Below are 288,358 nucleotides of genomic sequence, written 5' to 3'. Positions count from 1 at the left end.
TTTTCTATTTGATTCTTCAGTCAAAAAATTATACTCAGCTGCTGCTTTTATTCCCAGTCCACAGAGTCAATATAACTGCTATCTTTTAAAAGCAAATATTGTACCTTTCCAGTTACATGCATTTTTCATTTAGTAAATTAAATCAATTGAAACTTGTAACCAATTAAACATATTATGATAACTTTGCCATTTTCTGATGTCTTCCATGGGAGATACTTTAACAATGTCTGACAGAAACATGCTTATTTATTAAAGGCAAAATGTAAAGCTGCCTTCTGGAGCAGTTAAGTGGAGTTGTTAAAAGGACGTAAGTGGGATTTGAGACCTGAAAAAGAGTCTGGCTAAATATACCCTTTCCATAGGTTTCAATGGTTTGTGATTGCATAATCCCACCAATCCTCAAGTCCTTTACAGGTTTTCTTTTAAAGATTCAGGACCTGAAATTTCTCATTTTAAAAAACCTGAATGCTTCTCAGGCTTCTTTTATATGCTGTTTATAAACCTTTTTTTCTTTGCAGAGCTCATCTGAGATACGTTGTACTCGTTCATTCTAAATACAGCAAATCAAACAAATAAATCCAGGCCTCACCTCAAACATGTGAATATCTATCGTTACTTTAAAGAACATTTTAAAACATGCTGCAGCACTACCAAAGGTAAAGGCATAGAGTATTGCCAAATACATATATCAAATATTGTCTTTGCTCTCAAAGCAATGTTTTATTATTTTACAACATGGAGAAAATGTTGCCTTTCATGGTGAAGTTTGAATTGAAAAGGGAATAATTTGTCCTCCCTCCATCCCTGGGAAATATTGCATGTTATTGTGCTCCATGCAAAGGACAATTCAAGCATCTTTAGGACTGTGCTTTGCATTTTAACCTACTCTACAATTAATTATGGAAATTAAATAAAATCAAAATGATTCTGTCAGGAAAAGATCAGCCTGGAGGTATCACACATGGGATCAAATATACAAGTGGTTTTTTGTTTTGGAAATGCAGCTTGATCTCCTTCACCCCACCAGCACCAGGTTTACGCTGCCAGCTAGCATATGGCAGCAGAGGTGGTAGGGAGAGGGAAGTAGCCCTATTCCTGGACTGGATGGAGTATCTCACATTTTAGTGCTTTCTGTGCCACTCCCAATCAGAAGCTCTTGTCTTCTGATCTGGGATAAAATGGAAATGCTCCCTTTGATTTTAGTGGATTTTGAGTAAGGTCCTGGAGAAACTGTGACATGATGCGATCTAAGTGTTCTAGACCTCTATGGTTCAGGCTTGGTAAAGGCAGGCGATCTGAGATTGGAATCCTCCAGGAGCATAGGGCCATACAATTGCAGAAGTATCCCAAAATAGCTACCCCGCATCAACACAAGCCGCTCATTATTTTGAAATTTTTTTCAAAATAACAGGCCCGATATTTCGGCATTCCAGTAAACCACATTGAACGAGGGACAGGGATGAATCAAAATAGCATGTTATTTTGAAATTTGGTGCTGCATAAGCTATTTCAAAATCATATTTCAAGATTAGGGTGCTGTGTAGATGCACCCTCAGAGAAAAACACATGAGAAATAGATTTTTAAGCTAAGTCTTATTAATGCTTTATTTTAAAGGGACATTTCAGGGAAACAATTTCCCTTAGAATATCCTATCTTTTTTTTTTCTCAAGTGTACAAGCATACAGTTCTACTGTCCTTATGGATACAATGCAATTATCATCTGCTTCAATTTAATGTTTAAAATGGTACTTATAAACAGTTTTAATACATCTTAAAATAAGAGGTAAATCAATGAAGTAAGGGGCAGTTCCTTAAAACTAGGGACCGGTGGTCATCCTACCATAAACACACACTTCAAATAGTGAAAGGATTTCTTTGCTATGGATGCCAGGAACAGTGCAAATGGCATAGGCACAATTTCTGTAAGTTATAAAGGTCAATACAGAGGTCCCCTTAAAAGCAGGCCAGTATAGACGTATGATGGATAAGAATCCCTCTCCATGCCCATGCTCCTGCCTGCTGCTCTGTCTCCTCGGCTGATGCTGATGTCTTCCAGCAATGGCATGTGAGTCAATGCTTTCCAAAAACAGCTGTAGAAATAATACCACCACCATGTCTGAAGTTTCAGTTCTCACCTACAGGATGCTACTACACTGGAGAAAGACGAGGACAAAACCAGGAGTTACTCATGGAGCTGCCAATGGTGGATGAAGAGAAATTTCCTGGTGAGCAGGAAAGAAGAGAATCAGAGCAGCTAACCACTAGCCAGCATTTCCTGATGAACAGAACAGAAAAGAAATATGCAGCCAAGGAGCAAGTGCAGGGACCAAGTGGCAAGGAAATATGTAGTAGAAAGGAAGCAGCAGCAGCAGCTGGAGGATAGGAGGATGGGGAGGCAGGTGGCAGAGAAAAATGTGATGAAGATCAGGGGGACAGAGACTAGAACAGGACAGACGGGAGGGGGAGATGAAAGGAAGAGCTACATGAGACATGATTGGCTCCCCTCCCCCCTCCACCAGTAGAAAACACTCCACTGAAGACAGCTTAAAATACAAATAGTGGATTCATTCCCCTACTTAAAATCCATAATACTCCTACAACCAGAATGAACTATTTAAGGGCACTCACTGTACTTTTCATGTAAACAGCTACTGCAGTTGCTATGGGGATAATGTGCTGTCATTAATGGGACAAGCTCACTCATGGGAAAGACTCACAGAATGTTTAAAAAGTGAGACTCTTTAAATCCCTTTTAAACTATCTTGCAAAATTTAATAGAAAAAGATCATAACTGAATCTAGAATTCTAGAGGATAGTTTAAAAAGTCATAGAAAGAAGGAGAAATACAACCTAGATGGAGCTTCTACAAGGTGGTACTAGCTGAATAACCATTCTCAGAGGGTAGTTATTAATGGTTCACAGTCATGCTGGACGGGCATAACAAGGGGTCTGTTTTGGGACTGGTTCTGTTCAATATCTTTATTAATTATTTAGATAATGGCATCGAGAGTATACTTATTAAGTTTTCAGAAGATACGTAACTGGTAGGAGTCGTAATGCTTGGGGGTATGTCTACACTACAAAGTTAGTTCGAACTAACGGACGTTAGTTCGAACTAACTTTAATAGGCGCTACACTAGCGCTCCGCTAGTTCGAATTTGAATCGAACTAGCGGAGCGCTTAGTTCGAACTAGGAAAACCTCATTTTACGAGGACTAACGCCTAGTTCGAACTAGCTAGTTCGAACTAAGGGCTGTGTAGCCCTTTAGTTCGAACTAGTGGGAGGCTAGCCCTCCCCAGGTTTCCCTGGTGGCCACTCTGGCCAACACCAGGGAAACTCTATGCCCCCCTCCCGGCCCCGGACCCCTTAAAGGGGCACGGGCTGGCTACGGTGCCCGTGCCAGGTGCAAGCCTGCCAGCACCCAGCCAGCAGACCCTGCACCTGGCACGGCACAGAGCCACCCACCCGATGCCCCCCAGCCCACCCCCTCTTGCCGGGACCAGGCTGGCGGCTCCCGGGAGTTTGCCCTGGACCGCAAGAGGCGGGCACCTTCCTGGGCTAGTGCGGACATCGTGGACCTCGTCCACGATCTCCGCACTAGGCACAGGAAAGTGGCCGTCTAGGGCAGGAGAGCTGCCAGCCTGGCCACCCAGGACCAGGTGTGCATGAAAATCAGGGGGGTCCACTGAGACCCCCGACACTGAGCCCTGAGCTTACAATGGCCGTCCTGGGTCAGACCAAAGGTCCATCTAGCCCAGTAGCCTGTCTGCCAACAGCGGCCAACCCTAGGGACCCTGGAGGGGATGGACCGAAGACAATGACCAAGCCATTTGTCTCGTGCCATCCCTCTCCAGCCTTCCACAAACTTTGGGCAGGGACACCACTCCTACCCTCTGGCTAATAGCACTCCATGGACCCAACCTCCATCACTTTATCTCACTTCCCTTTAAACTCTGTTCTAGTTCTAGCCTTCACAGCCTCCTGCAGCAAGGAGTTCCACAGGTTAACTATTTGCTTTGGCAAGAAGAACAACTTTCTCTTACTAGTTTCAAGCCTGCTACCCATTCCTTTCCTTTGGTGTCCTCTAGTCCTTCTTTATGGGAACTCAGGAAGAACTTTTCTGAATGCACCCTCTCCACCCAACCCCTGCTTTTAGAGACCTCTATCCTGTCCCTCCTCCGTCTCCTCTTTTCTAAGCTGAACAGTCCCAGTCTCTGTAGCCTTTCTTCATCTGGGACCTGTTCCCAACCCCTGATCATATTAGTTGCCCTCCCCTCTCCCAGCCTTTCTCTTCCCCTCTCCCACCTCCTTTTCCCAGTCTCCCCCAGTTTTGTTCAATAAAGACAGAGTCAATGTTGGAAGAAACGTTATCTTTATTTTGTACATCAATAAGAAGGGGGGCTAGGGAAGTGTAAGTGGAAGGAGGTGAGGGAGGAATGGGGCACGAGCCCCCGATGGGGAGGACTGGGCTGGCTCTGCGGGCTTCTGGGGCTGGAAGCTCTCCTGCAGCCCCCCAATTACTCCCTCTCCCCAGATGGCAGCCTGCGGCAAGTGCAGCCGGGCTGATGGCCGAGTGGTGTGATGTGCCCAGTGTGGGCACTCAGGGCACTCCAAGCCAGAACTTCTTTGCAAGCGGGGCACCCCTTAGAACTGTGTGTCCGGGGTGGGGGTCGGGACCCTTTAAGCGCAGCCCTCGGCTAGCCTGAGACAGTATCTCCATGCTCTAAGTCCTCCTTTTATGCCCTGCCGGCACTGCTTCCGGCCAGCCTTAAGCCCTGTTCAGAGTCCACTCAATGTGGACTTGCTAGTTCGAACTAGCAAAACGCTAATTCGAACTAGTTTTTAGTTCTAGATGCGTTAGTTCGAACTAGCTTAGTTCGAATTAACTAATTCGAACTAAGTTAGTTCGAACTAGCGCTGTAGTGTAGACGTACCCTTGGAGTTTAGGGTCATAATTCAAAATGATCTGGACAAACTAGAGAAATTGTCTGAGGTAAATAGGATGAAGTTTAATAAAGACAAATGCAAAGTACTCCACTTAGGAAGGAATAATTGATACCACACATGGGTTGTGTCTACATTGGCCCCTATTCCGTAATAGGGATGCAAATGTAGAACTTTGGAATAGGCAAATCCGCGGGGGATTTAAATATCCCCCGCGGCATTTGCATTTTCATGGCTGCCGCTTTTTTCCGGCTTGTAGATAAGCCGGAGAAAAGCGCCAGTCTGGACGCGATCCTCCAGAAAATAAGCTCTTTTCCGGAAGATCTCTTATTTCTACTTTCAAGAGATCCTCCGGAAAAGAGCTTATTTTCCAGAGGATCGCGTCCAGACTGGCGCTTTTCTCCGGCTTATCTACAAGCCGAAAAAAGCGGCAGCCATGAAAATGCAAATGCCGCGGGGGATATTTAAATCCCCCGCGGATTTGCCTATTCCAAAGTTCTACATTTGCATTCCTATTACCGAATAGGGGCCAATGTAGACACAGCCATATAGAATGGGAAGTGACTGTCTAGGAAAGAGTACTGAAGAAAGGGATTTAGAGTTCATAGTGGCCCATAAGCTAAATATGAGTCAACAGTGTAACACTGTTGTGAAAAAAGCGTACATGATTCTGGGATGCATTGTGAGCAAGACAAGAGAAGTGATTCTTCTGCTCTACTCTGCGCTGATTTGGCCTCAGTTGGAAAATTGTGTCCAGTTCTGGGAACCACATTTCAAGAAAGATGTGGAGAAATTGGAGAAGGTCCAGCAAAGAGCAACAAAAATGATTAAAGGTCTAGAGAACATGACCTATGGAAGAAGGCTGAAAGAATTGGGCTTGTTTAGTTTAGAAAAGAGAAGACTGAGAGGGGACATGATAGCACTTTTCAGGTACCTAAAAGACAGAAACATTGTTCTCCTTGGCTTCTGATGATAGGACAAGAAGCAATGGGCTTAAATTGCAGCAAGGGAGGCTTAGATTAGACAGTAGGAAAAACTTCCTGTCATGGTGGTTAAAAACTGGAATAAATTGCCTAGCGGAGTTGTGGAATCTCCATTATTGGAGATATTTAAGAGCACATTAGATAGGCATCTGTCAGGGATGATCTAGACCAGAGGTCACCAACAAGTAGATCAGGATTTACTGGTAGATTTTGGAGCCGTTGGCAGGTGATCCTTTTCAGTCTGGCCAGGAAGCTATCAAGCGCTGGCTCTTAAGTTGCCCCTCCTTCCACTGTCATGCTGCTCCTGCCTTCTACCTTGGAGCCTCCCCACCACGGAGCCTCTTGCTTGCTGTGCAGGGTGTGGAAAGAAGAAGGGGGTGTGCTGATGTCAGGGTATCCCTCCTCCTCCCAATTCTGTACTCTATCTCCACACAAAAAGAAGGGTACAGAGGGAGCTTGGCAATGCAAATTTCTGTCAATCACACACTGTGTGTGTCTGTCATTCTCACAAACACACACTGTGCTTCACTCTCATCTCCCGACCCAACACATACGGGGGCTGTTGTTGTTTATTTCTTGTACTGCTTGCAAAGTGAGTTATTTTTGGTTTTTGACTGGTTTGTGCATTTCATAATTTTCATTTCTCTCTTACACTTAAATTTAATTCTTTGAGTAGTGAGTTCTAAAATGCCTAACCTGTCATGGCTGGAGCAATTTTCTCTGTGGTAATTGCTGCTCCTGGAAGTGTCTGGCATATCCCTGCAGCACCTGAGAAAGACAGAGCAGGGGGTCTCCCCATGCTGTCCTTGCCTGCAGACACCACTCCTGCAGCTCCCATTGATCAAAAATGGGGAACTGTGGCCAGTAGAAGTTGTAGGCTCAGTGTTTGTAGATGAGGGGCACCATGGAGCCATTGCTGTACATGCCAGCTGCTTTCAGGAGTGCTGCAGGGCCAGGGCAGGAGTAAGCCTGCCTTAATCCCACTGCTCCCCCACCTGGAAGCCATCTCAGTTAAATGGTCCCCAGCCACAGCCTGCTTCCTGAATCCATCCCAGCCCTGAACCTACTCCTGCACCCAACCTCCTGCCCCAGATGTGAGTCCCCCTGCACTCAATCTCCTTTCCAGAGCTTGCATCCTAAACCCCCTCCTGTATCCCAGTCCACCACCCCGGGCTAAGCTGGGAGCCCCTCCCACATTCCAAACCCTTTGGCCCAAGACTGGAGTCTGCACCCCAAACTTCTACCCAGCCTGGTGAAAATGAGTGAGGATGGGTGGGAAGTGGGATGGAGTGAGCGGGCTTAGGCCTTGGAGAAGGGCTAGAGCAGGGGCAGGGCCTCAAAGAAGGGGCAGGAAGGAAGTGGGGCAAGGGTATCTGGATTTGAGGTAGATCTTACATTGCACTTATATTGAAAAAAGTGATCTTGTGGTTAAAAAGGTTGGAGACCACTGATCTAGACAGTGCTTGGTCCTACCATGAGGGCAGAGGACTGGACTTGATGGCCTCTTGAGGTCCCTTATAGGTCTAGTATTCTAGGATTTCAGAATATTTTCCATAGATCCCATTGCTTTCACTTGGACTTTTCTATAAAGGGGCAGATACATGAAATGGTCCCTCTATTAATTTTGAAATTCACTGACTTAGTGCTGTATATCTGTTAAAGCACTATAATAGAAATACACAAATGAATGAGTCAGTGTGACCCTTTTGGAGTTATGTATATGGCCTTTGCATGCTTGTTTTTGTTCTATGTAGTTTTGCTAGTTTCATTGATGACAGGTTTTTTTTAGATTGAGAGTTCATTCAACTTGAAGAGAGAAAAGTGGGCCAATATGTAGAGATATGATATCTCCTTCCTCACTTCTTCAACCTTTTGGAGGTCAATGAATGGGGCACTGCCCAATGGAATACATTCTAGGACACAATATGTCTCAGGATGGTATGGATTTTGAATGCCAAGACAGCAGTGGATGAAGGAACCAAGAACAGGATAGCGAAGCAGAAAAATTGTAGGATCAAAGTACAGGTTGAACCTCTCTAGTCTGGCACCCTTGGGACCTGATCAGTGCCAAACCAGAGAATTTGCCAAACCATAGGAGGTTAATTTTGTCTAGCAGCATTACCAACACTTCAATTGCCTACTGGACTCTTAGAAGACATTTAGGGGTAAATTAGAGCAAAATGTCAGCACAGAACACTGAGATCCAGGACTGCTGGCTGTAAACAAACTTTATGGGACTGTGGGAAACTTGGCTACACCCGTGATAAGTGAGGCTAACTAAAATCATTCCAGAGCTCAGATGTTGCTGGACCAGAGAGTGCCAGACTAGAGAGGTTTAACCTGTAGAACATTGTATTTGATAATATCAAGATCAATATGGTTTGAAAGGGCTTTCGGCTTACCTCCTGAAGCACACCATGCGTCACTGCATAGGTTAGAACTAGAAATATTGCAATTATATCATGCATAATGGATTAGCATTTGGTTCTTGAAATCAAAAGACCATATTGTAGACTGTTTAACGTAAGAGATGTTAAGAAATTCAAAAGATATCTGAACGCATGAGTCATAGCTGATATTTAGCCATTTTCACTTCAAGTCTCACTAATATCTATGGAAGATATTTTGCTTGTAGCTACACCAGTCTGCACTCAGAACCACTGCAGTTAGATCAAGTACATCTGTCCCGCCATGTTAATGCATAGATTGACAGATTTTCTGAGGTCAAAAGAGAGCATTTGATCTTCTGTTCTGACCTGTGCTACACAGGCCATAGAAGGTCATTGTTATTCCTGTGCTGAGCCTAGGGATGCAAGCAACTATTCGAGTAGTTGACTACCCAATAAGCTTAGACTTATCAGGTAGTCAGTCACTACTTAACTACTTGCTTTTCCCGCTTACTGCCTCTGCATCAGAGGCAGCAAGGGGGGGAAGCAGGAGCTGGTGCTGGGAGGAGCCAGCTTAAAAGCTGATTCCTCCTAGCACTGTCTTTGAGGTGTACTGCGGCGGCGGAGGGAGTCCGGGGGGAGGGAAGGGAGGACGAGTGGGAAGGCAGAGTCCCAGCTCGCACCACTCCTGGGAGCTACTCCTGCTGCAGCCCTGCAGTTTAAATGTAATAAGAGCCCACCAGACTCTAAGGCTGTGTCTACACTGGGCCACTTATTCTGAAAAATCAGCCGCTTTTCCGGAATAAGCTGCGAGCTGTCTACACTGGCCCTTGAATTTCCGGAAAAGCAACGACGCTCTACTGTACAAAATCAGCCACTATTCCGGAAAAACTATTCTGCTCCCGCTCGGGCATAAGTCCTTATTCCAGAACACTGTTCTGGAAAAGGGCCAGTGTAGACAGCCCAGTAGTCTTTTCTGGAAAAAAAGCCCCGATTGCGAAAATGGCGATCAGGGCTCTTTTCCAGAAAAGCGCGTCTACATTGGCCACAGACGCTTTTCCGGAAAAAGGGCTTTTCCGGAAAAGCAGCCTGCCAATGTAGACATTCCTTTTCCGGAAAAACTGAAAACGGAATAGTATTCCGTTTTAAGCAGTTCCAGAAATTCATGCCAGTGTAGACACAGCCTAACTATATTTAAACTGCAGAGCTGCAGCAAGGGTAGTGAGTACCTGCCCCCCTTATCGACTTATCGAGTAGTTGATGGAAATTCCATTACTACTCGATTAGCTAATTAATCACTACTTAACATTCCTAGCTGAGCCCAGTAACTTGCATCTGACTGGAAGCCAGGATTGATCTGAAGACTTCAAGTAAAGGAAAATCCACTACTTCCTTTGTTAGCTTGTTCAGTGTTTAGAAATCCTCCTCAATTTTGCTTGCTCTTGACTGTTACATTTGTTTTTCGGTGGAGCAAGGAATTCATTTTCACTAGGAATATTGTGTAGATTTCTCCAAGTTAAATACTTTTTATTTGTGTATTGACAGTTTTCTGAAACTTGATCTATATCTTTGGTTCTGGTTTGTTTTTTGACTTCAAAACATTTTTAAGATGCAGGTCTGTGGGAACAAAGCATTAGAAGAAAGACATTCTGATTTGTACAAAATATTTCACAACATCTAGGGATGTTCTGGTTGCTTCACAGAAGAGAGGGGAAAAAAATAGTCTCTTCCCTGAAAAGCACACAGTGTAAGTATTACCTGAGGTGTGAGGATGAACACTAGAAAGATGGAGGGAGACAGGCTAACAGCAGGATTCTTCACTTAGAAAACACCTGTAAAATCAGAGAATTTAAGCTTTGTCATTTGGAAATTTTCAGTGCGGTTACTTGGCAAGGTAGCCTCTTAATTGTCTATGCTCAATTCAACTCTGACCCCTTTATGCACTATTCAGGAGTTTGTAAAGCCTGCTGGTTTATGCTACCCCGCCCCCATGGACTATTGAGAAGGGTGTGTGTTTGGGTTGGGCCAAAGGAAGGCATAGAATCATAAAATCATAGAATAATAGGACTGGAAGGGACCTCAAGAGGTCATCGAGTCCAGCCCCCCGCCCTCAAGGCAGGACCAAGCTCCACCTACACCATCCCTGACAGATGTCTATCTAACCTGTTCTTAAATATCTCCAGTGCATAGGTTGGTGCTAAGCTCTAGCTATGATTGGCTACAAGAAGAGCTTACAGCAGGGGTCCTGCAGGTCCCAGGCCACTGCACAAGAAAACATAAAGATGGCCTCTGTGTTCCTCTGCTGATCTGATCTGGCCCTACTGATTGAAAGTTCTCTCAGTCTACGATATGATAGTCGGGTATGATATTTAGGTCAAACGTCTGGTGATCAGGACTACACACCATATAAGGTCTAACCAGGCTCTCATTTCACATGATTTAAGTTTTTATATGCAAAGACTCCAGGCTAAATGTTGAATCCTTAACCACTTTGGGTATGTCTACACTACCACCCTAGTTCGAACTAGGGTGGTAATGTAGGCATACCGCACTTGCAAATGAAGCCCGGGATTTGAATTTCCCGGGCTTCATTTGCATAAGCCGGCTGGCGCCATTTTTAAATGCTGGCTCGTTCGAACCCCATGCCGCGCGGCTACACGGGCTAGCAAGCCATTCCGCACTATCTGTACACCTCGTTCCGAAAATTTTTTTTGGAAAAGCAGATATGTTTTTTCAGCATTACTGTTAGCCTCATTCTACAAGGAAGAAGGGATGTTCTGAAAGAAGCTTTTTTCCGACATTTGGCCCAGTGTAGACGGTTAGTAATTTGCATATATTTTTCCGATAGCACTTGTAGTCTAGACACAGCCTCTGTGATAGAGTTCTCTTGCTCTAGCCTTTGGACCAAATTCTGTCTCTAGCAGGCACCACCCTCTCAACTAGAAGGGATGGTCCTGCCCATCAAACCTCGGTGCATGTGCAGGTAGGAGCATGCTGCACATTCCTGGGGGGGAGGGGAATTGTAGCAGGTGTGCCCACCTTAACCTTTTAGGATTTCTGATAAGTATTGTGCCAAGGATCTATTCTACCCCACCCCAGCTCAGTACCTATGCAGAACAATCTGTCCCTAGGTGCATTTCAGCTGCAGAGACAGTAATGTGCTGCTCATAGTGATGTATTCCCAGCCTTCTTGTCCAAGCCATTTGGAGTCTTCACTTTTTAAAATGATAGTCCTGGGGGAATTCTGCAATTATTTGCTAAGGCTCCAAATGCAACAGTTGCAGAATTCCCCCCAGATTATAATAAGCAGCTGTTGCACTGAAAGAGCACTAGCTCCTTGATACACAACTCACTACTGAAACCCCCTTTTTATTCTGTTCTAGTCATTTCCTTGCTGTCAGTTTAAAATTCTCTGTGCTATTATAAGATTACTAAGGGGCTGCACCCACTACTCGCTGTGCTTGCCAACCCCCCTCTCTCTGGCCACTTTTGCGGCCAGAGAGCCTGATGACATCATTCTGTCATGCAGCAAGAAAAATTTTGTTACATACATGCACCTGATGAAGTGGGTCTTTGCCCACAAAAGCTTATGCTCCAATAAATCTGTTAGTCTATAAGGTGCCACAGAACTACTTGTCACTTTTGCAGATCTGGACTAACACAACTACCCCTCTGATATTTGTTATATAGAGAGACTATGTTGGTGAATTGCAGTTCTCAAATGAAAAATATCAGCATAGTGCAACAGCCCCTTAATTTACTAACCAGCCACTATTACCGCCACTGCTAACTGGGTTTGGATTACAACTTTGACCTAGTTTCATCCAGAAGTCACTGCTATTTCATTCACTGTAATTAATTGGCTGCCCTTATCTTAACAGTTTTCTCTGCTGTGTATTTCAGTTTTTCCACCTTCAAATTAGTTCTGTTGGCAATGAGTGAGCTAGTTCTGCTCAGATGATGAAGAGAGCTAACTTCAGATGAAAGTGGACATAACATTTTGGCTGAAGAAACCCCACTGCAGCACACAGATTAAAATAAGAAACCTACCTTTTTTAGTGCAAATATGCCTCACATGTTCTTTTGATCCTTCCCTTGCCAATGTGCATACATTTCCACATTGCTAAGCTGTGGCATATCCCCTCCTGTCTGTAGTGTATTACATGCAATAAATATTAAACACCATGGCCAGTTTCTTTATTGCCATGCATCTGTTAATAATTTTACACTTTTTTTTTGCACAAGTAATACAGAAGGCATAAAATGCAAAGCAATGAGGGAGGAAGCAGACCTTCCATACTCTAGAAAAGCAACAATAGAATGTTGTAAACTGGCAGAGTGCTGGCAGACTCATGGAAACTCGATCCTACTTCTTGCAAGTCTTCATAAGATGCACAAGGTGGCTGTGCTCCAGCATGTGTTGCCAGAGAATATACATGGCCCTACGTAAGACTCGCCCTTTGGCATCATGGATGATATGTACTAGAAGACAGAAGAGGCTGAGCCTTTGCAAACCTTATGCTGCTGGAGCAGGGACAGTGGCAGTGGCAGATAATCCCACAGGGCCCATGTCCAGGCCCTACAGCCAATTTGGGAGACCCAGAAAAATCCCCCCGTACCATGGCCTCAGGGCTAGAGAAGCTCCCACTCCCAGCTGCAGAACATTTCTGGTCTCAGGGCTGCAGTGTGGGCAAAAAGAGTAAGAAAGGGACAGGGCTAGCCTCCCTAAGGGGAAGTTTCACTTGCCTCCAAATACCTGGTTGTGTCCACCCTGCTAAGAGAAACTAGTCTCAAACTCCTTGATTTTCTCTTTGACTCAGTGTTGCAGAATTTAAAAAGGGGGGAGGGGTCAACAAGGGTTAGGCAGAGAATATCTGAACATGCAGGACCTTCTATTGTAAGTGGGAGGGAGAGAAGGGGAACCCCAATCTGCATTTGCACATGGAGCACTGTGAGGCTCTTTGTCCTCATTCTTGCTGCTACGCAGGAGTACTTGGGAGTCTTCCAGTACTGTGCACCTAGTCATTTTGAAATGCCCAGAAAACTTTCAAAAACACTTTCTCCTAAACAACATAATGAAATAATTAATCTAATACTCACCTGACGTGGATCGGTTTTATACCAGTGCAATGCTGGAGACTTCAATGCAGTCAGGGGAGCAGATAGCCTCCGTGGGCCCTGGACAAGGGAGGGGAGGGGCAAGGGGACAGCTCCATGCTCACAGAAGGGGCAGGGTCTTGGGTGGAAGGGATGGGATGAGGGGCAGCAAGCATTCAGCACCATCCAGAGCATGGCACCTTCCCCCCCATCCCAGCCCTCAGAGCCACTCAGTGCAGTGCTCTGGCGGTGATTTCAAGGGGGTGGGGCTCCGGCTGCTGCCACAGTAGCAACAGCAGCAGTGGCCATGAACCCATGCCTCTTTGAATTGCCAAGCCCGAGGGGAATTTCGCCTTTTGCCCCCTCTTGTCAGTGAGCCTGAGTGTAGTTAGTTACTATTTACACTGATGTCACCAAGATGAGTATCTGGCCCAATGTTCCCAGACTAATAGAAGTTCAGAGCAAATCCTCAGGCTGCAAATCGCTGTAGCTCCATTTGTTTCAATGAAGTGATGCTGATTTACACCAGAGATTAATCCAGCCCTTAAAACATATTGCTGCTGTTATAAAACTGATTTAGGCATAATCTCCTGTCGCATCACATTTCAGACATTTTAAATATATAGTGCTAATTATAAAATGTTTTAGTTTGTGAACAGTTGCTTCTGAACCATAAGATTAGGACATCAACAGTACATGCGTAGGCATGATTGGTAGCATCTGTCAGCACCTCATTCCGAGAGTTTAGAGGCAGAGCGGACCATTAAAACACCTAGTCTATCTTCCTGAATATCATTTGCTATTAAATGTCACAAGAAATCAAGAGATGGAAAACCCACAATGGCCAGTGGTCATTTGTTCCAAAGTTAAATCACCTTCCTTATTCACGTGAGCCTTATTTCCGATTTCAGTTGGTATTGCTTCAGCTTCCAGCCATTGGCTCTTTTTCATCCTTTCTCCACTAGATTAAAAAGCTCTTTAGTCCCCAGTATTTTCTCCCCATGAAAGTACTCATACATTATAGTCAAGTATCCTCCTAACCTTCTTTTTGTTGAGATAGAAATTGAGCTCTTTTACCAAGGAATCCAGATTGCTGTGTGTTACTATCGTGGCCTCCTCATTGTTTACCACTTTGTCAATTGTACTTTTTATAAACAATGATTTTATATTTACCCCCTAATTACTGATGAAAATGTTTAAAAGCACCAAGCCATGTACCAATCCCAGCAGAAACCCATTAGAAACACCTATTAGATGAGACCACATTCCATCCTGGGTGGTTCTACCCCAGATATCAGATGTAGATAACTAGGGAACAACTGTTGTGATCTCCCCAGGATTTGCTATGTTTTCCTTTTTATTTGAAGAGAGTGGAGGTGATTTCTAATATATGAAACAGACTCTTTTATGGTCATTGATCATTTAATCTTGAATGTATATTTTACAGAGAGCAGGAGTTATTTATGTCCTAAGAACTTGTCTCAGTAATGTGTAGAAAGAAATATTGTACAGTTCTGGGGCACTTTAGTTTAGGAGACATAATCTGGAGGTCTCATGGAGTCAGTAGTAAAACATCATTAAGATTTTAAAAATTAGAGTTCATTTTCTAACACAAAAAGATATTGCACCAAACACAAATTGGTTGCCTAGGGATCAGTAATCATGATCTAATTACATTCACTATGAGAAAAGGGGATAGTCCCAGCCATTTTATATACACATGCACAAACACACACTTGATCCTTCAAAAAGGCTAGTTTCTCAAAAAGAAGGAAAATTAGAGAAATTGATTGGGAGGAAAAATTTAGACAGAAGAATTTGAACAGTTTATTATACTGTCAAAAAGCCCTGATTCCAAACTCAAAAAAGAGGACAACTTAGGCTAAAAGCCCATTTTTGTTCAGTGGAGATGTAAAGGCAGCAGTGAGAAATAAAAAAGAAAATATATAACAAATGAAAAAGGAAAAATAGATAGTAATCAATATAAATTAGAAGATGTGAAGCCTAGAAAATTGGTAAGGGATAAGGGCTGCCAAATCCATCTGAGGAAAGTCCATAGCTAACAAAACTAAAGACAATAAGGAGTTTTTAAAGTATTAAAAACCAAAAGACACTACTAGATAGTGATGATAAAATTGTTGATACAGGAAAAAAAGCATAAGGGTTCCATCAATATTTCCATTCTGTCCTATATTTAGAAAGAAGTAGGATGATACAAATATATCAGCTGAGAATGATGCAGAAGTACTTTTCACTCCATTAGTAACTAAGGATGGTATTAAAAACCATCATTCATTGGAGAGTCACATTTTTGAATCAGCAGACCCAGCTTACTTTTATGCACAAGTTCTAAAAGAGTTGGCAAAGGAGATCACTGGCCCTGATCTAAACTGTTAAGTTTTTTAATAAATCTTGAAATTCCAAGGAAATTCCAGAAGACTGGAAGAGCATTAATATTGTGCAAATATTCAAAAAGGGCTCGTGAAAATATACGGATGACTATAATCCGGTTAGTCTGACATCAGTCCTAAGCAAAATAATTGTTTGGTTTCACTCACCTGATAGTTGTTGGGGCATTTGATGCATAATGTGACGTACACACCACGTTGTGACAGACATGTGTAAAACTCATTAACCTTAAAAGGGGCACTCTGGGAGATACTGGTGGTCAGAAAAATGGAGCTACGTCTGCAGATCTTGCATTTGTTATAGGAGGGTGTGGCACAACTTAGAATTGGTGTCTCCTGGTCTGTGGAGACCTTGTTTCCGATAAAGAGTTTCGCAATGTAAGCGTGTTGTTTGAAAGCCAGGAAAGTATGTTTGGGAAGGATTTCTTGTAGGATGCAGCCCCGTCAAATATGGGTTGTAACTGTTTGATTATGCTCCTATCTGGGTTCCACTGTAGGGTGGTAGAGGCAAACAGCTATACATATACATAGTACTGAAGGGCATGGATTTTTTTTACATGAACACTCTATAGTATCAATAAAGCACATGCTAAATGGGTCTCAAAATTACCGGTCTATGAAAATTATCATAGAATGGGAAAAGTTTCTAGTAGAGGTGTTTCAGGGATCACTTTGGGTCAGATGCTTGATTCTCACTGGAGATACAGCCACAGGAGTCAAATTATAGTGGGAAAAAGAGATGGTATTATCCTTTATTTCATCCACAATACCAAACTCCATCACAATACCTAAGCAGCAGAACATTTCTGCTAATGCAAAGAGCAGTGAAAGTTACTCTAAACATTGCAAATGCAACATCAACTATGGCTCTCAGAGAGCCTGTGCACATCAAATTGCTCAAAACCTCAACAATCAGCTCAGATGAGAAAAGAATTCCATTATGAATAGAACCAAGATAGTGGCAGCTGATGACATCAGCAGAAGCAGGTATACAGACATTATGCATATGGGAGAGTAACAGAGAGCAGAATTGCATTGCAGAGTTCTCAGAGAGATAACCAAAAAAATCTGAGCTGTTTCTGACACATGAAAAAATGCTCACTTGACTCAGCTGCAAATATGAATATAAATGCTGTAAGTGAATCAGTTTTGCATATTCAATATCAATTCTGTTGTACCTATGCATGCCAATCAACTCTCAGATATTACTCAAGTTGAAACACCTGAATACAAGAGAGAGACTTGTTGGATAAATACAACTGTATAAGAAAACAGCAATGGTATTTTTAAAAAGACTGACCAGCTACAAACAAGACAAGAAGCTGTTCTTACCTCTTAAATTATAGGAGAAATCTAATTTTTACACTCCAATAAAACACATGATGACTTGTCTCTATTTTAGATGAATAAATATGAAGGAAAGGTATTTGAGTCTGAATCTACATCTCTGAATGGGAGTCTTGCTACTGATCTCAAATGGGAGCAAGACCAAGTTGGAAAATCCAGCTCTTGGAGAACACTTTTTTCATATATAGTTCATGATACTGTTGATCACATAGCTTATTTAATGCATTCAGTTATCATACTGATAGGCTTGAGTGAATGCATTCCCAGATTGTGGACTCTAAAAGGATTCTAAAGAGAGAAAGTAAATTTAATATTACAAACTAGCCATGGATTAAATGATTCCTTTAAAATCTTATATTTACATCTGATGCCGCTGTCCTGTTCACATTCAAATAGATATTCTGGACAAGGGATATTGAAATTGTAAGTAAGTCTCGAAATAGCCTCTTCTCAGATAAAAGACAGTAAAGAACCCACACTCCACTCTGAATGGAGGGTTTCCATGTACTTGTTATATGACTTTGACTTTGGGTTAAAATCGATGAGCTCAATACCAGCACCACTGAGCTCAGTATCAGCACCCAAACCTGTACTCAGCCTGAGGAAAAATGAAAGGCAAATAATGGCTGTTAATTAATTATGCAAATGAAGCACGAGGATATTCTACTCTGTGCTTCTTTTGCATAAGCTTTTGCGGAAAAAGGCTGCAGTCTAGACGTAGCTTTACAGAGAGACGAATGAGTCTGCTCTATAACCTTAGCTAAGAGCTGGCTGGCTTTTAGCTCATGCAGGAGAGAGTCTCGTGCATGAAGCCCCAGAGGTCCCAGGTTTGATTTCACCTGTTGGCGTTACACGAAGCTCATTCATAAAAATATTAAATGACATTGGTCCCAAGACAAATCCCTAAGGAATTTCACTAGCAACCTTCCTCTAGTCTGACAGTTCACCTTTCAGTGTGACTTGCTGCTGTCTCCTCTTTAAGCAGTTCCTTATCTGCCTTTTAGTTCTAATATTAATCCCCATCTTCTCCAATTTAAATAATTTCCCATATGGAACTATATTGAATGCCTCACTGAAACCCAGATAAAAGAAATGTAGCAGATCTAATTTATCTTTAAAAAATAGTTATTTTCTCAGAGAAAGAGATCAGGTTGGTTTGACAGGATCTACCTTTGCAAGCCATGTTGTATTTTACCCCGATTACCTTCTGAAGTTTACAGTTTCAGAAAAAACACTTTAAATCTTCTCTTATGTGGGATAGAAATATTATAAATGAAATTAATACTTGCAGCAACACACAAACATAGAGTCTAAATACTAAGTAAATCGTTATAAGACTATTACTTCTTGTAACATAATGGTGACCTGGTCTGGTCTCCACTATAAGGTTATTAGTTCTTAGCTGATGCCTGAACATAGGGCAAGAGCTAGCATCTGGCCTGCCAGCATCACAATAGATATACCCAATGGCTACGTCTACACTGGCCCCTTTTCCGGAAGGGGCATGTAAATTTCACTAGTCGTCGTAGGGAAATCCGCGGAAGATTTAAATATCCCCCGCGGCATTTAAATAAAAATGTCCGCCGCTTTTTTCCGGCTTTTAAAAAAGCCGGAAAAGAGCGTCTAGACTGGCCCCGATCCTCCGGAAAAAGTGCCCTTTTCCGGAGGCTCTTATTCCTACTTCAAAGTAAGAATAAGAGCCTCCGGAAAAGGGCACTTTTTCCGGAGGATCGGGGCCAGTCTAGACGCTCTTTTCCGGCTTTTTTAAAAGCCGGAAAAAAGCGGCGGACATTTTTATTTAAATGCCGCGGGGGATATTTAAATCCCCCGCGGATTTCCCTACGACGACTAGTGAAATTTACATGCCCCTTCCGGAAAAGGGGCCAGTGTAGACGTAGCCAATATGTTCATGCTATCGCAGCATTTTGTCAGTCAGATCATTTTCCATGACACGGGAAAGTGTCTGAGAGGTGCATCATTAAAATTACATCTCAGCTAAAAAATTTCTGGCATGGATTGGATAGGAAGAAAAAAAAGTTAAACATTCCCCGTATTCAAGTGGCACTGCCAAGGCTGGTAGGCATAAAATTAGACCTAGCAGCTTTGTTTTGGTTCACAGTTATCTGTGTGCAGCCTGACGCAGCGGCCCTTGGCTTGGTTTCCCTTTTTCATTCCTATGAATAGGCAAGGGCTGTGTGGGAAAGACCCCCCTCAAAGTTGTATTCTTGTACATTTCAAGTGCAGTCACAGTAGATGGCTAGAAGGGACCACCAGAAAATCTCTTTGGATTCTCATAGGCCATCAACACCATCCAGCACCATTACAATGAATTCCCAAGCGAAGTATTCCACAAGAGCCTAGACCAGGGGTGGGGAACCTTGTCTGGGTCAGGGGTCACTGAGCCACAGAAAAAAAATCAGTCAGATACTGGGGGCTGCAGGGAGATGGCAGCAGGAACTGGAGTGCTAGCGTGGGCTCCCCTAAGCTGGGGGAGGCCCTAAGTCTCAGGGGCCAGATCCAAGCAACCTGGGAGCTTCACCCTTAGGTTCCCCACCCCTGACCTAGACTATTATGTGCCCCTGGCAATTGTGCCACAAATGCTGCCTGTTCTGAAGAACTGAGCAGTGGAGGAAGATACATTGAGCGTAAGTGCCCTTGCTCTACCTCGGGCTGCTTCTTCCCAAATTAGACCTCCAGCTCAAAGGATGCAACAGGCCAGCTTTCTCCTGCTGATGTCTATCTTGTTATGAGGGAGGAGAAAGCATATTTGCTGGTCCGCTTTCCCAAAGTTCATCCTAATTAGCTGAGAGTCAGGAGCCTTGTCCCATTCATCCTGTAAGGCTCCAGGTCCAGGGCCCCTAAAAGCTACAGTAACCAATTTTTCCCTCAAACACTATTTAATTCTGGGACTGGGTTTTCCTCCCCTCATATATCTCCTTGGCCTCTGTAGATCAGATTGCCCCAACTTTGTCTCTGGAGGCAGCCAGCACCCTAAACCCCTCATCCTTGGCCCCACACCAGAGACTACACCTCCAGCCAGAGCCCTCACATCCCAACCCTCTGCCCCAGCTCTGAGCTCCTAATTCCTGCCCCCACCCCCAGAGTCCACACCCTGAAAAGACATGTGCCCAGTCAATATGGGGATACTTTAAATCCCCCATTATTATTGAGTTTATTTTTACAGTCTCTTTAATCTCTCTGAGCATTTCAGTCACTATCTCCATCCTGGTCAGTAGTATATCCCTATTGCAATAGTTTTTTGTTCAAGCATGGAATTATCATCCTTAGAGATGCAATGGCACTCTTTGGATCATTTAAGAATCATGGCTAGCTACAGCAGGGCAGACCCAGTGCTAATAATCTTTCCCCTTCTCCCCGTTCCAAAACCAGTGCTAATACTCTTTTCTCTTGTACCCCATCCAAACCTCTCCTGCCTCCCCCTGACCTCCCATTTCATCTTTTTCTTTTTTGGAATCACTTTTGTTTTAAGACAGAACAGATAATACTTTTATTCTACAATCTTTTGTGGCTGCAGATTTTGTGTTCCATGTCTGCAAATTAAATGCAGCATGACATTTACTTTTCACCCAGACATTAAACTGGATCAGATAGAAAAAGGTTTTTTCATTGAGAGCAGGACTCTATTTAGTTTAAGAAAAATCACAGCTGCACTTGTCCCAAAGATTTTGTTTCCAGCTGATATAATGCAGATAAAGGATTTCCATATCAGAAATAAACATTCTGCATTTTTTATTCCACTAATGTATTGCTTAAATCCTGCCTCTGACTCAAAGAAACTGGGTCTGTGCAGCAGCTGTTTGACTAAGACATTGACTATATTTACAAGAAGCGCAACAGAGGTTTTATTTTGTTTTCAAGAACAGTGATCAGAAGGTCACACAAACAAGAAGCCTTATTTTTCTTAAGTCATTTTTTCCCCTTAAAAGCATTTCATCCCTAAAATATGCCAGGAAGGGACTAGAAAGGACTGGGAGGAAATAGGAAGAGAGAGATTGATTCTGAACTCACAATAGTGTAAATCAGGGTAACTTTGTTGACGTCAATGGAGTTGGTATGTGAACATAACCTGGCCCCGCTGGGAGGCAGAGAAGTTAGGATTTGATGTGCTGAGAAGAACTTTCCGGTAGTCCACATACAACATCAGGCAGTGCTGAGACAACCAAAAATAGCATTAGGCAAGTTTAATGGGAGAGTAGCCTACTGAAATAAGGCCCAGAGGATATTGGATCTCTAAGTACTTACGGGCACCATGGAGAGAATACTGTGACTGTTATTTAACATGTTTGTAAGTAAGCCATCTACTATGTAACCCTTCTGCCAGGTAGGCCTGGCAGTAACCAGGGCTGGGTTCAATATCTTGGGGCCATCACACATAGAACCGGCTCGAGCCCCCACCCAGTAATCTGGGAAATTCACGCACCCCTGGGCGTCTCTGAGAGGCAATGCTTCCCCACTCGCAAGCACTGAGTCTGAGTGTAGGAAAGAAACATTTAATGAAACAGAAAGAGAAGTCATATGGCATTAACTTGGGGGAAAACACCGCAGAGTTCATAACCCCAAACATGAGCCAAGCCCCCACCCCAGCCAAGAATCGCCCGAAGTCCAAAGAGTCCGACATCCCAAAAGTCTCTGTCCCTGGTCCGTGCCACCCAGAGTCCCAAAGTTCACCCGCAGGGTTTCACCTCCCAACCTGGGTAGAAATGGGGGTCGGGGGATAGATAGGGGGCACCTTATACAAAACTCTGCCACGCTCCACCAGCTGTCTCGTTCCACACCTCTGGACACTCCACTGGGCACCTGCCGCCGTTCTACACCATGCCGCTGATGGCCACTCCTCGCCTGCCGTTGCTCCACGCCACACCACTGGTGGCTGCTCCTCGCCTGCCGCCGCTCCACACCACACCGCCGGTTGTCGCTCCTCACCTGCTGCTGCTCCACACCACGCCACCGCGCCACGCGTCACCGCTCTTCACCTCCCACCGCTCCACGCCACGCCGCTGGTCACCACTACTTCACTGGTGTAACAGGTCTGGCACTCAGCCAAACCAGTGATTTCAGCTCTCAGTGATTTCAACTCTTTAGCCACGAGCTGGACTGGCAAATGAATCCAGCTTTCACTGGACTAGCAAAAGAAAAGACTCCTCAGAGAGTCTGCTTGAGGTCTGTCCTTAAAACAAAGGGGGAAAGGTACAGGCTGGGCCAGTTTTATAGCTCACACCTGGCAGGTGTGAAGCAGGCTGACACAAACCTTTTAACCCTTTCCCCCAGCTCTGTTCACTCAACTCTGGAAGGGGGGAGGCTTGTTCTTCCGAGGCCTCTTACCATGATGGTGGTGTCTCTCCTGCAAGCACTGGTGGCATGTTTTACAGTTCCCACATTTAGGGGTAGCATGATTAGTTACCTCCACAACAGTCCCAAATTATATACACTTCTCCACATTACATTCCAACACTGACCTTCCATCAGCCCTGGCTGAATGGGATTTACATAGCCACACCTCTGATTCTCTTCTGAGCAGTATTTACATGTCAACAGTTAACACTTAATTACCTTGCAGAGCTAAACAACTGTAGTGGGCACACCCACCCCTCCTTTTAGCTGGCTGACAGCAAGCAGCAGTTCAGCCCCTGCTTACAATACTACCAGGAGACATAATCTCATTGCAATCAAAAACCTCTGAACAGGGCAGTAGAGGAGTGAGAGGGAAGAACCATACCCAGATCTGACCAAAGTTCTCATCGCACTTGCTGTCCTACATGACATAAGGTCCCATGTCAGCATGGTTCAAGAACAGGTATCCATGGCGCAGAAGATCATGTTCATAGTAGACAACAATTGGCACCAACACACAAGTGTCAGCCTGCACAGAGATTACTGTCCTGTTACAAACTAGTGGTCCTTCCTTGGTAAGGTAGAATATTAATAGAGATGTAGCCATGTTAGTCTAGTCTAGCTGAAACAAAAAACAGGACTATGTAGCACTTTAAAGACAAACAAGATGGTTTATTAGGTGATGAGCTTTCGTGGGCCAGACCCACTTCCTCAGATCAAATTGTGGAAGAAAACTGGCATAACCATATATACCAAACGGATACAATCAAAAAAAGTGAACACATATAAAAAGGACATTGGTAAGGTACATTGCCTGACAGATGTTGTGGGGAAGCCAGCACTGCTGTCTGCATGTACCAGCAGAAATACCTTGGTTTCTAATGCTGGTGCATATTAAACTACTCACGTAAAACAAATCCAAATTCCAAGACACAGTGTCAGACTGTCACAATTCTAGTAAATAAAGTAAATAAATGGCTGATTTGTAATTAGCAGAAAGATAAAACAATGAAAAATGACGCCTTCCATAAAGTACAATGAATTACTTCTGATTCAGTGCTACAGAAAGTATAAACATTTGGCTGCATGCCAGAGTAATTCAAGTATGACTTGAACAGCAAGTGCACGAGTTTTGTTATGAAGATAAATCTACATTTTAATTTAAAAGATTCCTATAGAAAATGATAGAAAAATAAAGATTTAGGCTGACATTTTTTTTCCAACCGTGTTTTCTGAACCCACACAATCTGAGAGCAGTCCTGGAAACATTTATAATTTGTGTGCTTCACTTTTCACGTGTGAGCAGTCCTATTGAAGTCAATGGAATGATTCACATGTACCAAGTTACACATGTGGGTGATTCTCTGCAGGATCAGAGCCAGAATGAGTAATGCTGCTATTATTTGGATGAAAGCTGAATAAAATTGTCAATTGAATATTTTTGCAGAAATTAGAACCACAAGAATAATACTGCTTCCTTTGTAACAAAAACAATTAAATGTTATGCACCAACAAGTGATAGAAACAGTCTGATCTGTTTGTTACTCTGAAACATTGTAGAGTACCCGTAGCAAGATCAGTAAATATATGATATTATCCTCAAGGGAGATCTAGATGAACAGGCTGGTGATAATGCTGAACATGAAAAAACGGATGTATCCAGGGATAGATTAACAATGGAAAATACTGAACTCTGCAGCCTATGCAAACCAAAACAGTCTTCACATGAAGGTACAATATTTCTCTTCAAGGAAAGAAACTGACATGGAGATCAAATGATGGCTTCACCCAGAAACAGCTGAACCTTATTCCCAATTAATGGAACTACAGAAATTCACTGGTGGATGCCAGGGAGTAGATAGTGACATTGGACATAGCCATTATTTTGTTCTTGGGACAATCAAGTTAAACAAAAGAAAGTAACAGAATGCAAGGCCAGGGTATGAATGACACTAGAAAGTAAAAGTCCAGCAATGAAGGCATAGTTTAAGCTGAAAGTTAGCAACAGTTTTGAGAAGTTAAAGACAGCCATCGATGGATACTAGAAGAACCATGCCAGTTTTTTTCAACAAAGCAAGTGTGGATACAGCCAAGTCTACCATGAAGGTCAAGAGGATTTAGAAAGAATGGCTCTAACCAAATACATGGAGGCTTGTTGAAGAGAGAAAATAATTAAAGAGGAAAATTCAGTAACAGCAGTCAGAGTTATGCAGCAACAAGAATGAGGACAAAGCAAGGAAATGTGTAGATCAGCAAGATGAGAAGCAAGAATGGATAGAAAACAAAGCAAGAGAAATGGAGGCGGCACACAAGAGGAGATTCTAAAACACTTTTTCCTCTAGTTTCTAAACAAGTCATAATGGCTGAAGAGTTGTGATGTTAAGGGCTGAAATGGGACACTTTTAACAGACAAAGAACAAAGCGCCTATTAGAACATTGCCAGGCTGTGCTTAGCCAGCCAGAACCATTAGCACATTGAGAATTGTGAAAAAATAGTGGACTTACCTATATCACCAGAATTAAATCACCTGTGAGGAAGTAACTAAGGCTATAATGCAGCTGAAGAATGGTAAAGCACCAAGTAATGATAAAATAATTGCTGAAGTGTTAGAACCTGGAGAGGAAGTAATGCTGAATTAGGGTATATATAGAATGGTTTGAGAAAAGGAAATTTTTGAAAGATTGGTGAAGAGATGTTGCCTGCAAAGTCCCTAAAGCAGAAAGCCAGCTTATTGTCAGAATTCAAGAGGGTATCTGGAAAAAAAATGTGCAGTACCATTTGGAAGAGGACGAACACTGATATTGATAAGGTACTCAAGGAAGAACAGGCTGAATTCCACAAAGTGTTGGTCATGTTGAGGCCAGGTTTTCACTTTGAGAAGATCTATTCAGAAAGCAGGGCCGGTTCAAGCCATATCTGCGCCCCAGGCAGTAGGCGCACGATTCATGCACAGTTCCACCCCCGGGCGCAGGGTGCATGTGCGGCCCCGCCCCACCAGCATGCTGCACACCTTACAGCTGCAATCAGGCACGGGGCACCTGATTGCAGCTGTAAGGGGTGCCGCGTGGCCCCTGGACCCGGGTGTCCCTTACAGCTGCAATCAGGCGCCCCCTCTCCCCCCACATAGGTTGGCGCCCTGGGCAGCTGCCTGGCTAGCCCCTCCCTTAATGCAGCCCTGTCAGAAAGGTTTAGAATACCAGCAGAAGATGGTTTGTAAACTTGATTTTACAGAAGCATTTGATATTATCCACAGAGAAGCCCTGTGATCCTGAAACACTATGGAATTCCAGAACAGAATGTTACTTTGATAAAAGCAGGGTACAACCCATCTGAGAGCTGCGTCAGGAGTAGAGAACAGAGAGGTAAGGTTGCACACTATTTCTTGTCTTCTACAAACTCATAGATTTTGTGATGAGATAAGAGTCATGACTACTGCAAATGACACTAATATTGTTTGGGCAAGAGGCAGGGTATGTCTACACTACAGCACTAATTCAAACTAACTTAATCCAAATTAGTTAATTCGAACTAAGATAATTCGAACTAGTGCATCTAGACCTAAAAACTAATTCGAATTAGCATTTTGCTAATTCGAACTAGCATGTCCACATTGAGCGGACCCTGAACCAAAGTTAAGGCTGGCTAGCAGGGCATCAGGTTAGGACTTAGAGTGTGAAGCTGCTGCCGAGGGCTAGCCGAGGGCTGTGCTTAAAGGGACCCGACTCTCACCCCGGACAGACAGTTCTCAGGCTTCCCCCCTTGCTTGTCTACCTCAATGAGGGACAGCAAAGCAGTCCTGTCTTGGAGTGCCCTGAGTGCCCTCACTCGGCACATCACAGCACTTGGCCATCAGCCCGGCTGCACTTGCCACAGGCTGCCATCCGGGGGGGCCAACCAGGGGGCTGTCAGGATCCAGGAGGCCCTGCAGGAGAGCTTCCACCCCGAGGAGCCCACAGAAACATCCCAGTCCTCCCCATCGGGGGCTCGTGCCCCTTTCCTCCCTCACCTCCTTCCACTTACCCCTCCCTAACCCCCCTTCCTGATGTAAAAAATAAAGGACACGTGTGTTCAAAAATAGAAACTCTCTTTATTTAACAAAACTTGGGTGGGGATTAACCTCTGAGGAGACTGGGAAAAGGAGGTGGGAGAGGGGAAGAGAGAGGGTGGAAGAGGGGAGGGGGAAATCTGGGAGGAGGGAGCTGGAAGGGGGAAGCCAGGGGAAGAAGGGGGAGGGGAAGTATAAAACTATGCTACGCCAAATCTTCAGGACTGTGTACGGATGTGGTCTCCTCACCTCAAAAAAGATATTTTGGTCTTGGAAAGGGTTCAGAAAAGGGCAACTAAAATGATTAGGGGTTTGGAACAGGTCCCATATGAAGAGAGGCTAAAGAGACTGGGACTTTTCAGCTTAGAAAAGAAGAGACTGAGAGGGGATATGATAGAGGTCTATAAAAGCATGAGTGGTGTGGAGAGGGTGAATAAAGTTCTTCATTAGTTCCCATAATATAAGGACTAGAGGACACCAAATGAAATGAATGGGAAGCAGGTTTAAAACTAATAAGCGAAAGTTCATCACACAGCACATAGTCAACCTGTGGAACTCCTTGCCACAGGAGGCTGTGAAGGCTAGAACTATAACAGAGTTTAAAGAGAAGTTAGATAAATTCATGGAGATTGGGTCCATGGAGTGCTATCAGCCAAGGGGTAGGAACAGTGTCCCTGGCCTCTGTATGTGGAAGGCTGGAGATGGATGGTCATTGTCTTCAGTCCATCCCCTCCGGGGTACCTGGTGTTGGCCACTGTCGGCAGACAGGCTACTGAGCTAGATGGACCTTTGGTCTGACCCAGTACGGCCATTCTTATGTTCTAAGCTCAGGGCTCAGGGTCGCGGGTCTCACTGGACCAACTTGATTTTCATGCAAACCTGCTCCTGGGTTCACATGTGGCCTTTGGTGGCCAGGTTGGCAGCTATCCTGCCCGAGACAGCCGCATTCCTGTGCCTAGTGCCGAGGTTTTGGACGTTGGAGGCCTCCCCCCAAACCTGGATGATGTACACGATCTCCGCACTAGACCAGGCGGGCACCCGCCTCTTGTGGCCCTGGGCAGGCTCCTGTGAGCCGCCAGCGTGGTCCTGGGAAGAGGCGGAGGGCTGGGTGGCAGAGGGTGGCTGGCTCATGCCGTGCCAGGTGCAGGGTCTGCTGGGTGGATGCTGGCAGGCTTGCAACTGGCACGAGCACTGTAGCCAGACCGTGACCCTTTAAGGGCTCCGGGGCCGGGAGGGGGGCAGATGAGTTTTCCTGGTTTGGTCCAGAGTGGCCACCAGGGCAACCTGGGGAGGGCTAGCCTCCAACTAGTTCGAATTAAGTGGCTACACAGCCCTTAATTCAAACTACTTAATTCGAACTAGGCGTTGGTCCTCATAGAATGAGGTTTACCTAGTTCTTATTAAGCGCTCCGCTAGTTCGATTTAAACTGAACTAGCGGTTTGTATGTATAGCCGCTATTAAAGTTAATTCGAACCAATGGCTGTTAGTTTGAATTAACTTTGTAGTGTAGACATACCCTCAGGGACTTAAATTTTGCAGATTATAGTCATACTGGAGACCAAGTTGGATGGAATGAAAAGTGTGTCTGAAGGGGACCTTGTATCAGTATGCAAAAGAGCAAGACAAATAGGAAATAGGAGAGAATGCTGTTAATATTTTTTGGTCATACAGCCCTGCTGGAGGTGCAGCCTGAGGGCAGTACAGGTGCATGGCTGAAAGGAGCAGCTGGCATGGGGCACTGACTCCAGAGAGCAGTGGTACCTTGTTCATCTCCTTTGGCTGCAGTGTCTTCTGGGAGTAGAATCCTGCAGATCAGCAAATACCAATTCCTATCCATGGGTAGAAATTTGTATCCACGCAGATCATTGAACATAAGTACATCAACCCTCTCCTTTGTTCTTCAAACTGACTACCCACAGAACATCAAACCAAGTTTACTTTCTCGGGCCTTAACTTTGAGGAGTCCCATGACCTCAGTGCAGTATATCTGGAAGATTCCCTAACACTCTAAGATGAAGACGGTGATTCACTACTTTGATATGCTAAGGGCAAACCTAGCCTAGGCAGGAATCAATAGCAGTTACACTGTGGCTGTGTCTACACTGGGCCACTTATTCCGGAAAATCAGCCACTTTTCCGGAATAAGCTGGGAGCTGTCTACACTGGCCCTTGAATTTCCGGAAAAGCAACGATGCTCTACTGTACAAAATCAGCCGCTATTCCGGAAAAACTATTCTGCTCCCGCTCGGGCATAAGTCCTTATTCCGGAACACTGTTCCGGAAAAGGGCCAGTGTAGACAGCCCAGTAGTCTTTTCCGGAAAAAAGCCCCGATCGCGAAAATGGCGATCGGGGCTCTTTTCCGGAAAAGCGCATCTACATTGGCCACAGACGCTTTTCCAGAAAAAGGGCTTTTCCGGAAAAGCAGCCTGCCAATGTAGACGCTCCTTTTCCGGAAAAACTGAAAATGGAATAGTATTCTGTTTTAAGCATTTCCGGAAATTCATGCCAGTGTAGACACAGCCTATGGGTATGTCTACACTACCACCCTAGTTTGAACTAGGGTGGTTAATGTAGGCAACGGAAGTTGCAAATGAAGCCCGGGATTTAAATATCCTGGGCTTCATTTGCATCTTGCCGGGCGCCACCATTTTTAAAGCCCCGGTAGTTGGGACTCCGTGCCCGCGGCTACATGCGGCACGGAGTAGGTAGTTCGAATTATGCTTTCTAATCCGAACTACTGTTACTCCTCGTGGAATAAGGTGTACCGATAGTTCGAATTAGAAAGCCTAATTCGAACTACCTACTCCGTGTCGCGTGTAGCCGCGGGCACGGAGTCCGAACTACCGGGGTTTTAAAAATGGCGGCGCCCGGCAAGATGCAAATGAAGCCCGGGATATTTAAATCCCGGGCTTCATTTGCAACTTCTCTTGCCTACATTAAGCACCCTAGTTCGAACTAGGGTGGTAGTGTAGACATACCCTATGAAACTAACTACCCAAGAACTAAGGACCATGCCAAACCTCACAACCCTGTGCTCTAAGTGGAAACTATTTCTCTGACTTTGCACCATGTTCATTTAAAAAAGACCCAACACATAATACTGCAAACATAATTCTTGCTGTAGAGGGAGGATAAGAGAATAAACCACACATGTCAGATGTTAGTCACAGTTGTTAATGCACTACTGGAAGGCAGTCCAGAACTATGGTGATGAGGATAGTGTAAACCTAGATCCACCAGCATATTTGTGCAAAGAAGAGGGAGATGATAAATTTAAAGGCCTTTAAGCCTCTGAAGAGGCTCACTTTAGATTGGTTCTTATATTACCCCCAAACTCACTCAGCACTAGCCAATACCTGTAAAATAAACAATCCCTGTTTTAAACACTACATAATTGTCATAATATTATAAGGTACAGCCCCTTTTTGTCTAATTTTAAATGCAGTCAAACAATGGGAGTTCAAAGGTTTGGCTCAGATTGTAACATTGATGGATTCACATCCTTCTGAGGAGAGAACACAGGCCCATTAGAGTACTCTTCTGCGGGCTTGATCTTATATAGTGGAGGTGTGGTATGTTATGGTATGTGCACAAATGCAAATTGAAACAATGTGCAGGTCAGAATACAATAGAATCCAATAAAAGCTACAAACACTATTAATGTGAGTGCTACTACATGACCCTGAAATTACACCTGCTTAATACCAATAAGAGCTAAATAAGGAGCAAATATCTAAATATAATCACTTACATGTTAAGGATAGTATGAGGAAACACAATCACAAAGAAACAAGAGAGAAGTTTAGAGGGCATTCAGCTACTCTAACTTCCAACTTCTGCCTGAAGTATACAGAGAAGTCATTACTCTGAGCTAACATCACAGCTTTTTGATAATCAGCATTGTGTGACCTTTTTGATAATCAGCATCCATGACCAAGCATTAGTCTTACACTGTAAGAGGAAATATTAAATATGGGTAATAAGCATCTTAGTTCACCCACTATGAACATCTTAGTTTTCCTGTCTAAAGGACGTGAATATCATCTTATGAAGACAAATATTTAATAGTCCTATGTGCAGGGGATGCTAAGGAATACTATGTCAGTCTATAAAAAACTGTATAAAGAACAGGCAGTAGGCTCTCATATTACTAAATATATGACACTGTTAACTGAACATTGGTTTGTTTGTTTATAAAGTGACTAATTCGATCTTTATGGAAAACCAACATTACTGAACCATCTGATTGGAAAAACTAACCTGAAGGGCAATTTCTGTTGTTCACATCAGTGCAACTATTCAAGTTAATGGGGATGCATTGGTACATGATGAATGTATGTGATTTGGTATGGCATGACATGCCAAGAAGTGGATTTCAAGCCAATATATTAACATACAAAAATCCCCAAAGATGCACATCTTTGATATTCTGATGATGCAAACATTTTTAAAACAATAATTTATACATATAATTTTAATCTTTAAGATGCTACTAGACTATTTGTTTTTTTAAAGTTTTTCCAGTTGCACACTAACTTGGCTAGCTCTCTGAAGTTTTTGAACATATAACGTTGCCAGGCTCTAGCTTTTAGGCATGAAGGATGTGTATTTAAAAGTCTTTATCATTTTTAATAATCAAAATGTATATTTCTCATTAGAATTATATTCTAAATTATAATCTAAACTAAGTGGATTTAAAGGCTTTGCACACTTTACATTAATATTTGATTTGTACAAAATTTAGAAAACAATAAAGAGGCGTTGTAATAGCATGTTACAGATATGCATAGTTTGTGTTACAGATAGTCATTATATATAGAAAAGGTGATCGATCATTAGAAGTCATGGCTATAAACACTATATTGGCATATCGGACTAACAATTAACCCCCTATTAAAACATCTACTAATCATGTATAAATATAAGGTGTCACCAAATCATTTTCAGCTGTACTTATCCCGTTAAAAATCCTTCTCTGTAGGACAATTAAGGCATCAGTAGAAAACAATATTCCAAACAAGTTGCCTCTATTATTCTCCACACGCATTTGATAATGTGTTCCAGGCTTTAGAATAATGGAGCTGCCCAAAGGTTGTAGTTCATGGGTTTGTTTCCTTGATGTGATAGTTATGGTTCCCTTCAGCTCTAGCCCAGCTGGCATTTCCTAAAGGGCTTTGTTGGCAGCAGGACAAATTTGATCTTTCATCATCTATTAAAAAAACATAGATCACTAGTGTTTAAAGCCTTCCAATTGATCTCTTTGAAATACAAGCTGAAAGATCTAAGTGTGCCAGCTGCCAGAGGAGCCATGGTAGCCAGGTTGACTGACTGTTACAATTAGCACTCACAATACCAGGTTTGCTCATAGCCTGGGCATTTTTTATCTTTTTGCTTTGTTAAAAGGAGATTGATTGGGAGTACCCAGAACGCCTGGTACATGATGAAGGATCTAAGTGGGCTGTGTGCCAAAGAAGCCACATTGGAAGGAAGCTTTACATCTTTCTACAGGTGCAAGAAGAGGGTCCCAACGAGAATTCACTGGACACATGAAATGGCAAGGTAAGAGGTAAGAGAAAAAAAACATGCCACTAGATTTAGATTTCTTCACTGTCTTCAAAATGGACTTTGCAAATGGGGCAAGATTTGGGTCAATTACCCTGGTGCAACTGTGGAGTAAGTTCACTGACAACATAAAGATGGAATTTTGAAGCCAAAAAAAAATTTAAAAATTTAAAAAGCTATTTTATCTTGACATGGTACAAGCCAGAATAATGTGCCTTTTTACACTAGGTCACACTTTTGGATCATCTTGCATTCATGTTCTTTCAGGGCCAGATTCTCCACCGATTTGTGTCTTGTGTAGTCAGTTACACTAGAGCAAAATAAATATAAAATGCAACTTCAATCAGATTTATCCACTAATCACAGAATCATCGAATACTAGGACTGGAAGGGTCCTCGAGAGGTCCTTGAATCCAGTCCCCTGCCCTCATGGCAGGACCCACTACTGTCTAGACCATCCCGGATAGACATTTATTTAACCTATTCTTAAATATCTCCAGAGATAGAAATTCTACAACCTCCCTAGGCAATTTATTCCACTGTTTAACCACTCTGACAGTTAGGAACTGTTTCCTAATGTCCAACCTAAACCTCCCTTGCTGCAGTTTAAGCCCATTGCTTCTTGTTCTATCCTCAGAGGCCAGAAAGAAAAAATTTTCTCCCTCCTCCTTGTGACATCCTCTCAGATACCTGAAAACTGCTATCATGTTCCCTCTCAGTCGTCTCTTTTCCAAACTGAATAAGCCCAATTCTTTCAGTCTTCCTTGATAGGTCATATAGACCTTTAATCATTCGTGCTCTTTCAGGGCCAGATTCTCCCTATATTTGAAATATAGTGCCAGGAAGACTTTAGAATTTGGCCTCACGCGCTCCAGTTTTTAAAGAAAGAAACAGAGAAGAACAACTGTAGCACTTTACATCTCCTTTACACTCTATGCCCCCTTTAAAAATACTTGCAATCTCTTACATTGGGCTCCAATATTTAGTGCCACACCGGGTCTGACTCAGCTGACAATATGATTTGCAATGGGAACAGGATTGGTCCCAGGACAATATCTTTCCAAGGTAAGAGAGGCACATTTTTTATGTTCACAAAATGATACAACTAATTTATTTTCAAGCACAGGCCACAATTCCCTCCTGATGAGACATGATTCTTAACTTTCAAGCTCCTAAGTACTGAGCTGAGAGACAAGTGTATGCCATTTTCTTGAAGGATTACTCTGAGTGGGGAAAAAAATCCTCATTTTAATACAATGTTCTTGTGATTTCATAAGGTAGGCTTCAAAATAAACACAGACAAGTCACTGAGGTGCATCTAATCTAGAACCCACTTCATCTAAGACAAGCTAATCCAAGTTTTGTTTTGCAGTGCTTTGCAACCTAAACTAGAATTTGCATACCGGGGAGAGACAGTACTTTCAGCTCAGTGCATAATACACATGGTACATTATGTAGGGATAACATATTAAAGTATTAAAAATGATTCCAAGTGGAAGTGACTCCCCATAATTTGTTCCCCACAACTAAAAGTCTAAGTAGTATAAGTTTAAGTAGAAGAAGCATATAAGTGTTTAGATTTAGTGTTATCAAGCTTGATAAGTGTTTAGATTTATTATTATTATTATTATTATTTGTTAAGATTGTTAAATGTTTAGATTTATAATTATTGCCCCTCATAGGATCCTGCTTGCTTTTATTGGTACAACACATATAGGAGTAGGGATTATCTTTAAATAAATACAAGTACCAGATGTGCTAATGAGAGGAAATATCATTCCGGGAAGACTTTAGAATTTGGCCTCACACTCTCCAGACTTTAAAGAAAGAAACAGAAGAAACACAGCCGATGTGCTATGCTAACAGTGATGAGGCACTTTTTCACTTTTACAAGCATAAATTCTCAGCCTGGAAATATCAAAATGCCATATCTATGAACCTAACCCTTTTCTTCTCTGCTGCAGTTTTCCTGTGGGAGGTTGAGTAGCTCACACAATACTATGGGATGACCCAGTCATTTTCTACATTGTGTAATTAAGATTTCAAATTATTAATCTGTCATTCTTTTCTCTTGGTTTTGAGCAACTTTATCGTGAAATGACTCTGTTTTATTGCCTACAATGCTACTAGGAAGGTTTTTGTTTTGATTTCTTTTTGGTTTTTTTGTTTTTATTTGTTAGTTTGTTTCTCTTAACATCACTGCACAGGGATTAATCTTTAGACATGCAGATATCACAGCGCCTTAATGTGCAACTCCAAAGTTTTCAGGGAAAGCAACCGGGAAACCAGATATAATGCAGACATCTAGGGAAGAGCCCTTTAGGGCAGATGTTTACTCAGCACTGACAAATGGGAAGTATAAAGGTGGCATGAAGCCACCTCCCTCCTGAGTTGAGCAGTGCATCCTTGTGCCACAAATGAGAATTTGGGTCTTAAACTAGAAAATATGTTATCATTAGTATTATGGTAGCACACAGACATCCCATTGTGTTAAGATGACCGTAGACAGATAAAACAAGCAGATGAGAGGAATGCAAGATTCAACTATAAAATTTGCTGTAACAGTTTCTTAATGATGCTTCAAATGAACTAGAAGTAAGTCAAATAATAAGAGCTAAGGTAACAGCAAACAACACACAAAAACCAGTAAGAGAACTCTAATCTCCTTGGGCACTCAGCAACAGATTTTAAAAGTAGCCATCATTTTACAACACACATACCCTTCTAAACAGACTACAAGGAGAAACAGCAGATTCATTAGCAAATTTAACACGATCAAAGTAGGACTGACTAAGGACTTAGAATAGTACTCACTACAAAGGCAATTTCCACTGTCTAGGTATTCATACCTCTATCAGCTCTTGGGAGTAAGCCACATCCACCGTGACTGAATTGGCCTTAACACTGGTCCAAGCTTGATAAGAAACTCCCTTCTTTTGATATGCTAATGTATTATATAAACCGAAGCTCTGTGATTTCCACTCCATGCTTCTCATGAAGTGGATTTTACCCACAATAGCTTATGACCAAATAAATCTGTTAGTCATTAAGATGCCACTGGACTCCTCATTGTTTTGCAGATACAGACTAACATGGCTACTCCTGTGAGAAGAGTTAAGGGGAAAAAACAAACACACCAACTCCACTAGCCTCCCACTCTCTCCAAATTGTGAGGGGAAAAATAAAATTATGATTGTGATTATATACTGCCACTGTCTGGAGTGGCTCACAGCAGTCAGTGCCTTCCTCACAAAACCAGGGCAGAAACCCCAAACTATGTTCTAGCATTAGATTTCACCAAGCCTATGGGGCTGCCTGCTCTCCCAACCAGGTACCATTTGTGGCAATGACATCTAGTCCATGTGTCCTGGACTAGTCCATGTGAATTCATGGATCACTATCACTCTTACCATGGAGTCAGACAGTTCTTAGGCTTTATAGTCTATCTTGCCACCCAGAAAAAAAATGAAAGTTTTCATAAAAAGATCATTTAAACCGAAAGTCGCACCACATCAGGTTTCCCCCAGGCCCAAGAGGTCAGTTACCCCAGATCAATTAGTACTCCACATCTTACATCAGAGACAATGGTGGCAGCCAATTTTATAGTAAACTCTAGGTTTGTTAGCTAAGAAAATGAAATAAGAGTTGTCCCAAGGAAAGGCAATAAGGTCTAAAAGGAAATGAACCTTGGCTTCTGGCTAGAGGGTCTGTAATTCTATGCAGTAAAGTTGGTGAGGGCTGCTCCTCTGTCAACTCTTCTGGTCTTGGTGAAGTACCAGAATTGACAGGAGAGTGTTTGGAGATTGATTTATTGTGTCTAAGCAGACATGATAAAAATCAACCAGTGGATCGATTGCTGCAGTGTTGATCCATCTCTGACAAGCTCTCAGAGAGGTCTGGACTACACATCTAAAGGTCCCAGCTCTGCAGATTACTTATGTGGGGGCCAATTTTTATTAGGTTTTTAGATAACTGAAGAGATCACATTAAAAAATGGTGTTATGTCATGGTCATGAAGTCAAGCACTGAAAAGTTAGGAAATGCCAGAATTGAGGTTGTCTGTTGAAAGGGGCTGAATTAATGCACAGACAACTTTTTATTGCTAAACTTTTCAGTGCTTGACTTTGCAAGCTTAATGTTATTTTAATGTGGATATTTTGTTTGTAATAGAATCACATAAATGTAGAGCTGGGAGGGACTGCAATACGATAGCTAATCCACAAACATACATACAGCAGCTAAATTACAATTGAGCAATTCTCAATGATCATGCTTCTGAACATGAATTCATTAGCTGCTAAATGGAAGATGACATCATTGTAAGTTTTATACAAGCAGAGAGCTTTTCACTATTCTCCAAAGTATCTGGCATTGGCCTCTGTTTGAGACCGGATACTGGACTACTGAGACTACTACTCTGTTTTGCTATGGCAATTCTTGCCTCCTTAATTGTCACCACTGGAAGCTTTAAGAAGCCAGGAGGGAAAGGCAGGGACAGGATGGATATCTCCAAAATGGTTTTGTTCATACACATCCTCTGAAGCTCTAGTACTGACTGCTGTTAGAAACTGCATAATGGGCTAAATGAACCTTTGATCTGACCCAGTGGGAAGTTCTTATGTTCTCATCACTCTGGAATTAAATGAACTCATTGTTATATTAGCACATATTTGAAGGCAGGGACAGGTTTAATTACAACAGATAATGTCACAGGAACAGAATTTTGACATAAGATAATGTCTCTTGGCAGTATACAAATGTCAAGACATTCATAGAAAGTATGCGTTCAAGTGATGCAAATGATAATATTTACATTATACCCAATGATTGGGGTAAATGGAAATGTCACCATTTTTGTAAAGAGTTCTTGTGCAGGTGAGTGGACATTGTTCTCTAGCAATATTCTTAGTGAGCTGCTATGTATGTCTATCACTGCTCTCCACTGAGCAGAATCAAACCTCTCAATCACTGTCATAGGCTTTTAAGGGTGAAGGGCATTCTCCTTTAGATCAATCAGGAGGGGCCTGTCTTTGGGAACAAAAAGATTTAGGTTCTTTCTCCATTGCTGCTGAGAAGTTCCAAGTGATCACTGTATAACAATGTAGTGAGAACCATGAAGATCCAAGATTCTTACAATATTGAATTGTGCAAGGACAAATTCAAGGGCACATTCTGTACATATGGAAAACAGGATTTGACCCTTGTGCTGCATTCCAGCCACTCAAATACCTGCCTGTCCATGAAGCAAGTGAGATGTGGGAAGGTAAGCTTTTGAGGGTAGGGACTCTCTCTCAATTCTGTGACTATACAACTGATGTAATGAGTTGTGAGTATGCCTGTACAAGTTGTGAATTCTCTGTGAGATATCTGTGCCTGTGACAGACTGCAGACTCCAATGTGAATGTGCAGCCTTTTGCCTTCTCTGTGGTCTGATTGAAACTTTCAATGACACAAGGAAGCAAAGTCTGGTGGCAAGACACAAACAAGAGAGGATAGTTGACTCTTAGGGTGTGTCTAGACTACAGGGTTTTGTTGACAAAAGTGGACTTTTGTCAACGAAACTACACTACCGCTGAGTTCTGTCGACATAATGTCGACATAATTTGGCAGTTTTGTTGACAGTAGTAAACCTCATTCTACAAGGAATAACGCCTTTTGTCGACAGAGTTCTGTCAACAGAAGGCATTATTGCATCTACACTGTCCTTTGTGTCTACACTCTCATGTCGACAAAGCAGCTTGCTTTGTCGACAGAACTGGATGTAGTCTAGACACTCTTTGTTGACAGAAGCTTTGTCGATAGTATCTGTCGACAAAGCCTCTGTCGACAAAAGCCTGTAGTCTAGACATACCCTTAGGTTTACAGTCATTGATAGTTTGTTTGCTCTAGACAAAAGACTGGGCCATGCTAAGAAGAACTGATTTTAGCAGGAGTAACGTTGCCTTTGCAACCAAGATACATGGCAGAGGTTTGTGCTCCTGGGGGGAAGCAGGCAAAGATGCCACCTGACATGGGCCTGAAGGGTTTAAGAGGGCAGAATCTGGTTTGCTAAGGGGTCCATTTTCTACATTCATGAGGAAGAGATGACTCAACATATCACTGCCTGTGCCCTACTTCACCCAGATGGTTCCTCAAGAACTCACTGGAAGGGTAAGTTAAAAGTTCGAGATAGTTTCAGATGCTTATTTTATATTGTCCTGCATTCTCTCTAAAGGCATAAGCGAGGGGTGTGTCTGCGAAGGGTGTGAAAGCACTCAGATAGTCCCCCAAGTAAGCATACTTTGGCCAGCCAGGGGAAGGCAGGAGCAGTGCACTGCCTGAGCCTCCCTCCCCTATGCTCTGATAAGCCGGGGGAAGGCTGGGGCTGATTTCCCTGCTTGCTTGGGGGACCCTGGGGTATGCATTCACACCCTTGCAGCCCACATTTCCCAAAAAAGCACACACATCCCCACAGAAATTCCTGCATATGGGCCTGTCTCTATTCAGTAAAGAGCAGCGGGGCTAGAAGTCTGCACAAAGTCTGCCTACCTGTATATGTTAAGCATTCACAGATACCACACATCACACCTTTGGGGTGGAGTTCTGGGAGGAGGTGTTTTTAAGCGTGAGAGAATCAGAAGGCCCAGTGCTGCCCCAAGAGTGACAAGTTAACTTAAGATCAGGTTCCAAGCCTCAGAGTGTTGGGGCAGGGGACATCAGAAGGTCTTCAGCTTGAGAATGAGCCTAGGGACAGAGATTGTAGCTGTGACTTCAGGAGCTTGGAAACACCAGTCCTATGGGGCAGCCAGGAGGAGACAATTGCCCAGCTGTGTGACAGCCTAGCACAATGGTCCATGACTTGGGCTTCATAATACAGATTATAAAACATTTATATTCAAATGTATCTATAAGAAAACAAGAGCACCTCATTCCTCAGATTCAGTTTGGGCGAAAAGCAAACAAGCTACATGAGCATCCAGTTTAAGGGATAATTGAGTGATTAAAAACAGTTTTCATTTGTGAAATGACAGATAAGTCTGGAATACACCTGGTTACTTAGAAATATTAAAACAAACTATGAAAGTTATTAGTCAACCGTTCTCTTTCCTTCTAGACGTTAATGACATTCATTCCTCTAGCAAAACAATATTTCCAGCAGTGCCTCATGCTGTGTGGGGAGTATACAGTGCATCTATTTTAACAAAGGGATTTTACAGAAGCATAAAAGCAAAACATAGCTCAGTTGATAGGCATCTCTGTTCTCTAATGGAGCCAGCAACAATTTGGTATAATGCCAAACTATTATTTTTTAAATACTTGATACAGCACTCTTCAAATAGAAGAGCCTGAATTTAGCGGTTTAATACCCTAAAATAAAACATGTTTTCTGTCCCTTTGCTGTGTATAAATGGATCTCTTAGACATGCTAAATGGCAACAACGCCACCAGTATTATCCCCTCACATGCCATACCTTTTCCGCTTGTGATCGACCTAGGTTCAGCTTTGCTGGGTGTTGTAATGCTGACAATGAACAGGCCTCAGACCTCCCCTAGGAGCTGAGTGAGTGAGAAATGAAAAATCAACAACAAAAAAGGTGAAATCAGCTACACACATAAAACAGACAACCTGGCAAAACAGACAGAAATATTTGTTTCCTGTCTTTCATTCTAGGAAACACAGAAGTTGTACCCAAACTTTAGGTAAAATGTTTTCAGATGGAAATGTGATTTTCTTTCAAGTTGACCAGATCCTTTCAAGCTGAACACAGAAAAACAATCACATAACAGTAAAGCGTATGAAGGCCCATGTTTTCATGATGGGGTCACCAGTGCATCTAGGAACAAGACAGAGCATCCAAAGGATGTGTGAAGAATTGACCCAGGGAACAGTGGGTAAGTTACCTGCATGGGAAAGGCTTGTCTTCCTCTGTAGGAAGAGGATCAATTTGATGGAAGTAAGGCTATGTCTAGACTGCAGGCTTCTTTCAAAAGAGGCTCTTTCGAAAGCATCTTTCGAAAGAGCCTCTTTCAAAAGATCGCGTCTAGACTGCAGGCGGATTTTCGAAAGAGAAATCCGCTTTTTCGAAAGAGAGCACCCAGCGAGTCTGGATGCTCTCTTTCAAAGACGGCCTCTTTACATTGAAGAACGCCTTCTTTCTAAAGAGGAACTTTCGAAAGAAGGCGTTCTTCCTCGTGAAACGAGGTTTACCGCCATCGAAAGAAAAGCCGCGTTCTTTCAAAATAATTTCGAAAAAACGCGGCTTGAGTCTGGACGCAGGGGAAGTTTTTTCGGGAAAAGGCTACTTTTCCCGAAAAAACCCCTGAGTCTGGACACAGCCTAAGAGAACACTTCAAAGAAGAAAAAATCAGGTCAGGGAAGATATGCAAGAGATAAAAAGAAACCTAAGGCTCTTGTAAGACCCCAGAGCTTTTCAGACTTAATTATGGTTGGTTTTCCTAACTTAGGGTATGTCTACACTACCCCGCTAGTTCGAACTAGCGGGGTAATGTAGGCAAACCGCACTTGCAAATGAAGCCCGGGATTTGAATTTCCCGGGCTTCATTTGCATAAGCGAGGTGCTGCCATTTTTAAAACCCCACTCGTTCGAACCCCATGCAGCGCGGCTACACGGGGCACGAACTAGGTAGTTCGAACTAGGAAGTCTAGTTCGAACTACCTAGTTCGTGCCCCGTGTAGCCGCGCTGCACAGGGTTCGAACGAGCGGGGTTTTAAAAATGGCGGCGCCCCGCTTATGCAAATGAAGCCCGGGAAATTCAAATCCCGGGCTTCATTTGCAAGTGTGGTTTGCCTACATTACCCTCCTAGTTCGAACTAGGAGAGTAGTGTAGACATACCCATAAATACTTTGCATATTCTTATATGTCTACATATGGGAAGGTTTACCTGCCTGCTTACCATTGCTTTTACCATTGATTTTAACATTGCTTTTTAAACAATTTAGTAGAAAAGGCTAGGTCTGACAGCTTGATATAGTCTCAGTCAAATATATGTCCTAACTAGAAAGTGAAGAATTAGAAAGGATTTTTCATTACAAGTAATTCCTAATTTCTCCAACATGGAAACCCACAGCCTAGAGTAGGCACTCCTAGCAAGCCGTGTTAGAAATGTACCTTTCTGCTACATCTCTGTGTTTAAATTAAATGTAGGTGTAGCGAACTGTAGCAGTGAGCAGTGTTACTTCCTTACAACAGCTGCTGGTCAGGGATTTGGTGCCAGGGGCTTAATGAATGTCAGGGCCTGCCTGCATCATGGGGGGAGGTGCAAAACTGCCTCCACGATTTTGCTGCACTACAGATAGAAATGGACCCTACTCAGACCTCTGACTGAACTTTGAGAGACTTGGAATCTGGAGTTGAACTTAATGGTTGTCTGCTTTCTTTGTAAGGGTCTAAACTAAAACCCCTTTCCCCAAACAACTCAGTTTTTTGGAATTTAGGCCCACAGCTAATCACAAAATAGGGGCGGCTGGGTGTAACTTGATTTGGGCTCTGCAGTACATTACTCCCTTTTTCTAAATGTCCTTATTTCACATTAAAAGTTCTGGAAAGAAGAGATTCATTACAAAGTAAACAATTCCAACTGGCACATTTTGCACCTATTACCCTTGAGAACGTACTCCTGAGTCCTCTAATAACCATCTTAGCTCAGCTGCATTGTACTGAGTGAGAATGTTCTCATCATCTTTACACAGTCCAATATGATGATCACATTCCAATTTGTCTAGAATAGTAGCCCAATGTCTGAGAGTCTGTAACGCTGAAATGCTGGCTGTTCCCTCTGGGTGGCGCTGTTGCCGAAATGCTGGCTGTTCCCTCTGGGCGGCCCATGCTGCATGGGGGGCCCAAATGGCTGCTTGTGCCGCTTGCACTCCCGTGGCAGCCCAGCTGAGTGGTGCAGAAGTCAGCCAAGCACCACGGTGTGAGGGAAAGGGGGGCGGGGTGGTGACGTACATGCCCAGGGGATGGTGCCTGGCCATGTACTTCACTGCCCCGCCCCCCTTCCCCTCCCGCTGTGGCACTCGGCTGACTTATGCGCTGCTCAGCCAGGCCGCCACGGTTAAGCCCAAATGGCCCCTTGCTCCCCCACGCCGGTCCGTCTGAGCAGCGCAGAAGTCAGCCGAGCGCCATGGCGGGAGGCAAAGGGGGGTGGAGCGGTGATGTGCAGCGTGACAGCAGCTCCATGCCCCGCCCCCTGGCCATGCATCACTTCCCCCCTTTGCTTCCCGCTGTGGCGCTCGGCTGACTTCTGCACCAGTCACCCAGGCCGCCGCATGGGAGCAAATGGCACAAGCGACCATTTGGGCTCTGCAGTCCCCCAAATGATAGGCAGGAGGAGGAGGAGAAGAGACGGAGAGAGAAGCAGGAGGTGGAGGAGAGCTGAGGGGTGGGGGAGTCAGGAGGAGGAGGAGGAGAGAGAGAGACCAAGGCTCAGGAAAGAAAACCGACATGGAGGAGAGACCTGAAAATCCCGTCTTATGACGGGCTAATTGGCTAATTTGTCTAGAATTGCCCTTTGGAGTAAATTTATTATCAATGGCATCATCGCTCTTTACCAAGCATGGAGTATGTATCAACGGGTTCTTTGATGGCTGCTAAGTCCTCTGCACAAAACTTAATCCAATTGTTTCATAATACCCTGCTCCATCTACAAGCTGACACCACCAACCAGAGAGGCATTGTACCCTCCTTTTGCAAGTGTCCTATCATCAGCACTGCTACTTTTTCTAGGCCTTTCATGAGCTTTGGATCTAGCACATTCTTCAAGGTCACATAATGTGGTATTTGCTTGACACAGGCAAGCATACTAAATCTTTTCTTATTAATCAATGTTCCCATGAATGACATATCCATTCAATTAAATGCTTCCAATTTGTAACCCTGTCTTGCCATATTATTAGGAGAATTTTACACATATTAGCATTGGATATGAAAAAACTGCTTGGTCTTTTGGAGTTTGGCAAAAGTAGTCTGTGTTTGAGCTGTTTAGAATAGTGGATAAAACACGAAGTCTCAAATACAGATTTTCACAATTTGTGATTGTTCCAGGCTCCATCTTGCACAAGATCAACAGTTCCTGGCTACTTTGCTGATTCTACCAGTGACCTCATCATCAAGATCTACACTGTTGGTAATAGTTGAGCCAAGGTATCAAAATTGGTCAACAACATTTAGATGAATACCATTGAATGAGATATCTGGAACTGGTTCTGAAGAGCCTTGATGAATGGTAACAGACTTGATGAATGGTAACAAACCTCAAAGATTTGCACGAATCATAAAACTTGCTGTAGCCAGACAGGAACCCCCCTTGTAACATCCATTTTTGCTTGCCTGGATATGCAGGCTCAGTGACCGTGAATGGCTGTAAACAGAGATATGCCAATTGCTGACCAAGAGGCTGCCGAGGAGTGCCCTTGACTAAAACCCATATTGATACGAACACACAGCCATCTGCGGGGGGAAGAATCTCCCACGCAGCAAAGAATATCTGGCACTCCTAATTTAGCTATCTTCCTCTCTTACAAGTGTAAATTATTTGAAACTCCCTTGTAAGAACTGGCACCAGAAAACGGACCAGTACAATTTGGCATCTTAAGATAAGAAAGAAGATACGGGCCCCCAGGGGTATAAAGATGGGTCCAGCAGCACATTTACTCTGAGTGTCAATCTACCATCTATCTGCTGGTCGGGTTAGGTGTTTGACCTCCCGAGGTTCCACGGGGACGCCCACCTCGTATTCGTCTTTCCTAAGAATTGAGGGACCGGCCTTGGCTTGACCCGCTGGAGTTGAGAGGCACAGAAAGGGGAAAAATTGTACCTGGATGAGGTCCTTTGTCTTAAGTGTACACATAGACTTAGAGCTCTTTAAAGATTAAGCTATCACTTGGTACCATTATTTCTATTTTCTATCTTTATTTTCTTTGTAACCATTTTAAAGATCTATATTTGCTAGCAGTTAAGAAATAGAGCAATAGCCATTGTAACCATAAGATCTGTATTTGCTACTAGTTAAGAAAGAGAGCAATAGCCATTGTAACCATATGCTTTTTAAGTCTTTTTAATAAACCTGTAACTGTTTAAGTTTTTAACCTGACTCCTTCAGTTGATGTAACAGAACCAAGCACAATTTAAAAGAACTTCAGCCGGTCATAAGGGACAGGTATAGGAAGAGCTTGGGCATTTTGGATCGTGTCACTCCCAGGTGACAGATCCGTTGGGGCATCTCTCAGTCTCCCCTAGACTGCCCGCTGCGAAGGGATCCTGTATCCTAGCAGCTAAAATCTGAGATGTAATAAGCTCTTCCTATAAACTCGGGGGCTTCTGTCAGCCTATTGGCTGCCCTCCGTGACGGGACCCCTTTTCTCAGTAACACACACACACACACACACACACACACACACTGCCCTGACCGTCGGCTGACACTTGCTAATAAAACTTGTAGGACATCAACTTTTTGTAGGGTTGCATCATCTCCAAACAAGTGCCTTATGATGATCTCCTTCAACTTCGTAAGTTTTAGAGCTAAGACAATATTAAACAAACTGTCATATCTAGTGCTGAAATAGACATCTTCTCAAACATCATGAAATGCATGTTGAAGCAGGAATGAGAAATAAATATTAAACAATGTAGAAACTTGTATGCAACCCTGCTTCACTCCATTGTTGATGTTAAATTAATTGGACTCTTAGTTTTTATACATTACAGGCAATCCCCGGGTTACGTACAAGATAGGGACTGTAGGTTTGTTCTTAAGTTGAATTTGTACGTAAGTCGGAACTGACGTCCAGATTCAGCCGCTGCTGAAACTGACCAGCGGCTGACTACAGGAAGCCCAAGGCAGAGTTGCTCTGCCCCGGGCTTCCTGGAATCAGCCGCTGATCAGTTTCAACAGCAGCTGAATCTGGACGCCTGGGACAGAGCAGCTGGGGCGCTGCCGGGTAGGTCCCCGCAGCACCGCACCTTGGCGCTGCGGGGACCAACCCGGCAGCACCCCAGCTGCTCTACCCCAGGTGTCCCCAAGTCAGCTGCTGCTGAAACTGATCAGCGGCTGATTCCAGGAAGCCCGGGGCAGAGCAACTCTACCTCGGGCTTCCTGTAGTCAGCCGCTGGTCAGTTTCAGCAGCGGCTGACTTGGGGACGCCTGGGGCAGAGCAGCTGGGGTGCTGCTGGGTTGGTCCAGTAGCGCCGCTCCTCAGCGCTACTGGACCAACCCAGCAGCACCCCAGCTGCTCTGCCCCAGGTGTCCTGATTCAGCCACTGCTGAAACTGACCAGCAGCTGAATCAGGATGCCTGGGGCAGAGCAGCTGGGGTGCTGCCGGGTTGGTCCCGTAGCGCCGAGAAGCGGCGCTGCGGGACCAACCGGCAGCGCCCCAGCTGCTCTACCACAGGCGTCCGTGAGAAAAGCCTGGTCTGCTTGGGGGGGGGGGCGCACTAGCTGCCCCCGCCTCCCCCAGCAGACCAGGGAGATGCGGGCGGCAGGACTGAGACGCGCCGCGGTTCCGCCGCCTGCATCCTCCGCGGCTTTGCTCCACGTCTCCCTGGTCTGCTGGGCCCCCCCAGCAGACCAGGGAAACACGGAGCAAAGCTGCGGAGGACCCGGGTGGCGGGACCGCGGCGTTCTCTGCGTCTCCCTGGTCTGCTGGCCCCCCCCCCCCCCCCCCAGCAGACCAGGGAGACGTGGAGCAGCTTTTCTCGCCCCGGGGGATGCGGGCGATGGGACCGCGGCACGTCTGGGTGGTCCCACCACCCGCGTCCTCCGGCGCGAGAAAAGCTCCGTTCATAAGTACGGATCTGACATAAATCAGATCCGTGTAACCCAGGGACTGCCTGTATAGTTCCTTCATAGTATTGTGAAAGAATTTCACAAAGTTTAGCAATAGAGGTGGACAAATAAGCTTCTTAAGAACAATATGAAGCCCTGATCAACTTACTATGTCAAAGGCTTTTGTTAAAAGCCATGCACATTGGAATATTTTCCTCTATTTCCTGCAGTTGTCTTACACAGAGGATCATGTCCATGCTGGACCTTCCTGAGCAGAAATCACTCTGGCTCTGAGTCTTTCAGAGAAAGTTTGAACTTTAGGTAAAATACAGCTCAAGATTTTCTCCACAATGTTAAGAGATATGCTTCTGTGGTTATTACAAATCATTTCTATCTCCTTTGTGTTGATAAGGTTGTATGAAACAGGCATCTTCAGAATCTTGCAGAACAGTTTCTTCCTGCCAAAGGAGTAGCAACACTTCATGCAATTTTTGCAGCAAGCATTTGTTTGCACATTGTGGATTTCAGCAGGTGAATTGTCAGATCTTGAGCCTTTGTTGTTGGGAATCTTTTTGATGCTTTGTGCAAGTTCCTCTAATGTAGGTTTGACATTTAGCAATGTCATAACTTCAGGCTCAAACAATTGGTCTAACACATGTTGGTCTACTACAGACTCCCTTGAGTTTATCATCCCATGGTGCCCAATTCAGCTCTTCAGTTCCTTTCCTTTATCAGAAACTTCAGGGGGCAGCCGAGTTAGTCTGTACAAGACAAATGGTCTGGTAGCACTTTATAGACTAACAAAACATGTAGATGGTATCATGAGTTTTTGTGGGCACAGCCCATTTCTTCAGATGACCAGAGTTTTGAGTTTAGGATTTGCAGACCCAAAATAAATAGGGGAGAAGGGAGAGGGGGGAAGGAAAGAAATGGAAGGGGGTGAGAAACAAGGAGCAGAGGGTATGAAAATATCAAAGGGAAAACCAAATAGGTAGAACTGGTAATCTATAAGCACCTACAGATGGGATAGTTAAAAGAAGCAGATAAGAATCATAGGATAGCAATTAGAAAGGAAGGGTACTAATGCAAGAATCTACACAGACAAAGAGCTGTTGGCATCTTCATTTAATGTTAGGTTGATAATGTCCCAGCCATCTATTATCTCGGTTGAAGAGGCCATCAGTATAAGAATTGAATTTGTGGATAAATTGTAATCTCCCGCAGATTTCCCTATTCTGACTTACCTGCTTTGCATCCCTTTTCCGGAATTTGGGGCCAGTGTAGACGTAGCCTTTATGTATATCTGATTTGTGTCCATTGATACCCACCTGGAGAAGTGAAAAACAGATTGACAGAGCCAAAAAAAGTACCCAGACATGAACTATTTCAAGACAGACCGAAAAAAGAGAAAATAACAGAATTCCACTTGTTCTTACCTACAGTCCACAACTCAGACCCCTCCAACACATTATACACAATCTGCAACCCATCTTGGAAAGTGATCCCTTACTCTCAGAAGCCTTGGGAGAAAAGCCTATTCTCACTTACAGACAATCCCCCAACCCAAAACAAATTCTTTCCGGTAACTATGCTACACAACCACATCAAAAGCATCCAGGAACCCAGCCCTGCAATCAGTCACAGTGCCAACTCTGCCCACGTATCTATACAAGTGAATTCATCACTGGAGCCAACAACATAAGCTACCAAATCAGAAGATCATTTAAGTGCACATCCAGTAATTTGATCTATGACCTTTTATAAATACATTAAAAGCAAGAGGAAGACCAAGGACAGGGTAGGCCCACTGCTTAGTGAGGAGGGAGAAGCAGTAACAGGAAACTTGGAAATGGCAGAGATGCTCAATGACTTCTTTTTTTGGTCATCACCGAGAAGTCTGGAGGTGTGCCTAACGTAGTGAATACAAGCAGAGAGAGAGTAAGTTTAGAAGATAGGATACACAAAGAACAAGTTAAAAATCACTTAGGAAAGTTAGATGTCAGCAAGTCACCAGGTCCTGATGAAATGCATCCCAGGTTACTCAAAGAGCTGATAGAGGAGGTATCTGAGCCTTTAGCTATGATCTTTGAAAAATCATGGCAGACGGGAGATTCCAGAAGACTGGAAAAGGGCAAATATTGTGCCCATCTATAAAATGGGGAATAAGAACAACCCAGGAAACTACAGACCCGTCAGTTTAACGTCTGTCCCAGGGAAGATAATGGAGCAGGTAATTAAGGAAATCATATGCAAACACTTGGAAGGTAATAAAGTGATAGGGAATAGCCAGCATGGGTTTGTGAAGAACAAGTCATGCCAAACTAATCTGATAGCTTTCTTTGATAGGATAACAAGCCTTGTGGATAAGGGAGAAGCGGTGGATGTCATATACCTAGACTTTAGTAAGGCATTTGATACGGTCTCGCATGATATTCTTATTGATAAACTAGGCAAATATAACTTAGATAGGGCCACGATAAGGTGGGTGCATAATTGGCTGGATAACCGTAGTCAGAGAGTTGTTGTTAACGGTACTAAATCCTGCTGGAAAGGGATAACAAGTGGAGTTCCGCAAGGGTCTGTTTTGGGACCCGTACTGTTCAATATCTTCATCAATGATGTAGATATTGGGATAGAGAGTACGCTTATTAAGTTTGCAGATGATACCAAACTGGGTGGGGTTGCAACTTCTTTGGAGGATAGGGACATAATTCAAATGACCTTAGCAAGTTAGAGAAATGGTCAGAGGTAAACAGGATGAGGTTTAATAAAGAGAAATGCAAAGTGCTCCACTTAGGAAGGAACAATCAGTTCCATACATACAAGATGGGAAGCGACTGTCTAGGAAGGAGCATGGCGAAAAGGGATCTAGGGGTCATAGTGGACCACAAGTTGAATATGAGTCAACAGTGTGATGCTGTTGCAAAAAAGCAAATATGATTCTAGGTTGTATCAACAGGTGTGTTGTAAGCAAAACTCGTGAAGTCATTCTGCCGCTCTACTCTGCACTAGTTAGGCCTCAGCTGGAGTACTGTGTCCAGTTCTGGGTGCCACATTTCAAGAAAGATGTGGAGAAATTGGAAAGGGTACAGAGAAGAGCGTCAAGAATGATTAAAGGTTTAGAGAACATGACCTATGAAGCTAGGCTTCATGAACTGGGCTTGTTTAGTTTGAAAAAAAGAAGATTAAGGGGGGACATGATAGCGGTTTTCAAATATCTAAAAGGGTGTCACAAGGAGGAAGGGCTTAAAGTGCAGCAAGGGAGGTTTAGATTGGACATTAGGAAAAAATTCCTAACTGTCAGGGTGGTCAAATATTGGAATAAATTGCCAAGGGAGGTGGTGGAATCTCCCTCTCTGGAGATATTTAAGAACAGGTTAGATAGACATCTGTCAGGGATGGTGTAGACGGAGCTTGGTCCTGCCTTGAGGGCGGGGGGCTGGACTCGATGACCTCTCGAGGTCTCTTCCAGTTCTATTATTCTATGATTCTATGAAATGCCAGCAATGTCCCACAAGAATCAATGGACACAAATCAGATTTCCAAAAATGCAACACACAAAAACCTGTTGGGGAACACTTTAATCTCCTTGGACACTCATTATGGGATCTACAAGTTGCTGTTTTGTTTCAGACCAATTCCACAAGCCAAATACACAGAGAAGGATTGGAATTCCACTTCATTCTCAAGTTAACTATCATGGAAATGGTCTAAATTGTGATATGGGATGGCCCATACATTATCAACCAACCAAACAATGAAGGTGCCAATGGTTTTTCATGTCTGTGTAGAATCTGGTGTTAGTACTCTTCCTTTTCCAGTGCAAACTAATGGTTCTTATCAGCCTCTTTTAACTATTTAGTCTTTGAGGTGCTAATAGATGATTTGTTGTTTTTTAAGTTTTTCCTATTACAGATTGGCTCAGCTACCCCTCTGAAACTTATCTACCCAATGTCCTCTTTTCACCTCCCCTTCAATTCCTCCCCTCCTTCCCTTATTTATTCTTGGTTCTGGACTTCCAACACTCCCATCATCTGAAGAACTGGACTGTGCGCACAAAAGCTATATGTTTTGTTAGTCTTTAAAGTGCTATCAGACTATATGTTGTTTTTTAAGGTTTTTTTTTTAAGTAAATGATGCAGTCATTATCCTTTATGAAACTTGTATCTGAGAACCAAGTTTCCAAAAGAGGTGCAATATCAGTTCTGAAACATGCACGTTTACTACTCAACATTGCTGTTTTCCTCAAATCCAAATTCTGGTCAAAATTGGATCCAGAGATTTAAGTCTGAATATTCCAGAAAGCAGAATATAAGTAGTGAGGTAGGTTTGTTGGACCCATCCCCTGCTTTTCTGTCGCAAAAATAACCCTGACCAATATGCGCAAATGGAAGTCACCTATGGGGAAAAAATTCCCTGCTTTACGTCCTTTTGCTATACATCCACTGATTTTGAATGTATCTTGGATATATAGCTGGGACACTCTGTATCAATAAGCAGCTCAAAATGGTCCCTAACTTGAGACCACTGACCCGTCTCTCAACATATCTATCCATAGCTAGATGATTGTCCATTTATAGAATTAGTTAGCGGTTCATAGGTTTGAACTCAGACAATGACAATTATGTGGGTGAAATATCAAGGTCTTGACTGTCAAAGAAAACGATTAAATATGTAGCTTTCCCTAACACACTGTGGTTTGTTTCTCACCATGGGCAGAATTCAGTAGGGGTGATTGGAAGATAAAACAATTCTCTTTTGGTGAAACTTCTGAAATGTGTTTTCATTCAATATTTTGAATGAAAACAAAATCTTTTATTATTTTCAGAACTCCCAAAGCTATTAGTTCACTTGCAATTAGAATGCATTTTAAGTTCAGAAGCTCACCTACATTATTTAGTGCAATCCCCCATAGCAACCACCTTTCTTTTTAATTTCTAAGGATTATCACTATTGAAAAATGCAAGTGCTTTAGTTGTTTTGTTGCATAAATCATAGGCTAAAACCCCAACCTCATTAAAAATGTGCAGACATTTTAATCTGAATTCATTAGAAATCAAAAGATACTCAATAAAAGCACATTCTGTTTTAATATAGATAATGTGTCCATTCTTGTAGTTTTAGTTTTAAAAAGTCAATACTTTTTAAAAAAACTCCTCCATGAAGCCTCTAGGGGTTTCATTCCAGTCCCAAACCTGGATAAAGGAGGAGGGTTGATCAGACGAATGTCGGTGTGCTGATCGTAAAATAACAATACGAATGAAATATGATGCCAGTATGATCGTGAAGGAGGCATCAGACACCAGTGGGCATGGAGCCCATGGTTGTTGTTGATGATGATGATCAGGGCTTGACAAATCACTGTTTCTACTTGCCCGTGGCTAGTAGATTTCAGCCAGTCACCCTGTTCACCAGCGGCGCGCGCATGCGCAATGCGTGGCTGGCGACTAGATTTCGCCACTGTTTGTCAAGCCCTGATGATGATAATGATGATGATGAATACTTTTAAAGCCCAGCCTATAATTGAGGTTCCAAGTTTTTGACCCTTTTATCAGATAAATGTTTCTTCCCGTATTATGGCTCTAAAACTTTGCTCATAAGAGATTTACATTTTCCAAAGCCTTTTCTGAATTCCTCTTACAGAGCTGACACATTCTTGTATAAAAAAAAAACAAATTCTCAACAGTATGCAATAATAAACCATAAGCATGTTATCCAGTTACTAGTCCTGCCACTTTTTCCAATTGTTTTAATTATTAAGTTGAGTTCTGAATACTTGTGTCCCAGAAATGTAGTGAAGAAATATCAGTCTACTAGCTATGAATGGACTGAGAAATGCAACCCTCTTTTATCTAAAGCTAGCAAAGAACAAAGAAGGAAATTGTTCAAATAGATATCTTTCAGAAAATGGAAGTCCCACCCTAGTAGTGAACCAGCGGAAAGAAACTGCTGAACTGTAAAACAGACATTTCGAGGGGATTTGACTAGCACATAGACAAAAAAGGGGAAAGTGGGGGAAATCGTGCGATAAAAGTTTAATTATATTAGAATCAAGAACTTACAAAAATTTGAGGATCCACAGGATTGTCAGGCAATAAAGGAAGCCAAAGACATTGGATAGAAGTTTGAATGACTTTTCACATGTTTTCATCAGAGAGTATTACTCTGGACCTACTCTTTTCAGCTAGCAAAGTTCAGATAACTGTCAGCTAATGAGGTGCCAAAAAAAAAAAAATTTGCTGGAACAAGCAAATTCATTGCTCTTTATTGTGTCATTAGTAGCAGATGGTAATGCATATAACAGCCGAGTAGTCCTTACTTTAGTACTAGGTAAATGGGTTCAAATGATAACTAAAGAATTGCAAAACTAAAATGATCTGATATGATTAAGACTTTAGTATAGGAAAAATCATTCTTCCCTAATCTATTAGAATTCCTTGAGTGTGGCAACAAAACTATGAGGGAAGAGGCTGAGATAATTTATTTGCACTTTTGAAAAATTCCCTTGGTGTATATTTGAGCTAAGTTACCACCAGAATTTAGGAACTGGCTAAGAAAACAAGAATCAGAACAGAATGGTTAATTATCAATATGACAAACACAGGAAGATGCCCCAAAATTATTTTAGAATGAGTGTTTAATATGGTTATGAAAGATCCAGAGAAAGGGTGAACCAGGTGGTAGAAAAATTTGCAAATGACACAAAATGATTAATGTAATATAAACTGGAGAAGGCTCTGAGGAATATCAGAGGGTATGTCTATACTACCACCCTAGTTCGAACTAGGGTGGTTAATGTAGGCAACCGAAGTTGCAAATGATGCCCGGGATTTAAATATCCCGGGCTTCATTTGCATCTTGCCGGGCGTCGCCATTTTTAAAGCCCCGGTCGTTCGGACTCCGTGCCCACGGCTACACACGGCACGGAGTAGGTAGCTCAAATTAGAAAGCCTAATTTGAACTACCTACTCCGTGCCGCGTGTAGCCGCGGGCACGGAGTCCGAACGACCGGGGCTTTAAAAATGGCGGCGCCCGGCAAGATGCAAATGAAGCCCGGGATATTTAAATCCCGGGCATCATTTGCAACTTCGGTTGCCTACATTAACCACCCTAGTTCGAACTAGGGTGGTAGTGTAGACCTACCCAAGGGTTGTTACAAAGATAGGTGACTAGGCAGCTTGGGGGAGGGGCAGATGAAATTCAGTGGTGACAGATGCAAGGAAGTACACATAAAGAAAGCATAATTTAAAGTACTCCTGTGCATTACCAGGTTCTAAATGAACTGTAACCATTCAGAAAAAAAGCCCTGATCATCCTCATGGGCAGCTCAATGAAAATTTTTGGTCTATCTGTTGCACAGGATAATTTTTAGAAAGGTATATAAAAAAACCTTGCGCTTTAGCTTACAAATAAAAAATTAACTGAATGGGTTAGAAAATAGTTTTCTCTCCAGAGCAGGTTATACCAATTTAAATAAAATTTTAGAACCCAACTTAGTTTCTGAATTTTAGAAATCAAAGTCCCCAGAGTTCACACTTATAATGGAATGAAAGATATCACATTGATTTAACTTAATTTATTTCTTTTCCAAATAACATGTTATGGGCTTTACGCAGGAGTCACTGAAGGAAATTCTATGATCTTTGTTCAAGAAGCCACACTAAATGGCCATAATGGTCCCTTCTAGCTTTAAAATGTGACTCTATTAAGTTGGTATAGGCCACTTGAAAAGGAGTGCCCACATGAGATGTTGAACTTTTAAACAAACCTGTTTAAAAACAAATTAGTAAAATCAGTACAAGTTTATGTGTAGACAAAGCTACAGAATCTTCTGACTTCCCCAAAAGCACCTGGTGCTGGCCACAGTCAGGGACAGGACACTGGATTAGATGAACAATGGGTCCAAGCCAATTTTTCCCAATGACAGAAACAAATGAATGTTTATTTTGATAAGCTTCAGAGGGGTAGCCAAGTTAGTCTGTAACAGGAAAAACTTAAAAAACAACAAATAGTCTAGTAGCACTTTAAAGACTAACAAAACAAAGCTGATGATATCATCTACACGTTTTGTTAGTCTTTAAGGTGCTACTAGACTATTTGTTGTTTTTTATTTTGATAAGAATGTGTGAATACTGTTTTAGAACATTCATCCATTCTAATACAAACTTCAAATAATTTTAAAACAATATTACAACCATTTCACGAGGCTGAAAGTTGGTGATTATTTTGTTACCACAGAAGTGAATCCACTATGCTATCTCATGGATGCACACTCTTTCCTATTTCAGAGTCATTACTCCAAATCACAGAAGCTAAAAATTATGAGGAAAGGAATGTTACTTTTTCAAGTTGCCTGTCAGATGACTCAGAACAACTACTTTATAATCTTTAGAGACATATTATTTTAAGAAATGCACTGAAGTTGCTATTTTCTGATCCTGGTTTCAGAGGATCCGAAATGAGGGGATATTCTGAGCAATGGTTTTATTTTACATTGCCAAACATTTTTTACTCTCTTTTAAAAACCACTAAGATCTTTCAAAGTGTGGGATATTAATCAACTGTGGGGATCCATCTCAATAAAAATGGTGCTATATGAGTGTAATGATTTATTACCCCCTATCATTAGTTAACAATGGTCAAGAACTCTCTGGCCTCTTGTTATCTGAGTGAGTTATCACTTTCTAATCAGTTGGCGACAGTTCCTGCCGACTGTTTTGTAAAGCCCAGCTTTCCCAGGTTATATTATAGACACTAAATAAACAGCTTTTAATTTTACCTTGGAATGTCTTTCAGTTAGAGTTAGCAAATTAACAAACTGATGTCAACTTTTGTGTATCTTTAAAATATTATCCATATAGAATTGCACTTAGTGTACAGTAATCCAGGACTAAATGCTCAATTGGTGTAAATAGGTATTGCTCTATTGACTTGAATATGCTATACAAATTTAAAGAGGCTAAGGATTTAGCTTATAAAAATTAGCTGAAACATGCATTTTTCATGTGCACTGAAAATTTGCCCTCCAATGTACAATAATTAATTTATTATTAATCATTTATATTACATTAGCTCTCAAAGACCCACGTCTTGTTTGGGTTTCCATTATGGTAAGCACTGCACAAACACAAATACAGAGATAAAGCAGTCCAACTAATGCTTTTCTTTAGATTAAGGCCCAGTTCTGTCATTGGCACAGCTTTGTCTTTGACCAAAATTATATCTAGTTTTTTTCTGAAGTCAATTAAGGCTATATCTAGACTGCAGAGCTTTTCTGGGATACCAGATGTATCCCAGAAAAGCTCTGCCACATCCAAGGAATGCATCCGCTTTTCTGAAAAAAATGTCGGAAAAGAGGATGCATTTTTTCGGAATCCCTGTAAACCTCTTTTTATGAGGAAGACAGCATGTTCCAAAAGAGGGTTTTTTCCTGAAATTTGGCCCCATGTAGATGGGCCAAATTTCGGGAAAGCCTCTTTTGGAAGTACTTCGGAAAAAGATACTCAATTTGGGTACCACAAATTGCATTTCTTTTTCCGATTTATCTTTGTAGTGTAGACATAGCCTAAGTTCAGAGAGGATAGGTCCATCAATGACTGTATGCCAAGATGGCCGAGGCTGTCCCACCATGCTCAGGGTGACCCTAAATCTCTGACTGCAAGAAACTGGGAGGGGAATACAGATGTGGATCAGTTCAATTGCACTGTTCTATATGTTCCCCTGAAGGCTTGGTTCTGGCCACTCTGAGAGACATGAAAATGGGCTAGATTCGGGGTCGGCAAACTTTTCAAACCAAAGAGCCAAACTACATCAAAATTCAGAACAAATGATCAACAAAGAAGCATATAAGAATGCCCATTTGCATGATTGAAAATATACAAATTAGTATTATTGATAATTGACATGATGGTTAATAATATCATAAATGAAACATTGTACTCACAGACTTTATTTAATGGGATTTCTGCTGCTGCATCTTGTCATATAAGAACCATATGCAGGGCCTGCAGCTCAGTAGGCTGGGATGGAAATTTACATCCTTGCTGTACACAGCTTAGTACAGCTTGAAGTCTGTAAACACAAACAACAGCTGGCCCTTATCAGCTTTAACCCATGCACTTGAGCTGGGAAACTACTAAGTGGTAAACAAGTTTGACCTCGGTCTCATCTCATAAGAGTGGTAAGAATGGTGTTGAGCCAGTACGCACACACCTGATAAACAACTGTAATATAACTAGTGTAGGGAGTCCCATGCCTGGTGAATTTCACCAGAGATCTAGACCTCGGAGGGATTCCCTCAGCTGGAGCCACATCGACTGCAGCCCTTGAAGCGAGGATCAGGGACAGGACTCCCCACAGTAGAAGGGATGTAAGCATTCCAAGTGCCTTTTACTCTTCTATGAATTGCTCTGTAGTGCTTGCTGGTGTGCACTCTGTCTGTAGTAGCAGTGATGTAATGCGACTAATAAAACAAATGATCTCTAATTAACTCTGTGTTGAAGTGAATCCATAATCCTGTTTGTCCATGGCACATCTGTGAGTTGGCACATCTTTTCGTACATTCCTTTGAAGTTTACATCATAACTGGTCAAATTCAGGTTCATACACACATTCAAGCTACATTCGTAATTACGCATTTTTTAAATTTTGAATTAATTTTTTATTTTAATTTAAAAAGTTGCATGTGTTTTGGGAATGACAAAAGAAGCATATTTGATTCCATACTGAGCCATATTTGGTTTGAGAGCCATAGGTTGCTGAGCCCTGAGCTAGATGTACCATTAGTATGACTGTCAGTTTTTATATTCTTATGAAATTAAGGTTGAGAGAATGATCATTAAATTATTCTGTCAGAAGGAAAATATCTGGCCTAGTCCAGGAAAACACCATACACTTCAGATGATGCTCAGATTTTTTTTAAGCATTTAAAAAAAAATCCATCTCTCGAGATAATCCCACAGACAGACAAGCAACCTTCTCTTTCCAGATTGGGGAATAGTGAATAGATTTGTATACATTAAATATGGATTTTAAAATAAATGCATTCCCATATACTCGTCTTTTTGTGATGGCTTTCCACTACTCCCAAACTCCTCAGTTCTTTCAGCTCCCCTGGAGGCAAAGCAAGACTTATGCAGATCATTTCAGACTTTGATTATTTTATTTAAAAGTTCCTTCACCAAGGGTGTGTCTAGACTACAGGGTTTTGTCGACAAAAGTCCACTTTTGTCGACAAAACTATACCTGCGTCCACACTACCGCTGAGTTCTGTCGACATAACGTCGACAGAACTCAGCAGTTTTGTCGACGCTGGTAAACCTCATTTCACAAGGCATAACGCCTTCTGTCGACAGAGTTCTGTCGACAGAAAGCGTTATTGCATGTAAACTGTCCTTGCGTCTACGCTGCCATGTCGACAAAGCAGCTTGCTTTGTCGACAGAACTGAATGTAGTGTAGACGCTCTTTGTCGACAGAAGCTTTGTCGACAGTATCTGTCGACAAAACTTCTGTCGACAAAACCCTGTAGTCTAGACGTACCCCAAGTGTGAGAGTACAGATTGCAAACGCTTCGCTCTTGCTCCTTTTCCTTATTGACAGCCCAATTGAGTTACTGAGGCTGGGTATTGGTAGAATGATTTAGGGGAAAAGGATACTGAATAAATGAATCAGATAAGGTTGTTCCTAATTGTCCCTTGTTACTTTCCCCCCTTCTCTCAAGAAGTATATTTTCATCCCTAGTACCTGAGAGGAAGAAACTTACATAGATTTTGTTTTCCTAGGAACTGCAGTTAAAAGACTTCATACTGCCCCATCGGTTTTAAAGTTATCTGGATTAGTAATTTTGTACAGACTCTTTACACTCTAAGGTCTGAATAGTAACAGAAAGGTAGCCATGTTAGTCTGATCTTGGTAAAGCAAAAAAAGCAGTCATGTAGCACTTTAAAGACTAACAAGATTGTTTATTTGTTAGTCTTTAAAGTGCTACATGACTGCTTTTTTTGTTTTACTAAGGTCTGAATGTTTGCCTGTAATTATGTGTGTCCTCATTTTAGGTCACAAACATTTAAGTACCTGATTTGCAGACATAAATGTTCATAAATGTCTATGTGACATTAGACACCCTCCTCCCCCTCAAATAAACGATGGTACATAATTACACCCATAATTGGTTTGTGGCTACAAAAATGTAAATATCTGATCACAATTTGATCCCTAGTCTGCTTCTTGGGCAGCACTACTCAAACTCTTATGCAGGGCTTGTGTTAATGCAATGCTCTAGTATAACAGGGTATTAATCACTTAAAAATGACAACATTCCTATTCCCATCTAACATAGCATCACTGTGAGGAATGCGACTGACTGCCATTCCATTTATCTCATACATAGCCCTTATCAGTGTATTGTCTAAATGTCTTGAAAGAAAATACAAGAAAAAATCAACAATCATAGGAGAAAAGTTGAAGAGAGAGTTATTTGTTGTATTTCCTGAGCATGGGTGCAGGATCAAGTATCTGTGCTATGAGCTAGTGAGGGAAAGTTAAGTCAAAACTAAATCCTCACTGCTGGTTTCTAGGATTTTTTTTTTAAATTTGAAACTCTATTCAATCAGTTGGTGTCTTTTATAAAAATATAAAATCCTGTGCTTTGAATAGCATCCCTACCATTCACTTTATGGTTTAAATTCCTTGTATAGGATGACTGATGTTCCATATTTTGCTACACTATCATATGGCTTTAAAAAAAGATCAGTATTTGCTTCAGACATTCTTGTTGTCGTGATGATGAGCACCTTGGTCACTTGGAACTTCACAGCAAAGGGGCAATATAACTCCAGTGCTTGTGTCCTAGAAAGACATAGGCCTTCTACTTGAGCTATACAAATATGTCCATAAGTGACTGGCAGCATGAGGCCCATGGTGTGGTTTGGTTTCTTGAGTATATAGGGCAATGATGCACAAAGTAAAATGATGCAGCATGTAGTGAAAATTTAAAACAACACACATTTATATACATACACTTTCTTCCTACAACTTTGATTAAGTGACGGAGGGGTGGAGTCCAGACTAAGCAGTTAAAATACAGAGGAGTAATGTGACTTATAATGATGTGAGCACATTTTTATATGAGAATCTCCTCAGCAGTTGTAGCTAAGGACTGACAGATCACGAGGATCATCGTAACACGATGATGCTAAAAACTCAAATGCCTTGGTGCAAAACACACTGCAAACATAGGTCCAGTAGAAACATGCCTAACATAGCAAAGGAAATCTGTAACACTCATGTCCCCGAGGAGCTGCTCTGACTTCTTTTAGCCTCCAAAGGGGGTGGCAAACACACCATTTTCACAACCTGTGAAAGATAAAGCATAAGCAAACAGTCTCCTTTCCCAGCTCACAATACTCAAGGGGAGGGGAGGGGAAGAATGGCTTTGTGGCTACTGCCCTAGACTAGGACTCAAGAAATCGGTCACTAACACAGACTCTCAGTGGCTGTATCTGTGCATGAGCCTTCCAGCCTAGGTGACAGACTCATGCTAAGGTGCTAAAAGTAAGTGGAGGCTGTGGCTGAGACTCAAGCTACCTACCCAGGATCAAGCCCTCCCAGCTTCCTAGGCTAGAGGTCAGAGCCACAAGAGCCACATAACTATTTTTAGCGTGCTTGAATGAGTCTGTCCACCTGGGTTTGGGAGATTCACTCCCAGCTGCAGTGCAGACATACCCTGCATCAGCTCAAGTAAGTCACAATCACTTTGCATCTGTTTCCCTTGTTCAAAATTAGCAAGTCACCTTCTCTCCCACCCTCTGTCTTGTCTACTTAGTGTCAATTTGGGGGGAAAAACTGGTCCCTTAACATGTATATGATTGACACAATCATTTGGCTTGTTGAGTAATCAGTTCCAGTATTGTCTACTGTTTACTTAGACTACTAATATTATTATTGTACAATGCTTTGCACAAGGGGTTTGAGTTCACTTGGGCCCACTAGGCTATAAACAGAATGGGTGACCAATACAGATTATTAGAACTGATTTACTCAGCAAACCACGTTATTTTGTAGTTCATCACCTTACAGGCTCAATATGACTAATGAAAATCAAGTGGTATTCGTTTCTGCCTTCTATAGCTTCAAGTGCAGTGAACACTTTGGAATCAGAACTTGTTTTCCATTATCTAGCTGTTGATAATTATGCAGATGAGAGAATGTTACTGTATATGATTTGCTTGAGCGCCATTGAATTCTCAAGCCCTATGAGAAGCTATAAACTGTACTGTATGACTATGTCTACATTGACACAATCTTGCGCAAATACTCTAATGCAAGAGTTCTTGCGTTAAAGTTTTTGCGCAAGAGAGCATCTACACTGGAATGTGCCTTTGTGCAAGAGATGTGCTTTTGCGCAAGTGCATCCGTGCCAGTGTAGACGCTCTCTTGTGCAAGAAAGCTCTGATGGCCATTTTAGCCATAGGGCTTTCTTGCGCAAGAAATTCATGTTGCCTGTCTACACTGGCCTCTTGCGCAAGAACAGTTGCACAAAAGGGCTTATTCCTGAGCAGGAGCATCATAGTTCTTGTGCAAGAAGCACTGATTTCACACATTAGAACGTCAGTGTTCTTGAGCAAGAACTCCCCGCCAGTGTAGACAGGCAGCATGTTTTTGTGCAAAAGCGGCCACTTTGGTGCAAGATTGCGCCAATGTAGACACAGCCTATAAGATACAAAAAGTCAGGGGAAGCCACTTGCTCCTTACGTTTACTAGAATTTCATCACAATTAAATCTAAGTAGCTGGTAATTTTAGTTTTGTTTTAGTACATCCTGTTCCTTCTCATGAACACACAGCATTAGAGACATTTTGCAGGCCCATGTTTAAGTATGTTGATGGTTGTCTAGTATCATATCAATGTATAAATGGTAGGCACAAAATATTCAGAACTGTGTTTCAGCAAAAAGCAGTCTTCTTACTTTTGAGCAAACCCCTCAGCCTTTTCTAATTTAAATTTTTCTTTGATCAGAATCTCTATTTACATCATAAACAAATGCTTGTCATATCCTCCAAACATGTGAAATTCAACCAGTGGCATAGAGAAGTGGGTGGGGTTGGGGGGCAGAGAGGAGGCAGTTGCCCCCGGGCACCACACTAGGGGGGCACCAATTTAGTCCCACTCCACTCCCATATCATCCCTCAGCTCACCTGCTCCTCCGCCACCCGCCGCCATGGGCTGGAGCCTCCTCCCCACCTCTCCGCCCCCAGCCTGACCTTCCTCCATCTCTGCTGGCAGGTTAGTGTGTGAGGAGCTCTGGCCCCAAACTTTGGGGGGGGCAGGAGAAGACGCGGTACAAGCTCCCCCACCCAGGGTTGGGCTGAGCCGTGTGCCAGGTTTGGGGCCACACCGTGCTGTGGCGGCGGGGAGGGAGGAAAGCAAATTTTGCCTTAACACCCTCGCTACACCTCTGAATTCAACATCTTATGGAACTTTAATAAAAAAAATGTAATTGCATGTTGTGAGATGGCCTAAAACAAAACAAAACATTTTTCCTCACAGTTCTACACAGAATCAATGATATGTTGACATGGAGATCTACAACACAGCAACTAGGGCACCTTCAGATTACTGCTTGAAAAAAATGAAGAAGCTGGTCTGTGAGGAATCAGAGTTGCAATCTTCCAAGGCACCCCTTCATTCAAAAGCCTCATTCTTTGTGTTGCCTACACTAGCTGTTTTCCAATCATGGAATCATTTTATCATCTCAGAGCAGGCATTAAAATGAACTGCTGAGCAATTAAAATCCCCATAGAAACAAGCTCTCTGGGTGGTAGTTGATGTCTTCTCAAATTGGTTATTTTGTAAAGAATCAAACAACCTGTTAGCGAAAGGTTTATAAAGCTGATGATACAGATAATTGTTAGAGTCACCACCAGTCTCAATTTTAAAATAAACACATTGACGATCCCCCAAAGCATTTACCCAGCACTGTTTAAGTGAACATATTACAGATAATTGCCAAAATTATCTCCTCCTCAACATGTAAAGATTTTGCCAAATCAGATTATTTTTGCAGCTATCCACCCAAATTAATCTGCAATATTTTCCTTCCAACCTGCTGACTTGCATGTGTGCTGTCATTACTGCTAGGGCAAGTGCGTTGCAAAATTATAAATTGGATTTTGCAAGTCTTAGGGTTTTTTTTTTTTAAATGAATGTGCAACCTCTTTCCCTCTCAACAGCAGTTAATGTGTCCTAACACTGTTGAATGTCCCCTTAATGAGGACTGGGATGTGCCATTGCAGACTAATTTCACAATCTTTCTGTTTCATTGCTAGTGGATTTATGGGGTTGGCTTTTAGTTCCAGACTGTGGGTTGAGGGAGGAGAAGGATCTAAAAATGTCCGAATTAATTGATACTGGAGCAGAGAAATCATCAAATGCCATTCTATAAAAGCTTAGCAAAGTATTGCCTATGTGGGATGTGAAATTTTCTTCACCACAATTTAGATTTACAACTCCAAATGCAGCCATTTTGTGCTTCTGGAATTCTGAGCCAACCAGAAACAAAATCTGATGGGAACACAGTGCAGCTCATGCTGCTTTCTGCAGTAGCCACAGTGCGAGCCCATTTCCTGAACTTGCTGAAGAGCATCCAGGATTTGAGAACCGTGCCCATCTGATGGCCCTGGTCACATACACCAGCAGAGATAATATTCTGCCGTCAGATACCTTGCAGAGTCTGGGCTAGCAGGTCTCCAAGCCTTCCCCATGAGATAAAACCACCTGATAATGGTAGCATTTCCATTTTTCAAACAAGTTCAGCTCCAAAATGACTGATCCCCAATTTGAAATCAAATGTAAAACAGATCAAGAGGGCCACTCAGGGAAGCACCCGCCTTATGTAGCAAAAGAGCTGGACTGTTTGCAGAAGTGGGGCCTTAACACAGAAAGTCCCTCAGTGCTGAAGAATCATTTCTACCCAGGGCTGTAAGAATGGATCTAATACAACATAATAATGGGCCACAGCAAGGATTTAAAGGGCCTAGCCCATACTGTGTAAGAAGATCTCCCTGCAGGTGCTGAGGTACTAGTGGCTGCTTCTTGCGCTATCCCTTAGAGCCGTCATCCTAGGGCACAGACTATTTTCCCCTCCTCTCCGCCCATGTGTTGTGGTAACTCACTGGGCCAGGCAATCAAATATACTCTCACTGACCTTCCTGCCTTTATCTGAACCCAGGGAGGCAAGGGACTGAAGGAGGAGGAGGAGCCTGAAGCCTGATGCATAAGAAGGGGAACTGTCCACATCCCTACTTCCACAGGACGTCAGGCCAGAAGAGGTGCTGCTTCCCTGAGTGGGCAATGGGGGAGAAGAAAACGTACTTGATGGGTTTTGTTCTAAAGAATACAAGAAGATTAATCTAGACAGGAATGAGCGACAAGCTGAACTACTTTGTTTTTACTCTAAAGTTTATATTTTTGATGGATGTTTATTGACTCGCTTGCTGAGCTTCTCATTATTCTTGGACAGATCTGTGAAAATGTGCTAATTGCCCATAATTGAAGATTGCTTTCAGCTTATTCAAGTGTTTCTGCAGCACAAGGACAGCACATAATAAATTCAACTTTTGATTCACTCACCATCTAAATGGTACAGGCACAGTTTGCCCCTGACTGTACAATAATAGATGAATATCCCACTTCCTCCATGTGTGTATTTGTTCCTTCTGTGGTTTGCTCTAACCTAATTGCTTTTACCTGATGGATGGCATCTGATTTTGCTTTGCACGTTATTTATGCTCTTATTTAAATGCGGGATACAAGTCATTAGACATATCTCACTTACCGATTTCCTGCCATTCTAAGCACAACAGGGCATTGCTTGAGTGTGCAGGTGGCTGGGGAGCATTGATGGGCTGTGCCAGACAGGTCACAAACTGAATGATTTGATAGCCCTTTGTGGCTTGAAAATCTATGAAATATTCCCATTGTCCTTTTCATAGTCCAGGGCACCTGCACCTGTAGTCCCCTCTGTGGTCCAAAAAGGGCTCCCACTCAAGGCTCCTGAGCCATTACTTCTTTTGGGTGGAGACCTGTGTCTTAGGCTATGTCCACATGACACAGATAAATTGGTTTACTTCTGAAAGAGGCTTTTCTGAAATTTGGCCCATCTATATCCCTTCTTCCTCGTAAAACAAGGTTTACAGGGATGCCAAAAAAAATGTGTCCGTTTTTCCGACTCATTCCTTGGACGTGCCAGAGCTTTTCCGGGATACCGGAGATATCCTGGTAAAAGCTCTGCAGTCCATACATAGCCTTATTTGCTTCTGACTCAGTTTATTCAAGGCTGTACTGTGAGTTCCACAGCAAGTCAGACTGCCTAAACAGGCCTGCTTTGCTTTCTCCTCAAAGGCTATAAACACCATCTTATAAGTTACTACATAGCTCTTTCTAAGCAAGTACACTTATTTTAAAGGTAAAACATTATGGAATAAACATATTGAAAGCAAAAAACCCTACAGTTATAAGATTAGCAGAGATCTTCTGGATTTCATTCAGAAGGACTGGAGTCAGTCCTCTAACTCTCTAAAGGTATGTCTACACTACCCCCCTAGTTCAAATTAGGGTGGTAATGTAGGCAACCAGAGTTGCAAATGAAGCCCGGGATTTGAATTTCCCGGGCTTCATTTCCATATTGCTGGGCGCAGCAATTTTTAAATGTCCGCTAGTGCAGACTCCGTGCCCTGCGGCTACACACGGCACGGACTAGGTAGTTTGGATTAGGCTTCCTATTCCGAACTACCGTTACTCCTCGTTCCACGGAATAGGAAGCCTAATTCGAACTACATAGTCCGTGCCGCGTGTAGCCGCGGGGCAAGGAGTCCTCACTAGCGGACATTTAAAAATGGTGGCGCCCGGCTATATGCAAATGAAGCCCGGGAAATTCAAATCCCGGGCTTCATTTGCAACTCCGGTTGCCTACATTACCACCCTAGTTCGAACTAGGGTGGTAGTGTAGACATACCCTCAGGGGTTTAACTCTCTAAGGGGTCACAAGTTCACAATAAGTTTTGCTCAGAACAAGAACATCTGTGAAACTTAGAGTCACTTCTTTATACAGCTTGAGTCTTGTATTTGGGACCCTGAGAACAGGTAATCAGCAAACTAAAGTCTTCACTATACATCTGAGTTCTTGCATAACTGAAAGGCAAACATTACGTACCTATTCCCTCCTACAGATTTAATGGGAAACACATCTAACTTTGTTTGTCCCATAAGTTCACCTTTGAAGTTCATAACACTTCCCAGAGTTTAGACTACTTGTCCCTCCCCAAAGTTTCATACAATTCCGTAATACATAAATATTGCATTTTTAATACAATGGACTCCAAAGCTACTTAAAAACTTAATTCAGTCTGATTTATCTAAGGCTATTACATGAGATTGTCATATCTGCCAGATGCCTCTTGCTCTGATGTTTTGTACTTTTTATGGTGGCTTTTGTTTCCTTATAGTCAGATTATGTTTTTTCTTTAAGATTCAACTTTTGATTCACTCACCATCTACATGGTACAGGCACAGTTTGCCCCGACTGTACAATAATAGATGTACATTTTCAGAGCAATATGGCATGCATCCCGGGGGAAGAATGTAATCTGTTACCAAATCTCTCACTAATTTTCCACTGAATAATTCTTCACCAGCTCTGATACCTCATTTCCCATCTTCAATAGGAAAATACATGCAACCAAATTGTCAAAATGAGCCCCCACCCCCTTTGAGCACATGCCATTTTGCAAATATAAGCCCTTGAGTGCACACATACTGAGCATTACTGCTTGCATGCTCAGGGGGATAGTGTTACATGCACATAGATTGAGTTTTGTGCATTTAAATTCTACTATTCACGCACATAAGAGAGCTACCATTTGTAGTTTGGTGCACGTGCTTTCACAATGCTCAGAATGCTCAATAGCTGTATGCATTGGAGGGCCCTTTGAAAGTCTGACCTACTTGGAGCACTGGAGTATGGCTATCCAAACTATACAATCACGTTTTGCTGCTGCATTAGCAAAGCATGTGAGCCAATCTGACATGGTAAACTTCTATGTGACAAAACCCACCACTAAGTCCTGAAGCCTCAGATATTTGACCTGCAAGTATTCAGGAAGGGAGCCTCTCCCACAGGGAGCCCAGCCCATGTATGCTGCTGCAGTCCAGTGGAATGCAATAGTCCATTAGTCTGCTGGTTGAGAATTTGCCTAATAGAGGCAATGCATCAGACTACCACAGCTGCCTTGCATAGGACATAACACAAGCCCAAAGTATGAGGGGAGACCGGGGGCTGGAGAAGCATAGCACTGAGGAATGGGTAGGATTGGAGTTCATAGCACTGAGGAGCTTCTAAGAGGTGGTGTTGCCATAGGAAGTCATATGGCACTTCCCTCAGAGCGGTGTAAGATATGCTGGGGAGTGGGGGGCACAAAAATGCTAGGAATAGCCCAGTATCAGGAAGATTAAAAGGGGAGTTAAAGCCATTTAGCTCTGTGTTCATTTGGCTGAGCCTGTGTGCACAGAACTGCATTTCATAGTCAGTGAAAATGACCTTGTAGGAGAGGTAGATTTTCAGGCTCCATGGTTGTAGTAATCTGAAATATGCAAGCAGGCTAACTTTTACCACAATTCACGAACAGGAAGAAGAAATGCTGGAGCATAGTCATGCACAGAAATGGTCAAGGGCTCTTTCTTCTGATCAAACATCCTTTTTGCTCAAATCTCAGCATTTTTCTTCCTGCTTTTCATCCAGCTTTTTTGTTGTGGTGGTTATGATATTGGAGGTAAAAGGACATGCTGACATGAATGACATTTAAATGTCTATCGTAAACAGGCAGCATTTCCAATACTTCAGCAATCACCAGGATTCATCACCAGGCCAATGCTAGAATTTATGACCCTGAGCCAAAAATGATGCCTTAAAATATTTTCAGGCTGCATATGCACATGAATACCAAAGCTTCAGTCCTTGTTTTGCTAACTATAAAAAGTGTGACTTGCACCTTTGGTGCAAGTCTTTATCTTAGAGCAGGCAATTTTTAAAAGGGGGCCACTTCATCCATTTCTGGTGGCTCCAGGTTGCCCCAGAAGGGGCAGGGCCTCAGGCGGAAGGGGATAGGACAGGAGACTTCTCATGCTCCCCTTCCCACAGACCCTGATTGGCCTGGGGGTGGAGGAGCATGTGATGTCTCCCCCTCCCTACACCCCCAGTGACTAGAGAGAGAGAGAGAATCACCAGCAGTTTTAAACCGCCTGGTGGTTCCCTTTAGGTGCTGCAATGGAAGGAAACTTCATGCACTCCCCCTGCACACAGGCCAATCAGGGCTTGGGGGCAGGGGGAACATGCAAAGTCCTTTGCCCCCCTGATCCTAGCCTGCTAGGGGTACATGGCAGCTAAAGAGAACCTCCATCTGTTTTCAAAAAGCTGGTGATTTTCTCTGGTGCTGCAGGCTCCTGGCAGGGGAGGAGACTTCATGTGCTCCCAGGTCTCGATTGGCCTGGGAGCAGCAGGGAAGCTGCAGGCCAGAGCCAGCCCGCAGAGGCGGTTTTGCCCACATTTGGTTTAGAGAGACAAATGACTCCACTAAGGTGTCCAGGTCATACAAAGTGACTACTGACACATTGTGATGTGTAGGTGTACTCCTCTTCCTCCCTGGTATCTTCTTTTCCTTACACTGACTTTTCACCAGTGTGAACTGCAAGTCACTTGAAAAACATTTACTGTGGATGCTTTTATGAGCTGTCATTCAATATGGCCAAACACACAATGCAATACTAGGAGAGACCATGGAAAGCACTAGGACCAGTTAGTTGACCTCAGTTGTTGCTTTCCAAATTTGCATTCCTCCTATTTATCAAGTTCCTCCAACTCTCATTTCATGACTGTAGTGATGAGGCACATTATAGCACATTCAATATGCCAGCAGAAAGTCTGCTGATTCTTGTATGTTTCTAACAGAACATTCTGAGGATGCTTCATTATAAAGAGCACTAGCAATACACATGACCAGCCCTTTTAAAATCTTTTAATTTTTATTGTCTTGCAAGTACACATAAAGGACTTTGACATTTAGTTTACAGTACAATAGCCATCTATACCACCATTTCACTTTTTTTGCTTCTGCAAAGGACAAAAAAAAGAGAAGTATTGATTTAAACAATTAGAAAGAGAAATCTGTCATAGTGATTTGACAGAATTACCACCTTCTTCAACTGATGGGCATTATGTTATCTCTGTCTTGTGAAATGCTGCTATTCAGCCAATGATCTCATTGATATCCCACTGGACCTTCCTTGTACTTCCTGCCTTCATGTTGTTATGGAGCGGAGAAAGGAGAACCTGTCATCACAGCTAGTACCTAGTTTGTACATTTCAGCTATGAACCAGACTTGCTTGTTCAGTGCTCTTCAATAGGAAAGCTGTCCAACTGACTAACAAGAATGCCTTTGGCTGCTATGAAAATCAAGTGTATACATTGTCACTCATCATGATAATACAAGTCTTGATAAAACAGGACCACAACATTAGGACAGTTGGCTTATGAGGGTTACTTGACAGTTTTATAAGAATACAAATACCCTTCCCATAGGATCAAGTTACTGAGGCAAATACAGATAGGATGGTAGACAGACATTAGCAAAATAGTTGTATGCTGATAAGCCCCGATTCAACTCTTATCTCCACTTGCTAGTGTAACTCTATTGAATTCAATTCTCCTGAGTGATGCTGATACAAAGTGTGAGTAGAATCACATCCAAAACATTCATCATACATGTCAGTCCCCAAATGTTCTTTTATACTCTTGATCAAAGGAGGAAACAATTTATTTGCTGTACAGAGTTTAGCTAATTAACTCCGCACAACTCTCTTTTTTACAGCTGGAGAAACTTAAGTGCATGTGTATGTATATGTGCATGTGTAACTCTTCCAAGGCTACAACTAAAATATCACAAAAGCTAAGATTATAGCTCAAGAGTTAGCTTCTAGTCCTTTGCTTAGGATTTTAAGACCTTCTAACTACTATTAGTTTATTCCTCTCTTTCATCAACATCAATTCTAATGATAATGAGGCATCTATAAGTGCATGTGAATGAGGGATCCTGGGGGAAGAAATAATATATATTTGCTGCTGTACTCTTGCACCTTTAAGATTCCATAACTGTGGTAAACAAACTTGGAGGGAAAACCCTAAGTCTCCTCCAAATTAATTGCTATTGAGCTTAATTTAATATAGTTAATTTCATTAGATAATATTAAATTCTCTAGATAGTCTTAATATTTTCCCTTTCTTATTTAAACATAGTTTTCTTTATAGACAAATGGAAAGTATTAAAGGTGTAGTAAATTCCCTCCTTAGATATGTTTTATGTTTTTTTCTTTGAAAAACATCACCACCACTACCACCACCACCACACACACTGAGTGTTCTTTAGTAAATTTAAGAGTAATTACTAGCAGGAACCCATTTATGATTCCATTCATTGCATCAAAAGTGAGTATTAACTGATCCTTAGATAACAATATGCACTTTTTACTTTACACATCACCAGAACTACTCTCTCAGCAGCAACCAATATAAGCGAGGGGACTTGGTGAATTAGCTCAGGTTACTTAGCTGCTCGATCATCAACCCAGAATTGCTTTATCCAAACCCACAGGACATTATTTTCCATAATAGCAGAGCCATTAGTGAGCAACCCTGGAGAAATCTAGCTATACAAAACCCCCAGGAATAACATCTTAAATCTGATTTTTTGGTTTTACTCCAAATGGGTGGAAACGATCAAATCATTAATAGACATCTTCCCCCGGAGCTTATAATACAGGAATCCTCCTGACCTTAGAGCTAGTTGGAAACTAGGGCCAGTACAGGACTGTTGCTTGCTGTTATTCTGGAGTGGTTTTTCCAGTGTCACTTCAAATCTTTCAAACAAATTAAGTATCAGACAAAACTCTTTTTATATGAAACCTGACCTACCACTTACACAACACCTTTCTTATTCAGATAGTCACTTGGTGGCCTTGGCTACACACCCACGTTTTATAGCAGTATAGAGTTATTACTGGTGTACAGGTGCTTATGTTAGCACACCTTATTTCTGAAAAAAAGGAGATGCTATTTTGGTATGGAATATAGATGTGGGTATAATTGTACCCCCAGTAAGGCTGTACCAGAATAGCAATAAACATTCACACCTCTAATGACATTAGTTATACCAATACAAAGTGTGTGTAGAGCAGGCCTAATTTTGTAAGAACCCTGTAAAGGAGTATTATTCCCCATTAAAGTGAGGGATATGTGGGAGAGAAGCCCAAGGACACTGAGGGAGCTAGGCCATGGGAGGACTATTTCCAGCTCCCAGTGCTATTTTCAGAACATCCCCTGCTCTTCCCACAACACCAAGCAAATAGCACTTTAAGAAGTGGGAGACTCCCTCATCTGTCTCAAGTTTGATTTTTCCTTTCTCACTGCCTGGGTTGCTCATGTTTATTTATTTATTCGTTCATTCATGGCATGGCTTCCTGACACACTGCTGACCCATAATGCTGATGTCACATGTATGACAGGACCTCCTTTAACAATAGCATTTTGGGGACTTCCAAAATATTTAGTAGAATGGGAAGCCACTGTGTCAGGAGCGAGTATTAGGCTTTGGTTAATGTGGACTTTAGTGAATTGGGATTCCAAATACTGGATTTACACGTATTGAACTGTGAAGGAAGGACCTGTGCTGTCAGAATCATACCATATCAAAAAACAATAGTTCTCTTTGTGATTCAGAGTTGGAAAGGGAAAAGCTTTACCAAGTGGGAAGGTGAGAGGGTAGGCAACATCAGGAAAGGAAATTGCATTTCATCTTCACTGTGACTTCTACACCGAGGCATTCTAGTGATCTTATGAGTTTGGGTCCTGAAACACTACTTGCTTCTTGGATCAGCAAGAGCTGGGGAAAGTGCTGAAAACAGGGAGCTTATCACTTTAAACCTTTCCTCAATCTGAATTTGAACAGGAGCTCCTTTATCTGGCTCTTCTAAAGTCACTAGCTCTTTCTCCTCACCACCCAGCATCCCCATCCACTCACAGTTCCTTTTTGTGACCCAGGCCCATATTCATTTGCAAGACCAACTTGCATGGCTTGAGGGAGGAGACCTTTTGTATTTTTCCCTCAAAATACCCCCTTTCTGGGTTATACATTTATGGGTATTATCATTCAAACAGAAGGGGCCAGAGTCATACTCTAGAAGATATACCCTTTCCTTTTCAACCCCAGTACATAGACATAATAGAAAATGAACATACATTCAAGGCTAAGGGCCAAATTGCTCCCATTGATTTCAATGGGAGTTTTGCCACAGGCAGTTGGAACTAGGCGTATGCATTTTCAGTTGGCACAACAGGTATGTCCTTTTTTAAAAAAAAGGTAGTCCTCAGCAGTAAGACTGCTTCTAAAAGGCATTTTCTTGAGCCAGTATACTTATTAACAATCATGGCTGTAATATGTTATCAAAAATCAGGTTTGAAATTCACCTTTTCTTTAAAACTGGACTGTAATGTCATGTGAGAAACAGCTATTCAGAACTATCATAGCTGGAGTTTAACTACCAGGAAACTACTTTAAAAGCCCTTTTAAAAAAAAAAAAGTATAATTGCAAAACATACACTGATTTCCCTTTACTAAGTTCCTGTTTGGAAACAAGTACTCTGGGAAGTACAGACCATCTTGCTTTTCAGGATGAAATCTGCCTCATTGGTGTGAGATTTGGTGAAACCTAGTGAAAAGGAGATAGAAAAAAATAAGTCACCAAAAAAATACAACGTACTGTAGGTTATTATAAGCATGTTCCCCTATCCCTTGATAAGAACATAAGAACAGACGTTCTGGCTCAGATCAAAGGTCCATCTAGCTCAGTAGCCTATCTGCCAACAGTGGCCAGCACCAGGTGCCCCAGAGGGGTGGGCCGAAGACAATGATGAAGCGATTTGTCTCCTGCCATCGTTCTCCAGCCTCTGGCAAACAGAGGCCAGGGACACCATTTCTATCCCCTGGCTAATAGCCTTTTATGGTCCTAATCTCCATTAAATTATCTAGCTTCTCTTTAAACTCTGTTATAGTCCTAGCCTTCACAGCCCTCCTCTGGCAAGGAGTTCCACAGGTTGACTACACGCTGTGTGAAGAACTTTCTTTTATTAGTTTTAAACCAGCTTCCCATTCATTTCATTTGGTGTCCTCTAGTTCTTTTATTATGGGAACTAATAAATAACTTTTCTTTATCCGCCTTCTCCACACCACTCATGATTTTATAGACCTCTATCATATCCCCCCTCAGTCTCCTCTTTTCTAAACTGAAAAGTCCCAGTCGCTTTAACCTCTCTTCATATGAGACCCATTCCAAACCCCTAATCATTTTAGTTGCCCTTTTCTGAACCCTTTCCAAGGCAAAAATATCTTTTTTGAGGTGAGGAGACCACATCTGTATACAGTATTCAAGATGTGGGTGTACCATAGTTTTATACAGGGGCAGTAAGATATTCTGTGTCTTATTTTCTATCCCTTTCTTAATAATTCCTAGCATCCTATTTGCCTTTTTGACCACCGCTGCAACAATAAAGCACTGTAGCAGCAGTAGTCCAATTACCAACTTTAAAACACACACACACACACACACACACACACACACACACACACACACAGTTGAGATCTTCCAAAGATTATTGTGATACCATTACAATTAACACATGACTGCCAAGGAATCCTTAGTTAATAAACCTCATTATCCTAAAATAGCTTTGCTTATCCATCAATCCATCCCAAACACCTGACAAAACGTAAGTTTCCTGTCAACTTACTTGGCTTAACCATGATATCTTACACAATCTAAAAATCAAAAAGGAGTTATAAAAAAAGTTGAAGCTAGGTCTAATTAAAAAAAGTTGAATATAAGCAAATAACTCAAGTATGTAGGGGCAAGATAAGAAAGGTGAAGGCACAAAATGAGCTCAATCTAGCTAGAGACAGAAAGGGTAACAAGAAAACATTCTGTAAAAATATTAGAAGCAAGGAGAAGACCAAGAACAGGGGTAGGCCCATTACTCAGTGAAGAGGGAGAAACAATAACAGGAAACATGGAAATAGCAGAGATGCTTAACAATTTCTTTGTTTTGGTTTTTACAAAAAAGATTGATGGTGAATGGATGCCTAACATAGTGAATGGGAAAGATTTAGAAGTTAAAATTAAAAAAAAGAACAAGTTCAAAATTACTTCAAAAAGTAAGATGTCTTCAAATCACCAGGGCCTGATGAACTGCATTCTAGAATACTCAAGGAGCTGATAGAGGAGATATCTGAGCCATTAGCTATTATCTTTGAAAAGTCATGGAAATTGGGAGAGATTCCAGAAGATTGGAAAAGGGGCAAATATATTGCACATCTATAAAAAGGGAAATAAGAATAACCCAGGAAACTACCGACCAGTCAGCTTAGCTTCTGTCTCAGGAAAGATAATGGAACAAATAATTAAATCATTCATTTGCAAACATCTGAAAGATAATAAGAAGATAGGTAATAGCCAGCATGGATTTGTAAAGAACAAATCATGTCAAATCAATCCAATAACTTTCTTTGATAGGATAACCAGTTTTGTGGATAAGAGGAAGAGATGGACGTGGTAGATCTAGACTTTAGGAAAGCATTTGATATGGTCTCACATGACCTTCTTATCAATAACCTAGGCAAATACAACCTAGATAGGGCTACTATAAGGTGGGTGCATAACTGGCTGGATAACCATTCTCATAGAGTAGTTATTAATGGCTTACAGTCATGCTGGAAGGGTATAACAAGTGGGATTCCGCAGGGTTCTGTTCTGGGACTGGTTCTGTTCAATATCTTCATCAATGATTCAGACATTGGCATAGAGAGTATGCTTATTAAGTCTACAGATGCTACTAAGCTGGGAGGGATTGCATGTACTTTGGAGGATAGGGTCATAATTCAAAACGATCTGGACAAACTGGAGAAATGGTCTGAGGTAAATAGGATGAAATTTAATAAGGACAAATGCAACGTATTCCACTTAGAATCAGTTTCACACATTCAGAATGGGAAGCGATGGTTAGGAAGGAATAGTGCAGAAAGGGATCTAGGGGACAGAGTGGCCCACAAGCCAATTGAGAGTCAACAGTGTGACACTGTTGCAAAAAAAGCAAACATGATTCTGGGATGTATTACCAGGGGTGTTGTGAGCAAGACACGAGAAATAATGCTGCCTCTCTACTCTGCGCTGATTAGGCCGCAGTTGGAGTATTGTGTGCAGTTCCGGGCACCACATTTCAAGAAAGATGTGGAGAAATTGGAGAAGGTCCAGAGAAGAACAACAGAAATAATTAAAGGCCTAGAAAACATAACCTATGGAGGGAAGAGTGACGGAACTGGGTTTCTTTAGTTTAGAAAAGAGAAGACTGAGAGGGGACATGATAGTTGAAAACTGCTATCTAAAAGGATGTTACAAGGAGGAGGGAGAAAAATTGTTCTCCTTCACCTCTGAAAGGACAAGAAACGATGGGCTTAAATTGCAGTAAGGGAAATGTAGGTTGCATATTAGGAAAACTTCCTAACTCTCACAGTGGTTAAACGCTGAAATAAATTGCCTAGGGAGCATTTGGAATTTCCATCTCTGGAGATATTTAAGAGCAGGTTAGATAGACATCTATCAGGGATGATCTAGATCAGTGGTCCCCAACCTTTCATGGCTGCCGGGTGTCCGGGGGCGGGGCTGCTCACATGCTGGGTGTCCGGGGGCGGGGCCACGGATGTGCCATGCGCCCAAGGTAGGGGCTGCCCACGCACCCTGAGCCCAGGGCCAGCACTGTGCATGTGCCATGAGCCAGGGGCGGGGCCAGCTCAGATGTTTTGGCGGGCGCACATAAATGCCCCGGCAGGTGCCATGGCGCACGCAGGCACCGCGTTGGGGACCACTGATCTAGATGGTGCTTGGTCCTGCCGTGAGGGCAGGGGAGTGGACTTGATGACCTCTCAAGGTCCCTAAGGGTATGTCTACACTACCACCCTAGTTCAAACTAGGGTGGTAATGTAGGCAACCGGAGTTGCAAATGAAGCCCGGGATTTGAATTTCCCGAGCTTCATTTGCAACTCCGGTTGCCTACATTACCACCCTAGTTCGAACTAGGGTGGTAGTGTAGACATACCCTAACAGTTCTAGTATTCTATGATTCTATGATGATTCCAATAATTCAAAGATTGGCTTTAAGAAAAATGCTATCCATAGCTGTTCAGCTAGCTTGAAGAGGATGTAGTTAGGAAAGAGTATTTTCAGCTATCATTATTACATTGTAAAGTTATTGGCACTTTCTTAGCTTTCACTTCCCATCTTATTTTATATCAAGGACGTTTTTGTTTGTTTTCTAAATCATTCATTTCAATCATGTATGGAACTGTACAAAAATTAAAAAACCAATTAATTATACAGAGAGAGCGAGCAGCCATGCTAGCAAAAGAGACTTGGCAAAAGAAAAATAACCCAAAAGGGAGAGCTGATGAAAAAAAAAAAAGAGTGCATTTGTGTGTTGAGAAAGGAGCAGGGGATGATGAAATTTTCTGGGGGAGAAGAGCAGAGATGATGTACAAAGGACTCATCCAAATTAGTATGGCTTTGAACTAGACCCTGATTACAGCTGTAATGTGACACTACAGGATAGCCCCAGAAAGGGATCAGCTTTTATATCCACCCCATTTAAATAGAAGCCCAGGATGAATAGAAAGAACAACCTGGATAACCTCAGCAGCCTACAATGAAAGAGAATACCTGAAGTAGCTCAGATGATTAATTAGTCTTCCTAAAACCTCATCCATTGTATTTGCTCTTCTGCCTCCTGATCCCATCCATTTCCTCACATATTACACAACCATTGGAAGTGCAGGTCTGTATGTCCTACAGATCATGCCCAGTGTGATTTCTTGAATTGTTCTTCCTAAAAATTACAATAAATCATCATTTATACCCAGTTTCTTGTGGGAGTAGTGGCTGAGAGGCAAAGTTTGGTTCATGCAGAGTATGTTTATTGTGATGGAATGAGACACTGTACATTGATTTTTTCAAAGCTCCATGTAAAGCAGGATAATACATTGCTACAAGTGTGTGCACTGAGCAGTGGGGGAAATTCCCACAAGGTATGGACACCTGGGATTGGCTCCAGAAGGCTTACATTCCTACAGCTTTCAAAATGCATATGTACTGTACTCAGCATAGGGCAATTCTGCTCTCCTTGAGCAGTGCTTTACTCTGTCAATGTAAAGAACGGGAACAAATAAAAATATTTGAGAAGTAAGGACCTACTGAAGGTGAGAGAGAATGGCAGACACTAGCCCTGTATTTTCTGGCAAGAGTGACAAAATCCAATTACCGTGAGTGGGATATTGTTTGTCTGTTGTCATGGTTTTCAGTACCGGTGTAGCTTGAAGCGCTCTACCTTTGAATGAGCACATTATGTAAGAGCTCATATTTGTCTCATTTGTATTTGCACGTCTGACACTACAGCAGTCCCTTATGTGCTCAGCATCCAAGAGTCTGATCCCAAGGTCCTCACACAGGAAGTTAATTGGGTTGCATATTTTCAGCACTTTTCAGAATCAGCCCTAAATGTAACTGCTTGCTATGAATGAATAAAATTAAAGAAGAAAAATGCTTAAGTAGCTCACAGGATGGTTTATTGTTTAAAATCAGCTAATCATCAAGTTTACAATGCATAAACTCCCCAAGGGTCTAAATCCCAAAAGGATCCACTAATTGCCATACTTCTTCCAGGCAGATAAATACCTATAAGTTACAGAATGTATCTTTCTATCTGTGGTGTGTCTCAAAGGTCTGCTCTGCATGGACATCAAAAATCCCCCGTTTTGGCTGAGGCTCTTGGGATCACAGTCATAAATTTTGCTTTCCCATCTCCAAGGTTGTGACATGAGTTGATTGTGTGGCTGGGCAGCCATTCATTAAATGTCTAAAAAGTCACTATATCATGTGACCTAGAAATTATTTTTACTTGCAGATAAAGGCATTGGTTAAAGAGCATATTTTAGCCTCTTTGTACAAAACTCCCTTTGTCAATGTAAGTTCCATGGTAGGAGAGGAGAGACAAGGACAGAAATCAGGCTTTGCATTTAAAACATATGCCATCATATAAACGATCCATTTGTTTTTAATAAAAAGGAAAAGCATTCCTATAAAAAAGAAGCACGAAGAAGTTGATGATATCCCGTAAGTCATATTTTTTCTCTCACTGGCTTAAAACGTAGACAGTTCAATTTCTTTTTACCCAAACCAATAGCTGCTTGGTATTCAACCATGGGTTGTTTTTCTTGGTCTGAAAAGGCACTTTTTTGAGCTTCATGTTCGCTTTTAATGTCTTTTTGTATTGCTGATATAGAATTGAGCTTTCACAGGAAAAAAACTAGAACCTGAATTTTTATGTAGACAGACTTGCTTTTTATTTTTATAATGAGATACATCTACGAAAGAATATTTTCTTATTCTGTTCTCATGGTCTGATCAAAGCTATAAACTGGTGCAAGCCAAAGGAGATTAACCTGCCAAGCTGATCTACAAGCCAAGCATTAGCAGATCTGATTTAAGTTTACAAGATAAGCCAATAATTTGTCTTCACAGCCTAGCAAAATCCAGGGTGATAGTTTATTTTTGATACAATGCCAGGATCATAAAGATTGGTGACTCTACGTCACTTTTTTCTTAGCATGTAGCTGCTATAGATGTCCTCTGGGAGAGTTTTTTTCAAGCAAGTAAACTGGCTGCAAAAATAACAATGTGCAGCCAAATCTCTCTCCAAAACCCATAATATTTCTAAATGGAATTCCTTGTATATTTATCTTACAAGAAGCAATCTGGATCTAAAAACATCAGTGTTATGGGCAGCACTCTGTATGACTCAGTATAAAATTAACTACAAATTGAACAGTCATCAAAAAAGACATATATTTTAGCCAATGTTTTCTGAAGTCATGGAAAAATACTATCAATTTCAACTCCTTTCTCTATTTTCTTTAATTCTATTCAAACTTGTATTTCTTCATAGCCAAAATATAAGATGAGAGAATTCTGCTTTCATTCCTACTGGCACAATGTCATTAAGATCATTGTTATTGCTGCAGTGTAAACAAAAGCAAAATTTAGCTCACTGAAGAGAAATACTAATATAAGTACAGCAAGGTAGATTGGATCAGCATCTTGGTGTGCGAGGGAAAGTGCTCACAACACACTTCTTTCAGTATTACTCTACCACAGAGTTTAGAGCTAGCGCTCAGTAAACTGTATTTGATGAATAAACAATTTGCTGAAAAATGCAATTTTGGTCCATCAGAAGCTATTGACAAATACATGTAAGGTTCTTCATCTAGCTTTGACTGAACCAAAGAAACTGAAATGTTCCAGTGGCATTGAAATGAAATGCTTCATTTTGTCCTAATCCAATATTTTGCTTCAATACTGGACCTTTTGACAAAAGTGGACTAAATTTACAAAACAATGGGTAAGGAGGAGGGGGCAGGACACTTCCTCTATCCCCTTTAAGTCAGTGGTTAGGGCACTTACCTAGGCTGTGGGAGACCCAAAGTCTCCCCTTTGCCTGATGAGAAGGGTCTCCTAAGTTGAAGACAATGCCTTAACCCACTGGGCTATGGGATATTCTGGGGTGACCCTCTCTCAAACTCTGCTCTTGAAACTGTTCCAGTTTGCATAAATTAATAAACAGGGTGCGTCAACACTCCAGAACAACCATCACTGCTATCCACACCACAGCAGCGAGTCTCTCAGCCAGTCAATTGACTTGGACTCACCCTATAGGACTAAAATAGCAGTGCTGATGTTTCCAACTGGGATGGAGCCCTCCAGCAAAAGAGGAGGCCCTCAGAACCTGGACTCTAGCCTGTGTGGGAACACCTAAGCTGCTATTTTAAGCCCCGTAGCATCATCCCAGTGAGTGCCAATCAGTTGACCCCAGCTCTAAATCTCACTTCTGTGTTTTGGGTTTGGGTTTGTTTTTCCCCCCCAACTTTTACGTATCATAGTCACTGGAGTGGGACTAAAATGTGGGTCTAAATACATGAACACCAGGCTATACAGCCATTTTCACTCTTTCTCCCTGGCCCAATGACTATCAGATGTCTTTATGAATGACTGCCATTAGCTCTTTAAATGACTAGCAGAAATAACCCACAAAAATACATCAAATACTTTGTGGCTTAAACCCCTTTTTAAACTTGCAAGATTAGAGCAGAATGGGTACTGAATGCAATAAAAGACAAATTTAGAAGGTCAATTTTCATAGGCACAGATTTTGCTGTTCGCTTGAGAGGCTCACTGTAATAGGAGAAAAATAAATTGTGACAAAATATGCCAAAAAAATCATCTTCTTTCCTTATATTATTACTGGTAGGATGATCAAAACCAGTTCTTTTGTGTAAAGTACTGCTGAATTTGGAAGGTGATTTCAAAAGAGAAATTGTAAAGCATAAGGTTAATAAGCTTCAGTATGGTGTTACCTGGACAATGAATTATGCAGCCAAGTTGTATTTATAGTAATGTGCTATACTCTGCCAGTTGCAGGCCATTTTAATATCAAAAATAGAATTCCTCCCAATTAACAGAATCTATTTTCAGAAGTGACCCGCCTCCTACCTGCCTTGCATTCATTTAAAAAAAATGCCAAACAATAAAACTAACACACAATACTTTAGTGCTGTTTAGCTAAATGGATTCCTAGAGATGCAGATAAGAACATAAGAAGATAAGAATGGCCACACTTATCCTGTCTTCCAACAGTGGCCAATGCCAGATGAACCAGAGGGAGTAAACAGAACAGGAAATTATCACATGGATCCCTCTCTCGTCATCCATTTCCAGCCTCTTACAAACAGAGGCTAGGGACACCATTCCTATCCATCCTGGCTAATAGCCATTGATGGACCTAACCTCCATGAATTTATCTGGTTCTTTCTTAAACCCGGTTAAAGTCCTGGTCTTCACAGCATCCTACTGAAGATTATGAATTGTCAGCCTCACCTGCCAAGGATTCAGCAAGGATTTTTTGCCATATTAATATATCCCACTGGAGCCCTGGAATAGATTTTTTCATTATTGTGTATTTTGGTGGTATTAAATAAAAAGTGCATTAGGTACCACCCTCACCTGAAGGACAGTACCTGCCCTCAATCTTTCCTGAAATGTTTTACCAAATAAAGAGGACAAGTATCATACTGCTGCTATGGAAGGAGGATTGAGGTGGGGAGCTACCCCAGAGCATCCCTTTGAGGAACAAAATGTCTCACTTTCCTCAGCTCCCTTTAATGAAGTTCAGGAAATCAATCACTTGCCTCCACAGTATAATTTATTTAGCTTACGCAACTTCCCTCAAAGAGGTTCCCTTTAGGTGCAGGAGGCCTTGCCAGCCCTCTTTCTCAGTGTATGTCTACACTACAGCACTAATTCGAACTAACTTAATTCAAATTATTAATTTGAACTAAGCTAATTCGAACTAGTGCACCTAGACCTAAAAACTAATTTGAAATAGCGTTTTGCTAATTCAAACTAGCATGTCCACATTGAGTGGACCCTGAACCAAAGTTAAGGCCGGCCAGAACAGGTGCCGGCAGGACATCAGGTTAGGACTTAGAGCGTGGAGCTGCTGCCTCAGGCTAGCCGAGGGCTGTGCTTAAAGGGACCCTACTCCCACCCCGGACAGACAGTTCTCAGGGTTCCCCGCTTGCTTGCCTACCTCAATGAGGGACAGCAAAGCAGTCCTGTCTTGGAGTGCCCGCACTCGGCACATCACAGCACTCAGCCATCAGCCCGGCTGCACATGCCGCAGGCTGCCATCCGGGGGGGCCAATCAGGGGGCTGTCAGGATCCAGGAGGCCCTGCAGGGGAGCTTCCACTCCGAGGAGCCCACAGAGCCACCCCAGTCCTTCCCATTGGGGGCTCGTGCCCCATTCCTCCCTCACCTCCTTCCACTTACACCTCCCTAGCCCCCCTTCCTGATGTAAAAAGTAAAGGACACGTGTGTTCAAAAATAGAAACTCTCTTTATTTAACAAAACTTGGGTGGGGATTAACCTCTGAGGAGACTGGGAAAAGGAGGTGGAAGAGGGGAGGGGGAAACCTGGGAGGAGGGAGCTGGAAGGGGAAAGCCAGGGGAAGAAGGAGGAGGGGAAGTATCGAACTATGGTACGCCATATCTTCAGGACTGTGTACAGATGTGGTCTCCTCACCTCAAAAAAGATGTTTTGGCCTTGGAAAGGGTTCAGAAAAGGGCAACTAAAATGATTAGGGGTTTGGAATGGGTCCCATATGAAGAGAGGCTAAAGAGACTGGGACTTTTCAGCTTAGAAAAGAGGAGACTGAGGGGGGATATGATAGAGATCTATAAATCATGAGTGATATGGAGAGGGTACATAAAGAAAAGTTCTTCATTAGTTCTCATAATATAAGGACTAGAGGACATCAAAGGAAAGGAATGGGTAGCAGGCTTCAAACTAGTAACAGAAAGTTGTTCTTCACAAGGCAAATAGTCAACCCGTGGAACTCCTTGCTGCAGGAGGCTGTGAAGGCTAGAACTATAACAGAGTTTAAAGAGAAGTTAGATAAAGTCATGGAGATTGGGTCCATGGAGTGCTATTAGCCAGAGGGTAAGAATGGTGTCCCTGGCCTCTGTTTGTGGAAGGCTGGAGATGCACGAGACAAATGGCTTGGTCATTGTCTTCGGTCCATCCCCTCTGGTGTAGCTGGTGTTGGCCGCTGTTGGCAGACAGTCTACTGGGCTAGATGGACTTTTGGTCTGACCCAGTACGGCCATTCTTATGTTCTAAGCTCAGGGCTCAGGGTCGCGGGTCTCACTGGACCAACTTGATTTTCATGCAAACCTGCTCCTGGGTTCACAAGTGGCCTTTGGTGGCCAGGCTGGCAGCTATCCTGCCGTAGACCGCCACTTTCCTGTGCCTAGTGCGGAGATTGTGGACATTGGAGGCCTCCCCCCAAATCTGGATGAGGTCCACAATCTCTGCACTAGACCAGGTTGGTGCCCGCCTCTTGTGGCCCTGGGCAGGCTCCTGGGAGCTGCCAGCCTGGTCCTGAGAAGAGGCAGAGGGCTGGGTGGCAGCGGGTGGCTGGCTCACGCCATGCCAGGTGCAGGGTCTGCTGGCTGGGTGCTGGCAGGCCAGACCGTGGCCCTTTAAGTGCTCCAGGGCCAGGAGGGGGGCAGAAGAGTTTCCCTGGCTTGGCCCAGAGTGGCCATCAGGGCAAGCTGGGAAGAGCTAGCCTCCAACTAGTTCGAATTAAGTGGCTACACAGCCCTTAATTCGAACTACTTAATTCAAACTAGGCGTTACTCCTTGTAGAATGAGGTTTACCTAGTTCGAATTAAGCGCTCCGCTAGTTCGAATTAAGTTCGTACTAGCGGTTTGTATGTGTAGAGCCTATGAAAGTTAATTCGAACTAAGAGCTGTTAGTTCGAATTAACTTTGTAGTGTAGACATACCCTCAGAGACTTGGTTTTTTTTTTAGCCCTGGCCTTGTCTATAGATCGTTATGTTCATGGTCTTCCCAGCCTCTCTCTTTGGGGCTTCTGTCAAATTTCTCCCTTTTTGGCACAGAAGACCCTTATTACATTCTGATTGTTACCTCAGACCAAATGCAGCTTTCAATCAGCTTCGCTGCCAGTAGACCCTTTACCCCACATCCTTTTCTCCCTGAACTGGGAAATGTCAGCAAGTATTAACCTTCCACAGCTGGTGTCTCTAGGCTCTGAAAAAGAGGCAGCATAGATACAGCCTTCTTTCCCAGAGGTGGTAAGGGTTGGTTGGGAGAGAGGGGAACCCTGCTACACATTCTCTACAAAGGTGCTAGTTTTCTCCTTTAATAAAGAACAACATAAGTTATGGGGAGAGAAAAAGTGTCCCAAACAATCTGTTTCCTGGACCACTTTTTCTCTCTCTGTTTATGTCTTTACAGTTTGGTAACCAAGGGTCTAGAGAAATGATAAAGGAGCCTCGGTGTAGTGCAGGGTTGGAAGGCCCCATAGACTTGCACTAATAAGCAGCCAGATTTATCTTTGTCACAAGAATAAATTTAAAATATGGATAATTTTTGTATGCACCATATATGGCATCTGATTTGTTAAATATACAGGCAACCCTTGGACTTACAACACAATTGATTCCTGAAAATTGCATTATAAACTGAAATGCCGTAACTCAAAACCACAATCCACTCTGTTGTGGGACTGAGTGCAGTAAAGCTGAAACCAACATCATAAGTCAGATCAGGCTGTCAATTCAGAAATGTCATAAGTGCCATTGACCAACAAGTCGAATATCCTAAAGTCAAGGACTACTTGTCCCCCACTTTCCTTCAAGCCTTTCCATCATTAATAGGTCAGTTTCATGTATTCATCACTAAAGAAGTAAGACTCTTAAGAAAGGTTGATTGTGTGGCTGGGCAGCCATTCATTAAATGTCTAAAAAGTCACTATATCATGTGACCTAGAAATTATTTTTACTTGCAGATAAAGGCATTGGTTAAAAAGCATACTCTAGCCTCTTTGTTCAAAACTCCCTTTGTCAATGTAAGTTCCATTATTATGAGAGGAGAGACAAGGACACAATATCCACCAACCATCCTAGTGAAGCCTACCTCCTCCTTTCAATGCTCAGTTTCACATCCCAAAATATCCCTGCTATTCCATGCTCCCCTCTCCAGCTCTTCTACTGTTCCCATGCAGTCTCTAATCTCAGGACTAACAGCTTCACTCACTCTGACCTTAGTCCACATACAACTTTCCTCCCCACTCTCATGGCAAGAATCCATGCAATCTAAACCAAAGCACAATCCTCTGCCCAGACACGGAGACAGAAAGACACACACCCACCCACACCAGTTTGAAATGAGTTACTGGATTACAAATAACAATGTTTAGATGCTTTTCTTATTTGTTAAGCGGGCTAGGTCTAGAACAGGATGCCTGCATTTGTTCATATAACGACTTACTGTAAAGTCACAGCCAGTGCAACTCTTGATTTCATCTACTGACAGTCCTTCCCAGATTTCAATCAGAGTCAGTCCCTTTTTCTTGTCGACATCAAAAACAGCCTGTCAGATTCAAATCAAATATGTCATTTTTAGTGTAAGAAGAAATAATGAGGAAATGACTATTCATTTAATAAAAATGGTGAGTTGAAATATGTCCATTTTCTTATATACAACTGTCCAGTAAATACCAGTATAATATTCATTAGTACTTGAAAGAATAAAAATAAAACAGGGGAGTTAATATAGTGAGAGTATGTACCGGTTATTCTTTGTGGCTGTGTCTAAAATACACCCCTCTGTCAGCAGAGGGATGTAAATTAGACTTATCGCAAGTGCAAATTACGACAGGATTTAAATATCCTGTGCTTCATTTGCATAATGGCGCCACCGCTTTTTTTCAAAATGGGGCTTTTCGGAAAACCTCGTCAGTTTCCAGGATCTTTCGAAACAGGGCATTTCTGTCGAAAATGCCCCATTTAAACTGCTGGGTTTTTTTCGAAAAGCCTCGTTTTGAAAAAAAGCGGCAGCCACCATTATGCAAATGAAGCACAGGATATTTAAATCCCAGCTTCATTTGCACTTTCGATACATCTAATTTACATCCCCCTGCCAACAGAGGGGTGTTGTTTAGAGGTAACCTGTATGAATTCAGCTCTCTTAGGCAAATTGGTACAGATGGGACCTATACCTTATTGGGCAATTTTGTTGTCGTGCTTGTTTGGGAGCAGACAACTGGCAGAGGGATTGTTTGCTTGCTTGCTTGCTTTTTAACATTAGGTCAGAAGTGAAAAATCAAATTTCATTGTTTGAAGAGTCCACGGATGATTTTCTCCACTGTCAAATGCACCATCCAATTTTGTTTAACTTTGATTATTTTGGGAGTCCAAGGCTCCCAATGAAGCAGAGTCTGGGTTTGGTTTTGTTCTATATAAAATACCCATGATAAAGTGGCAAAGTTTGTGTAAGGGAGCAAGGACAACGCCTTCTGAAGCATTGTCTGGCACTCTGTGTAGTGGTTGGGTAGTTCTATAGCTCATGGCACCTTGAATGAATGAATGAATGAAGGCTGTTTCTGTATTTCCACAAAAGCAAAAAACAGGATTTAATGGGTGTCTGCCAGAGAGTTACACTAGGTGCACGCTAGTAACCAATAAAACTCACTATATCTAATCATTTTCCCAGAGAAAGGCAGTTAAAGGAAGTTGTTTAATTTGGAATCCAAAGGACGTCACAGGCTGACACAGGAGTGCACTGATGCTCAGAATGAAGGCTTAATTATCCTTCCCTGGGGCATATCAGGCTATACATTCAATTTACAAGATTACAAAGGTATAGCATCCCTAAATCTCAAGACTGGAGGCAAGAAACACTCACTTTAGGATGTTGATTTAGAGATGGTTAAAATTTCCAATTAATGGCATTGATAGTTTAGTGTATACGTAAGAGCCATTTCTTTCAGGAATATGTATATAGGTACACATAGGATCTTTGTCCAGGGCTGGTTATTGTAAAAAATTCTCAATGTTTCTTGTTTTTTCTCAATTTTTGTTTAACTTTCCTTTTCAACTACGCAATTGTGTGTAGCCTATTACTAGAGTCAGAATATAAATATGTTTCACCTTTCATTTGTTTTCCTCAACCTTGTGGAGAAAGATTTAAGATAATAGCAATATACTACTGTGGGAAAATGGCATTTAACATGACTTCCCTTGAAGCACACTACTTAGTATAGTAAGAAGGCCCTCACAGAGACTACCCTTAGCCTTCAAAATGTAAACATTTATAATAAAAGAAATGTGGCTGCAGCAATGACTTAATTTTCTCAGTTTCTATGGAAAAGGTCCACTGAACTACTTTGTGCAGCAAACCATTTGGGTCTCAGTTCATCCTTCCTTATTCACACTGAGTAGTAACTTACTTTGCAAGCAGTCCCATTAAAGGTGGAGAGCAGATGCTACTTGTAATACTATCAGAGGCATTTGAAACCAGACTGTTTGAAGACATAGCCCCGTATGTTTTTATGCTAAATGATTACATTTTTAAAAAGAAAACTGAAACCTAACCTCTTGAGTCCACCTCCAAGGAGGTCTATCCTTTTCATCATTAAGTGATGCTGCATATCACTCATGTGTGCACTAAATGAAAGTTAAATACAATTTGTTGGCACTTTCTAAGGAGAAAAAAAAAGACTGGAAAAGGACAAAGGAAATGTACTTTACCTTCTCTGTAATGATCCGATTTACACATTGTTTCCCAGTGAGTGGCAAATTGCATTTTTCCATAATTTTGTGGACATTGCCCTGCATTTAACAACAGACAAACATTAGCTTTCAAGAACCAATTCCTCTTGTTCAGAAGTCAGAAAAGGTCAAGAAAATGAGTCCCTTAAAGCTTCACTGGTATAAGCACTCTGCATGCGTGAAACACACACTGTAGTCAGACCTCTCATGCCGGAGTCTGTTCCAATGGCAGATTATATCTGATCTCATATACTTTGTGCTTGACTGTCTCTTAGATCACAGACTCATGAGGAGGAGTAAAAGGGAATAACAACCTCTTACATGTATGAAAACCAGGCTGAGCAAGCTTCTTAGCTGTGGGTCTTTATTTCTAGAGTCTCTTTTACAGAAAGGATGAACGTTTGCAAGTATATCCACCAGTTATGGAGAAATTCTTCCTTCCCATCATTCTCCTACTGATACAGGGATCTCTATACTGATATGACCATCCATCCTTATTTGCTGAGGATTTGGCAGCAATCCCCAGACTAAATCTACCAGGAATACATGACGTTTCTTTGTGAAAGTGTTACTCTGTCATGTACTTCTATCTACTGTGGCATTTCTCATCCCAATTCATAATGGCAAACTAGAGAGAAATGCCCATCTCCCTCCCATCCTGTAGGCTTCCAGAATCAGCCCTATCATGGAAAATAATTAAAGAAGGTCACTGGCTGAGGGCATGCTATTTCTGACATACTTATCTATATACAGTAATTACAGAGTCTGATGCACATGTAACCAATTCTAGCCTCTAGGAGGCTGTACCCACAGCCAAGAATAGTTTTTCATATAACCAAGTGCAGTCCCTCTAACCAACAGATTTCATGCTCACCCTTTCCCCAGGGCTATGAATACCAAAGTCCAGAAACAATGGAGGTGAACAACCATTCAAAAGAGTTATCTGGAAACCACATAGTTTCTCTCTTAGAACGTTAGCCTGCAAATATTATCGAAAGGAATCGGTTTAATTTCCTTTGGGGACACTATGTGTTGGCTGAACCATGAGATATCCTATTAAATTAATGTAGGCAGAAACTGCTTTGAATGAACGTAAATGGACAGATCATTGTCCTTGGATTACTAGTTGTAGGTATTTTGCAGAAGTAGCAGTAAGCATATACTCTAGTAATACCACACTCTTGTCACTTGATATCTTATCATTTTTCTTTTTTAAATTTCAAAAGAAGATCTAGAGTGTTGCAAGTCTAAATTAATCAGCTGCACTCAGTGATGAATTTTCTGAGTTCTACAACAGTCAGTTATCCTTAAGTCTAAAATAGATTGAGCAGCCGTACCTCAGCAGAATCAATTCCTGGATGCTGACAAAATGAGCAATCTGTGTGGTTGTGAAGATTTTTTTCCGTAAGGAACTATTGCTTCATGCTGATTTATATCGGCAAGATCCACATCTGACATCAAGGCAACTACTCAGATAAAACTGACTCAGTCTAAATGAAAATAATGAGTTGAGACAGACAGCATTGCTTTCAAATGATCGACTTGTGTCGTCTCTATCTCAAGGACCTTCTGGTATTCTGTTCTCATAACAGCCAAGATTGATCTGCACTACTTTAAAAGTTTTCAGCAACATAGCAAGAACGCCATTAAGGTCATGTAATATCTCCTCTTGGTATCCTATGGAGACTGAAATGTGCAGGCTTGCAGAGATGATAGTTTGAAGAGAGCCTTAGTAACCCTGAGAACAGATGCAGCATTTCAGCTTCTTGAACAGTTCAGATGAAAATGATTTTATTGCTGCTTAGCATTTGAGCTGGTTATTAGCATCCACACACCTCCATCCACACCTGAGGGTCCATACCAGACTGCGAACTCAAATGGGATGATCGGATTTGTTAGTATTTAAAAGGTGTTGATTGTGTAAGAGAGGGGCATGAGAGTGCATAGGACCTCCCCAAATCTGGTCTAACACATGCTAAAACATTGTTTTACGGAGTCACACATTTGTTTTTTGAGAGCAAATAAGTCATGGATCTACCACTATGTATCAAAATAAGAACAGTCCACAGCAGAGGAGTAATGGGATGTAACATAGGGTAATGGGATGTACTTTTCAGCTCTCCGTCACCTGTGTTAGTTTGGCCCCCTGCCAAGGGTGACTGATATCAGTTACAATCTCTTTGTTCAATCGTTTGCACTGGCAGTCTCCATCCAACTCCTGCTTCAGAAAGGCACCACTGCAATGCTGCTATATACAGTTTTTTACTATTCTTAGTGACAAAAAAAGTCTTTATACCCACTCAGTTGTTGACCAAACTTGATTTTTATTATTCCTGGGTGGGGTAATGCATGTTTCCCCAAACTAACATTGCCTCATCTGTGCCTGTTTGGTGGATAAATAAAAGGTCACTCTGGCCTTTACAAGCAAAAAAGTAACTCGGGGGGAAAAAAGATAAAGGAATTGCTGTCAATTACTACTTAAATAACAGTAAAACAGTTTTATCAATTTTCTTAATATATGCCCTGTCAATCAGCACTCAATGGCGAGAAAATACCTAGCATTCAAGTACTTACCAAAGTTTAAAGGAAGATGTATAAATCCACATGGAGATGCTGGTTGCTACTTTATAATGAACACTGAGTTCTATCTTATGCTTAGTTCAGGCATTCAACTTCTTTGTATGTATAAAAAATACAGGAAGTTGTCTTCAAAAGTACAGCACTTACTGTTGAGTACAGAACAAATTTTCTGAGAATTTACAAGTATATCATAACAACCTGGAGGTTTTGTGAGTCATCACTATAGCCGAAGATGTAAAAAAGCAATTTAAACTGGTTATAAAATAAAAAGTTTAAAGACTGAGCTAAATTCGTGGTCTAATGTATCAATCATGGAATATCTACTTGTGGCAGATATTAAGTATAGTTACGATGAGAAAAAACCATCATGCTACGTCTAAATCCCCTTGAATTTTGGGACAGTTCAAATCTACATGTGAACTCTTGGGGTATTCGCCAATATTAAATGTCTGCCACTTCTTCCTTCAAATAGTTTAAGAGAATATAGAATGAAAAAATAATAGCTTCAACTGAAAAATAACTAGATTACCCTGACTCATGCCACAATACAAAATGATGGTTTCCCAAAGCTCCAGAATAAATGATGTAATAGAACCTAGATGATGTCCTTCTATTCATACTAAACTTGTGCTTGCCACAGAGAATGCAAACAGCACATAAGTTATGATATGGGTAAATGTGAAGAAAACTATGCTGATGCTTATTAGAGCTGACAATGCCCAAATTCAATATTCTTTACAGATACTGAAGTTACTTTATCAACTCTTAACACTGCAGCAGTAACCTTGGCTGGTGTCTAGTTCCTTCACCCTCTGGCTTTTCCACACTTAACATTTCTCTTGTTTTCTCCCCCACTACTGACATTCACAGACACCCCTGTAGATTTAGAGGATCTGATGTCAATCATTTATTTTTGCAGAAGCTAGATGTCATTCCTCTCTCCTTTGTAGCCTTTCACTACACTTGTTAGTACTCTTCCTTCCCTAGTGAAGACTAATGGTTCTTATCAGGCTCTTTTAACTGTTTACTCTTTAAGATGCTAATAGACTATTTGTTGTTTTTTAATTTTTTTCTCCGCTATTCCTTTGAAACTTATCTACCCATCTCTCCCCCCCCCCCCCCCCCGCCACTTCCTCCTTCCCTTATTCTTGGTCTGGACTTCCAACACTCCAATCATCTGAAGAAGTGGGTTGTGCCCACAAAGCTCATGACACCATCTACAGGTTTTGTTAGTCTTTAAATGCTACTAGACTATTTGCTGTTTAAGTTTTTCCTTTTACAGACTAACTCGGCTATCCCTCTGAAACCCTGATTTCTGTTAATCTGTTATCAATCCTGTGAATTATCTTATTACTGTTGTTTATCTGCTAAGCAACAAGGTAAAACAAAGATATCTGCTCTGAAGACACTGCAGTCTGAACAGACAACATACAAAAAAGGGATGTCTTCAGCTGGCTCAAAGCCATTGTCTTCTTACCAGTGTGACTCTGTAATAAAATCTTCTTTTCCAAGAGCATGGCTAATGTGTATTTATATATTTATTTCAGTTGGTAGGATTGCTGGGTTCTGAGGGGGATGAAAGAGTGATCCTCTGATGATTCTGAGGTACTACTTCGATGTAGATGAAACAACTGCTTGCTGTCAGAGAGCAACTCTTTAGGGTAAAGGAATAAGTAGGACTGAACAGAAAATCTGCTTTCACAGAAATAGTTATCCCAAGGGAATGTTTCTTGCTTCAGAAGTGGTGGCTCTGGTAAGGGTTCTGCATGTTCTTGGTTTTTGAGAGTATCTAACAATTGTAACAGCAGCTTTCTATTTCTCAGCTTTAGATTTATGTATTTGCAATTTCTTCATTCTTGAAGCAACAGGAGCAAGCAGCATCGAGAACCAAAAGAGAGAGACAAGCTTCTAAAGTAGAAGATCTCCAGGGAGAGCAAAATTCTCAATTTAAAAATAAATGAGTTTGTGCGAATGCTATGATTCCTGCCAGTCTCAGGAATGACAAGTAGATAATCGCACAGTATGTTATATGAGCAGCACATCTACCATACATTCTGATTATATAATGCAATAAACCATTCAAGGAGGAGATGATAATTACAGATAACAATCAATGAAAATAAATGTTTTTGGTTTTGGTGACAGAAGCAAAAGCAAAAGATAGGGTTGTAGCCCACAAGTATCAACTTTTGAGACCAAATGTTTGCTGAAAAATGAAGAACTCACTTTACTTTTGGTAGTACCTTCCCACAGAAAATAGAGACAGAATAAGCAATTCAGGCATTTCCACAACAGGATCACAAAAAGAAATGCACATAAGATATTTCTTGTACTTGAAGCCCCAAATTATATACACCGGTACACGCACCAGGGCTCATCTTAGAAAAAATGGAGTCATGGGTGAAATTGCTATCCCCCCTCCCATAGGGCTCCCAGCATCAGGAATACCCGCATTGGCACTGCAGATGTCATGCTACTGGGAGGTTGAAGAGAGGACTTGTGAGTGTCCAGCTCCTGCCCCGCAGCCCCTTTTATCCTCTCTCTCTCTCTGCATATTTATCATTACCTATGATGGGGTGGAGAGCATTTTTAGGTCAGGGGCTACTGACTCACAGAAGAATCAGTTGGGGGCTGCACACAAGTGAGAAAACTCCCCCAAAAGACACCCCCCTCCCCTATGTGACCTCCGACTGAGATGCAGAAAGACATTCTCCACATTCCCCTGGCACACCAGAGCTTAGGGGGGGCCCTGCCTAGCAAATATTGTGTGCTTCAGACCACAGTGGGGGGGCCGGAGCACCAGGGTGTGCTCCCCAATGATAGAGGGGGCCCTGAGCCTCGGGGGCCAGATCCAGGCAAGCCAAGAGCCACAGCTAGTCCCCGGGCCTAAGGTTCTCCACCCCAACCCAGGAGCTTAGTGCCCTTTTACAGCTTCCTGACCAAAGCACATCCCCTGACTATGATACCCTTGGCAGTCACCCACCCATATGGCCAGCACTCTATGCATCCAAGAATAACTAAATAAAACTCCACAATTCATATGAGCATAATGCTTGTGTTTTCATTCTCCTCAGATTTCAGCACTACCATTGATTAAAATTACAAGCAAGTCAGTCCCAAGATTATAATAAAAAAGGTTCTTGCTTATACCATTTTAAACAGAGAATGGTTGAGTTGTGTATGTAATGTCAGCCCTAAGGCTATGTCTAGACTGCAAGCCTCTTTCGAAAAAGAGCGTCTAGACTGCACGCGGAACTTTCGAAAAAGCAAGCCGCTTTTTGAAAGAAAGCAGCAAGTGAGTCTGGATGCTCTCTTTCTAAAAAGCCCTGTTTGCTTTCAAGAACGCCTTTTTTTGAAAGAGCACTTTCGAAAAAAGGCATTCTTCCTCGTGCAATGAGGTTTACCGCCGTCGAAAGAAAAGCCGCGTTCTTTCGATTTAATTTCGAAAGAACGCAGCTGCAGTCTAGACGCAGGTGAAGTTTTTTCAAAAAAAGGCTACTTTTTTAAAAAAAAACCCTGAGTCTGGACACAGCCTAAGTGAATTACCCAGCTTCTGGAGGTTAAGAGCTATCCAGTATTTGAACATATCTGTTTCAAGGCTGTGCCTGTAGAATATGCACATGCTGCACACACAAATAGTTATTTGCAATCACATTTTTGACATTTGCCTAGGCAAATACATTTGTGTTTATGTACTTGCAAATGCACACACATTATCTGGTCAACTTGGGGCTCCGTTTTTTAATGTTTCCATCTTCAATAGGCTGTTTGTGATAAAACATGAAATTTCCATATTTTTAATGAGAGTCTCATTGAACTGTTATAGTACTGAAAAGAAATCCCTCAAGGAATTTAAAAAAAAATCACTTAATTTGCTTAGCTTTCATATTTACTGTTATACACAGTAAAATTCCTTAAGGTATTCTTAATTTTTATAGACCTAATTATAAAATCCCTAAAAATGGTTTGTACTTTAAAAACATAGGTGAGACAGGCCATAATTAACTTTAGGTTTCTGCTATCCTGGAGATACAAAAGGTTGGCTATAGGTGCAGAAACAGAGGTTTGTTTGTATATTTTTAAAGACTAGTGAGATTATCTGGTCTATTTCAAGGAATTCTTCTTTGAGTATCTGTATATGAGGATCCCACTCTTTTATGCATGCACTAGAGCAGTGTTTCCTCAAACTTTTTAAGACCGAGGAACACTAAACAATTTTTTTAAAATGAGGAACACCAAGTTTTTTTTTCTTTGCTCAACAGAGGTGGGGGAAGGGTTGGCGGGAAAGTTATTGTGCCATGGAACAGTTTGAAAAACACTGCATTAAAGAGTGGAATCTTTTCACCAACTGTGTCCACTGGGATCATATATGCATCTTTCATGCCTTTGAGTTACCCTCCTTCTGAGTGAGGAGTGACCCCAGCAGCCTCTCTGTGAGACAGAGTAACTTCAGGGTTCTTCCCACTATTGTAGTCTCTCCATTGTTACATAGTTGTTCAGTTACTTTGCTTTGTTTTTCTTAATTTTTCCAAATACAGATATTTGTTGTTCGCCCACTAGCAACATAATAAAGAGTTTCACATTTGTTACTTAGCTGCCTCAGAATCCACGGCTATCAAGCCCTAGGACAGAATGAAACTCTCCAGATTGCAAAACCTGCCCATTGTACGATAAAGCTATTTCATGAAGGAAGGACATGTAAGTGCATTTTTTGTCTCTGGTAAGGACATATCTGTGCAGAGTGTGTCATCTTGTAAGGCTTTTTCAAAACACGCCCTAATAGGAAAAATCAGTGAGGGAGTGTTGGATTCTGAAGACCTCTAAAAGAAAATCTTTTGCTTTTCCATTTAGATTTTTAAAAATCTTTTGGCTTACTAATAATAATTGTGTTATGGTGGTTTCCAGAAGGCCGAGCCAAGACTGGGACCCCATTATGCTATGCAATGTACAAACACACAGTAAGAGACAGTCCCTGTTCTGAAGCATTTATAATCTCAGGGCTTGATTCCACAAGTTGCAGAGGGCTCAATTATTTTCAATTAAAAAATGTGGGTAGTCTCATTGACATCAACTGAGTGTAAAGAAAAGTCTTTCATGCAGCCTTAAAGTATCATAAGCAAATGCATGAAAGCAAGTACCAGTCTGAGCCTGACTACTCTGTACTAAGGATCTGTTGTAGTGAAGTGCAGTATTAACAATTTTAAGCTAAACCAAACTTTCTGTTGGTTAACACTTTATATAAGTTTTACTGTGAAACTGAAGTATTCTTTTATACTATAAATAGCTTTTTCCAAAGCTAGCCGGTGCTTATTTTGTTTCAGTTGCTTGATATTTATGCACGACAATTTTCTTCCAAATATGTACCAGACATTTAAATGTGACATTAGCATAATCATAGGTTCCGCCACAATACTAATTTGGTGGTCTCAGATATAGCACTCATTAGCAAGTTTACAGATTACAAACACTGAACCTCTTCACTGGTTGCATGTACTATGTGCCACCTTTACAAAATCTCTCTCCTCCCCCCCCATAAACTGTGCCACCTTTACAAAAATCTCTCCCCTCCCCCCCATAAACTAATATTACAGTTGTTTTAGAAAAAAATTGATAAGAATAAATACATTTTTAAAAATCTTTGCAACACAGGAAGTACTTCAATATGCATGATTACTACCTTATGCAATGCACTTCTTATTATCTTACACAGTGAGAGAGGTAATTTCTGTATTGCAGCTGTTTTGATGGTACAATGAGAAAGAGCAACACCTTAATACGGTGTCAAGAATCTTTTAGAAAGTCTTTCCAAACAAAACATGTAACTGAATTGACAGTGCATTAAAATACAAGAAAAAAACTTGGATTTGGTAAATCAATTTAAGTGTCATCAATCCCCTAACTACATGCTCCTAATTTAAGGTTCAATAGGACAAACACTCCAAGCACAGAACTCTCGTAACAGTGACACTCTCAGAGGTAAAGGCATCAGGGAGAGGCTGGCTCAAATTTCTGCCCACATAAAGTAACACAGCTCTGTTGATTTTATCTCCTGTGACAAACAGAAATAATGATACTATTCAGCTGCGTATTTTATACTGTAATAGCTTTAGAGCTTGTGTACTAACCCTGTAAAGCTTGATACAATTTTCATTTCTTTTAATTAGTGCTGGAGGGTCCAGATTGTCAACTCTATCCTTTATCCAAAAAACAGAGGCAATGTGGGCAATGGCTGTAAATGTCTCCACGGGTGGCTTTAAATTTAATACTATCCTTTGTCATGTATGAATCAGTGAAAGAGTCCATAAACCATTTCCCGGTTCTTTGTTGCTTTTCATTAACTCTCATTGTTACTTTGACTTTAATGCATGAAAGTCATCAAATCTGACCTTCTGTATATCACAGGTTCCCAATACTACCCAGCATCGGCACACTAACTCAAATAACGGCTATTAGACCAAAATAGTGGAGTCCACAGAAATCTAGACTACTGTGTGTCACAGGCAGAGAACAGGAGGGAGCAAGGTGCATCTGTGCTCAAGGCCCCTGCAATGGCAGGGAAATGATTAAGTGAGATATACTCCGATACTCCTGGTAAGTGACTGGCACCCACATGTTGCAAAGGAAGGTGAGTTAGCCAGGCAAACATCTCAGTGACAGAATGCTCAGTGCTACCTCACCACCTTGGCCCACATTGTTCAATGTACCATCTCAGCTGCATTTGATGCTGCAGAGAAACAAGATAAAGAAAATTCTCTCACAATACCAGATTTTCTTTGTTGTCCTTTTTTTCTCCATATTCTACCAGCATCTACAAGTTTTGTTCAACTGGGAAACTAAAAAGTAATATTAAATATTTTAGCAGATTGCATAACTTTCCTATGCAATAAAGTGTCCAGCCAATACTGTAATGTTTCCCAAAGTGCATGGGATGCCAAGATATGGCCCGGGGGCTGGATCTGGCCCGCCAAGCCCTCCAATCCAGCCCACAGCCTATCCCACTGGACCTACAAGCAGGGAGTAGTCCCAGGGCTCAGAGCAGCTGACCACCCCATTTGCCCCTCAGCACCAAGGATAGGAAAGGGGGAAGCTTCATGCACTGCAAACCCCCTCCTTCAGCCAAACTTCCTCTCAGATCCCATACCCTCTCCTGCACCCCAGGTCCCTAACCTTAACCCCAACCTCCCTCCTCCATACAATCTCCATCCCAGACCCCCCACCATAGGAAATGCGGCCCTTGACCAATTACCAAAATTTTGGAGTAGACTCCCCCATCAAAAGTGATTGCCCACCCCTGCTCTAGAGTCCCAGAATTCATTATTTATCAATAATGGAAGTTTCTACCTTTATAAAAGCAATGCAGCAATATAAAGCAGGCTGTCTGAAATAATGCAGATAAATCTTGTTTCATTGAGCTGTCACTAACAATTTGGGCAGCAATTTCAACAGAAATTTCTTTTCCTCACAGTGAAATGAATGTTCATAGAAAACTTCCTTTTCTAGTTGGTTGTAAGCTGAAGAATAAGTACCATTGATAACATCTGCTGTACACCCACCAATTTGAACAAACACTGAAATCACACAAAAACACTCAAAATGTATGTTATTTCAAAATAGAGTACTGAATTAATTTAAAGTCAAAGATTTGTATCTGAGAAACAAATAAGTGTTCTATAACTGACTGCAATACTGCTAAGCATCCCCACAGTGAACATAAAGTAACTTGTTGGTATAATGAAAAATATTGGTTTAGATTTTACCATTGAGAAGGGAGAGAGAAAAGTTTACCTTGGCTGAGTGCTCCATGGTGACAACCACTTTGGTTCGTGCACTAGACACTAAGTCCATAGCACCGCCCATTCCTTTCACCATCTTGCCCTAAAACAAGGTTTTGAAAAGGAGAGTCAAATGCCTTGGCATATTTACTACAACAGGAGACAATTTAACACAAGAGGAACTTTTTCCTGCACAGAGATAGAGTCATCTCAGAAAGATAACGTTTGCCAGTTTTCTATGCAAAAAGCACTATATTCCATGATCACTGCCAATGACATAACAACATTGTAGGGAAACAAGCAGTCAGTTATAATCTCTTGGCCCATTTCAAGAACTGACTGCACTCTCTAATGTGGGTAGACAGAAACAAAACAAATCAAAACACATGGTCGAAGTCATCTTCGGTATAACGCAATTGAAGACAAAGGAGATATATTCTTTTCTGAATTGGAGCCTAAGCACATGATTATTTTAAGTATGTGACTTGCCTCGCTGACTTCTATGGCATGTCCTTACCATTAAACACGAGTAGTCTCATTGACTGTACTGTTTGAGTCCTTTATTGAACTGGAGTCCAGATGTCCCTGAGACATTAATTAGGTTCATGTGGCATAAAAATTTTAGGCCATATTTTAAAAGCACAATGTTAATCCCTGAATTAATTTAAAGTCAAAGATTTGTATCTGAGAAACAAATAAGTGTTCTATAACTGACTGCAATACTGCTAAGCATCCCCACAGTGAACATAAAGTAACTTGTTGGTATAATGAAAAATATTGGTTTAGATTTTACCATTGAGAAGGGAGAGAGAAAAGTTTACCTTGGCTGAGTGCTCCATGGTGACAACCACTTTGGTTCGTGCACTAGACACTAAGTCCATAGCACCGCCCATTCAACAAAGCTGGGTTTAGCAGGCCAATGCTCAAACCACTGAGCTATCCCTTCCCCCATGTGGTGTCCCATATGTCAGTAAGGCAATGTGGTGCATAGCAATGCTCCATGACATAAAGCACACCATGTATTAGATCATACAGAAAAAAGCTGACACCACTGTCAATTTGGCCGACAACACAAGTGGGAATTTCTTTATGGTAGTGAAACAAACATCCACGGGAAATGGCATAGTTCTGTTTTTGCAAGGTAAAAAACTACTATATAGGGATGTTAAGTAGCAATTAACTTGATAGTCGAGTAGTTGGTAAGCACGTCTGCGTTCAGCCTTTGAAATGTACAAGAGCCCCAAGCGGAGGGCTTTTGCGCATTTCAAAGTTGGAATGCTGCATGGAGCCCAGAGCCAGTGGGGGACTCAGAGTCCTGCGCTGACCCCAAGCTTCATGCTGCACTTTCTCTTTGAAATGCACAAGAGACCCCGCTGGGGAATCTTGTACATTTCAAAGCTGGCACAGTGCATGGAAACTGGGGACAGCTGGGAACTCCCCAGCTGATCCTGGGCTCCCTGCAGCATTCAAAGCAGCAGTGACACATGGAGAAGCTGACCCCAGGCTCCGTGCGGTGCTGCTGCTTTTAAGTACCTCCTTTTACTAACCCTCCCTTCCTGCCTCTATGTAATATGTAATAGAGGCAGTGGGGCGGAGGGGGGGGGGGGAGGGAGAGGGGAGTGACTAGTCAACTATCCAATAAGCATTTACTTACTGGATAGTTGACTAGTCCTTTACATCCCTACTACCAACTGTTAAAGCTGCCCAGATCTTTTTACTTACATTAAATCACTTAAAATATGTTTGATGCCCATAATAATTTGCATCAAATCAAGAAATTTTCATTCAAAATGTATTACTAGCACTTGATTACTAAAGATGCTAATCGGAATTATACTAATCTTCAAAATAAAGATAAAAAATAACTTGGGAGAATTTGCTTCAATGATACATAACAAAGCGTTTGTTTGAAACTGCATTCCTAAAAGGACTGTCGACATTTTCCTCGAGTAAGCACTTCTGGCAGGATACATGGCCAGAACAACCTTTGTCTGCTGCAGGTTCCCAGGGCTGGAGCAGCTCCCTGGCCTGTGGGGACTGCTCTAGTCCCAGCATTTTAACCGGAACTGGTAAGCATCACCTGGTAAGGGTGATGCTTACCTGTTAACTAGTTAATTTTTCACATCCTTATGCTGAAGCCCCCTTACAGGTGCCCTCGGTGGTTTTGTTTCCTTTAGTTATTTGAACAGTTATGTTAACCAGGGCTCAATGTGAAAGGGTGCTGACAGTGGAGCACGGTGAGTCTACAGCTGGAGAAAATCTTTATGGCACAGGCAGGAGGACATTACATCCATCCATATATGTGGAGAAAGTGGTAAACTGAGCTTTTCCCTCTTCCATCAAGTCTGAGCTGCTAATGTTTTGTTTTGTTTAAATCCGTGGTGAAAATGGGGATTTCCTTCCTTCCCCTCATTCACCAGGTTCAGATCCTAATCCAGCAAGGCACTTAAGCACATGCTACCATCAAGCTCCTGAGCAGCTTAATGCTTAAATTGCATTTTGAGAAGCATATGATGCCTAAGGACCATACACTGCCCTCCATCTGTGTGCAGAATTCCTATTATTGGCTCCCCCCCACACACACACACTAGTCATGTGGGAAGGAGAAGAGCAGTTAAATTCTAAATAGGCTGAATAGAAACTGGTTGAAAAAAAACATAACACAGTTATTGGAAGATGTAATGTGCTCTGAAAGTGAATCTTCATATTACTGCAACTGAACATCGCTACCAGGGCTAGATACAGGGCTGCTGAAAAGAGTGTGGAAAACAGGTTGTGAATGTGCTCTCTCTGTGGACCTATTAGTATGGGGTCATGCCAGTGTGTATGCTGGAAAGGAGGGTTAAGTGCTCCCAAAAATCATGATTCACTTTTGTTCCTTTATGCGGAAAATGGACCCTCAGATTGAAGACAAATGAGCAGCTGTTGGTCTGTTCTAAGTGAAAACAGAGCTCTAGGTACCCAGTTATACCTCCTACTATTGTAGCACATTTACAAGAGATTTATTTTACTTTTAAAGCTCAATGCTAGATTTAATTGCAGTCAACATATACCAGATTGTTCGTTAAATGATTTGAGTGCCTTGTGCGCAAAATGAAGCCTGCCTTAAAAATAAATATTTACTTTTCCTGGAAACTGCCTGCAACAGCAGCCAACAGTTGCATGAAATTTCTGCTAAGAGCTAATTAGGGTGGATAGCACTGGGTACTGAAGGCGGCATTAAGCTGAGAGACAGAACTTCACTTAACATAAAAGTTAGAATGTTAATTTCTAATTAATCTCTGTGCATAAGTTTTTTTCCCTGCAGGACAACTGAGTGACATCATCACGTCACTCTGTGTCCCGCCTGCCTCCTCCCTCCTGCTCCCCTCCCCTTTCCCCAGTGCTTGGAAGCCAGGCTGCCATGCTGCAGCCTCCATCCCACCCAACAGTCAGAGGGAGAGAGCCAGGGCTGGGCTAGCCTCAGCCCAGCAGCTGGGGTGGGGAGGAGGCAGGCCAGGACTGCCATGCCTTGACGTGGTCCTCCCCAGCAGCCAGGGGAGAGCTGGGTCTGCCTACCCCCAGAGAGAGGGGGGTTTGTGCATCTAGCAAACAGTGGGTGCAGCCTTCTAGTTTTCTCTTAAATAGGAAACAATGCAGTAGGTACAATAAAGTCACTCTGCAACTTGATTAAACACTATTTAATTACTGTACAACATTTCTATTAAGACTCTGCAGTACATAGTGAGACCAACTTCTTCAGTCAGCTCCTTTGAAAAAAAATTATTTTAAAACTGGCAACTGACAGAAACACATCCTAAAGTTTGTTATACAACCCTTCATGCTTATACATGAGTCAGTGTTTGAGCTTTTGGGGGTGTTTTTCTTTAGATGAGCATTGTAAGCTTCTACTTACATTAATGGAACTTGTGCACTAAAATCTTTCCTTTAGATTTCCAAACTTGTTCAAATTCTGCCTAATAATATGCATTGTAGTAAGAACCTTCATTACCAGAGGTTGGAAGTAGGACGAATATTTTTCATATCAGGAAATACTTACAATGGGGGCAACAATAGTGGTGTGGGGGGGCAGGTAGGATGATGCTTACTGCTTCTCTCCTCCTCCTTTCTATCAGAATAACTGCTACAAAAAGCTCAGGCAGATGGGATGAATTCTCCCTCCCTCCTGCCATCTTTTCAGCACTTCAGGTAAGACTGAATTCAAAGATGCCTTGGGAAATCATAGATCTTGTACACATATTATAAAGATGCACTGCATTTTTTTGTTCCCTATGAGGTTCATGGTGGCTTGCACCTCCCCAAATAGGTTTTCTAAGGATGCTCACTTGGTACAGAGCAGAATCCTATGCCAATCACTGTAATAAAGAATAATCCATAGGGATCCAATGAAAAGAGCTGGGGTGAAGTGTTTATTCACTAAACAAAGAAACAACTCTAATCATTCCTTGGATGATCAAGAAATAAGGAGGAGTTAAGTGAACACATTCCTCCATCACAGGACATGGAGACCAATTCCTTAGTCCATGCTCACTGCTAGTCATATGCCCCTGGCTTAAACAAACTGTAAGTTGCTTATTGCCATAGGTGTTAGAACTAGGTGTGGTTTCCATCGTTTATGAGGTTTAGTTTCGTTTAATGGCTTTCAGGATCCCCATATAAAATTTGTTCCAATACCTAGGCTTACTACATCAGTCAGAGGGAAACTATCAGGATATATTTAACCACTTTGAATGTTGCTTCCCTTTCCTTCATTAGCTAGTGATGAGAAGTTATATGCTTCACTCTCGTCCTGGATTAATAAAAGGGTTGCTTTGGAAACTCTTGCATGCTGTTATGAATGCCTTTTACTTTGAAGCTGTATAAGCCACAATTCTCACACCATCTCCACCCTTGCATGTAGCCATCAAATAACCACAGTAACTGATTTAACTACTCAGAGGTTTCTATTTCTAGTTGACCTTTTAGGTAACTATCTGGAAGGATCTTGAGCAACCTGGGGAAAGAAATGGGAATTTGGCATTAATGCTGATTTATTTCCCTTGCCTTCATGGTATGGAGCTAAGAAAAAGGATGACAAAGCTTACAAAACCAAACAGAGGGAGAGCAGCAGAATCAGGATGACTCTCTTACCTCCCTATCCCTACACTTCAAAGAGATCCAGGTTTGGACTCAGTGGACCTCAGGGGACAGGCTGACACAGGGGCATATATGGGAATCAATTGCTAGTTCCAGTCTCCTTGTTAAGCAAAGGTTAGATTTTGCAGGAAATAATGCATGAGGATAAAAGTGATTGGATCAACATTAACTCTACTCTGGTGCTGTCTCTCCTGGAAGGCATGGGGCCAAAAGGAATGGGGCTTGCGGTGCACTCAAAAGGCAAATTTGAAATCTGCATGCAGAGGTTTCTACTCTGCTTGTCTACTCAGTGAGCCTCAGTGGTATCCAGAGTTCCCAAATCTACATTAGATCCTTCTTTTATAAGGCTGCTATCACCACTCACGTATGTGTATGATTCAAGTGAAATGCACAGCATGTAGAAAGGGATGGTCTGAGCTAAATGCAACAATTAACAGCAAGAAAATGTAATCTGTATTATATGCTTTTGTAAGACTTGAAAAAAATATCAGTAAGCTCTAGGGATGCCCTCAATTACAATGATAAAGAAAAGATCTCAGAGGATAAAGAATGTTTTGTAAAGAAACTAATTATGTGCATATATAAATACTGTAAGCATCACAGTGCACATCAATATACTCTGTTCACAAGGGAAACTATGCATAAAGTAGCTTAACTTCCAAAAAGAAAATCAGTTCTCTTCCAGTATTTTATTTTCCATTTCCTCAATGGAGGAAAGAACTAGAGTGGAGAAAGCTTGAAGATAAATTGCTCTAGAATACACTTGCTCTGTCATTTTTTTCCAGTGACTGCAGGGCCTCAAATGGCATAATTACAGAATTATTGTAATTATATTGCCATCTCTGACAGCTCAATTAGATTTTACTCAGAGAGACTAACTGAAGGAACATTAGCAAGGAATACTGGGAAGTCATTAATGGTATTTTTTGTGGCAGTAGAGTGGGTGAAAGAAATAATGCAGAAGCAAATAGTTAAAAGTCCTTGAATGCCATAATTGTGTAGCTACATGCTATGAGATATACTCCTGGCAAAGAGCTCTTTTAAGAAGTGATATCTAATTTAACTTCTAGATATGTATTTAGCCATTAAATAGGTCACTTGATATCCAAAAGTACTAAACACCTATTTCCCTTTAAACTTACAACAAAACATGGAATTAAAAGACAATAGATACAATTTTTCAAAGAGTCTTCCAACAGAATTTAGCTTAAGTAATTTACAAACTTTCAAAAAATTTACCCTGTATCTTTTGTCTAAAATTTAGCATGCCAAAAAAACAAAACAAAACAAAAAAAACCCCTGTGCTGGAGATGTTAAATATTTATTTTCTAGAACCGAAAAGTAATTTAAAATAGGACATATGCCTAAAGGAAAGTTTGTCAATTTTTATGAAGTTATTTTCCCATAAAACTAATTCAAAATGACTGTTGGCACTGAATTAAAACAGAAAAGTGAATTCAAATGAATGTGCATCTCAAGAGATACTTAAGCCAATCTCTTAATGCTGTACAGAACTCAAATGCACACACTCTATGAAGATGAAAGGGCTGGAGCACGTCAAGTTAAGCTTTCCATTTAGCTGTACATGGCCCCACCAAAATGTAGTTCATGTTGTGCAGTGACTGTTAAATGTTAATTCCAAGAACTGCGTACGTAACATCCATGCTCAAACAGTGATTATGGCTCCACAGTTAAGGGTGAAACTGCCATTCCATTCTAGAACTAACCCTGCGAGCAAGAATTTTTTGACATATGTTCTGGTTTTGAAATAGGCAGTGAACATTTTTTGTTGGAAAAAAATGTTCAGTGTAGGAAACTGTGTAAGTCTTTTATTTATTTCCTCCCCAATAAAAAGTCTGGGAGAGCACCCAAAACTATCCTGATTATTTTCAGAGGTGGTAAATGTATAGGTCTGTTTCAGCTAAGCCAACAAGGAGTCCTGTGGCTAGGGCCAATCAGAAGGGAAGGGGAGGCAAGAGGTTCATTTGGTCTGGGCCTCAAGCTCAAAGAGGGCCTCAAATTTAGACACTTGTTAATTTTTTTTTTTTTTTGGCATTTAATGAGTTTCACAACTTGTTTTAATGAGCTAGAAAAGCATTTGTTAAATAAAATATTCGTATTATGTCTTACTTTTTGTGTGTGTCTTATTTTGTTTTTATGTGCCAATGCACTCCCGGCCCCAGTCCCAAGGAGTCCCCGCCACCCTTCACTGCTTCCTTTGTATCAGAGGCAGCACCTGGGGTGGCAAATGAAGCCAGTCCACCAGGGGAGCCAGTTTAAAAACCAGCTTCTCTTGTGGGACTAGCTGCCTGGACCCCCCGCAGACAGGGGCTGCTTCGCAGCAGCCTCCCCTTCTCTCCCATCTGCTGTGCTGCTGCCTCTGCTAGAGGCAGCAGTGCGTGGGGGTGTGTGGCACCATGGAGCACCAGCTCCCGCCTGCCTCACCCCCACCTCTATAGGAGGTGCAGGGGGGGCAGGCAGTCCACAGAGCCAATATGAGTAGGGAGCTGGCTTGAGAGCCAGCTTACCGTGCGTACTAGCGACAGCCTACCCCCCTCATTGCTGAGTGGTGGGGATGGAGGTGCAGGTGGCTTTTAAGCCAGTGCCTCAGTGGCACCTGCTTCTGCTCCCCCCTTTCTGCCTCTGATACAGATTATAAGGGCTCTGCAGGATTTACAGGTGTGTATTTGTTGGGAGGCAGGCAAGTGGAACTACAAAGCTGATCTACATTATGTGCTTCACTTAGAAAGCAGATGTTTCTAAGGAAGTTAATGCTGTTGCCTATAATTTAAATAATGTCATCACTTGGAAACTATAGAACTCAGATAAGTATAAGATTCCAGGTAACTGCAGGTTAGCCAGTCTTGAATTAACAGATCTACTCCCACCATATTTTCTACTACATGCCTAATTAGTTTCAGACAGTTTGGGGTAGCTGCTCCAAGTGCATTGGGAATAAGCCAGGAACATTCACAGATGTACAAATTCAATGCACTTAATTCGCCTAAATATTTTGCCTTTATATATCACTTAGTTGCTCACATTACCTATAATAATGATGAAAGAAGTATGCTTCTCATAGAATGTCTTGCCTCTTAATGTATAATTTAGAAGTTAGAAATAAATTTGGAATGCTCAGTGTTCATAGAGACCATTAGACATGATAAATGGGAAAGATTGATCAGGTATGTTATCAAGCCCACTCTATGTCAGTGAAGAAATGGTCCTTACAACACAATTTCTCATACTTTTTCCTAATTTTAAATGTCTTAAATATGGCACCTTCTGCAACTTCACTTGGAAAGTTATTCTACAGTTGAATAAATATCATCGAGCTTTTTTCTAGATATTTTCCAACTTAATTCCTGCTGTGACTTTACTGACTTCAGCGGAGTTATACCAAAAATGAAAATTGTAAAAGAGAACTCAGAAAGACGAGGCTGTTGAAACATATTAGTGCTGCAGCTAGTTTATAACACACACAAATCACTATTCAATTTCATATTAAATCTCTGCTTTAAACCTGACATCAACTAATTTCTCAAGTTTCTAGGCGGACGTCAGAAAAAGGCCAAAAATCCATATTCTACAGGGAAATACAGTAGATTTGGCAGTGTCACCTATTATTCTTACATTTTCAGTCATACCCTCCCTATCAGTAAGAAGGAAATTCACACTGATCTTCACTGACAGATACAATGCATACTAGAGTTGTGTAAAATATTAATATCAGCAGCAACGAGGTGGAAAAGTACAGTTGTTGAATGGTTACAACAAAAGAAACCTTTCACGGTTTCACTGAGAATTATTTAGAGAGAGGAGTTTTACAGGTGAAAATTGCTAGTGTGCCAGGAAAATAGGTTGGTGACTAGGGAAAATCCTGATTAAACAAACTCTTCGGAAAATCCCAGTTTCAAATGCGAACAATCTCTACAATCACAGGCAGGTCTACACTTTAAATGCTGTTTCAGCACAACTACACTGATTCAACTAAGCCAGTTATGCATAAGTGAATATGCTTCTGTGCTGACAGTGAGAGGTGGTAGCTTTGTTGATGGAAGAAGCTCTCCCAGATAAAGACATCTGCACTGAGGAGTTAAGGTCAGTGTATCTATGTAGAACGATGTACTTAAACCAGCATAAGTCCGAATTGCAGATCTGGCAAAAATAACTGTATTATGACTTTTCGTGTATGCTGGTAGTGGTTTGGACATTGACCCAAAATGAAGTCAGTTCATACACTGAAAGCCTACAATCCATAGTCCTGATCCTACAAATATCCAAGTAGTCCTGGTAAAAATAGTGGGACTATATACATGCTTAAAGTTAAGCACATGCAGAAGTCCTTGCAGAATCAGGCCAAGTGACATACATAGACAAACATGGAAAAACCACAGCATATGGAAAATCTAAAAGGAAGATTCCCTTATTTATTATATATATATATTTTACTGTTTACTATTAGAGCATCAGCTCACTCAAAGTCTAATCCAAAGCCCACTGAAATAAATAAAAGTCTCTCCACTGACTTGATTTAGCTTTGTATCTGGTCCAAAAGTAGCAACTATGTTGTTTTTCTAATGCACTGAAAGACCAGATCTTCAACTCACCTGAAATAGAGAAGGAAAAAGGATCCTTATCCAAGACATGAATAAATGTAGTTTAAGACAGGGTGAAAAATTACCACTTAAGGTATAGCATAACTTTCTATGCTACACTGACATCTACAGATAGCAAATTAAAATAAAATGCTATTAAATTGGAATTGGCCTTTTTTATAGCTTCCCTGCAAAGTTAATCTTCAATAGGGGTAAGTATTTTTGTACTGTGGCTTTCTTTCCATTAGATGGATTCCATCATTAACCCTTTAATCCTGTCATTCCTGAGGCTACTGCAAGTTAGATCTGGAACAGTACAGCATTACAATTTTAGACTAATATTTCGAAAATTTCAAGACAATTTTTTCCAAACATGACTTAGCTGTTGGGTGCCCAAATTGAGACCCCATAGACAGCCCTGATTTTCAAAGCGTGCACTCAGCTTTCTGCAAATAGGCACCTTTCAGATGTCTCAAGTTGGACACCGAAAAATGGAGGCTTCCAAAATTGCTAGTTGCTTTTGAAATCCAAATGTTTCAGATTAAAATCAGTTTTTAAAAAGCAAAAGTAACTTTTGTTATTGCTTCAATTTTTATTACAGCCAATGTGCTTTGTGAGCTGCATCAATTATGCCACAACCAGGAGAGGTCATGGACAAGTAGCTCTGCAACTTCCTTTGTTATTGCTCCATAAAAAAAAGGTAACAATATACATTCCCCCGCAGCACCCTTGTCTGAAGGCAGAGTCTGTCTAAGTAGCCAAAGGTCTGACCCACTACTAAGGTGGCTGAATATGCCATCCTAGGATACGTCTATGCAGCAGAGCTAAAGCTGAAATAAGCTATGCAACTTGAGCTGCGTCAATTGCGTAGCGTAAGTCATAAGAACATAAGAACATAAGAATGGCCGTACTGGGTCAGACCAAAGGTCCATCTAGCCCAGTATCCTGTCTACCGACAGTGGCCAGCACCAGGTGCCCCAGAGAGGGTGGACCAAAGACAATGATCAAGCGATTTGTCTCCTGCCATCCCTCTCCAGCCTCTGACAGAGGCCAAGGACACCATTTTATCCCCTGGCTAATAGCCTTTTATGGACCTAACCTCCATGAAATTATCAAACTTCTCTTTAAACTCTATTATAGTCCTAGCCTTCACAGCCTCCTCTGGCAAGGAGTTCCACAGGTTGACTACACGCTGTGTGAAGAAGAACGTTCTTTTATTGGTTTTAAACCTGATCCCCATTAATTTCATTTGGTGTCCTCTAGTTCTTCTATTTAGGGAACTAATAAAAAACTTTTCTTTATCAGCCTTCTCCACACCACTCATGATTTTATAGACCTCTATCATAGCCCCCATCAGTCTCCTCTTTTCTAAACTGAAAAGTCCCAGTCTCTTTAACCTCTCTTCATATGGGACCCGTTCCAAACCCCTAATCATTTTAGTTGCCCTTTTCTGAACCCTTTCCAAGGCCAAAATATCTTTTTTGAGGTGAGGAGACAACATCTGTACACAGTATTCAAGATGTGGGCGTACCATAGTTTATACAGGGGCAGTAAGATATTCTGGGTCCTATTTTCTATCCCTTTCCTAATAATTCCTAGCATCCTATTTGCCTTTTTGACCGCCACTGCACACTGCGTGGAAGTTTTCAGAGAACTGTCCACGATAACTCCAAGATCTCTTTCCTGGTTTGTCATAGCCAAATTAGCCCCCATCATACTGTACGTATAGTTGGGGTTATTTCTCCCATGTGCATTACTTTACACTTATCCACATTAAATTTCATTTGCCATTTTGTTGCCCAATCACTCAGTTTGGTGAGATCTTCTTGGAGTCCCTCACAGTCTGCTTCTGTCTTGACTATCCTAAACAGTTTTGTATCATCTGCAAACTTTACTACCTCACTGCTTACCCCTTTCTCTAGATCATTTATGAATAAGTTGAAAAGGATTGGTCCCAGGACTGACCCTTGGGGTACACCACTAGTTACCCCTCTCCAATCTGAAAATTTACCATTTATTCCTACCCTTTGTTTCCTGTCTTTTAACCAGTTCTCAATCCAAGAAAGGACCTTCCCTCTTATCCCATGGCCATGTAATTTACACAAGAGCCTTTGGTGAGGGACCTTGTCAAAGGCTTTCTGAAAATCCAAGTATACTATATCTACTGGATCCCCCTTGTCCGCATGTTTGTTAACTCCTTCAAAGAACTCTAATAGACTAGTAAGACAGGATTTCCCTTTACAGAAGCCATGTTGACTTTTGTCCAACAAATTATGTTCTTCTACATGCTTCACAGTTTTATTCTTTACTATTGTTTCTACTAACTTGCCCGGTACTGAAGTTAGACTTACTGGTCTGTAATTGCCAGGATCGCCTCTAGAGTCCTTTTTAAATATTGGTGTCACGTTCGCTACCTTCCAGTCATTAGGTACGGAAGCTGATTTAAAGGATAGATTACAAACCACAGATAATAGCTCAGCAATTTCCCATTTGCATTCTTTTAGAACCCTTGGATGAATGCCATCTGGTCCCGGAGATTTGTTAACATGAAGTTTTTCTACTTCTTCCAAAACCTCCTCTAATGACACTTCAATCTGGGACAGTCCTCAGATTTACCCCCCACAAAGGACGGTGCAGATTCAGGAATCTCCCCAACGTCCTCAGCCCTGAAGACTGAAGCAAAGAAATCATTTAGTTTCTCCGCAATGGCTTTATCGTCCTTGATTGCTCCTTTTATAGCTCGATCATCTAGGGGACCCACAGGTTTTTTAGCAGGCTTCCTGCTTCTAATGTACTTAAAAAACATTTTGTTATTTCTTTTTGAGTTTTTGGCTAGCTGTTCCTCAAAATCTTTTTTCGCTTTTCGTATTACATTTTTACACTTGATTTGACAGTGTTTATGTTCTCTTCTATTTATCTCACTAGGATTGGACTTCCACTTCTTAAAAGATACCTTTTTTTCCCCTCGCTGCTTCTTTTACATGGTGGTTAAGCCACGGTGACTCTTTTTTAGGTCTCTTGCTATGTTTTTTAATTTGGGGTATACATTTAAGTTGGGCCTCTATTATGGTGTCTTTAAAAAGTTTCCATGCAGCTTTCAGGGATTTGGCTCTAGTCACTGTGCCTTTTAATTTCTGTTTAACTAACCTCCTCATTTTTGTGTAATTCCCCTTTTTGAAATTAAATGCCATGGTGCTGGACTGCTGAGGTGTTCTTCCCACCACAGGAATGTTGAATGTTATTATATTATGGTCACTATTCCCAAGCGGTCCTGTAACGGTTATATCCTGGACCTGATCCTGCACTCTACTCAGGACTAAATCGAGAATTGCCTTTCCCCTTGTGGGTTCCTGCACCAGCTGCTCCAAGAAGCAGTCATTTAAGCCATTGAGAAATTTTATCTCCGCTTCTCTTCCTGAGGTGACATATATCCAGTCAATATGGGGGTAATTAAAATCCCCCACTATTACAGAGTTCTTTATTTTGGTAGCCTCTCTAATCTCCCTTAGCATTTCAATGTCAGTATCACTGTCCTGGTCAGTTGGTCGGTAATATATCCCTACTGCTAATTTCTTATTATTGGAGCATGGAATTACTATCCATAGCGATTCTATTGAACATGTTGATTCACTTAATATTTTTATTTCGTTTGATTCTACATTATCTTTCACATACAGTGCCACTCCGCCACCCACCCGGCCTGCTCTATCCTTTCGATATATTTTATATCCCGGTATGATTGTGTCCCACAGATTTTCCTCATTCCACTAGGTTTCAGTGATGCCTATTATGTCAATCTCCTCATTTAATACGATGTACTCTAGTTCACCCATTTTATTAGTCAGACTCCTAGCATTTGTGTACAAGCACTTTAAAAATTTGCCACTGCTTATTTGTCTGCCCTTCCCTGATGCATTGGATTCCTTTGTATGCGGTTGTTTGTCTGCCCTGGCCCATGGTTCGCCCTCTCCCCTCCTCTCTTTCTGACTACAGCTTAGAGAATCTCTATCAATGGATTCTCCCCTAAGGCTGTGTCCAGACTCAGGGGTTTTTTCGAAAAAAAGTAGCCTTTTTTCGAAAAAACTTCACCTGCGTCTAGACTGCAGCCGCGTTCTTTCGAAATTAAATCGAAAGAATGCGGCTTTTCTTTCGACGGTGGTAAACCTAATTCCACGAGGAAGAACACCTTCTTTCGAAAGTGCTCTTTCGAAAGAAGGCGTTCTTGAAAGCAAACAGGCTTTTTAGAAAGAGAGCATCCAGACTCACTGGGTGCTTTCTTTCGAAAAAGCGGCTTGCTTTTTCGAAAGTTCCGCGTGCAGTCTAGACGCTCTCTTTCGAAAGAGGCTCTTTCGAAAGTATCTTTCGAAAGAGCCTCTTTCAAAAGAGGCTTGCAGTCTAGACATAGCCTAAGAGAAGTCTCCCTCCGATTTACGCACATCTCTGCACCAATCGGCTTTCCCCCATCTCTTAGTTTAAAAACTGCTCTACAGCCTTTTTAATGTTTAGTGCCAGCAGTCTGGTTCCACCCTGGTTTAGGTGGAGCCCATCCTTCCTGTATAGGCTCCCCCTCTCCCAAAAGTGTCCCCAGTTCCTAATAAATCTAAACCCCTCTTCCCTACACCATCATCTCATCCACGCATTGAGACTCTGAAGCTCTGCCTGCCTACCTGGCCCTGTGCGTGGGACTGGAAGCATTTCCGAGAATGTCACCATAGAGGTCCTGGATTTCAGTCTCTTTCCTAGCAGCCTAAATTTGGCCTCCAGGACATCTCTCCTACCCTTCCCTACGTCATTGGTACCTACATGTACCATGACCACCGGCTCCTCCCCAGCACTACACATAAGTCTATCTAGATGCCTCGAGAGATCCGCAACCTTCGCACCAGGCAGGCAAGTGACCATACGGTTCCCCCGGTCATTGCAAACCCAACTATCTAAGTTTCTAATGATCGAATCACCCACTACTAACACCTGCCTCTTCCTAACTGGCATTCCCTCCCCCTCAGAGGTCTCCTCAGTGCGAGAGGATACCGCAACATCCTCTGGGAGTAGGGTCCCAACTATGGGATGGTTTCCCTCTGCCCCCATTAAATGCTCTGTTCCCTTGAGACTTTCATCCTCCTTAAGAGCACTAGGGCTCTCAGCCTGGAGGTGGGACTGTACTACAGTGTCCCGGAAAGTCTCCTCCCTTAGCTCCTCGAGTTCAGCCACCCTGGCCTCCAAAGCCCGAACTCTGTCTCTGAGGGTCAGGAGCTCCTTGCAACGGGTGCACACACATGCCACCCGCCCACAGGGCAGGTAATCATACATGTTACACTCGACACAAACAGGATAGCCCCCACTCTGCTGCTGGGCTTCTGTCTCCATTTTTCTAATGAATAAGTTTAAGTATAAACTGGGATTCTTTTTAAACCTCTGGAGTATAGATTATTCTAAGACTTATGTTTTAAAGAAGGTCAGAAGTCACTAGTGCCCTCTAACCTCCCCCTCTAAACTCCCTCTCCAAACTCTCCTGTTAGCTGTTCCTGTTCCCGTTCTCCCTGGTCGCTGAGTCACAGGCTTATATAGCTCCTCCCCCTCCTCCCGACTGAGGCTCAGCCAATTAACAGAGGCTTCTAGATTTCAAACCTTTTAGAAGCTCCTTCAAACAAACCAACCAACCAACCAACCAACCCAAACCAAACCACATAAACACAAGCTCAGCACACTGCAAATAACTCCCCCCCACACAAACACACACTCCAGACAGCCACTTACCACAAGGTCCCGTTTTTACTCCTCCTTTACCTGGAGAACTCCCTCTCCAAACTCTCCTGTTAGCTGTTCCTGTTTCAGTTTTAGGAACTGTCTACACAGCAGGAAGTTTGAGAAAGAGCACTCTTCCTCCGACTTCCCTTACTCATTGTAAAATGAGGGTTACAGGAGTCGGAGTAAGAAGTCCTCCAGCTTGACAGTATTTTGACATGTTGAAATAACTGCTGGTAGTGTAGATGTGGACTATGTTATTTTGGAATAACCTTAGTTATCTTCTCCCTTTACTACCTGCTATACCTGCACAACACAGCACGGAATTGCCTATAGCTTGTGAAGCACTTTGGGATCACTGAGAATGAAAGGTGGCATAAACACAACTGAAAATTAATAGTTATTGTGTATGTTTTTGTGTGTGTCATGTGTTCATTTACATGAGCCTGTCCTCCAAATCCAAAACCACTAAGTGAATTATAGCACTGACTACCGTATCAGACTTTAAATTACAGCAGAAGAACATGCAGAGATAGAGTTAATTTTCTTAGTTATGAGTTTTAATTCTTTAAAGTTGACTATAGATGATGCAGCTGTACTTACAGATATCTTTGACAATTGGAACACCTAGTGTTCCATCTCCAGAAAGAGAGACATACCACTTTTTAAGTGCACTGTATCTAATATTCTTGTCAGCAAGTTAAAGAAGTATGGATTGGATAAGTGGACTGGCTAGACTGTCAGGCCCAACAGGTAGTGATCAATGACTCGATAGCTGGTTGGTGGTCAGTTTCAAGCAGAGTGCCCCTAGGATCAGTTCTAGGACTGATTTTGTTCAACATAAGCTATGTCTATACTGCAGAGATTTTCCAGGATACTGGAGGTATCCCAGAAAAAACTCTGCCGCATCCAAGGAATGCATCCGCTTTTTCGGAACAGTTTCCAAAAAAGGAGGTGCATTCTTTCCAAAACAGGACTTTTTTTCTGAAGTTTGGCACTGTGTAGATGGACCAAATTTCAGAAAAACCTCTTTTAAAGGAAAAAAAAAAGGCAGAAAAAGATACGCAAATTCTTAACGGCAATTTGTGTTTCCTTTTCCAACTTTTCCCTACAGTGTAGACATAGACATCTTTATTAATGACCTGGATGAGGGGATGGATTGCACCCTCAGCAAATTTGTGGATGACACTAAGCTAAGGGGAGAGGTAGATACGTTGGAGGGCAGGGATAGGGTCCAGTGACCTAGACAGATTAGAGGATTGGGCCAAAAGAAATCTGATGAGGTTCAACAAGGACAAGTGCAGAGGCCTGTCCTTGGGATGGAAGAATCCCAAGCATTGTTACAGGCTGGGGACCGAATGGCTAAGTAGCAGTTTGTAGCCAGACAGACCAACCCCCCATATCATCCATCTTATTTGCCTCTCTGAAGCATACAGGGCAGAGAAGGAGCAGTAAAATCAGCATAGTCTATGCTGGCTTATCTGATCCTGAGAAGCTGAAAACATAGATATGTGGAGAGAGAGCGATTAAGTCAATAGGCTGGCCTCGAGGCTGCGAGAACTGCCCCGGCTGGCACCCATGTTGATTCGAACACACACACAGTCCCTGGGAGAGGAATTTCCCACTGAGAAAAGAATCCCCAGTAATTCCAATTTAGTTATCTCTCTTACAAGTGTAAATTAAGTTAACAACTCCCTTGTAAGAACTGGTCTCACAAAAGGCAGACCAGCACTATTTGGCATCACAGATAAGAAAGAGAAATACGTGACCCAAAATGGGTATAAAAGATGGGTCCAGCACACACTCACGTTGAGTGTCATTCTACCCTCTACCTGCTGGTCGGGTTAGGTGTTTGACCTCCCGAGGTTCTATGGGGATGCCCACCTTGTATTTTCGTCTTCCCTAGGAATTGAGGGACCGGCCCTGGCCTGACATGTTGGAGTCGAGAGGCACAGAAGGGGGTAAAAATTGTACCTGGATGTGGTCCTCTGTCTTAAGTGTACACATAGAAAAAGTAAGCTGTTACTTGGTACCATTATTTCTATTTTTCTATATTTATCTTCTTTGTAACCATTTTTAAGATCTATATTTTGCTAGTAGTTAAGAAATAGAGCAATAGCCATTGTAACCATATGATTTATAAGTTTCCTCAATAAACCTGTAACTGTTTAAGTTTTAACCTGACTCCTTCAGTTGCTGTAACAGAACCAGGCACAATTTAAAAAGAACTTCAGCCGGTCATTAGAGACAGTATAGGAAGAGCTTGAGCGTTTGGATTTGTGTCACACCCAGGTGGCAAAATCCGTTGGGGCACTTCTCAGCCTCCCCGAGGCTGCCCGCTGTGAAGGAATCACAGATTCTAGCAGCTAAAATATGAAGTGTAATAAGCTCTTCCTGTACACTTATTGGGGCGCCCATCAACCTCTTCCAGGTTGCCCACTGCAAGGGACCCCGGTCTCAGCAGTTGAAGTCTCGGGTGTATAGTATATATATACACACACACACACTACACACTGCCCTGACCGTCGGCTGACACAGTTCGGCCGAAAAGGACCAGGGGATTACAGTGGATGACAAGCTTGACTCCCGAGGTCTCTTCCAGCCCTATGATTCTATTGGCATGCTTATTTAAAGTACCAGTTGAGAAGGCATACATCCACAGTGCAATATTCTGTGTATTCATTAGCTACATTCTGTTGTTCCTATGTTCCAGAAAAGGTATTTTGTTAAATCAGAAACATTATGTAGAGCAGAACATGCCATCTTCACATTAGTAATGGTAATTCAGCAGAAAAAAGTTTGGAAGAAATTTGTATCTATTGACACACAACCTACAGAAGTACTCTTTAAGATTCATCAACTTTTGCCACAGGGTATCTCTGTCTCCGGTTCAATGGTTTATCTGCTATTACATCATATCAGCAGCACCAGTATTTATTATATTAATATTAATGAATCCCTTGCAGGCTTAATCCATCACTTTTAATCGCTTTTCCCCTCTGCTCTTAAAGCTTGATATTTAATGGCTTGGGGCGGTTTTAGCAATGCAAAAGCATCATTAGTCAAAGAAACCAGCCTGGTAGTCAATATCAGATCCCCTTCTAGACTTTTTTTGATCAAGGTGATATACAGCTTACTTGACTATGTAGGGAACTTAGAAAAATAGAGAATTAAAGATACTGCAGAAATGTAGTGTGTCATTATTTTTAAACATTCTACAGCGGTCTTTAACAAAAAAATCAATACTTACCAACCATTATCACAATGTGATTTCACAAATATTGGCAAACGTCAACTTTTTAATTGAAACCACGGCATACCTCTATTATCTACACAAAATTAAGTATTTTCTGTAGCAAGTCGCACCTGATAAAAATTCCTGTGGTTGAAGAAGTGGGACTCTCTTCTGTTCATTTCCAAGATGCATTTTGAAAATGGTATAGACAAAGTAATTGGTGGCCATGTTTTAGTGCCTTTAGACAGCCTGGCACATCACCAAAACAACTGGCAGTGTAGTTGTGGTGGGTATATATAGATGGGGCAAAGTAGTGAACCTTTCTCTGATCCAAGCCACTGACATGTGCATCAAACAGTCCTGGTGTCTGAAGCCCAGCACTGATCATAGATTTGAAAGGAGCAACCAACATCAGTGCTTTTACACTGTTATGATACTGCTTACTCAAGTTGCAGCAGGAGGTGTTCACATGTGTACATCTCTCCCTATCTCAAGCACAGATCAGGCATGTATAGAGGCTAGCAATGAAGGTAAGGTGACCTGAAGCTTATATTCCATAGGGATAAGAAGGAGAAGCAGCAATGCAGGGACAGCAACCATAATTTCCTTGGATCAGGAGAGAAAATCTTAACTCCTCTGTTCTCTCATTATCCGTTTCTTTGCACTGGCTAAGAGAAGGGTCCACTGGGACATGACACCCAGGAGGGATCCCTCTTTTCCAGGTTGTAGGAAATGGAATACATATAGTTTTTGCAGCTACAAACTCCCAGGTTGATAGCTACAGCAGGTGAGAAAGTGGGAGGGACACACACACAGAGAAGTGGGTGCTGGGTTGTTGAGGAAGATGGATAAAGTGCTGAGTGATTCTCAGCCATGGAAGAGAGAGATGACTGCTAGAGAGGAGAGACAGAGACAGGAAAAAAAGATTAGGGAGAAGGAATCAGACTATAACACAAGAATTGGGGGGTGGAAATATTCCCAAGAAAAGAGATGCTGGAATAGACAACAGAAAAAGATAAACTAGCAGAAGTAAAAACAATATGGAGACAAAGTGAAAGGAGATATAGTCCAGTCTGGAAAGGCGGCAGTGATGAGGGTATGAGCAATACCTGCAGTGAAGGTCCCACCTCAGAGATGCTAAGGAATGAGCCTGGGATGGTGTGAGCTAAAAAAACTTGAGGAAGGGCTGAAGTGGAACCTTAAGAGGCAAGCAAATATCATCAGTGGCCCTGAGGGAAGAAGAAAGTCAATGTGGCAGGCAAAGGATATAAACCTTCTTGTTTTATGCAGTCAGCCTGTCATCAAGAACCTGTGGTTAGGAACAAGCTCCCCCCCCCTTACCATGAGCAGACCAGTATCCAAGGCAACATACTGCTCTTCTTACCTCAAAACTGCTATGGGAGCCCCACTTCCATTTAAAGAAGGGAGGGAGGAAAGGGCTACAATTATTTTAACGATCCTTCCTAGTTCATTTCCTCATTATGAATGTATGCAAATACATATCTAAGCAGCAGTGTGAGAGTGGTATCAAGCTGTTAAAGAAGAGCAAGACAAGTTTCACTAAGATACTTATTCAAAACTTGAAGGCTGGGATTATTACTTGCCTTCAACTGATGGAAATACCACCAGACAGAGACTAAGGGCATATAAAAATGATGAAACTATGAAAATCTAAAGCTAAGTGAAAAATGATGCAATAATGTGAAACTTTAAGTTCCCTTGATCATTAGCTTCTTGCAGTAAAAAATATATCTGTATATTACTCAACATAAATCTCGCAACAAAAAGGATATATAGAGCTCTGTGAAGTTACCTAATCATGATGACATATGATCTTATTTAAACCAGCTCCCCTTGTGGATCAGTTGCCTGCCGCCCTGCGCTGCCGCCTCTGATACAGACGCAGCAGCGTGAGGTGGCAACAGCCCCTGTCCATGGGGAGTCTGAGCTCCCCAAAGACAGAGGCTTCTTCGTGGGATCAAAGCAGCCTCTGTCTGCAGAGAGCTCAGACCCCCAGTGGACAGGGGCTGCTACCATGAAGTAGCCTTTGCACACAGAGGGTCCAGGCTCACTTCAGACAGAGGCTGTTCCGTGAGATGCAGAGGCAGCAACGGGGCGGAGGGGGGGAATGCAAGATATAGAGGCAGCAAGAGAGGGGAATGCAGGTAGCAGACAGGATTAACCAATACATTTAAACTGATCAGTTAATCGTATAGTCGACTATAGATTGACATCCCTAATGCTCACAATCCACAGATGTGTTAGTATACAGACTGTCCAATTGAAAGGTATCAATAAAGAACATTAGTCTAAGATAAACTAATGCTTAGAGTTCATTTGGCTAAGGACTCTAACCGTAACAATGTCCAGATTAAAATTAAAACCTCAGATTGCACCTTAAGCAAAAGCACTATAGCTGTAGACACTGTTGGTCTCCTTGTACCATTACAAGACTACTGTAAGTGAGCAAAGAGAAAATACTCCTTCCTATGTGGCAACTTTTTGAGTCCTTAAATCCAGATGGGCCATAGAGCACCAAGAAATATATGGAGAGACTTCTGCAGATAGACTAACTGTTGATATAAACTTTTAGCACAATCTAAATGATAATAAATAATAATAATAATAGTAATAATAGTGACATACACTAGTAAAAACTCTTGAACTATGACCCTAATCCAGGGTTCTCTAATTCATGGCCCACGCCCCAAGTAGTTCCACAATCTGGCCCATGTGCAGCTGCCATTACGTGAGTTCCTGTGGCACTGGGGCGTGTCTGTACCTTTTCCCCAAGTCCAGTGCCTGCTCTCTCTCTTCCTGCCCCTACTCTGTCCTCTGTCCCTCATTACAACCTTCTCCCAAACACCATTTCCCCCGAGGGACATGGCCTTGGGGATTGCCAGGGGGTGCACTGTGTGGTGGAAGCAGGGGTTGCGTGCCCTTGCATTCATCATGGCTCCCACTGGAGAGTGCTGGAGGACCCAATCCCTGTTACCAGCCCCAGTCCGCCCAGGGCTCTGCAGACTAATCTGAATATGGAGGAAATGTGCCATCCATAGGATGGATGGTGGCTGCCCCAAAACATCCTAAAGATGGGATGGCTCTGCACACACTTCCCCTGGGCCACAGAGATGCGCCAGCAGCAGCTCTCTAGCCTCGCTACGCTGCTGGTGATGGTGGCAAGGGTCCCCTGAAGGGTGGGATTAAATCACCGGGGGGCAGGCAGCGCTGGGAGTTATGTGGGGAGGGGACATGCAGAGACCCCTGCCTCTCTTGAGCCCTGCCAAAGAGGGGTGCTCAATGGCCCACAAGGATGATTTGTGGACTTGCCCTGGCCCTAGGTTAAATTGAGTTTGAGATCCCTGCCCGATCCTTCATGAGGATTTGCAAGTCCAGACCCTTGGTACTCACAGAATTCTAATGTGACTCCACACCATGTCACAGAATGGACTGGAATCTATCATTTCTACATACTATACTTTTAATGCATTTCCCATTCAAATATGTATGACCTATGCAATCTTCCACTCCAAGACAGGTTTTTTGTTTGTTTGTTTTTTAACACTTGCACTTAAAAAAAAAACCACATTTCAAAAATTCAGATGAGCATATCTTCCCTCAAAACAAGAAAAATCCCTATTGGATAACAAAAATTATTTTTTCAGTAAACTACATCAAGGAAAATTATTTCAGTAAGAAATGTGTTAGCTTTAAATTGCAGAAATTTAGAATGAAAAATGTTTGTGTGTGTGTAATTTAAACACATTTGGTAATCCAGAATTCAATGAGCCAAAATCATTTTCTGCAAAACAGAAGGTAAATAATTAGCTCATTTTGCATTATGTAACAGTCACATCCTCTACAAAACAAAGATGCGGTTTTCTGCTAGAACTGTATTAATTCAGTATGAAGACAAAATAAAAGTGGTTCATCAGATGACTACAAGGAAAGATATCCTACACAGTCTGTAGCACACTGGTATCTACAGTATCAAACTGATAATCATTTAACCATCTTGAGTAAAATATAACTCTGGTATAAGAGTTAGATTCTAAATTTATTTTAAAAGTAAATATAAACTCTCTAAACATATCTGTAATAAATAAATCCTCCATATTCTAATGTTAACTATATTGGGCTTCAGTCCATTGTATTTCTAAAAAGAGTTAAGAAGTTATTTGGTGCAGATCTCATCTTGGTACAGATCATGAATCATATTGGGACTAAATTTGATTCTTTCCCCTTTTTCACAGTATTCTCCACCTTTCCAAAGAGGCTGAGTTTATTATTTATTTTGGATGTTTTTAGTCCATCACATGGCAATTGAATGACTACTGAAAAGACAAATGAGTTTAAAAACAACCACAAGACAATCACCAGAGTGTAATATTTTGGCTTCACTTGGATTCAGCCAGAAGCAGTGGTCTTAATATATACTGATGTAAACCTTCTATGCTCTTCCCAAAATATGTCCAACTTTCTAAGATATCCCTGGCTGAAAAAAAAGTATCTCCAGTTTCCATACAAAAAGAATTTGCTTTGACTGTTGGTTGTAGGTTTGTCTTCTTTCCTATCAGCTTCGAACCCTATATTGTCTCTCTTTAGTTAGACATTCTTTAGTAAGACATTCTTTGCTCCCTACTGGTATTGATGTTGTCCTTGAGAGTTACTGAAAATGAAATGCACAAATCTCTAATACTCAAAGAAAATTTTGAAAAGGGAAACCCTAACAGCTCAAAAACTAGAAGGCAAATAAAAGGATTGCAAAATCTCATTCTTTTTAGCACGAAATCAGTTTTGGGGTCCTGATTCCAGATTTTTGGTTGCTAGAAGCTGGAAATATTGAAGGAAAAGAATACTGACATTAAAGCTGCACACATTCTTTTATTTTTTTTCTGCCACACAACCTGGTTTCTAGCTAAATTCATTCCATTGTGCTTGTCTTCTTGCCACAGATTTAAAGAAACTGTACATGTGTCTTTTCATTGAAATTCTCTCTGAACTCTATGTTGAACAAAAATTGTGTAACCGGTGCAATGGTTCCATTATCAAATGTCTCCAAAGCTCTTCAAATCTCCAGTTTTTGAACACTTATTAAAAATAACTAACTGAAGAAAGTTAGGTATTCTTCACCTCAATCTCTCCCACTCACTATCAGTTTAGAATTTGCAGTTTCAGAACACAGTTGTTATGAAAGAAGCTAGGAAAAATAAATTTTTATTGTTCTAAAGTAAGTGCACTTATGGTATAAATGTTTACTTACGGGTATCATCCAATTGGCCAGATCACCATACTTAGACACTTGCATTGCTCCAAGCATTGTCAAATCAACATGACCTCTGGTAAAAGACAGGGTGCAATTAACATAATGTTAAAATAATAGCCCACAAATCCAATCAAGTTATGTGCTCGCTGTCTTAATCAATATAAAACTTCTAAAAATGGTGTTAAAACAACAGAGAAACTGAGCAGTTTGTCACACATACACTGTTTCTCCCTAGACATAGCACCAATGGAGATTTCTTTGTCTTCTGAGCTTCTAAAATATTCTTATTTTTGTCTGGTTTTGGTTAACTGCATTCACAGTAAATCAGTTCTGAACTCACATTTTTAAATGCACTCTTTCACGTATTTACATGCACTGATTATTTTCTCAGAGCCATTAGGGTTTAGTGTTTGTTTGTATCCAACCTCCTCTCCAAAAAACAAACAAGCAGGTGCAGATGGTGAATTTCCATCAGAGAGGCAAAATCAGGACTGCAGACACAAGTTGAGTAAAGAGAATTAACAGCGTGCAAGTACAGACTAGATTCCTAGAAAAATCACTAAAAAGTAGTTGTTTAAACCATTGTTATGAATGTGCTTACATACAACCAAGTGGTGTTAGCCACAAACATCCTTATGGTATCTATCAGTAACAGCCAGTTGAATATTTCAGCTAGCCCGAACTACTCTTTCTGTAAGTTTTCACTGAATATCCACAATAGATTTGCAGGTTATTAAATGATAATCACATTACTAATGAGTTAGTCAGTGATTCATTCAATTCTGTTCAGTATTTTAAGATTAGGTGTTCTCTTACATACCCTCTAATCATTGCAAATGAGTCATCACTAGAGAAATAGGAGGAACCTGGAAGAACGGTGACTGTCTCTTTACCTGTAAAAGAAATGGGCTGTTATATTTACAGAACTGATGTTCTTTAGGAAAATCCAGTAGGAAGGGATCTTCATCATGTCAAACTCCATCAGACTTTGTCCACATTTATTGGTGTAAACTTTTTGGAATTATTGGGAGGGGGGCAGTTACTCTGTAAAAACAGCTCAAGGGACCTGGGATAGTTAAGACCCACTAAATCGCCTGATGATCATTCTCCAGCACTCAGATGACAAATCACATGGAAGGCTTGAAGGACCTAAACCTAGAGCTAGCACTAGGCCTTATTCATGCCCAGGGGTGGCCTGTGAGCCTAGGCAAATTAGGCAGTTGCCTAGGGCGCTGCCGGCCTGGGCACCCGATGATGACACCGGGCGCCCTGTGATTATGTCACGGCCATTGACGGCCATGCAGGTGGGGGTGCGGATTGCACCTTCCACATAGGGCGCCAGCTGCTGCAGCCAGCCTCGATCCACTCCTGTTCATGCCTCAAAGCAACACTTCTGTTGAAGCAAGACCAGTATTGTTTTGCCTGCCTTACTGAGGGGATGTGTGAAGCAGGGGACTATGGCTGTGAGTGGATTGAAGCAATGAAGAGTGGATGGAGCTAGGTGTGAGAAATTGAAGGAAGCAGAGAGATTAATAAAAGATCCCTGGGGAAGAATGAATGTAAAAATGGGGGAAAAGGGATTAGCGAGAACAAGGGAGAACCATAATTAAAAAGTGTTTTAAAAACTGAATCAAAGAGAAGACACTAAGAAAAAATGATGGTGAATAAAGAGCTAGAAACACTGAAGTGAGAAAAAGGTAGGAGGAAGAGAAGAAAGTTGAAATTATACGATATTGCTGTTTCACAATGATAATTTATGTCATAACATTCTCTCAGAGAGGTACACAAATTTCAGCATGGGTTGTCGCTGATTAGATGGCTAATGATGGACTAACCCCCACCTTTCAGTGACTCCCTCTCTTTGATTTTGCCAACTATAGCTACATCAGGGCAGGGAAATCAAACACCTGCTGCAAGTGAGAATACAAATAAGATGGAGAAGACATCATTTCTGCCTGGCTTGGAATTAGCACAGCATGCATCTACTCCTCAGCTGCTCAGGTGACAGGATAGAAGGGTGGTGGAGAAAGGTCCGAAGAGAAGACCAAGCTATTCCCCTTGTTCTGACAGAGGGGTATAAAAGGAGAGGATTGTGCCTTAGGCACACCAGCTGCCTGGATCAAAAAGGTTTTGCTTTGGCTGTGTCACCCCAATCCTGAAGCTGGTTCTCCAAGAATTCCCCATCAGTGGAGAGCCAGAGCTAAGCAACAAGCATCTCAAAGGATGTCCAGAAGTGGTTACAACAAAGGGCAGGGACCCAGATAAAGATATCATAAGTGGCCCTGCTGAATCCAAACAGAGGAGGGAATGGCCAGGGAGACCATTTGGGATGCATGCCCTCTTGTAACTCAGGTTTCATCATTCCTAGGAGTTATGCCCTGAAGGGAGGAAGCCCAGCAGTGGAGATGTGCATGCCAACGGTGGGGCTGCCATGGTGGGGCTGAGAGCCTCACATGCAGAGGGGCCAGTGACAGGGGGAAGCTGTCTGGTGATAGGGGTGGGCCCAGAAATGACTTTCCCTGGTCCAGCAAAATCCCTCATCCAGGACCATTCAGGTTCCCAGGGTGCCAGACCAAGGAGGTCCAACCTGTGTTCTGTGATTATCACTGTCAATTTAAGATGAATTATTTGTAGAGAACAATTTTGCCCCATTTATTTTTTTAAAAAATATAAAATTAATCTCAAGAATTAACTCAAGTGTACGCGCACACAGAAATTTTCAAAGGTGGGCACTTAAACTCTCATTTGTGCCTTGGAAAATCTTCCCCAAGTAAAGTATTTCAACAGCCAGCTGTTGGTGAAACTGTGTTAGGTGCTGAAATAATTCATAATTAATATTGTAGAAATGGCACTGCTCAAAGTGGGAAAAACAACACTATGATAACAGAATCAATTAATTAAGCCAGGCAGCAAATGTTTTTACAAGTCAGTGAGCAATTGCCGGAGTGTACAGCTAAGTTAAATTATAAGCTTGTTTAAATGTCAGTGGTTTATCTCATTTTGGCTATTCAGTTTAGCTGGACCAGCTAACAATTGGTTAAAGAGAGGGAGATCTATATTGCAGGTTGAACATCTCTAGTCCAGCACCCTCAGGACATGACTGATTCTGAACCAGATAATTTTCCAGACCATGGGAGGTCAATATTGTCTAACAGCATTATCAGCACTTCCACTGCTTGCTGGACTGTTAGAGGACATTTGGGCTATGTCTACACTCACGGCTTCTTGCACAAGTACAGCCATTCTTGTGCAAGAATTTGCAGAGCATCCACACTGCCCACCCGCTCTTGCGCAAGGAAATTTACAGTACGGCGTGTTAAGAGAGGGTTCTTGTGCAAGCACTACGCTCTTTATCACCAGGTGTAAGCCCTCTTGCGCAGGAGCTCTTGCGCAAGAGGGCAGTGTGGATGCTCGGCAGGGATTTCTTGTGCAAGAAAGCACTATGGCTAAAATGGCCATCAGAGCTTTCTTGTGCAAGAGAGCGTCCACACTGCTATGGGCGCTCTTGCACAAAAGCACAGCTTGCATATGGCAGTGTGGACGTTTTCTTGCGCAAGACTTCTTGCACAAGAAGTCGCCAGTGTAGACATAGCCTTAGAGAGTAAATTAGAGCTAAACAACAGCACAGAACAGCAAAGGCCAGGACTGGTGACTAAACAAACTTTATGGGACCGCAGGAAACTTGGCCACACCCATGAAAAGTGGATATTCAGCTAATTAATATTCCAGACCATGGATGTTTCCAGACCAGAGAGTTCTTGACTAGAGAGGTTCAACCTATATTAGGAAATGCCCTTTCTATAATGCAAGATGTAAATACTTGATCCTGCACTGGGCTCCACTATCCTGGGCCAGTGGCCATACAGTTTCATTAACACTCTAATCTACAGTAGTCTATATGGATGCAGTCTCTGCCCTAATGGATCCCTGAGTGAAAGCAAGGCATGTGTTTAAACAGAACTGAATTAACTGCAAGGATTTGCATAACTTTGTATTGTGAAACTAAACTACCTTCCCCTCACCCAAAACAAACAAACAAACAAAGCTAGCTAGTTCTCTCATTTCAAAGTTGCATGACCACTTTTTCTAGCCCAAAGAATGTGAGAGGTTTCTTGAAGCTCAAATGGGTGAATTGCAGATGGAGGTATCTACTCCAAATATTCAAGGAAGATCAGTGAAGAGCTGCTTAATCCCCTCACCCCCTCCCCCCCGCCCCACCCACAAAGATATAATCACTCAATAATGAGAAGAAAAGATATAAAATACACAGTGACAGAAGGCCAGGAATTTTTCCAAATGTGCCTATGAGTCAATGGGAACAATTTCTAGCACCTCCCAACAACTCAGGAAATATAGTGGGAGCAAATCAATGTGCACACAGACACAAAGTCTACATGCTGAATTTGGGAACAGGTTTAAGGATCTTTTGCATCAAAAGAGAAAACCCCCCACAAAACTTCACTGCTCAAGTTAAAAAAGAGCCTCTAACTGTCAACACAAGCTGACTAGCTAAAATATTACTGGTCACTCATGAGCAAAACTCATTATCACTGAAAATGTCAGTATGAAAAAAAGGCAAAACATCACATATTTAAAAGTAACATTGCACCAGTGTTCTGGTTTAGTATTAATCAAATAAAGTATGTTGAATCAATTACAAACAGAAGTTAAGTATGTGAATTATTTTACCTGCATTAATCAGGTCTGGATCTACCTCGTTTTCAAGTGGATAAGGACCCTGTCAACAAAACACAATCTCAATATTTATCAGTGGTCCAGAATAGCATATTTTCTTTTTTTAATTCTAATATTTGTGACTCAAAATAAATATATCATACATCTGGATTTTTTTGTGTGGTATACCACTTTTATTTGAGAACACATTACTAAAGGTGATTATAATTTCTTAAAGTTATAGACACCCAGATTCTACTTAAAAATATCACTATAGTAAAATAGACATACATAGATTATATTAGTTTAAAATTATGTACAATGTCTAACTAAAAAACCACTTATAGAGTTTGATCCTGCAAGGTGCTGAGCATCCTGCATCAATCCAGCAAAGCCCTTTACTTAAACACATTATTAACTTTAGAATTGTAATCAGTCCCCTAACTTCAACAGGACTACTGGCATCTCTCTCAAGTAAGCATGTGCTGAAGTACGTATTTAAGCAAGAATGATCAGCACCTTACATAGCAGCTCTTTGAGCTCAAAGTATAACTAGCTTTTTTTGGGGGGGGGGAGAACAACAAATCAATATAAGGACATTACATAAACCTTTACTGACCCTACACTTACCAAGCCCAGGACTCCATTTTCACTCTGCAGATGAACTGAAATGTCTGGACTGATGAAGTTGCTGGCCAACAGTGGAATTCCTATGCCCAGATTAGCTGAAGTAAAGTGGTCAAGGTACAACTAGAAAATGTATTCACTTACAATAATTATAAAGAAAATCATAATTACGCTGTGATCAGAGCCCTTCTTTTCAAACTATTCAGCTTTTCAAATATACACATCAAGAGTTGTGCTGAATTATTTTGTTGTTCGGACTTCCTAGTTGCCTTTGTTCAGATGCTACCCTCCTAATGTCTAAACAAGCTTCATTTAATACTCATTACGTTCTTTTTCAAGAAATATCAATTAATCACTTGACTGCCATTGAACATTCCAGTTATACCCAGGAAGAACGTCTCATATAGCATGCCTTAACATTCCATCTATGTCAATAGCATATCAATATAATAATAGAACCACAGGTACTGTAGTGGACAGTAAAGATAGTAACAAACTTGTGCCAAGAGTAACAGCTGTGGTCACTATTTTATCGAAGCAAATCTCATTTCTTTAACCTACAGCATTGCTGGAGGATACCATACATGCCATCTTCAAACTCTAAAGCTGCTCGCCTGATGATCCTCTCTCTCACATTATCTCCTTCCTTCTTTTGTTTGCCTTTTGAGTCTTCAGGCTTTCGGATGGATAATCGCTACAAAGTAAGACATTGTTAAAGACAAACTGGTGTTAAGATTCTTGTTCTGCGAGGACATAAAAGTCAGGCTGATGGCTGAAGTGAGACTTCAGGCAAAAGGTCTTAGACTATTATAAGAACAAAGCCAATTGGGGTCTACATGAAGTATTACTCTCCCGCTGATCCCCCCCCCCCCAAAAAAAACCCTAATACAATTTAACAACAAATGAGATCCTTCTATACACATTTTTCAGTAGCCTACAGAATTTATTAGACAATATTATCCCTGCAATGGAATATGATAGTTTGGCTCTACAATTCTATAAAAGTTATGGTATTAAATTCTATAAGCCTTTTCCATGAGGAACAGTTTGCAGTCAAGAACAGTACCGTTCTTTTGTGAAATGTCTGTCAAAATATATTTTCTGAAATTTTGTCCTTTACCTATCCACGTTTCAAGCCAGTAGGTTTTACATGAGCAGAAGGGATTTTAGTGGGAACTTAGTCGTTACATAAAATCCATGTTTAGATTAAAACACTTTTACTTTTTAACCCATGGCTGCTTCCTCTTTGAAACATCTGGTGCTGGCCACTGGCAGAGACAGAACAATGGCTGAGATGGACCTCAGGTCCGATCCAACCTGGCAATTCTGTATAAGTTCCAAGTGATTTCTCTCCTCTAATTCAGAAAAGCTGTATTGAATTGTAATGTACACTCAGTGTAGGCACTTTAAATACATGCGGCATACATTGTAAAACATCAGTGGGATTTAAAGTTAAATTTACCTAAATTGCCAAAGGAAGGTGTGTTTTTGCAGAATGGTGGAGCATTTCATTGCTGTCTTTGAATCTCAAACTCATGATTTCACTTGCTGGTTATGCAGGAAGTGAAAGGGTTCACAGATTGGCCCCTGCCTTGTGCTGGAGGATTCTTCCATGGAAAAAGGAATGCCTAGAGCAAAGTACACTAAGGGCATTCCCATTACAGAAGTGGTGGGCAATACCTGGCTTGTGAGCCAGACATGGTGCACCAAGGTTAGCTCCTGGGTGCCTACTGCCACTTTATTTGCAACTCCACAGGCACAAAAGCTTCAGAGGGGCAGCCGAGTTAGTCTGTAACAGGAGAAACGTAAACAGCAAATAGTCTAGTAGCACCTTAAAGACTAACAAAACATGCAAATGGTGTCATGAGCTTTCATGGGCACAACTACTTCTTCAGATGACAAGAATAAGTAAGGGAAATCCAGATCCAAGAATAAGTAAGGGAAGAAGGGGGGAGGAGAGAAGGAAAAAAATGGAGGGGAGGAAAGAAAAAAAAGAGACAGTGAATAGATAAGCTTCAGAGGGATAGCCGAGTTATTCTGTAACAGGAAAGACTTGAAAAACAACAAATAGTCTAGTATCACCTTGAAGACTAAACAGTTACAAAAGGCTGATAAGAACCATTAGTTTGCACTTGGAAAGGAAGATGACCAACATCAGATTCTACACAGAAACAAAACAGTGACTTGGAGACCCAAGTCTGATTTGTGTCCATTAATTCTTCAGTTTGATGCCAGCTAGCATTTGATGCCAGCAATGCCCATTGGCCAAACTGGACAATCTCTACAGGAAAGAATTAATGGACACAAATCAGATATCCGAAAAGACAACACATAGAAACCTGTCGGAGAACACTTTAATATTTCTGAACACTCATTAATGGATCTCCAAGTTGCTGATTTGTTTTAGAACAATTCTACAAGCCAAACACATAGAGAAGGATTGGAACTTAACTTTATTCACAAGTTTAATTCTCAAGCAAATGGTGTGAATTGTGATATCGGATGGCTCGCACATTATCAACCAACCAACCAATGAAGGTGCTAATGATTCTTGAAGTCTGTGTAGAATCTGGTGTTGGTCATTTTTCTTTCCAAGTGCAAACTAATGGTTCTTATCAGCCTCTTGTAACTATTTAGTCTTTAAGGCGCTACTAGACCGGGGTGAGCAATCATTTTTTGCTGGGAGCCACTTCAGAAATTTCTGAAGTGGCCCCAAGCCGCACAGGAAGGGGCGGGGCATCGAGCAGAAGGGGCGGGGCCAAGAGATTTCCAGGTTGGTCTGGGGGTTAGGGAGTGCCTTTGTCCCCACCCCAAGTTCCCCCAAGATGCCCATGCCCCTGGCATGGGAGGAGACTTCCCTCGCTCCCCTGTCCCTAGGCCAATTAGGTTCTGGGGACAGGGGAGTGCACAAACCTCCTTGCTCTCCCCCTGCTCTGCGAACAGCACGCAGCACTTCACAGCACCACGTACTCCTGGCAGGGTGGGAGGAGGCTTCATGTGCTCCCCCGTCCCCAGGCCAATTAGCTGTGCACTGCTTGCAGGGTGGGGGGAGAGTGGAGAAGGCTTTGCATGCTCCCCCACCCCCAGGCCCTAATTGGCCTGGGAGCGGGGGAGCAGCAGGGCCTTCATGGGCCAGATCCACCCGCTTGGCAGGCTGAATCCAGCCCACCAAGGCCCTTTTGCCCACTCCCTGTACTAGACTTTTTGTTGTTTTTCAAGTCTTTCCTGTTACAGAATAACTTGGCTATCCCTCTGAAGTTTATCTACTCACGGTCTCTTTTTTTCTTCCACCCCTTCATTTTTTTTCCTCTCCCCCTCCCTCCCCCCAGCCTCCTTTCCTTACTTATTCTTGGATCTGGACTTCCAACACTTCGGTCATCTGAAGAAGTGGGTTGTGTCCACCCAAGCTCATGATACCATCTACATGTTTTGTTAGTCTTTAAGGTGCTACTAGACTATTTGTTGGTTTTTTTAAGTTTTTCCATGGGTACAGGCACTCGCAACTCCCACTGGCCGTGGATCGACATTCCTGGCTCATAGTAGCTGTGGAACATGGTGTTCTGCTCTGCACCACTTCCTGCAGCTCCCATTGGCCAGAAACGGTGATCCACAGCCAACAGAAGATGCTGTGCAGATATGAAGAAGATGAGGGGTGCAGGTAAATAAAGCAGCAGAGGCCCATCACAGGCTAACCCTGGCTGAACTGCCTCCAGCTTACTGCCTACCTTTGCAGTAAAGTCAGAGAAAGTCAGAAAGTCCAACTAAGCAAAAGCAAACTGTGCATTTAAAAATAGTAAATGTATGACAAGCTAGCTTTATTTATTCCTCTCCTTCCTCCCGTTCCACTCCCTACCACCACCATCACAAGAGGTATAGTGGTATGAATGTCATTCTTGCAGCATGATTAGAACAATAACATACTATCATTTTCCCAGCATGCTAAAGCTGTTTTATCTTGGAATCCTTTCCCAACACTCCACTGGAAACTATAATGACTGATCCAATTTATGCTCAAAATGTAACAAGAAACACCCAAGTACTATTTTATATGCTCTGTGTAAGACAGTAAATAAGTAACTGCAATTTCATTGCAATATTTCTTTCTGGTGAGATGCATCACAACTAGAATTACAAAACTCAATAGACCAAATTCAGCCTTTATTGTATATTATATAAAAACTTTGTAAAGGGTGTAAAATGGGGGTAAGTGTAGTAACATGAGGGCTTATTGTTAAAGACTTGGCTTAATCTCCTGGCCTAAGAGCACCCCCACTGTAGACAGCAAATAAGAGAAGAAGTCAAGCATCATTTGTATGGAGATGCTGTACTAGAAAGAAGAGGTGACCCCCTGAAGCCAAACTAAAGCAAAATCAATATGTTTATAGAAAGATAAAAGCTTGTGAGTGGATGTAATAGCCCATGTCTTAAAAGGTGAGAACTGGTAACTGCTCTCTAATATAAAGTGCCATAGAGTAAGATCTTTGGTATCTGGTTCCAGTCAGATACCCAGTGACACACCAAGTTTCTGCAGAATAACCTGGCGGCAAAGAAAGCTGAGATTTATCATCTTGCTTGAGGTGCTCTAGGAGGCTTACCCCAGGAAGCATTTACTCAAGAAGAGTCTTACGGCTTTCCAATCCTTTGGGATTATATGGTAGGGACATAAAATTGATTTCTAGCATAATGGTATCATTGTTTACCTCAATGGCTGCACATTTTTGTTGTCAACCTTTTTTCCCCTTCATATTTTTCACTTCCATCAATATAACCACTAAATATAGCCAAAAACATTATTTATGACCACAAAGAAATATTGAAAGTGTTTTACATCCTACTATAAGATTTCCGGCACAGGAAATGTCTAACTGAACTTCCAGAGAGCCATCATACCACAAAATTGAACTCAGAGACATTGCTCCTGGTAGGTGACACCAGAGAAGCCAAGCAGGGCAAGTTTTTCTAGCTTGGTTTTAAGTGAAGCAATGAAATAGTTGCTTTCCTTGTGGTCAACTAAAATGCCACCAGTTGTAATTTTTAAAGTAAGTAGCTAGGTAGGTAGGTAGAGGTAGAGACACACACACACACACCCACCCACCCACCCACACCCACACCAAGTTGTATGGGCCTGTGGTGGGACCCAGGCTTGGGTCTCTTCCTATCAATACCTGCTGCCCCAAAGTACCCCTCCTCATGTGTCCATGGCCCACCTGCTGCACCATGTGCTTCCCCCCAGTTCATCTGCCAGCCACCTGCTGCCCCGGGTGATTTAATACAACCTGGTGGGAGGGTTTCGCCACCAACACCGCAGCGTAATGGGGCTAGAGTGCCTTCCTGCTGCTCACTCCCCTCGCTCCAAGACTCTTCACCTCAAATATGAATATAGGGACAAATTCGCTCTATGGGGCCCAGGTTCTACATGTCCCCGGCATTGCACTGAGAGTGGGAGATAACTCTCCCCTGCTCTAAAGGTGTCAGAGCTGGCTCCTTCATCAATGACTGCCCATGCTGCCAGTGAAAGTGATATGTCAGGATGAGGAGGGAGCATGGTATAGAAGGGGTAAGGTTCAGAGCCATTCCTCCAGTTTTTCAGCAGATATACAGTTCTTTAGGGACCATAACCAGCTGTCCTAAATTAGACAAGTCCAGGAGCTCCCCTAATTTATGCAGAGATTGAAGCCAGTTGCCACTTGGGAAATCCATAACCATTACTTCTTCCCCCACCCCAATTTCCTGCACTATGTGGCCCTTACAGAATCTCTCTCATATTAGGTTATCATGGTTACAGTTTAATGGTCAAGCAGAAATTTAGTAATTTATAAAATTTATCCTGAGTCAACACACATTGTGACCAAGAAGCTGAACCACTTACTTCAATTCTCTTTTCATATTTCTCTCCTTTTATGAGACGGTGCACATAGATCTTTGGAATGTGAATATCTTCTGGAGCAAATGTTCCTACATCAACAATTTCTTCAACCTAGAAAGAGAAAAAGGAAGAGTGAATATATGTGTTCAACCAATATATTTTCTCATAACATGAAAGACTTCTGAAAGTTTCAGCAATGAAACTTCCAGAAACTCAACCTACAGAAGCTCAAAACTTACCCAAGAAAAGTCAGAGTGTGAGCCAAAGAAGTGGAAGGGCATCAAAATAAGAGCGTCTAAAATTGCATGTCTTTTTCTTACGCATGCAGTGAACTACAACATTTGAGTATAGAATATTTTCACATTAATTTCTGAATAATTATGTCCCTAACTATCCAGTTTGCACACTCAAATATCTCCAACACACCCACACCAGAGTTTTTTGCACATGCAAAAAATAATTACAAAAATGAAGGAAAACAAAATTTTGGTACTAGAAAGGGTACAAAATGGAAGTGTACAATTTTAGGCATAAAAATCTAGAGGTCAGGTTGAAACCACTTTGAAAGTTATTCGAGCTTGGCTGTTCCATAGAACATTCTCCTGAATGCAAGGCAGTTCCAAACAAGTCTGAATATTTACGACGACATGCTGTAGTAAGGTAGTTGAAAAAAGTTAAAGTTTTAAGAAAATAACTGAACTGATGAAATGTAGTTCTGGCACAAAACTTTCTCTCTCGACCCCCCGTGGACTTTAAATGTGACCACTGTCATTTTCATACTTTGAAAGTAATTCTTAAATAATCAAATTATCACCATAGTGTCTCCCTGAAATTCTGTGAATATCTCTCAGTCATTATATTCCATGTTCTCAATCAGTTACATTTGCATAGTGTTTTCAATGCATGTATAGAGGCACAGAATTATAATGTCAAACAATGCCACATTCATGATGTTAGAAATTCTGTACTCAAAGAGAAATGAAATAATATCAGAGCTAGTCTCCAAAGAATACATTACAATGCCAACATTAAATTAAATATAAAGATATCTAAAACAAGTCTAAGGATCCCTAAACAATAAAGGCTTATATAACAGGATACATCAAAGGATTTACACCATTTACCCAATGTCTATTGTGAATAAACCTCATAGTACTGTCACTGCAAATGAAGAAATATGAAAGTACTTTAAATCCTGGTTAGCATGCATTATTTTCAGATGAAAACAAATCCATATGCTGAATCTCTTGCCACTGTAAAATCTCATCAATAATAAATTTTAAGTGACATCTCTGCTACAATCTTTACTTTAATATGCCTGATAGGGTGCAATACAAAGCTCAACAAGCTAACAATAAAAAGAGAAAATAAAAAGGTGTAGTCAAGGGAAAGAAGGAATGCTTTCACATCATCTTTAATTCTTTTCAAATACCTGATAAGACAGAGAAACAAGACTGTTCGTATGGCAAGAGCTGTAGAGGAGAAGATTCTTGTACAAACAGCAGTAAAATTGTGTGAAGTGACCAGTACAAGACATTTATACGGTGAAAGGTTCCATTGGGTATGGGGACCAACTCAACTTAGCATTTTAAAAATACAAGGATTTTATTGGGAACCAAATGGTGCAACACAATTCATGCACTATCTTGCTAAATCATTGGTCACATCGCCATCTATATTAAGAGACAGCAGAATACCTCTGCGATCAAAAATAGGATAAGGTGGAAAAATCTTGAAGGACACTCATGCAGATTCTCTGTCAGAACAACAGACACTCTAAGAATCCTGGAACAAGATCAAAAAGGAAGAAAAGCAGAAGAGAATTGCACAGACAGTTCAATGAAACTGTACATAAAACAGATCATCTGCTATCATCTAGAATCTGAATCGTGCTTTTCTAACCGTATTATTTGTCTTTACTGATTAGGTGAAAAAGTATGCCCAAAGGATTATTAATCTTTATTTATTCAAACTCTATTATAAAAGGGTTGCTTTTATCCATTCTTGTTAAATGTTAGAATTATTGAACCAAATTTTTTGTTGGCATAGCTCTCTTTAATTCAATAGAGTTTTGCTAGGAGGGAATGTGACCCATTGCATTCTTTTTCCTCATAAAACTTAAAGGCTGTGTCTAGACTGGCCAGTTTTTCCGGAAAATCAGCCGCTTTTCTGGAAAAACTTGCCAGCTGTCTACACTGGCCGCTTGAATTTTTGCAAAAGCGCTGACTTCCTCCTTTTTGCACAAAAGCCTCTTGCGCAAAAGTGGCTGCTAATTAATTACACAAATGAAGCACGGCAATATTCCACGCCTCGCTTCATTTGCATAAGCTTTTCTGGAAGAAAACTACAGTGTAGCCGTAGCCTCACGGTGGAAACTGGAGCTATGGGGAAGCAGCCCGCACTGAGGTGGAGACACTTCTCTTTCTGCTGCTACAGCGAAGTGGAGTGACCTGCAAGATGACAGCAGAGCAGAGGCTGCTGCATTGCTCCACTTCCCCAGAAGCTCCCACCACCACCAAACCCTGCTGCTATCCTTCATCAGACCTCCAATTAATTCCCAAGGCTGGGCTTGAGGAAAGGAGTGTGATGGGGGGAGAGGGCAGAACAGGGGCAGGAAGTGGGGAGAGGGCGAAGCAGGGGCTGGACTTTTGGGAAGATTGCATGCGTGTACACACACACACACACACACACACACACACACACACACACACACACACACACACACACACACACACACACACACACACACACACACACACACACACACACACACACACACACACACACACACACACACACACCCCTCACTGCAGATGGCCCCAAGCTGTATGTTTGAGACCCCTGGTTTAGACCTCCTTTTCTCAAGTACTCTTAGGTTATGTCTAGACTACATGCCTTTGCCGACAGAGGCATGTAAATTAGACATACCGTCATAGTCAATGAAGCAGGGATTTAAATATCCCCCGCTTCGTTAGAATAAAAATGGCTGCCACATTGTGCCAGCTCAGCTGCTTGTCGGCACAAAGCGGCAGTCAAGACGGGGATCAGTCGGCAAGGAAAGCCTTTGCCAACCGATCCTGCAAACCTCGTTGCACGAGGCATAAGGAATTGTTTGGCAAAGGCTTTCCTTGCCGACCGATCCCTGTCCTGACTGCCACTTTGTGCTGACAAACAGCTGAGCCAGCACAATGCGGTGGCCATTTTTATTCTAATGAAGCACGGGATATTTAAATCCCCGCTTCATTGACTATGACAGTATGTCTAATTTACATGCCTCTGCCGGCAGAGGCATGTAGTCTAGACATACTCTTACTGTCTTTCTATTCTCCTGTGTATTGCCAGCATTCCCTTTTAAAAACACCTTTCTCCTCACATTATATATATATATATGCACGCCCTATCTGCAGCTCCACAAAGTCGCAAGATCTCCTCATCAACCTCCTCCTGGCTCTGGCGAAAGCCGCTATCTATAATACCAGGAGGAGGATGCTAAGCGAAGGGGGTCTCTGCGACTGTGGGGCCTATTTCCATTCCTCCCTTGTATCATGTATCTGGGCAGAGTTCCTCTGGGCCGCATCCACTGGCTCTATTGACAGCTTTGAGGAGCAGCAGGCACTGTCCGGGGTTCTCTGCTCAGTGCCCCAATCTGGTTCCCTTGTTTTAAACCTTTGACCAGATCCGTTTCTTTTTATTAGTTGTCCCAAGAAATTAGTTGAGCCCCAGGTCCGGTGGTCCATCCCACAAGACTAGGGGAGGGGCTTTTAGAAGTGGGTGGGAGTCACCCCTGGGATTTCAAATAGTGCTTGCAACACTGACTTAACATCTTGCCCTGCCAAAACAGCTTGATGCTCCACCTACTGTAACCAAAGGGAAAAAATTCCACTGAAACACACTTCAGTCATTCTGCAGCCCATCAGTGAGCAGCTTCAGTGCAACAAGCAAATGCATCAACACAAGGAGCAGACATCTCAGAGGCAAGAACCTTGTTGAGCTGTCTGGAGAGGCTTAAGAGCATGAGTACCAACCTCAAGGCAGACTGTTTAGAAACAGGGCACCAATCCACGCTGCTTGTAAATATACAGTATACGTAGAGCTCACCAACCAAGGATCAAGTGTAAACTCCTTAGGTACTGTAACTGCTTCGCCATGGAGTCACAAACAGGCCCTTTGGGCATTTCAGTCTTTCTTGCCACCTATGCAAACTTGCCTTGGTGATAGGTGGTTCCTTATACCAAAAAATCACAATATTCCGGACACTCCCAGTCCCAAAGGACTTACCCCAAGTCAGTTGCACATTAGATCTTTGTGCAGAGGTCCACCCTCAAGTGAGCACCACTCTGTGGCTGAGGGGGTCTCATACTTTCTCTGGCTGTCGATCTGCTGGAGACCAGGCTTCTTTTGCCCTCTTACTGTGGCTATGGAGAGTTGGGGGAATCCAGGCCCATCCATTCCTCTACGTCTCTGTAGGGACCCTGTAAGTAGCAGTTGCCTGCTACTGGTTTCTGCTGTCTTCTACTAGTTTGCTCCCTGGGCCACTTCCCTAGAATGCTGCTCCATCCTGGCATCTCAGGGTTCTAAGGCTAGATTAGGCCTGGGCAAAATATGGCCCGCGGACCTGATCTGGCCCACCAAACCACTGGATCTGGTCTACAGATGCTGCGGGGAGCTCCAGGCAGGATCCCCACTTGCCTCGCCCCACCCTCATACTGCTCAGAAATGTGACTGCAGGGCAGTTTCACTTTAAAAACTAAGCCCAGAAGGGAGGGGGAAAGGTTTAGGAGCTGCTCTCGCCCCAGCACAATCCCACTGGCCGGCTTCTGACAAGAAACTGGCCAATGGGAGCTTCCTGTTTCAATAACAGGCAGCCACAAAGCACAAAGAGGCTCGTAGTTATTCACAGAGAACATGGCTGCAACCAATGCAGGTGTGGGAGTAGGACAGGCAAGGAGGTGGATTCAGGAACGGGGTGCTGGCTGGTAAGTTTCCTGGCCAAAGCCTAGCCCCTGCCTTCCCCAACCCTCTGCCCTCTCTCCTGCCCCCCCCCCAATCCATATTCCCAAATCCTGTCCCCCTCCTGCATCCATACTCCCTCCAAGATTCAGCACCTCAATCCCCTCCCCCAGATCACAGTCCCTTCCTGCCCTAGCTCACAACCCAAGTCCCTGTACTCCCCCTCCTGTACCCCAATTCTCTGCTCTAGGTCACAATTCAACCCCCTGCACCCCAGTCCAGTGACCCAAGTCACAACTGCCTCCTTCACCCAAACTCCCTCTTTTTCCCCAAGCTCCCTTCTGAGCCTAACCTCCATCAATATCATGGAAGACTACAGCCCTCAATCACTTTCCAAATTCTTGGCATGCCCCGCCCCTCCCCACCCCCCATCAAAAATTATTGCTCACTCCTGGGCTAGACTCTCAATGCATCCTGTACAGGGTGCTATAAAGTCTTGTAGTCTGCTGTGGCTAGTCTCCAGCCGCTGGAACTGGGTCTCACCCAGCTTAAAGTCCAGCTTGCACTCGGAGCTGTCCGCGGTGCTGTTGTCCTCCCAGTCAGTCCGTAGATCTGGCTCGGTCAAGCTCTTGTGCGGAACTGCCAGGCCCTAGCCTCACAGCTTCTTTTATACTAGCCTGTGAGGACCCGATTGGCCACCAGAGGCAGCCCCTCTATCCTGCTTCGAGGACCACTCTTCTGCTTCTCTCACTAGGGCACAGTATGGCAAGGCCTCCAGTCTCCATAAGTTGGTCTTAGTCCACACCCTCACAATCTTACACCAAAGACAATGCTTGTAGCCAATCTTAAAATAAACCAACTAAAGATTTATTAGCTAAGGAAAAGAAATTAGAGTTATTTACAAAGTTAAAAAAGGTAAATATACACAAACAAATGTGTTACAGCCCCAGGTTTTCAAAAGTGATAGAAATTGTTATAATATTCAAGCTCTATAAGTCCTTTAGAGCTAACCCAGGTTAAGCAGCTGGGGATCCCTTGCTTGTGATTGTGCTGTGCTTGCCCTCTCAAAGTCGAAGCAGCACAGAAACACAGTTTCTTCTTGTTGGGCACTTTTATTTCCATGCCCCCAACTTTAAGGCAGGAGGGATGAGTTCACATACATAGCTACTCTTCTTGGAAGAGGGGGGAATGCTGTTAATAAAGACTTTGATGTTTCACAATGGCTTATTTGGTTTCAAAAGGATTTTTGAGTGGGCAGGACCTAATATGTTCCGTAGGAAACCAGCATTTTGTATTAATTAATGCTTCTTTCGCGTTAGATGATTCACACAATTACAATGCAAACACTTAATATAGCTTTATAAGATGGGGTGCAGATGTTATGAGTAAGATTAATACATGCAGCATCCTACAAGCATTTCATAAAATCTAACTACTAAACACATTCTTATAAGCTTAATATCTATTTTAACAATACTAACACACAAAAGAGTTGGAGTGGTTCCAGCAATGTATCTGTCAGTGTCCAGTTGATATGCAGGCAGTAGCAGATTACTGTATGGGCTGATAGGGCTAATGTCCAGGCAGGGACCTAGGACAATTTGAGGGTTCCCAGCATGTGTGCTAGCACTCTGTCGCTGTCCCTTCTCTCCCCCCAAGCTGGAACCCTGCTGCCCTTCTCTTCTTCCCCTTGATGCCCTACTACTGGCCAGGCCAGACAGACACCAGAGCTGTGGTAGGGTGAGCACATCCTCCTTCCCACAGCTCTCCCTCCCTTTCCCTGTGGAGTTGCTCCTCTGAGTTCCTCTCTCCTGCCTCCACCTCGCAAGCCTCTCTTCCCCCAACCCCCCCCCTCCACATTTTACTTGGGTATAAACACCAATGTTAAGTGAATTGCCTACAGCTAAGCACAAAGTGAACTAAGTATCACTATTAATTAGAGAACTCAAGAGTCCTGACTCTCATTCTCCAATGCTTAACAAATAATATTGGTTTAATAAGTGAATTATATAAAAACCCCAAAAAGTTTTTTGTTGCCTATCACCAAAGGAAAACAAAGCCTCCATAAAACAGATTCTTCTTTCCCTTTTTTTATTTGCCCTCACAGACCTTTACCTAAGCAGCATGATTACCCATTGCTGAGAACTAGTGGCAAAATGTTGAATTCTGTTTAACTGCACGTGTCCCCAAAGTTATAAGCCTGTTTCCTGAAGTGAGCCATGATAACTCCATCCCTTTCCTCAGACACTTAATGGCAGTAGGATCAATCACAATGTTAATTAATGTCACAGTATCAGCTTCCTTGACATGTTCAATTTTATTTTTGTTACAACAGTTGTTTCAGTTTTAACAATAGGAATTTCAGTTCTTTTCCTGAAACTTGTAGCCATGGCAACCCCTGAATTTCTGAAGACCTCTTGCAATGGAAGTATAATATAGCTGAAGGGAACCCTGGGATGTGTAGTCCTGATATGCTGACATATGTAAAGCTAAATAAAAAGTACTTTACTGCAAACAAACAATCCAATTTTAAAAGTAACATTCACTCACACCAAATATGAAGCTTCTTATTTTTTTCTTATAGTTGCAAAACTTCAATTGGGGGGAGAGGGGAAATCAGAAATGTTCACTATTAATGATTAGCACAGATAACTTACTCCTTTAAATCAATTGCACTAACTGTTTAAAGACTGTAGAACTGGAAATATGTTCACGTATGTGCCAAAAAACTAAATGATATACGATAGCTATTGTGTGTATTGCTTAACTTGCTTTTCTTGTATGGGTTTAATTATGTTTTTCTACTGCAAAACGTTCTCTTACAGTTCAATAAATCTATGTGAGATTGCTACAAAGTCCAATAATAGATCTATTCTACTTATAGACTATAAGCAAGCAGCCCTCAAGTGACAGCAAGATGTACTCTAGCAGATGACTGATTACCTTATAAATCATTATAAAAATCTGGCTTTATGGATACAAATCATAGTCAAATCTAGTATGGCTGTAATCAGTTATGTTTTAAAACACTTTTACTGCACACTGTGAAAACGTTATTTTGAGACATTTTTCTTATGAAACGCAGTTGGATGTTAACTGTGACATTGGAAATTGGAATATAATAGGCCATTTCTTGTTAATTATAGAACAGACAATTTGTATTCATTACTGTAGTCCCTGTTGCAAACACTACTGTCCACACTTAGCAGGAAGGTTGCTAACTCATCCCTGGTTCAGATAAATTTGGAAAATTACTTTTTAGGTTGTAGATATAAAACAGCTTCCTGTGGATTTGTAGGGCTCTAATGACAAGAGTAAAGTGTTATAAATTTGATAGTCTCACAGCTCAAAGCACAGTAGCCAAAGGTGAAATTGACTTTAAAATATATTTCTATTTAAAAGGAGGAAGATTTGTTTACTTGAACCTAATGAAGAAATTCTGCATCCCTTTTTCCTGTTGTAAATGGGAAAAAAATGTTCTTTAGAACCCAAAAACCATGAGAAGTCTTGTGGCACCTTAGAGACTAACAGATTTATTAGGGCATAAGCCTTTGTGGGAGTAAACCCACTTCATCAGATGAATTGGAGTGGAAGTTAGAAACATGGGTATACATACTATGTTAATGAGGCTAATGAAATCAGGGTGCAGGTGTGTCAGCTCTTACTCTCTAAATTACTAAAAGAACAATGTAGCTCCTACAGAAATCTTCAACTTCTTTCAGCGTCTTTCGCATTTATTGTAGTCTGGAAAGTCTAGAAATGGAAGGAAGTTACCGTAACACATTCTCCCCTTGCCCCCCCTTTACTGTCAGCTTGCTGGAATGCATCTAAAGTAGACAGAAGTCAGCTGGCAAAAAATCCACTTTTGGGACCCAAAGAAGAGCTCAAAAGTCCATCTCCTTGACCAACAGAAAGCCATCCAATAAAAGATATTACACCTCTCACCTTGTCTCTCTAATATGCTAAGAGCAGCCTGATTACAACAATACAGCATATCTACTTTCAAAGGTGAATGCTATGCTTGTCATTTAAATATTTGTTTCCAGAAGGAAGAATGTGGGTACAAGAGAGCCCAGCCCAACTTCTACTTATGACAACCAACTGAACAATTTGAAAGTCACTAGGGCTATGCTCAATTTGAACAACATAAAAATATCAAAAGCTAAAAATCAAGAGTTGAGAAATGGTGCGCACACACACGCACACCCTCCCCAAACCAGCTGATATTCAAGACATTATTGAGGAGTCTTTTCCCCTCCTGGTTTGGACGTTCCATCACTAGTTCTATGGTTTCAGGTGGATCTATTAATACCTCTCAACAATCTTTAGGTAGCCATAGTATGACTCTCTTTGGAGTATGTCTTACCCTATTGCAATAATTTATTACAAATCCTGTAGTATCAAGAGTCTGCTACTTGTCTCAGCTAGTAAGATTTTTTTCTAGACAGCCTTGTCCTAGTAGGTTGCAGAAGAAAATAGAGTCATGTAGTCTATAGCTGGTAGATGACTCATTAGCACACCTCAGTGAACGGGAATGTCAGAGCTAAGCAGTGGGAAGAGATGTGAACAAACTCCTTCTAACATATATGAAGGTAGCAGGTTAAGCTACTAGCCAGTAATGGTCTTCCTTCACTTTGTAGGGGTTGGGACTGACAGAAAATCCATCAAATAAAAACTAAAATTGGGATACAGTTTGATCAGGGAGGAGTTCTCAAACTGGGGGTTAGGATCCCTCAGAGGGATCATGAGGGCATTATGAGCTATCCGCTTCCACCCTAAACCCCACTTTGCCTCTAGCATTTATAACAGTGGTAAATATATAAATATATTAAAAAGTGTTTTAAATTTATAAGTGGGGGGGGGGGGGCACATTCAGAGGCTTGCCATGTGAAAGGGTCACAAGTATAAAAGACTGAGAACCACTGGGCTTGATTGTTCTTGGGTCAACAAATTGTAAAGTGGGTATCTCTCAGGCTACGTCTAGACTGCAAGCCTCTTTCGAAAAAGCCTCTTCCAAAAAAGAGCGTCTAGACTGCAACCAGTACTTTCGAAAAAGCAAGCCGCTTTTTCGAAAGAGAGCACCCAGGCAGTCTGGATGCTCTCTTTCGAAAAAAGCACAGTTTGCATTACATAGCGCCTTTTTTCGAAAGAGCACTTTTTTAAAAAGGCGTTATTCCTCATGAAATGAGGAGTGCTGCCATCGAAAGAAAAGCCACATTCTTTCAATTTAATTTCGAAAGAACGCAGCTGTAATCTAGATGCAGGTGAAGTTTTTTCAAAAAAAGGCTACTTTTTTCGAAAAAACCCTGCAGTCTAGACAGCCTCAGTGAACAAAGCAACCTAATTTTTGAGTCAGAAAACCATATCCATGATTGAAAAGTGCACATTTTTACATTTGGAGAGTGCAGATTTCTCAGACACACTCGATGTCTGTTTGGGACATATAGAGAGTATTCATTTAAAAATAATGTACAAAAATCCATCACGTGGGGTGGCTAGGAAAAAAAAAAAAAGGAGAGAGAGAGAACTGAATGGTCTCCTTCCATCCTACTCCCTCCTTCTACTGACTGTTCTACAGTCTCCTGTAACAGTAATAGTTGCACTTCAGAAAAGCATGATCCAAAGTCAAGATGACCTTAATATTCTAATCCTCTACCCTTCCTAAACTGTCTTTTTCCTCGCTCAGTAATTACATTTTAAAAACATTTTTAGGTGAGGGGACATTTTTAGGAAAGATTAAAACCTAAATGAGAATGTAATCATCATGTGCACCAGTCAGTGATTGTGTAATTTTAAAATGCTATACAAAGTCTCATGAGATAGTTATTTGGCTGCTGCTTTTCTAAACTTAATATCCTGCCCATTTGAGATTTTGCTTGTTTTTGTTTCACGCACAAATGCAGTAGTCCACAATATGGACTAATAGTCTGTAGCATTTCAACTTCGAATGCCATGCCTTTTATCACCTTACACTGGGAAACTGCATCTGAAAACACAGAGTTGTTATTATTATTTTACCTCCTCATCACTTTAACACAGAGAAGCCGGTATAAACCAAAATAGATTAAGAATCTCTAGAAGAAGTGACCTCTGAAAGCACTGTTAGGGGAGCCTGGATGGCCCTACCTTGACAATAAATGGTGATGTCTGCCTTGACCACAGTGTGGATCCCTAAAAAAGCAAATCCCAGGCCAGTCTTAAATCTGGTGCACATAAGCATGCAGGCAAGGCTCAGGAGGCAGGAATGTTTTGCACAACAATGCAGATTAAGCATAGTATGTGAGATCATGCCAATTGACCTTGTACGGGTACTTAAGTTTCTAATAAGCAAAAATTACAGATACCGCCATAAATCTGTTAACTACGCACATAGTTTTGCAACATCCTGAGTAGCAGAATGTACTCCAGATAGGGGCACTGGGAATTTTAGGTATCATACATAATACGTAATCAATTGGTAAATATTAGAAAGACCAAGTCTCACTTGCTCTAAAATGGGCTTAGTAAGAAGAATCGATGGGAGGAGGGAGCAGGATTGACCCACAAGTCCTGCTCGTTGTATCTAAAAGTAACAGCAGTGTATGGCATTCTGATGGGTGGAAATTAAAGGAACCATGACCTCCTGCCTGGTACTGTAGGTGGCATATGGGAGAAGTGTAAGTAAACTAGGCTTAAATATTGCATTATAGTAGATCTTCTATTAATTGCTTTTGCATTGCTTTGTGCTGTATTAATTGCTTTAGAATTTATAGTATTTAAGGTTTAAATTGTATACAGGCAGTCCCCGAGTTACGCGGATCCGACTTATGTCGGATCCGCAGTTACGAACCGGACTTTTCTCGCCTCGGAGGACGGCAGCGGTGGGACGCCCAGATGCGCTTCGGTCCGCCGCCCCCCGGGGCGAGAAAAGCTGCTCTCCGTCTCCCTGGTCTGCAGGGAGATGGGGAGCAAAGCCTTGGAGCATGCCCGCAGCGGGACAGCCCGGGCGCGCTTGAGCTGTCCCACTGCGGGCGTGCTCCGCGGCTTTGCTCCCCGTCTCCCGATCAGCAGACGAGGGAGATGGGGAGCAAAGCCTCAGAGCACGCCCGCAGTGGGACAGCAGCGGCGCACCTGGGCTGTCCCGCTGTGGGCGTGCTCCAAGGCTTTGCTCCCAGTCTCCCTGCAGACCAGGGAGACGGGGAGCAAAGCCGCGGAGCACGCCCGCAGTGGGACAGCTCAAGCGTGCCGCGGCTGTCCCACTGCGGGCGTGCTCCGAGGCTTTGCTCCCCATCTCCCTGGTCTGCTGATCGGGAGACGGGGAGCAAAGCCGCGGAGCAAGCCCACAAGGGGACAGCTCAAGCGCACCTGGGCTGTCCCGCTGTGGGCGTGCTCCAAGGCTTTGCTCCCCGTCTCCCTGGTCTGCAGATCGGGAGATGGGGAGCAAAGCCTTGGAGCACGCCTGCAGTGGGACAGCCGCGGCGCGCCTGGACTGTCCCGCTGCCCGCGTGCTCTGCGGCTTTGCTCCGCGTCTGCCAGGTCAGCAGACCAGGGAGACGGAGCAAAGCCGTGGAGGACTTGGGCGGTCCCGCCACCCCGTCTCCCTGGTCTGCTGTGTGTGTGGGGAGTGCAGCTAGTGCCCCCCCCCCAGCAGACCAGGCTTTTCTTGCCTACCCCTGGGGTAGAGCAGCTGGGGGCTGCCGGGTTGCTCCAGTAGCGCCGAGGAGCCGCGCTACTGGAGCAAACCAGCAGTACCCCAGCTGCTCTGCCCCAGGCGTCCCCAAGTCAGCCGCTGCTGAAACTGACCAGCGGCTGACTACAGGAAGCCCGAGGCAGAGTTGCTCTGCCCCAGGCTTTCTGGAATCAGTCGCTGATCAGTTTCAGCAGCAGCTGACTTGGGGACGCCTGGGTTTCTTAAGTTGAATCTGTATGTAAGTCAGAACTGGCGTCCAGATTCAGCCGCGGTTGAAACTGATCAGTTTCAGCAGCGGCTGATGCCAGTTCCGACTTACATACAGATTCAACTTAAGAACAAACCTACAGTCCCTATCTTGTACGTAACCCGGGGACTGCCTGTACTTGTAACCCACACTTGTTTTTAAGGCTTGTAAAATTTAAACAACTTTATTAACTGCTTAAAGCTTGCAATAAATAAGAAAGTGGTTAAGTCTCTCTGGAGTGTCCCGGTTTCCCTTGGATCTAAAATAAATCGAACCACATGACAAGCGCACAGCACATTCTGGAGCCTAGTTCTTCACAATATGTGGTTTTATGATGCAGAGACTGATGGACTACTGCCTAATGTAGCTTGCTCCCCATGCTCTGTTTGTTTATAAATGTCAGATTCATATCTACATTAGCACACATAATGAAATGGTAAATACATTTTTAAAATCCTTCTAATTTTCAGTATCTTCCTATAAAAACAACCAGGACTTTTGGTTCATGCACAATATTGGTACATTTAAGATAAAATGCATGATATAAAGTCGATTGTGTAGATGAGATGACAATTCAATTCCTGAGAACAACTGAAATGAGCTTTATAAATAATTAATTATAGACTTACCATCATTATGCATGCCATGTTTTGGAGTATGGAATTATTTGATCTGCGTGTACTGATCACCCAAAACTTTCCACTGTAACTATGTTTTCAGAACCATATTAAGTCTTAGGAAGTTACACTATAGGACCCCAAGGGCTCTTTCCTTAGAAGACTGCATTTACTACATCTGCATATCATAAGGATCCCAAAATTAAGTGTCTGGAACTTAATGCTCAGAAATTTCACACTCAGTTCAGAAGGAATCAATTTAAAGAAAAAAAATCAACAGACATAGGAAAATAGAACAAAAAACTTTGAACCTCTTTGTCACATTACACACAAATGAGTCTGAGCGATAGCCAGAAAAGATTTGATTCCCTATGAATTTTTACCATCTCATATCAAAAAATTCAGTGCTCTAGCAGTGATATGCTAAATAGGACTCCTTTATTTAAAGACTGTCTTTAAAGACAGGCTGATTTATTAGATCCCCAAAAAAACCCTCAGCAATAAATATACCTCTGACTTTCACTATTTTCCTTCCTCCTCTCCCCCCCCCCCCCCCAATACAAATTAGAAGTAAAGTCCCTCTGAAAAATGTATGATTCTACACAAGTCAATTATTTTCATCTATGGACAGATTTATTTTATCCATTACATGTAACTTAGGTTTCAGAAACATGGCATTAGAGTTTTGGTTCTAGAAAATGAGACTGCTTGTGAGAATAGTTATATTTGTGCATAAGCTTTGACAGGACTGGGCCATAAAATAATTTGTTCATCTTTCACTAATATCAACAAAAGCAATGCCATGATTTGGCATGGACAATATGATATAAACGACTTATTTCAATCAGCCTGTTTCTGTCCCTCAGTGCAATGTGGTTCACCGTACCTGAGATAATAGAGCTTGCTGACGTAAGTGGAATGTGGTTACTAAGCAACCAGAGATACAATACAGGGTTTAATGATTTTTATTTAATGCATTTTTATGAGAACACTGCCTTTTATTTGTATTGTGATGTTTTAGATGGAAATGTTGTTTTCCCTGGGAGCTATATTTAGCAATCCTGCCACAAAAACAAAAAGAATTTAATACTCTGATCTTAGTATTCAATGATATATTTAAAATGTTGATAAACTATCTATCTACATCATCGTCATCATCATTATTACTATTATTGTTTATTAAGGCCCCAATCTGGATTGGAGCCCCAATGTGCCAGGTATTATAGAATCATAAGCCCTCCCAGGAAGGGATAATCTCAATACCCAGAGAAGAAAATATTGATATTATTTATATGCCTACAAATGCTTTGCTGCCAGCTCATTCCTGAAAAACTTTACTGTCACTGGCAACTAAAATTACAGCCTTTATGTTATAATTAATCTTGAAGGTCAAATAATTACAGAAAGTTTTTCCAGTGTCAGAGCCTAAAATTAGGCTCCCAAATCAATATTTGGAAACCTACCCGACTTTCAATTGCCAAGAACCTCAAGTTCCATTGACCTCAGATGAAGAAAATCTTGGCCTGGAAGCACTAAAACAAAATTTCATATAAGAGCATTAGAGGCTAGGCGAGAAAACTAGAATTGGAGAAGGTGGGCCAGATCCTCAGGTGGTGTAAACTGGCAGACGTCCACTGACTTCAATGGAGCTATTCTCATTTATATCAGTTAAGAGGCTGGACCAGTATTTATGATAACTAAAGGAGAAAAATTTCCACACTCGGTACATTTTAACTTTCTTCTAATTCAAACACTTATTCATATTACCACAGTGGCAAGAAGCCTTAGTCATGGGCTAGAACTGTAGTGTGGGAGGTGCTGTACCAATGCAGAACAAAAAGAGTGCTCCTGTCTCAAGGATCTTACAAGCGAAGTATAAGACAAGAGACAACAGATGCAGAAAGACAAGGGAGGACAAGCATGACAGGCTGTAATTTCAGCCATGTAGGCATCATGGCAGAAGAAGAGTTCTGAGGAGGAATCTGAAGTCAAATAATAAGCTAGCTTTGCAGACGTGTATAAGGAGTTCCTCCAAAGCATGAGGAACAGGAGAGGAGAAAGCACAAGATTATCCTTTGGAGGATGGAGGTTGATATTGTAAGACTATGAAAGGCAGAAACTGACCTCTCAAAAGCCAATGAAAGAGGTGATTGAAGGTAAGATGGAGATAAGCTGAAAAAAGATCTTGAAAGTGAAAGCTTCAGAGGGGTAGCTGAGTTAGTCTGCAACTAAAATCTACAGGATGGTTGTATGAACTTTGCAGCAGCAGTCTCAATACACATGAGCAAGGCAAGATTGCATTTGTCAAGGCCAGAAAAGAAGAATGTTGCAGCAACTGACACATGAGATAAGAGTTTGGACAAGAGAGTTTTGGCTGCGTGGATAGCTAGGAATACCATACTGAGAAAAAGTCCTCAAAAAGCACAGCTTAGAACCCTCAATTACACTCACGGTTGAAAGTCTCCAAGGCAAAGTTCATCTAAAGAAGCTGGATTTCAACGGATACTGCATCAAGAACAAATTCCTTCATTATAATAATGTGATATTAATCAATCTCAAAACAAAAAAAATTAACCACAACAAAAAAGTTTCAATAAAAATTTCCTATTTTTCCATTGCAATTTCCAAAATTTTCTCACCAGCTCCAAGTATGACAAACCACAAATTGGCCAAGCTTCACACTCAAACTTTGAGTCCATTAAAGTTTCCAATAAACCTTGTGGAGAATTAGATTTTGTAACAATGTGAATTTCAGATGCTTAGGGCTTGAGTCACAGTTTTGACAGGTGACTACTTCCACTCCACTCTAGCTCATATTCTCAGGATTGCAGGCACAAATTGCTGCAAAAGAGTGGGAATTCTTGCATAGAAGCACTTAATCTTAAATGTATGCTGCTGAATGCAATTGACCAACATCAGTTTTAAGAAGTCGAAGAGAATGGAGAGGGAGAAGGGGGAAGCACTTTCAACTTTGCACACAACTCTACTCCTCCACTTGATGCCAGGGTGAATCTTTGAAAAATTGTCCCTCGCCGGAACATGAAGAAGAAAACAAGGAAAGAGACGATCAAACAAGTCATGGGTTTTGGTTTCAAAACATTTTCTAGGCAAAGATAAGTTTTGTCTGTAAGTACAGACGTTTTATTGCTGTGCAAGAACAAATGGAACAAATATTTCCAGGTACACGAATGGGTTACAAAAGCCCAGACTTTTTCCTGGTAGAAACTACCTTGATCATCAGGATCCAGCACTCTCTCAGCTGGACTGCAATTACAAGAGCCAGGCCTTTGGTCTAAGAGCTCTTCTCCATCTGCCATTCTTCCTTCACTTGGCTCAATCTGCCTCCTGAGCTAATTTGTATGGCACTCATTCCCTTGCAGTTCTCTCACAAAAACGCTCGATGCCTAACCTCAGCTTGGACTTCTTTTTCCCCATTTGCTGTCTGGTAACACAGTAGCTCAGGGTTTCCATCCACAGTCCTGAATATTCAATAACCTTCCTGCACGAACTACATTGATATTCTTATAATGAGAGGAAAGCTAGAATGCCAAATCCTAGCTACTCCTTTCCTTTTCAACAGTAAGGCAACCTCCTATCAGAGAGACATATGAAAAGCAGATAGAAGGAGGGGAGTCAGATACAAAAGTTGAGAGAAAAATAAGTCAGTCCAAAAGTCATCCTCGAAATTTGGTACAGGTTGTAACTCTCTTAACCAGGATTCTCTGATCCGGCACCATTCATGGTCCAGCATGGATGTTGCAGGACCAGAGACAAGTGGCAAGGATCCCTGCAGGGCTGGCAGGGCAGTGGGCTGCCCGAGTGAGGGGATGGCAGGTCTGGCCAGCTCATGGTAACGTGGCTGCCTGGCAGGGCAGGGAACTGCAGTAGCTCAATGGAACAGGGAGCTACAGTGTGTGGCTGCCTGGCAGGTCCTAGAGCTCCAGCACAGCTGGCCAGAGAATCCTGGAGCAATAGCAGCAATGGCTGACCAGTGGGGTCAGCATGGCAGTGTGACTAGCAGGAGGTCTAGGAGGCCAGAAGTGACCTCCCCTGGTCCGGAAAAATCCCTCATCCAGAACTGGCCAAGTCAGTGCCAGACCAGGGGATCCAAACTGTACTGCCCATAACTTTATTACCAACTCCAACATGAATACCGCGAGTTTAGTGTGGAATACTGTCTGAGACAGTTTGGGGGATGACAATAATATGCTTGTGACTTAGATTATCCATTTGTAGCAGGGACTTGGCACACATCAAACAGACTCTGGGAAGTTGAAACAGGACCATCATCAACTGAATGGCTCTACATTGGTAAGACAATGAAGTTGCTGGTGATCAACTATCGTCTTTTAATAATCCTCTTCAAGGCAAAACTCCCAGCTGGGGTTGGAGCATGAGAAAGTCCAAGGAAACGAAAGTTTCACAGCCTTTTTTTATTTTTTTAATTAAGAGACATGCTCTGAGCAAGGGGACCTACTTCATAATCAGAAATAAACACAGCTGAAGGAGTGGGGAAAGCCTGTCCGAAGTGGTATGGAGGGGGGAGGGAACTGCATTCAACTGTTGTTTTGCCTAGACTTGTCACTCTTTTATGCTGTTTAAGAATAAAATATGTTTTAAAAGTTCCTGCATAAAACCTGCGTTTTACTTTACATGTCCCCAGAGACTTCAACTCTAACCCCAACTGCCCAAAGAAGGGGAGACTCTCACCGAGTACACATAAGGAAGACTGGAACTGTCTCAGCACTGGTTTTGAGAGCTTAGGGTAACTGGACTGCTGGGTCTCCTATCCCAAGAAAGAGTTTCAGACCCAGAGTCTGCATCTGGAAGTGTGCCCTGAAGACCTAGAGGCAGAGACAATGCCTGGTCTTTGCCCAGATCTAGTGGGATCCAAAGGTTGTGTTCTGTTAGAAGAGGCTGGAAACAGTGTTAGAGGGACTTGACCAGGACGCAATACCATTGTTTGCCTTTTAGATGTCCACTAAGCCATGCAACTATCTAGATCTATAAAACAGGGGAAATGTGCTATCAGATGTTGGTATTATTGTGCGTTCACACTCACACTCACTCCGAATTATTGAAGAAAGAATGGTAACTCTAAAATTAAAATTGTACAATATTGTGAATTACGCTTACAGAAGGACGTAAAACCCAGTTTTACACATTAAAGATTAACTGACAACTGAATTTTCCACAGACATTTTTCAGTAAAGTATTTCCTAACTCTTGCAGAGGAAAATTTTTTAAATGCTCCCCCTGTCTCAGATTAAGTGGTGTTTTCTAAGCGGGGAATAGATCCACACACAGAGCTATCTATGTAATTACATGGCTAGTGTGAATATTTACATCAGATCAAAATGAAAAAAAATTTAATGTAATGCTTTAGATGGAAGTAAAACAGAGACAAAATGAAAGGGAAAAGACTAACTCCTCTGGCATTTTAATTTCATATATAGGAAAAAACAAACCATATTTACCCAATATCGCCAAAACTTGATCATTTAATGATTTTCTCTGCAATAATTTAGTGTTCATATGATCTATATACTTCCCCTCAGTCACGTGCAAGTTGAATTTGAAATGATAGTAACAGTCTCACAGGACTGAAAAGAATGTGTCTGAGTACAAATCCCCATAATCACAAATAGTTACCAGGGTTTCATCAAAGGGTATCATATTTGACACCTAATTATCCATAAGAAATTTGTTCAAGCCAATAAATACTTTGTGTATTTGTCTAGCTGCAAGTTTCTAATCCAGTAAAGAAAATGAAATGAAATTATTTAAATTGGCCAGAAGATATTTTTGGCCCATAGTCAAAACATGATGCTGAAGACTAATCTCAAAATTTGGCCCAAGAGCTCTGGAGTCAATAGCTCTAGGTAAAGAGTTTTACTACCAGTTTATATCAGTGATAATCTCAGTTCTTCTCCAAAACCCTCTCTAAAACTAGATTATTTACAGCTCTTCAGCATTAAATAATGCTTATGTTTTTTCCTCCTATATTGCTGTCAAATTATCTTCCACTAGAATTAAAAAAAATTAAGGGTTTATTCATACCCTCATTGAAGTCAATGTTAAAACTCCCACTGTCTTCAAATGAATGGTAGCAGAACATACATATTCAGAAATAAATGCTGCTTTCACATATTCATGAGCAATGCTCTCTGAAATCTTCAAAACCAACAGGAAATCTTGCAAAGACATGTTCTTATATTCACTGACTTACTGATTGATTTCTCATGCATTTCCTCCTTTTGACCACGGTGGACATTATCAAGAATATCATTTCCAGTAGTATAATATTAATAATATTCATGCTTCTAGGAAGTATGAAGGACTACGACACTCATCCCTAATTAAAGGACAGTTTATCTTTAAAGTGGAAAAAAGTCAAACCTATAAATATGACTACAGAGGGGAAGAAATTAATATTACCTACAGAACCATATACAAAGAGGTATATATACCCCCATAAATATGTACAGTTTGTGTTAATGAAAAAAATCCCAGTGACTCAAAAAAAAGGAGTCTATAAACACAGAGATGTGCAACTTATTCCTGTCAGTCACTTGCATCACTCGTTGGTGGTTATAAGTCACATGACATGCTTTGGGCAGCACATGTCTAGATGCACAGAGGCAGTCCAAATGTTCTGACTTTGTTTATGACAATAGAGTTTTTCCCCACTGTCCTGTTTATTTTTCTGTCAAGTAGCTAAAAAATATTGCAGATGTGCCATCTTGCATAGAGCACTGTCAGAATTCGATGGTATTGCAAGTGCTGAAGGACCAAAAGGCAGCTCCCATTTATGATAGAACTAACAACTAGTCTTAAATGGAATTATAGCAGTGAGGAATTCAGAGAAGCTCTCCCAGTAGCAGTAAGAGGGCATTCAATGTGGAAAAAGAAGAAAAGTATCTCTGCTCCAAAGCTACTCCCTAAATGTCTATGCATAAAAAGCCCAACGGTGCATCCACACTGAACCCATAGGTCAAAGTAAGATATGCAACTTGTGTAACTCAAATTGCATCTCTTATTTCAATCTACTTTTGAAATAGCTTATTTCGAAATTTGGCACAAACTGCTATTCCCAAAACATCCCTTAACCCTCATGGTATGAGAGCTACCGGAATATCAGAATAACAAGCCCATTATTTTGAAATAACATGCAAGTTTAAAAGACACTGAATAGCTATTCCAGAATACCTCCGGTATCTCAAAATAGCACTGAAGTCTAGACCAGCCATGGCCAACCCATGGCTCACAAGCTGCACGAGGCTCTTGTCCCCCAAAAGTGTGGCTCGTGAAGCCGCTCCTGCATCCTCCCGCACACTGCCAGCTCCCCCTGCTCCCCACCCCCAGCTTCCCTGTGCATACCAGGTTGGAGCTGCAAGGTTTTAAAAATGAAACCCAAGATGGCAGCTGTCTTAAAGGGGAAGCCTCCTTTTTAAAAAACATTTTTAATTTGCTCAACAATTCTGTTCTGGGGAGCTCTCTTTTTTTCTTTTTGGCTTGACAATTCTGGTGTGGCTCTTCGCATTTTTTCCCACCACTGTTTTGGCTCTCTTTGTTAAATGGGTTGGCCACCCCTGCTCTAGACGTAACCCCACAGCATAAGCTATAGAAGGGCCTACATCCAGATTCCATTTAAAACAGAAAAACTTTGTTACGTTTTTGTTTTAAACAATTTTTGAGAGATTTCCATGCTGTTCACGAACTGTTCCCTGTGAGTACTCAGTAAGCAAGCAGTATGCTTTTATTGGATCATGACAGGTTTACTAACTATTTCTGTATAAAACAAAAGAAGTTTCAGTTCCAGCTCCAGAATGTGCTTTCTAGAATTGCTCACACAGATCAAAATCTTTGCAACAATACAAAGGGGAGCAAATACGGTATGTGGGAATGCACCCCTGTATTCATACCCTCCATGCTATCACAATAATCTTGTACAAATCTTGTATGCCTTGTGAGGGTCATTTGAAAATTTCTAACTTGCAGATTAGTAATATAATGGTAAAATGTGTATAATGGCATTACATGTGAAATTTTAAAATTTGATGATGTTATAAATGCATGTTCAAAACTCACATAGTAGCAACCTGGTGATATTTGCGCCCTAATTTGCATTTTAATGATCACTGGGATTCTACTGCAGATTAACAAGCATGACAGAAAGAAAATGTATCACAAAAGTAATTTCTTCACTTCTATTTTTAGTTGCAGATTAATTTGAATTATGACAGTACTTTATAGCATACCAGTAAGCATATTTTATTTTGGTATGTAAAAGTAATGCAATCTTAAGTCACATAGGGTATGTCTAGACTATATGCCTCTGCTGACAGAGGCATGTAAAATAGGCTACCTGACAGTCAATGAAGCAGGGATTTAAATATCCCCAGCTTCATTAAAATAAAAATGGCTGCCACACTGTGCCGGTTCAGCTGATTGTCAGCACGAGTCAAGATGCAGATCGGTTGACAAGGAACGCCTTTGTTGACTGCTCCTGTAAACCTCATTTCACGAGGCATAAGGGAGCGGTCGACAAAGGCGTTCCCTGTCGACCGATCCGCGTCTTGACTGCCACACTGTGCCGACAATCAGCTGAGCCGGCACAGCGTGGTGGTCATTTTTATTTTAACGAAACCAGCGATATTTAAATCCCCGCTTCACTGATTATGCTGGGTAGCCTATTTTACATGCCTCTGTCCGCAGAGGCATGTAGTCTAGACATACCCATACAGATTACAGTACAGGGTCCACAATTACACCTTTGCTGAGAGGTTGGGAGAACTCACTATTGTTTTCTGTAGACTGTGTGGTTTAGCAAAATGTGGATTACAGAAGTTTTAACGTATGTGTAGTCAATTGTTCCTATTTCAAATTAGTTTCAGTTGAGCAGACAGGCCCAGGTTCTGCATCAAGATCCATTAGTAGGCATTTCCTTCTTAAGTCAATGTGACTCTACTCCGGTGGTTCCAAAATGTAAGAGCAGGGACAAAAATCAAGTTTACATTAGCCATTGCCCCCCGTCTTACATGCATAGACTCCAAGGCTAGACAGTTCCATTTGTGATCATCTAGTCTCACCTCCAATACAACACAGGCTATAGAATGTCCCCAAAACAATTCCCAGATTATGTATTTCAGAAAAATGTCTAATCTCGGGATTTTAATATTGTCAGTGATGGTGAATTCTCACCATGACTCTTGGTAAACTGTTCCAATGGTTACTTATTTTCACCATTAAAATACACCTAATTTACAGTCTGAATTAGTCTAACTTCTAGCCATTTTGGGGTGGGGGTGCTATACTAAACAGCTCTTTATCAATATTTGTTCCCCACGTAGATATTTACAGACTGTTATCCCTTAACCTTCTGTTTGTGAAGATAAAAACAATGAACTAAAAAAAATTAATTGCTATAAGGCATATTTTCTAATCCTTCAGTCATTCTCATGGGTCTTCTTCTGGTCTCTCTAAAGATCTCTCTCAAACTGTGGGCGTCAGAACTGGACATAATATCCCAGCAGTGGTGGCAGGCTTGAACCTGCAATGAATTTTGGACATATGTTCTAGAATGATCAGAAAAGTTCTCCCAGCAGTGAAGGCAGAAATGCATACAGCACATACTAAAGCTCACAACAAAATAGCAGTTACAATGCAAAAGATAATATTTCTTTGACCCATTATTTTGTAAGTTACTGTATACAATTAAGTGACATTTCTTAATTTAACCTTAGAATTACCTGACAATACAATGATTTTACTCTGGAATAAGCAACAGTCACATAGAAAACATTGTTCATACTTACCTCTACCACAGTTATCTTGGCAGCTTTGCACATAGGTTGGTTGAAGTTTCTTGCAGTTTTCCTATCACAGGAAAAGAAGGAGAAAATATAGAAAATAAAATAAATAATAAGAACAAAAATATAAACATATCAATTTCAGAATTAGGCAACATATTCCTATAAAATAAATGTTATACTTTTTTTCTGATAGTTGTGGATAAAATTGATAATCAAAAAAGAAAGCTATTTTGTAAAAAGCATGTGAAAATGTTACATTTTGATAACTCGTATTCTTGACAGCTTTTCATGACTTTTAATGGAAACTTTAGTTTCTGCAATTAAATATTCTACAATTACAAGAGTAATTGTACAATTTACAGGAGTAAATTTCATCCAGTTATTTTAACCAACTTCTCTGCTATGCCAATCCTGGAACTCTCTCAAACGGACCCTGCCAGCTGCGACAAGTTTCCCTGTGTAATATTTAAGTAATGTGGAAAAAAGTCATCTAGGGAGAAAAACAAACCAGTAAAGAACTTTTGCTTATGACCTAGCCAGAACTCGAAACCAGATCTTACCACAGATAAAAGAAAAGCCTATTGATCCATCTCTACCCTTACATCCAAGGTGCTACTTTTTTCAAAAAACAACACTTCTTTTGCAGAATTTTAGTCTATAATACTAGGTGCATGCAACATTCCAATGAAGCTAATGAAAACAAAAATTTCTGCAGAAACTTTTTTCCCCATCAAAACCAAAGTGTTTCAATGTACATTTAATCAGGAAAGTTTTTCAAGTCCGGTATGAAATTTCTGGCCAAAATCAAAGATGGAATAAACTAGTCTTCTTCTCTTTGTATAAACAATTACATATTCATTGGGCCAAAGTGAAACAGTTTATGAGGACAAAAATCACAGAGAAACAAAGAAAGAAACAGAGAGAAAGAAAAGGCAGTCACACTCTACAGTAACTAGAGTACCTGTCTGGAATGTGTCAGACACAGGTTCAAGTCCATGCTCTGGACAGAGTGCAAAGACTTGACTCTGAATGTTTCACATGCTAGTTGAGAGTCCTAAACACCAAGCTATTGGCCGGTCTGGAGCGGGTCTCTCTCCCTCATGTTCTTGGTTAAAAAAAGTTCTTGTTTTTGTTCTACATTGAAAAGAAATGTTGAGAACTGTAAAAATCTGGCAAAAACATACTTTTTTTCTGGCCAGACCTCTAATTTCTAAGGCTTTATCCCTTGTCTCTTCACTCTGTTTTATGCACTTGTACCACGATGAAATATGGACTTTCAGTGCCCTCTTCTGGTTTTTTATGTTGTGTCAAATGCCTAGATGTAGCATGCACTACACAGTTTTGTTCCAGTTTCTAATGTAGTACAAAGATGGAGTGAAAACGAAAGTCCATGGCCAAATACAGAGATGGAAATGCTTTTATTAATACTAACCAGCAAGTGGTATAGCTGAGGTGAACAGAGCACTCTCCATTGCTGAAACCTCTGTTATATAGCCTACATGGCTCTCTACATGCCCATGCAGTGCTTCGGATGTCTCATCTGCTAATTTACATAGTGCTGGAGAGTCTCCCCAATGTCACTAGTGCAGTGAAAACTACACACCACAATAAGTGAGGACATAACAGCATGTAACTAATGTACTATATACATCCCTGTAAGTATATATGAGGCTTAAGGAGAGAATGTTGCCAATGCCATTTACATCTTTTATTGGTCCAATGTTTGTTGGCAAGATAGACAAGCTCTCATCAAAAGAAGGTGGTCCAACCAAATATCTTACCTCATCCATGCTGTCTCTCTCCAATAACTTGGGATGAACACAGCTACGACAACATTGCAGACAATCTCAGTCTCGTATATGTAAGTTTTTAGACCTCTGAAACTACTGGTTTCAATCACATTATTCCCAATTTACACCATTGTGAGATCAGAGTTAGTCAAAAGTCATCTTTCAAAGCGTTAACTCATTAATCCACTGAAACTGAGATTTTACAATAACGTTTCAAGGCAAAATGCCATGGAGATCCTTGGGTTTCCAATTCCATGGGTCTCAGACTCATAGGCTGTGTCTACACTGCACCCCTTTTCCAGAAAAGGGATGCAGATTAGACACATCGGTATTGCAAATGAAGCGGGGGATTTAAATCTCCCCCGCTTCATTTGTATAAACATGGCTGCTGCTTTTTTCCGGCTTGGGGCTTTGCCGGAGAAAAGCGCCAGTCTAGACGGGGATCTTTCAGAAAATAAAGCCTTTTCCGAAAGATCCCTTATCCCTGATTTTAAGAGGAATCAGGGATCTTTCGGAAAAGGCTTTATTTTCTGAAAGATCCCCGTCTAGACTGGCTCTTTTCTCCGGCAAAGCCCCGAGCAGGAATAAAGCAGCAGCCATGTTTATACAAATGAAGTGGGGGATATTTAAATTCCCCGCTTCATTTGCAATACCGATGTGTCTAATCTGCATCCATTTTCTGGAAAAGGGGTGCAGTGTAGACACATAGACTTTAAGATGAGAAGGGACCATTATGATCATCTAGTCTGACCCCCTGCACAATACAGGCCACAGAATCTCACCCACCCACTGCTAGAATAATCCTCTCACCTATATCTCAGATATTGAAGTCCTCAAACAATGTTTTAAAGACCTCAAGATGCAGAGAATCCTCCCGCAAGTGACCCGTACCCCATGCTACAGAGGAAGGCGAAAAACCTCCAGGGCCTCTGCCAATCTACCCTGGAGGAAAATTCCTTCCCGACCCCAAATATGGCGATCAACTGACCCCTGAGTATGTGGGCTAGACTCGCCAACCAGACACCCAGAAAAAAGTTCTCTATAGTGACTCCTATCTTCCCACCATTGGCCTATTTACCGATAGTGAAAGGTCAATTAATTGACAAGATCATGTTATCTCCTCAAACCATTCACTTCATAAACCCATCTAGCTTAATCTTAAAGCCAGATAGGTCTTTTGCCCCCACTACTTCCCTTGGAAGGCCGTTCCAGAACTTCACTCCTTTGATGGTTAGAAACCTTCGCCTAATTTCGAGTCTAAACTTCCTAATAGCCAGCGTATATCCATTTGTTCTTGTATTTGTATTAAGCTTAAATAATTCCTCTTCCTCCCTGGCATTTATTCCTCTAATATATTTAAAGAGAGCAATCATATCTCCCCTCAGCCTTCTTTTGGTTAGGGTATTCAAGCCAAGTTCCTTGAATCTCCTTTCATAAGACACGATTTCCATTCCTCGGATCATCCTAGTGGCCTTCTTTGTACCTGTTCCAATTTGAATTCATCCTCCTTAAACATGGAGACCAGAACTGCACACAGTATTCCAAATGAGGTCTCACCAATTCTCTATATAACGGCACTAACACCTCCTTATGTCTACTGTAAATACCTCGCCTAATGCATCCCAAAACCGTATTAGCCTTTTTCATGGCCATGTCACATTGGCGGCTCATAGTCATCCTGTGATCAACCAGAACTCAGAGGTCCTTCTCCTCTTCCATTATTTCCAACTGATATATCCCCAGCTTATAACTAAAATTTTTGTTATTAATCCCTAAATATCATCCTATTACTATTACTCCAATTTACAAGATCATCCAGATCTTCCTGTATGATATCCCAATCCTTTGCTGAATTAGCAATACCTCCCAACTTTGTGTCATCCGCAAACTTTATTAGCACACTCCAACTTTTAGTGCTGAGATCAGTAATAAAAAGATTAAATAATAATGGTCCCAGAACTGATCCCTAAGGAACTCCGCTAGTAACCTCTCTCCAGCCTGACAGTTCACCTGCCAGTATGACTCGCTGTAGTCTCCCCTTTAACCAGTTCCTTATCCACCTCTCAATTTTCATATTGATCCCCATCTTTTCCAATTTAACCAATAATTCCCCATGTGGTACTGTATCAAATGCCTTAGTGAAATGGAGGTAGATTAGATCCACTACATTTCCTTGATCTAAAAAATCTGTTACTTTCTCAAAGAAGGAGATCTGGTTGGTTTGGTATGATCTACCTTTTGTAAAACCATGTTGTAATTTGTCCTAATTGTCATTAACCTTAATGTCCCTAACTACTTTCTCCTTCAAAATTTTTTCCAAGATCTTACATACTACAGATGTCAAACTAACAGGCCTACAGTTACCCAGGTCACTTTTTCCCCCCCTTTCTTGAAAATAGGAACTATATTAGCAATTCTCCTGTCAAATGATACAACCCCTGAGTTTAGAAATTCATTAAAAAATTTTGCTAATGGACTTGCAATTTCATGTGCCAGTTCTTTTAATATTCTTGAATGAAGATTTATTCCCATTAAGATGTTTGAGTTTGGCTTCTCTCTCGGCTTTGGTAATATCTACCTCCATATCCGTATTCCCATTTGTTATGTTGCCATTATCCCTAAGCTCTTCATTAGCCTCATTAAAGACTGAAGCAAGAGGAAGACCAAGGAGAGGGTAGGCCCATTGTTCAGTGATGAGGGAGAAACAGTAACAGAAAACTTGGAAATGGCAAAGATGCTTAATGACGTCTTTGTTTCGGTCTTCACCAAGAAGTCTGATGAAGGAATGCCTAACAGTGAATGCTAGTGGGAAGGGGTAGTTTTAGAAGAGAAAATTTAAAAAGAGCCAGTTAAAAATCACTTAGAAAAGTTAGATGTCTGAAAATCACCAGGGCCTGATGAAATGCATCCTAGAATACTCAAGAAACTGATAGAGGAGGTAGCTGAGCCTTTAGTGATCAGCTTCGGAAAATGATGGAAGAAAGGAGAGATTCCAGAAGACTGGAAAAGGGCAAATATAGTGCCCATCTATAAAAAGGGAAATAAGAACAACCCAGGAAACTACAGACCAGTCAGTTTAACTTCTGTGCCAGGAAAGATAACAGAGAAAGTAATTAAGGAAATCATCTGCAAACACTTGGAAGATAATAAGGTGAGAGGGAATAGCCAGCATGGATTTGTAAATAACAAATCATGTCAAACCATCTGATAGTTTTCATTGATAGGATAACGAGTCTTGTGGATAAGGGAGAAGCGGTGGATGTGGTATACTTAGATGTGGTATACTTTAGTAAGGCATTTGATACAGTCTTACATGATATTTTTATCAATAAAGTAGGCAAATACAACTTCGATGGGGATACTATAAGGTGGGTGCATAACTGGCTGGATAACTATTCTCAGAGAGCAGTAATTAATGGTTCACAATCCTGCTGGAAATGTATAACAAGTGGGGTTCCACGGGTGTCTGTTTTAGGACCAGTTCTGTTCAGTATCTTCATCCGCGATTTAGATATCACCGTAGAGAGTACGCTTATTAAGTTTGCGGATGATACCAAGCTGGGAGGGGTTGCAACTGCTTTGGAGGACAGGGTCATAATTCAAAATGATCTGGACAAATTGGATAAATGGTCTGAGGTAAACTGGATGACGTTTAATAAGGACAAATACAAAAGTACTGCACTTAGGAAGGAACAATAAGTTTCATATATACTGCATGGAAAGTGACTAGGAAGGAGTACTGAAAAAAAAAAGTGTGAGAGATCTAAGGATCATAGTGGGCTATAAGCTAAATATGAGTCAACAGTGTGACACTGTTGCAAAATAAGCAAACATGATTCTGGGATATATTAATAGGAAAGTTTATGATCAATACATGAGAAGTAATTCTTCCCCTCTACTCTGTACTATTAGGTCTAAAAATGGAGTATCATGTCAAGTTCTGGGTACCACACTTCAAGAAAGATGTGGAAAAATTGGAGAAGGTCCAAAGAAGAGCAACAAAAATGATTAAAGGTCTAGAAAACATGACCTATGAGGGAAGACTGAAAGAACTTGGTTTGTTTAGTTTAGAAAGGAGAAGACCAAGAGGGGACATGATTCCAGCTTTCAAGTACCTAAAAAGGTATTACATAAGGAAGAGGGAGAAAAATGATTTTCCTTGACCTCCGATGATGGGATAAGAAGCAATGGGCTTAAATTACAGCAAGGGAAATTTAGACTGGTCATTAGGAAAAACTTCCTAACTGTCAGGGTGCTTAAGCACTGGAATAAACTACTTAGGGAGGTTGTGGAATCTCCATTGCTGTAAGTAACCTAGACATAATTCACCGCTCTATAGATGTGTAAGTTTTGCAATCACAAAGTGTGTGTGTGTGTGCGCGCGTGTGTATCATAAATTTTCTGATCCTGCAAGAGTGAAGTCACTAGGAGTTGAACCATTGGCTTCAATGGCTCAGAATTAAGCTTATTGGTTGGACTGAAGACTAAATGCAGCTAGCTCTTGTTGTCACCTATGACCCTACCCAACTGTTCATCAAAACAAATTAACTGACACCTTTATTCAAAAATTTTAGTCTATACAGAAAGCTGTGTGTTCCAGGAAGCACTAGTGGTTTTTATCAGCCATGCCTCAATTTTATCATTTTTTAAAAATGTCACAGATGTGCTTGTATTCTTGAAAACCATTAAAATATGAAATTATTTTTGACCTTTCATAGTATTCTAATTTGACATTACTTTTATTCATGTTGCTTTGCCCTAAAGTCAGTAAAATATTCATTTGCCATCAAACAGGAGACAGGATTCCATTTTCCTTTGATATTGCTTCAAACTATGAAAGAATCTTTCTCCACTGGCAAACAGGTCATACCTGAAAATAACGTTTCCTGAGCGATCAGCCTTCCATGCCTTCACAAGTGCAAAATCACCTGTAATTGATTTCTCCATAATATAGTGGCGACCTTCAAACTCCCGCACCTGTAAGGAACAGCAATGCACTGCTGAGATGCAGGAAGCAGCAAAAAGACATCCGGATATAATACTTATTTTATGTGATTTATTTTATAGACAATTCAATTTAAACTTTCTTTTGTGTTTATGTGTAGTTATGCCTTATGGGTTATATAGTTCAAGTGGATAATAACAGAGGCACATAAGAAATCAATAACTTGACTTTTTTAGTTGCTCTAGCGTCCTTCTTTAGCGTCTTTTCTTTAAAGAAAAATAAAACTGAAACAGATTACCTGTTCCTATGGCACCACCTACTGGAAGTCAGCATGCATTATGCTGTATTTCCAGCAGCTCACACAAAACAGCAATGCCTTTGAGTTGCAACAGTGATATTTACAGAATTGATATTTATACTGGTCTTAATGCTGCTTAAGTCCAATTTTTGAGGATTTAAGTAATATATTGCACTCATGCAGACACCTGTTACAGTGAGGAATGTCACCCATTGTTCACAGAACTTATTTTCTTTTGGTGCTGTGTAGCTTGATAATGCAACTCATAAGTGTAATGTAACTCAAATCAAGAACCAACTATTTTAATGGTGCCATGAAATAAGATGAATCTTGTGGCTAGCCACAAAATGAGTTTCTATATTTAGGAAGCTAATAATTTTCCTGAATTATGACCTTACAGTACTCTTAAAACCAGGGGCAGATGACCATTTTGCGGGGCCCAGGGCAGCATAATCTTGCGGGGCCCCCCTTTGCCATGGTGCATGTGCAGTGACGCAACGCGCATGCGTGTTGGCGCCACGGTGCATGCGCGGGGCTTTTTGAAGCGCGGGGCCTGGGGCGGCCACCCCGCTCGCCCTGCCGTATATCCGCCCCTGCTTAAAACCGGTGCTAAACGTAGCAAAAGCAAAACATGGGAGAGACAGTAAGGAAAAAATTGGCTATGGTGTTCTGGTAAAATTATCTCTAGATTTTAGAGAAAACAGCTCTATTTTCTTCCTGATTTCTTACCGATAATCCAAGCAAAACTGAATGTATAGCACTAAGGAAAATAGAACAGGATGTGAATTGAAATCAAGTTAGTCACCAGAGGACAGGAAATATGGTCAGCCATTCATCAGCACATTATTTAAAAATATATATATATCAGTTACTGCGGTCTATCAACAAAGGTCATGGACTTAAGAAGGAGGATCTGGATTGTCCATGCAGAACCGCGTTAGAGTGGATAGAGGGGGAAAAAGCAATGATGAAAATTTTTAACAATTTCTTGAATGTTACCATGAAATTCAAAACAAACCAAAATGAAATAAATCAGCAAGCCAAACTCTGTATAGTCTTAAGAGTATTATATAAGAGCCAAGAATAGTAATATAGAATTTGCAAGTAGCTAGGGATGTTAAATATTGGTTAACTGAATAGTCGATTAACCCCATGAATATTTATTGGTTACTTGACTATTCTATATTCCCCTGGGGGAGAGGCCAGCAGCCACTGTGCTCCGGACCCCAGTCCTAAAGAACACAAATATTTTCATTAGCTCTTAAATTGACACTTCTCTTACAGGTCTGCTTTGCTGTGACAGTAAACACCTAATCATAATCTAATTGAACTAAAATGTTGACTCTGGAACAGCTCAGAGATATTGTAATTACTGTAAAGTAAACCGGAGAAATATCCTAGCTATAAACAAAGCTGAATTAATTTTATTAAATATGTCTAAAGCAATATTAGTATATTTTAGACTTAATCTTAAATCTTCAAATGAAAAGAAATAAATTAAGAACTTCCTTTGAAATTTGGTTTTTAATCTTACTGCTTATAAGCATAAAAAGTTTGATCAACTCAACTTTCCTGCCCTCAATTTTTTTAAAATACTGATATTTCCTATTTCAGTCTTATTTAAACTAGAAAAAGCATCTTCTCTCCCTTGATCTGTAATCCAATTAAGAATAACAGAAATTGAGCATATCCATTGAGAGGTAAACAATGATAGTAATAGATATACACACTTGCTGCTTTAATTGGGCCAGTTAACGAAGATGAAAACAATTATGAGCCAAATCAGTGGGGAGGAAGAATTTAGTCAGAAAAATGTGAATGACAATTGGCTTTAAATTTAAGAAAACTTCATAAAATGCCCCAGGCACCACAATTCCACAACTGAGGAAGACAACTGGTTAAAAATCTGACCTGGTTTAGAAGGGAAAGGAAGTGAAGGAAGCTATAAAAAAAAATAGGAAAAAGAGGGGGAAATTTATAGTAATGAATATAAACCCATTGCCAACTCTGATCACACATCTATACAAGCAATACTATCACAGGACATAATCACATAAGCCACGATATCAGGGGCTTTTACACCTGTACATTCTCTAATGTGATATATGCCATCAAGTGCTAACAATACCCCTCTGAAATATATATTGGCCAAACTGGACAGACTGTGCAACAAAGGATAAATGGACACATGTTGGACATCAGGAATGGTAACACAAACCTGTAGGGGAACCTTTTTTTGGGTTGGGGGCTGCTGACCCCCAGAAAAGTAGATTTTGTGTGCTCCAGCCCCACAGTAGGACAGTGGGGGGGGGAGGATAGGAGGGCTTGAGTGCCAGTGCAGGCTCCCCAATGCTGGGGGGGGGATCCCCATGCCTCAGTGACAGGACCCAGGCAAGCTAGAGGCTGCAGATTCCCCACCCCTGCTGTAGGAGAACATTTTAACCTGCTTGGGCACTCATTAATGGATTTTAAAGTAGACATTCTTTTACAAAGGAATTTCACAAGCCAATTACAGAGAGTGCAGAATTGACCTTCATATACAAATTTGACACTGTTTCCCCCGGCTTGAGAAAAAAACATTACCTGGATGTCGCATTATAAAGCATTTAACACCTCATTTACCTCAAAAGCCAAGTATGGGACATTTCCAGCCCACACAATTAACCTCATTAGCACTGGTATTATTATTGACAGGTAACTTTTCCCCCTTCTTTTTCTGTTATAAATTCTGGATTCCTGTTATTTCCAGTCCAACTCATCTGAAGAAGTGGGTTTTACCCACGAAAGCTCACGATTTTCTATATAATTGACAAAAGGGGTGCTATAGTCGTTATGAACAGAAGAGATTATGAACAGGAGGCAACCAGACAACTCACCAATACCAGACTCTACAAGCCTCTCTCCTGTGATCCCACTAAAGAATACAAAAAAAACCCTGAAAACTGCTCATGAAGCTCCCAGATGCTGCTCAGGACCAAATCTACACATACACATCCCCTAATCCCTGACCAGGAGTTTTCTATCTGCTACCCAAGATACACAAACCTGGAAATTCTGGACAGCCCATCACCTCAAGCATTGGAACACTAACAACAGGATTATGTGGCTATACTGACTCTCTCCTCAGACCCTATGCTACCAGCACTCCTAGCTACCTTTGCGACACCACCAACTTCCTGAGGAAATTACAAAACATCAGTAATCTACCTGAAAAAATACCATCCTGGCCACTATCGATGTAAAAGCCCTTTACACCAACATTCCAAATGAAGACGGATTACAAGCCATCAGGAACACCATCGCCAATGACAGCACTGCACACCTGATTACAGAGCTCTGAGACTTTGTCCTCACCCACAACTACTTCCGATTCAGAGACAATTTGTATCTTCAAGTCAGCGGCACAGCCATGGGAACCAACATGACACCACAATAAGCCAACTCCTTTATGGCTGACCTTGAACAATGTTTCCTTAGCTCTTGCCCCCTAGCACCTTTACTCTACTTGCGTTACATCGAGGATATCTTCATCATATGGACCCACGGGAAAGACATACTTGAAGAATTTCACAGGGATTTCAACAACTTCCACCCCACTATCAACTTCAGCCTGGATCACTCCACATGAGAAATCCACTTCCTTGACACTACTGTACAATTAAATGATGGACAAGTTTCCACCACCCTATACTGGAAACCTACTGACTGCTACACTTATCTTCATGCCTCTAGCTTCCATCCCAGACACATTTTTCAATCTATTGTATTTAGTCAAGCCTGAAGATACAAGCAGATTTACTTGACCCCCACCAATAGAGACAAACACCTGCAGGATCTATATAGAGTGTTCTTAACACTGAAATACCCACCTGGAGAAGTGGAGGGGAGGGGGGAAACAGATCAACAGAGCCAAAAAAGTACCCAGATATGAATAACTTCAAGACAGGCCCAAAAGAGAAGACAGAATTCCACTTGTTATGACCTACAGTCCACAACTCAGATCCCTCCAATGCATTATCAACAATCTACAACCTATCCTGGAAAATGACCCCTCACTCTCAGAGGCCTTGGGGGAAAGGTCAATTCTTGCTTACAGACAGCCTGCTAACCTCAAACAAATTCTTTCCAATAACCATGCAACACACCTCCATAATAATCATCTAGGAACCCACCCTTGCAATCTGCCCCAGTGCCAACTCTGCCCACACATCTACACAAGCAATTTCATCACTGGACCCAACCACATCAGCCTCCAAATCAGAGGCTCATTTAACTGCACATCCACTAATGTGATGCCATCAAATGCCAGCAGTGCCCCATTGCAATGTATATTGGCCAAACTGGACAGTCTTTACGGGAAAGAATTAATGGATACAAGTCAGATATCCAAAAACCTGTTGGAGAACACTTTAATCTTCCTGGACACTCATTACTAGATCTCCAAGTTGCTGTTTTGTTTCAGACCAATTCCACAAGCCAAATACACAGAGAAAGGTTGGAATTTAACTTCATTCACAAGTTTAATTCTTATGCAAATGATATGAACTGGGATATCCAATGGCTTGCAGATTATCTTCCACATCTTATGACTTAACCAACCAATGAAGGTGTTAATGGTTCTTAATGTCTGTGTAGAATCTGGTGTTGATCATCTTCCTTTCCAAGTGCAAACACTGATTACATCCCACTTGATAAGGAGTACAGAATCTTTCGGAAAAGGGAAAGATCCCCAACTAGACGAAAAGCCCTTTTTCGAAAGAATGCGCGAATGCCATTATGCAAATGAATGAGGGAAATTTAAATCACGGCATCATTTGCCATTTTGATCTGTCTAATTTACATCCTTCTTTCGAAAGAGGGATGTAGTCTAGACATGCCCTAATGGTTCTTATCAGCTTCTTGTAACTATTTAGTCTTTAAGGTGCTATTAGACTATTTGTTGTTTAAGTTTTTCGTATTACAGACTAACTCTGCTATCCCTTTAAAGCTTATCTACTCACGGTCTCTTTTTCTCTTCCTCCCCTCCATTTTTTCCCTCCTTCTAACCCCCTCCCTACTCCCACGAAGGGGCGGCCCTAGACTAGCTACCAACAACTGACACCCTAGGCGCGCCAAGCAATTGGCACCCCCATCTCCAAACCTCTTAATAATATTGCACCACCATTTGGCGCACCATTTAACTTGGCGCCCTAGGCAACCGACTAGTTCGCCTATATGGATGGGCCGCCCCTGCCCCCACTCCCCTTTCTCTTCCCTTACTTATTCTTGGATCTGGACTTCCAACACTCCTGTCATCTGAAGAAGTGGGTTGTGCCCACAAGGTCATGATACCATCTACACGTTTTGTTAGTCTTTAACAGGAAAAAATTAAACAAATAGTCTAATAGCACCTTAAAGACTAACTTGGCTACTCCTCTGAAGCTATATATTTTTTGTGAATCTCAAAAGGTGCCACAGGACTTCTCAATGTTGATAAATTGGGTCCAAGCAAACAATATATATTTGTGACTGGACTACAGTGTATCTTTTAGAAAGACATACAAACTTAAATTTAAATATTTCATGGAATACAGAATCCTGTTGGTGGATTAACTTCACCAACAGGAGAAGCTCTCCCATTGGCAGAAGTGCATCTTCACTTAAATGATAGAAAGCTACAGCTGCCTGATGCAGCTACCTCAATGCAAATGTTATGTGAAGACTTGCCCTAACAGTGGTGTCTGAATGTGTTCATGTTAAGTAATCCTGCTTCCCTTTAACAAGCTAGTTTCCTGAGGCTTCTGAATTCACATAATTATTAATCTGTAACCTCACAATTAAGAATGGCTTGGAGGCGCTTACATTGTTGTTTAAATTGTGACCCAGAAAGGAATTCAGATTCCAATCCCCAAGCGTTAGTGAAACAGAATGGCATCTTACCTCTCTTGGCTGACTGGCAATGGCAATGCTACCATCTTTGTTGTATTTGATAGGGGCTCCTCCTTCTTGTACCAACGTCCCATAGCCTGTGCTTGTGAAAAATGCTGGAATTCCTGCCCCTCCTGCACGGACTCGCTCAGCAAGTGTACCCTAAAAGAGAACAAGTTCAGAAGTACACAGCAATTACTTTGATTTGATTTTCCTGTAAGACCAGCCACTTCAATAAAAGACACTTTTGTGGGATTTTTGGTTCTTGTATCTTGGGACTGTACCTGAACTCCCCATTCACTCAGTATTCAGCTTCTTGTCTTGGTCTTTTATAACCTACTTTCTCTAGCTTGTTTGCTTGTGTATTACTCAAATCCACACACTTTTTCTTCTCTTTTCTATTCTCCACTATGCAATCAGCATTAATATAAACAGATTTTTATACCAAACTTATTTGCCTAATTTTTAGTCCTTATTGTCTGAAGTTTCCAGGGAAAACAGAACTGATGCTATACTCAAAATTGAGGCAGCAATACCTATTAGTTTAAGCAGGAGACAGAGTCAGTAATCCTGAGATCTCTTAGTGAGTGCCAAATAAGTGGTGATCATTGTGATGCAGGCAAGCTAGGAGCTAGCTCTTTCCAAGGTTTTAGGACTCAGCTGAGCACAATGATATACTGCATTTAATATGTACATTGATCTGCCTCTTTTACACTTTGCAGCATCTCCACCATTGGCATTCAAAAGCCTGGATCAACTACAAACAATTGTTTTGGGTTAATTTGTTTTAAAATTATCTTGGCTGAGAAATGTATCTTTCTTTAATCAACTCTCCCAAATTATATTAAAACAGATTTTAAGGCAAGAATGGATCATTGCTGTGATGACTTAGTCTGACCTTCAGTATTACACCAGCTATTGAATATCACCTAGTAATGCCTGTATCAAACCTAGTTACTTATGACTGAACTACAACATATCTTTAAGAAAGACATACAATCTTAATTTAAATATTTCATATGATATAGAATCTACTACACCCCTTGGCAAGTTGTTGCAGTGATTAATGAACCTTACTGTTCAAAACATGCACTCAGAATACCCAATATCGACATACTGGAATTCCAGACCACAAATTCTCACATTTGAGAAATCTGTTAGGTCTTCAGGTTGATGGTACTGGTCACAAAGTGTGGGAGGGGGAGGGGGACTGCTTGAGACTCTGGATAGGTGGTATTTACCACAGGATACACTAATGTTGGTAGCTGAGAAAGTGGCAGGAGCCAAGGCTATTCTAGCCAATTGGATAGAAAGGGACACAGGCTGCTTCTTCATCTCTAGTGTTCTGACAAGCATCATTTTCAGTAGCACATAGCCAAGAGCAACTGTGCAGTCTATATGTATTTGGGTTAGCTCTGCATAACACAAAGATGGTGTCTCTTACAGCAGCTTTAATTCATGACACCCTTCATTCCACACTATGTCTTAGCCTTTGAAATCACAGAGCTTATATTTTAGTGACTAGCCACATGTTTTAGAATTATCCATTCAGGTTTACAATATTAGATCAATATTAGTGTTATTGATACATTCCAGGATACCCCTGTATCCAACATCTGTGAAAATCCTTTAGTGCAAGATCTGCCATAGCTGGGTTGATCTGAAAAGCTAGCTTGTAAGAATTAAATTTTAACCCAATATGTTATACTGGCTGGCTACGTCTACACTGGCCGCCTATTACGAAATAGGCATGCTAATGTAGAACTTGGGAAGAGACAAATGCACGGGAGATTTAAATATCCCCCGTGGCATTTGCATTTTCATGGCCGCCACTTTTTTCCGGCTTGGAGATAAGCCGGAAAAGAGCGTCCAGACTGGCGCGATCCTCCGGAATAAAGCCCTATTCCGGAGGATCTCTTATTCCTACTTGCAAGTAGGAATAAGAGATCCTCCGGAATAGGGCTTTATTCCGGAGGATCGCGCCAGTCTGGACACTCTTTTCCGGCTTTTCCCCAAGCCGGAAAGAAGCGGCGGCCATGTTTATTTAAATCCCATGGGGGATATTTAAATCCCCCGCGCATTTCCCTATTCTGACTTCTCTCATTTCCATAGCTATTAGGGGTTATGTGGCCAGTGTAGACACAGCCGCTATGTCTACACAGCAGCATTATTTTGGAATAACAGACAAAATAGTCTGTGTCTACACTACAAGCTGTTATTTTGACATTATGTCAAAATAATGTCGAGCTGGAGGACTTCTAACTCTGACTCCTGTAACCCACATTATATGAGAAAGGGAAATCACAGGAAGAGTGCTCTACCTCAGACTTCCTGCTGTGCAGACAGTGCCAAAAGCTGAAATAACCTCTCTCGACTTAAGCTACGCAATTGATGCAACTCAGGTTGCATAGCTTATTTTGGCTTTAGCCCTGCTGTGTAGATGTGCCCACTGAGATTTACACTCAAAAAAGTACTGTTAGATTTAACCAATGTGTTATTCATGTTTAAAGTTTCACAGTATGCAACTTAAAACTCCAATTTTAATTATTTTCCACTAGATGGCAGAAGTTACAAATTTACTTCTGATCTAATACACAAAGATGAAGCAAATACCTTGACTCAGAGTCTCTCTAACTTTTTTCATAACATGAAGCATAGCTGTGTATAAAGAGTACAGGTAGTCCCCGGGTTACGTACAAGATAGGGACTGTAGGTTTGTTCTTAAGTTGAATCTGTATGTAAGTCGGAACTGGCGTCCAGATTCAGCCGCTGCTGAAACTGATCAGCGGCTGATTCCAGGAAGCCCGGGGCAGGGGCTTCCTGTAGTCAGCCACTGGTCAGTTTCAGCAGCAGCTGACTTGGGGACGCCTGGGGCAGAGTAGCTAGGGTGCTGCTGGGTTGGTCCAGTAGCGCTGCCGCTCCTCAGCACTACTGGACCAACCCAGCAGCACCCAAGCTGCTCTGCCCCAGGCATCCTGATTCAGCCGCTACTGAAACTGACCAGCAGCGGCTGAATCAGGACGCCTGGGGCAGAGCAGCTGGGGTGCTGCCGGGTTGGTCCTGTAGCGCCCAGAGAGGCGCTACGGGACCAACCGGCAGCGCCCCAGCTGCTGTACCACAGGCGTCCGGAGCAAAGCCGCAGAGCACGGGGGCAGCGGGACAGCCCAGATGCGCCGTGGCTGTCCTGCTGCCCTCGGGCTCCGCAGCTTTGCTCTGCTTTGTTCCCCCTCTCCCTGGTCTGCAGACCAGGGGGATGGGGAGCAAAGCGGCGGAACACACGGGCAGCGGACAGCGTCTGGGCTGTCCACTGCCGGCATGCTCCGCCACTTTGCTTCCTCTCCCTGGTCTGCTGGAGACCAGGGAGACGGCCCCGTTCATAACTGCGGATCTGACGTAAGTCGGATCAGTGTAACTCGGGGACTGCCTGTATTTTATGAACCATCTTCCTGCCTATACATGCTTGCATAACATCCCTGTACATAATCCCTCTCCAAAACACCTTCTTCTCCATTTTAACACCTGGCTAATCATCTTCTCTTTACAGTTTATCACTCTCATCTGTGTTTACTTCATTTAATCCCTTAACCTCCCATATTGTCGTTTGACTTTCAATCCTGGATCAATGCCAGAATAACCATTCGTTCAACCATGTCTTTTCAATGCACTGCTCTTCCTTGGATCTCTCAGTATTTTAAATGTTTCCCTCCATCTCTTTCAGCATGGTCCTAGACCCTTTATTTTCACCTGATCCTTCCATGACCCCCAGTCTATCAATGCCCTGGACTTTATTCCTCACTGAACATCTGTTTCCCAGTTCTTTCCCCAATCACCTCAACAGATGCAGTCATCTATTTCCTCCACTTCACTCGGTTTTACTCTCAAATAGTTGACCCATTTCTCCTCCCATAAAATCTGCCCCACTAACCCCCAATCCCAGGTCAGTCCCTAAAGCTGACTCTTCCTTGCCATTTTGCTCAACGCAGTATCTTGTACTTTTAAGGGTGCAAGTTCTCCTGGACAAGGCCTTCTCTCTTGTACATTTGCCTAGCAGGCTTCAGGCACTTCTAGAAACAAACAGTGAACAATACAAATATTTAATTTCTTAGTAAGAAGCCTTTTAAGGTGATTTATCATCAGATGATAACAAGAAAAGTTTATATTGCATGATCGGTCATTTCAAAACAGAGCAGCAGCAGTTTGCAGGCCATGATGTGAGAATAACTGGTGGGTGGGTGGGTGGGTGGGTGTACAGACCACACACTAACCTACATGGAAAATATCTTTATTCTAAAATAGTAAAAGAGAAAAAAGACATCTTAAAAAGAAGGTGGGAATTATACATTACTACAGATGACAAGAATAATGACATATCTTTACAGAAAGCAGCTTACCTGAGGTGTAAGCTCAACTTCCAACTCTCCAGATAAGTATTGTCGTTCAAATTCTGCATTTTCTCCAACATAGGATGATATCATTCGTTTAATCTGCTTAGTTTGAAGTAAAAGACCAAGTCCAAAATTATCAACGCTGCAGAAAAACAACAATAGGCAAAATTGAAAATACAAAACATTTTATCATCTTCAGAATGCCTTATAAAATTAATGAATTAACAAAGCACTTGTAAGACAGGGAAGTGGAGATGGGGAAATAGAGGGAAAGGAGTAAGCCCCAGTCTTAGAGAAAGAGAAAAGCCAGTGTGCCAGGATTAGAACTGAGGAGTCACTAGCACCTTTTGATCAGACATCATCACTTTCAAGTTGAGAAAGCTAAGTAAATCTAAACCATTTCATATATATTCCGTCTACAAATACCAGCTTGTAAATAGAATAATCTTAGAAAGCTTCTACTTCAATTATTGTCTTACAAATGAATAAACAGGCTCTAAAGGACAAGACCTAGCCTCTGATGAGCAAAGACTTAATTTATATTTCCCTTGCACAGATGTTTAAGGAAAGGACAATAAGGCTATATGTCTAAACAGCAGCGTTATTTTGGAATAACTGACATTATTCCCAAATAACACTGAGTCTACACACAAGCAGGTATTTCAACAATGTCAAAATAATGTTGAGAACTGGAGAACTGCGTATGACTCCTGTAATCTTCATTGTATGAGGAGTAAGCAAAGTCAGGGGAAGAGTGCTCTCTCAAAATAACTGCTGTGTAGATAGTGCCAAAAGTCAAAATAAGCTATTTCAACTTAAGCTACGCGATCAGCGTAGCTCAAGTTGTGTAGCTTATTTCAAGTTTAGCCCTGCTGTGCAGACATACCCTAAGAGTGGAACACAAAGGATAAGAAAGTCTCCATGTCCAAGGTCATAGGGTAGGTTGTAGTTCAAACAGGGGTATTTTTCTTATTTTATTTTTTGATTATAGTAAACATTTCACATTCTTGTTAAAGCCACTATTCCTTAAGGAACAGGCATGACTGCAACGAACGTTTTCTTCAGCGAATTGCTCTGCCAGCTTATGTTGTGATTTGCATTTTAAAACACCATATACATGCAGTCCCCGAGTTACGCGGCTCTGACTTATGTCGGATCCGCAGTTACGAACAGGGCTTTTCTCGCCCCGGAGGACGGAAGCAGCGGGACGCCCAGATGCGCCGCGGTCCGCCGCCCCCGTCCTCCGGGGCGAGAAAAGCTGCTCCCCCTCTCCCTGGTCTGCAGGGAGACAGGGAGCAAAGCCTTGGAGAACACCCGCAGCGGGACAGCCCGAGCGCGCCATTTAAGAACTGGCAATACAAGACAGACAATACCCAAAGGATACTTCCCCCCCCAAATCCTGCACTGTGCAGCAGATTTTCTGTGGACTCTGTAGGGTTTGGGCCAACTATGGCACAGGAATAGCCCTCCTCTCTGAGCCTCCATGTCCCAGCACCTTCTTCCCACAAAGAAGCAAGTGATTTTTTTCTTCAATTGCCCATAAAGACAGTGTTTGAATTTTAGTGTTTATTTACCCGAACATTTGTAAGAAGATGCCTCCCCACAAGCTAACAATGGACAATATTTGCTGCATAACCTCAGATTTCAGGATTTTAAAAAAAATACAGAAACTCTATGAAAAGAAACTTTTTATGGCCCAAACCCAGATATGCAGCATACTGCAGCTAAGTATGCAAGTTTACAATATACAGAGCCTCATGGAAAACAACAGTATATTTCACATTGTTTAACTCTACCACAATTTAGGGAAAGCCAGCTAGAATTATCCATTATTATAGATGAAAAGTAGAACTTTTTTATCCCCTCATAAAACAAATCTTTGATAATGACTGAAACATGCATAGTTTATTATAGACTCAATTTTGCCACTGTTATCTGTTTTGAAAATTAAAACAAATTATTGGTTTGTGGCTACATAAATCTATACCAGTCCCTATCGTGGAGTTAGGCTAATTCATACTCTGGTTAATGTTAGAGGCAAATTATCTTTACACTAATGATGCCATTAGGAAGCAATATGTTGGATTGCACTCCCCTTCCATTTCTCCTCCTCCTCCTCTCTTCACATTACAGAAATTACTGTTGTAAACACTCCCCAAAGCCAACTTTAGTTAATGACCATCTGCGACATTAAAATGGATGCAAGGAAGATGCTCTGTTGAACAAAAGAAATCAAATATCTGCTCTACAAAATAAACATTGCAGCTTTCTGAGCTCAGGAAAAAAAGAATCCTTAAAGATAGAATTATAATGCTAGAATGAATAAAGAGAACAAAAAGGGACTCACTTGCATTGCTAGTTCAGATAACATACACCAAAGGAGGCAATGACCATGGCCAAACCAGGCTTTATCATTTGTTAATACTGTGCAATGTCAGGTATCTTATCGAAGACCATACATAATTGCCTTCATTAATGTTGTCATCTGGACACCATATTAAAGGGCCAGATTCATCATAAGGTTAACTACAGGATTTTCATTTTTGAATTTTAAAGAGTAAATGCCAAATGTCTCTCTTATTTAATCGACTTAAATGTTAGGGCCACAATGTTCTAGCTTGCACAATTTCTCAAAGGAATAAAAGGGTACAAGGTGTGTTCTTACCATACAACAGCTACTCACAAAATGGTTATACTGCCATAAAAGCAAAGTAGGCTCTACAGAGCTGCTCAGACACCTTCTATGCAGCTAGACAGGAGGAACAGTGAGCCCGCAGCTCTCGTACATTTCCAAGGGACAGGTGCAGCAGCAGGGACACCTCTGCCTCCCGCAGCTTTTAAGCCAGTTGCCCCCAACACCGGCTCCTGCTTCCCTTCCTTGCAGTCTCTCTCTGATAGAAGCAGCACAGGATCGGGGGAAAAGGGAAGCTTATACTTACGGGATACTTAACTAGTCACTTACAGTGCTATCTCTACCACAGATGTAAGTGTACGTTTTCCCCTAGGTGTGCATAATCCACATCACTGAAAAAAGTTGTTAAGCTGACCTCCGTGCACATTGCTCTAGACACAAGGGAGATGGATTACTTGTGCTAATGGGGAAGCATTGGCAAACACAGCTATGCCAGCATAATTTCCAAATACAGACTAGCCCAAACCTACAGTGCTTCTACATTAGTAAAAAATAATTTATGAGATACATAGATGAACATATTTTGCTGGGGATGAGTCATGATTGTTGTAAAAGGAAATCATGCCTCAACCTATTTGAATTCCTTGAGATGTCAACAAACATGTGGACAAAGGTAATCGAGTGTACTCTGAATTTCAGAAAGCCTTTGACAAGGTCCCTTACCATAGAATCATAAACTAAGCAAATATGGGATAAGGAGGAAGGTGCTCTCTTGGATCAGTAACTGGTTAAAAGGAAAAACGGATAGAAATAAATGGTCCATTCCCACAATGAGAGAACAGAATAGTGGTGTCTCCCTGGTATCTGTGTTGGGACCAGTGTTGTTCAACATATTAATAAATTATCTGAAAAATGGGGTAAACAGGGAGATGGCCAGGTTTCCAGATTATAGAAATTTACTCAAAATAGTTAAGTCCAAAATAGATTTACAAAGTAATCTCACAAAACTGAGTACTGAGCAACAAAATGGCAGAGGCAAATTCACTTGATAAATGCAAAAGTGATGAATATTAGAAAATATAATCCCAACTATACATACTAAATAATGAGGTTTTAATTAACTGCTATCATTGAATAGAGATCTTAGAGTCACAGTAGATCGTTCCCTGAAAACATCTGCTGAATATGCAAAGGCAGTCAAAAAAGCTAACAGAATGATGGGAAACTTAAAGAAGGGATAATCAAGAATCATAGGCCTAAAAGGTGCTTTTTGAAGTCTTCTAGTCTAGTCCCTTGCTCTCAAGGAAGTGACTAAGTATTATCTAGACCAAGGTAGGCAATAAAACAGCAGCAGTTCACCAGTGTTAGACTTGGCAGGCCGCCACTGCTATACTTACCTACACCTATGCAGCATCAGGCAATTGCAGCTCCCATTGGTCAGGAACAGTGATCCACAGCCAATGGGAGCTGTGGAAAGTGGTGCCCTGATCCAACAGGAACTGCAGAGGCACAGGTAAACATAGCAGGGGTGCTATGCCAGGGGCTAATCCTGGGGATCCACACCTGGTCCACAGGCCAGTATTTGCCCACACCATCTAGACCATTCCATTTGTGTAACCTGTTCTTAAAAATCTGCAATGATGGAGATTTCACAGCCTTCCTAGGCGATTTATTCCAGTTCTTAACCACCATGACAATGAGGATATTTTTCATAATGCAACTTAAGCGCACACTTTTTTTTCCTGTTCTCAGAGAATAATTTTGCTTCCTCCTCCTTTTGACACTTTTCTGGGACATAAAAGTTTGTTATCATGTGTCACTCCCCACACTCAGTCTTCTCTTCTCAGACTCAACCAATGTTTCTTAAACTTTTTAAGACTGAAGAACACCAAACAATATATATATATATTTTTTTATGAGGAACACCAAGGATTTTTTGTTGAGGGAAAAAAAGAGGGGTAGGGGGTGGGGAAGAGAGGGTACTTCAAAGCAGCAGTGCTTCACAGCCGATCCTGTGCCCTGTGCGGTGCTGCCCCCTTGAAAACGTTGCCTTGGTGTTTCAAAGCAGCAGCGTCGCATAGAGCCAACCCCAGGCTCCATGCAGAACTGCCCCTTTGAAATGCAGTGCCACATGGGGCCCAGAGTCAGCTGAGGACTCCATAGCTGACCCCATGCTCCCAGCATTTCAAAGCATGCACAGCCCAGGGTCAGCTGGGGAATCTACAGCTGACCTTGGGTTTTGCAGACATGCCGTGCGGAGTCCAGGGTCAATTGGAGAGTCCCCAGCTGACCCCAGGCTCCACATGGCATTTCAAACTGGCAGTGCAGCATGGAGTCCAGGGTCAGCAGGGGACTCAGTCCCCCGTTGACCCCAGGCTTCATAAAGGCCCTTCCGCCCTTCCACTGGGGATTCTTGTACATTTCAAAGCTGGCACACGGCATACAGCTAGTGAGAAGTCCTGCTGACTCCATGTTCTACGCAGGTGCTTTCGCTTTGAAATGCACAAGCGCTCCTGCTCTTCTGCATTCCTCCTTTGAAATGTACAAGTGCCTACTGACTAGTCGAGTAGTCGATGGAAATTCCATCAACTACTCAACTAGTAAATTACTTGTTAGTTAACATCCTTATTACAGAGTATAGTGGAAGAATTACTCTCATAGCTTGCTTATGACACTCCTAATACGTTCCAGAATGAATTTTGATTTTTTGCAATTGTTACTCATGTTTGGCATGTGATCCATTAGGACCCCCAGGGTACGTCTAAACTACATGGCTCCATCGACGGAGCCATGTAGATTTGTTGTTTTGGCAAAGTCAAATGAAGCCGCGATTTAAATGATCGCGGCTTCATTTAAATTTACATGGCTGCCGCGCTGAGCCAACAAACAGCTGATCGGATGTTTGTCCGCTCAGCGCGCTAGTCTGGACGCTCCCCTGCCGACATCAAAGCCCTTTGTCGGCAGCCCCAGTAAACCTCATCCCACGAGGAATAACGGGGCTGCCGACAAAGGGCTTTGATGTCGGCAGGGGAGCGTCCAGACTAGCGCGCTGAGCGGACAAACATCCGATCAGCTGTTTGTCAGCTCATCGCGGCAGCCGTGTAAATTTAAATGAAGCTGTGATCATTTAAATCGTGGCTTAATTTGACTTTGCCTATGTGTCTAATCTACATGCCTCTGCCGACAGAGGCATGTAGTCTAGACACAGCCCCAGATCCCTCTCCATGGTACTCCTTTCCTAGGTAGTCATTTCACATTTTGTATGTGTGCAAATGAATATTTGTTCCTAAGTGGAGCACTTTGCATTTGTCCTGATTAAATTTCATCCTATTTTCCTCAAATAATTTTTCCTGTTTGTCCAGATCACTGTGAATTTTAAATCCTAGCCTCCAAAGCACTTAAACATATTTTAACATCCCTAGTTGTAAGTAAATGTGTAACCACTGAAATTTTCTGTGGTTACACATTTAAATGCAGGAGTGGAAGAGGAGCGGGGCAGACGCAGCTCAGGGGAGTGCATACAAGCTCCCACCTGTACCCTCCTCCCCCATAGCAGAGGCAGCTGTGCGGAAGGGAAGAGAGCAGCTCCAAGGGAGCCAGCTTAAAAGTGCCACCTGCCTCCCCCTACTCTGTTCCTGCCTCTGATACAGAAGCAGCAGTAGTGGGGAGGGGCTGTGTGTAACCATGTAGAGTGTTACACTTTCACATCCTTTACTATACCTCCCAGCTGGGTATTGTCCACAAACTTTAAATGTACTCGCTATGCCATTATCTAAATAACTGATGAAGATATTGAACAGAACCAGAGTGAGAACAGATCCCTGCGGGGCCCCATTGATATGCCTTTCCAGCTTGACTAATCGTTATTCTCTGGGACTGGCTTTCCATCCGGTTATGCATCAAGCACTCAAGCAAGCAATCCACCTTAGAGTAACTCCATCGAGGTCAGGGGCAGGCAATAATTTTTGATTGGGGTGGGGGGAAGGGACACCAAGATTTTGTTTTTCTATAGAGAGGGTGCAGGGTCTGTGATGGAGGTAGAGTGCAGAAGGGAGCTTAGAGTAGAGGACTGGGGTGCAGAAGAGAGTGTGGGGTCTGAGAAGGAACTTGGTGAAGGAAGGGGGTTTTGACCTAGGGCATGGGACGTACTGCAAGCAGGGGAGGGGGCGGATCTTTGTACACTGTCCCTACCTGCAGCACAATCTCTCAGCTCCCACTGGCAGGTTTCTGGGCAATAGGAGCTGAAAGATTGTGCTGGGAACAGGGTGCAGTGCAAAGCCTTCTCCCCTGCACACAGTGCAGAGAACCACATGTAGCAGCCAGGCACTTTGAGCAGTGTGAAGCTGCTCCGTGCCATATAGGCTGAACAGCATTAAAAGGCTCGGTGGCCTGGATCTGGCCCATGAGCGAGATCTTGCCCTCTCCTGATTTAGGTTGTATTCTTAAGTTTGTTTGTTGAAGGTCATGTGTATTGAAGGTCATGTGATCTAGAAGTCAAGATATTAAGAAGGAGTGTTGTGAGTAAGACATGAGAAGTAATTCTTCCACTCTACCATTAGGCCTCAGTTGGAGTAGTATTGCATCCAGTTCTGGGCACCACATTTCAAGAAAGATGTGGAGAAATTGGAGAAGGTTCAGAGAAGAGCAATGCTGTATATTGGGTTGTAGATATAGATCTTGTTGTTATAGTAACCCCAGTAGGTCACTGGGGTCAGCCCAGCTGGTCTGGGCTTGTGCTAGTGAGTTCAGTGCTATGCAATAAAATGGACACTTGCAACTACTCAAGCTCTCTGCATTTCCATTGATTTCTTCCTATACTGTGAAACTCCCCATGACATAACAAGCAAGAAGAATAATTAAAGGTCTAGAAAACATGGCCTATTAGGGAAGACTGAAATACTTGGGCGTGTTTAGTTTAGAACAGAGAATTGTTTTTACTTATCTAGAAAGGGTGTTACAAGGAGCGAGGAAATTTTTTTTCTCCTTGGCCTCTGATGATAGGATAAGAAGTAATGAGCTTAAACTGGAGCAAGGGAGGTTTAGGTTGGACATCAGGAAAAAATTTCCCAACTGTCAGAAAGGTTAAACACTAGGATACATGGCCTAGGGAGGTTGTGAAATTCCATCACTGTTAAAGAAAGCTATTGGGTTGGTTTGAAATGATTTGTCCTTAAAACAGCCATGCTGACTGAACTATCACCAAGTTATCTTCCAGATGTTTGAAAACTGCTTAATTATTTTCTTCATAATCTTCCAGGGTACTGAAGTTAAGATCACCACTCTAATTCCTTTATTTCCCTTTTTTAATAGATGAGCATTATATTTTCCCTTTGCCAGTCTTCTGGAATCGTTTGCATCTTCCATGACTTTTCAAAGCTAATCAGTAATGGCTCAAATATATCCTCAGCCAGACACTCTCCTGCAGAATGCATCTTTCTCTGGTCAAGTGGAGGGGCCCAGGCAGAAAGATCAAAAAGGCAACTTGAACCCACAACACCTTTGCCCTTACTGCCAGAGCTCTGTAGTCATTGCTGATCTGCTCAGGGGCACACATCACAGCATCACTAGCACCAAATGAATAAGCAGTATGCAGTAGTAGTCAGATGGTCCTGGACAATTCCTCCATAATTTCTTGGATATGGGCCCCAGGTAGGCAGCCTACCTCCTAGGATGCCATGTCTGGGTGACAGATTGTGCCTCTATCCCACTGAGAAGAGGGTCACCAAATCACTGCTTCCCTATGTTTCCTCCAGGGAATGGTGGTTGCAATCCTCCCAGTCATGACAATACAGAGCTTCTCCTCCACCACCTTTGAGAGTAATTCCTCACTGCTTGTTGCCAGAGCAGCATATCAGTTTTCCATCACTATGGTAGGGGATTGGAAGTAGGGGCGGAGCTCTGCAAGATGCCAGAAGTAACTAGCAGCCAATATCCTCCAGACACAGCCTAATCCTCCTTCCCTGATGGCACATAAACTATGCTATCGGCTTCCTCAGCCTTGGCTGTCTCCATATGACTACTCAATCAATTCATTGGGGGTACAGATGCTCCTCAACCTAGCCACTTCCTCCTGTAGCTTTCCTACCTGCTTCCTAAGACATTCCACCAGCATGCAATTTTCACACTGGATGCCCCTCCTGTCCCCCCTCCCGCTCCCGGCTTAGATTTTTGAGTGGGAAGAGCAGGCCACACCAGGATCTGGGTAGAGGCATCCCTGGTTAAGTTCTCTGTCTGGATATAGGTGTAGGTGGAAGAGACAGTAGCAGCCCTTTCTAATCCTAATGATTATATTACAACTCCTTCTTACAAACTCCCTTTCAAATGGTTTGAGGTCTATTGATAGTTATCTCCTCTTAGTTGCTTAATCTCTGGCATTTCAGGCTCTCTCCTCTCTCTCCTGTGTCAGCCCTGCCTCTTTGTTAATCACACAGAGTGAGGGTGATCATAAGGCTGACTGAAGCTAATAAAAAATGATCAAGGATGATCAAAGGAACAAATATTCAGACAGTCCTGAGACACACAATCCCAACTGACCCTGTAACTTTAAAGAACGTGAAAGAGAAAGGGGGGGAACCCCATAAAACAGCCAATGCTCACTCACCCCAAGATTAATACTCACACCTTATTCATTTCGTAGGGAGATCTCCTTTAAACATAAATATCATAATGACCCTATATAAATGCGTGCAAGCCCATACCTTGAGTAACGTGTGCAGTTCTAGTTGCACCCTCTCAGAAAAGAGTGACTAGCTAATGCTATTTTGGGATGCATGGACAGGAAAGGCCAGTATTTCCAGCTAGCTAAGACTAACTAGCTATTTTACACATTAACCAGTAAAGGTTAGCTGAGAGGAACAACAGATTACTTCTAAGGAACTTCGACGTGCAGGTACCAAATGCTGACTGAGCACACACATCGCAGAACAGTGGCAAGTGAAGGTCAATGGCAGATTAGTAATGATTTGCCTCATATCACCAAGAACTGTAAACCCTGGTCAGGCTGCTTCTGTAACAGCTACTGAAGAACATCATCATCAAGTAGGCTTTCACATCTCGTGTCACAGGAGCAAAGTACGCATATACTACACGCTCTCCATTTACCTCAGGACAGTCTTTGCTACAGACTTCTGTTTGGCAATGAAGATCACAGGCTACTGAGCTACATTAAAAGTGTTTCTCTCTTGGCCTCATTTTCATACAGACTGTTTATTTTTTAGTAGTTTCTTTCCCTTATGCCCAAAGCAATTTATATTTGTTTAACAGATGTAATCATTTACATTCTGTAACACACATGGCTATATTGCCAAGAGGCATAATACCTCAGTCAGTCTACAGCAGATGCTGCTAATTATGTGTCACATTGCCATGAACTCCTATTTTCAGTCAATATATTTTGCTTTCACTGCATGATAGTTTTCGGTTGGTCCCCGACACTGACAGTTTTGGATACTTCACTCTAATCCCGCAGCACGAATTTCCTATAATTGCCTTGTGACTAGGGATGTTAACTAGCAATTAATTTACTAATCGACTAGTCGATGGAATAAGAACTTCCGCGTTCTACCTTTGAAATGCAGACGAGCCCCAGTAGGCACATGGCACGTAGCCCAGAGCCCGTGGGAAGTCTTGCTGACTCTGGGCTTCACGCGGGAGCTTCTGTTTTGAAATGTAAGAGCCCCCACTGGGAGGTGGGAAGTGATCTGAGGAAGTGGGTCTGGCCCACGAAAGCTCATCATCTAATAAACCATCTTGTTAGTCTTTAAAGTGCTACATTGTCCTGCATTTCACTGGGGCTCTTGTACATTTCAAAGCGGAAGTGCCCATGTGGTGCCTGGGTCAGCTAGGAAGTCCCCAGCTGATCCCAGGCTCCATGTGGCGCTGCTTTGAAATGGTGCATGGAGACCATAGTCAGCTGGGGAGTTCCTAGGTGATCCTGGGCTCTGTGCAGCACTTCCACTTTTAAGTACTCCCTTCTTCTTCTGCACACCTTGCTGTCTCTGTCAAATAGGGACATAATTCAAAATGACCTTAGCAAGTTAAGAGAAATGGTCAGAGGTAAACAGGATGAGGTTTAATAAAGAGAAATGCAAAGTGCTCCACTTAGGAAGGAACAATCAGTTCCATACATACAAGATGGGAAGCGACTGTCTAGGAAGGAGCATGGCGGAAAGGGATCTAGGGGTCATAGTGGACCACAAGTTGAATATGAGTCAACAGTGTGATGCTGTTGCAAAAAAGCAAATATGATTCTAGGTTGTATCAACAGGTGTGTTGTAAGCAAAACTCGTGAAGTCATTCTGCCGCTCTACTCTGCACTAGTTAGGCCTCAGCTGGAGTACTGTGTCCAGTTCTGGGCGCCACATTTCAAGAAAGATGTGGAGAAATTGGAAAGGGTACAGAGAAGAGCGACAAGAATGATTAAAGGTCTAGAGAACATGACCTATGAAGCCAGGCTTCATGAACTGGGCTTGTTTAGTTTGGAAAAAAGAAGATTAAGGGGGGACATGATAGCGGTTTTCAAATATCTAAAAGGGTGTCACAAGGAGGAAGGAGAAAATTTGTTCCTCTTGGTTTCTGAGGACAGGACAAGGAGTAATGGGCTTAAAGTGCAGCAGGGGAGGTTTAGATTGGACATTAGGAAAAAATTCCTAACTGTCAGGGTGGTCAAATATTGGAATAAATTGCCAAGGGAGGTGGTGGAATCTCCCTCTCTGGAGATATTTAAGAACAGGTTAGATAGACATCTGTCAGGGATGGTATAGGTGGAACTTGGTCCTGCCTTGAGGGCGGGGGGCTGGACTCGATGACCTCTTGAGGTCCCTTCCAGTCCTATTATTCTATGATTCTATGATTGCTGGCATAGATCACATTAGTCATTAGTGGATGTGCAGTTAAGTGAGCCTTTGATTTAGTGGCTGATGTCATTGGGTCCAGTGATGAAATCACTGGTATAGATTTGTGGGCAGAGTTGGCACCGGGGCTGATTACAGGGGTGGGTTCCTGGATGATTATGACGCAAGTGTGTTGCGTGGTTACTGGAAATAATTTGTTTGAGACCAGGAGGTTGTCTGTAAATGAGAATTGGCCTTTTTGCCAAGGCCTCTGAGAGTGAGGGGTCATTTTCCAGGAAAGGTTGTAGATTGTTGATAATGTGTTGGAGGGGTTTAAGTTGTGGACTGTAGGTAAGGACAAGTGGAATTCTGTTGTTTTCTCTTCTGGGCCTCTCAAAGTAGTTCATGTCTGGGTACTTTTTTGGCTCTGTCAATCTGTTTTTTTTCCCACTTCACTGGGTGGGTATTTCAGTTTTAAGAATGCTATATTTAGAACAGGCAGATGGTGCTCTTGAAGTTTGAAAAGGGTAAGTTACCTACCCGCTAAAAAGAAACCCTCGTGTAAGTTCATACTCTTTCTTCTATTATTAAATGGACTTTTAAAAACAGCATAAAAAGTAAATCTTACACAATTTACATATATGCAAAATACTTCATGAAATGTATTTAACACACATTTTCTAGATTCAGAGGGTTAAAGCTACTTCGAATTATGCTAAGTTCCACAGTCATACTTCATTGCCTTTGGGCTAGCAGGAAAGCCAGTCAGCCTTCTCCCATTTAACTCTCTGCTGTGAAATAGTATTCTACATTTCTACTGACAACAAATGAAGGGATTCATTCCCCTTGCTCATTTCACGACCCTTCATATACCATATTCTCCTACTGAGGAGGATATTTGCAGAATTTATACTAGTCGTGTTTGAATCTGGAATATATACAACATACTTCAAAAGCCTAATGAATCAAACAGGATCGTGATTGATGGCTAAGGTTAACTTCTATTGCATGGTGTTAAGGTGACAATGTACAGATACGATACTTCTGTTAAGCTTAAGCCAACTCCTGTTTCCACTCATCATCTGTAGTCAAAATCTTGAAGTCGGGTTGCTCAGTGCTATATCTGATTTCTTAACAGCTCCATACTTTAGTAACCTTATGACAATGTGATCTGCCAGAATCCTGAAATAACTCCTATGATAAAATTGGAAACATGAGCAGTGTAGTCTTCACTGTTTACAAAGTGTTAGCTATTCAGTAACTGTAATAAACAGTAATAAAAATATACACCAAACAACTTAACTGATGGTACTATATGATTATAGGATAATGGTATCCTAAGAGTAACGTTTGCCTAACGTGACTCACTGCAGTCCAAGCTTAGCTTGTAATTTCGTTTCCTGGAGGGGCAACGTAGTTAACTTCACATTTTCTAACATACCTATGAGTGTAAAATATATTAAAGTTTTCATTTCACTATGCTTCGTTATTTGTAAGGTAAGGTCATTTGTAAGCACAGAAAATACAACTATAAACATAGACCCTGATCAAGGCTTGGAATCAAATTAGAATGCATCAGTGTCACATATGGCTTATCTACATTGGCGCAGCAACACTAATTAAAGTGCATAATAAATACTTTTCCATTACATTCAATAACCCTCTCTCTCTTGTAGCATTTTTTTTTCCTATCCCATTCAGTCCCAAGCCTGGTGTTAACAACAAGCAGGTCAAATGTTTATCACAATGTTACAGTTCTATGTACTACAGAAAGTTTGTTTACAAAATCCAAGGGGCTCCTTCAGAAAGTACACAAACAAAGTGTGCAGCAGGGGGTAACAGATTGGCAGTGTGCTGTCCGATTACCACTGATTTAAACTGCCTGCTTAAAGGCATGGCCAATTTTTTTTTAAAGAGATCTTGGGAATAGGAAGTGCAAGTAGTAACCTAGAATTCCCCAATATAATTTCATATAAATAGTACAATCAAACTTTGAGTCCAAAAAACACATCCTTGAAAATAAGATCATGTGTATTTAAGAGCACAAAAACAGTTTTGTAATGTTAGATATTAAGCCACATTACCCCTTGGTATAACTGATTATTTCAATGTAAATTACAACAGGCATCAAATTGGACCACTAAGACAGCATAGGGACAAGGAGACATTGATCCTGTAACTAAAAGTTACTCCCCCCCCCCTTTTTCCACCATATGAATCGTGACATTTTAGTCAGTTTAGGCCCAAGTTTGAAGCCCTGATTTTGGGTGATTTCTTACTTCACAAGTTGAACCACTGAAATTAATTGTTGAAATGAATAGTACTCCTCAAACTGGAGTGAGGGTAGCTAAGTCTAAGGCTAAGGCTAAGTCATTCAGGGGACTACTTGCTAAAGTATATTACCTATTAAGAACTGCTAGATAACTACTAACTACAACTATTTACCAAGAAAAAGTTCAAAGAACGACTGAATTGGAATCATCTAGAGCAAGGAGAGCATTCCAGCAATAACACTGATGGTAAGAAGGAACTGTGGGGGGGGGGGCTGGGAGCCCCCCTAACACAGTTGCATACACATACCAGAGGTTGCCAGAGCCAGTCCCATATGGATATCATCAAGTAAAAACTTCTAGCACCAGTGCATGTATCAAGCATGCACACCTACAATGGAAAAGACACAAGCAAGCACTCAAAAGAGGAAAGTAATATTAAGTACTGGATTTCAGTCTGACAAGGGCTATGGCCATTTATACACTGACCCTATTCTCTGTCCTCAAATCATGAATCACTTTTTCATTAAAAACAAAAGGTGACAACAGGTAAAGTTAATACAAGTCCAAAGGCATCCTTTCAAAGGGGAAGGAAGTGGAGCAGGATGAGGAGGCAATGAACAGAAGCACAACAGGATTAAACAGGAGAGTGAAAAGGTGAAAGATATCTGCAGAAGTTCCAGCAAGAATCAAGAAACATTAAATCAGAAGCAGGAAGCTTTCCTCAGGAGATAGGAGAGCAATGGACCTTGTGAAGTTAGCCTAAATTAAACAGCCCTTCCCTTCCTTTCCTATTTATTTTTGGTTCTGCACATCCAACACTCCAGTCATCTGAAGAAGTGGGCTGTGCCCACAAAAGCTCATGGTACCATCTACATGTTTTGTTAGTCTTTAAAGTGCTACCAGACTTTTTGTTGTTTATTAAGTTTATCCTGTACAGACTAACTCAGCTACCCCTCTGAAGCTCCTAAATATTTGTGAATTCTCATAGTCATTGCTAAAAAGCAACGGTACTGTTCTGAAATTATCTACAGATTAACATAAATGTGAAGACAGATACCAACATGAATTTTGTTGTGAAGAAGATACTTTCAGTTTATAATGTCACTGCTTTCAACAATCTCACTCAAATCTGGCAATATAGAGGCTAAAAGTGTTTTAATGATGAGTGGATCAGCATTATCTTATCATTCAGTTACACTGTCAATAGACTAGCAGATTAAAAGACATTTGTTAATGTTTAAGCTGCACTTGTAAGGTTAGAGGAAAGATAGAGAGTAAAAGCCTGGTCTTTCACACTACCGAGTTGCATTCAGCTTTGTTACAGATTTTAAACCCAGGGAGGCATGCAACTTCATGGTTTTTTTAAATCAAGTAACTAGGATTTTGTTAAATGAGAACTTGCATGTTCTATATTAATATTCAGAAACTATAAATAACAGGAAGCCTTATTGGATGAGATCAGTCACTTTAAAACAATTTTTAACTGTTATTTATTTTTAACATATTAATGTCTGTACTGGTGCAGAATATAGTTAAAACAACATTCCATTTTTCATTCACACTAACCACCTTTAGTAAATTAATGTGTGAACAACTCACATGCAAAAGGAAAGGATCCTTCAAGGAAGCTTTTTTACCTACAGCCATGTTCCCTCACTGCCCCCAACCAACAAGATGCAAGGTCCCAGATACATCACCACCATTCTTCTGGAAGTTGTGGATAGAAAGCTTGGGGGATCCTTTCTGAGGAAATGATCCATAAGAACCACTAATATTAATCTACTTCCACAGGAACAATGTGATAATTTTTCCTTGCCTTGATCCAAGATTGAGTATAGAAGAAACAAAGTAAGCACAACTCTTCAGAAACGACAGCACACTGGCATTACTTTGTTTGCTTGACATTATCAATGACACCATGCCAAAAGTGAGGGGATGGTGATGAAAAATGGGGAAATGAGATTTAGGAAACAGCCATCACTACAATAATGACCTGTAAACACAGTGCCTTAGGCTGGGATTACAGATTTCACAAGGAAATAGAGTTTAGGTTAAGTCAGAAAGCCATGGGAAAACTTCCAAGAAGTAGCATTTAGGCTTTAAGAAGCTATATTAACGTTTTCACATTCTTCCCTCTGAATCAGTAGCAAAACATTGTTCTTCAGAGTTCCTATGCTGCTGAAGGTGAATTTTGATTACTAACCATCCCATGATATCAGGGCCAAATGAAGAAAGGGCTTGGAGGGGGCACCAAAAAGATTTCTGGGCCACCAAAAGTACAGATATTTTTGTGAGGTCCCCTTGGCCCCAGGGTCCTGTGCTGAAGCCCCTGAGTGTTGTCTGGCCAGGAGTGGAGGAGAGGGAGAGAAGGCAATGGCTCCACAAGCCACTGTTACCTCTGCTTGTAGCATCAGCAGGGAACATCAGTGGGAGCTGCATCACTGTGAGTGCTGGGAAAAAAATCACTGTTCCTGTGCTACCCTCATTTGCAGGAATCCCAGCCTATGGGAGCAGATGGGGCTGGTGTCTGCATGCGAGCTCAGGACAGTACAGCCTATAGAGCCTCCTGCTCCCACCACTAGAACAGGAGAGCTGCCCTAGTAAGCACCCTGTATCCCAACCTCTGCCCTGAGCTCCCTCTCTTGCTCCTACTCCCTCCTAGACCCCTCATCCCAAACCTGAGCTCCAGCTCTGAACCCACTCCAGCACCTTAACCTCTACCCAGACCCCACAATCCCACCCCAACCTCCTGTCCTGAGCACACTCCAACCCCCTTGGCTTCAGCCTGAAGCCTCCTCCTACACCCCAAATACCTCATCCTCAGCCCATCCTAGAGCCTTCACTCCCCACCCCCATTTCAACCTGCAGTCCCCTACTGCACTCTGAACCCTTCATTTTAGGCTCCGAGGTGGAGCCAAAAGGGCCCCACAAAAATCAGTTTGCCTTGGGCCCCCAGAAGAGTTATAAGCTGACCCTGCATGAACCACTGCAGAGGAGATGAAGTGTTAGCCCTAGTGGGCTGACCAAACTCAAATAATAAGTAAACACATTCTGCCCATCTGCATCATCCCTGCAGTTTCATTTTCTATCCTAACAGTGTTGCTGTACACTGTTAAAAAGCTCTTATAGTCCTCCTCAGAAGCAGATGCATTTCACTGAGTTAAATTATTTCTATATACAAAGATGAAGTGGCTTCGAAACTATCATCACAAAAGAGATGTAAAAATATATAAGATAAATTGTGAAGGCTGAGAAATATGAATATTCTCCCCTCCCACTAAGATGTTTTTAACTGTTATGCATTTTTAGAAGACAAACAATCACAAAGGGTATGTCTATATAGCCATAAGAGACCTACAGCATGACCATGGCTGGCCTGTGTCAGCTGGTTCAGGTTTGTAGGGCTCAGGTGTGGAACTACACAACTATAAAGATAACATCTGGGTGTGGGCTGGAACCCAGCTCTGCCACACTGTGAGAGGGATGGTCTCATTACCCAGACTTCAGCCCCAGCCCAAAATGTTAACACTGAAATTATTAAAGCCACAGCCTAAGACAGAGTCAGTTGACCTGGTGACTGCACATGGTGCTGCAGGTTTTTATTGCAGTGTAATCATATTCCAAGATTCACCTAGGATCAACCATTTTACAGTCTTTCATTGCAACAAAGTTATTACATGAATTCCAAATATAGTGCTCATAAATTCCCTAGCTACAACTTTTTAAAGAGGTAGTAGAGTTGAAACCATGGCTTTTAAAAACACTTTAGTTGAAATATGTATAATCAGGTTCCCACCTCCCAATGCTTTATGAAAGCTGGTTTACAGATTTGCATAAAGCATCTTCAATTTATGCATAACAGATAATGTAACATGTTAATTTTACAGTTAGTCTGCTGAATCTGCATATTAAATTTAGTGCATGTATAATTCTTGTATATGAAGTTAGAAATATGAAGTATTTATCTATTTGTATTTCTAAATGTGCCAATGAGGGCCAACTGGTGGTCTGGCACTTAATGATCAATACTCAAATCAATGACTTGTGAATGGCCATTTTTGTCCAATAAACCCATACTGTGGCTGGCCCTAGAAAGACATGTGACCATGCCACCTGCTATTGGAATCCATCTTGAACCTAGTATTTTTTCATAGGGATGAAGAGTGCTGAACAAAGAGTTCCTGCCTTGGGGAAATCTATTTAAATAAGAAGAAGCCATCAGCCTTTTGTCTTCAGCTATCTTTTGAATCTGCCCCACTCACCTTAAGAGGTTACTTGACAACAAAGAATTTTGAAAAGCTGTTTACTTCACTGGAGGTTTACAACTTAAAAATGCTGAAGCTTTTTACTCAAGATAAGAATAGCTGTTTAGGGTAAGAATTTGCATGTAACAAGTTTCTTAGTGGATTAGAACTAGCTAAGCAGTTTTTATTCGTTTTAATTTAGTAACTTACTTTGTGAGTAAAAACCATTGGATCCACGTAAATCCTACTTTATATAAATAATAAATACACTTTTACTTATTAACAAGTCCAGTGTAAATAACTGTTACGTAGCGGGAAGGAAGCAACCACTGTGAATCTCTCTCTTTCATTGATAAATAGGACTGATCTGACTTTGAGCTTTCACTATTTAAAATTTCTAAACAGGGTGAGATGGATTTGTTTGGCATTTTGGCCCCTTTAAGAGTTGGTTTCCTAGGTGAGTTCTTAGGGCTGAGCCTTCCCAGAGCAGAACTGGATCAGTGACTGTGTTGCTCTGTGTGGAGGGTGGGAAGGGGAGGGAGGAGGAGTGGTAACCCCAACTCTGTATCTTGTCTGGGGGAAGCCAGAGGATCTGGCCCAGCAGGACAGTGGTGGGGAGTCCCAGAGAGCAAGAAAGCAAGTGTCAGTGGCATGAATAGCACACCAGGTGTACAACCCAAGGTGACTTTCTGTCATTCACCCCATCACAGTAGCATTCAACAGAATAAATAACTCACCATGTGCCACAGCAGTGAAAACATCTTTATATGACAAAGCTTAGAAGTCTACTGTACTTCTATAGTCATTCCAAAATAACTGTACCAAAAATAGCTTAATGATCAGCTATGGGAATTTGTCCAAATGAAAACAAGATCTTGGCAGTCAAAGCACGTGCACCTCGCATAATCCTTTTGGATAATTTTGGCCAATGAATGTCAAGTCACCAGAATAGCTAGAAGACTTATCACAGCTCTATTAAAGTATAATTCATGTAATCGGGTTTATTAACTCTTTAGATGTACACAATATCCCAATGCTGTATGAACACCTACCCTGCATTGTTACTGACTGCAGTTAGCCCTTTTACTCCAGTCTTCAGTAAGCCTCCTATGAGGTTCTCTGGAATGCCACACAATCCAAAACCTATACAAAACAAAACACAAATGAAGAATGTAACAAGCATTCTAGAGAATGACTTCTTCATAAAAATAAATCTGTGCAGCAGATGGTACAAAAACATTCATTCTGCACAGTAAGAGAATAATCTGGTTCTAGAGGAATAAGCAATTCAATACTTGGAGAAAATATTTCTCAGAACAGAGAGCAATACAACCTGTCTCCAACTTACGAACCGGTTATGGACCAAGCAATTGGTCATAACTTGGTTTGTTCGTAAGTCGGACCCCATTGAGTTACACGCGACCACGCTGTTCATAAGCACGGATCACATTCGTAACTCGGGGTCTGCCATTTACAACATTTTTGGTCGGAACTGCGAACGGTCGTAAGTCGACTGTTTTCAACTCAGGGACAGGCTGTATTTTAATAAATTCTATTTCCATTACTATGAATGTTGGTTTGGAAGGGTACAAATCTCCTTTCCTTTCAGTCCCTCCAGAAGTCATCTTCCCTTCTTGTTACATTGCCAATATTTATTTCCATGCTAGATCTCTGCTGTAGCATTCCTTCTTCTGCAATATTACAGTTCAAGCTCCTCCATTTCAGTTTTTGACAACCCATAAGTTTGCCTCCACTTGCATCTCTAAACTTAATTTCCTCTGATTGATATACTCTCCCTTCTTCAGTCCAGTTCAGCATCAGACCAGAAGACTCACTTTAATTCTGCTGCCAATCTATATATGTAGAGTAAGTGTGATTAGGTCTCTCCTTCAGTATTCCCATCTTTGTGTTTACCTTTTATTCATCTCTGAGGCAGCCCCTCTTTTGGTCTTAAAAACCCATTAGCAACTTATAAAAATACAACTACTCCATAAAACATCCCAACTAAGATGACCATGTGCCTTTCTGTATTTGCTAGATAGCAATGGTCATTACTGTTTGGACCCTTTCATGTTTGTATTGGACTCAGGTGTTTTGGTTGTAAACTATGGAAAACAAAAATTGTGTTATTTATTTGGAACAATACTTGTAATATTCTCTCATGTAAATAAAAAATAAACTCTGCACTAAGCATATATTGCCTTTCAGGCTTACTGTTGTGACTTTGTGGTAACCATCAAGAGAACCCATATGATACATTTTTAAAATGTGATTACATGATTCTCCAAAAAAAAATCCAGCTGTTTAAATAGTGAGTGAGAGAGAGGATACTTTTATCATGTCAGTACAAAGTGTTACCAGTTAGCCAATACAAGGAAACTGTAGCACAAATATAACCTAGATCAGTTATAAGAAGTAACATTTTAAACCTTTGCAGCAATTTTCCCATTAGGGAATCTCAGAGGTTGGGCCTGTGTGCATGTTAATAAAAAAAAAAAAATCTTAAGTGACTAGTCTACAGTACAAAGTTAGGTTGATGTAAGATGCCTGGTGTCAGTCTACTTGTGCAATGTCTTCCACCACCTGCCCCACCGTGCCCGACTACTCTGCTCACAATTTTAAGTCCACTGCCTAGGGGTCAAGAGACCATAAGATCTCCATCCTCTTTAAAGTCTGCAAATTTTTGAAATGTCTTTTCCTGTCTTGCTCAGTGAGCAATTCTCCATTGGTGAGCTCAACCACTCAGTTAACTATGTGGTCTACACACAATAGGGATGTTAGCTATCAGTTAATTGAATAGTTGACTAACTGCTAAGAATTCACGTGGTTAGTCAACTATTCTGTAGTCCCCAGGGGCAGGTCCAGCAGCCAGTGCAATCCAGCCTCCTCTATCAGAGGCAACAGCATAGGGTGTTATGTGGGGTATCATGGCGGAAGCCAGTTTAAAACCCAGCTCCCCTCATGGACTGGCTAACTGCCGCCCCACGCTGCTTCCACTGGTACAGAGGTGGCAGCAGTCTCTGTCTGTGGGGCGGTCTGAGCTCTCCACAGACAGAGGCTGCTCCGGGGATGGACAGAGGCTGCTGGGAGATGGGGAGTGGGGAGAAAGGGGCAGGAGAGGCTGCCCCAAAGCAGCCTCTGTCTGCGGTGGCCTGTCAGCAGAGGTGCTGGCTGCATACAGAGGCTGCTCTGGCAGCTGCCCCTGTCCATGGGGGATCTCAGTCCCACATGGACAGAGGCTGTTGCTGGAGCAGCCTCTGCCCATGTCAGGCCCAGGCTTGCTGCAGACATAGGCTGCTCAGCGGGATGCAGAGCAGCCTCTACCTTTGGTGAGCCTGGGCCTGCCACAGGGAAAGACTGCTTTATAGCAGCCTCCCCTGCCCACCCCCCACACTGGTGCCTCTGATAGAGGCAGCAATGGGGGGGTGAAGACATGGGCAGGCGGCACTACAGAGGTGGTGCTGGGCGGGGAACTGGCTTTTAAGTTCTACTTCCCGGCCCCTCCTCCCTCCCCTGTCTCTGATAGAGAGGCAGCAAGGGGTGAATGCAAGTAGTCAACAAGATTAACTAATAAGCCTAAGCTTATCAGTTAATCAACTTCAGATTCACATCCCTGACACACACCAGATGCACGCCTGCTTGGATTTCCTGGGCCTGTGGGAAGAGGCTATACAAGGCCAGCTACTGACCAGCCATAGAAACACGGACATCCACAAGCAGATGACACAGGGAATGAGGAAGTAGTGGTACAATAGGATCAGCAGCAGTGCTTCGTGAAAGCCAAAGAACTGTATCAGAAAGTCAACCTGGAGCTGATCTGCAAACATGCATCTTTTGCATAAAGGTGCATTCCATAAGGGCAGAGACCTTACCACCAGCCCACCCCATTCTGTGGATATTGCCAAGGACCCCAAGCCACAGGCCTCCAGCTTGAAGAGTGAGGAGGAGGAGTATGGGGGACACATAGGGTAGCTGCACTTGCCGGTTGCAAGCCAGGACCCGTTTGAGACTTTACCACAGTTGTTAGCCCTGGCACTCAAGCACAGGTGAGCCTGTTGCAGGGGAAGGTGCCTCATGCAAGCATGTAACTGTATTTCCCATTACAATGATGTACTGGTGGCGCCTCCAATTTAACAGGACACTGGTACCAACTTTTCATTAATGTACTCTGATTAAAAGATGTAGCAGTAAAATAAGAAGCAGTAGCATTGTTATCCGCTTTCCATTCCCCTGAACAGCTGGGTGTGGGAAGGGGCATGTAGAGCTTTCAGTGAAACCTTCACAGAAGTGCTCTGCAATACTCTCCTAATGATTTCTACAGATAGCAGCCTTATTCCTTCCTCTGTGGTAGGACACATTCCCACACCAGCCAGCAATAAATGTTGGCAGGCACCTTTGCAGTACATATGCTAGCAGCATACACCCCTGAGCAGCTTTAGGACACTACCAACAGCTGTGTTTTCTGTGCCTTTAGTACCTGAAAGAGTGAAATACAAGCTACAATCACTACCACCTCTGAAAATGGTGCTAGTATTCACTGCCATAGCCCTAATCATAGTTCCCTGAAATGAAGCCTCATTTCCCTCACCCTGAAAGGCCATACTCTCCATAGCGAGTGGCACTGTGCACAAGTACTCCAAAGCATATGTTTCAATAAACACGCACCATTTTAAACTTTAAGAGAGCAAGGGAAGGGAATTCTTAATCTTTATGTCTGCTTTCCATTATGACTATGTGACAAAGGGAGCTCTGCGTGTTTTAATCTGTGGCTTCTGCCTTTGCAGAGTTGTGGGGATCCCCCCCCCCTCCACATACACCCCTCCAAATGCCTGAGCCAGATAAGGGTGAGAAATAAGACAATTCAGGATTACATGTTCAATGAGATCCTGCAAGCCAGTGCTATGTCAGACCATGAACAAAAGACATGGAGGATGCAGACAGCCTGGACAAGAAAAGAATGGAAAGAAGAAAGGCCTAGGAGTGCCAGCAGGAAAAGGAGAGGGAGATGCAGCAGGACATAGTGGGGCTATTCTGGCAGCAAATGCAGCTTCTGCAGACTCTTGTGAGCCTATAGATGGAGTAATCGCAGACTTGCTTCCCTTTGCAATCCATAGACAACTCCATTACAGTATCTCCCTATGCTACCCTCTCAACATTTCACATGGCATATGGGGCTGCATCTATCTTTACCACTTCACCCTCAGGACACCATGAGCAACCACAGCTTCATATATACTGACCTGTGAAAGCCACAGTTGCTGCATGTGTAGGTAAAATAGACATTAATGTTCTTTCCCTTGTTAAGTTCTGGTCCATTCATTTATTGAGTTTTTAAATGTATTTGATTTTAAACTGCAGAAATTATTTTTGCACTGATTTTGTTACTGAATAAAGTTCTATTATTTGGGAACTAACTCATCTTTATTAGACCACAGTATAAAACTAGCAGTTCTGAAAGCACCTACATCCTTGTTATTGTGCAGTGTGATAAACTCAGAGGATTAGTTTGAACTTGAACAATTTATTCACTGTCTTTTTCCTCCCTTCTCCCCCCTTTCCTTATTTATTCTTGGATCTGGACTTTTAATACTCCTGTCATCTGAAGTGGGTTTTGCCCAGGACTGTTCATCATACCATCTATATGTTTTAAGGTGCTGCAAGACTATTCAGCATTTAAGTTTTTTTAGTTACAGACTAACTTGGCTACCCCTCTGGAGTATTAGGATCAGTGACAGTGTAATAATCAAATGTACAGAAAGTACCACATATTATACTTCCAGTGCGCTTTCTTATATCAGAGATGTGCCTAGCACCTACAATTTCTAACAGGCCCCAAAAAACTACTGGGATGCTCCATTCCCCCATTAGGATCCATTCTTGTGAGTAAATACCAGCATCCCTTTTATCTACCAGAAGCACATTCAACAGTCATTCTGCATCTGCTGAGCCTGTGATTGAATCTTTCCTTGTTGCAGTCAAGGTGGCCAGTGTACAGTTTAATAGGCTAGATTTTCCAGGATCACTACTGGCATTTCAACATCATCTATGGCATAATAAGTCCTTTTTTGCAGCTTTCTGAACAGTACCGTGGTCTTGAAGATGTAAACATCATGCATCTACCCTGACCAGTCAATACTGGGGTCAGTGAGGCATCCTGGTGATCCACCTGCATAACCAAAGAAAACCAGAGTCCTTTCTGTTGATATACTCAGTGGTAACGTGATCCTGTGCCAATGAGGATATGCATGGTATCTATTGCACCATCACAGTCCTAGAATCCCATTGCTGCAAATCCATTTCACTATGTCCTCCTGCATGCTGTCGAAAATCAGAGCCCTGCATAGCAGGAGACAGTGAACAGTCCTGCATGCTTGCACAAAACAGCCCCTCTTCAAGTGTATTTTCCAGTTCCAAATTGATCCTTCTCCAACCAATAGCAACCTGGCATAACCAAGTATCTACAGTGAAATCACCACTCACTTCTCCACAGTCAGTGTAGCTCTCATTTTGGTATCCCTGTGCTTGAGTGAGCTCAGCACACCTATCCAGGAATATGGCCTTGCATACCCATAAGTTCTGCAGCCACTGCACCCCGCACTTCCTCCCACACCAAACTCCCTCCCAGAGTCTGCCCCTTCAATCCTCTGTCCCAATCTGGTGAGAATGTGTGAGCATAGGAGAGAACAAGCAACAGAGGAAAGGCAAGCAAGGGCAGGGTCTTGGAGCAGGGGCATGGCCTCAGGGATAGGGCACTAGACTAGGGAGGACAGGGTTGTGGGTTCAAGCCTTGGACAGGATGGCCAAAAGCTGGGTGGCCCAGGAGCAGGAAGTAAAAGGGGTAGCCTGATGGTAAGGTGGTGGGGCCTCAAGGAAGGGGTAGGGCAGGTTTGCATGGTTATGTAGGTGTCATCCTTACCAGGGCAGGCATGAAGAAGGCCCTGGTTGTACCAGAAGAGCTTGCTGGGCACTAGCTAGGCACCAGCCCACACAAGTGCAGCATCAGGCAGATGATAGGAGTGGCTTGTATGTGTATGGGGGCTCATTGACTGTTCTGCCCTAGGGCCTGGAATTGCTGCCAGTGGGCCTGTCTTCCTTATTGAAAAAGCCCTTGTAATCACAAATTACAAGAAATATTTTCCTCAATACATGATATTTAAAAAAGGTGCTCTAACATTTTTTAATCAATTAAAAAAATCAAGTTGAGAATGTCCTACTCAGAAAATAAGATTGTCCCCATGAAGGACAGTAAAATTAATATTTACCACCAACAAGAACAGTTGCCCCATCAGGTATGTCTTTTACTGCTTCCACAGCATCAGTATAAAATTTGGTGTTGCGATGACTGCTGGTAGAGAAACAGCAGCCACAAATCTGAAACAACATAAAAAGAAATAAGCATGAACAAAATGTTTTGCATTGCAGCCTTACCATGAACTGTGTAGGAGGGAGATTACGTTTACTAGAAAACTGCAGATAGTTGTTGAAGCACAAATCTTCAGTTTTTGAAGTAGGGATGTTAAGTATCGGTTAATTGGATAGTCAAGTAACCTCATGAATTTTTATCAGTTAGTCAACTATTCTATAGTCTGCAGGGGTGGAGCCAGCAGCCACTGTATCAGAGGCAGCAATGCAGGGTGCCAGGCAGGAGCTGGTCCAGGAGGGTAACCAGTTTAAAAACTAGCTCTCCTTGTGAACCAGCTGCCAGTCACCCAATACTGCTGCCTCTGATAAAGAGGCAGCAGATTAGGGTTGCAGCAGCCCCTGTCTAAGGCAGGTCTGAGCTCCTGGAATTGGCATGAGCCAGAACTGAGCTGGGCTGCCTGCCCACCTGCCTCCTAATACACTTTAAATGCAGAGTCACAATAGGGGTAGGTTCTGAACCCGGCATGAGCCAGAACGGAGCCAGGCAGCCTGCTAAAAAAAAAATTTACTGGGGTGGAGGGGGGGAGGAAATGCATGTAGTCTATAGCATTAACCTATAAACTTTTGCTTATTGATTAATCGACTACTCTATTACATCCCTAGTTTGAAGGGGAAAATGGATTGAGTTCCAACACCTTTTTGTGAACCAGTACCCATTCTGGACCTCCAAAAGATCAACTTTGGCTGCTCTGCTTCTCCCAGACTTCATGACATGTACAGTATTATGCTATTATGTTTATATGCAATGTTGATTCCACTTAGGAAGCCTAATAAGATGATCTTGTCTACAGGTGTCAGTGTATTTTATATATCCATAGTTAAATAATACTTGTTTTGCCCTCAATGCCAGACTGTAAATGCAACTCATTTAACCGGATTTTAAAATGCTAAAGCTAAAATTATAGGGCTACCTTAAAGTATAGTACAACTGGGATGTGCTTCTCATTTTATCCACATGCCTATATAAAAGGAGGTATATAAATACATGGATATAAATCCTTATCTTAGGTAGCTTTGTCAAGGTGAAATGAGCTATGGTTTTCAGTTAAGTGCCATATGTGATTTCTTACTCTGAATCATCTTTTGTTGTTTGTATTGTACAGAACCATGTGGAGTAAGATAATAATTATTCCCACCCATATTTGAAAATGTTGAAGCTATACAATAAATAGCATGTTTCAAATGTATGAATAAATCTTAAAAAGGTATTAATATTGCAAATGTTGAAACAAAAAGATTTCAAATTATGAACTACAGCCCCCTATCCTACAAGGTCACTCCATGCAAAGTTCCAAATCAAAGGGTTAAGGGGACTGTACTTCATAATTTCAAATCTCCCCCCCCCCCAACATTTTCAATACTGAATTCCATCTTTTTATTTTTCTAACTAACCCCAAAACCAAACCACATCTTACATGTCCTATTGAGTCAGGCCCACCACTTATTAAAACTGAGCAATTAACCAAAGGCCATGGTGAAAGTACTTCACCTTCTCTTTACTACTTTCAGCAAGCAATACAAAGAGACCAGTGTTTGCATCTATATTGCTCAGTAAAAGTGTCTGGCAGCAGAAGAGGCCATTCTGGGGCTCAAGAAATAGTCAAAGATTTGTTGTTCGCTGTTGTATTTAACAGCCACAGCTTGTCTTGCCCAGAGACAATAGCACACGTCCTGAACAACTAGCTCATGATATGCAAATCGTAGCAGCGCGAATCCACCGCTTTTGTTCTTTTCTGATCTAATATAGGGCTCTCTCTGGGGGGAGGATTCCGCAGTTCCCAAGCAGATCAGACGTACTTTGCATTGTGCACGTTGCACACCAAACAGATCTGAAGCAGTAACGGGAAGGCCTGATTTCTGGCAAAGAAAAGCCAAGCGGGCAGTACCGTGAAGTCGCCTGTTTCCCTCCCCAAGGTCAACCCCACAGGCCGCGGGCTGAAAGACTCTCCCGATGCCGCGCCTCCCGCCAGGCAGAACTGCAACGTGCCACTGTGTAGCGGTAGGTGGCACCCAGGGTGCTACAGTGTCTCCGCGGGCGGCGAGCGGGGAACCAGGCCAGCGATGCAGGCAACTCTCAAGGGCGCCGCCGCGCAATGCCAACCGAACGCACAGCGGCCAGCGCAGCCGGGACGCGCTCGGAGCCGACGGGGCTCTGGCTGCGCCTCCTTCCCCTTACCTTGGCTTGGGCAGCCAGCCGCGCCTGGGCGCTCCCCCGGCGGGCCCCCCGAGCGGCGGGCTGAGAGATGCCGAGGCTCAGGCTGCACAGGAGCTTGTAAGCCGCCATCTTCGGGCTCTACAGCGCGGGACTGGAGGGTCCGGGAGCCGAGCAGGGGAGCGCTGTGGCGGAGGACAGGGCGGAGAGGCGAAGCCGCGGCGTTGCAATCACATGGGATTGGGGTGTGGCAGGGGCTCGGCTCGGCTTGGCTCCGGCTGCTCTTGACGTCTTGCTTTTAACCCTGGCGCAGGCGGCCGGGAGGCGGCAGAAGCGAGAGGGGGCTCGCGGGCGGTGTGTGCTGCTGGGTAGGGCAGGGGGCACCCGGACACTCAGACTCAGCGCGGAACAGGAGCCCGAGCCCGCTGCCGGGCCCTGACTGGGGAGGGGGATGGCACCACAGGTCAGTGGGAGAGCAGTGCATGCACAGAGCTCAGGTGGGGGGGAGCAGTGCAGGCAGAGCTCAGGTCAGTGGGAGGGGGGCAGTGCAGGCAGAGAGCTCAGGTGCGGGGGGGCGGGAGAGCAGTGTAGGCAGAGAGCTCAGGTGCGGGGGGTGGGAGAGCAGTGCAGGCAGTGAGCTCAGGTGGGGGGGTGGGAGAGCAGTGCAGGCAGAGAGCTCAGGTGGGGGGGTGGGAGAGCAGTGCAGGCAGAGAGCTCAGGTGGGGGGGGGCGGGAGAGCAGTGCAGGCAGAGAGCTCAGGTGGTGGGGGGGAAGCAGTGAAGTGTAGGCAGAGAGCTCCCAAGGCGACCTCATTATGCCAAGTGAAGCCCAAAGCACATAGAATTGGGCCCAGCTCCCCTGACCCGCCTAGGAAAGCTTCCTTTATACCCTGACAGGCTTTAGCCCCACACATAAAGGTTTAGCCCAGAGGTGGGCCTGGTCCAGCTGGCTTCCCTTCCTGGCCCTACAGGGTACTCTACCCTATTTTGAAATAACTAGCGCTATTCTGAAATGAAATAACTTAGTTTGCACCTACACAGCAGGTACTTATTTCAAAATAGTGTCAAAATACTGTCAAGCTGGAGGACTTCTTACTCTGACTCATGTAACTCATTGTTAAGAGAAGGAATAAGGGAAGTCAGAGGAAGAGTGTTCTATTTAAAAAAATGCTGTGTAGACACTCCCTATTTCGAAATAAGCTATTTTGAAATAAGATATGCAATTGACATAGTTCAATTTACATAGGTTGCTTTTAGTTAAGCTCTGTCATGTAAACACACTCACAGTGCCCAGGCTGTTGTGTTGGAAACCATCCAGACATCAGTGACTCTGAGTAGCATCCATGCACACACCTCCACCTCTGCCAAAATTTTAGTTGCTAAAAAAGGGTGTCCCTTGCCTGCTTTTGTGCATGACACCTCCATGTACCCCTTGCTCCCACAAGGAAGATGCATTGAGTGATATGACAGGACTCCCAAAGGGTAGAAAAGCTCTAAGGAGAATTAACCAGTTCTGCAAACAGTTCTCTAGTAACTCTGTATGACAAGAGGTGCCACTAAATTCAGTGGAATTACTCATGTGTATAAGTGATTGCCAAAGCTGGCCTTAAGGGACCTACTGATATTATTTTGGAGTAAGCTGAAGCATTCTAGCAATGTACAAGTGTCCCAGGATGTTGAGGTATTAAAAAGAATGGCAATCCTCCTTTTTAAATCATCCAGTTTTTTCTTCAAATTAAGAAGTGAAAGAATTATAAAATGTCTGCCATAATTAGAAAAATCATAAGTGTGAGTGTCTGAGAAATAAATAGGACAGGATCTGATTTTTCACTATTGTGCACCTTATGCTGCCATTTGTACCTGCTCAAACTGGATGTAAAATGGTGCCACTCTTTTCCTAATGGAATAGCGATAGCCAGGAATTCTCTAAACATAATCTGTGATAAGACATATGAAATAGGATGATGGGGATGCCACTTCATAGACTCATAGACTTTAAGGTCAGAAGGGACCATTATGATCATCTAGTCTGACCCCCTGCGCAGTGCAGGTCACAAAATCTCACCCACCCCTCCTAGAATAATCCTCTCACCTATATCTCAGATATTGAAGCCTTCAAATACTTTGAAGACCCCAAGATGCAGAGAATCCTCCAGCTGTGATCTGTACCCCATGCTACAGAGGAAGGCGAAAAACCTCCAGGGCCTCTGCCAATCTACTCTGGAGGAAAATTCCTTCCCGACCCCAAATATGGCGATCAGCTAAACCCTGAGCATGTGGACAAGACTCATCAGCCAGACACCCAGAAAGTTCTCTATAGTAACTCCTATCATCCCTCCATTGACCTATTTCCCACTGATAATAAATGGTCAATTAGCTACCAAGATCATGTTATCTCATCAAACCATCCCCTTCATAAACCCATCTAGTTTAATCTTGAAACCAGATAGATCTTTTGCCCCCACTACTTCCCTTGGAAGGCAGTTCCAGAACCTCACTCCTCTAATGGTTAGAAACCTTCGTCTAATCTCAAGTCTAAACTTCCTACTAGCCAGCTTATATCCATTTGTTCTTGTGTCCACATTGGTATTAAACTTAAATAATTCCTCTCCCTCCCTGGTATTTAAGCCCTGTTATTTTATTATTACTAGCACTTGTTCTCCAGTCTATATCTGGAAAGTTGAAATCTCCCATGATTACGCAGTTTCATGAGTATTTACTTCGTTAAAAACATTAAAGAGGTCTCTATCCATGTCCAAATTGGATCCTGGTGGTCTATAACACACCCCAAGCACTATCCCAGGGGAGGATCTGATAATTTTCTTCCCCAATGTGATTTTTGCCCAAACGGACTCTGTCTTCTCCATTCCATCACTTTTTATTTCGTTACAGTCTACCTCATCTTTGATATACAATGCGACTCCACCACCTTTACCCTTATTTCTGTCTTTCCTAAACAGCACATACCCTTCAATACCTGTACTCCAGTCATGCCTAGTATTTCACCATGTTTCTGTTATTCCTATAATATCTGGTTTCACTTCCTGGACCAATAACTCTAGTTCCTCCTTTTTGTTACCTAGGCTCCTCGCATTGGTGTACAAACGTCTTAATTTTTGCTGTTTGGCCTCATTCACATTCTTTACCCAATTTGGCACGGACGTTAGACCTCCAATATGACCTATTAGACTAGTATCCACCCCACCCTTCCTCATGTTCATTCTCCTACCCCCAGCTATATCCTTTCTTACTTCATTTTCCTCCCTCTCAGTATTAAAATCTGGTGTAGAGGTTACCTGGGCATCTCCCAACCGTCTCCCCCAAATTCCTAGTTTAAAGCTTTCTTAATAAGTTGAGCCAGCCTCCACCCTAGAAGTCTATTTCCCTCCCTACTTAGGTGAAGTCCATCTCTAGAGAACAGTCCTCTGTCCATAAATGCCTCCCAGTGACCATACATCCCAAAGTCCTCCTTATAGCACCACTGCCTAAGCCATCTATCGATCATCATAATCCTGTCACATCTTAGTTGCCCTTCTCTAGGAACAGGCAGAATCCCACTAAAGATCATCTGAGCCTCAATTTCCTTGAGCATCCTCCGCAGCCTAGCATAGTCTCCCTTAATTCGTTCCAGCGAGAATCTAGCCGTATCATTTGTTCCTACATGAAGGATGATCAATGGATTCCTTCCTGCTCCCTTAATAATTCTCTTCAACCTCAGTTCCACATCTCTTATCTTAGCACCTGGCAGACAGCACACCCTTCTATTCTCTGGATCAGCTCTGGTTACAGGCCTATCTATTCTTCTCAATAAGGAGTCCCCAATCACATAGACCTGCCTTTTCCTAGTGACAGTGAAATTCTCTGGTCTATCTCTAGCTTCCTCTGGCTGCAAGTCCTTGCCATTCCTATTTTCCTTTGTAATCCTAATGCTCATTATTGGTGTTGTCTCCATTAAGTCTTCCCCTTTATCTATGGGACTAGCCACTCTTCTCTTCTTCCTTACCCTTCCATCTTCATTATCTACCTGCTGTACCCCTTCTACATTTTCCACATATCTGTTCTTGAGCTCTATTTTTCCTTCACTGACCCATCTTTTCCTCTGCCTGGTCCTCTGAGTCACATGCTTCCACTGTCCATTTTCTTCGCCCAGCAGTCCACCCTCTGAGGCCCTTGATCCTGCTTCCATCTGCATATCTAAGCTTTCCCCTTCAGCCACATCATGCCTTTGCCCCATCATCTGCTCAAACCCCCTTCTAAACTCGACCAGAGTTTCCACCTGCATCTCCAGTCCTCGGATCTTTTCTTCCATCAGCTCTATCAGGCGGCACTTCATGCAAACAAAACTCCTTTCAGGTACCCCCTCCAGAATCATGTACATACCGCAGCTACCACATCCAATCATCCTCCTTGTGTTCTCTAGTACTTGGGCCATAGCCACTAATACCTCTGTGTTTTATCTACTTTCTCACCAAAATCCTATTAGTCCGGTGAACACAAAAACAAACCAAAACACCCTCTCCACAGCAAAAACAAACTCCAAACAAGTCCCACAATCCAAACTCCCTTTACAAACTCCCACTCAAACTCAAACTCCCACTTCATTTTGCATGGTGGCTCCCTATTCCCAAGATTTGGCTGGCTCTAACTCCACTGGAATACTTTCTTCTCTGTATGAACAGGAGTGTTCTACTAATGCATTATGTGCTCATATTTATGGAGAGGTATAAATATTGTATTACACTCTGACCCATTTTTATATGGCCACATTCATTAATAAATTTCTGTCCTTTGGTAATTACCTAGCCTCCATTATCATAACATCTGAGTGCCTCACAATCTTTAACATATTTACCCTAACCACACCTCTGCTGAAAGGAGGTAATATGTCCATTCTACAGCTAGGAAACTCAAACACATAAAGACTATATGATCAAAGAATGCCTAGGAAAAGGAGAAAATTGACCTCAATCCCCCAAATCCTAAACTAGCACTGTAACCACTGGACAAGCCTTCCTCTCACTATGGTAGTAAATTACCTGATTGCATGAGCTGGTTCTGCTTTGGTTTCACTTCTGAGAAGTTCAGGCTCCACATTGTTCCTCATGCCTGTTGTTGCCTCTGCAGTGGATGAACTCCACACAGGTTTGTTTTTAGCATCCATTCAGTCAGTATCCTCTGTTGCCATGACCATTTGTGACTAACTAACAATTTTACACATTGACGTCAGTGATGAGTGCAATCACATATCTTGATGTTGGGTAGATTAATACCTGTGAATATTTTAGTTTTCAGCTCTGTGTCTCTTTTACTGAAACACTGAAAGCAAACCACAAAATGGCAAACATGAAACAAAAGTCATGTTTTCTACAATGAATGTTAAAAGAAGTACTATTTTAATGTTTTTCTGTTACAATTGGTGCCCACATTCCAGAGAGAAGATGCAACTTTGAATTATCCTTCCAGAGAGACATCTGTTTTTATACATTTGAAACTTTGAACAATGTGTCATATTTGCTATGTTTAAACTTATACATGTATCCCTTTTCTTCTGGACTGTTATTTATGTATATAGTGGTTCTCTTATGTATACCTACTTGCATACAAATGTAATTTTTTTAAAAAAATCTAAAGTTATAATATAAATCACATAACAGTGTTTTTGCTGATAGCATTTCTGTTGCTGAAAGAAGAAAAATACAAAGCATCTCTTCACATGTATATGCTTTCTGCAATAACAGGGAATTTCATACTCATGAAAGTAGAAAATCCCCTTGCAAATTTGAAAATGTGTGTCCATTTATCCTTTGGCATAGAGACTGTCCCATTTGTCAAATATACATGGCAGAGGAGCATTGCTGGCATTTGATGTCATATTACATTAGTAGATGTGCAGTGGATAGACCCCTAATGGTGTGACAACTGTGGTTAGGTCATGTGATGGTGTCACTTGTATAGGTATATGGACAGTTAGCAAAGGTATTTGTTACAAGGAATTTCTGGGGCACTGCTCAGAGGGTCAGTTCAGGGTGAGTTGCTGAGAGAGAGGGCTACTTAAAGCCCAATACTGAGACTCCTCTACTATGAGGCACATCAAAACAATCACAAAGAAGCAAATGTGAAATACAAGTATATAGCCAACAGTCATAACTTCAAATATAAAAATATGAGCAATGTAAAAAGACTCAGCAAATCATCAGTTTTCTCATTTCACTTGGCCCACTTGTACAAGATTGGGTACAAACATATAGCAGTGGTTGCAACAATGTATTCTATGTTATTATCAGAATCCAATAACATCACATCAGTCCTTTCATATACCCTTGCCATGGAGCACAAGGAGAGCAGGGTGCATGGATCACCTAGTGGTTCTGCTGCCAAAAATCTTCTACTTAAGTGCATTGGGCCTACATACACCTGCAGTGGAATATGTACGTGCACAATCACTGGAAGAAGATCCTGAAAGATCCAATTTTTACTGGAGGCAGAAGACAGACACGTGACTTTGGATCAAGCCGTTAGTGGCTGGATCTCTTCTTATAGAATGGTTTTATAAACTTCAGGGCATAATTTGTACTGAAATTGTACTGAATTTGGATTGCTACTATGCAATCAATGCACAATTCATAAGGAAGGCCATACTGGGTCAGACCAAAGGTCCATCTAATTCAGTATCCTGTCTGCCGTCAGTGGCCAATGCCAGATACCCCAAAGGGAGTGAACAGAACAGGGAACCAAGTAATCCCTCTCCTATCACCAATTCCCAGTCTGTGACAGAGGCTATGGACATCATTACCACTTATCCTGGCTAATAGCTATTGATGGACCTAACTTTTATGAATTTATCTAGTTCTTTCTTGAACCTTATTGAAGTCCTGGTTTTCACAACCTCCTCTGGCAAGGAGTTCCATATGCCAAACATGTACTGAGTGAAGAAAAACTTTTGTTTGTTTCTTTTAAACCAGCTACCTATTGATTTTATTTGGTGACCCCCATCTTATGTTATGGGAACAAGTAAATAATTTTTCCAGTCATGATTTTATAGACCTATGCTACAGAGTTAGGTCAATGGAAGGCGGCTTTCATCAACATAACTATGTCTGCGTGTACAGTAAAATTTTGCTCCAATATCACTAACTACCACTCTACATCAACTTATTAACTCCACCTCACTGACAGGCATAGCATCAATTTCAATGCAGTTTGGTTGACACTTCCTGGTGAGGAGTACACACTCACACACATGTGATGCAGTCACTACAGTGGCTGTATGATGATCTAAATTAGGTGAATTTAGTTTTGTAGCATAGACATGCCCTTATTCTGTAAACAGATTTAGTTAGTGAATGGAATTTCATCCTTGTCTTCATCAGTTCACATTCTATCATGGTCCCACAATTTAGCAGAATTTACAGACCTTTTGTTTTGCACACTTAAACTTTCAAGCGAATGTAGGCCAGTGTTGATGGCAGAACCACACTACCTACTTCAGTTGATTCAGTACCAGAGGTATCTTACTTTCAACAATATTAAATTCATTCACAAATTGAAAACCAACATTTCTACCTTTTAGAGGCTCTGGGCCCAATTTTCACAGATGCTGAGCTCCCACAACTCCTATTAACCATAGTTTCAATAGTGGGTGCTCATGCCTTCTAAAAATCAGACACATAAATAAAATGTATATGAAGATTTTGTGTCAGTTCTGTATCAGCTAATGCAAACAGATGGAAAAAGACATTTCCTACACAGTTTTATTTATGTTAAAATAATCCCTACAGTAAATAAGTAACCATTTTTATGACCCCATGAAATCTTAAAATCAGTGTGGCATGAAAATAAAATCTTCATCCTATGTCACTGACAAGTTGGAACAAACATATATATTAACAGCAGAAAATTGATTTGAATAAGAGCTAATAATTATGTCTCATGCAAAATATATTAAGTTTAAATAGCTTAAGAATAGGAACTTTATTTTTCTTTGTATTTTCTAATGCAGTAGTAAATCAGAATAAAAATAAATCACATTTCATCACCTCATCTGTTAACACTGGACTTCAAATGAACTAACTTTTCTTACCCTTTTAGTTTATTTTCAAATGCTCTGTTTGAAAATTTGAAAAAAAAAGCATAAAACATTGTTTAATCAGTAACAGGAAGAAGTGAGGCCAATCAACCAGTATAAACATAAAGGCCCGCCCTTATACACCAGCAGCTAAGTGGATGCCACCAGTGTAACTGATTAATTAACATTTACTCATTTTGGTATTAAAACCCACCCTATGCCATGGATCTAAGGTCTGCCCAAGCATTATCATTAGTATGCAAACTCTCAGTTTAGGTGCGATATTTTTAAAAGGTGGGAAAAATCGTTATGGTCTAAGTTTACAAATGTGAAAAATGAGATGACTGTGCTCAGCTTAGCAGATATTTTGTTTTTAAATTCACTTTCCTCAAAACCAGCTATGTTTTAAGTAATTTGGCATGTGATGATTAGGTTCATGATTTCTTAAAGCACTCCTATGTACAGAGGCCTCTATCCTGCAAATTGATGAGCTCTCTTAATTCCCACTGAAGTCTGCAGAAACACCTCGCAGAAGTGCTCAGCCCTTAGTTCAGTGGTGGGCAACCTACGACTCTTGTCTCACTGGAGTTCCACCTGTGGTCTACATACCATCCCTCCTCCCCACTGCCTCTCACACACTGGGGAACTGGAGCCCTGCTCTTACTTACTCCTCCCCCACCCTCCCAGCACTTTTGGAGCACCATGAATTGCTTGATTCTCACTCCATCCCTGCTCCCCCCTCTCCTTCCCAGAGCTTGAACAGTCAGGAACAGCTGATATGTGGCATTCAAGTTCTCCAGTGGAAGGAGCGGGAAGGAGGTGCAAATCAGGTGATTCATGGCACTCTGAAAGTACTGAGAGTAAGGGGGAAGAGTATCCCTATTCCTATCCCTATTCCTCCCACTCCCTCCCAGCACTTTTGGAATGCTGTGAATTGACTGATTCGAAGTGTTCAAGCTCTGGGAAGGCAGGCAAGAACAGAAGTTCTCTCTCTGCAGGACGCCAGTGCCAGACCCAGCATGTGCAGGACACAGAAGGAAACCAACTGTCCCGTCTTTACCCTGCCCCCAGGCTCCTGACCTGGCCAACACCTTCTCATGCCTGCTTGTCCCTGGGCCATGGATGTAGCGATGCTCCCCTGGGACATCCTTTCCCCTGCAAGCAAGTGCTCACTGTCTAGGCAAAGATGGCCTTGCTTGAAGCATATCACCATTGTCTGAATGAAGACCTTTGGTGTCAGTTCAGAGATTAAGGCTAGGCTTCATACACAAATCTTCTGGGATGACTGCCCTTGTAACTTTTCTTCACAGCGGGGCCAACGGTGAGTATGGTGCATCCACCAACTCCCACGCCACCTTCCCAACTCCATGAGATCTGCCAGAGGAACAGCGGAAGGCCACCCGGGAACAGTTGGCATGCCAGCACAAGGCCATGTGCTTCTCCCACACCTGGAGCACGTGGCCTCTTACGTGGAGTGTGCATAGCACCCATCAATTTTTCTCCATGGGTGTTTTAGCCCCATAGCACCCACAGAATAGGCACCTATGCTGCTGCTGTGTTTTCTCAGTTTCTCTGTGAATGCATAGTATGGGGACAGCAACATGGTGTACTGAAGAAAGACCCTGGGTTCTAGTGAATAGTGCGTATATGAGTCTGTGACACAGGAACTCCAGTTCAATTTCAGGCTGCCTGCCTTTGTGCCTTGGGCAAGTCACTTAAACATTCCGTGCATCTCTTTCCCACTGATAAACCAGAGATACTATTTAATTTCTTGGCAAAGTGTTATGACCCTTAATTGGAAATTGTAAAGCTCCTCAAACCACACGTGCTACTGAAAGCCAGCCAACATATAAGGATCTACTACAGAAATCAAAGACATACTATAAGATCAACCCTAGTCATTCTCTGGAATGTGTACGCCATGTTAAACTTGTTCTGTTTTTCTTTTCACAAACTGTGACCAGCTACTGTGACATTAGTAGCACTAAAGTCAAACATTATTCACATTTAACAACATTTGCAAGGGAATAGTAGCTGAACTGTAAAACTCTGATGCCAAATAGAAGTCACTAGCTACAGTTAATGACATTAGGGTAACTATTTTAGAACTGCTTTAGGTTAATCATTACACTTACTAGTTAGAGCACATAATCAAACCTTAACGGAAGAGTTTATATTACATGGAATAAAGCTAACTTAGATTTTCCTCAAGAGTGTAATGATAGTAGTATGTCAAAGTGCCCACAATGGTACATATTCATAAAATTGATCTCCAGAATAATTCTGTGATGAATCTATAGAGGGTTAGTTTCACAAGCGGAGTACTGCTTTACCCCGAAGAACTAAAATGTCTTGCCTTCTGTACACTTAGCTGCAGTGGGGAAAGGCTCGGGAAGCTCTCTGATGCCCCCTGCCTACTAAAACCTTTCCCTTCTGCAGAGAGGGAAATGTAAAGTGTCCACTCTACATGCTCAAGCAGTGTACCGCATCAACTACATTGCTATTTTTATCAATATGAGTTGGTCCTCCTTGGTCCGGCACCTTTGGGAGCTGACTGGTCCCAAATGAGGGATTCAGGAGAGGTCAATTCCATCCCTCTGCTGATGAGACTCCAGGCTTTCCCAGGGTCCATCAGCAAACCTAATGGAGCTCCCTTGCCCCCAGGCCACCTCCCAGCTCCACTGGCCAGTTCCCATACCATGGATGTTGCCGGACCAGATAGTCCCAGACAAGAGGCGTTCAACCTGGACAAAGCTGCATAGGGTATATTCCTTAAGGTTCTGCTATGCCTGTACTTTACTCGTCTAAGCAGTACCTCACTTTCTGCACTGCTATTTGCATTTATGCTAGCTAGGAGTCTAGCGCCTGCACTCTCCATGCCACTGTAAATGTAGACAAAGCCTAGCCATTTATTTCTAGACAAATGCATAACATTTTATCCTGTTCTGAGAGCAGTCTTCCCTCTAAGATTTTCCATCCATGAGTGGCGTGAGTTTTGTGTTGTGTGCCAACAATGAGGTCATGCATACTTGTTCGGATGTGTGCCGCTGTGGCACCCACTAGTGGCACTGCTCCCCAAGAGACTCTCCTAGGTAGTGCCCCCTTCTCCTCCCCCCAGGGAACGCTGCTCCCTGAGCAGCCTCTGTGCAGGGCAGGAACTGCTCCAGGCTGCTCCTCGTGGGGCTGCGGTGAGTCCCCACCTGAGGCAGAGGAAGAATGCTGCCAGCACGCAGGGTTTGCAGAGAATGAGGTGCTGGCGATGTGGAGCAGTGACACATGGGGAGCAGGGGTGGGCTCTGCGGGGCAAAAGAGGGGTGCAGGAGGAGGGAAAGAGGTGCAGGCGAGGGAGAAAAGAGAGGTGGGGGGCCAGCCCCAGGAGCAATTGCACCACAGCCTGACTCCAGCTTTGGGCAGCCGCCATGCAACCAGCCCAGGGAGCAGTTGAGATGACACTTTAAGGCCCAGAACACAACTCCAGCCCTGTGGAAAGGCTGAGGCTGGCCCTAGCCACTGAAGCAACTCCCCACCATGCAGTCCCGCTGCCAGAGCAGCCCTGGCCCCCCACCATGCAGCCCCTGCCTCTCAGCCTCAGCCTCCCTGAGCAGGCCCTACTAGCCAGCCCATGCCCCCCCGAATGGGCCTCCCTGAACCAGCCCTGGCCACCTGAGCAGGCCCCACACCCCACCATGTGGCAGGTCCCAGCCCCAGCCACCAGAGCAAACCCTTGACCCCACCACCACACGGCCTCAGTCTCCCACCCCCTGCAGCCCCTCCATCACGCTGCCTCAGCTGGTCCCAGCCTGGAGCAGCCACCGGCCATGCCACTCACCTTCCAGAGCTCTGCAGAGTTGTGTGGCAGAGAATTTTTTATGCATGGACATGCAGGCACTTTCCTTAGCAGGAACTATATCTGGGAGTACGAGAACTTTTATCAGTCTGAAACCATTTTTTTCAGATCCACCTGAATTTGACAAGTAAATTCAGTTTTTGAAGCATGTTTTGAACAGTGGTAGATTCATTGGCTCATGGATGTCTGACATACATTTGTGCACTGCACTTAGCTACAAATATATTTGGCAGGTATACACCAAGTAACTATTTAACTAATCAATTATTGTTTTCTTATGACACCATATCATCAGTCTTTGAAGAAAATGAAGGTCCCTGACTCTCCTGGTTTAATACGAATTTAGTAGAAAACTGGAAAAATGATTGCAGAGCTTCGCTGCTTTCCTGAAAGAAAATATATTACAGAGATGTCAGTAGAGAGTGAAACCTTCCACACTACTGCATGTTGCAGACACAGATGCACTGTAAATCTACACATGAATTCCAGTAGGAGTATGAAAAAGACTGGAATGTACTGTACAAAGTCATTAACATTTTTAAGAATACTGTAAACTACACATGATGCTTATGGAAGATACATTGTCTTTCTAAAAAAACAAACTGCTGCTTTGTATATTATTACATTACAGAACTAAGTAATAAAGGTAAGACACATGAATTTGAATACTTAACAGATACAACAAGAAACAGACTTTTAAAGAACAGTGGATATTTGCAGGACTAGTAAAACTAATGCTTGTTAAACAAAGTGTTTGGCAAGCAGTATAAGAAAGAAAGTTTATCTAATTAAAAGAGCACACCAAAAGATGAGAAGCTAAAATACAAAGATAAACAAATGGCAGAAACCAAATACAAGGCCAATCACAACATGACAAATTTATTCAGCACATGAGTAGCAGGTTAACAACAGAATAAAAACAGCCATTTTGCAAAAGAGTGCCATATACAGTACTAAATGCAGAAACACAAAAGCAAAAGACATTCACATGTATACTGCTGCAGAGCAAAGCTCTGATGATGATGCAGAAGCAGAGTAATTGGACTGAGTCTGTTAATAAATGTACAAGGTTCTGTCACAGGTTGGTTTGTGGCAGAAATCAATAAAATGTGAGTCCCAAAACAGTGAAACTGAGCACACAGTAATTAGATCAAATTTCTGCATAATGAATAGTGACCATCTGTTGTTAAAATAAAAAAAACCTAAGTTTGTTTAAAATAACTCAAACAAGTAAAAACCATTGTGGGATGTCCAGATATTGACACACACCATTCAGAAGAGTTTGAAACAGTGATCAGGAAGTTACATGTGTGCTAAATTGAAGAACGGTCTGCAAATGCATATGATAATGTGGGTGTACATGTGTTCTGCTCTTAGCCCTTGTGTAAGAACTGTACTGGATGGCCTTTTCCTGCTGGGTTGTAAGGAGCAAGGTACTTGGTACTAGGGTTCTGAAGAGGCTCTCATGAACTAATTATTTAAATAATTGTTATCAATGAACTTGAAGCCAATATAAAATCACTGCTGGTAATATGTGTGGGTGACAACATACTAGCAGAGTGGTAAATAAGGCTGAAGCCAAGACAGTGGCATGGAGTATTCTGAAACCCTTGGGAAGCTGGACCCGTGCAAACAAAACACATTTCCCTGAGCCAATACAAGCTCCTAGCCCTAGCCCCAAAGCACACAGACCACACCCCAGAATGGGAAACTGTATCCAGGCAAGCAAGGTCCAAGAATTCAGGGGTCATGCCGGGCAAGCCACTTAAGAGGAACTCACAGGGTGTTGCTGTGGTGAGCAGAGCTAAAGCCATCAGCAGGGAGGTGACACAGCATCCATGAGACAGAGACTGGATACTGCATCCTTTTCCAGGGGACACATTTTTAAAAGATGTTGAAAAATTGTAGATGGGGCAGCAAAGAGTCAAATGTTTGCAGGGCTGGAGAAAAATGTCTTCTTGTGAGCTATTGAAAAGAGTTGGATAACACCCTAATACATTTGTTAGTCTTTAAATTGCCATCAGACTCGTTGTTAGTGGCTTGGGTCTCAGGGAGGGAAACGGGCAGGTGGGTCTGTGCACTGCCCTGCACCTCCCATTGTCCTTGATACCCAGCCAAAGAGAGCTGCAGGGGCTGAGCCTGAAGGTGAGGGAAGCAGAGAAGCTTCCTCGTGCTTTCAGCTCCATCTCTGTAGGGAGGGGGAATGGCAGAGCACAGAGCCATGTCCCCTCCCCACCAAGCGGGGGTGGAACAAAGGCACCTTAATGGCAGCAGCCCCGACCCCTGGGCTAAGGGGACCCTGCAAAAAGATCTGCACTTTGGTAGCCCCCTTAGCCCAGAGACATGGGCTGCAGCCCCTAAAGCTCTTTTCTTAATCTGACCCTACTCAGCCCCACCCTCCCCCCTGCAGGCTCTGTGTTGGTTCCTACAGCCAGCCCCATCCCAGGCCGTCCTCCCATCCCCAGCAGCCCCCGCTCCCTCCCGCAGGCTCACCACTGGCTCTGGCTGCCTGCATCCTCATTCTGCAGCTGCCGCCTGCCCCACCATGGGTTCAGCACTGGCTCAGGCAGCCCCTACCCCATACCCTGGCAGCCCTCTTATCTCCAGCGGCTGGCTGTGCAGCTACCCCCTGCTGTTCTGGAATCCTGCATCCTGCACTGGCACCACTTGTTGCCTCCAAGTGACCAGAGGCTGGGTGCAGCGTCTGCGAAGGTGGTCAGGATGGAACTGGCTGCAGTGCCCCGGCCTGTGCTCGCACTGCTCACCGTCATAAGCCTCTTGCCTGCTCCCCTAATACTGCTGGTGAGCATTCGTGAGGATGTTCATAACTCAGGGAATGCCTGTAAAACGGAGGTGGGCAAAATGCAGCCCAATGGATGCCTCGGGCAGGCTCCCTGCCTTCTGTGCCCTCGCACTCCACCTAAAGTGGAAACCAGCCAATGGAAGCTTCCTGGACCATGTTTGCAGTGCAGGCAGCACATGGTGCCCACCTCCCACTCCAGGGACTTGCAGTGTTCAGGAAAACCATGGTTCCCACAGCCAACTGCTTTGAGTGGTGTGCAGGGGCACAGAAGGCAGGGAGCCTGCCCAAGGGTTCTGCTGGGCTGTTGGCCAGGAACTGCCTAGATAAGCACCTCCCAGCCAGAGCCTACAGCTGACACCCCAGCCCCTCATTCTTCCCAACCCTCTGCTTCCCCTCCTGCACCCCTGCCCCATGTAAACAAATCCCCTGCATCCCTGCTCCTGCAGCCATACCATTTCCCAGACCCCTGCACCCTAATCTCCTGCCCAGATCACACCCCCCTGCAAGACCCTGCACCCCAATCCACAACCTCCTACTTCACTCAACCTCCATCCCAGGCCCTGCATCGCCTCCATTAATATCACGGAAGAGTGGCCCTTGACTACTTACCAAATTCTTCGAGTGGCCTCCCTATCAAAAATTATTGCCCACCCCAACATATACTATACCCTGATCTAATACCTACAGAATTATAATGTATAGTTACATTGCACCTGTAAAGTAAGGCAACAGCCAATTGTGATTAAGCAACATGAAGTAAATTTCTTATCCTGAGGAAGCTACACATAAGTGATTTACTAGTGCAGAAGCTATGTTAATGTGCTTGGTAAATATCGCTAGTCTAAATTGTGCTGATGGAAGTTAACAGCATCCAACAGAGGCAGACTGCTCCAACTAATTTTAGAATAAGGATAAGAAGGAATTTATTATTTCTTTAACATTTGGCATATTTCATTAAAGAAACAAATAGCCCAATCAGCTAATTCCTACAGATGCCAGCGGCAACAGTGCCATAGTTGGGTGTAGTTTGGAACCCACAGAGACTGTTCTTAATTCTGATTCAGGAAGAAAGAGAACTAATTATATCTGCTGTGAATCTCTTAGGCTAGGTCTAGACTATGAGGCTTTATCGGAAAAAGCTATGCAAACCATGCACCGCAATTTGCGTAGCTTTTTCCGATTGCTTTTCAGCTTTTTTTTTTCCAATCTAGACTGGGCCAAATGGTGGAAAAGCCACCTCTTTTGGTGGAGCCCTTATCCCTCATGGAATGAGGGATACAGGTCTCCCTGAAAGAATACGTTTTCTCTTCCATGAAAAAAAGCAAAGAGCAAATGCACTCCCCGTACGCAGCGGACCCCGTAGTCTAGACATAGTTTCTCTCTGGGGTTTTGGCCAAAGTCCCTATAATGTCACAAGCTAGGAAAGCATTGTCCAGATTGTCCCTTTGCTCCAATAGTGAAGAGACAGATGATATTTTACAGTGCAATGTGTGACTAGTAAGAGATGCACCAGTTGAACTATGCTATTACAAACAGATGGCCTTAAAAGAAAAAATACTGCATGCCAGATAGGCTGGTAGGGCTACAGAAACAGGTTTTTCTAGATTCTGTAATGTAACATGCACATCAAGTAGCTAAGTAGGCTCCTTCCGAACATTCCTTGTCAGGGAACAGAGAGAACTACATTTTAACTCCAATTCTTTACAAAGCAATAGTAAAGCATTTCATACACTTAATTTCCTTACCAAGCAAACTGGTAGCACAATATTGTGATTGGTTAGGCGAACACAGTAATCTTTATGTAGTTAGTAATCATTTATGTACATTATTGAACATTAAAATTCATCTGAGAGAGGGGGGAGGAAGAAAGAAAGTGAGCAAAATACTATTATGGTTTCCAACTTTTTTCAATTCCACCTGAACAACAGATATCCTACCTGATTTCAGAGGGGATGCATAGCTGGATATAACAGTATAGTTTGCCCGAGGTTACTTTTTATATAATACCTTGCCATCCTCAAAATCCAGAAACATTGGCAGACTGATGGGCTGCGTCTAGACAGGTGGCTGTCAGGAAGCAGTGAGCAGCACAAACACCAACTGGAAGGCTTCAAAGGAGCATGGGGCAGCCACACAACTAGCGGGAGAAAAGCGGTGCTTTGAAGTGGGAAAGCTGTGCTTCTCTGGCCATTCCATTTGAGTGCTGGGAGTGGGAATAGGGCAGAGACGTAGGAATTGGATTGTCATAGAGGTTCCTTTAACTCTACTGCTGGAAGATTTTTTATGTAGTGTTACATAAATACTTGCTGAGAGGTATTTTGAAATAAATTACAAAAATAACTGAAACTGGTGTGACTATGTAGTGTTATTCTGAAAAATAAATTTTGCAGAATTTTAAAATATTGGACATACATTTTTTAATGTTTTGTGGTTATTAGTGTATTTTTATGGTGTGCTAGAAGCTTGCTGGGGAAAAAGAGAGAGAAATATCTTTTCATAGCAGGCAGCCTTTGCAGAACTTCTGAAGGTCTTCACCTCCAGATAGTACTGTTGGCTGGATAAGAAGCAAGACAAGTATAAACAGCAACATGTCTCCAAAAGAAATATAGATGTAATTTATCTTTATCTGATATTCAGAAATGTATCCCTGGGCAGTGAAGCAGTTGCAATTGGGCAACACTCAGTTTTAACTCTGAAACATTTTGCCTTTTAATCATTCTGCCTTTGGTTTAAGTCAATGTTGCTTTACAATTATTTTAATGCCAAGAACCATTTTACATCAGGCCTGGGTGGGCATCCTAGCTCAGAAACAACTGATTCCATCAGAAATTCTCCCCTAAGGTGCATTGTAGGAAGAAAAACACCATTCAAGTCTGGATTGTGAGAGTGAGCAAAAGACATTCATGCACCTCCTCCACATGCCTGTTCATTTCTGAAGGATTTTTATTTGTTTGTTTTCCTGCTCTCCCCTTTAGTGAATAAAAATTTTCCAAGCATGGCCCAGCTGCTAAGTCCCCCCGAGGCATGAGTTGCCCCTTTCGGACCCGGCCGTTCACTCTGAAGCTTAATGGTGGCGATTTCTGTGTTTACTATAAAACTTGTGCCTGACCCCAGAGAAACGAGGCAATTCTACCCAGGTGGGTACGACTCTGCCTCTCTCCCTCCATCCCCGTCCATAATTAGAAAAATCATAAGTGTGAGTGTCTGAGAAATAAATAGGACAGGATCTGATTTTTCACTATTGTGCACCTTATGCTGCCATTTGTACCTGCTCAAACTGGATGTAAAATGGTGCCACTCTTTTCCTAATGGAATAGCGATAGCCAGGAATTCTCTAAACATAATCTGTGATGAGACACATGAAATAGGATGATGGGGATGCCACTTCATAGACTCATAGACTTTAAGGTCAGAAGGGACCATTATGATCATCTAGTCTGACCCCCTGCACAGTGCAGGCCACAAAATCTCACCCACCCCTCCTAGAATAATCCTCTCACCTATATCTCAGATATTGAAGCCTTCAAATACTTTGAAGACCCCAAGATGCAGAGAATCCTCCAGCTGTGATCTGTACCCCATGCTACAGAGGAAGGCGAAAAACCTCCAGGGCCTCTGCCAATCTACCCTGGAGGAAAATTCCTTCCCGACCCCAAATATGGCGATCAGCTAAACCCTGAGCATGTGGACAAGACTCATCAGCCAGACACCCAGAAAGTTCTCTATAGTAACTCCTATCATCCCTCCATTGACCTATTTCCCACTGATAATAAATGGTCAATTAGCTACCAAGATCATGTTATCTCATCAAACCATCCCCTTCATAAACCCATCTAGTTTAATCTTGAAACCAGATAGATCTTTTGCCCCCACTACTTCCCTTGGAAGGCAGTTCCAGAACCTCACTCCTCTAATGGTTAGAAACCTTCGTCTAATCTCAAGTCTAAACTTCCTACTAGCCAGCTTATATCCATTTGTTCTTGTGTCCACATTGGTATTAAACTTAAATAATTCCTCTCCCTCCCTGGTATTTAAGCCCTGTTATTTTATTATTACTAGCACTTGTTCTCCAGTCTATATCTGGAAAGTTGAAATCTCCCATGATTACACAGTTTCATGAATATTTACTTCGTTAAAAACATTAAAGAGGTCTCTATCCATGTCCAAATTGGATCCTGGTGGTCTATAACACACCCCAAGCACTATCCCAGGGGAGGATCTGATAGTTTTCTTCCCCAATGTGATTTTTGCCCAAACGGACTCTGTCTTCTCCATTCCATCACTTTTCATTTCGTTACAGTCTACCTCATCTTTGATATACAATGCGACTCCACCACCTTTACCCTTATTTCTGTCTTTCCTAAACAGCACATACCCTTCAATACCTGTACTCCAGTCATGCCTAGTATTCCACCATGTTTCTGTTATTCCTATAATATCTGGTTTCACTTCCTGGACCAATAACTCTAGTTCCTCCTTTTTGTTACCTAGGCTCCTCGCATTGGTGTACAAACGTCTTAATTTTTGCTGTTTGGCCTCATTCACATTCTTTACCCAATTTGGCACGGACGTTAGACCTCCAATATGACCTATTAGACTAGTATCCACCCCACCCTTCCTCATGTTCATTCTCCTACCCCCAGCTATATCCTTTCTTACTTCGTTTTCCTCCCTCTCAGTGTTAAAATCTGGTGTAGAGATTACCTGGGCATCTCCCAACCGTCTCCCCCAAATTCCTAGTTTAAAGCTCTCTTAATAAGTTGAGCCAGCCTCCACCCTAGAAGTCTATTTCCCTCCCTACTTAGGTGAAGTCCATCTCTAGAGAACAGTCCTCTGTCCATAAATGCCTCCCAGTGACCATACATCCCAAAGCCCTCCTTATAGCACCACTGCCTAAGCCATCTATCGATCATCATAATCCTGTCACATCTTAGTTGCCCTTCTCTAGGAACAGGCAGAATCCCACTAAAGATCACCTGAGCCTCAATTTCCTTGAGCATCCTCCGCAGCCTAGCATAGTCTCCCTTAATTCGTTCCAGCGAGAATCTAGCCGTATCATTTGTTCCTACATGAAGGATGATCAATGGATTCCTTCCTGCTCCCTTAATAATTCTCTTCAACCTCAGTTCCACATCTCTTATCTTAGCACCTGGCAGACAGCACACCCTTCTATTCTCTGGATCAGCTCTGGTTACAGGCCTATCTATTCTTCTCAATAAGGAGTCCCCAATCACATAGACCTGCCTTTTCCTAGTGACAGTGAAATTCTCTGGTCTATCTCTAGCTTCCTCTGGCTGCAAGTCCTTGCCATTCCTATTTTCCTTTGTAATCCTAATGCTCATTATTGGTGTTGTCTCCATTAAGTCTTCCCCTTTATCTATGGGACTAGCCACTCTTCTCTTCTTCCTTACCCTTCCATCTTCATTATCTACCTGCTGTACCCCTTCTACATTTTCCACATATCTGTTCTTGAGCTCTATTTTTCCTTCACTGACCCATCTTTTCCTCTGCCTGGTCCTCTGAGTCACATGCTTCCACTGTCCATTTTCTTCGCCCAGCAGTCCCCCCTCTGAGGCCCTTGATCCTGCTTCCATCTGCATATCTAAGCTTTCCCCTTCAGCCACATCATGCCTTTGCCCCATCATCTGCTCAAACCCCCTTCTAAACTCGACCAGAGTTTCCACCTGCATCTCCAGTCCTCGGATCTTTTCTTCCATCAGCTCTATCAGGCGGCACTTCATGCAAACAAAACTCCTTTCAGGTACCCCCTCCAGAATCATGTACATACCGCAGCTACCACATCCAATCATCCTCCTTGTGTTCTCTAGTACTTGGGCCATAGCCACTAATACCTCTGTGTTTTATCTACTTTCTCACCAAAATCCTATTAGTCCGGTGAACACAAAAACAAACCAAAACACCCTCTCCACAGCAAAAACAAACTCCAAACAAGTCCCACAATCCAAACTCCCTTTACAAACTCCCACTCAAACTCAAACTCCCACTTCATTTTGCATGGTGGCTCCCTATTCCCAAGATTTGGCTGGTTCTAACTCCACTGGAATACTTTCTTCTCTGTATGAACAGGAGTGTTCTACTAATGCATTATGTGCTCATATTTATGGAGAGGTATAAATATTGTATTACACTCTGACCCATTTTTATATGGCCACATTCATTAATAAATTACTGTCCTTTGGTAATTACCTAGCCTCCATTATCATAACATCTGAGTGCCTCACAATCTTTAACATATTTACCCTAACCACACCTCTGCTGAAAGGAGGTAATATTATGTCCATTCTACAGCTAGGAAACTCAAACACATAAAGACTATATGATCAAAGAATGCCTAGGAAAAGGAGAAAATTGACCTCAATCCCCCAAATCCTAAACTAGCACTGTAACCACTGGACAAGCCTTCCTCTCACTATGGTAGTAAATTACCTGATTGCATGAGCTGGTTCTGCTTTGGTTTCACTTCTGAGAAGTTCAGGCTCCACATTGTTCCTCATGCCTGCTGTTGCCTCTGCAGTGGATGAACTCCACACAGGTTTGTTTTTAGCATCCATTCAGTCAGTATCCTCTGTTGCCATGACCATTTGTGACTAACTAACAATTTTACACATTGACGTCAGTGATGAGTGCAATCACATATCTTGATGTTGGGTAGGTTAATACCTGTGAATATTTTAGTTTTCAGCTCTGTGTCTCTTTTACTGAAACACTGAAAGCAAACCACAAAATGGCAAACATGAAACAAAAGTCATGTTTTCTACAATGAATGTTAAAAGAAGTACTATTTTAATGTTTTTCTGTTACAATTGGTGCCCACATTCCAGAGAGAAGATGCAACTTTGAATTATCCTTCCAGAGAGACATCTGTTTTTATACATTTGAAACTTTGAACAATGTGTCATATTTGCTATGTTTAAACTTATACATGTATCCCTTTTCTTCTGGACTGTTATTTATGTATATAGTGTTTCTCTTATGTATACCTACTTGCATACAAATGTAATTTTTTTAAAAAAATCTAAAGTTATAATATAAATCACATAACAGTGTTTTTGCTGGTAGCATTTCTGTTGCTGAAAGAAGAAAAATACAAAGCCTCTCTTCACATGTATATGCTTTCTGCAATAACAGGGAATTTCATACTCATGAAAGTAGAAAATCCCCTTGCAAATTTGAAAATGTGTGTCCATTTATCCTTTGGCATAGAGACTGTCCCATTTGTCCAATATACATGGCAGAGGAGCATTGCTGGCATTTGATGTCATATTACATTAGTAGATGTGCAGTGGATGGACCCCTAATGGTGTGACAACTGTGGTTAGGTCATGTGATGGTGTCACTTGTATAGGTATATGGACAGTTAGCAAAGGTATTTGTTACAAGGAATTTCTGGGGCACTGCTGAGAGGGTCAGTTCAGGGTGAGTTGCTGAGAGAGAGGGCTACTTAAAGCCCAATACTGAGACTCCTCTACTATGAGGCACATCAAAACAATCACAAAGAAGCAAATGTGAAATACAAGTATATAGCCAACAGTCATAACTTCAAATATAAAAATATGAGCAGTGTAAAAAGACTCAGCAAATCATCAGTTTTCTCATCTCACTTGGCCCACTTGTACAAGATTGGGTACAAACATATAGCAGTGGTTGCAACAATGTATTCTATGTTATTATCAGAATCCAATAACATCACATCAGTCCTTTCATATACCCTTGCCATGGAGCACAAGGAGAGCAGGGTGCATGGTTCACCTAGTGGTTCTGCTGCCAAAAATCTTCTACTTAAGTGCATTGGGCCTACATACACCTGCAGTGGAATATGTACGTGCACAATCACTGGAAGAAGATCCTGAAAGATCCAATTTTTACTGGAGGCAGAAGACAGACACGTGACTTTGGATCAAGCCGTTAGTGGCTGGATCTCTTCTTATAGAATGGTTTTATAAACTTCAGGGCATAATTTGTACTGAAATTGTACTGAATTTGGATTGCTACTATGCAATCAATGCACAATTCATAAGGAAGGCCATACTGGGTCAGACCAAAGGTCCATCTAATTCAGTATCCTGTCTGCCGTCAGTGGCCAATGCCAGATACCCCAAAGGGAGTGAACAGAACAGGGAACCAAGTAATCCCTCTCCTATCACCAATTCCCAGTCTGTGACAGAGGCTATGGACATCATTACCACTTATCCTGGCTAATAGCTATTGATGGACCTAATTTTTATGAATTTATCTAGTTCTTTCTTGAACCTTATTGAAGTCCTGGTCTTCACAACCTCCTCTGGCAAGGAGTTCCATATGCCAAACATGTACTGAGTGAAGAAAAACTTTTGTTTGTTTGTTTTAAACCAGCTACCTATTGATTTCATTTGGTGACCCCCATCTTATGTTATGGGAACAAGTAAATAATTTTTCCAGTCATGATTTTATAGACCTATGCTACAGAGTTAGGTCAATGGAAGGCGGCTTTCATCAACATAACTATGTCTGCGTGTACAGTAAAATTTTGCTCCAATATCACTAACTACCACTCTACATCAACTTATTAACTCCACCTCACTGACAGGCATAGCATCAATTTCAATGCAGTTTGGTTGACACTTCCTGGTGAGGAGTACACACTCACACACACGTGATGCAGTCACTACAGTGGCTGTATGATGATCTAAATTAGGTGAATTTAGTTTTGTAGCATAGACATGCCCTTATTCTGTAAACAGATTTAGTTAGTGAATGGAATTTCATCCTTGTCTTCATCAGTTCACATTCTATCATGGTCCCACAATTTAGCAGAATTTACAGACCTTTTGTTTTGCACACTTAAACTTTCAAGCGAATGTAGGCCAGTGTTGATGGCAGAACCACACTACCTACTTCAGTTGATTCATTACCAGAGGTATCTTACTTTCAACAATATTAAATTCATTCACAAATTGAAAACCAACATTTCTACCTTTTAGAGGCTCTGGGCCCAATTTTCACTCCTATTAACCATAGTTTCAATAGTGGGTGCTCATGCCTTCTAAAAATCAGACACATAAATAAAATGTACATGAAGATTTTGTGTCAGTTCTGTATCAGCTAATGCAAACAGATGGAAAAAGACATTTCCTACACAGTTTTATTTATGTTAAAATAATCCCTACAGTAAATAAGTAACCATTTTTATGACCCCATGAAATCTTAAAATCAGTGTGGCATGAAAATAAAATCTTCATCCTATGTCACTGACAAGTTGGAACAAACATATATATTAACAGCAGAAAATTGATTTGAATAAGAGCTAATAATTATATCTCATGCAAAATATATTAAGTTTAAATAGCTTAAGAATAGGAACTTTATTTTTCTTTGTATTTTCTAATGCAGTAGTAAATCAGAATAAAAATAAATCACATTTCATCACCTCATCTGTTAACACTGGACTTCAAATGAACTAACTTTTCTTACCCTTTTAGTTTATTTTCAAATGCTCTGTTTGAAAATTTGAAAAAAAAAAAGCATAAAACATTGTTTAATCAGTAACAGGAAGAAGTGAGGCCAATCAACCAGTATAAACATAAAGGCCCGCCCTTATACACCAGCAGCTAAGTGGATGCCACCAGTGTAACTGATTAATTAACATTTACTCATTTTGGTATTAAAACCCACCCTATGCCATGGATCTAAGGTCTGCCCAAGCATTATCATTAGTATGCAAACTCTCAGTTTAGGTGCGATATTTTTAAAAGGTGGGAAAAATCGTTATGGACAAAGTTTACAAATGTGAAATATGAGATGACTGTGCTCAGCTTAGCAGATATTTTGTTTTTAAATTCACTTTCCTCAAAACCAGCTATGTTTTAAGTAATTTGGCGTGTGATGATTAGGTTCATGATTTCTTAAAGCACTCCTATGTACAGAGGCCTCTATCCTGCAAATTGATGAGCTCTCTTAATTCCCACTGAAGTCTGCAGAAACACCTCGCAGAAGTGCTCAGCCCTTAGTTCAGTGGTGGGCAACCTACGACTCTTGTCTCACTGGAGTTCCACTTGTGGTCTACATACCATCCCTCCTCCCCACTGCCTCTCACACACTGGGGAACTGGAGCCCTGCTCTTACTTACTCCTCCCCCACCCTCCCAGCACTTTTGGAGCACCATGAATTGCTTGATTCTCACTCCATCCCTGCTCCCCCCTCTCCTTCCCAGAGCTTGAACAGTCAGGAACAGCTGATATGTGGCATTCAAGTTCTCCAGTGGAAGGAGCGGGAAGGAGGTGCAAATCAGGTGATTCATGGCACTCTGAAAGTACTGAGAGTAAGGGGGAAGAGTATCCCTATTCCTCCCACTCCCTCCCAGCACTTTTGGAATGCTGTGAATTGACTGATTCGAAGTGTTCAAGCTCTGGGAAGGCAGGCAAGAACAGAAGTTCTCTCTCTGCAGGACGCCAGTGCCAGACCCAGCATGTGCAGGACACAGAAGGAAACCAACTGTCCCGTCTTTACCCTGCCCCCAGGCTCCTGACCTGGCCAACACCTTCTCATGCCTGCTTGTCCCTGGGCCATGGATGTAGCGATGCTCCCCTGGGACATCCTTTCCCCTGCAAGCAAGTGCTCACTGTCTAGGCAAAGATGGCCTTGCTTGAAGCATATCACCATTGTCTGAATGTCAGTTCAGAGATTAAGGCTAGGCTAGGCCTTTGGTGTCAGTTCAGAGATTAAGGCTAGGCTTCATACACAAATCTTCTGGGATGACTGCCCTTGTAACTTTTCTTCACAGCGGGGCCAACGGTGAGTATGGTGCATCCACCAACTCCCACGCCACCTTCCCAACTCCATGAGATCTGCCAGAGGAACAGCGGAAGGCCACCCGGGAACAGTTGGCATGCCAGCACAAGGCCATGTGCTTCTCCCACACCTGGAGCACGTGGCCTCTTACATGGAGTGTGCATAGCACCCATCAATTTTTCTCCATGGGTGTTTCAGCCCCATAGCACCCACAGAATAGGCACCTATGCTGCTGCTGTGTTTTCTCAGTTTCTCTGTGAATGCATAGTATGGGGACAGCAACATGGTGTACTGAAGAAAGACCCTGGGTTCTAGTGAATAGTGCGTATATGAGTCTGTGACACAGGAACTCCAGTTCAATTTCAGGCTGCCTGCCTTTGTGCCTTGGGAAAGTCACTTAAACATTCCGTGCATCTCTTTCCCACTGATATACCAGAGATAATATTTAATTTCTTGGCAAAGTGTTATGACCCTTAATTGGAAATTGTAAAGCTCCTCAAACCACACGTGCTACTGAAAGCCAGCCAACATATAAGGATCTACTACAGAAATCAAAGACATACTATAAGATCAACCCTAGTCATTCTCTGGAATGTGTACGCCATGTTAAACTTGTTCTGTTTTTCTTTTCACAAACTGTGACCAGCTACTGTGACATTAGTAGCACTAAAGTCAAACATTATTCACATTTAACAACATTTGCAAGGGAATAGTAGCTGAACTGTAAAACTCTGATGCCAAATAGAAGTCACTAGTTACAGTTAATGACATTAGGGTAACTATTTTAGAACTGCTTTAGGTTAATCATTACACTTACTAGTTAGAGCACATAATCAAACCTTAACGGAAGAGTTTATATTACATGGAATAAAGCTAACTTAGATTTTCCTCAAGAGTGTAATGATAGTAGTATGTCAAAGTGCCCACAATGGTACATATTCATAAAATTGATCTCCAGAATAATTCTGTGATGAATCTATAGAGGGTTAGTTTCACAAGTGGAGTACTGCTTTACCCCGAAGAACTAAAATGTCTTGCCTTCTATACACTTAGCTGCAGTGGGGAAAGGCTCGGGAAGCTCTCTGATGCCCCCTGCCTACTAAAACCTTTCCCTTCTGCAGAGAGGGAAATGTAAAGTGTCCACTCTACATGCTCAAGCAGTGTACCGCATCAACTACATTGCTATTTTTATCAATATGAGTTGGTCCTCCTTGGTCCGGCACCTTTGGGAGCTGACTGGTCCCAAATGAGGGATTCAGGAGAGGTCAATTCCATCCCTCTGCTGATGAGACTCCAGGCTTTCCCAGGGTCCATCAGCAAACCTAATGGAGCTCCCTTGCCCCCAGGCCACCTCCCAGCTCCACTGGCCAGTTCCCATACCATGGATGTTGCCGGACCAGATAGTCCCAGACAAGAGGCGTTCAACCTGGACAAAGCTGCATAGGGTATATTCCTTAAGGTTCTGCTATGCCTGTACTTTACTCGTCTAAGCAGTACCTCACTTTCTGCACTGCTATTTGCATTTATGCTAGCTAGGAGTCTAGCGCCTGCACTCTCCATGCCACTGTAAATGTAGACAAAGCCTAGCCATTTATTTCTAGACAAATGCATAACATTTTATCCTGTTCTGAGAGCAGTCTTCCCTCTAAGATTTTCCATCCATGAGTGGTGTGAGTTTTGTGTTGTGCGCCAACAATGAGGTCATGCATACTTGTTCGGATGTGTGCCGCTGTGGCACCCACTAGTGGCACTGCTCCCCAAGAGACTCTCCTAGGTAGTGCCCCCTTCTCCTCCCCCCAGGGAACGCTGCTCCCTGAGCAGCCTGTGTGCAGGGCAGGAACTGCTCCAGGCTGCTCCTCGTGGGGCTGCGGTGAGTCCCCACCTGAGGCAGAGGAAGAATGCTGCCAGCACGCAGGGTTTGCAGAGAATGAGGTGCTGGCGATGTGGAGCAGTGACACGTGGGGAGCAGGGGTGGGCTCTGCGGGGCAAAAGAGGGGTGCAGGAGGAGGGAAAGAGGTGCAGGCGAGGGAGAAAAGAGAGGTGGGGGGCCAGCCCCAGGAGCAATTGCACCACAGCCTGACTCCAGCTTTGGGCAGCCGCCATGCAACCAGCCCAGGGAGCAGTTGAGATGACACTTTAAGGCCCAGAACACAACTCCAGCCCTGTGGAAAGGCTGAGGCTGGCCCTAGCCACTGAAGCAACTCCCCACCATGCAGTCCGGCTGCCAGAGCAGCCCTGGCCCCCCACCATGCAGCCCCTGCCTCTCAGCCTCAGCCTCCCTGAGCAGGCCCTACTAGCCAGCCCATGGCCCCCCGAATGGGCCTCCCTGAACCAGCCCTGGCCACCTGAGCAGGCCCCACACCCCACCATGTGGCAGGTCCCAGCCCCAGCCACCAGAGCAAACCCTTGACCCCACCACCACACGGCCTCAGTCTCCCACCCCCTGCAGCCCCTCCATCACGCTGCCTCAGCTGGTCCCAGCCTGGAGCAGCCACCGGCCACGCCACTCACCTTCCAAAAGGTGAGTGCTGCTGCATGGCTCTGCAGAGTTGTGTGGCAGAGAATTTTTTATGCATGGACATGCAGGCACTTTCCTTAGCAGGAACTATATCTGGGAGTACGAGAACTTTTATCAGTCTGAAACCATTTTTTTCAGATCCACCTGAATTTGACAAGTAAATTCAGTTTTTGAAGCATGTTTTGGACAGTGGTAGATTCATTGGCTCATGGATGTCTGACATACATTTGTGCACTGCACTTAGCTACAAATATATTTGGCAGGTATACACCAAGTAACTATTTAACTAATCAATTATTGTTTTCTTATGACACCATATCATCAGTCTTTGAAGAAAATGAAGGTCCCTGACTCTCTTGGTTTAATACGAATTTAGTAGAAAACTGGAAAAATGATTGCAGAGCTTCGCTGCTTTCCTGAAAGAAAATATATTACAGAGATGTCAGTAGAGAGTGAAACCTTCCACACTACTGCATGTTGCAGACACAGATGCACTGTAAATCTACACATGAATTCCAGTGGGAGTATGAAAAAGACTGGAAAGTACTGTACAAAGTCATTAACATTTTTAAGAATACTGTAAACTACACATGATGCTTATGGAAGATACATTGTCTTTCTAAAAAAACAAACTGCTGCTTTGTATATTATTACATTACAGAGCTAAGTAATAAAGGTAAGACACATGAATTTGAATACTTAACAGATACAACAAGAAACAGACTTTTAAAGAACAGTGGATATTTGCAGGACTAGTAAAACTAATGCTTGTTAAACAAAGTGTTTGGCAAGCAGTATAGGAAAGAAAGTTTATCTAATTAAAAGAGCACACCAAAAGATGAGAAGCTAAAATACAAAGATAAACAAATGGCAGAAACCAAATACAAGGCCAATCACAACATGACAAATTTATTCAGCACATGAGTAGCAGGTTAATAACAGAATAAAAACAGACATTTTGCAAAAGAGTGCCATATACAGTACTAAATGCAGAAACACAAAAGCAAAAGACATTCACATGTATGCTGCTGCAGAGCAAAGCTCTGATGATGATGCAGAAGCAGAGTAATTGGACTGAGTCTGTTAATAAATGTACAAGGTTCTGTCACAGGTTGGTTTGTGGCAGAAATCAATAAAATGTGAGTCCCAAAACAGTGAAACTGAGCACACAGTAATTAGATCAAATTTCTGCATAATGAATAGTGACCATCTGTTGTTAAAATAAAAAAAACCTAAGTTTGTTTAAAATAACTCAAACAAGTAAAAACCATTGTGGGATGTCCAGATATTGACACACACCATTCAGAAGAGTTTGAAACAGTGATCAGGAAGTTACATGTGTGCTAAATTGAAGAACGGTCTGCAAATGCATATGATAACGTGGGTGTACATGTGTTCTGCTCTTAGCCCTTGTGTAAGAACTGTACTGGATGGCCTTTTCCTGCTGGGTTGTAAGGAGCAAGGTACTTGGTACTAGGGTTCTGAAGAGGCTCTCATGAACTAATTATTTAAATAATTGTTATCAATGAACTTGAAGCCAATATAAAATCACTGCTGGTAATATGTGTGGGTGACAACATACTAGCAGAGTGGTAAATAAGGCTGAAGCCAAGACAGTGGCATGGAGTATTCTGAAACCCTTGGGAAGCTGGACCCGTGCAAACAAAACACATTTCCCTGAGCCAATACAAGCTCCTAGCCCTAGCCCCAAAGCACACAGACCACACCCCAGAATGGGAAACTGTATCCAGGCAAACAAGGTCCAAGAATTCAGGGGTCATGCCGGGCAAGCCACTTAAGAGGAACTCACAGGGTGTTGCTGTGGTGAGCAGAGCTAAAGCCATCAGCAGGGAGGTGACACAGCATCCATGAGACAGAGACTGGATACTGCAGCCTTTTCCAGGGGACACATTTTTAAAAGATGTTGAAAAATTGTAGATGGGGCAGCAAAGAGTCAAATGTTTGCAGGGCTGGAGAAAAATGTCTTCTTGTGAGCTATTGAAAAGAGTTGGATAACACCCTAATACATTTGTTAGTCTTTAAATTGCCATCAGACTCGTTGTTAGTGGCTTGGGTCTCAGGGAGGGAAACGGGCAGGTGGGTCTGTGCACTGCCCTGCACCTCCCATTGTCCTTGATACCCAGCCAAAGAGAGCTGCAGGGGCTGAGCCTGAAGGTGAGGGAAGCAGAGAAGCTTCCTCGTGCTTTCAGCTCCATCTCTGTAGGGAGGGGGAATGGCAGAGCACAGAGCCATGTCCCCTCCCCACCAAGCGGGGGTGGAACAAAGGCACCTTAATGGCAGCAGCCCCGACCCCTGGGCTAAGGGGACCCTGCAAAAAGATCTGCACTTTGGTAGCCCCCTTAGCCCAGAGACATGGGCTGCAGCCCCTAAAGCTCTTTTCTTAATCTGACCCTACTCAGCCCCACCCTCCCCCCTGCAGGCTCTGTGTTGGTTCCTACAGCCAGCCCCATCCCACATCTCAGGCCGTCCTCCCATCCCCAGCAGCCCCCGCTCTCTCCCGCAGGCTCACCACTGGCTCTGGCTGCCTGCATCCTCATTCTGCAGCTGCCGCCTGCCCCACCATGGGTTCAGCACTGGCTCAGGCAGCTCCCACCCCATACCCTGGCAGCCCTCTTATCTCCAGCGGCTGGCTGTGCAGCTACCCCCTGCTGTTCTGGAATCCTGCATCCTGCACTGGCACCACTTGTTGCCTCCAAGTGACCAGAGGCTGGGTGCAGCGTCTGCGAAGGTGGTCAGGATGGAACTGGCTGCAGTGCCCCGGCCTGTGCTCGCACTGCTCACCGTCATAAGCCTCTTGCCTGCTCCCCTAATACTGCTGGTGAGCATTCGTGAGGATGTTCATAACTCAGGGAATGCCTGTAAAACGGAGGTGGGCAAAATGCAGCCCAATGGATGCCTCGGGCAGGCTCCCTGCCTTCTGTGCCCTCGCACTCCACCTAAAGTGGAAACCAGCCAATGGAAGCTTCCTGGACCATGTTTGCAGTGCAGGCAGCACATGGTGCCCACCTCCCACTCCAGGGACTTGCAGTGTTCAGGAAAACCATGGTTCCCACAGCCAACTGCTTTGAGTGGTGTGCAGGGGCACAGAAGGCAGGGAGCCTGCCCAAGGGTTCTGCTGGGCTGTTGGCCAGGAACTGCCTAGATAAGCACCTCCCAGCCAGAGCCTACAGCTGACACCCCAGTCCCTCATTCTTCCCAACCCTCTGCTTCCCCTCCTGCACCCCTGCCCCATGTAAACAAATCCCCTGCATCCCTGCTCCTGCAGCCATACCATTTCCCAGACCCCTGCACCCTAATCCCCTGCCCAGATCACCCCCCCCCTGCAAGACCCTGCACCCCAATCCACAACCTCCTACTTCACTCAACCTCCATCCCAGGCCCTGCATCGCCTCCATTAATATCACGGAAGAGTGGCCCTTGACTACTTACCAAATTCTTCGAGTGGCCTCCCTATCAAAAATTATTGCCCACCCCAACATATACTATACCCTGATCTAATACCTACAGAATTATAATGTATAGTTACATTGCACCTGTAAAGTAAGGCAACAGCCAATTGTGATTAAGCAACATGCAGTAAATTTCTTATCCTGAGGAAGCTACACATAAGTGATTTACTAGTGCAGAAGCTATGTTAATGTGCTTGGTAAATATCGCTAGTCTAAATTGTGCTGATGGAAGTTAACAGCATCCAACAGAGGCAGACTGCTCCAACTAATTTTAGAATAAGGATAAGAAGGAATTTATTATTTCTTTAACATTTGGCATATTTCATTAAAGAAACAAATAGCCCAATCAGCTAATTCCTACAGATGCCAGCGGCAACAGTGCCATAGTTGGGTGTAGTTTGGAACCCACAGAGACTGTTCTTAATTCTGATTCAGGAAGAAAGAGAACTAATTATATCTGCTGTGAATCTCTTAGGCTAGGTCTAGACTATGAGGCTTTATCGGAAAAAGCTATGCAAACCATGCACCGCAATTTGCGTAGCTTTTTCCGATTGCTTTTCAGCTTTTTTTTTTCCAATCTAGACTGGGCCAAATGGTGGAAAAGCCACCTCTTTTGGTGGAGCCCTTATCCCTCATGGAATGAGGGATACAGGTCTCCCTGAAAGAATACGTTTTCTCTTCCATGAAAAAAAGCAAAGAGCAAATGCACTCCCCGTACGCAGCGGACCCCGTAGTCTAGACATAGTTTCTCTCTGGGGTTTTGGCCAAAGTCCCTATAATGTCACAAGCTAGGAAAGCATTGTCCAGATTGTCCCTTTGCTCCAATAGTGAAGAGACAGATGATATTTTACAGTGCAATGTGTGACTAGTAAGAGATGCACCAGTTGAACTATGCTATTACAAACAGATGGCCTTAAAAGAAAAAATACTGCATGCCAGATAGGCTGGTAGGGCTACAGAAACAGGTTTTTCTAGATTCTGTAATGTAACATGCACATCAAGTAGCTAAGTAGGCTCCTTCCGAACATTCCTTGTCAGGGAACAGAGAGAACTACATTTTAACTCCAATTCTTTACAAAGCAATAGTAAAGCATTTCATACACTTAATTTCCTTACCAAGCAAACTGGTAGCACAATATTGTGATTGGTTAGGCGAACACAGTAATCTTTATGTAGTTAGTAATCATTTATGTACATTATTGAACATTAAAATTCATCTGAGAGAGGGGGGAGGAAGAAAGAAAGTGAGCAAAATACTATTATGGTTTCCAACTTTTTTCAATTCCACCTGAACAACAGATATCCTACCTGATTTCAGAGGGGATGCATAGCTGGATATAACAGTATAGTTTGCCCGAGGTTACTTTTTATATAATACCTTGCCATCCTCAAAATCCAGAAACATTGGCAGACTGATGGGCTGCGTCTAGACAGGTGGCTGTCAGGAAGCAGTGAGCAGCACAAACACCAACTGGAAGGCTTCAAAGGAGCATGGGGCAGCCACACAACTAGCGGGAGAAAAGCGGTGCTTTGAAGTGGGAAAGCTGTGCTTCTCTGGCCATTCCATTTGAGTGCTGGGAGTGGGAATAGGGCAGAGACGTAGGAATTGGATTGTCATAGAGGTTCCTTTAACTCTACTGCTGGAAGATTTTTTATGTAGTGTTACATAAATACTTGCTGAGAGGTATTTTGAAATAAATTACAAAAATAACTGAAACTGGTGTGACTATGTAGTGTTATTCTGAAAAATAAATTTTGCAGAATTTTAAAATATTGGACATACATTTTTTAATGTTTTGTGGTTATTAGTGTATTTTTATGGTGTGCTAGAAGCTTGCTGGGGAAAAAGAGAGAGAAATATCTTTTCATAGCAGGCAGCCTTTGCAGAACTTCTGAAGGTCTTCACCTCCAGATAGTACTGTTGGCTGGATAAGAAGCAAGACAAGTATAAACAGCAACATGTCTCCAAAAGAAATATAGATGTAATTTATCTTTATCTGATATTCAGAAATGTATCCCTGGGCAGTGAAGCAGTTGCAATTGGGCAACACTCAGTTTTAACTCTGAAACATTTTGCCTTTTAATCATTCTGCCTTTGGTTTAAGTCAATGTTGCTTTACAATTATTTTAATGCCAAGAACCATTTTACATCAGGCCTGGGTGGGCATCCTAGCTCAGAAACAACGGATTCCATCAGAGATTCTCCCCTAAGGTGCATTGTAGGAAGAAAAACATCATTCAAGTCTGGATTGTGAGAGTGAGCAAAAGACATTCATGCACCTCCTCCGCATGCCTGTTCATTTCTGAAGGATTTTTATTTGTTTGTTTTCCTGCTCTCCCCTTTAGTGAATAAAAATTTTCCAAGCATGGCCCAGCTGCTAAGTCCCCCCGAGGCATGAGTTGCCCCTTTCGGACCCGGCCGTTCACTCTGAAGCTTAATGGTGGCGATTTCTGTGTTTACTATAAAACTTGTGCCTGACCCCAGATAAACGAGGCAATTCTACCCAGGTGGGTACGACTCTGCCTCGCTCCCTCCATCCCCGTCCCAAGCCTATGCCCGGCCTGGGGTCAGCAGCGCCACGCTGGGATACACTGCTCAGAGGGAGGGGCCAAGGCGGGAGAGGGGGGCCCTGGGTAAGGAGTAACGGCAGAGCGGAGAACAAGGGGTTAAACTCCGCACTCGCAAGGGGGCGGTGCCCTGCTCAGAAAGAGCGCGCACATTCGTTCTCCCTATGGGGCATGCGCGGGGATTGAGTTTCCCCCGCATCTAATTGGTTAGGCCCATCTCACTTAGGACAGCGCATGCGTGCTCACCAGCTGGGTCGCCGGAGCCCTCCCCGTGTCACGTGATTAAGGCGGTGACAAAGTCAGGTGAGCCCGGAGGTGGAGTCACGTGACGGTGGCCGCGGAGATGGCTGGTGCCGCAGTTGCCGCTGCGCTGCGGCAGCGGCTGGCGGGGCTGGAGCGGAGGCTGGAGCGGTTGAGAGGCGCGGGCGGAGATGGTGAGCGCGGGGGGGCCTTAGCGCTGCCCCAGCGGCCGGGGGCACCCAACACGAGCTCGGGTTCCCCAGGACACTTGTTCCCAGCCAGCCCCGACTCCTCCAGGCCCCAGGGACCCTGCGCTTACTGGAAGGGGGAAGAGCCTCTGGCTTGTTCCAGTGTTTCGCTGCGCAGCCGGTTGTGAGTAGCACTACGCTTTGCACAGGCTTGTGTTTGCCCTGCTACTGGCCCGAGCCTTCCTCTCCCTGCAGATACCGGATTGGTGGATACAAAAAATGGAATGATAAGGACTGACAGGCTGGGCTGTTAAAAGTCTAGTGATAGAAATGTAGCCGTGTTAGTCTGGGGTAAGTTGAAGCAAAATGCAGGACAATGTAGCACTTTAAAGACTAACAAGATGGTTTATTAGATGATGAGCTTTCGTGGGCCAGACCCACTTCCTCAGATCAAATAGTGGAAGAAAATAGTCACAACCATAGATACCAAAGGATACAATTAAAAAAAAATGAACAAATATGAAAATGACAAATCACATTGCAGAACAGAAGGGGGATGCGGGGGGTGGGAAGGGGGAGGAAGGAAGGTAAGTGTCTGTGAATTGCTGATATTAAAGGTAGGGAGAGTGGGATGTTTGTGAGTTAATGGTCTGTGAGGCTGATTGTAGGTGATTGCCGGTGGAATGACAGAAAAAGAAACCCCATCCCTCCTAATCTGCAACCCCTGGACCAGGTAGCAAGTCCTGGGCAGTAGCCCAGAAAGTCATGTTTGCCTGGAGGAAACCGCAACTAGCAGCAAAAAAAGAAGGGTTTCTTTTTCTGTCGTTACACCAGACTGACGTTTCTGTGGCTTTCTAAGGTCTTTTCTCACTCTCTTACAGATGCGTTTTTAGTGAAAGGTGGGATCTCTTTGGAGAAATTGAAACCTCTTTGTGAGGAAGATAAAGAAGCTGTAAATCCTTCAAACCTTTTGCAGCTTTATACACAGGTATAGTAATTAAACGAGACATGCTTTTAGAAGCAGTAAAATTTATAGCTAAAGAAAATGTGGCAAAGCATGGAAAAAATTTCTCCGTGTTCTTAAGCTCCTGAAGTTCATTTTGTGGTGGCTGCACAAATTTTTCAGAAAATGTATGTTACCTAATGCTCTGGATCAGAGACAAGGAAGAATGAATGAGAGTTGTACCAATGTTAGAGGAGGACAAAGTTAGAGATTGAAATTGTAAACATTTAACTGTGCCATATGTAAACTTGAGTGATTTTTCACAATTAAATATTATTACAAAATAATTAACTTTAAAATTGTAATTTTAATCAGCTCACATCTTACTATGTAATTTAATGAATATGTTGATTTTATTTATAGTATATTTTTATGCCTTGTGTATTTCCCCTTTTTATAGATAGTCTTGGATATCACATATTTTGAGGAGAACCAACTTGTAGATGAAAACTTTCCAGAAGATTCTTCCTTACAGAGAGTTAAAGAACTTATCAATATTCTTTCAGAACCAGAAGTTCTAGTTAAAGAAAGTAATACGTGTCAAGAGGTGAGTACTGAATAATAGCAACATCCTTATTTCAAATGATTGGGGTTTTTAAGAGAGAATAACACTTAGTATTTTTGAGGTCCTTTTAAAAGATTCTGATTCTTATCTGTCTATAATACTGACTGTTTTTAGAAGCAGCTCACTGGACTATCAGTGGTAGTTCTTGCTAGTTTAGTTCAATCCAGGAGATCTTTTTGACCGGATAACCTAAAATTAAACTCTGTGCCCTTCATAGTTTCCATGCATTTTTTTTATTTTTATAGAGTTAAAACAACGTTATTTTTCTTTGAGACTCAGAAGCTTCAGTTTTCGGTTCAGCTTTTCAATTTTATTTCAGCTAGTTGGTGTACTTGGTGCAGAATTGTTAGAATGTCTCTCCTGGAGACGAGGAGCTCTACTCTACATGTATTGTCACACTGTAAAAGAAAGGGAAGACTGGCTGACAGAAAACAGTTACTTGTTTAAAAAGGTAAAGCCCTTTTTTCTTCCTGCAGCAGGCATTTTAGAATTTGTAATTCTAACAAGCTGTTGTGCTTGAGATAACTGTGTGATTCTCAAGCAAGCTGTTTGCTTTGAGTTAGATTGGAGTTGACAAAATCACAACAGCCACAAAGTGGATGATTAAAAAACCTAATATACAGTTTTCTCTTCTGTCACTGGTCTGACTCAATTTGAAGGACAGCTGGAAACTTAATAAAATTTTCAGTCACCTAAGTGACTTGTCTGACGGGGCGGGGGCGGGGGGGGGGGGGGGGGGCGGTAATTTTCCCAATTATGCTGCTATTGTTAAACAGATACTCACTTGTGCGCTTCTTTTTATTTTCAGTTTTCTTAAATCCCTTCCAAAGTGAGTGGGTTTTTTTAAAGGGCACTCTTAAATGGAATAACTGATGGAATTTAAACTTTAATTTATAATAGTGTAACTTTTCCTTGTCCAATCTTATTGACTCTTTGAGATTTAAGCATCTAAATACATATATCCCACTTGCAAATAGGAACTTAAATAGCATTTAGGATCTTAAATCACTAAAGCACTTATGAAAAATTCACTATTGAACACTGTCTACTTAGAATAATAATTTATTGAACTTTGAATCTGTTCAACAGCCATTTGAAAATTTCCCTGAAAATACTACTTTTGTGTTTGTTAGTACATAAAACTAATTTGAGATGAAATTTTAAACATAATTTATAATGGACGGGCTGATAGATTGCTATATTTATGATTCTAGTTAAGACTAAAATGGCTTATGTTTTGTATCTGAATACAGGAAGATGGGGAGGGAGGGAGTAATTCCATGAATTTGTGACTCTTCACACGTTAAAAAATGACTTTTGCCTGAGGATGTAAGAGAATAGTCGACTATCTGATAAGCAGAAGCTTGTCGATAAGCTTCTGCTTATCGGATAATTGACTAGAGATGTGACTAATCACTTCCCCCTGCCGCCCTTGCTGCCTCTATCAGAAAGAGGCAGCAAGGGTAGGGAGAAGAAGCCAGTGCTGTGGGGAGCTGGCTTAAGAACTAGTTCTCTCCAGCACTGTTTCTGCGGGGCCCGGGAGTGGTAGAGGCACAGTGGAAACTGCGTGAGCAGGGACTGAAGCCATCTCCACTTGCGCTACTTCTGTTGTGATTCTGCTTTTGAAATGTACTAGAGCCCCACCAGGGCTCTTGGACATTTCAAAAGCTAAAGCGCCACAGGGAGCGCAGGCCAGCAGGGAGACACCCCCCACCCCCACTGGCCCCGCACTCCCTCTTGTGCCTCAGCCTTTGAGATGTACAAAAGTCCTAATTGGCTTCTTGTACATTTCAAAAGGAAGCCCGCACTACCTATGGGACTTCTACTTTTGAACTGTAGCAAGAGGCTGGTAGGGTTCTTGCTACATTTCAAAAGCGAAGGCGCTCTTATAGGCTAATTGAACAGTCGATGGAAATCCCATCATTTTATTAATTAATCTAAATTTAATATCCCCACTTTTGCCTTTAAAATTATACTCATTGTATTTTTCTTTCCAATATGTACTTGGGAAACATTTAATTTAAAATCTAGCTAGAACTGATTACATTAATATCTAAGTCGTTGTGTGCTGTTCTAACATTTATCTCTGTTTTCTGTATAATTTGTATTCAGTGTCTTACTGATGGAATCCATTATTTACTGAAGATGCTACAGTTTAGGTGCCCAACTCAGCTAAGTGATGTCTCATTTCGGGATAGAGACACAGCTAGGCTGCTCAGTGAAGGTAAATTGTTCCCTTTCCTTTATAAAATCCTCTACTACCATGTTTCTCAAACTGTGGGTTCCGACCCCCCCGGGGGGTCGTGGTATCTCACAGTTTGAGAACCCCTGCTCTACTACATAATAAAAAAGCAGGTTGAACTTCATTCAGATTCAAATTCTATTGCCTTGTAAGAAGAATAAAATCATAGAAATAAGCAAGACTAGTGGACACAATAAATTGTCTTTTTCCTATTTTGGATGCTGGGAAGGCAGGGAGAAAGAGCGAGAAATAAGACAGCTCAACTATAAATTCATCTCAAGAAAATGGACACTGGTATATGTCTGAATGATCTAGTTATGGAGTACAAAGCCTTTCACATCTAGGTCATTGGTTCAAATTCTGGTCCAGATAATCTGCGCAAATGTTATCTGGTCTCAGTATGCTTTGTAATGCCTACTGAGAACTGGTAGTACTAGTGGTGGCAGATTTTATACTGTTGACATGTACAAAGTGGTACTCTTGACAGTTCTTGCAGTCATGTCTAGGATTAAACGGACATGGTCATTTTAACTGTGCAGTGCTTGAGATGGTAGTTCCAGAACAGGGCTGAGTCACACAAAGGTAGAGATCAAACATTTTTATTGTCACTGCCTATGTTGTACCTGTTCTATGGTAATATAAGGTTGTTTGTTGTTGCTATTAGTGCTTTTTATCTGAGGCTTAAAAACTGAGTTTCGTTTTACCCCTCACTCAAAAAAGCACCATCAGCATATAACATTTTAGTCAAATGTTTAAAAACGAGTCACTACTCAATACGTTATTTTGAGGTGGCTCTGTACATCGTATAAATGATGGAAAATTTAAGCACTAGCTGGTTAAATGAATTAAGCAAATTCAGATACATGTTTTGGAGCCAGGATTAGGACAACCAAGACTTCTTGTCTGGTCTTTGTCATAATTAGGCTTATCAGTTAAATGCATGTAGTTGACAAGATTTCCCTGACTTTTGCTGCCTCTGCCTATATCAGAGGCAGCAGCATGAGGGACAGACTAGGGAAGGTTGTTGCAAAGCAGCCTCTGTCTGCAGTGGCTCGGGCTCACAGCAGAGGCTCGTCTGCAAGAGCAGCCACTGGACAGGGGAGAGGTCCGAGCTCCCCATGGACAGGGACTGCTGCCAAGGACTAGCCTCTGTCTTTGGGGAGCTTGGAACCCCCTGTGGACAGGGGCTGCTGCTGCAAACCAGCTTCTGTCTGCTGGGAGTTTTGATGGACCCCCGCGTACAGGGGCTGCTGCCACTCCATGCTGCTGCCTCTTTATCAGAAGCAGCAGCATGTGGTAGTGGGCAGCCGGTCTGCGAGTTGTTTTTTAAACTCTCTCTCCTTGCAGACCGGCTCCTGCGCAGGGGATACAGAGGACTATCAAATAGTTGTGTAACCAATAAAGATTTCATTGTGGCTATACAACTATTCAGTTACATGAGCTCTAACATCCCTAGTCATAATCATACTGTCCCCCCCCCCCTTTTTTAATAAACTAAGTAGAGTTAATGGGAGGATTTTTTTCTTATTGTCTCCATTTCTGTAATAATGTTTTTTCTTTGTTAAATATCCAAATGCTAAATACTAAAGCTGCTAATGAAGAGCTGTTTTTTAAAAGTCACCTGCAGCTGAGGACATGCAGATAAGTGTCTGTGTATCTACTTAAAAATCCTCTGCTTCCTTAGTCACATTCTGCATGTTTATAAACACTGATATGTCCGAAAATTATAGGTGAGAAAGTGAGTATTAAAACTCCCTCTTACCAGACAGAGTAATGAACTAGGACTTAGACTTGGGGCCTTTTAGTGACTTTGTCACTGGCCTGTTGGGTGACCTTGGGCAAGTTACTTCACTGCTCTGTGCTTTCATGTATTACTCTGTAAAATGAGGACAATGATACTACATTTTGTAAAATTCTTAAGATCTTTTGGAAAGCCTAATTTAATTATTATTCTGTTTAATACATTGGATTACATGCTTTCTGCATTATTGAATTTTAAACTGTTTTGCAGGTATATTTAGTGATACCCATGTACTTGCCATGATGTATATTGGAGAAATGTGTTACTGGGGCCTGAAACACTGTGGAGTAGAAAAGCCTGGGACCCATGAAATGGATTCTGAATCTAATACTGAACTGTATTGCTGCTTACGTAGTGCAGTACTGGATTTCCGAGAAGTAGGAGAAAAGATGTTAATGAAATATATAGCTGTGTGTGATGGACCCTTAAAAGGACAAAACTGGAATACTACAAATGCAATCCTAATCTTGGACTACTTCAAGAAATTCCACTGCTAGCTTAATTAACCAGTTGCTGTTTATCTGTTCTTTACAAGAAAGTTGCAATAAATGAAGAATACAACTAGAAAGGTCAAACTGAGACAAAACTGTATTAAAACCTCAGTAGTGTGACTTTTTCTTGTGAAATTGGAAGTTTTATTGCTGCAGTTCTAAAAGCTGTTGGGAAGAGGTACTACTCATTGGCTGCATCTAGACTGGCAAGTTTTTCCAGGAAAAACTTGCCAGCTGTTGACACTGGCCGCTTGAATTTGTGCAAGAACACTGACGATCTAATGTAAGATTGTCAGTGTTCTTGCGCAAATACTATGCTGCTCCTGTTAGGGAAAAAGCCCTCTTGCGCAAATGTATTTGCGCAAGAGGGCCAGTGTTGACTGTTTTGCGCAAAAAAGCCCCAATGGCGAAAATGGCGATTGGAGCTTTCTTGCGCAAAACCGCATCTAGATGGGCACGGACGCTTATCCGCAAAAAGTGCTTTTGCGCAAAAGCGTCCGTGCCAATCTAGACACTCTTTTCCATTAAACTTTTCCGTTAAAAGCCTTTGCGGAAAATCATGCCACCCATTTTGTTAAAAACAACTCATTTAGTGAGCATTCAGTTAGGCAACCTACCCTCTTCTCAATATTAATTTCTAAAAATGGGGTTGGTGGGGCTGTAGTCACTGATACCTGTGATAGCAAACTGCTGTTTGTGGGGGTGATTTTGTAATAAGCATCGCTGTCACAAGAGGTGAAAGAAAGGTGGTACGCTACTCTGGCAAGAGCCAGTGGGGGTGCTCTGCTGAGAGCCAACTAGCTGGCAGCTTGGCTTGGGGTGCGCTCTTCCTGCTGGTTCTTGCTGCAGTTTGGTGCTGGTGACCCAAGTGCATGCAGCTATGTGAGGCTCCCTCTACTCTTGGGGGGCCGCAAGACATGCTTGGGGAGGGAGGAGGCACAAAGGAGGAGGGCTGCTCCCCCTGTCCACATGGCAGTAATGGCCATGTTTCCTAGAGGGAGAAGCCTTACTCTGGGCTGGGGAGTGCAGAGTTGGGGTGGGGGCAAAGAGGTAATGGATGAAGGTGTTGTGGGGTTACAGGGAAAGAGGGTGTTGGCATGGGCTGTGTTGGGGTCAGAGATTAAAGGGTCAACAATCATGGGGCACAGGGCTGGAGGTCAAAGGGTGTTAGGCATGGGGGAGTAAGAGGCTGGGTTGGAGCTAGGAGCACTGGTAACATTTTATCTGCATGTTCATTGTTTGTTCAATGAATATGCAAATAAAATGTTGCTAGTCTACCAAACTTCAGTGAATGGGTTTGCCTGTCTGCAGCATAAAAAGGCTGGCAACCACTGGGCTAAAGAGACCAGCTAGGGACCCTTTCTGTGGATGCTGGGCAGTGTACATGCCATCAGGGCATGCCCTCTTGCCAGTGGCCTCTGGGACCAAGGGAAGGGAGCAGCAGGCCAGAGGGGAGGTCTCACTACTGCTGGTTTCCTTGTAGCAGAGTACCCATATGGCTTCCTTGTGGCAGGGAGTGGTCCTCCCAGCCTGGCAAGGTAACCCAGCTTACCCCCCTTTGCTACCTGTCTTGACTCCTGACAGCATTCCCCCCAACCCCACAGTTAAATTTTGCAGCCCCTCCCATCACCTGCCCTGAGCTGCCGCTTCCCCCCATGGTGGGTGGGTTGTGAGAGGACGGTACCTGGTAGGTTTTCACCCCTGGTTGTTACCCCCTGCCCCGTGAAAGTGAGAGGATTCCGGCTTGAGAGTGCGGTTAAAGCGCCCTTTCCTGGCACAGGCCGTAGCTAAAGCGGGAGCAGGCGCGGGGCTGTTCAAGGAGGGAGCCCTGGTCTCGGTTCCAGCCTCCGGCAGCTGCTGCGCTTTGAAGCCCGTGACCAGAGCGGCTCTCCCCGTTGCATTGGGGCTTCAGGCGGCTGGGGGGCCGGGCGGCGCCGCTCTCGGGGCTGGCCGCGCAGCAGCCCGGGGCGTGGCGTGGGCTTTCGGTGACCCGGTAGCGCTCCTTCTCCACGCCCCGCTCCTGGCAGCCCGGCCAGTCGCCCCGCCAGCTGGAGCCCGCGATCGCCGCTCCCAGCCGGGCCCCGGGCAGCGTCCTGGGGGCTCTCCGGGCCGGCGAGGCAATGGCAGCGAGCAACGCCGGGGACTGGCGCCGCCTGGAGTCCGCCCTGCGCAGCAGCCTGCGCCTGCTCAGGGACAGATGGGCACGGAGGCCGAGGCAGCGAGAGGGGCAGGCGGCGGCCGCAGAAGGGGCGGGTATCGAGGCGTCCGGCGAAGAGGTTTGCGCCCTGCAGATGCTGCCGGTGAGTGACCCAGCTCCTGCCCCATTTCCGCCCAGAGCAGACACCTGCCCCTTCCCTGTCTCTCACCCCACGCACCTACCCAGGCTCGCCTTTTCGTCTCTGACCAGCCAGCCGTCTGGCTCCCATCTGGTTTGCAGCGTTTGGGCGTTGTTCCTGTAGTTCAAACGCATGGTCATATTCTCAATCTGGCATATCCGCAGACATTACATCCTGCGGGTTTGTGTCTGATACTCGCATGGTCATTAATCTAGCAGAGGGTATAGAAAACTCCAGTGGTTGGAAGCTGAAGATGTCAAAGTTCAACCTGAGGATAAGGTGCAATTTTTTTTAACAGTGGGCACTGATAATCTGTCGTTAGAGTCTAAATCTAGATTGCAAATCTTTCTAAAATCTATCCTTTCATTCCACCAGAAATTGTTGGGCTAGATGCAGGAATTACAGATAATCTTTGGTACAAATTATGCATGGATATGGTCCCTTATTTGGCTTTATAATGTTTCATTCTTTATGCTTTTGCTCTCATTTCCCTCTCCTGGTCTCTTATATTTGTATGGGTCTTGGGACATTAAAACTGCTCTTCTTTAATGTTTTCAGATTGATGTGCAGTTATACGTTATGTCATTTCTCTCACCCCAAGACCTGTGCCACTTGGGAAGCACAAATCAGTATTGGAGTCTAGCTGTGCGGGATCCATTGTTATGGCGATATTTTCTCCTGAGGGATCTGCCTTCTTGGTCTTCTGTTGACTGGAAGTCACTTCCAGATGTGGAAATCTTTAATAAATCCTTTTCTGAGCATAATGATAATGCATTGCATGACTACATGACAATGTAAGTATTTTACTTTTCTCCAATGTGTATAAAGCAGTGTAACTCATCCCAAACCCAAATTTTAAAGCCAAAACTCTGCTAGTCTAGTTACATAAAATAAATAAAATTACTTGACTCTTGGAATGGTTTTACAGATAAAAAGCATTTCTAGTTCCTTTGAAAGGAAGTTTCTAATTAAGTAATAATTTGCTCAGTTCTTTTTGCTAGGTATTAAATAGGAATATAAGAATATTGCAAAGAATTTCAAAGTATTTTGCAAATAATACACATACGATACCACAGGAATGCAGCCACCTCAGAATAGGAACTAGCCAGCCATTCAGCTAACCCACAGCATGCTATATAAAAAGTGTGGTGGGAAAGGAGGTGGTAATATTTTTGTCCAGAAGTCTTAAACAAACTCCTACTCTTAGCAAGAGCACTATTAACAAGTGCATCTGATAAAATGTTTTTTACCCATGAAAGTTTATGCTCAATAAATTGGTTCGTGCCAAAGGACTCTCTGCTGTTTTTACAGATATAGACAAACACAGCTACATCTCTAGCAAAAGTATGGTGTAAAGCAAATTGGATTTTGGTTTTTAAGGTCTTGCCTGACAGACTCAGGTACAGCAAAATGTATAACTGTACATTCAATCAACTACATTAAAAGAATAATTTTGGCATTGCCTAACTTTTGCATCTTGACTTTGATCCCTAATACATTTTTTAACATAGTTTTTTATTGAGCATTTCATGGAGGATGCAACTTCATAATTAAAGAAATGGGAGGAGGGATCTGTTACATGGAACAATATTGGCAATAATTGGTGTTCGCCAATATGTGGTTTAGGGATGTAAAATTTTGATTTAGTCGATAAGAGCTCTTCTGCCTTTGAAGTGTAGCAACAGCCTTGGGGCTGTTTGAAGCACCCCCTCTTGTTGCCTCTTTCTGATAGAAGCAGCAAAGGGGTGGGAGGTGGAAGCGACTAGTCAACTACCCTGTCGACTATCCGATAAGCGTTTGCTTATCGGATAGTCGACTAGTTGTTCTCATCCCTATAGTTGTTCTCATCCCTAATGTGTATCAGCCACTAGAGGGGAATGAGACACATGCTTTGCCAGGGCAATGCTTTCACAACTGTCTGCTGACTGTAGGAATGTAGGTGCTCAAGATTCCTGGGTTGCGTTCTCGGTTCTGTGATTTGTGCCCCCTTGAGCCTTATATCCCTGTGTTCCTCGCCTATTCTTGTTCCCCTTTCATTTCATCTCCTTCCTGATTTCTGCCTCTTTCCCACTGTACTCCTGTTTGACTCCCTGCTACTGCCCTCTTCTCCCTAAACATCTGTATACCTTCCCTTATCTCTGTAGCTGTCTCTCTCTCTCTAATCTTCTGGTGATCTCTATCCCCTGACTCTTGCATTCCCATTCTCTCTTGAGTGCCAATCCAGTACCTTAACTGCATAAACATTTCTTACTGGTCTACTTACATACACTATGTAACAACCATAAGTTAACAACTCCATCATGACTGACATGATTGATTAATTGATATGAATCAGTAATTAATAAGTAAAATGCATTTAGTACCTAATTTAATTGGCAGTAATTAATATCTCCTCTGTACTTTGTGTTAATTTCTAATTCTATTTTACACAGATACAAAAAGAGCTGTCCTCAGAGAAGACATTTGAAATCAAGCCGTCCCACATATGGGGCTGTGGCTTCCTTTTTACAATCATTGGTCACACAAGCAGAACCTCGCTTTGCCCTTTTTGGACCAGGTTTAGAAGAATTGGATGAATCTTTGGTGCAAAGAATGATGACATGCCCAGAAATTTTGCCTGTAGCTTGTTTACCTCAAAGACAAATCCATGGTAATAGTCTGTTGTTTTTTTACAAACGTTCTGCAAGATAAAAGGTGCTTTTATACCTCCATTTTAAATGTCATTGTAGAACAATAAGCATTTTATTGGGTAAAATCTTGGCACCTTGAAGTCAGTAAGAAAACTCAGTTGATATCATTGGAAAGGGTGTGCCAAGATTTTATCCCTAGGTTTTGGTTCAGAACTTGGAGTCAAGCAAGCTGTGATCATGGATAAATCTTGAGCCCAGCTTTCTTTAGCTGACATTAAGACTATATGCTTTTTAAAAAAAATGCTTTTGTTTGATTGCCTGCACTTTATACAAAAAAAGAAAAAGAAAGTCCCTATTTTCTACTTAAATCTAACTTATACGAGATTGATAATAACATGCCTTTATTAAAAAGAAACATGACATAGAACATGGCAGCAGCTTGTTCAGTGATTAACTAACAGGATTTTACATAAAATATAGTTCTAAACACCTGCATTTTCCCCTCTTTCCAAACCAGAGTACAATAACTATCATAATTATTGGGAACCACTGACATCTATTTATTCACAATTGAATTGGAATGGTGAGGTTGTGTTCACGGGTAGCCTATGCAAATGTGCATTTGTAGTGCTGTTCTCCCCTTTCTTGCTCTCATATGTAATTTAGTGTGTGTCTAAAATCTGTCTTTAACTGCTGAACATTTTGATATTCTAACTTCATTTTGTTCCTCCTGTAGGGATTGGATCAGGAGTCAGTTTTCAATTTAATAATCATCAAAAATTCAATATTTTGACATTGTATTCAACTACCAGGTAAGGCTTGTTCTCTGCAAAATAAAGCTGAACGTTCTCAGATATTTCAGCATTTTCTCCTGATCTAAATCATTTATGTCATTTTGATATACAGTACTTGATTATTTCTGTAAATCAGGACATCTCATGTAAATTACATCAATTGCCACTGCAAAATATAATTTTTTCATTCACAAATTGTGTGGCAGAGGTAGGACACTTTTTTTTTTTAAGGTAGCCCGGAGACTCTTTGATCAACATGAGTGTGTGAAATACAAAAAGGGCAGTGCTTTTCCTTTTTGTATGTCAAACTTTATTTTTCAAATGTATAAGCATGAACCTGCCAATTGGTGCATATTAATATGGATCTTGCGAGACTGGCTAACTATGCATGCAAATTATAAAAATCTGTTTCAGGGATGAAACCATTCAACATGTTTTGGTCATCCTCTCTCTCCTCTTTGTGGAGTTATTTCCCCCCATCTTTCCTTTTCCCATTCTCATTCCAAATTAGTCTGGATAATTTTGTTAAATGTTCGGGGTGTTTTAATATTTTTCAGCGTGGAAAGGAAGAGAGCAAGATCAGAGCAAACTGCTACAGTCAATAAGATGTTTTACCAAGAAAACAGTATCGAAGGGAATCAACAGGCAATACACTATAGTGTAATTGATCAAGTTAAAAAGGTGTGCGAAGTAGTGGATGGATTCATATATGTTGCTAATGCAGAAGCTCATAAAAGTAAGGAAAGTTATTTTGACTATGTTGACTCATATTTTGTGGATAGTTGAGATGCTGCTAATACATGAGAATACATTTATACTTTGAAGCCCAAATTCTGACACTAATATTCACCTTCAGAAGTGCAGCAAAAAGTACTAATCAATACGAGTAAGAATCATAGGTCCAAATGAAATTAATGTAGTTTCAGGACAAATCTTACGAATAATTGACTACTGAGTCTGCTATATAACTTGAAGAATTGAATTTCATAAGGACACTAACAAGCAGATTATATGCAGTTTTCTTACAATATAAAAGCAAGGTATGATTCTGTTATTCCTTTGTATAAATAATTATTTGGTCTGAATTCTTAAAACTCAGCTAGAGCAAATGAGATGAGAATTTTAAAATGGCAAATGGAAAGATTTAGTTTTGTTAATGGTTTTTTTGTATAATGAGACTAAGTAAAGTCCTTATTCATGTCTGAATACCAGTGACATCATAGAACAATTTTTGGAACTCTTCAGAATCCATCACTAACTTTGTGCATACAGCAGCTGACTTCTTCATGATCTGCTTTATTTGGACATAAGCTTTTGTGAGTAAAAACCACTTTGTCAAATGCAGAGTGGAAATCAGAGAGGTAGAGATATATGTGTGTTCTAACATATCAAAAGAAGGAAGTTACTTATCAAGTGTAGGACCACTGATAATGAAGCCACTTTAGCTGGGTGGATGTGGTTCACTCCCAGCAGTTTATATGGAGATGTGAATACCAAGAGAGAGAATTGCCTTTATAGTGAGATAACAATTCTAAGTCTGGATCCAGTCCTAATTTGATAGTGTTAAATTTTCAAATGAATTGCAGCTCTGTTATTTTTGTTTGTAGTGTGGGATTTTTTTTTTAAGAATGGTGAGTTTTAAATCTGTTACTGAGTGTTCTGCTGGTTTTTGTATGTTATCTTTCTTGATGTCTGATTTGTGACCTTTTTTCCTTTGGAGCGGAGACAGTCCATTTTGGCTAATGTACATGGCAAAGGGGATGGCAAATAACATATTAGTAGATGTGCAGGTAGATGAGCCCCTGATCATGTGGTTAGGTCCTGTGATGGTGTCGCTTGTAAAGATATAGGGACCAGAGTTGGCAATGGGGTTTGTTGCAGGGATGGGTTCCTAGATTAGTGTTTTTGTGGTGCAGTGTGTGTGACTGCCAGTGTTCCCTCTATTTTTTCCATCTGTGTTTGGAATAAATTTTGTTGTGTGGACCAAAACATGTGTGGATGTGCACCACTAATGGAAACAAATGCCCTCCACTGTGGGTGTTTTGCTAATCAGCTGGGCAGCATTTAAATCTCTCCTGGTGGCCACACAGGTGTTCATCTGCTGATGAGTATTTGCTTCAGGTTGAGGAGCTGTCTGTAGAGGAGGACTGGCCTGTGTCCCAAGGTCTGTGAGCGTGAGGGATTGTTTCATAATTTACAACCTGTTCTGGAAATAATGAACTGGAGGGGTTTTAGCTGGGGTCTGTAGGTGATAGCTAGTCATGGTCTGTTATTTTCCTTGTTGGGCCTGTCATATAGTAGGTGACTTCTGGGTACTCATCTGTCTCTGCCAGTCTCTTCATTGGTTATCATCTGCAATGGTGACTCAACACTACTTCTTCTGTAATAAGTTTATCAAGGATATTTTTATCTCTATGCCTAATATAACCAAAGTATATAAATTGATTTCCAAGAGCAGTTTCCAGTTGTCTCCAATAATATTTCTAACATAAGCAGGCATTGTCTTCTCGTCCAGGAGCTATGCAAGAGACTTTGCCAGCACCAAATCTTTAAGATTTCATTTTTTCTTGTGAGCTGTTATAGTTTTCCAGGATTCACATATATAATTCATGATGGAAAAAATTAATCTTTGAGTCATCTAACTATATTTTGAGAGACCATGGTTTTGTCACACTTTCAAGAGAAAGGCCTTATCTGAGCAACTGAGCCATCCCTAGTTGTCTTCATTTTTTTTTTTTTTTGGAACTGCTCTATTGGTTAAATATGTATGATGCCAGATAATTACATTCATCTATTGCCTCTACCAGCTTGACAGCTGATATGATGTTTGTGCATCAACGTGCATGAATTTAGTTTTTGCCGCATTCAAGAATAGTCCATATTCCTCACTGGTTTTTACAGACTCCAATATGTATTGCATTGCATCAATGGTTGCAGCAAAGAGCATCATATCATCAACATATCTGAAGTTCGTTAAGAAATATCCATCAGTGGAAATCCCAGTTCCTTCCCCCTTATCAAAGTCTTCCAGGGCTTGCTAATAGTAAGTTCTGCACACAGGTTGAAAAGACCTGGGGACAGAATACACATGTCTTGCACTTTCCCCAGTGGAAAATCACTTATTGTTTCACATTGGTGTTCCCACAATGGTCTGTTGTGAGCAGTAGAGACTTGCTGTGAGTTCATTGTGATGCTTTGGAGTACTCTATGAAACACATTCAGTGATTATTATACTCCCTGCATTTTTCATATGACATGACATATTTGCAGTTTATCATCTGTGGCTCATACCTTTTTGAAACCAGCTTGTTGTGGTGCTACCTCTGCTTCTGTCAATTGCTTCATGCAATTGCGAATTATGCAGAGCAGTACTTTAATTGTGAGAGACATCAGGGAGATGATCTGACAGTTACTGCACTTTGTTGTATACCCTTTCTTTGTAAAAGCAGAAAGATTCCTTTTGTCCAGTCGTCCTGCCAATTTCTAATCATCCATGCATCATTTCATTACTAGTTTTCCACATGAGCAGTATCATGGTCACCAGTTGCTTACAGTAACTCTGGTAAATTATTTACCACTGCTTATTTTCCAAACTTCATTTTCATAATAATATGTACCACTTCCATATTCTTTTTTGTCATCTTGTGCTGTGAGTGGTTCTGAGGCATACAGGTTGGCTCTGTAATCTGAATCAGTAAAAACTGTGTCTATTTACAAAGCTCATGATATCATCTACGTGTTTTGATAGTCTTTAAGGTGCTGCTAGACCATTCATTATTTTTTGTGCTTTTATGTTGTTCTGTCACAGGGAAAACATTTTGTTAAGAAATCTGACCACTGTGAATATACCTTTTATGTTATTAGTCTCTTTATAATTCTCAAATACCTTGCATTTTGCCCTGATATATTTACTCTTGTCTAGTCTGCCTTTGAATTTGTCTGCCCAGTTTCTTGTTTTCTCTCCAGTGTCCTTCAGTCTCCTGTCCACTCTTTTTGTTCTGTCATTTTTTCATTTGCTCAAACACCTTTTCCAGTAACCATGGTGTGGTCCACCTTTGACTTTTCAGAATATGTGCTTATATGGCTTTAAGCATGAAAGTTGTCATTTAATTCCAGAATTCATTTGGGTTGTTTTCTTCTCTTTAAGAGGAGACTATCTATTATCAAATGGTTAGTAAAATCTGTACTGTTTTTTTCCTAATGTATGCATTGAAATATCTCATTAGTTTATCATACTGCTAGCACTGCTCTGAAACAGAGTTCTGCTGTCATCTAAAGCTCTTTCCTTGCTCATTTTCATGTTGTGAAGGTATAATTCTCCTTTGACCTAGTCTTAAGCAAGTGTGTGTGTGTGTGTGTGTGTGTGTGTGTGTGTGTGTGTGTGTTAAAATTTGTTCTTGTTTGGAGTATTTAAACTGGAGCATATATTTGCATGTAAGATTGTTTCTAGCATTTGATTTTATTTACAGAAGACATAGGAAAATAATGAAGAAATGGAGGAAAAAGTCAGATAGGGAAGGGAGATGTGGAAGGAAGAGGAAGATGGGGAGTAGAAGTTAGGAAAATGGCTTCTGTGAAAGTTAGGAAAATGGTCTTATAACTACAATGATGTGTAAGAATCAATATAGATAGACAATGTAACACAGATGAGTTTGATTATTTATAGTGGCATTGGTCTATTGTCTAATACTTATTTGCAAACTGTTTTCTAGAGCACAACCGTCAAGATGAATTTGCTCATATTTTGGCAATGATAGATCCAACTCTGGGGCCTCCAAACCGACCTGTACTGGTTTTGTCCTGCACCTCTCAAGTTGACATGAAAAGAATCCCTTGTGTTTATATGGCACATCAGCTGCAATTAAATCTGCTAAACCAACCATGGATGGTATCCTCGCTTCTTAAAATATTTTTCTTTTTATTTATCCTCTTTATGTTTTCTTGTGAGGGAGCAGTAATGTTTGGAATGAACTTTAATTTAAATGTTAGTGGCTCACTAGCTAAAGGCAGACAAGCCTAAATACAGATTTTTCTTTGCCTTCATAGTGATAATATTGGAAAGCTTTGTGTATTTTTAAAACATACCACTGTTGTTTAGAACACTACAGAATTTGAATGAAACTATCCTAGTAATTATAGAATTAACAATCTATGTGAAATTCTGAAATTTGAAGCTTTGTTCCCTTAGGAGTTGAAAAGGACTTTCAAATAACCTGTGATTCTGGCTGATATTATGAAGGAAATAAGATGTTACACAACAAGAGAGGGGAGAATTAAGAGAGAACTCCATAGGAAATCAATAATATAAAGATTTTCTAATGCCTTTCTTTACTTATCTTCTCAACAGTACTGTTTCCTTTCCCCTAATTTACTCTATGAAACATGGTCTGTTTAAGGGAGTTGGAAGCCAGTGACAAAACAGGCAGATTTGACAGAGGACATTAAGAACAAATATGGAATGTTAATCTGATATCTGTACACCCACTAAGTATATCCATATACAACACTAACATCTGCCATTCTTGGTTTTACAGGTGCAAGACACTGTAGCTGCTACTTTAAGTGGGCTATTAAATGGAATTGAGTGGATACTGGGAGAAGCTGAATGTAAAAACTCACAATGATCGATCTTGCTTGGTCATTCTGTGTATGGACTTCGTAATTTTGCTCAGAGTATGAAGTTAATATTTCACCCTGAAGTGGCACTGACTGATAAAAGGTTTAAAAGGCGGCCCTCCATGATTGCAAATATTTTAATAATCAGCCTTCTGCCAGAGAGAGACTTGAATTTTAACTGAAAGCAAGTTTGACTGGATAACAACATTTGACAAAGAAATGGATTTGATTTTTGTTAAATGTGGGGCCTTTATAATGCTTTTTATTCTCAGCATATTCTGTAATATAAATCATACTGCAAACTTTTTATACCTGATTAGCTTATACAACCTTTTCACCTAAGTGTCTGCCATACCAGATTTAGGAAGCATACTATATGGACATCCCTGATGGCACAGAGAGCCACTTCTTATATAATGTAGTCCTTAAATGACCAACAGAAGAGACATGCCACATACCACAATATATACTTAACTAATCATCTACTGGACCAGGTTTCCTGAATGATGTACATTGTATTCGATATTTGTTCCAAACACTCATCCTGGACTAACTTCCAAAAAGGGGGAAAAAAAATTCTCCAGCGGCATTGCTTAGGGAAAAGAGGTAATCTTGAAGAGGAATTGTTAGCTTATACCAACATTTTTAAAAATGAAAAATTGATTGACTTTCTTCCTATTTGTATTTTTCCTGACTGTCAATAGACATTCATAAAGCCTACCTGTGTCTGCTTTCTGCTACACTGATATTACCCTGAATTTGACATCCATCACCATGGAACAAATGTCCTTTTTCGTCATCAGGACATCCTGACCTGTAGAGACATTATCTGCTTCTAAGCTCTCAGCTGGCAAACCTTTATACAAATACTTTCGGCAGCTAGCAAATGCCTGAAATGTAAATGTTTTGGTTTTTACTTGTTCTTCTGTGAAGCTGAAATATTTTTATAAAATGGAAAAAATACCGCTAGAGGTGGAATTACAGTTTACGTACTGTGGTGTGTTTGGGACAAAATGGACCCTTTCTCCTACTTTAATCTAGTACTTCTCACTCTCTCTTTGTTGCTTATCACTGAATTGCCTGGATTACCTAACACTCTTCCTTGGTTCTGTTGGCCTGCTTTATATTTATTTTTAATCTCCTTGGGTTTTTTTACTCTATATTTTCTCTCACCTCAGTAAAACCTTCCTATTAACTAGAAAAGTACATGCAGCTCTAGTGGCAAGGGCTATACCTAGGTCAAAGGGCAGCTTTGTGGAGCTAGAACATATTTTTATGATGTGTTTTCATGAAATTAAGGGCTGGCAGAGCAAAGAGAAATTGAGCCTGCAGCACAGTATGTGTAAGTAGTTCCCATAGCTGTCTACATGAGGGACTACTATAGGATCAGAGCAGGAAGACAAGGAGTTTTCATGGATTCACTGTCTTCTTTACCTCTATCTAGGGCATTTGACTACTTCAGAGGTAAGGGTCATATGTGCATTGGGAGCCTATAATGTTAATTATAGAACAACATTAGAATTATGTATTCATAGTCATAACAGCCCTCTACCCCTGACAGACTTATTTGGGGTGAAATTTCTATCTATAACTTGAAATTAAGCTAGTGCCACTTATTTTTACTATAAACATCTCTGTGACTGATGAGGGCTCTCAACGTTTTGAAGGCATGGATCCTCAATGAGAACTGGCCAGAATGAGGCCTATGAAGAGAAAATACAGACACGTTTAGGAGCCTGACCATGCAGAGCAAGTGTTCCAACGTAACTTCACCATTCTTCTTATCAAAACAGAGGGAACTTTACAAATGGTCCTTAAACCCATCATCTTTCAGTAGAAGGTAAACACAGTTGAATTGGTCTAATTCCTGCAAAATACATATGTAAAAAAAATTCCATTTGGAAAGTTCCCTTTTTAAAAAGTTTAGTAGTGATTGATATTTAGGACAGAGATAGAAATAAAGGAAATTCAACCACATTTTGTGTTTCTATAGCATTAGATACCCAAGGCCTCCTAACTTTGGTTTTGTTTGTATCGCTGCTCCTAAGGGATAATTTGGAGTCCTAAGATCAACCCTGGGAGCTCCACTCTACCTATTCTAACTTATTTTTTAATGGCACGTGTAGTTCTCTTCTAAGATACTTTACAGAAGGGACCAAGGCTCACATGCATAAGGTAATCAACATTTTTGATAAATACCTTAAATACATACAGATCTCCATACTTTGTAACATGGCTTCATGTGAGCTGCTGGTTGTTAAAAAAAATAAAAATAAAAAAGAGCTACTATAGTCCAATGGGCACTCTGCTCTGTAGGAGGAGAATGCTCCGTCTCTGATGATATTGCAACTCCTACCATTTCATACATTGAGAAGGAGGTTTCATTCTTCCCAAGTTAAGTGGTGACCCTAAGGCACAACTGGCAACCTGGCCATGTCTTTGTAGCAAAATCTGGCTCTAGGTGAGGCTCTTATGAATGATTTCTCCTGTGTGAATTCTTTGACTAGTTTTGTGTGTGAGACTCTCTGATACATGTTGTAATAGGTTAAATATGCTGTCTTTAATACTGCATAATTTATGCAACAATCACTATGTGTAATACACTGTCTTTTAAAGGTGGTAGATCTTTCTTAATTGTGTAGGCTCCATAAACATCAGTGTTGTCCAGTAACAGTTAAAAAAATACCTGGTCCATGGTGCAATCTGGGGAAGAATTATGAACATGGTCCAAAGCAATCATATTATTGTCATGAGGATGGGAAGGTAAAAAGTTTGTTAGAAAGAGGAGAAAATATCTCCAGGAAATTTTTTTTGCTTTCACATTTTTCAGAAGGAACATGAACAATGAAGAAAGTTAAAGAGAATTTTTAAAAAAGTTCATGTTGTCCTGTATAACATTTTTATTCCATGGATCTATAATAGTAAGAGCAGCTTTGAATAATCAACTCAGTAGTTATCCTCAAGTGTTTAATACAGAGAAACTTTTTAGTGGTATGTTTGGGTTCCAATGACTGTTGATGTTTGCAAACATCTCAGACTAAATGACGGTGTTTCAAAATCTAGAGTTTTCTTCTCATGAGAAGGAAAATAATAATTATTTCAAAGCATAGTAATTCTATTTTAATAAATTGGGCCACATGTTAGCCCTTCTGCATTAAACCAAAATAACTAGCCTTTTTTTCTTATATCTCTTTCCTAATATTTTCCTGTTGTCTCTTGGTTTCTGCATGCTAATCTCAAAGGAGTGATTTCATATGCATATGTATCTCAGTTATTTTTGGTTTTAAAAAAAAGTACAGAAGATTCAATGGGGAATATCCTTTTTTGTGAGTTTAGAGAACAAAAAATGGCTACTATATGCACCATGTATCAAACAATGGTAAACCAATTTAGAAAAAAGCATGGAGGAAGATTAGAGCTAGAAGTTGCCTTATGTAATACTACTTGCTTTTCTTTCAAATAGTACAGGTTCCCAAAGTTTCAGAGTGAGAAATGTAATTCTTCCTTAGCTTCACGTGTCTCCATTTCATTATGGGTGCTTTGGTAAGTGTCATGTATTTAGTTCTGTGGTTTTAGAGCTCTCTTCTGATACATATATCACACAGGGTGGGGTACAAGCACATTTTGCTCCTGCTTAAATCCCAGTGGAAGCACCTGCTGTTAAATTACCAGGTATGGTGGTGTATGGACATGAGATTTAGATATTTATTGGGTTAACTTTTATAGTTTATCTAAGGCAGGGCAGAGCTTCAAGGGTGAAATCCTGGCCCTATTGAATGGATGGCAAAACTCTCACTGAGCATAAATGGGGCTAGGTTTCCATGCCAGGTGTACTAAAGGTGGAGCTGTCACTGGGGAATACTGATCATTAGTACTTGTTGGGCAGTGTCCTGGGCCAGAAGTTCTGGGGCCTCACCCATGACCCAAAATCAACCCAGAGTGTTTTCTGCTGGTCTGGTCCTTAAAATGCAGTGAAATATAATGTGCTGGGCTATTGTAGCTATGTTGGACCCACAATATTAGAGATGGGATGGGTAAGAAGTCCTGAGAGTGAAAGAAACAAGCTTTTGAGATGACATTCTTTTTCAGGACCTGTGTCAGCTCAAAAGCTTGCTTCTCATCAACAGAAGATGGTCCAATAAAAGATATTACCTCACCCATCCTGTGCAAGTTTATTATACCATATAAGGCCAAAGTCAGCATTTATACTCCATATCCACAGCTTCACATTAAAAAAAAACCCTTATTCTTTCTGAGCTTGGAAAGCAGTACCTGACAGTTAAGTACAATCATTTTGCTTGGTTACATTGCCTGAAGTAGTGTTTCTCCTCACATGACACAATTTCTGGCTTAGCAAGCAGACCTAGGAGGCTTGCTTCCAATTTTTTCTATTGTAGATATCTTTCAGCACCAATGTACCTCTGCCAGTGTGAGTAGACATAGAACAGGTGATTTTTATCTTTGTCATTTAGGCCCATAAATTTAAATGAATTTCGAAATAACGGGCTGGTTATTTTGAAATTTATACTCCTGCTTTCCTCAGGGAATAATGCTTATTTTGAAAGTTATTTCAAAACAGCATTAGTGTAGAAGCTCCGCTGCTGATATTTTGAAATAATTACTCCCCAGGATAATTTAAAGTATTGACTTACAGCCCCAGGAAGCATTGGGAAGTAAAGGTAGCACATCCACAATAACAGAGCCTGCCTCAGAATAATTTTGAGGCTCCCCTGTTGTAAGGACACACTATTTAGATTTTATTTTAGTAGTTATTTCGAATTTAGTTATTTTTAAATAATCTCCTAGTGTAGACATGCTCTTTCTGTAAGTGGTCTAAGTGCTGCTTTGTGAGACACTGAACCCACACCCAATCTACACTAGCTCTTCCCGTATTGCTATCTTTGGTGGAATATTTTGGTGGAATATATTCTCAATATAGATGTGCCTAACAATCATATTCTTTGTTAAGCATATTCATTAGTCATTAGCTGTTTATAACGGTCTGGTTTTATTAAGTATTTAAGAAAGGGGTCAGCTGCCCAATGGAATCATGATCTGCAAACAGTTGGAAAGTTTTAGAGAATTTCTTTTTAGGGGGAGTGTGATGGGGCGCTGGTCTCCAGCGATGCGCAGCTCATGGCACCCCGCACTCCCTAGCAGGCCGAGGGCAGGGGAGGTACTGGTGGGGACGGGGGCAGGAGATGGTGGCTCCGCATAAAACCCCTGAGGGTTGGTGAGTTACGGGGGAATCCCCACCAACCAGACAACGCCGGTATGTCGCTGCCTTTAGGGTCCTGGGTCGGGACCCGGAGCAAGGGTGGGCCTGAGTCCCCCTCCTCCCTCACTCAGGGTTACATACGCCAAGCGGGACTCTTACCCAATGGGCTCCCCGCTGAACCATGGACCACGACTAGGGGTGGAACTAATGGAAGGGAAACATGGGTGGAGGAAGGTGCACGGGCAGTCGACCCCGATGATGAATAGGCTGTAAGCCTGAGGGGGAGCCCAACCCGCGACAGGGAGAAAGTGAAAGGTTAGAAATAAGATGAAGGTTTTTTTTACATACTCTTGATTTTTCCTATTTTCATGAAGAATTAGTAAACTAGAAAAGAAGTAGAATTTTTTCTGTCTGGGTAAAAAAACGTGTGGTTCTGGAAGTCAAGGGGAAATTCAAGATAAGAACACAGGAATACTGAACTGCACATGGGGCTTCTAAACGGCATCAAAGCATAACTTTTCTCCTTTCCTGTAAATACTCTGAAGATTAAAAACCCTCTATATAGATGACTAAAAATCAGACAAACTTAACAGCTCAAGGCATAAATATGGCATGGGTCTGGTATGAGTCAGAGCCATTCTGGTGCTAAGTCTTTATCACTGGTGAGTTGAGCTAACCTCACTCTGATTCTTTCTGGAAATATGTCCATGTTACAAAATGTACCAGCCCAATAGACCACCTTCTTGGTAGTTTCAGTAAGGCTATGTCTAGAAGCTTTTCCAGAAGAGATCTTCCGAAAAAACTTCTTCCGAAAGAGAGCATCCACGCTGCCAAAGCACATCGAAAAAGCGATCAGCTTTTTTAAAAGATAGTGTCCACACTGAATGGACGCTATCTTGCATGGAAGCTCTGATTACTATGGATAGAGTGGCCACCAGGGCACCTGTGCTTTTTCATCTTTCCTTTTCTTTTGAAATAGCTCCCTCTTCGCCATCCACATACGCCCTTTTCTGAAAGAGCTCTTTTGGAAAAAGACTTCTTCCTCGTAGAAAGAGGTTTACCAATGTCAGAAAAAACCCTTTGTTCTTTCGATTTTTTTTTTCTAAAGAATGTGATTGTAGTGTGGACGCAATTGAAGTTTTTTGGAAAAACGGCTGTTTTTTCAAAAAAAATCTCTGTAGTGTAGACATAGCCTAAGAGTGTGACAGAATCAAATGCTATGGAAAGTGAACTACCACATGATCTCTCCAGTTGGACTCCCCATCAGTAATGAGGGATATTAGTAGATCAGTGTAGAGAAGCCTTGATTGTTCCTTGTCTATGATCAAAGAAATATTTTACTTTTATAGATGTCATACTAACATATTTTATTAGTTAGGAATTCACTTGTGGAGTGTTGCTGTTGTTATGTATCAAGTATTGAGTATGTTCTGAGAACTATACAGGACTTGGGTGTGGTTAGAGTATGACTTTGTAGTCTAAATACAGAGTTGTGAAACACTGTTACATGGTTGTTTACTTTGAACACTGTTATTTGAAGTGAAATGAAGGATGAGGAAAAACAAAAAAGGGGAGGGCAGTGACAAGGAAGGGCCAGTAAGCTTGGACAGCAGATCTCAGTGCTGTGTTTAATGGGAAAATGTTGATTGTATAATGTTTTTGCAAATGTGTCAAAGACAGGATAACCATTCAAAGCTCTGTGCACGACGTCTCTGGAAGTTTATAAAATGGTTACAGGGAAAATTGGGAGGGAGGACTGGATGACTTGACTGACATTAGTAGGACATTCTTTCATCTTTAGGTGTAACTTCAGGCCAGATCTTCATCCCTATCATGGCATCACTCATTCAACAACACAATACACAGTTCGATACAAGTGGGAGTCATGGGGGATTTGACAGAATTCTATGGGAGTAGGAGCTGGCCCTTTGGCAGGAGTAAACTATCTTATGATCATCATGTAACCCTTAATCTCAGAGGTATGTCCAGGGGTATCTCAGAGCATGGAAGAGTTCGTATTGTTGCTGTCAGATTTGTATTTTTATTTTGTAAGCACACATGGGGCCAATACCTACTTCTTTTACACACTAGAGCAATACCTCTCAGGGTGGGCTAATTTAAATCAGTGATACTAATCATGATTTAATTCTGCAAGCAAGTATCCTGTATTTATATAATCAATTTTAATCTTAATTTGCAATTGCACGTTCATTATTTTCCTAAAGCAAAAGTTCATTCTCATGCCAAATAGAGTAAGGCAATTAACTCCTGTGTCCTATATACAACACTCTTGTTAACACACCCAGAATCATATTAGATTTCTTTTCATCTGCATCATATTGACATGTCATATTTAGTTTGTGGTCCGCTCTAGCCCTAGATCCTTTTCAGCAGTACTGCCACCTAGACCAGGGATCGACATCCTTGGGCTCTTAGCCTGTCAGGTCAATCTGTTAGCAGGCCACAGGACAGTTTGCTGATGTTGAGCATTCACAGGCATGGCTCCCCTGCAGCTCCAATGCCCATGGGTTGCTGTTCCTGGCCAATGGGAGCTGCAGGAAGTGTCAGCCATCACTTCCATTGCCTTTGTTTTTTACATGCAAATATTTATAATAAAAAATAAAGAGCATTGTACACTGTATAGTTTGTGTTCTAATTTAAATACATATTTTTGAAAAATTTAGAAAACATCCAAAATATTTAAATAAATGGTATTTTATTGTTGTCTAACAGTGTGATTGTGATTCTTTTTTAATTGTGCAATTAATAGTGATTAACGTATAGTCACTTGACAGCTCCAATATCTCAAAATAGTGAACCACTGAATTCTGTTTGATATTTTAGGGGAGGATGAGTTTTGATCCACTTCTCTAGAGTGAAACTGAAGTAAAGTGATTGTTGAGGAGATATACTACAGCCTCAACAACATTCCCCTTTATTCCTGCAGTCCTAAAACATGAGCTAAAAAAGGAATCAAATGAGCACTGAATCCATATGTTATAACCTTCAGGTTCAATCCTTTACTTTCTAGAATATCTTCTCGTCTTAATTTTGACATTTTTTATTTATGTAAATGATTATAACAGATTATAGTCAATGTAGGCCTTCGGGTGGATCATCATAATTTCAATTTTATTTTTAACTGTTAGTTGGGTTAATTTAAATTAATTTAAAAAACTAACAAAACTAATTGTTTATCCATCCTTGTTCCCATTGCCTGAAGTTAGAATTTGGCCAACAGGATTTAGCCCATATAGCCTCTGAAAACAGAGGAGTCAAAAGCTCTTCATAAATCATACTGAAGAATGAAATATTTGTAAAGCCAACAAACCTGGGTTGTGAGCAGGTAGGATTGAACCTGGGAACCATTGGGGCTGAAGCCATTTGCCTCTATTGCATGAGCTAAAAGCCACCTACCTCTTCATTAAGCCTGTACAGCAGATTTCACTCTCCCTTTCTCAGTAGTCTCAGTGCCTCGGGGTTATACATGGTTACATAATAGAAATAGGAAGCGAAAAGGAATACCACATTACATTTCACCGTATTACATTTAAAGAAAATAAAGATTAAAAGGCGCCAGATATACCAATTTTTTTTTAAGAATGTCTATATAATTCTTCACATGTCCCTTCACTGGACCTTCCTGTGGATGTGGTACAGAAAGAGTAAGAATGGAACTATGAAGCCTAGAACACTGCACATCTCAATGTAATTCAAAGGAAGTGTGACTTTCGAGTCTGGCCACTGGATGTCACCATGGTTATATGAGACAAAGTTGGTGAGAAGATAAGCTTTAATGGGCCAGCTGCTCTAGGTGAGCGAGAAATTTTTGAGTTTACATAAGAACAGCCATGCTGGGTCAGACCAAAGGTCCATCTAGCCCAGTATCCTGTTTGCCGATAGCGGCCAATATCAGATGCCCCAGAGGAAGTGGACAGAACAGGTAAATCATCAAGTGCTCCCTCTCCTGTCATCCATTTCCAGCTTCTGACGAATAGAAGCTAGGAACGCCATTCCTACCCATCCTGGCTAATGGCCATTGCTGGACCTAACCTCCAAGAATTTATCTAGTTCAGAGGTGGCCAACCAGTTAGAGACTAAGAGCCAAAATAGCTGTGGCTAGTGTGCAAAGAGCCACGTATTATATATTTATTTGTATATATCTATATATCTCTTGATATAAATGTGCATATATAGAGAGATAGTACACAAAATATCGTGATAAAAATAACATTTCAGGACATTTCGGTTCTGTTGTAGAATACCCGACAGAAAGTTAGCTAGTCTGCTGATTGGCTACTAATGACCAGTTAATGATTTACTGATTGGCTCACATTCAGCGCTAGGGTACAGATTTAAATGTATACAACAGGCAAATGAAGATTAGTAACAGATAACATATTAACAGAGCATTTACTAAAAACCAATAAAAAAGTCTCTAGTCACTTAAAAAAATTATGGCCAGTGCATGGATCTTCAGAGAAATTGACAAGGAACAAACATCAAATTTAAAAAAAAACAAACCTTTGAAAATACAGTAATATTCTCTCACTAAAAATAAGCATCCCCCCCATGTATTTTAAAGTCAACTCTACTGCCCTATTATGTCCTGTGAGTTTTTTAAAATTAAACTGAGCTGAGAAGTAAATTTAGCACAATTTGAAGTGCCTGTTTCACTCCAGCTCGTTGAGGTATGGTTTCCTCATTTTTTTTACTTATGAACATTATGGCTTTTCTATAATTCTAAAAATTCAGGTCTGTCCCAGACTGCAAATATGACAGGTTCAAAAACAATAAAGGAGAGACTCAGATCTCAGAATGATTGCTTAAGCTTGGCAAACAATATAGCCTTTGAATTTTCTTTAAAGAAATACAGTATAAACCAGGTACATGCTGATTTTTTTTGCCTTGGAATTTAAATATGACATCTGTGTTGGCTACCTTATTCTGCATCCATGAAGACTTTGAGTTTAAGGTGCTTCAGCCCCCTGATCTAACACAATGCCCCTCCCCTCCCCCAGAGACAGGCACCCCCAGTTCCCCTACTCTAACCAATGCCTGGGTCTCACCAGAGCCACTGCCTCAGCCACGTGCCTCTCCGTCCAGGTGCTGGGGCGCATGCACAGAGTGGCTGTGAGCAGTCTGGGCATGCCCAAACAAGCCACATTTTCTTTGAGCAAAGAGCCATGGGTTGGCCACCCCGATCTAGTTCTTTTTTACATCTGTTAAAATCCTAGTCTTAACGACATCCTCTGGCAAGGAGTTCCACAGGTTGACTGTGTGCTGTGTGAAGAAAAACTTCCTTTTATTTGTTTTAAATCTGATATCTATTAATTTCATTTGGTGACCCCTAGTTCTTATGTTATGGGAACAAGTAAATTTTTTCCTTATTCACTTTCTCCATACTTGTCATGATTTTATAAACCTCTATCATATCCCCCCCTTAGTTTTCTCTTTTCTAAGCTGAAAAGTCCCAGTCTTTTAAATCTTTCTTCCAAACCCCTGATCATTTTTGTTGCCCTTTTCTGATGCGTTTCCAATGCCAATATATCTGTTTTTGAGATGAGGCAAACACATCTGTATGCAGTATTTAAGCTATGGACGTACCATGAATTTATATAAAGGCAATAAGAGTTCTTCAGGACTGGGACACTAACTCAGAGTCACAATGAAGCACAAGGTGGAACTGATACTTTAGTACAATTAGCTAACACATTGCAGGGGATTATTCAAGGAATTGTGGGATAGGAAGAGAGTGGAGCAGCAAAGGCAGTTGTGGGAGTTGTTAGTGGGTTATAAAGTATTGTAATAAACCGAAAATCCAGTGTCTCGATTCTGACCATGATTTTTAGTGTCTAGCAAAGTTATAAACTGTTACATATAAATGAGCTGTAGTATAGATGAAGGAACCTTTAGACAATTGGGCAAGTTTTATTTTAAGAAATCAGACTGCCAGTTTCTCCGCTACTACAGCAAATAGATGCTATGCTATAGAAGACCTTAAGGGCATGTCTACACATCCGTGTTATTTTGGAATAACTAATGTTATTCCAAATCACAAAGAGTGTGTCTACACAGTAAGCCCTTATTTTGAAGTAATAGTGAGCTGGAGGACTTCTTACTCTGACTCCTGTAGCCTTCATTTCACAAGGAGTAAGTGTTCTTCCTTAGACTTCCTGCTCTGTAGACAGCGCCAAAAGCCAAATTAAACTATTTCGACTTAAGCTACACAATTGATGTAGCTGAAGTTGTGTAGCTTATTTTGGCTTCAGCCCTGCTACGTAGACGTACCCTGAGTGTAGAAAACAAAGTTTTAATAAAAAAAAGGTGGGAAGTAATGCGGTATTAATTTGGGAAAACACCACAAACAGAGTTCATAAACAAAACCACGAGTCCCATTCCAAGCAGGTTGGGGAATGTCCTTTTCCTCTTGGGTTTTTAAGTCCAGCAATGTAAACATCCCCTTCACATGCCCAACTGTTCTCTACCCTACTTACAGTTGCTGCCCTTGGTCAGGGCAGACCTAGAATGCAGAGGTGCCTCAGCAGAGTTTATCTCCCATCCTGCGTGGGGAGAGGTAAAGAAACATATTTGTTGTATTCTTTTCAGAAGGGTCCCCCAGAGATTCAGTGCAGAGTTCCAGGACATGTCAAATCCCAACTGGAGGAGAGAGAGAGACTTTTTCAATGAGGAAGCTTTACAGCATTTCCTAGAGATGGTCAGGTCTCATCTTTGTCTAATCTTTGGAAATTTGTTCCCTAGTCAGATCCCTTCCACCAAGAATAGATTCTTTCCCTTTGATACCTCTGTGAAATCATCTGAACACATGTCCTTAGAAGGTACAATATTGTACCACAACAGCATTACTACACTGAATATCAAAAGTGTGTTAAGCATATCAGAAGCCTTCTCATTTCTCCCTCTGTCCATTCTTTCGCCTACCGTAATCAGTCACTGCTAGATTGTGAAATGTGTTTAGATACCTGACTCCCATTGAAATCAATACAAACCTGGTGCCTAAATGCCTTTAATCTGGACCAAAGGGCCTGATCAAAAGCCCACTGAAGTCAATGTAACAATTCACTTTGATTCCAGAGAAGGCAAGAGCAGGACCAGGATTTTGTTTGAAATCTTCAAAACTAAGGGTGATCAGCTTCTCCATATTATTTTTGAAGTTGCTAAACCTGAGCTTTTGCCTCAAAATATGTATTGTTTATATGGGAAACTCATAATTTAGCATATTGCAGCTTTGCTGCATGTACAATCTCCACTAAAGAGCTTATCTCTAAACCCCCTCATTTTTAATTTGTGTGATAAAAATACTGGAATCTCTCTACGGTAATATTCTTTTCTTTTCTGGATGCCTATAAATATCCTATCTTGTTCCTGGACATAAGCCACACAAAAGGTCATACTGCCACCTTTGCTTTGGAGTTATCAGGTTATTTGAACAATGGAATACAATAACAATTCTCTCTATAGAATAGAACATTAGAAAGGTCTAAAACATCAGATAACATTTCTTCCATGAATGTGGTAGGGCCAGCACTTCCGTTTGTTTAGTATGCTGTGTTCATCAATGTTCTGGTGTCAGGAAATGGGCCCTGATCCTGCACTCGCTCACATCCTTAATTTAAACCTCTGAGCAGTTTAAATAGTGAGACTATTCAATTCCTGAAAGTTAGAATGTGCTTGTTTACAAGCTTGGTTTTCCTCCCCCCTCCCCCCCCCCCAAAAAAAGATTTAGTTAGATATTTTTGCCTCGTGTGTTTTCTGAATTGGCTTTTCAGTAGTCTTTAGTACTTTCAGGCTGGCTCCTTAGAAAACTGACTTTATAGACCAAGTTTGTTTGTTGTGCAGACTTATGTTCCTATTTGACTCCACTGCCAGAAACGGAACACTGCAATTTATCTAGTTATTTGTTTGCCTGCAAATAAAAGTCTTTTCTTTGTTCAGTCCTAGCTATCAGCACAGTAGAGATCAGTCAAGAATTTTCGGTTGGAAAATGAAGATTCACCTAACTGGGTACGTCTATACAGCAACATTATTTCAAAATAACTAATGTTATTTCAAAATAACGTAGTCCATGTCTACACAGTGGGCAGTTATTTCAAAATAATGTCAAAATGCTGTCAAGCTGGAGGACTTCTTACTCTGAGTCCTGTAACCCTCATTGTATGAGGAGTAAGGGAAGTCACAGAAAGAGTGCTCTGTTTCAAAATAAGTGCTGGGTAGATGCTCCCAATTTCAAAATAAGCTATTTTAATAAGCTATGCAATTGACGTAGCTCAATTTGCGTTTACCATTTTTCATAGTTAGAAGGAACTGTAGACCAGTGGTCCCCAACACGGTGCCCGCGGGTGCCATGGCACCCGCGGGGCCATTTTTGTGCGCCCACCAAGTGCTCAGGGCTGGCCTGGCCCTGGGCACGTGGAGCATGCGCTGTGCTGGAGCCGGCCCGGGTGCATAGTAAGCGCCGGCCCGGGAGCGCCGTGAATTGGCCGCTCGTGCCCCGGGCGCGCGGCGCTTGGAGGGGGGGGCGCCGGCTCCAGGCGCGCGGCGCTTGCGGGGGGGGGTTCGCCAGCCCCAGGTGCGTGGCGCGCAGCGGGAGAACGCCGGCCCGGGCACGCAGCACTTAGGGGAGGAGAGGGCGCCGGCCCCGGCGCGCGGCGCTTGCAGGGGGGGGCTGGCCCCGGGAGCGTGGCGCTTGCGGGGGGGGCCGCCCCCGATCACGCGGCTTTGGGGGGGCACCCACCCCCTGGCGCCCCGCAGACGAACGGCCACGCCCCTTGGCGCCCGGCAGGCTGTAAAGGTTGGGGACCACTGCTGTAGACCACTGTAACAAAAAAATGGGGTCTTATATTTACTGAGCTTTTTTCTTTTTGTATCAAAAGAAAGCGTACATTTCTCTCAATTGTTGGTCGGAAAAAAGCATAAACTAAATAATAGAATCATAGAATACTAGGACTGGAAGGGACCTCGAGAGGTCATCGAGTCCAGTCCCCTGCCCTCATGGCAGAACCAAATACTGTCTAGACCATCCCTGATAATATCTCCAGAGATGGGGATTCCACAACCTCCCTGGGCAATTTATTCCAGTGTTTGACCACCCTGACAGTTAGGAAGTTTTTCCTAATGTCCAACCTAAACCTCCCTTGCTGCAGTTTAAGCCCATTGCTTCTTGTTCTATCCTAAGAGGCCAAGATGAACAAGTTTTCTCCCTCCTCCTTATGACACTGTTTTAGATATCTGAAAACTGCTATCATGTCCCTCCTCAATCTTCTCTTTTCTAAACTACATTTCACTGAAAATTAATTATATCATAATAGAAATACTGTAGCAATTTGTTATATTTTCCTTCATGTGTGAAATTTAAGAAATTGTATTGGTCTTGTGCTTTGCAAAAGAATTTCCCTTCCATTTTATTACAGACATAAAGGAATAAATTAACTAATAATTACTATTGGGTGTGCTTTCCCCCTCCAAATCAGAAAATAGAAAGGGGATAGAAAAAAGGTATACTATCTACATGGGTAGTAATTTGTGTAACATCTAAAGATGACCTGAAGGAATGAGCATGATGTTTTCACAATGAATAGGAGAGGGAAAGTATTAGAACATCTAAAGAGGAGGAGAATAAGTTGAAAAGACAGTGACCATATTCAGCAGTCACTGGCCTCCTCTACATTGCAAATAAATGTGCTAAGGCAGCCCATTTTAAACATGCCTTTTCCAAAATAAAAACTGAGCAGAACTCTAGAAAACAAGTATTATGGAGAGAAAACTAAATTTCTGTTGTGGCTAAAGCTCCTTTTAAAAAATCATATTCTTAACACCAAGAAATTGTGGCTGGAGTTTCTGCTTTATAACTCAGAGGGAAATAGCTATGACTGTGTAAAAGATGTGTGCATTAGATGCAGAAATGATAATGGATGAGCCTGTAGCTGATAGAGAGCCACAGAAAAAGCTTTGAGAAACCAGTAACCAACTGCAGGGCAGACCTGTGTTGCAAAATGATTGCTAATGAGAGGAAATTGTACTCTTTTGTGTAGTAAAGGTTTCATTTGTATTTTATAATGTACTGCAAAAGCAGGGCCAGCACTTCAGTAGGACTGCTAGCAATATAAGAGTGCCACAGTGCTGAATAACCAATGCTGAGACAGCTGTGATTTTCTTTCATTTGTACAGTGCTCAAGAAGGAACTCAAATGAATTAAAACGAAGCCACTCAATCACTAAGCAAAAGAGGGTTCCCTATCCTAGAATATTTTAAAGAATTTTTCTGAACAGGTGCAGCTCTATCAGTGCTACTAAGGGTAGAATCTAGTGCAGAAAGGCAAAGGGATTTTAACTACAGGCAATCTCTGGGTTATGTACAAGATAGGGACTGTAGGTTTGTTCTTAAGTTGAATTTGTATGTAAGTCGGAACTGGTACATATTGTAGGGGAAACTCTAGCCAAACATTTCTCCAGAGCTCAGTTTTATTCTCCCACACCTCACTTCCCTCAGTCCTTTATTCTCAAGCTGAGGTGTCTGCTGAGAAAAGCCGCTCCGCGTCTCCCTGGTCTGCTGGGGGGAAGCAGCTAGTGCGCGGTTGCCTCACCCCGTTTGTAAGTAGGGATCCGATGTAAGTCGGATCCATGTAACCCGGGGACTGCCTGTACTGAAATATTTCCTATTTATTGCTGGTGTTTTAAAAAATATGCCTGCATTCTACACCAAGCTTCCCTTAATGGCAGGAGTAGCAAAGCTCAAGCAGTGACTTCACTTATATATTGCTAGAATAGATAAGGCTATCAAGTGTGACAAAGTAACGTAGTAATTTGGTCCAGTGAATGGAGTGCTAGTTCTCGTTGAATTATTTATTGCTGCAAAATAGTGTGAAACACAGATCTATAGAGATGGATTCACTACAAAATAGAACACACAAGGGGATTGCTTTCTTCTTCAATAAAACAAAAATAAAGCAAGAGGATTTTAAAATTCTTTTTCTTACAGTCAGATAAGATAGTCAACATATTAGATGACTTAATATTTAAGAAGGTCAGGAAGGAGAGAGCTAAATTCATCAAATTCTCCCTACATTTTGTTTCAAGGGAACATTCCAGTTGTTGCGGTTGTTTGTTCTGAATGGGTAGGTGGATTGTGAGTTGCCCTCTGTAGCAGGTTGGCATTCAGTGTTGTAGCACCTCCTGCTGAAGAGAATTAGCTTAGTCCAGCTTCAAAGCACCCTCTCTTGGCGGTGTCTCACTCGCTGTTACCTGAATATTTGTCCGTTCTCCACTACTCATCAGGACATGCATCCTTCCCTGACCATGGCACACTTCCTTCAGGGTACAGCACCCACATTCTGAGTTCCTCCCCTCCCAGGGAACCCCGTACCTCTAAGTACCATTTGCCTCAGTGACCCACTGGGGCAAGTTCATCATCTATAGCCCCTTCCCAAAGGGACAAACTGCAGTTTGAACAGGTCACTTCATCATTGGCAAGGGAGGTTGGACCTGCCGCCTTTTCCTGCCCTGGCTGCTCTTCTGGGCCCCTCCTGGGCCCTTGTCACTGGGCCTCAGCCTGGGGTCTATTCAAGCCTGAGCTACGCTGGCTCACCCTGACTTTCCCCAACACTGCTCTTTCCATGGTTCCTTCTCTATCAGAAGCTGAAGCAAGTGTGAGCTCCTCCTGGCAAGCCATCTTTTTAATCCAGCCTTACCAGGCTCTGATTGGCTTCTAGCCAGAGCAGTTTTAATCCTTTCTGTTCCGGTGTGGAGCAACACTCCTCTTCCCACACTGAATATTTTGGGGAACTTCTTGGAGTGGCAACATAGGGTAACCAAGAACAGTGAGTGGCCCTCCATGTCAGTGGCCTGCAACAGCTCACAGCCCTCTGGGGTGCCACCCATATCCCACAGTCCTTGTCTGTGCCCTTTTTCCACGCATCTCTTGTACACTGGGGCCCTGCACTTACTTACTCCTCCCCCTCCCACCCAGCACTTCCAGGGCACCATGAATCCGCTGAGTCATGCTCCATCTCCACTCCTCTTCCTTCCTCCCGGAGCTGGAATGCCTCTAGAATCAGCTTTTTGCGGCTGTTCAAACTCTTGGAGGAAGTGAGAGGAGTGGGGATGGAGCATGACTCAGCGGATTCATGGTGCTCTGAAAGTGAATTTGTAGGACCTGGGTAATTTGTCTTTCTAACATTAAAAAGCAAGGTCTGAATAATGTATATTCCTTTAAGCATACCTGCACATAATACCGTTTTTTTTACTGAAACTCGTCCTACTGTAGCCACGGTGAATTATTCTCCGTGGCATTTAAATCCCACATAGCTTTGTTTGTAGTGCTGGACTCTCTGGTGTATGAAGGCCATTTTGTACTTACATAGTGCAGTTAGTTAGGAGGCGGTCACAATTTACTGCCAAGGTGTCCTCACAGGTCTCTGGCTCCATTGATGATCATAACCAGAAGGCTGCTTGAGTCATTGTGCTCAATGATTTGGGCTGTGTTGACTTGTGCACTTAGTGTCCACAGCAGACCCGAAGAGAGCCTCCAAGACCACAAACCAGATAATGATCAAAGGCGCCCAGCCAGGTTTATTGTTAAACGAAGTACAGTAATAGTTGTCAGTAAACTCAGTAAAATCCCTTATGCCTCGTGCAACGAGGTTTACAGGATTGTCGACTGATCCCCGTCTAGACTGCCGCTTTTTGCCGGCAAAGTGCCATGTTGGCAAAAAGCGGTAGCCATTTTTATTCTCATGAAGCACAGGATATTTAAATCTCTGCTTCATTAGCAATTTTGGTATGTCAAGCTCTGGCAAGAAGAGGGATGTAGTCTAGACATACCCAGTCAATTCGTAGGGGAATGTTTCTTCTGACCCAAACACACATAATGAAGGTCTTAATGTATTGCCTAAAACGTTAATTTTTTGAAACAGACTGAAAAAATAGATAATGGAACTTCTTTACTACAGAACTTCAGCAGCACATCAGCTCCTAAATATTGAGATAAAAGGAAGATACAGTGACAAATAGAAGAGAAGTGATTAAAGGCAAAAGAAGAGTGGTTATCGGTCTGCTTCTGTTTTCTTTAATTCACTCCATGGGAGAAACTAATGCTTTTCAATTACTGAAATGAAAGGAGATGCAAACCATCCATTCAAAATAATTGTGTGAACAAACTAATTTGCTTTCAAGGTAAGTTTGCTCTTTGCACTCATCATGGCCTTGTGGATAGGTTTATACCTGCCATCTCCATAATGTTGGTCCTCTTATTATTGCTTATTATAGCAGTTTCCATGAACACAATTACCAAGCCATTTTTTCAGGGAAGATAGGAGGATTTTTTTAAATTCCTCATTTAGGTCTTTAGTTTGCAAAGATAATAGGGCTTTTAAACCATCGCTGATGGGCTGCCTCACATGTACCTGGACTGGCATTGCTAAGAAACTATGACTTTATCTAATTAAACCTACTATTTTGGAAAAGTCTTATCTCCTTTAATAGGGATTAACTAATAAGGCCACCATGGACAGACTCTTCCTTCCAGAATCTCAGCCCAGAGAGCCAAATCCTCAGTTGGCATAAATCAAGGAAGTCGTATGGATCCTGATAGATCTATACAAATGTAAAACCACTAAGGAGCCAAGAAGCCCATTCTAGTCCCCTCTGGACAGATGGATTCTTGTTTTATGTTCTGGCTCCCTTTAATTCCACCCTCTTCCTCCTGTTCAGATAGGAATTAATTCAGGGAAGCTCTTGGTCCTGTGTTATACAGGAGAAGAGATTGGATGATCACAATAGTCTCAACTGGCTTTGAAATCTATCGCAAAAGATCCAAAAATCTATTATTAATCCACCTCTGGCTCTTGATTTTTGCTCTGTATTCCAGTGCTATGTTGAAGCCAAAGCATTTTGAACCTTACCCTTCCTAATGTCAGTTCTAATGCAGTGCTAGCTAATATGTTTGGAAATGTTATGCAGTTTAGCTGCCTCATGCCCACTACGGACACCCTCAACCAGATTGATATTAGCTTCCTCCTAAGGATTTTAAAGTAACTAGCTACTGGAAAAATATTAGGAATGAGTTGTGTCAATGTCAGTATCAGGTTGTGGCAATGTAATGAATGTCTTCAGTCTGCCGTATCTCCTATGGCCAGCTCTGATTAGTGCTTTTGTGACATGTATGTTGTTGTGTGTTCACTAGGGTTCCCCCCTCCCCTCCCAAGAGCCAGACTGGCAGCACTGGAAATTGAATTCCTTCATTTCTGTCCCAGAACTGTCTGCATACAGGTAGTAACAGGAGACGCTCCTACATATGTGCCTCTCTTCTAATCTGTAGGAACCCTTTAAAAGCAAAGACTAGTGCAATTTCCTTGGCTCTATCAATAAACAGGATTCTCATATATAAGAAAGAGGAAATTAATCTCAGTTCTTTAAATATGGGTAGAAGTATGCCACTTTGAGTGTGTGCCCATGCACACACATATCATACCACATCTCTGAAAGTATGATTCAACAGGTGTTCCTTCCAGGAGAAATAATTAATTTGGTGTATTTACTCTATCTCCTATTTCCTTTCGATATCCTGATGTTCCTAAATAAATACATAAAAGCTATATGAAATGAGCCTGGTAGTGAGGCACTCAAATAAAAAGTGATCCATTAGATGAAATTCATCAAGTAAACAGGAGGTGTTGTGAAATAACGGACAAAAGGCAAAAGCATTAACTAAAAAAAATGAAATGGGCTCAACAGAGGTAAATATACAAGAAGAGGGTACAGTTATATAATAAACAATATCAGAATGGAAGTTGCCATGGGAAAAAAATCCAAGATAAAATAACCGCTAAAACAATTTTTTCTGACTCTCATCAATACTCTTATAAAAGGAGAAGTGTCCACCATGCTGTCTATTACAGAGAACATTTGAGAATACACAGGAAAACTTGAGAAGTCTCGGTCTGGAGTGGGCCCTCCAGGGGCCTAATGAATAGGGCATCAGCCTCCAGAACCTGGGCCATAGGTTCATGTCCTGCCCCAGAAGCATCTGGGCAGCTGCCTCCAGCTGTGTGGGAGGAGCTGCCCCAGTTCTGGTTGGTGGGTGCAGAGCAGACCTGGGCCTGCCCCATGGGGAGGGGGGCGGGGCAGAGGGTGTGTGTGTATGATATGGACACACAGGGGCTCTCAATCCCCTGCTTTCAGTACTTTGCGTGGGGGACAATGCTGGGCTCCCTGCACACACAGCTCCCTTTCCTCCCCCGGAGCCAGGACAGCTCCCAGCACCACCACCACCCCAGCACAGGGTGGCCCCCAGCCACACCTTCCTTTGCAGCTGGGGGCAATGCTGGCTTAGGTATGCCCAGTCCCTGGGACAAGAAAGCAGCCCAGCCCCCTTCTCAGGCTGATCCCATGGAGCAGAGCAGGGACCCCTGAACCCCAGCTCCAGTGTCTGTAAGAGTGTTTATTTATAGTAACAGTCACTCCCACATGGCAGCCAGACACTGTTCCAAGCAGGGAATAAGTTTGGAATGGAGGCTGCTCCTCACCAGGAGCACAGGGTGTTCGGGCAGGCTGGCTAGGATCCAGCCCACTGACACATGGATGACAGACTCCAGTGGCTGTATGGTGGGTGAGAGTGCACGGCATGTTAGGTGAGGGCAGAGCAACAGAGACAGGGCCATGGCAGCAGCGGGTCCTTCATGGGCAAGATGGATATAACTTTACATCCCTCAGAATGTTCACAGAACTCTCCAGTGACCCCTGAGAAACCCCTCAGACCTTTGGCTTCTTTGGAGCATTGTCCCCAGCAAACATGCTCACCTATAACACATATTGGTAACTACAGGGGAAGTTGTCATTATGCAGCGTATAGAGCTAGTTGGAAAGCATAAGAACATAAGAATGGCCATACTGGGTCAGACCAAAGATCCATCTAGCCCAGTATCCTGTCTTCTTACAGTGGCCAATGCCAGATGCCCCAGAGGAAAAGACCAGAACACATAATCATCAAGTGATCCCTTCCCTGCCACCCATTCCCAGCTTCTGACAAAGCACTGTGGGACTGGTACCAGCTATGCAGCTGAACTATGTCTGTCGTTCATGCTGGCTCCATAGGGAATCAGAGGGTGAGTACTCCAATAAAGTGTTCCCCCAACAGCACTTGCCAAATGAGAGGACTCTTGTGTATGGAAAAGAAGGGCCTGACTGTGTTTGGTTACAACTCAGGTTCATTTACTTGGAGTCTTGTCTATTTTCAGGAGTTTAACTGAGGGCAGAAACTGACCTGAAGTATTCTACAGCTGTTACAGGCACCAGCCCAGTGGCTGTGACCCTTTTTTCCTGGCGGGCAAACAGGCCTAAAGATAGCTCTTGGAGCAAGGGATATTTTTTCTTGTCACACTCTGTAGAAGCTGATGAATGTGAAATAATAAGAGTTGAGTCAAAACACACAAGATGAAAAGGAAAGCACTTTCCACAGGGAACAAATGAGCCCAAGAAACTGCAGTAGAATTTCTCAAGGAGCTCCCTGCTGAAGTTCTCCTCCAGAGCCTATTCATCTGACTTTTCGGTCAAATAATGTGACATTTTAGTGCAGAGGAAATCATCCAAGAATATCTGTCCCTGTCGTCAAGGAAGAATGAAGCCAACAACAGGTTACTGGAAATACATAATTAATGTGATATTGCAAATGGCAGCCTAAGAAGGTGTTTATGTTATCAACAAAGATGACAAAATTGCAAGGCTGTTTACTTTTGTCTGAAGTTGTAATATGTACATATATTTCTCATCTCCTAATTTTTTTACCAGAACCAACACTGCAATCCCACTTTTTTCTATAAAATAATAAGTTAAATTGTTCTGATCAGAGGAAGTACTATCATAATGAAGAAAGAACCCATTAAAGGTGCCTGAAAATTTTCACATTATGGCTACATCTACACTGCAGAGTTTTTGCACAAAAATGGCCTTTTTTGTGCAAAAACTCACGGCGCATCCATACTACAAGTGCATTTTTGCGCAAGAAAAAGTAAACTAGATCATCAGAAGACAGGGCTTCTTGTGCAAGAGTTATGCCTCTTTCTACGAGGAATAAGCCTTTTTGCTCAAGAGCTCTTGCGCAAAAAGGCGTGTGTGGATGAACAACAGGGATTTCTTGCGCAAGAAACCCCTATTGGAAAAAGCACAGGTGCTCTGATGGCCATTCTGTGAATGGCCATCAGATCTTTCTTGCGCAAGAGCGTCCATGGCAGTGTGGACGCTCTCTTGCGCAAAAGCACATCTCTTGCGCAAAAGCACATGGCAGTGTGGATATGCTCTTGCACAAGAACTTTTTATGGAAGATCTTTTCCGCAAACATTTCTTGCGCAAGAAGCCTGCTGTGTAGACATAGCCTATGAGGGCAATGTGAACTTAACTGAAAAATACACTCAAGCAGAATTAATACTGTCAAGCCAATGAACGCCACTGCGAATTGGGTTGTGGAGCTTATTTCCTATATACAGCCCATAAAAAAACTAAAAGAATGTAAACAATTTTTGTATAGTTCCTGCTAAGTCCTCTGGCTATTTCTGGATTGAATACAGATGACCCAGAATGCAGCATTATGGGATGTTACAAAAACACTGCTGTTGAACTAGTTGGTCCAAACAGCCCCAAATAAGTTGTTTTTTCTGTTCTGTATATGGCATCATTTTCAATGTAACCTTAGGCTTAATTTTAAAAAAAAATGAAAATGGTCTCTCTCTCTCTCTCTCTCTCTCTCTCTATATCTATATATCTACCTATCTATCTATCTATCTATATATATATAGATGGAAAGGACAGTAAACTTCATGGCTTAAGCCGATCTTCAGCAATCAGAGATCAGGATTAGACTTGTCTGAGATACCACATCCAGTGCTGGCCACTGATGGGGATAGGATACAGGACTTAGATGGACTTTAGATCTGATCTATTCTGGCAATTTCTGCATGTGTCTGTGCATACATACATGCAAGTATTAAAAAAAAGTCCTTGGTTAGGGCATAGACTTAGACTTGAAGCTTTTAGCTAATGACATCCTACTATAGGTAAGAATGTGCCCGAGAGTAGACCTTGAGTAGCCTGTTAAAAGTGTTAGCAGTCTCATTAAGAAACACATTTAACCTGTGAATGGAACACTGAATAAATAAATTAGATCTAAATGGAAGTTGGCCTACCACATGGCAACAACAGATGTAACAGCAAATTCTCTAACCAAAGCATGGTTGATGATCTAGAAACTGCAGGACAATGTGGAATTAGTAAGAATGAGAAAAGAGAAAATAAGAGAAATTTTTATCTTCAGGATCAGAACAGAGCTTGGATAACTGAAGACCCCCAATCATAGCAACAGGAAGATTACAAAGAAAACAAAGAGAGAGATTTTAACTATTATTTTAACTACTCTCTCTCTCTCTCTCCCTCCTCCCCTTCCCCCAATACGCTGGTTGGAATGTTGTTACCCAAGATCTGGTCTCATCTTGAAAATGAAAGCCTCTTGTTTTTCTTTTTTTTTATCAGTCTGAATTCCAAGCAGGGAGGACATTCTTCAAAGTGCTATTCCATTTTTAATTCAGCTCACAAGTTTCTTTTAAAAGCAACGAGGGGTCCTGTGGCACCTTATAGACTAACAGATTTATTGGAGCATAAGCTTTCGTGGGCAAAGACCCACTTTGTCAGATGTGGGTCTTTGCCCATGAAAGTTTATGCTACAATAAATCTGTTAGTCTATAAGGTGCCACAGGACTCCTCATCGCTTTTGTAGATCCAGACTAACACTCTGATACTAAGCATCTTTTAGTCAGTCAGATCAGATATAAAATAAATTCACAAAAAAGAATGCTGCATCTGGCTTCAAACTCCTTTCTTCTCAAGTCTCAGACACTTTTTTTGAAGATTGAAACAGTTAAAGTGCTGCTTTGAAGATCAATTGCATTGTCAGTTTCTTCTGATGCTTTTTGAAAGTAAAAGTCATGTATAGGATGGGGCTATATGGTCCACTTTGTGTGTTGCAATTAGGAGCAGCATAATGGACAAGAGAAAGCTTGCCATTGACATGGTGAAGGGAGAGATACTTATTTTCTATTGTAAAAGCCTTTGACAAAATAAAATATCCAGTTGTCAAAGCTTAAATGAAATGAAACAAATTATCCACTGTTCATTTCTAAATCTCTTTGGTTTATCCACTGTCCATTTCTAAATCTCTTTTAGTCCTATTTCTTTACATTTTTAAAACTGCAGTTTCATGGCTTATTTTTCTGTCAGATTTTGTTTGTTTTGTTTTGTGGCCAGAGGGTAATGGAAAGCAATTTAATATTTCAAGGCTTCCTCTACTGAACTTAGGGTTCCCCTATTGCCTTAGAGTCTTATCTGACTTTCATTGAAGTCCATGAGAGCTTTACAATAGGTTTGAATACAAAGTGGATTAAGCCTTTAATTTCTTGGATGAGCAGTTTTTGGCAAATTGGTTAAGTGCTCTCTCTCCTCTGCCTCTCTCATATGCTGTGGCTTGTAGTATGCTTACTTTCAAAAGGGGCTTAGTCCTGCAAGATGCTGAGCCCTGATGTCCAATCAAGCAAATCACCTAAGCTCTTGCTTAACTTTAAACATACGAACACCTGGATTTCAGTGGGATGACTCACATATTTAAAAATGAAGATGGTGCAGAAGAGTTTTGCTGGATTGGCCCTAAGGGTTTAGCACTGTGCAGGATTGAGACCCAGATTCTTCATTCAGTCTAGTCATGGCAATCACACCTGGCTCACCATGCAAATTAGACAGTAGTCTTTAAATTATAGTGAATTATTTGGCTACGTCTAGACTGGCATGACTTTCTGGTAATGCTTTTAACGGAAAAGTTGTCCGTTAAAAGCATTTTTGGAACAGAGCATCTAGATTGGCACAGATGCTTTTCCGCAAAAGCACTTATTGTGGAAAAGCGTTCGTGCCAATCTAGATGCGCTTTTGAGCAAAAAAGCCCCAATCGCCATTTTCGCGATCGGGGCTTTTTTGCGGAAAACAAATCTGAGCTGTCTACACTGGCCCTTTTGCGCACAAGTTTTGCGCAAAAGGACTTTTGCCCGAACGGGAGCAGCATAGTATTTCCGTAAGAACACTGACAATCTTACATGAGATCGTCAGTGCTTTTGCAGAAATTAAAGCGGCCAGTGTGGACAGCTGGCAAGTTTTTCCGGAAAAGCGGCTGATTTTCCAGAAAAACTGGCCAGTCTAGACACAGCCAGAGATTGTACAAGTACATTAGTAGCCTAGACAGAGTCAGCATAGCATAAGCATTCATTTGGCACCTCACATGGCCCAGTTTGCACCGAATTTGGGGCAAACACACAATAGCGGGTGCAACAATGATGTGCCTGCTCACATTAAAAACCCAATAATGTGACGACTTACTTGTTACCACCCCTCAGTGAGATGGAAGTAGGGGTATATGCCCACCATCTCTTAGCATTTACTTCTGATGTACTGTACCAAGTTAGAGCTTTAAAATGATCTTCCCTTGCCTTTGTTAACTGGTATTTCATATAAATTTTCAATTTTGAATGGTTTTCAAATGAAAAAAAACCAAACCTCTCATTTTCTCTTTTGGTGCTTGATGCCTCTTCCTATGTCAAATGGTGGGCTCAAAGCAGGACAATGGATTCTTCCTAAAAGTAGGACTTCACCCATTCTGTGGCCGTGCCTCTCCTCTTTCAAGGTGAAAACTAGAACTAGCCAGGGAGCAACAGATCCTTCGCCTTCCCAGCTCTTAGTCTTCATCCCCCTGTTTCCCAGCCTGGGGTAGTAGAGGGTCCATAGTTCCCTACAGCTGCCTAAATGGTTCTTACCCTGATCTGTAGGGCCCTACCAAATTCTCAGTCCATTTTGGTCAATTGCCCAGTCCTAAGAGTTTAAAAATGGTAAATGTCATGATTTCAGCTATTTACATCTCAGTGTTGTAATTGTAGGGTCCTGACCTAAAAGGAGCTGTGTGAGGGTCTCAGGACTACTGGGGAGAGAAGAGGGTTTGTGACACTGCTACGCTAACTTCTGCACTGCTATTGGTGGCAGCACTGCCTTCAGAGCTGAGCAGCAGGAGAGCAGTGGTGGCTGGCTGGGAGTCCAGCTCTGAAGGAAGAGCTACCACCAGCAGCAGTGCAGAAGTAGGGATGGTCTGGTTCTTATGTTTTGTTAAGATACAATGTTACAATGGCATGGCATGGTATTGCCTCTCTTACTTCTGTACTGTTGCCTGTAGAGCTCAGACCTTAATCAGCAGCTGCCACTCTCCAAGTGCCCAGCGCTGAAAGCCACAGAACAGAAGTAAAGATGACATGGGCATTGTTTTGCCGTCCTTATTTCTGCACTGCTGCAGGAGGGGATCTGCCTTCAGAGCCAGGTACCCAGACAACATTACAGCCACCACTCTCCAATTACCCAGCTCTGAAGGCAGCACAGAAGCGAGGGCAGTACTACTGTGACTCTCCTAAAAAAAAAACCTTGTGATCCCTCTGCAACTCCCGTTTGGGGCAGGAACCCCCATTTGAGAAATGCTGATCTCCCCTGTGAAATCAACATAGGATAGGGTAAAAGTACACAAAAGGCCACATTTCATGGGAGGACACCAGATTTCACAGCCCATGATGCATTTTGAATTTGATAGGGTCCTACTGATCTAGTCCCAGTTTCTGGCCTGGTCTGGGCACGGGGCCATAGCAGAGCCATGGTAAGAGCTGACCAGGTTGCTGTCAGGAACTGCAGACCCTCCATCTGCCCAGGGGGTTGAAATATGGGTCAGAGGCTGATCTCATTCCCCCACCACTCCAGAGAGATGGAGGGTCTGCAGCTGCCCAGGCTCCGGGGCCACTTTTACCTGGATGGTCTTCAGCTTCTAGCCTGGCTGGGGGGACGGCCCCAGGGAGAAGCGGAGGAGCAAGGGGGTAGGCCCATTACAAAAAGTGGATGGTCCATGGCCTCAGTCCCCCACACCCTATCCTAGCACTCCTATCTCAGAGCTGACTTGAGGCTTTGAGCCACACCCAGCTTGTGACAGTTGAATCCATCTGACCGTCTGGACCTGTTGTTTATTCTGCTTTAGTGAGAGACACAGCTTCTGTGAATGTATCATATACTAGTCTTTCCATACAAGGACACAGAATAAGAGACACCTGCCTCAGGTTTCACTTCCTCAAGCAGACCATATGGAGAGTCTGGAAGCCTGAAAAAAATCTGGCCTCTAAGACTTACCTTACTGCAAACGTCCTCTTTTCCTGTGTCCCTCTCAGCTGCCATACAATCCCTAGAACCTGTGCTGATAAGACTGGTGTCAAGGAGAGATCCAGCACCAAGAGCTGGTGCTACATCTTCCCAGAGACAAGGAAGATCTGGACAGAATGATAGCCCTGTTTCCAGACACCAGTCCATGTCTTTTAACAAGAAGAAGTCTAAACACCAGTCCTCTGGGGGGAAACCCCCACTAAACCCCTTCCTGTTACAGAGGCTAGTAAAACTGGCACAATTCCCAGCATAGTGCTTGTCAAGGCTGTTCCCCCCTCTGGCACTCTGAGTGCAGAAGCTGGGGCCTCACAAGAGACCTTAAAAAAACCTTGCCTCTATAGGCATCTGCTTAAAAGCTCTCCAAGGTCACAGATTCTCTGGCCTTGGGAGATAGGCTGCCCACCACCAAGTGAAAAACCCCTTTCTTTTTGAACCTAGGAAGAAAGCACTTACTCTTCTTCCAGGGGGTACCCCAAGCTCTTCTAACCCAAGAGAACTTGAATAAAAAGAGAAAACAAACTGCAGTCTCTGATAGCTGACTTAACTCTGAGCTTAAAATTCATACTAAGCAAAACAGTAAGCAGGTATATCTTCCAATTCAAATCTCAATATCTTCTCCCATTGGCTCTCCAGGCTCCCTACCTGTCAACTCACATGGCCAGGGCCCAACAGGATTATGGGTTTACTTGAAGACAGAGTCGATTAGGGATAGTTGCTTTTATTAATCTCACTATGTCACTACTATTACAGGCTTAATACTGTCAGATGGTTACACAGCTACTGCAAAGTAATACGCCAATAAGCATAGGCAGAGCAATGCATAAAAGTGAGCAACAGGCACTTGGAAATGCTTATGCCCCTTCAGTCTGCAGGTAGTCCCATTCCTGTCACCTCGCACCAGGCTGCAGTGGACATGGCTCCAGCTCGGGGAATCCAGGGCACCCTCCATGGTCTAGGTCCCTGGTGAGACTCATCAGACACAGGACTTCCTACACTAGTTATACTACAGTTGCTTACCGGGTGTGCTCATAGTGGCCCAATGCCATTCTCAATATTCCCAAAGGGCTGAGAACCGAGGTCACGTTATTTATCCCATAATTGGCTCTCCGCTAGCAAGCATAGAGAGCTGCGGCTAATGAAGGCTATCTGATAAAGAACACCTGGTATTTTTGCTGACAGGGCTCGTGGCTGGCCTAGAGGAACACAAATTTAACCCCTGCAGGCCCACATATGGATTTTTATGTGACACTACCAACACCCCGAGTTTAATCCTTTAGTCACCGAATGCTGGGATGTTCAGAAAAGGCCAGCACTTCCCCAATCCATCACAGTTCTAAAGAAACATGGCCTGACATCACCATCAGTGCTGGCTTCAGTAGAAGTGACAGCTTCAATAGAATAGACTGGCATACCTCTTGGTGATGTCTACTAGTTATCACCGTCACCAGGGCATGTTCATCCCCTGCAGCAGTTCAAATGGACGCGCCTGGACAGAAAGATAGAATATAGGACAGTCGCAATCATATTGGCATACAACGTAACTAAGACTTTTGACCATCTTGTTCCAGACAGAATCAAATCCATAGGATTCTCCTCTGTGGAATCTCTAGAGCATGAGAGTTATTATAGCTATTAGAAAGTGGGTGTGAGACGATGGAGCATGTAAGATTGGATAACTACTCAGTGAGCTTGTGGTATGGAAGAAATCAGGCAGTCATCTTTAAGTGCACATGGTCTCCAGGGCTTCATCTGTATTTGAACAGTGCCTAGCACATCATGTGCACAACAGTCTAAACAACTGCACTCATAAAACTACATTAAAAGAGCATTATCAAACTGGCAAATCAAGCACACTGAAATTAGGAAATGGCAGCATTAGGGTTGCCTATGCATTTTGCTGGCTGTTTGTCACTATTCCACAGTTTGTTTTAATGTCCATCATTTTTCTGAGTCTGTAGCTACCTCACATGACCAGTGTCTCATTGCAGCTCAAACTATTACCTTTTGCTACTGATTTCTGTGGCTGTTTGAGGATTGGACTTACACAAACTCACCTGTGTGTAGTGGCCTCAGGTCTTTGGTTCATCTGTTGTAGCAGACTGCCTTCCTGGCATGCAGATCTCTTAATGGCTTCTGTATCCTGTCCATCATTCCTTTGCTGAGCTGCCACACACTACCCCAGGGGTACGTCTAGACTGCAAGCCTCTTTCAAAAAAGAGCGTCTAGACTATAACCAGTACTTTCGAAAAAGCAAGCCACTTTTTTGAAAGAGAGCACCAAGGCAGGCTGGATGCTCTCTTTCAAAAAAGCACAGTTTGCATTACATAGCGCCTTTTTTTGAAAGAGCACTTTTGAAAAAAGGCATTCTTCCTCATAAAACGAGGTTTTCTGTGGTTGAAAAAACTGCTACATTCTTTCGATTTACTTTCGAAAGATTGTGGCAGCAGTCTAGATGCAGGGGAAGTTTTTTTCAAAAAAAGGCCACTTTTTTCAAATAAAACCCTGTAGTCTAGACACACTGCAGAAAAGCAGAGTCTTCATTCTCTAGACCATCAACCCTTGTCCTGGGATGCTGCCTTCTATCTGGAAAGAGTTTAGTGCAGTGCTCCTTCCTATTTGTTTTACTTTTATCATTTTGTCTATCTTCACTGATAATGCTGCCTTCCTGTTGCTTTGTGGATACACAGGGGAAGACATACTATACTCAGATTCTTTTTAGATGCTGAAGTGTTTGCATTATGGTGAAGTGAACTGCAGCTCATTGTCTCAGCATATCATCAGCTATTGTAGGGTGCTGATAGACTCTGACCACACAGAGTACAACCCAGCTGGTTCTTGTTATTCACTTTGGCATTGAAGCACAGTTTGTATCCTGTGCTTAAGACAAATGTTAGAGACAGATATGCCTTTAAGGCATTTTTGTGATTTAAAATTAATCTTCTGACTAATTTTTCACAATATTACCCATTGGTAGCTCTTTTCCCATAATTTATGGCATTGGGTTATGGGTTAAATAGTTATGTCAGCATGTTTTGTCTCCAAGAACTAAAGTAGCTAAGCTAACTCTTGCTGGCCTCAGCCATCCTTACTTAAATATCTAATGCATAATTATTCCTTCTAAATTTTGGTCACTTATACTTTTATAATTCTACAACTTAACTCTGTTTAACATACACTAATTATGTATAAAATGGCACAATGCATGAATCATAAACTAAAATAATTAACTACCCTGTTGGACAAACTGCTGGCTAAGCCAGAACTCTGCCACTGTAGCCTGGCTGAAGAGGCTAATGGCCACAGCTGATAAAGCCCAGGCCAGAAGGGCTATTAGAAACAGCTGTGGGCTTCACTGGGCGAGGGCTATAAAAGGCAGAGGAAGGCAGCCAGCAGTTAGGGTGTGGTTGAGTGTATGTCCAGGTAGCTGGAGGGGCTGGCTTTCTTGACGCTAAATTTTGTAACTAGAAGGTGGTGGGAACTGACAATAAAAACACAGGTGATTGCACCAGAAGGCTCTCTGGCTGATTTGTGGACCAGAAGATGCCCCAGACCAAGGGGCCTGAGTGAGGACTCTGCCACACCTGTGTTAAATATTTTTGATTGGTGCTGATCCTTGGTTTACTGACAGTCCATCCCACTGCTACTAGGCTGCTGACCTACTCTGTGCTATTTTTAACGGGTATAATGATGCCAATTCCTTCTTTAGTGGCTAATGGAATCTGGTAGTCTCACTGGCTGCATGCAATAATCTATTTCTAACTTCAGCTTGCAGTGTAAGGGTCTCTCTCCTAGAAATAAGTTATGTTCTGTTAGAATGCTGGATAAGGCACACTGAGACTACTCTACCTCCTTTCACACACTGATGGTGGACTGGAATCAGAACCATGGCTTACACTGCCATCAAGAGTGCTCCTCCCCCAAAACCATTTTCTTCAGCTTGTGCTCCCCTCAAGGTTGCTACATCATGCATCTCTGGGTGCGCTGAGATTACAGAAATGATAAATGGTTTCCAACATACAATGCCCTTGTAATTCATTTTACATTTTTTTGCTTAGTGAACACATGACCACAATGTAATCCTCATTGCTCATACATGTAACAAAAGTTCATTATTATGATGGGACTTCTACAAGAATCAAGATTACATAGGAGAATAGCCTATGAAAAATGAGCCAATCATGTATCACGATAAGATACTGGAAAATAGGGATGTCAAAACAGTTAACCAGTCTGGTATGGCTGGCTGCCAACAGAGTTCACTGGCAAGAGCAGGTTAACCAGTAAGCCAGGTAAGCCTCATGTTTACTGGTTAACCAGTTAACATCACTACTGGAAAAATTGCCACATTTTTTTGCTTTGTAGATTTACCAGCTGAGTAAAATATGTCCATAATTATGTTGTACAAATGAACCTGTTCATTCATGTTTGACTGATGGAACACACACATCTAAATTCAATATTTCAAATATGGTAATTCTTTGAGGGAATGAAGTGACTATATAGACAAGTACCTGGCTAGGGAATAAATGATGCTTTCATTACTTGTGATATAAGTTTTAATAGAGGGGGTATTATATTTGTGTCTCAAGATATAATGCACTAATTTAAGTATTTTTTTAAATGTCAATAACCATATTGAAAGGTAAAGGAAATGAGGAAAGAGGCATGCTTGCCCCCCTTGCTAACTGCATACATGACTAGCATCTAATAGGCAAGATAATTAAGCCTATAATTATTTCCAGGAAGTCTATTATTGTAATGCATCCTTCATAATCTTATAATATTCAACTGGCTTGCTTTTTCTCATTAAATCTGTTTGGATTTATCTTTTATAAAGCAGCAATGGGCAGCTAAAAAAGGCACGTGATTTGTTTTTTCAGTTTCTTCTTTGTGTGGCCTCTGCATATTCCCATTCCTGGGCTGTGGCAATTGGTGTGTCTTTGATAGTGTTGCTAGCAGTGCCCATTAGTGTAATTTGGCATCAGCTCCTGCTTTTCTTTTCACTGCTCATGTTCTAAGGGTAAGTCCATAAAAGTGAGTATGGTGCTCCAAAGGCCTCAGTTCCTTCCAGCTGCCTGCAGACATACATTAGGAACCTCTCCGGACCTCTGGTCCAGACTCTTTGTAATTCTGTTAGTATTGTAAGTTTCGTAAATATTGCACACAGTTACATAGTTAAGGATTTAGACAGATACATTACTGGTTCTTGGTATTCAGTTTCAATGGAAGGCACTTCAATGACAGATCCACAAATCAAGATTTAAGCATTGTGCTTCCCATCCTTCAGTCTTCCCAGCATCTAATGCATGTTCACAGTGCAATTTCCAATGGAGGAACATTGTCAGAAAATTGTCATTTAACTCTACTCATTGGATTATAAAGTGTGAGAGATGATTACATTCTCTTTGAAACAGTTGATAGGCAACTTGAAAAATTCTGTTTCCTCTCTGGTCATTTTCAGTTAAAGGACTCTGTGTCCTCATAAGCTAGGAAAAAAGAATTCCCACTGTCTAGGAGTTTAATATGTCTGTGTCTTGTGAAAATAAAAGCAGTGAAATGCTACTGTTTAATGTTCTGAGCACTGAATAATATAGTCATGCACAAAAGAGTACAAATCAGTGTAATTGCACAAGGAACTCTTTGTTTCATTTTCTTTATATTACAGTGGCACATACATATCTTAACTGAGACTGGAGTTCAGCTGTACTAGGCACTGACCCTTCCATATCCATTGCCCCATCTCAGACAAGATACATTGGAATTGGAAATGGTACAGAAAAGTGTAGTGTAAATAGTGGTCACCCCATCTCAAAAAAGATGTTAGAACTGGAAAATGTGCAGAAAAGAGCACAAAAATGATGATTATGGGAATGGAACAGTTCCATATGAAAAGAGATTAATAAGACTGGGACTTTTCAATCTGGAAAAGAGATGACTAAGGAGAGATATGATAAAGGTCTATAAATCATGATGAGTGTAGGAAAAGTAAATTTGGAAGTGTTTGCTATTTACTCCTTCTCAGAGCACAAGAACTAGGAGTTACCAAAGGAAATTACTAAGCAGTAGGTTTAAACAAATAAAAGGATATATTTCTTCACACAACACACAGTATACTTGTGGAACTCTTTGCCAAAGAATGTTGCGAAAGTCAAGATTATAATAAGTTCAAAAAAGAACTAGATAATTCCATGGAGAATGTGTCCATCAATGGCTACTAGCCAGGACAGGCAGGTATGCAAGATCATGCTCTGAAGTGTCCCTAGCCTCTGTTTACAAAAACTGGGAATGGGAAATACAGGATGGATCACTTGATAACCCATTCCGTTCATTCCCTCTGAAGCATATTGCATTGGCCACTTTTGGAAGACACCATAGTGGGTTAGATGAACTACTGGTCTTACCCAGTATAGCCATTCTTATTAAAAAGCACACAGAAAAAAAAAGAAGAAAGGATTTTTACGGTCTCTATGTGCATCTTGATCATTAATATTTGTCAGACTTAAACTTCACAGATAAAATAAAGTGTGGGTGAGGCATGTTGTAATGGCTATTGCCAGATTGCTACTATAGTATAAGAAATGATACTGGAGACTTAAGTACTTTAAACTTGTTGCTGAGAAGGTGTTCAGATAGGTGTTGCTGGCTTGCCTGCCTTGCACCAAGTGCCACAGCAACATGCTTCTACTGATAAAATGTCTAGAACAATTACTTCCTGTATCTAGCAGGTTTTCTTATCATTATTCCTTTAGATGTAGAAGCAGCAGTATCAGTGTCCCATTTTTTTTTCTGTATTTGAACTGACCACTTGAGATTCATATTCCATAGCCTGGTCTGGTATTCTTAAATTTCTGAGCTGTATGTTGACAGAGTTTGTTTGTTTCACATCATTATTCCCCATCAAATCCTTTCTGTTTCTTGTCTCTCAATAAAATTATATCATAGGAGCAGTGTGTGTTGATCTTTCCATGCTCTTTGGGGCTTCATGTGGTAGTATTGGTTCCATTTGATTTTGTTTGTTTCTGAAGATTTGACAGGTATTGCAAGACTGTCCTCAATTCAATTACACATGCCTGACCAATAAACAACATTTTACTCTCTCCTTGTATACAGCTCTGATACCAGATGACTCTCATAAATAATGGACACAATTTCTTCTGAGAGGTTCTGGCACTTTAATTCTGTCTCTTTCAAAGATAAGTCCATTTTGCACATTAGTTCCTCTCTGTATGATCAATAAACTGGGATATCCTCTACTAGTTCAGGTCTCCAGTCTGGCCAACCTTGCAAACTAATTCATCTTAAAATTTGCAGGGCAACATCAGTTGCAGTAAGTGATTGAAATCCCATTAGTTTCTCTTCTGAAATAGGCAAATAAGACATCATGAGCTGTATCGCCATATCACCTTCCTCAGGAATTCTTTACCATACCACATGTATGCTCTGAATAAACCACCAGCGTTTGCTAACACTTTTCCTGGTCTGTAACCAACTTCCAGTTGATATTTCTGAATTTTTATCAACCATCTCTGAATTCCTGGAGGAGTACAGTAAAACTCCAATAGTCCGGCATCCAATAGTCCAGCACTCCTGATAGTCCGGCATCAAAATGGCAAGAGCCTAGTGAGTGAGATTCAGCAAAAAATAAGTCACAAGGTAACAGCAGCAGCAGCTGAACTGAGCAAAAAGGGTAAAAAAGGCTTAAAAAATGAAAACATTATGGTATACTATATACAGTATGTACAATAAAAAGGGTTAAGAACTCTTTATATACAGTATATAATGTATACAGTATATATATAACCACCTTATAGTACCTCCTTATAGTCCGGCATATCTGAAAATCCAGCACCACCTAGGTGCCATAGGTTCCGGATTATCGGAAGTCTACTGTACTGTGCAAAGGTTTTCTGAAAATGGCCTTAAAAGGCTTATGATCTGTTTCTGCAGCCTTTTTGCCCCCAACAAATAAAGTGATGAAATCAACTACAGCCAAATAGCTTTTTTCTATTTAGTTCTGTTGTAAAGTTGTCAGCGCTTTAGAAACACAAACTGGGTCCTATTTGCCAGCAATATAGGCCCATATCTGGTAGAACTTGCATCTACTGATACAGGAACTGTTTCCTTGCAAGCAGTTCTCTCAGATTCATATGCCATGTTATGCATTGGCATCTAAGCATACTTAATATCTTTTCCCAATTCTATTAAAGGAATTCTTACTGCTGATATGTGCAGGATACATTTTCCAAGGTAAGTAATGGTTGCATTTGCAAATCAGTGTAACAAGTCAATGTGACAATTTCAATTATTGCAGCGATTTTTGAGTTCTCAGATTTTAGGCCTTCTATTGTCAAGCGATGTCCCAAATGTTTAATTTCTCTCAAAACCAGTCTGCATTTAGTCTTGTTCAGTCACAGGTTTCTTTCACAACACCTGCCCATGTTCTCTTCTAGTATTTCTCCACAACACTATGTCAACTATGTAACATTCCTCAGCTCCCATCCACAAGTGCCACTCCTCTAGAATTGTGCTACATTGACAACATCATCATCTGGGACCACAGGAAGGAGGCCCTTGAAGAATTCCACCAGGATTTCAACAATTCCCACCTCACCATTACTCTCAGCCTCGACTAGCCCACAAAGGTGATCCACTTGCTGAACACTATGGTATAAATAAGGGATGATGACATAAATACCAGGAAATCTACTGATCACTGTACTTAATTACAGGCCTATAGCTTTCATCCAGAACACATCACACAAGCACTCCCCCACCCCCATTGTTGACTCTGGGCTGGAGATGCCTGTTGTTGCCCTCCCAGGGGGCAGAGCCAGTGCAGAGGAAGATGAGGAGAAGGAGCTGGCTGAGGCCAGCACCATCCTGATGTCCGCCAGCCAGGAGATCATGCTCACCTTGGAGCCGGTACC

The 288,358-nt window shown here is 42.1% G+C and overlaps 3 protein-coding genes across 3 annotated transcripts; 2 read left to right on the top strand and 1 right to left on the bottom strand.

The window, feature by feature from the left end:
• Nucleotides 1–67,948: 67,948 nt before the first annotated feature.
• On the bottom strand, nt 67,949–200,393 carry OXCT1 (3-oxoacid CoA-transferase 1). The gene is made up of 17 exons (XM_075932505.2): nt 199,988–200,393; nt 197,652–197,760; nt 191,442–191,532; nt 172,416–172,551; nt 168,037–168,186; nt 161,745–161,851; nt 155,088–155,148; nt 131,790–131,897; nt 126,500–126,614; nt 125,924–126,018; nt 125,309–125,357; nt 121,440–121,512; nt 120,617–120,692; nt 96,653–96,742; nt 86,267–86,347; nt 84,006–84,107; nt 67,949–71,709 (listed from the first exon to the last, which is right to left on the bottom strand). Exons 1-17 carry the CDS (start codon nt 200,093–200,095, stop codon nt 71,668–71,670), a joined length of 1,593 nt encoding a protein of 530 aa, XP_075788620.2. The 5' UTR covers nt 200,096–200,393; the 3' UTR covers nt 67,949–71,667.
• A 33,937-nt stretch (nt 200,394–234,330) lies between these two features.
• On the top strand, nt 234,331–240,671 carry RIMOC1 (RAB7A interacting MON1-CCZ1 complex subunit 1). Its single transcript, XM_006139495.5, has 6 exons — nt 234,331–234,455; nt 235,331–235,437; nt 235,853–235,999; nt 236,337–236,468; nt 238,130–238,241; nt 240,271–240,671. Exons 1-6 carry the CDS (start codon nt 234,365–234,367, stop codon nt 240,555–240,557), a joined length of 876 nt encoding a protein of 291 aa, XP_006139557.1. The 5' UTR covers nt 234,331–234,364; the 3' UTR covers nt 240,558–240,671.
• A 1,617-nt stretch (nt 240,672–242,288) lies between these two features.
• FBXO4 (F-box protein 4) lies at nt 242,289–252,910 on the top strand. The gene is made up of 7 exons (XM_006139567.5): nt 242,289–242,851; nt 243,446–243,681; nt 245,320–245,537; nt 246,254–246,329; nt 246,869–247,047; nt 251,024–251,199; nt 251,846–252,910. Exons 1-7 carry the CDS (start codon nt 242,672–242,674, stop codon nt 251,933–251,935), a joined length of 1,155 nt encoding a protein of 384 aa, XP_006139629.4. The 5' UTR covers nt 242,289–242,671; the 3' UTR covers nt 251,936–252,910.
• Nucleotides 252,911–288,358: the final 35,448 nt, after the last annotated feature.

Source organism: Pelodiscus sinensis, chromosome 6 (assembly GCF_052426305.1).
Source record: "Pelodiscus sinensis isolate ZL-2025 chromosome 6, ASM5242630v1, whole genome shotgun sequence".
In the NCBI taxonomy this organism is placed as follows: domain Eukaryota; kingdom Metazoa; phylum Chordata; order Testudines; family Trionychidae; genus Pelodiscus; species Pelodiscus sinensis.
This window is presented reverse-complemented; position numbering and strand designations above follow the sequence as displayed.

Excerpts from the sequence above, each read along its gene's own strand:
- RIMOC1 (XM_006139495.5), top strand. The coding sequence starts at position 234,365 with ATGGCTGGTGCCGCAGTTGCCGCTGCGCTGCGGCAGCGGCTGGCGGGG. Across the intron at positions 235,438-235,852 it reads TTTTGCAGCTTTATACACAG|ATAGTCTTGGATATCACATA; the intron begins GTATAGTAATTA and ends CCCTTTTTATAG. Across the intron at positions 238,242-240,270 it reads AGCTAGGCTGCTCAGTGAAG|GTATATTTAGTGATACCCAT; the intron begins GTAAATTGTTCC and ends ACTGTTTTGCAG.
- OXCT1 (XM_075932505.2), bottom strand. The coding sequence starts at position 200,095 with ATGGCGGCTTACAAGCTCCTGTGCAGCCTGAGCCTCGGCATCTCTCAG. Across the intron at positions 168,187-172,415 it reads AAGTTGAGCTTACACCTCAG|GGTACACTTGCTGAGCGAGT; the intron begins GTAAGCTGCTTT and ends GTTCTCTTTTAG. Across the intron at positions 126,615-131,789 it reads AATATGAAAAGAGAATTGAA|CGATTATCCATCCGAAAGCC; the intron begins GTAAGTGGTTCA and ends CTTACTTTGTAG.
- FBXO4 (XM_006139567.5), top strand. The coding sequence starts at position 242,672 with ATGGCAGCGAGCAACGCCGGGGACTGGCGCCGCCTGGAGTCCGCCCTG. Across the intron at positions 243,682-245,319 it reads TTGCATGACTACATGACAAT|ATACAAAAAGAGCTGTCCTC; the intron begins GTAAGTATTTTA and ends TATTTTACACAG. Across the intron at positions 245,538-246,253 it reads ACCTCAAAGACAAATCCATG|GGATTGGATCAGGAGTCAGT; the intron begins GTAATAGTCTGT and ends TTCCTCCTGTAG.